Source organism: Sceloporus occidentalis, unplaced genomic scaffold (genome assembly GCF_023333645.1).
Source record: "Sceloporus occidentalis isolate IW3139 unplaced genomic scaffold, rSceOcc1.0.p SCAF_1, whole genome shotgun sequence".
NCBI classification, from domain to species: domain Eukaryota; kingdom Metazoa; phylum Chordata; class Lepidosauria; order Squamata; family Phrynosomatidae; genus Sceloporus; species Sceloporus occidentalis.
In genome coordinates, this window is record NW_028316981.1 from 162,062,909 (window position 1) to 162,347,674 (window position 284,766).

General features: G+C 43.3%; 4 protein-coding genes across 12 annotated transcripts; 2 read left to right on the forward strand and 2 right to left on the reverse strand.

Annotated features, from left to right (window-relative positions):
* Window positions 1-1,916: 1,916 nt before the first annotated feature.
* LOC149322575 (bax inhibitor 1-like) lies at window positions 1,917-23,283 on the reverse strand. Of its 2 annotated transcripts, none has more exons than XM_089480116.1 (10): window positions 23,180-23,283; window positions 11,994-12,099; window positions 10,668-10,776; window positions 9,367-9,487; window positions 8,761-8,809; window positions 8,057-8,154; window positions 7,852-7,931; window positions 5,741-5,841; window positions 5,234-5,306; window positions 1,917-3,446 (listed from the first exon to the last, which is right to left on the reverse strand). In XM_089480116.1, the coding sequence occupies exons 2-10, from the start codon at window positions 12,047-12,049 to the stop codon at window positions 3,423-3,425; spliced, it is 711 nt and encodes a 236-aa protein (XP_089336242.1). In that variant the 5' UTR covers window positions 12,050-12,099; window positions 23,180-23,283; the 3' UTR covers window positions 1,917-3,422. The 2 variants fall into 2 exon arrangements, with proteins under 2 accessions (XP_089336242.1, XP_089336250.1); XM_089480124.1 differs by lacking the exon at window positions 23,180-23,283 and adding an exon at window positions 22,976-22,997.
* Window positions 23,284-24,244: 961 nt separating this feature from the next.
* Window positions 24,245-26,322, forward strand: LOC149322576 (uncharacterized). The gene is made up of 3 exons (XM_089508395.1): window positions 24,245-24,723; window positions 25,112-25,348; window positions 25,468-26,322. The coding sequence occupies exons 1-3, from the start codon at window positions 24,276-24,278 to the stop codon at window positions 26,034-26,036; spliced, it is 1,254 nt and encodes a 417-aa protein (XP_089364521.1). The 5' UTR covers window positions 24,245-24,275; the 3' UTR covers window positions 26,037-26,322.
* Window positions 26,323-40,420: 14,098 nt separating this feature from the next.
* LOC149322577 (formin-like protein 3) lies at window positions 40,421-200,328 on the forward strand. 3 transcript variants are annotated; one of them, XM_089480147.1, is made up of 28 exons: window positions 40,421-40,588; window positions 123,618-123,701; window positions 125,261-125,341; window positions 126,522-126,598; window positions 145,363-145,446; window positions 146,714-146,866; window positions 149,086-149,194; window positions 151,883-151,959; window positions 161,593-161,686; window positions 163,550-163,624; window positions 165,905-166,015; window positions 168,566-168,715; window positions 171,112-171,213; window positions 172,143-172,404; window positions 172,495-172,563; window positions 174,705-174,829; window positions 176,235-176,437; window positions 181,486-181,720; window positions 184,039-184,107; window positions 184,366-184,446; window positions 185,124-185,253; window positions 188,497-188,657; window positions 190,074-190,175; window positions 191,823-191,912; window positions 193,167-193,278; window positions 196,332-196,447; window positions 199,230-199,280; window positions 200,095-200,125. In XM_089480147.1, exons 1-26 carry the CDS (start codon window positions 40,439-40,441, stop codon window positions 196,421-196,423), a joined length of 3,078 nt encoding a protein of 1,025 aa, XP_089336273.1. In that variant the 5' UTR covers window positions 40,421-40,438; the 3' UTR covers window positions 196,424-196,447; window positions 199,230-199,280; window positions 200,095-200,125. The 3 variants fall into 3 exon arrangements, with proteins under 3 accessions (XP_089336273.1, XP_089336263.1, XP_089336283.1); XM_089480137.1 differs by lacking the exons at window positions 196,332-196,447; window positions 199,230-199,280 and having other exon boundaries at window positions 193,155-193,278; window positions 200,095-200,328; XM_089480157.1 differs by lacking the exons at window positions 146,714-146,866; window positions 196,332-196,447; window positions 199,230-199,280 and having other exon boundaries at window positions 193,155-193,278; window positions 200,095-200,328.
* Window positions 200,329-222,990: 22,662 nt separating this feature from the next.
* LOC149322578 (pre-mRNA-processing factor 40 homolog B-like) lies at window positions 222,991-257,237 on the reverse strand. Of its 6 annotated transcripts, none has more exons than XM_089480177.1 (27): window positions 257,168-257,237; window positions 251,731-251,823; window positions 249,986-250,135; window positions 249,819-249,899; window positions 247,775-247,802; window positions 246,703-246,728; window positions 245,721-245,798; window positions 244,243-244,353; window positions 242,625-242,745; window positions 242,485-242,515; window positions 241,549-241,716; window positions 240,814-240,916; window positions 239,967-240,031; window positions 239,522-239,686; window positions 238,245-238,353; window positions 237,734-237,884; window positions 236,502-236,635; window positions 234,409-234,523; window positions 232,612-232,703; window positions 230,409-230,525; window positions 228,708-228,845; window positions 227,758-227,853; window positions 227,467-227,547; window positions 225,952-226,054; window positions 225,452-225,513; window positions 223,950-224,078; window positions 222,991-223,738 (listed from the first exon to the last, which is right to left on the reverse strand). In XM_089480177.1, exons 1-27 carry the CDS (start codon window positions 257,186-257,188, stop codon window positions 223,646-223,648), a joined length of 2,661 nt encoding a protein of 886 aa, XP_089336303.1. In that variant the 5' UTR covers window positions 257,189-257,237; the 3' UTR covers window positions 222,991-223,645. The 6 variants fall into 6 exon arrangements, with proteins under 6 accessions (XP_089336303.1, XP_089336294.1, XP_089336320.1 ...); XM_089480168.1 differs by having other exon boundaries at window positions 223,950-224,102; XM_089480186.1 differs by having other exon boundaries at window positions 223,654-223,738; window positions 223,882-224,102.
* Between the last annotated feature and the right edge of the window lie 27,529 nt (window positions 257,238-284,766).

Below are 284,766 nucleotides of genomic sequence, written 5' to 3' on the forward strand. Positions count from 1 at the left end.
GAGAATTCAGCAATAACATCAGTGGAATTGGAGCAGAGCTAGATCCTAATGGTTGGTCTGTTGCCACAGTGCTGCCCTTCACCCCCAAAGCTGTGGTCACCCATGTTCAAGTTAATGTAAATCAGACAAATACAGCATCTCACTTGCACCACAATGGAAATGCTTACAACTTTGGTTGCATTTCCCCCTCTTGTCAGGGCTGGGGGGGGGGGCTTCCGTTACATTTCTTACGCTAACTTTGTCTTGGAAGAGAGCAGCACAATGGCCAGGTCTTTCAGTGCCAATTCTTCCCAGGTTCATTCATATATAAGATAGTGTGGGAGGTAAAGACCACATCCACTAAGAAAAGCTCTTAGGAAAAGCTACATATGTTTAAATTGGGGAGCTTTTATACTGAGACACGAGGCAAATCGGTCCAAGCTATCACACAGGTGGTGGTGGTGTCAAACACCTTGTTGCTCTACAAAACAGGACTACAAGCAGTGGTTACTGCATGGTAATTTTAGCTGAATGAGCTGCTCTGAACAGCCTGCCTCAGGAGCTGGTGGGCTCCATTTTTGCAGGTAGTCAAACAGGCTAGCGGGCCACCTCTCACAGACTATAGTTACACCCTGCATTGCAGATACTGCAGTGACAAGACAGCTGTGACCTCCAAGGTCACTCCTTGCTCTGAATTCAGATCCATTCAAAACCAGGTTTAGCAGCTATAAAACCCCTATGAACTTCATAGTCTTCACTAAAACAAACAAACAAAACACACACACTAGGAAGAGTCCCAAATGCTAAACTGAAGCTACCTAGCAAAGGATACAGAAAGCCAAGTGTTCAGCCTCTGTGAGCCTCTTGCTGTGTACTAACAGACACATAGGGACACCACCAGTGAAATACAAGTTGGAGAAGCCCCAAGACCTTCTTAGTTCGGCATTCTATTTCCATTGGAACTGATCAGGTGCCTATGGGAAGTCCACTAGCAAGATAAGAGGACAACAGGACCTTCATGCTACCCAGACACTGATATACAGAGACATGGCACCTCTGCAACCAGAGGACAGAAAATATAACGATTGTGACTAGCACTCATTAGCCTCTCCCACTACAAATTTGTTCAATACCTTTTGTTGCAGGCCATCACTAGAAGGGAATGAACTGTATTGTCACTAGAGAAGGCTAACATCAAGCTCCTGGATACAGGGCTTAAAATTATTATTCCCATGGCACCAGATGCAAGCAGAGCTTTCTAAAAGTAGCTGGTACAAGAATGCCAATGCATCTCCCCTCCCCCAAACTAGTTTGAGGCACAAGGGTTGTAATGCTCACTTTTTTTTTTTTTTTTTTTTTTTTTTTTTTTGCAAAGGGAACAACATGGCTTGTGGCTTATTACAGATTTCAAACTCCCCATCCTTTTCCCAACTATGTATGGCATAGAAAATATACCCCCTTGCTTTCATACTGAACAACTCCCTAGTTATACCCTCCTCAGAAAGGAAACCAGTGATGCTGAGCTGTGTCCTGCTGAAGGCCCATGGTTCTTTGGTAAGGTCCCTCCCAAAAAGAGGAAGTAATTGAGACTAACTTCCTGAAAGGCCAGCTTCTACTATGCAAACAGTCATCATTTCCAGCAGGATGCACCTTCAAGCCCCTAACTGTTCTGCTAGGTCTGCCTGTGAAACAACTGTGCCTCTCAACACTCTCATCACACCTCATCACTGGCCAGTCCAGCAATACCTGAAAGACCATTAGAGGGCCTAGAATAAATTCCAGAACATGAAAACATACAGCAGTTCACAGCACATAAGTCAATCTGGGAGAAAAGTTGAACAGTTCCTGAAGACAGGTGCCTTGGTAGCTCTGAGTAGAAGTCATCAAGAAACAAGTTAGGGAAGAAGTCTTAGTGAGAGAAAAAAGCAAGCAGAAGGTAAATTTGAGGATTTTATTTTAATATTTTATTTTCCCGTACAAAGCAAGACAATGTAAATTTCGTATTTGAATCAAAACACCTTTTTTTTAAAACCCCTGTCTCTTCACAGTAAGGAGTCTAGAGAATGCAGCCAGAGCTGGACATCCAATGAGCGACAGAGTTTAATCATTACTGTATTAAAACCTGTTAGACAAGGTCTCTATAAAGTATATCTCTCGAAGCTTAGTTCTTGGCACTGGTTCCAAAGGGGGAAGAAAGGGAGAGTAAGAAGAAGGGAAATTCCTTTATTCTCAAGCAAGCAGAGTTGGAGTCTGGCTTTGGGTGCCAAGAAGGGAAGATCAACATTATCTAGTTTGCTGCAGGGTAAGTTTTTCAGGCTCCTTAACAGGCTTATACATGGAGCTGGATTTATGCTGAATTGTAGATTCCATCCTGCTTCCAATAGGCAGGAGCAGCTCATCTCACTGGATGTCAAATGCTTCCACTCCAGCACATTCACCCACAGATGTTAAAAGGGAAGACACAGCTGCATCTTAACATGGCTACCTCTCTCACAACCACAGCTTATGCTCCTGGAAAGATTTGCAGAGCTAGGTTGGTCTCAGCTCCCTGAATTCCAAAGTGCAGGGCTCTTTCTAATCAGCAAAGCTAAGCATTACCTGTCTAAGGCCCAAAATAGCATTAAACCAGATTGAACCTTATCCAGACCAATCAATGCCTGGCTCAAGGGACTGTTTGTGGCAGTTGCTAACGTCCAAGATGGGGACTAGAAAAAAAGTCTCATTTGCATGGCAGCTAGTTTTTGCCACCCAGCAGCAAAAATAGGGGCTGGGGGGGGGGGAGGGTAGGAGGCACACTGGGTCAGCAAGCTCTCATCATTGCCACTCCAAGTTGTGAGGACCTTGGGCAAGTCTTGTTATCTCCAGATACAGCTGTCCTTGTGTTCCTGGAAAGCCATTTGAGTAACATGGGTCTCCTAAAAAAGTCCTTGCAAAGGGCCAGTTCTATTTGTTTTGGAGGCAAGTGCGAAACAGCAGTTTTTACCAACAGCAGAAATTGTCCCACAGCACCAAAGTGTGAACTTGTCTCCCTCTCTTACCCTTAACTCTCATGGTGCCTGGGATGGGGAACAGAGAGGGATGAGAAGTTACCTTGAGCTACCCAGTGGCAACTGTGGGATCATTGTCAACAGGACAGACCTGAGTGACAGTAGTCACAGACAAAAAAAAGGGGAAGGGGAATAGTGTGTTTATACACAAAAGTGGAGCAAAGCCAGACTCCAGCATTAGGATCAGCCAGTTAGCTCTTTCAAAGAGGCTCAAAAAATCAAGAGGGGGGAAAAACACCCAATTTCCACAAAGTATGAAAGTGTCACAGATGCTTCTCATTCACACAGAATAGGGTGGGGGACACCTTTAATGCAGGTCAAGTTGGATGGAAGCAAGAAAGAGGCAAATGGGAAGGGCCGGAAAACGTAGGTTCCACACAGGCAGCTGGTGTAACTTCACTTTTCTTTCTTCTTCTTATTCTGAAAAGGACAAGTACAAAACATTGTCATCAATGTTCAGATTTCTGGAAAAGGCAGACGTCCTATTGTTCAGAATAAAGGATCCTGTATCTTTCTTCTATTGCTAGTATTTCTGGGGCAGAATCCAGCCTTCAAAATCCAGCCTCTCTTCCTTAAGATGATCCACTATTGGCCTGATAGTTTGAACTGAAGAGGTAATTGCTGGTAACTCATGCCATCACAACCCTTTGAGATGAACAGGATCAGTGTGGTGGAGTATCTTTCTTTGGAGGCTTTTAAACAGAGGCTGGATGGCCATCTGTGGAGGATGCTTTGCTTCTTTGTTCCTGCATGGCAGGGGGTTGGGTTGCATGGCCCTTGTGGTCTCTTCCATCTCTATGATTCTAGGTACTGGCAGTGCTTTGCAAAGGACTGGTAATTGTTCAACCATCTTATCTCTTGACCTAGAAGCTGCAAACCCGTCTTCCCTGATAGCATCTTTAGCTGTGCCATCTTAGGAATGTTGAAGTGGCAATTAAATGAGCTAACAATTCTAGGTCAGCCTTGCAAAGACAGTTGAGGTCAACAGAAATTACTAGCCATAACATATGCTTTTAATAGCCTGCCTGTTATCCTTGTGCATGTTCCAAATCCTTCTATGTATTTTAGTCACTTGCGAGTTGTATCTTGTTCTCCAGAGATCAGGTGAACAGTTTTTAAACAAGCCTAGTCTAGGTACTTAGTAATTTACTGGCTTTTTGGAGATCCAATAATCTATTCTTTCTGTAGTCATGGCTAACAATTTTCAGACTTCAGAAGACAGTCTGTATTTGGATCCCAAAAACAGCAGCCACCCTAGTGGTTACCCAGCCAAAGACATCCATTAGTATTTTCCAAAAACCTGAAACTTAACATACAAGAAGATGAAATATTCTTGCCTGGTATGTCAAAATTAACCAAGGAGTTATGGTTGGCTTTTGAAATAGAAATAAAATAAATAACTGATCATCCTTAATTTTAATTTTTAGACCATCAGCCCTATAATTTGTTTTCTTGGCAACGGTCAGTGCTCTGGCTTGTCCCCTCAAACCAGAGAAAGAAAACCACAAAACAAGCCTGAATTTTCTTCTGGGGTGGGGTGGGGTGGGGAGCCCAAACACTGAAGCTATCATGTTTTGGATGTAATAATGAACAAGTCATGAACACTGGTTTGTTTAGGTATCCCGGCTGCAAGTGGAAATGGGCAGCACAGATTGATAAACCAGGATTCCCTAGCCTCTATGTCAGATTACAGCCTCAGATTTTCTCCAAGCTTCACTTGCGCTTCTTCACTTTCAACTTGATGCCAGTGCTCAGTCTTTGCTTTAATTTTCCTCCTCATACTTTAGACATGTGCCACATCCTTACAATCTGCATACTTGTTCCATCTTCTGTTTTCTTTCACTTTGTTATGGCAAATCCTTCTTTTCCATTCAACTCCCCCCCTCCTCCTTCCCATCTCTCACACTTTTAGCGCCTGCGGGGAGGGATTTGTTTTTATATTTTTGGATAACAGGCAATGCATACTGGCTGCATTGTGGGCATGTGATGATGATGTCAGGAGAACCTGTCAAGTTCTGTGCAGGATGCTTGTTTAAAAGCATCAGTCAAGGGAGCCAAATTGTTTTCATTCTCCCCACTTGGCATGTGAAAGGAAGAATGCCTTCTCATTAGATGCACACCTTAGGCTGCTCAGCTATAGCCAACTGTTTGTCCCACCGCAGCAATGTTCATTTTGAACAGCCAGCCAGCACAAAATGCAGACTAACCTCATTCATGCCCAAGATGACCATGAGCTCTCGGAAGATGTTGACAAAATCCAGAAAGAGATCCACACAGTGCCTGGTAGAGAAGAGAAAGCGTGGGCTGAGTATCCAGCTGCAGCACACATTTACAAGTGCTAGGCCAGAATGAATCTTGCCAAATCAGTCTCTCTGTCTAAATGCATTAAACAGCATGATCTAGAGAAGCTTCTAATGCAGGAGATCCCAACTACCTCCCATCTGGCTTCTTGTTGCATTAATGAATTTTAGTTCATTTAGCTAGGAAATATTTAAACATCCTTCATGAAATACAAGCACATTCTGCATTTGCACAGTGCTGTGACCAGCAACAACATGATTCTGCCTTTTGTATATTGAGCCCCATACTGAAGAAGATAGATTTTAATTCCCACCTTTTAGCTCTTTCCTCATCTAGCTTCTCTCTCTCTCTCTCTCTCTCTCTCCTATAGAGCTCTAGAGCTAATGCCCACAAATCAGTTTGCATATACTCACCAGATATAGTCCTTGTCTCCATTCTCAGCTTTCTCAATTATGAGCTGAGTGTCAAACAGCACAAAGCCACACATGACCATAAGTCCAATGTAGAGATTAACCTGAAGGTAAGAAGACAGCCCACTTGTCAAAGGTAGTCAAATCAGATCACTCAAAATGGCTGCACTACCTGTGAAGGACATGCTTCAGTCTGAGAGCTCATATAGCTTTAACCCTTAGCTTTGAGGTATCCAGTTCACAATGTGGTATCAGGCAAGGAAATAAGCATCCAAAGGGATCCAAGCCAGCTCACAAATAAAAATTCTAAAAACATTACAGTAAAATAATTAAAAATATCAGCTAAAAACAATATAAAATTATAAACATATAAACCACATTAAAACCACAATACACACCCCATATAACAAACATCCCATATAAACACCATCCCATGATCACACATTAAAAGCCTGCCTGAATAAAACTGTTTTTGCTTGCCAATGAAAGGAAGCAGAGCATGCTTTACTTCTTACGGAAGGGCATTCCAGAGGGCGGGAGCAGCCACCAAGAAGGCATTCTCTCATGTCCTCACCAGGGGAACCTATGATCTTGATGGGACCAAGAGAAAGCCTTCTCCTGAAAAGCTTAGGGCTCTAGCAAGTTTATATAGGGACATACAATCTCTCAAATAGTCTGGATCTAAGCCATGTAGGGCTTTATAGGTCATAACTAGCACTTCGAATTGTGTCCCAAAAAGAACCAGTAGCCAGTAAAACTGTTTTAGCAAGTAAGCTATATGCTCCCTATAACTGGCCCCAGTCAGCAGTCTCACTGTGGCATTTTGAACTCACTGAAGTTTCTGAACAGCTTCCAAAGGCAGTCCCATATAAAGTGCGCTGCAGTAGTTCAAATGGGATGTAATCAAGGCATGTGTCACCGTAGCTAGATCTGACATCTCAAGGAATGGGTGCATTTGGTGCACTAGTTTTAGCTATGCAAATGCACTCCTGGCCACTGCTGAAACCTGGGCATTCAGGCTCAGAGTTGAGTCCAGGATCACACCCAAGTTGCAAGCCTGAGATTTCAGGGGGAGTGTAACCCCATCCAGCACTGGCTGAATCACTATTCCCTGATCTGCCTTACGACTGAACAGGAGCATCTCTGTATTATCTGGATTAAGCTTCTATTTGTTTGCCCTCATCCAGTCTATTACTGACCCGCTAACACTGGATCAATACAGAGACAGCTTCCTTGGAATCAGATGGGAAGGAGAGAGAGAGTTGCATGTCATCCGCATACTGGTGACATCGCACCCCAAAGCTCCGCATGACCTCTCCCAGTGGTTTCATGCAGATGTTAAATAACATAGGAGACAGAACAGAACCCTGAGGGACTCCACAGGTCAATGGCCAGGGGGTTGAACAGAAGTCCCCCAACACCACCTTCTGCGTTCGCCCCTCCAAGAAAGACCAGAACCACTGCATAACAGTGCCCCTAAATCCCATCCCAGATTTAATATGATTTTCATTCGATAGTGAGGAAAGCTTCTGGAGCCTTTATAGCTCCTTGTTCTTCCCCTTAACTATGATCCAAAACACACTGCAGAAATAATCCAGTTTGAAACCACTTCAACTACCTTGGCTCAATGCTAGAAAGTTCTGGGAACTGTAGTTTTGGGAGACATTTAGCCTTCTCTGTCAGAGAGCTCTGGTACCACAATAAACTATAATTCCTAGTATTCCCTAGCACTGAGCGAGGGCAGTTAAAGTGGTCTCAAACTGGATTATTTCTGCAGTGTATTTTGGACCTATCTAGGGCAGAATTCTACAAAGTAAGAAGCTCTGCAAAATTTCCACAGTATGTACAAGTCATAGAATTTGGATTGGATTATTCTTAGGAACAGAAGTATTTTTTAAAAAATGAAGTTGCAGCATTTACAAATTTACCAAGGCAGGGTTTTGTGAGGTAAACAAGATGCTATGCACACACACTTGACAATCCACATAATGAATTATTCTGGGATAGGCTTGCCAGCTCAGGACTAAAAAGGGATATTTTTGTTGCAGTTGAGACTCTGCTGCTGTTAACCTTATCCATTTCCTGTAAGCTGACACTAGGCAAGAGCCACTTACTGTGAAGAGCCAAGTTGAGCCTACAAAAATGTTGATCAGGGAAAAGAAGAGCATCAGGAACAGGCCAGAAAACAGGATACCTGCAAAAAGGAACCAGAACCACAATGAACAAAACACTAAACTTTGCAGTTTTCTCTCAATGTTCTTTTAAGGTATGGAAAGAAAGTCGATTCCACTCCCAACCCCATCCCTCACAGATCCTTACCTCCGAGGTACAGATAGGCACGGCGCTTGGCAAAGAGGGCACTCAGGGAGAAGCAACTGAAGATTACAGCTGTGCCCAGGAAAGCAGTTGGGATGATGCTGCAATGGGAGGAGGGGAGGGTGAGAAAGAAGGCAAAAGTGAGTGATGTCCTGGGTGTCAAAACAAAGCCCCAGATGAGACCTGCAAACACCCTTGAGGCATCCAAATGAAGCCCATAGCATCCGTGTACTCCATGACATTAATGGACCTCTGTCTAGACCTGGAGGCTAAGTTAAATTGAAGTTTGGGGTGGAAGGAGGCTGCTTTTTGGCCAGAAGTGATTATGTTGAACTGTGATTTTTGAAATCCAGGTTCAGATTCCATTGAGCCATGAAACTCACTAGGTGACACTGGTCCAGCCTGTTACTTCGAGATGACTTATCTCACAGGGCCTTTGTAAGGATCAAGTGGACAAGAGGAGAGCTATGTAGTTGAATACAAGAATGTGGTGTAGCTAAAAAAATAAGTGTGTAAATAATTTAGCCAGAGATACAGGGGAAATTCTAACTGTGGGCCTATAATTAACATGACTGGCTTAATTACAAACTTAATTGTAATTGGCCAGTTTTCTGTGGAGAAAGGTTGTAGGCAGGTTCCTGACAACCTGCTGGAGTGGTACTTTTAAGAGTGGCATGGAACAAGGCAGTTAGGGTTTTTGTTCTTACCTGGGGTTGATGGCAATGCACATCTCCAGCAGAGGACCTAGATTGACTCCTGGAAGAACAAAGTAATGGTTTGGGGAGTTCATATTTTGGCTCTTGAATTGAAATCCATAATCAAAATCAGACAGAAAAGCTGTGAAATTCCCACTATTCAGAAAGCAACTAAGGGTCCTAAAACATCTTTATAGCATTTCATAAGAAACTACCATTTTAAGGAAACTAGGGCTACACTTTTCTAGTCTGCTAGATAATTCCAGACTCTCTCTTTCATACATACAATGGCAATGTAGTCACTCCCCAGGAAAGCAACCTCAGGCAGCTGCTTATGACTGTATAAATTACAAAGCCCACAGCCAGACTCATTTGCACCAGCAATTCTCATGGAAACCTTGCCACTCTACCAGGAGGACGGGCAAAGACCTATAGTAACTGAGCCTATACAGCAGCACTGTTCACACAGCACAGCCATCAACCCCATCCTACAGGGCAGTCTGTCTGAAGGCATCCTGATACAAACTATTTGTCCTCCACTGGTGGAAATCCTAAATTTGACATTTAACAAAACTTCACTGCATTCACTCCCTTGTTCATTTATCCAGATGCACATACCAGTGAGGAAAGCAAAGCCTGCTAGCATGCCCAGCCGTTTCTCTTCTGTTTCACGGCTGTGGGGTGTGGCCATCAGCCAGATCATAAGACCCAATGCTCCCAGGCCAGTCAACAGACCGAACTGCAAGACAGAATGGAGATTAATGGGGGTACAATTTGGGCTAGAAATTCTATAGGAAAGAACATGCTCAATCTAAATCATAAAACTGGAACAATTCCATTCTAATAAGCCCCAGACAGTAACCCAGCCAATAGCCATGGTTAAATGGCCTGCTCAAGGATATTCCAGGTCCCTTTAGTGGACTGAAAGGCAGGTTTCGTTCTTATTTCTTTTTTTCTTTGCAGTTCATAAGGGAATATATGGAAACAATGCTCTATTCTATTGGACTTGACTCTACTCTATTGGACTTCAATTCCTCCCACCTTTCACTATTTTGCACAATGAGTGCCAAGAGACCAGAATAATATATTTTTTAAAAACTTCTTAAACATTTTGATTTTGAACAACCATGTGAGACTCAAAACAACAAGTGGTGAAATCCTAAACGCACTGGGGAATAAATCTTATTAAAGTGAGCCTGTGCAGTATAGTGCTTTCAGTGTTGGATTTTGGATGTTACAAGGCGGGAGTTCATATATACATTCAGACATGGAAACCCACTGGGTGGCCTTGGCCAAGCCCCACTTAGAGGGAAGCAATGGCAACCCTTTTTTGAATGGATCTTGCCAAGAAAATCCCTTGATAGGGCAACCCTAGAGCTGCAATATGTCAGAACCAACTTGAATGAACACCCACATTGTCCTGGCGAATGCAGTGATACTTGCTTGTGAGAATATATCTGTAGAAGTGCTCATTTGGCCAGCTTGGAAGACTATACTCAGTGGCAAAGTGAGCCAAGTCAGTGGGTCCAAAGGGCAATCCCCCTCCCAAACTAACTGCAGTTACACCTTGCTGGTGCCCAAGGAATTTGGGAATGGATCTTAAGGAAACCTACTTCTTGTTTTGGGAGAAGTGAGGCATATGTACATGGGGAATGTGAGCTTTGTTTCAATGGACAATGACACTTTTAAGAAGCTTCTGGGAGTCAAATTCTTCTTTAAACAAACACCTATGTGTAGATATACCATGACAGGAAAAGACAAGAAGCTGCAAAAACATGCGTGTGGGCCCTATGTCACTCAATCCCAAACACCAGCACAGAGGTCATTTTGAGAACATGTTCTGCAACCATCTCACAAGCACTATCCAATGGGCACAGCACGTACACATCAGTATGGAAGCAATGCCAAAATGCCCTTACCTGCACCAGCTGAGTCACCACATTGATGTATGCTCCAGCTGCTGCTAGGAACATGCATAGTGCAAAACTAGCATAGACTTTCTTCAGGTGCTGCTGGGTTGAGGTGGAGCTGCAGTGGACAAGAGAAGGAACAATGTCAGTGCTGCGACCATCTCCAGTTTGCTGAAGCATAGCCACTCCCTGGTTGCTGTTCCCCAGCTCCCAAACACTCAACAAACTACTAAGAGCAAACACGACTTAATTTGCCAGGGATCATCTTAGTGAAAGTAAACACTTGTAGCCACTTCGCCAGGACTTCTCTACCAAGAAATCACTTGCTGCAAGGCCCAAAGTCTGGGGAGTTGGAAAAACAGGGGGGGGGGGGGAATCCTAGGGTCTGGTCACTGTGATACTCCTGAAGCACAAAGATTTGCCATGTTTCTTCTGTACAGTGCATGTGCTCCCTATATTGGGAGAAAGACGGGATACAATACAATAAAATAATAATTATGATGATGTTCCTAAAAACTAGTACGAGACCATTTCAATCAGAAATGGGAACCAGAATCAGAAAAGTCTGTCCCACTTTGCAAACTCCATTCCCTTTAGAAACATGGACTCTGACAGATCTGAAGCAAGGCAATGCAAACCTTCCACACTTCTCAAGGAAAGATTTCTAGCCTCTGCCAGGACTTTCAAAAGCACAGGATATGAAATGTGATCACGGTATATGTCAGAACAGATTAGTGATAACCATGAAGTTTAGCATACTGAGAGCTTCAGTTTTCACATTTAAAACAAGGAGCTCCTTTTGCTTTTTTTTTTTTCCTTTAAAAAAATCTTGAATCTTAAATTCTGGAAAGAGCATGATAGTATCTCCCAGTCTTAGGTGTTGGGAGGCATGGGGTGGAAATAGCAGCCAAGCATGCTGTCACAGGCTAAAAAAAAATCCTTAAGAGCATCATTCTTTGCCCTTTCCATAATTGACAAAAATAAGATAGTGCATGCAAATATGTACTGTAAAAAATACATATATTTGTTTGATTAATATAAGATTTGCACTATTGACATTGAATTAGGGCACAACCAATTACATGGAATTTTGATTTTTAGTCCAATTTCCATACCATCCTGAGCAGGAGGCCACTCCCCCAACAAGGAAACTTAAAAGCCTGAAGAGTTCTAGCTCTTGCAACCCACATCCTCCAGTCCCAACTAACATCTGCACTAAAGAACAGACCCCCCCCCCCAAGATCACCCAGCAGTTCCCAAACACATCTAAAAGAAGCAAATCTCTGAAAGACTAATAGAATACAGAGAGTTTAAGCAAGGCAAGGGTCTACTCACATGTGGGAGAATTTGAAGAGAGCATCAAAATTTATGTTCCTGTTGAAAACATCCATTTTGCTAGCCAGCAGGTTGACACAACTTTCTTGATGTCAAAATACACAATCTGTAGGAAGGAAGTATAAAGCCGCATCAGTGGAGAATGGATAGCCACAGAGCTCTTTTCTAGGAATGAGCAATGCATTTCCTAACACCCATAGGCATCCACACCTTTCAGAACCCAAACCAAATCCCTCCTATCTAGCTTCCCAAACCATATTACTGTACTCGACATGCTCCAACTCACTGAGAGGTTCCAGAGGGGACCAATCTCCCATTACTAGGAACATTTCAAGAATGCCAGCCTCATCTCAAAGCTCTTAATCTCCTCCCTCCCAACAGAAGGAGCTTCAAGCCATTTGCTAATAATCCTGATACTATTGAATTAACAAAGATGGGGGAAACATTAAAGGGAACACAGTACTAACCCTTTAACTAATGGGTGTGTGTGTGTGCGCGCGCGCACTAAAATGTTAACAGCCAAGGGGGAGGTCACAAACTACTGAATAATAGAATAAGCTAATGACACTCAGAAGGTTCAAGCCCAACTCCACAGGAAAAGTCCAGCTAGTCCTTACAGACTGGAACAGATACATAAGCCAATTGTTAAGTCTCACTACATCCGTCCTACTCTTGGAGACAAATTTTGACCCCAGGTTTCACCAGTCACTTTGATTTCCAGAAATTCAGAGAGAAAGAAAAGAAGAGGCGGCAGAGAGAAATATCCAGGAACAGAAATACTAGTAGTTAACCAGCAGATTAGTAAAATAGTTCAGGAAATACCAGTGCAAAGGAAAAAAAGATCACCGTCCTCTATTCGTGATTCTCCACCTGACCCAAAAGCGGCTCCTGTTTTGTCCTGGTCTGAATATCCAAGAGTAGCTACTGCAGTTTCACAGGCACCCAGTCGCTTTGGTACACACAGTGCAATTATTGCAAGCCGTTGCAACAGGCTCCTGAGGGAAACTGAACTCCCAGGGGAGGGTGGCTTTGCAATTGTGGAAAGCACTCCTATTAACACCCATAATGACCTCCTCAGGCAGAGATGGGGTAATGCAATGTAGGCAGCCCTCCCAAGTGCAATCTGTAGCTCCCCAATTCTCAAGGAGGGACTCCTTCCTTCTGTACTGTCTTGCTTCAACATATAAGTGTGTGCATACATGTGTTCAAGTCGCCTGCTGATGTACGGTGATCCCATGAATTCCATAGGATTTTCTTAAACAAGAAATTATCAGAGGTGGTCCAGCCAGTTTTTTCCTCAGAAATATACACTATAGCACCTGGTATTTGTTGGCAGTTTCCTATCCAAATACCAACCAGGGCTGACCCTATTTAGCTTCCAAGATCAGATGGATCTGGTGCCTCTAGAACATGTACAGGATTTATACCCACCAAGGAAAAAAATTGCAAATGTGAGATACCCATCTCCCAGTATACAGTGACACCCTTCGCAATACGTACACCACAAGAAGTTATTCTCGTCATACGGCTCTAGCCTAATAACTAGCAATTGCTCCAACCTCCTCAGTTGAAACCAGTTCCACAACTGACTGCTTATCCTTGAACAAGCAGGGGAGGAGAAAGCTTGGGGACAAGCCTGAAAGGCAGACCCAGATTGGCTGGTAAGGAAAGGTGATTTTGCAATTATCCTATCCACCCTCTGGATGGAGAAACACTATGACACTTCCTCCTTGGCAAAGATGGAAAATGCCAGGCTGGCACTTGTCCCCTCCAAAAGTTGCTTTTGACTTTTTATCATTCCATTTAGCCTCCTATCCTACTGCTTCAGAAAGTGTTCCTAGTTAATAGATTATCAACAAGGTTTGCCAGGTTACATGTGAGCTATACTGGTGTCAGAGTGAGAGTGAGAGTGTGTGCGTGTGCATATGCACATGCGCACACACACACACACAACCTAAATTACTGTGTGACTTAGCCCAGATTTCAAATCCCAGACCTGGGAGTATAAGGCTCACTTTCTATCCCTAAGAGAGGTAAAAGCCACCACCAAGCTCCAAAACTCTTGACATTTTATGAAATACAATATACAAGCTTTTGAAGCTTCACTTACTTATTCATCAGGCACAGAAGATTAAAAATCACACAAGAGGAAAAAATGGCTAGAATGTTAGAGTTACAGGTCTACATTCTTTCTGAGATGTCAAGTTAAGATGCTACTGAGGGTTTTCAACACAGGCAGAGGCCACTTCCATTACTGACCATGGGAGGACTGGTGACAAAGAACAACAAAAGAGGGGTAATAAAATCTCAGGTCCATTAGCAACAGAAAAGTAACTTCTCCTGAGATCCAGTTATCCCTTTCCCATGTGAAGCTAACTGCTCCATTCTTAGGCAGAGAACATAGAATTTCTCAATGAGTTTCTGTACTGTTACATCGGGAAAACCTTCTGAGTTCTTAGGTGGTAAAACTTGCCAAACTGGAGTGAAATGAAGGAGTTTATCTTTGTTGGAGGTAGAAAACTTTAAAGAGTTAAGTCCCGGTCTTTTGGTTCTCTCTTTCTTAGGATTATCCTGTTGTGCTTTAATTAGGTAACTTGAAATAAAAGGCGGGGGGTATTCAGGGGTAGCTGCAACAGGGAAATCCTAAACAAGGATTAGGATTAATTATGCTCCTGTATGATTTTTAAAATCTTTGCCTGATGAAGAAGCCAATGACCTTTTGAAAGCTTGCATAATGCTTTGGCGTTGGGCCAGTAAAGGTATTACTGCTTGTAGATTTTGGATTTTGTTGTATCATATTCTTCCTGGCCTGGAATAGAGAAAGAGAAAGCCTGGCAGCAGGAAAGGATGGCTTTCCCCCATTTAAGGGCATTCGTAGTCTCAATGGATTACATGTGTCCACCTTCATTTTAGCTTTGCTTCACATTTAAAGGCTCTTTGGCTGGCAAATGTCTGCTTGCATTGTGGGAAAGACACACCCCAAAGTTATTCTTCAAAAAATGCAGACTAGAGGTGTGAAAAGACAACTCCCTAAGCAGTAGTTAGCTGGAAAAGCTAGAAAGTAGAAACACAGCAGACTGCTGCGCATGGTAGCTAATGTGAATGTATGCTAGGGCCCCAAAATAGGTCACACTAGGGTAGAGGAAATATGGAGACTGGCACAGCTATGCTTCTACTCATCTTACAAGCATGCCAAAAACTGTTCAAGACTGAAGCCAGATTGTCTCAAGGAGGTCTAGAGACACTTCATGTGCAACATTTAGACTTTTCCATAGGGACAGACCTCTGACCTGAAAGTCTCCCAACTTTCTCTTAAGGGTTCAAAACATGTCAGACTGAGAGGCGGATATAACCAGACAATAAAGGCTTAACAGCAGTAGCTTTAAGCTTGAGAGGCATCTATCTACCCACCATCTCCAGGCACCATGCACTAGCCTTTGAAGTCACAACAGGAACAGATCACAGACTCCATTACATTATGGGCCAGCTACAAATATTTACAGAGCTAGGCTATTATTTCCTCTTAATCAGTCCCATTTATGCCATAATAGGTGGCAGTATTCCTTCCCAGCCCTGCTACCAGAAATGTCTCTCTGTCTTTTTTAAAAGAGTCAACAAGAGCTGATTCGAGGACTTTCTCCACAGAGGATACAGACTCTGCTAAGCACTGACCTTTCACCAAATTCTACCAGAATGACTTGGAATTATAATTATTTGAATGGGGAGGGAAAAAACCTTCTCCGAGCAAAGATGCTGAACAAATATAGCATGTTATTTAACCCACTAGCCTCAAAACATGACATCAGAATATGTAAAATTAAATACAGTCTGCCTTACGTATCCACTGATTCTTTATCCACATTTTTAATTACCCATGGCTTGAAAATATTCCCCAAAAATATAAATTCCAAAAAGCAAACCTTGATTTTGCCATTCTATATAAGGGACACAATTACAGCATTGTATTTAATGGGATGACATATCTTGTCATTTAGCAAATGGAAAGTCTTCCTGCTGATTAGTGTTATCTGAGGGAGAAGACAGAAGGTCCTTTGCATGTATTGGTATACCTTCCAATGATGTATTCATCAGGATTTCTGACACCCAATTGTCTGGCAAAAGGAACAACAACATGACTCACACTCCTCTAAACTGGACTACTGAATAGGTTGTGAGGAATGGATTTTGGTGTGGCAGGAGTGATGTCTAATACCACTCAGTTTCGTTGCTCAAACTATAATTGTCAGTATGTCTTTCACACCAGACATAGTTAGATCCTGTGAAAACAAATAGTTCCCAGAAGCCTGAGATTTGCTCAGCATCTTTTCAACTTAATAATGCTCTAACAAGAACCTCTCCTAGTGACATAATAGGTGTTTTATATATAAGATTGTTCATACAGTGCAGTTGTTCTCAAACTTGTTTCGCCAGTCACTCAGAAACTGTGAGGGTCCTAGCAGACCACTTAAACTTAATTTTGTTCAACTGACTAAAGCATGAATACAATTTTAGTAAGTTTTTTCCCCTTCAGCCTGGGCATTACTACATTTGTATTATATCATAATTGCATTATCCCCCATTATGGTCTTTAAAGCTATCTGTTAACCACTTTGAGTGCTTCCTTTTAGTAGAGAAGGGGAACAAAAATGAAGCAATATTCCCAACAACAACAACAACAATAATAATAATTTTATTATGAGAAAAGAGAAATCAGCTGCAGAGCCATAGGCACACATTCTCTATAATTCCACAGCCTTCCCATGGATCACCAGAATGGAGCTCAGATGACCAGCGGACCATGGGACACAATTTAAAAATCACCAAGACAGCGAACAACAGAGGATGTAATGAATATGGTCTTCAACTGCCCAAGTGCCACAGTCTAGCCTGACATGTGATCTTAGCCAAGAGATCTCCAGAAACACTAACAGTCTGGAATCTGTTTGGTGTTGTCGCGTGCCCTCACGTTATTTCCAACTAATGGCAACTGTGAGGTTAACCTATCACAGGATCTTCTGGGGCTAAGAGTGTGTGAAAGCCAGTGGATTTCCATGGTTGAGTGGGGAATGAAACCCTGATCTACAGAGTCGTAATCCAATGCTTAAACTATTACACCACCCTGGCTCTCCAATCTGTTTACAGATTACTAAAAGCTATTTTGCATTTTAATTACCCCCAAATAAGGGAAACATTTAAAGCAAAGAAACAATGGCAAATTAGTCTGTGTCTCTTTTAAAACCACCACTAATCAAAAGCTAAGCTAGCAGCTGCGATAATGGTCAGAGACGAGTCATGAACACTGGATCTTTCTAGACTTTAGATAATCACAATCCTTTAAATGCTGAAGGGAACTGCTGGTTTAGAAAGCTACACTGAGAAGACTTGTCTTCCAAAGCTTTTGCTCTTAGCAATACTGGACCAAGTACAAAGAGTTTCTCTTTTAGGAATCTGAATCCCCCAATCTCTGCTGCAAGCAAAAGGGCAGGTGAATTGAACAGCAAACAAACAAACTCCAATTACTGACTCTAGGAGGAACCACAGTTCAGTCATTAGACTAAATACTTTACAATCAGCAAGCACCAGGCTCATTCCTTGCCATCTCTACCTAAAAGGATCAGAAGATGTTAGTCAGATCATGGCTGATCCTAGTATATATAGTGGGTCCTTGGTATCCACTGGGGTTGGTTCCAGGACCCCCCGTGGATACCAAATCCGATGCTCAAGTCCCATTATATACAATGGATAGTAAAATAGTGTCCCTTATATAGAATGGCAAAAGCAAGGTTTGCTTTTGGAATTTATTTATTTTTGAATATTTTCAAACCATGGATGGTGGAATCTGTGGATAAAACAAATCCATGGATATGTAGGGACAACTATAATATGATAGAGTATATATGAAGCACTCTATCATTGTTAGTCCCCATGAAATGCCAGTTATTCCTCATCCAGCATAAGATGCCTGTTCACCTGAACGGTGCGTGGCCAAACACATCCCACAAACTTTGGGGGTAGGAAAGACTTGAAGCTTCATCTCTCACATCAAAACCTGTCCCTGTCCCCAGTGACCTATGTTCACATGGTACATTTTCACATGTTTATGCACCATGAGATCCTTGGCTAGTTTGAGCCCATTAGGTGGAAACCACATGATTCTACGTTTAAACAAATCCAAAACAGAATTTAAAATTGACAAGGACTCTCTCAACGACAGAACAAATTGTAACTTGGCAGCACCTTTGTAAACCAAGTTAAATAATGACCTTGATTGTAAGGAAGTGAAGAATCCCTTACTTATCAACAAATGGCAGATAATACTTAGTCATACCTACAACCTTTAACCCTGAAGGCTAGTCTTGAGTGACAGCTTCAGAGAGACAATACATATTCTACCCATCAGTACCCCCTCATAAGAACTTACTGTCAAAGAAATGGAGGGGAGAAGGGAGGGAGGGAGGCAGAAGGGGGAATACCCCCCCCTCCTTAGAGATCCCTCACTAAATAAATGCAGCAGGCTGACCCTCACACAAATCAGATGACTGGTCAGCAAAACAGTGTTACACAATGACCTATAACATCATAAACCCGTGGAGCCACTATGACATCAGAAAGCAAGCTACTCAGTCATGAAGTTCTTTACCAAGATGCACTTTGTTGCTGGTGGAAACTGCTGATAGTTGAGAAGGAGACATGTTAACATAGATTTAAATGTCTAAGCATTATATCTTGCCCTTTCCCCAGGAAATGTGACTCAAGACAGATTTTAAATTAAAAGAGATAACACTAGCACTTCTTTCTTTCATTTTTAAAAGCAAGTGTAACAGGATTACTTTTCAAGACCCCCAAATCCACCTGGCCTACTATCCTATCAAAGAAGGGCTCATACTTCGAGTAAAGGATTCATGCTTTGAAAACCCACCCAGCCCTTCCCAGTCTCTCCTAAACACAGACACACCTTCTCAGCAATTAGAAATGGAGCAACACTAAAACTATAAAACCATACCCCAGCTTTAGTGAGTGAGTGACAGACCAGTCCTCATTAAAAAAAAAAAAACAGGTTGTAAAACTGACTTTCAGCATCAGCAGCCAGCTTCACAGGTCAACCCCCTGCAGTCCTCTCTTTGCAAATATTGATCACTTCCCAGCCAAGCTCTTCAAGCCATCCACTCTCCGACATCTCTTCAAGCAAGAAACAGTTTTATTCCAATTGTCCCAAGCTCAAGAAGGGTTTTTTTTTTTATTTGAAGCTCAGACTCCTCTCCCCAAGACCATAACCAAGGAGAAAGGCAAGGGCTATAGAGGGAAAGTAAGGCACATTACAGATGCGCCAAAGGGGCGTGCTAGGGTTAGGAAGGGGCGTGTTAGGGTTGAGAAGGGGTGTCACTTCCTGACACCCCTCAACCCTAGTACGGACCGAGTCCGTACAAAATGGTGGTGCCCATCCACACGGGGGCCGCCATTTTGACATTGCGTACGCTTAGCGTCTGGACATCATGCAGAGGAAGTGATGCCGCGAGTGTGCGACTAGTGCCTCGCGGCACCACTTCCGGGCCCCAGAAAGAAGTGCCATTTCAGCGCTTCTTTCTAGCTGTGCCCGGGAACCATGTGGTTTGGCCGCCGCGGTTCCCAAACACATCAACCGGCAGCAGCAGCAGACTGCCCGTTTTGGGCGGTCTGTAACTTGCCTAAGACTACTGTCCTGCAGCAGGTACATCTGCTGTGTTGATAAGACCAACCCCATGCCTTTGCTCATATTAGTCTAATGAAAAGGTTCATGGAGATGAAATGCTGCCCACTGACGAGCTCAGTATGTCTCATTAACCAACTGGAATTTGAGAACAATGTCAGTTCCAGAACATGGAGCAATTTGCACACAAAGCAATAGGCCCACCCAGCCTCTGCAGACAAATCATCTAAAACGTCAAAGCCTGTGGACAGCTTGAATCTGTAACGTATTACCATAGGAACTGGTTTCATTAGCACCCCAAACTGAAGGGTAGCTGCAGAGGAAGGCCAGTTTTCCCCTGGCTGCAGGGTCTAATTTCTAAATCAAGGTGGACAAGGGCAGACCACATGCCACATACGGACCAAAAAGGCCATTTCTGCAATTCCAAGCTCCTCTCAAGCCCTGCAAACATAATGATGGTTTCCCTAACCTACCTCTCCAGAAACCCCCTTAAACCTTTGAAAACACGGAAACATGGCAACTAGAATGGATACCACATCATCTCCATTGCTCCTGGACATATTGGTACAGCCCATTTTTATTATTATAAGCAGGTGGCTGTGCAACAGGTAAAAACCCCGAACAGATAAAGATTTATTTGGAAGAAGGTAATACCTCATCTGCAATCCTGTTGGGGGAAGTAGCTGACTCCTACCCCTTTCCTTTTTAGCAAGTTCTTTGTCCTACAAGAATAAGAAATACTACAGAGATAAGGCCAGCTTGACACGTAAACCTTGACCCACACCAGGCGGTTCTGGACTACTGGAAGCATGGTCCTTTTACCCAAACTACTTGCCACACACAGGCCATTTCTTTATCTGTTTTGTGTGTGAGAGTGCGCACATATGTTTTGGCAAGAAAAATAAGCAACAGGAAGGGGGTTAGGAAACACACCCATGAACGCAGACCAATGTAACACATGAGGGAAACTGAAAGAGATTAGACAACTTATTTTTAAAAAGCCTCTACTGTGCAACTGCAAGAAGCTGAACATATTTTCATTTCTTAGGCATATGTGAGCCTGAAGGCAAACAACTCTTTTTGTTACCCAAATGATACTTAATATTTTTAACCTCCTAATGTGGTAGTGTGACCTTAATACCCTAAGGCACCAGGTCCTGCCTGATTTTGGAAGCTAAGCAGGGTCAGTTGTGGTTAGTATTTGGATGAGAGATCAACAACTATCAGTAGCTGTAAGCTAAATCTTAAGAGGCAGAAACTGGCAAAACTGCCTCTGAGTCTTCCTTGCCTAAAGAAAGCTTATGAAATCCATGGGGGTCACCATCAGGAGACCTGAAAGCACAGACACAAAAGAACATTACTGAGTTACACAACAGAGCTGGCAAAGGCAATACTTTTCAGTATCATGGCATTTAATAGCTCTGTGGGTTGATGGAACCCCAGAGATATTTTAAGATCCTCTGTGTTAATTTAGGTCTTACATTTTCTAGTTCTTGTGTTATGCAAAAAGATGAGTAATGTCTTCAAAGCTACAGTTCCATGGACTATGGACTACCAGGTGTCATAGGCTATATTTCAGAGGCAACAGGAACTGGCAAAAACCACTTGTGAGTCTTCCTTGCCTGAGGAAACCCATGAAGTCCATAATACAATAACATCTCAAATCCACAAAGCGGTGATATCTTTTATTGGGCCAACCAAAATGCATGACATACATGCTGCAAACTTTTGAAGCTCCATTGACTTCTTCATCTCACTGTTGTTGTGTGCCTTCAAGCCATTTCTGATTTATTGCCATCCCAAGGCAAACCTATCTTGGGGTTTTTCTTGATGAGTTTCTTCAGAGGGGTTTTTGCCATTGCCTTCCTCTTGAGGCTGAGGGAGTGTAACTTTTGCCCAAGGTCACCCAGTGGGTTTCCATGGTCGAGCTGGGACTTGAACCCTGGTCTTCAGAGTCACACAGTCCACAGCATACAATGCTAGCTCACCCTCCTCAGGCAAAAGATGTTTAAAAACTATTAAATTCATTAGGTCTCCAACAGTCGACTGAAGAACTGAGGGCACAGAAACACACACACAGAGAGACTGAGAGGAGATGGGGCAATAGCACTAGCAAGTACATTTCTATACCGCTTATCAGTGCACTTAAGCACTCCGGAAGCTGTTTCCAATGTGTAAGCCAGTGGCTCTCAGCCTTTGGGCCTCCAGGTGTTTTGGACTTCAATTCCCAGAAGTCCCAGCCAGTATGCTCATTGTTCAGGAATTCTGGAAGGTGAAGTCTCAAACATCTAGAGGACCAAAGGTTGAGAACCACTGGTGTAAGCTAATTGCCCCCAACATTTTAGCGGCCTCTGAAGGACACAAGCCTGGCCATCGTAGCATTAAGAAGTAATGCAAAACAATAACAATAATAGGGTTTTTTGGTGGGCGTTTCAGGCTATGTGGCCATGCTCTGGAAGAGTTGATTCTTGACGTTTCGCCAGCAGCTGTGGCTGGCATCTTCTCTGAAGAGCCGGTTCCTCAGGCCAGCCCTCCCCCCGCCCTTCCTGATCCCTGGCCCCGAAGAAGAGCCGCCCTTCAACCTTTGCTCCGCGAGAGGAGGAGGAGGAGGAGGAGGAGGGCGGGGGAAGAGAAAGGGAGGGGCTAAGGAAAAGGGTGGGGCGATCCCTATGACGTCACCCCCAGACACTCCCCCCACACACCCCGAAGGGGCTCTTGGGGAAGCCAAGCCTGGCCCCACACAGACGGGCAGATAGGTACCTATAGATAGGTAGATACACACACACACACATCTATAGCTATATTTAGATATATATACAGTATAGATCCAGATAGATGCACAAATACAATATACACACACACACCTCTCTCTCTCTCTCTCTCTATGTACAGTATAGATCTAGATAGATACAGACGTACACTATTAATGTATATATCTGTATTATATATATATATATACACACACAATATATATATATATACACACACACTTACCATTTACATATATATATATATATATATATACATTACATATATATGTACACACACACTATATATAAATATATACACTATATATAAGTACCCACCGACACACACACACATATATACATTTACATATATATGCAATTTATATTATATATATATATATATACACACACACTATATATGTACACACCGACAAGATATACATATATACATACACACACATATATGTATATATATACATGCACACATTTTATATACATATATAAACACACACACACAGCCTATATTTATCCATGTCTTATATATGCACCGTGTCTCCAACCCCCTCCCCTCCCCCTCCTTCTTCTTCTGAGGCGGGGAATTCCGGAGGGGGAGGGGCGTGGGGCCAGTGACGCTGACGTCGCCTCCTCAGAAAAGAAACCGTGTCTCTTTTTAGACGCCTCCAGAGTCCGGCTGCTACGGAGACGAAACCGGAAGTAGGCCTCTGGGGGCCACCGCGGCGACGGTTTCTTACCTGCTGCGGAGTTCCTCGTCGCCGCCGAAGCCCTGCTGCTGCTGCTGCTGCTGCTGCCGCCGTTCCTCTCCGAGCGTTACGTGTCTCTGGCCCTCGTCCGTCTCCGCCCCTCCCCTTTATCTCCTCCCCGCCCTCCCATTGGTCCGCGCGGACCTGGTCCCGCCCCACCCTTCCCTCGACTCTGATTGGACAAGGCGGTCTCGGCTCTACCTTTCTGTTGGCTGCCGGGCCGCGCCCGAGCGGCTGCGATTGGTTCCTATTGGAAGGACGCAAACAAGAAAAACAGGATGGAGCGGCGAGGGGAGATTGTTTCGTTTGTTCCCAGTATCGGGCCAATAGGCGACGTTGGATTGCTTCATTGTCCGCCGCTGCCCCCTGGTGGCCGGAGCGAGAAGCGCAGCGCTTACAAGCGCGACGCAGCGCCTCTAGCGGCGGCGTCGCGTAACAGAGAGCCCCCTGCTGGTGGCTCCGACTAACTGCCGGCGGAAACTCCATTTGCTGCTGACTGTTGTCTTTGTCGACTTCGGCTTATGGCGACCTTGCGAATCGGGACTGAGAGGAAAACCCGAACTCGCCTCGGATCCGCTGCAGTGCGGACAGACAGGTCTGCAGCCGAGGCAGGAGGAGGAGGAGGAGGAGGAGAACCTGGGCTTGGAAAATAGCTACACTTTCCCTGGCTGTGTGGCTGGGAAATCCGGATTTCTGCCTGGGAGGAGGAAGAGGCTGCAGTGAGAAGGACAGGGCTGGGAGCAGGAGCAGCAGAGGGCCGCCAGGAAGACAGAGAGAGAGAGAGAGAGAGAGAAAGCTAGTATACACTTTATTATATACTGTTATTTATATTTAATATGTATATAAAATGAATTTAAAGTAATATAAATATTATATATTTTCTTAAATATATATATATATATATATAATAAAATATATAATAGTTATATTATTTTAATTAAACTATTATATATACTATTATATATATATATAAGTATTATATATATATATATACTATTTTATTACATATATAAACATATATATATATATATATATATATATAAAGTATATCTAGGGTGACTGCTGACTGGGCTGCTGGGATCCCAGCATGGCCGAAGCCTTTGACCTCCGCCCAAAGAAGGGCGTCAGGGGGGTCTCCTGGACGCGGCAGGAGACACTGGACCTCATCTCCATTTGGGGGGAGGAGAGGGTCCAGCAGCAGCTCAAAGAGTCCCACAGAAACATAGACATCTTTGAGAACATTGCCAGGCAGATGAGGAAAAGGGCCCATCGCAGGACGGCGGAGGAATGCCGCACAAAGAGCAAGTCCCTCCGGCAGAAGTACCACAATGCGCGGAGTGGGAACGGAGCGGCCGCCATGCCGTATTTTGAGGAGCTTCACAGCATCTTCCAGAAAGATGCCACTGTTCACCTCAAGAGAGTGCCGTGTGGCACCACCGTTCATGCGCTCCCCACCGGGCAGACCGCCACTGCTGAACATGGCTATGCTGACCTCCTGGAAGAGTCCTCCCGTGAAATGTTCACCAGCAACTCAGGTAACATGGATAGTTTGGGGCTCCAGTGGGCCCTTGGTATCCACTGGGGTTTGGTTCCAGGACTCCCCTGTGGATACCAAAATCTGTGGAGGCTCAAGTCCCATTAAATATAGTGGCATAGCAAAACAGTGTCCCTTATATCAAAGGCCAAAATCAAAGTTTGCTATTTGGAATTTATACTTTTTAAAAATATTTTCAACCTGTGGGTGCTTGAATCTGTTTATTTAAAAAGTCCATGGATAAGGATAAGGAGGGCCGACTGTATAATGCATGGGAGTCCCCCAGATATGTCTGTGTTCTCCTCCATTCTGTAGGGCCAATGTTCAATGGGGCCCACTGTGTTGAATGCCTGGATGTTTTATCTTTTTGCTTGTCTTTTGTATTATAGCTGATGCTGAGTTATCTGACTCCCCAGATCTTGATGAAACAGTCATCACCTTAACTTCTACGGATCAGTCTCCTGCTACAGCACCCCAGTTTGGGGGACAGGGTGTCCCAGCATCGCCTGAAGGGTGCAGCATCCCTGCATGTTCTCTTACCACTTCATCAGCAAATGACAGAAGCCACGAAGGTGTCCAGGAGTCTGGGTGCGAGTTGTTGTGGAGTTCTGGGAGAAGAGAGCAAGGTATATCCCATTTGCAAATGACAAAATAGGTGCATAGCAAAATATGCACCTAAACACTCATGCCCTTACTACAGGCAATTCTGACCCCGAAATGCAAATTGATATTGTTTACATTTCAGAGCCTGTGGTGGCCAACCGCAAAGCCACCCTTTCTCCAGAAGCCCGCTTTGCCGAATACAGGAAGAGGAGAGAGCGGCGGGCGGCGGGGGACATGGCTGATCGTCTAATAGCGCACTCCACAGCACAGTTGAGGGAGCTGCTCGGTCATTTAGAGCGGGAGGGGAAAGAATACATGGAATATAGGCGTAAGGAGGATGAACGCCAGAGGTTTGAGGATGAATGTGCCAGAAGGGATCGGGAACGCATTACCACCTGCATTGAGAAACAGACTGGCCTTCTTGCAACCCTAGTAGAGAAAATAGGACAATCTCAGGGCTTGGTCAAGGGGATGAAAGGTTGTGCCCAACAAAAGGGGAATATTCCATCATCCCAGGATCAAGACACAGAAATGGAAATGAACAGTCGTGACTATATAGATGTAAACCCCCAACAACCTCCAGGCAGCCAGGAAGAGAGTGAAGCGCCTGGTACCTCTTTCGGGTTTACACCACAAAGCGGAGCCATCCCAGGTTCACACAAGGGGAAGGCAGCAAGATTTATCAGGCATCCCACCCCATACTCTCCCTGACATAAAGTGGTCCCTAGTGATAGTTTTTTTCTTCTTGTTTTATTGCTTGTTAGCAAGCATTTTGTTTAGCTCAGTTCTGACAGTGTCTATGGATATGCTCTGCAATAAGGAATGTAACTGTCACCCTATACTCCAGACATAACTGTGATGTCCATTCTTTGCTACTGTGCTGCATGTTCAGCCTTAATCTTGGTAAACATTGTTGTAAATAAAAATAAGCACCAAAAACTGATTTCAAAAAAAATATTTTTTTTTGCTCATTTACCAAACTGTTTACAAATATCAACATTATGGAGATTTGAGAAATAAGTATTCATTGAGATTAACAATACATAGTATTGTTGATTGTTTAAGCATCAATACGCCTGCATGTAAAATGGAACATAAATTTAAAAAGATATGGGTTGAGTCTTCCTTACCCGAAATGCTTAGGACCAGAAGTGTTTTGAATTTCGGAGTTTTTTTGGATTCTAGAATATTTGCATATACATAATGAGATATCTTGGAGATGGAACCCAAGTCTAAACATTAAATTCATTTATGTTTCATCTATACCTTATACACATAGCCTGAAGGTAATTTTATGCACAATATTTTTAACAATTTTGTGTATGAAACAAAAAGTTGTTTGTTTGTTTGTTTTTTGCACTGAACCACCAGAAAGCAAATGTCAGTATCTCAGCTACCCAATGTGGACAATTTTGGATTTTCAAATATTTTGGATTTTCAAATATTATGGAATTTGGAATTCTGGATAAGGGAGACTATTCACATTACTGCACTACATTCTTATAGTGTTGCTATTCCACATTTACTGCTCTGAATGCCTCCTGTTGCATTTTGGGGTTTGCAGTTCAGTGAGACTTAAGCTCTCAGACTGAATAATCTTAATGCCTCTCCTTAAACTACAAATCCCAGAATGCAACAGGAGACAGCCAGAACAGTTAATAGTGTAGCTTGGCAATCTAGCAAATTAAGGGAAATAATGCCTTTTTATTCTGTTTTGGTCAGACCTCACCTGGAATACTGTGCCCAGTTCTAGGCACCATAATGCAAGAAGAACATTGACTAGCTGGGACGTGACCAGAGGAGAGTGACCAAAATGGTGAAGGTCTGGAAACCATGCCCTGTGAAGAGAGGCTTAGGGAGCTGGGGAAGTGAAAGGGTGATATGATAGCCATGTTTAAATATTTGAAAGGATGTCATATAGAAGAAGGAGCAAGCTTGTTTTCTGCAGCTTCAAAGACTAGGGTATGGAGCAATGGATTAAAGCTACAGGAAAAGAGATTCCAGCTAAACATTAAGAAGAATTTTCTGATATTAAGCTCTTCTACAGTGGAATGTGCTACTTTGGAGAGTGTGGTGGAGTCTCCTTCTGTGGATGTTGTTAAGCAGAGGCTGGATGGCCATCTGTCAGGAGTGGTTTGATTGTGTATTCCTGCATGGTGGAGGCTTGGCCTGGATAGCCCTTGTGGTCTCTCCCACCTCTATGATTCTGTGATGTCCATACATAGAAATTGGAAATATGATGACATGGGGTGCATCAACACTGTAGAATTACTGTGGGCCCTTGGTATCCACTGATGTTTGGCTCCATGAACCCCTGTGGATTCCAAAATCCATGGATGCTCAAGTCCCATTAAATACAGTGGCATAATAAAATGGTGCCCCCTATATAAAATAGCAAAATCAAGGGCCCAGTACAAACAGGCCCTTTGCGGCGTCATGGTGACGTGCTAGGGTTGCCTTGGGGCAGTGCGTGCATACAACCTGCAACCCTAGCACATTGCCATGACGCCACAGCTACGCAGCACCATCCAGACAGCGCTCACAACTATGACATCACTGTTGCACGGCATCCAGATGGAGCCGTGCACCAGTAACATGCTTGCGCCGCCACCAGCTGTTTGCAGTGGTGGAAAAAGGAGCCGCTTTTTAGCAGTCCTTTTTTCTGTGTTGCAGTGCCGCGCAATTTGGTTGCTGCAGCACTGCTACGCAGCAATGAGAGGCAGCTCCCGGCAGTCTGTACCGCGCCGAGGTTTGCTTTTCAGAATATATATATATATATATATATATATATAATTCTCAAACCATGGATGCTTGAATACATGGATAACAAATCTGTGGATACAGGGGGCTGACTGTACAATTTACACTGTTGAGCCATGGCATTTAAAGTGGTATCAAAATTGATTATTTCTGCAATGTGGATTCAGCCATATATGCATCCATGGATAATCCTAACTTTAGTATTCAAATATATATTTTTACATTTTAAGATCTTGTCTAGTTCCCTCATAGTTGCTCTTCCAAGTCCTATTGTTTCTTGACTGCAGTTTCCAATCTGATTAATGACCGAGTCAAGTTATAGGAAATATTTCACTATTTCAGTGTCTTCATGCTTTAAAGTTATGTAAATAATCTGTGGTCATTTATTTTGTTTTCCTAAGGTTCTACTGTAAATTTGTCTTGGCGCTATCTTCCTTGACTTTCTTCAGTAATTGTTCAGTAATAAAAAATAGAAAAGTGTTTTCTGTTTTCTGCTAGTACAGTGGGCACTTCCCTTATGTGGGGGATCTGTTCCGGATCCCCCCGCATAAGAGGAAATCCACATAGTATGTTCACGTCCCATTGCAAACAATGGGGCCTGTGCTCATGGTTCAGGGCAGCACACGCACCATTTGTTTAGTAGTGCGCCCATGTATGGCACAGGCGCACTGTACTACGGTGTGTCTCCCTTACATTCTATCTTTTAGAGTGAAGGCACAGAAAATCAGCTGGTGCAAATCATTTCCTACATCTCCTTGTAATGTGCTAGGCTGCAACCTGTGGAATTGCTCTAAGTCATATGATTACACACTACACTAAATCTTGTCCTTTTTATTGAAGGTTATTTTAGTAGTGAATAAATCCAATAGAAGTGTGCAGTCAGCCCTCCGTATCCACGGATTTTGTATCCATAGATTCAAGCATCCACGACTTGAAAATATTTTGAATATATATATATACATTCCAAAAAGCAAATTTTGATTTTGCCATTTTATATGAGGGACACCATTTTACTATACCATTGGGTTTAATGGGACTCGAGCATCCACAGATTTTGGAATCAGCAGGGGGTTATGGAACCAAGGGCCCACTATATAATTCTTTCTTTCTATTATAATTGTTAGAATAAATATTGTTGAATATTTCTAAAATCCTGTCAGATGAGAAATACTGTATATACTCATGTATAAGTCTAAAACATTTGGTAAAAAAATTGACACTCCCCCCCCCCCCAAAAAAAAAAAACCAACAACTGAGCTTGGGAATGCTCCTGGACTTGTTGCTTCAGATGTCAAATGCAACGGTCAGAAGTACTTGCTATCAGCTCCAGCTGATACGCCAGCTGTGTCCCTTCCTGGAGCCAGGGACCTGGAAACTGTGGTACATGCACTGGTAATCTCACAACCTAACTTCTGTAATATGCTCTATATGGGGCTATCCCTGTGCTTAGTCCGGAAACTTCAACTAGTTCAAAACATGGCGGCCAGATTAGTCACCAGGAAAGCTAGAGGTGACCATATAACACCGATTCTAAAATCCCTTCACTGGCTGCCCATTCGTTTCTGGGCGTAGGACAAGATGTTGGTAACGATCTTTAAAGCCCTTCATGGCCTGGGTCCACCCTACTGGCAGGATCGCTTTCTTCCATATAATCCACCCTGCCCATTTTTAGGTCCTCTCGAAAATTTTACTTATTTCAATAAAGATCAGGCTGGCTGCGGTTACCCAGAGGACCTTTTCATCTGCCACTCCCAAATTATGGCATGACCTGTCGGAAGAGATCCGACTCATTACCAGTCTTGACAGTTTCAAGAGGGCTATCAAAACGGATCTTTGCTAACAGGCCTTCCCTGAGTAATTCACTCAGTCACCCCACTGATATGGACCATCCTACTGATTATCCCAAGGTGCCCTGTTCTCCTGTCTCTGTTTTAATTATTTAACTTGCCTTTTATTATGTTAGGTTGAAATTATCATGTTGTTTATTTAAGGAAGGAGGGGATTGCAGGATTTATTTTGATATTGTATTAATTTTATTACTGCTGTAAGCTGCCTTGATCCTATTGGAGAGGCGGGATAGAAATAAAATTTTATTATTATTATTATTAGTAGTAGTAGTAGTTGAACTCTTGTATAAAAAAGGGAACCATCCCCTGGTGAAAGGCAAGCATGTAATCTGTCCTAAAAGCATTGACACATTCTACTCTCTCATCCATCCAACTTTTAATGTGAGCACAGTTAGGTCTGCTGGAATTCTGTACATTCTTTGGCTTTGTTTTCCTTTGCTTTATCCTTTAGATCCTTTGTTGCATTCCTCTAAATTTTATCCTGGACTTATTCATGTCATATCAAAATCCATAATTTTGTCCCCAAAACCTGCCCCCAATTTATACATAAGATCAATTTATAGTCAAGTATACATGGTACATCTTGCATGCAGAATGGTATTGAATCAATATATATTAAAATCTTGTTTACAAGAGAGATTACAGGTAAATAAATATCCTTTGCAAGGTGCATGGCTGTAGATTAAATCCATGCTGGCTACTTACTATATGTTCCATGCTGGAATAGCAGGAAATGTGTCCAAGGCAAGGCAACAGATATGGACTGAAGACCCAATGCTAGGAGGAAAGATTGGAGGAACTGGGTACGTTTAGCAAGAAGTGACAACTGAGAGGTTGAGAATAGTCTCAGTTTCAAACATTTGAACTGACACACAAATAACAAAGAAAAATGAGATTTCTGTTGCTCCAAGTGGTAGGAGCCAAAGGAAATTATTCAAATTACCAGGGAAAAAAAGTGTGTGCATGTGTGTTTCAAACTGAACTTTTAGAAAGGCTTCCTAACAGTACCAGCTGCTCAACAGTGGGACAGACAGAATGCTTGGAAGTTGGATTCTTCTGTTAAAGGTAATGCTTTGAGAAAAAGCAGTTTTGCTTATGCAGTCAGCCCCTTGTATTGACAGATTCTTTATACAAGGATTCAATAATCTATGGCTTGAAAATGTTTATAAAAACATAAATTCCAAAAAGCAAACCTTGATTTTGCCATTTTATATAAGTAGGGTTGCCATAATTGTCCACTTTTACCAGGGACAAAATGTGGAACAAATTCAAGACCAAACTGTAGGACAACTGCAGGACAAAACTCAGCCCAAAATGTAGGACATTGAAGAAAAATGGTGGACCTTAAATGTCCTACATTTTGAGCTGAGTTTTGTCCTGCAGTTGCCCTACAGTTTGGTCTTGAATTTGTCCTACATTTTGTCCCTGGTAAAAGTGGACAATTATGGCAGCCCTATATATAAGGGACACCATTTTACCATGCCATTGTATTAATGGGACATGAACATTCATGGATTTTGGTGTCCACAGGGGATCCTGGAACCAAACCCTAGTAGATATCAAGGGTCCACTGTATATACCCCAAAATGAACATGGGCAAAGTTTCCAGCATAGCTTTTTATAAGTGCTGCTTTTTTTACCACAATGAAAGACTAAATACACATAGTTACATGATACATAAGCAAGAAAAACATACGTATGTACAGGAAACATATTCAGGGGTAGCCGTGTTGGCCATGTAGCAAAGTAAAGTACCATCCAAAATCCACAAAACCATCATACTTTTATTGGACCAGCCAAAATGTACAAAATACATGTTGCAACCAGCTGAAGCTCCACTGGCTTCTTCTTCTTCAGGCAAAGGTTTTGTTAAAATCATACAGGAGAAAAAAGTTATTAACACTGTCATAATTTATAAAATATTAACATCATAAAAAAATCAACTAACATTGTCATAATGTTTTCCTGCCATACGATTTTTAACACCATTGCCTGATGGAGAAGCCAGTAGAGCTTCAAAAAGCCGGCAACATATATTTTGTGTCTTTTGGTTGCCCCAATTTTTTTTGTGAATTTTGGATGTTATTGTACTATACATGCATACAGTACTCTTAAATTAAGCTAATATACTAAAATAATGGTGTTTCTGATAATTATTCCCTTCTATGAACCAATTAATATAAAACCCTTTCAGTAAAGATGCTATTATGCTGATACGTTCTCTTGCATAATAAGTAAATCTAAACATTAAACTACTTCTCACATCGTCATTAACCAATTTGTTTTTGTAAACTGTTTTTGTTATGTCAAAAACTGGGCAATCCATATGTTAGCTGTTGTGATTAATGGGGTAATCATCTGTAAATCAGCAGTGGCTACCCTTATTTTCAATATGCATAAATTTACAAATTTATTACACATTTGTAAACAGAGATGAAGCAGTAGCGTATTGGCAATGTTATAGCAGTGGTTTGCTTTGTCTGCAGGAGGTGAGATTAAACATCAAAGTAAGGTTCCTTCCATTTCTGTGATTCTGTATCCACATGGCTGAAAGAAAAAACGAAAGAGAGCAAGAGAGACTTAGTTCAATATCACACTGAAGTGTTATAATGCTATTATTTCACTTTGTTATGGCTGCCTCCTGTGGAATCCTGCAATTTGCAGTCTGGGCTGCATCTGCACTGTAGAATTCATGCAGTTTGACACTGCTTCAAGTGTCATTGCTCATTGCCATATAATCCTGGGAATTGTAGTTTGTTGTGGCACCAGAGCTCTCTGACAAACAAGGCTAAATATCTTACAAAACTACGAATGCTAGAATTCCATAGCATTGAGCCATGACAATTAAAGTGTTGTCAAATTGCACTATTTCTGCATTGCAGATGCAGCCTAAGAGAGGGATGTAATTCTCAGCCAGAGAGCTCTTAGGAGTAACACTGTACACTATTTTGTACAGTGAAAAATATAACTGAAATGGTAACATGATAATTTTATGTGATCAATTGGCCTTAGAAAAGAAATGTTGGTAGTTCATAGATGCAAATACAGGTTGAGTATCCCTAATCCAAATCTGAAAACCTCCAAAACCTGAAACTTTTTGCTTGATGGCAGCTGCTCCATTTCTCAGATCCCCAGTCTCTCTCCAGCCTCATGTCTCATATATGACACAAATAGCAAACAAACAAGATACGATTGGCAAGAGGCTCAAGGATCTGTGAAATGGGAGGTGTGGATTTGTGCCAAGGACTATGCTTGGATTCCTGCCATTTCACAGATCCTCAGCCTCTATCCAACCACTTCTCTCTTCAGCCTCACAAATACAATATGTACTATGCTAATTGTGTTGTGTTATATATTATGCACATGCAAATACAGGCATTCCAAAATCTTAAAAAATCCAAAATCTGAAATACTTCAGGTCCCCAGCATTTCAGATAAGGGGTACTCAACCTGTATGCTTAAATGGTAAATACATGCATAAAAATATCATAAATGCCCATAAATGTATTCTTGGTAGCCAGAACTGAAGCCATCTTCTCCCAATATTATATACCCATTTATAGAAGAAATGCAGCCATCCAGGGCTTAACCATGAGACAGTCCCCTGGAGTTTAGCGGGCTAATTCCCAAGAGGGTAGCTTCTAAAGCTAAACTAGAAAACCTAGCTCAAAATATGGACTGTCTAATTGCAGTTCTAATCATATTTATGAGGAAGAAAAAAAAAACACCCAAACAGCCAGCTTCATTTATATACCACTTCATACTGAACTAACAGTGTCTAAGCGGTTTACAACTGAAAAGAAAGCCCCACTTGGGTTATGTAAAATTCATTTTCAAGTTAGTACAGCTCACATAAATATATCTATATTTCAGATAAATATACTAAGTAAATATGCTTCCAGTTCAGTGGGTTTATAAATCAAATTGTGTATTAGCACTACCTTTGCATACCTAGCACCAACCTTTCAGTGTACACACATTTGTTTGGAAGTTACCTTGGGGGCCAGCTTAATGCCATTAAATGTGGAATATATAAAAACTAACAATTTCACTTCCATCCACTTGTGCACTTTACATGCCAAGTGGGTTTGCCACATGGCCCTTGGCATTTGTGGTGGGAAGCAAGTATGTATGTTTCCAAACACACATTGGACACACAGTGGCAAGCCACAGCCTCTTAACAGCTCCACAGGAAGGTTATACTGTACCACATATGGGAGGATAGGCTCTTACCTTACACTGTGGTGAGAAACTGCAGAATTTGGGCACCGTGAAAGAGTGGGAGACAGCCGCATACCCTCCAACATTTCACAGATGAAAACTGGAGAGACTGCAGCTATTTGTTTTTGCCTGAACTTACTGGAAAGGGCAAGATCTCACCCTCTCCTCCCTCTTGCATTGTGTGCAAGCTACTTTGTCACTTTGAACTCAGTTTGCAGCAGCTGAAGTAAGCTGGGGACAAGGGGGCGGGTGTGGAAGTAAAGAGAGAAACCAGGACATTTCAAAAGCAGTGAAAAAAGTAGGATAGGTCACTGTCCCAGACAGATCAGGACAGTTGGAGGAGATGCAAACAAGTCTGACCCAGGTGAGCACAATTGACAACAGCTGGCTCCAGAACTAGTTGGATCATTAGTGAGGCAACTGCTTCAGGACAGCAGCAGCAGATCATCCAGCTCTTGAGTCCTCTGAGCAGGACGACAGATCTGGGCATGTCCCGCAGCCTGTCCTGAGCCTGAATCTGCTAACCTGCTGCTTTTAGGGGCCAGTCACTATTATGTTTTTTTCATGGATTCACATTTGTTTATTCAAAATCAATTCACCGTTCCCACTACATTTTAAGGCAGCAAATCTCTCCATGGCATTTAAATCCAGTCTGAAGTTCCCATTGGCCACCATTCTGGATCAAAATGGAGGCACCTCTATTTCCTGAATGGTGGCTGCGTGACCCGAATCAATCCGATAGCTTACTCACACTATTGAAGATGCAGAACCGCTAAGGGATCTGGTGCCAAATGCACCGGTTTAAATTGGCTTTTTGGTTGCCCCCTCCCACTGAATACAATGGGTGCAAGTCTGAACAACAGAGAAATAACTCAGTTTTCAAACTGGGTTATTTCATAGTGTGAATGGGGCCTTAGTCATGTCAGAAGAACCTGCCCCATTGCTAGTGCGGCAGCAACACTCAGCTGCCAGTCCAGTCAGTTTATGTATGTAGGATAAAAGGTCTTGGGGAGCATTGGTTTTAGTCTCAGGGAGCAAAATTTATTGGGCTGACTCAGGTCTTTCCACTCATGAAGCTTCCTCAGAAGAACAGCTTGCTGGGAACCGTGTTTCATGTTAATGTTCAGCGGATGGGGAGGCTGTATGGAATAAAACATAATTGAGGTCTTTCATGACATCCACCAGCTCCAACATCTAACTCCTTCCAGTTTTACTTAGTTTGTGTCTCCATCCTGGCAACTTCTAAATACAATAGTTAAGGGACCCCTCTTAAAAAAATAAGGGGGCAGAGACCCACTGTTCTCCACCCACATCTGAATTAAGGTGAGGGAATCACACAGTGGTCCAAATGTTGTTGGACTGCAATTCCCAGGTATCAAACTGCATGAATTCTGCAGTGTAGATGCAGTCCATCACTTGGTCTACTGCCTCACATGCAACAGAGGAGGAATGCCTCAGTAGACCAAGAGGAGGAATGCTTATGCTGGAACTTAGGGCCTGAACAGACAGGCCAAAATAAAGCTGCTTTGGGTCACTTTGGAGGTATGCTGTTTCAACGATGCATGTGTCCTAAGAGGCTGGAAGCTATGCTAAAGCCACGCTCCACTCCTAAGAACTAGAATACAGCTTTGGTGCAGCTTCTGGCCTCTTAAGATACGTGTGTCATTTAAACAGCATGCTTCTGAAGTGACCCAAAGCAGCTTTATTTTGGCCTGTCTGTTTGGGCCCTTAGGCCCTGTACAGACGGGCCTTGTAGCACGTACCGAGTAAGTGCTAGGGTTGCCTCGGAGCGTCCTTTACAGACGCTCCCTAACCCTAGCACGTACTCCATATGTCAAAATGACAGTGCCCTGTTCACACAGGCGCTGCCATTTTGATGTGACAGCCGTGCCGTGTCCAAACAGTGTGGCGGTGATGTGCTCGCGCTACTGCAGGGCGCTTGTGGTGCCCTTTCAGTGGTGCCGGAAAGAGCTCTGAAATGGAGCTCCTTCCTGGGGAGCGCCTCATTCCCACAGCCCCTTTCTGTCCCAGCAGCGGCTCCCTAGGGTGTCCTGGGGCATGAAGCCCCAAGGACACCCCTTTCCAGGCTAGGGGGAAGCGGCATTTTACCGCTTCCCCGAGGCCTGGAAAAGTGGTGGATCGGGGCCTCTGGGGCTGCTGCTGTGGCTGCTCAGGTCCTGATCTGGCGGGAAAAGGGGCGGGTGCAGGCTGCCCCAAAAGGGCAGTCTGTATCCCACCTTAGTTTCAATTAGTCTCAAAGGTGCTATGTGATCCCTTTGCTTACTGTTATCAATTCAGTTTTGTACATACAGTCTGCCCTTCTTATCCATGGATTTTCTATCCACAGATTCAAGCATCCATGCCTTTAAGATATTCAAAAAAAAATATAGATTTCAAACAGCAAAGCTTGGTTTTCCCTTTTATATAAGGGACACCATTTTGCTCTGCCATTATATTTAATGGGACTTGCGCATCCACAGATTTTGCGCTCTGGAACGATAATAAGGTCCCACTGTACAATAGACCAGGTGCAGAAGGATAACCTTTTTGGCTTAGGGCAGGAAAATATCTCAGACTTCCCTTGCCTCTCTGAAGCTGGGGGGCATAGGAAGTCCTTCTCTACTTCCCAAACTGTGCCTCTTTTGAAGCAGTGCCGTCACTAGAGGGGTGCACACCGCACCAGGGGACACCACTGCTCCTCAAATATCTGCATGGTGTCCTAAACAGTCTGTGGCATTTACTGTTTCTGTTTAATATACTGTAAGAGATGGAATGAGTGGGGTGGTCTCAGTGAAAGGAGAAAGGAGAGGCCGCATATTTTTTATATTAAAAATATAAAATTTAAAATGCCAATTTTTAAAAAATTGTCAATTGTTAATTTTTTTTTTTGAAAACTTACAATTTGTATTCTTTTAACATTTTCTTTAAAAGCATCACACTTTACCAAATTTTAACTTTAACCACATTATTATTATTTTCTCCCACCATAAGGACTCAAAGCAGCTAACAGCAAATTTAAAAACAACTCAAATTTAAAACGGTACAAGATTAAAATGTATAGATACAATATATATATATAAAGTTAAAACAGTTATGAATTAAAATTGAATTGAAATTAAAATGTGATGTGTTAAAAATACAAATCTTAAAATTTAAATCTATGGAATTATGGGATTTTGTGAGATATTTAGCCTTCTCTGTCAGAGAGTTCTGGTGCCACAACAAACTACAGTTCCCAGAATTCCATGGCAGTTAAAATGGGATCAAACCAGATTATCTCTGCAGTGTGGACGCAGTGCTGGAAGGGGAACTAAAAACAACAAACCTTGGCTCAGCCACTAGGTGGCGCCCATTGCTTTCCCGGCGCTTCTCGCTTCGAAGGGAGATGGGCGCCGGGCGGGGTTCAGTAAAGGCTGCCTTTGTGTCTTGGTTCCTTCCCTTATTGGCTTTCTCCCCTTTAGCCTAGCAATGGGTCCCAAACTTTAGTCCACCAAGGTCTTTTGGACTTCAACTCCCAGAACCTTCAGCCAGCTTGGCCAACAGCCAGGAGTTCTGGGAGCTGAAGTCCAAAACTCTTGGAGGATCAAAGTTTGGGAATCCCTGGCTAAGAATTTAGAAGCAAATCCCATGGACTTTTCTGAATCTTAAATAAATGGGGACAGGATGCTCCAGCCATTTTGGTTTCTGGTCAGAAGTCAGCCACGTTTATTTTGTGGCTTTGGATTCAGGGATCTGGCCCCCAAAATGTGCAAACCAGAGCCATGCTTAAATCATATAGGGTTCAGTAGGACTTATGCGCCAAGTAATGTCGAAATTGGGAGCCAGTGTGGTGTGGTGGTCTGAGCCTTGGACTAGGAGACCAGGGTTCGAATCCTGCCTCAGCCATGCAAAGCCGAGCATTGAGCTATGGCAGTTAAAGTGATGTCAGCATGGCTAATTTTTGCAGTGTGGCTGCGGCCTTGCATAGTGGAACCTTCTGGTGGTGTAAATGTGGCCTCAATTCATGCCAAATGTTGATTTGGGGCTGACTTCTTTTTAAAGATTAAGGGTTTCAATTGTGTTTGACCACGGTCCTTAACATGCTGCAGAAATAATCCAGGTTGAGACCACTTTAACTCAGTGCTAGAGGGAATCCTGAGAATTGTGGTACCAGAGCTCTCTGACAGAGAAGATTAAATCTCTCACAAAACAACAGTCCCCACAATTCCCTAGCATTGAGCCAGGGCAGTTAAAGTGATCTCAAAACTGAATTATTTCTGCAGTGTGTTTTAGACCTACAACTCTCAAAACCCATTCGGGTGACACACTCTCACACCCTCAAAGAATAGCAAAGGCAAACTGCCTCTGAAGAAACTTGCTAAGAAAACCTTATGATAGGGTTGCCATAAGGCTTGCCATAATTGCCCACTATTACCAGGGACAAACTGTAGGACAACTGCAGGACAAAACTCAGCCCAAAATGTAGAACATTTAAGGTCCTCAATTTTTCTTAAATGTCCTACATTTTGGGCTGAGTTTTGTCCTGCAGTTGTCCTACAGTTTGGTCTCGAATTTGTTCCACATTTTGTCCCTGGTAATAGTGGACAATTATGGCAACCCAGCATCTAAATGTAAATGAATAGCAATCCCAAAGTAGACCTATTTGCTGCACACTGTTTAAAACAAATTAGAGGAGGCCAAGATGTTGTGGGGTTTCTGCTTTGTCTTATAGGCAAGGAAACCCAAGGCGCTCCACACAAGCCAGGGGGCCTAGTGGTTTCAGTGTTAGACTATGACTCTGGAGACCAGGGTTCCAATTCCTGCTGGGCCACAAAACCCAATGGGTGACACTCTCACAGCCTCAGAGGATGGCCATGGCAAAAACCCTCTGGAGAATTAAAAGATATAGCCGTGTTAGTTTGTAGGATCAGTATTTAGAGGGCCTGAATCTTCGTTCGTTCGCGAAGCAAAGCCAGAGAGATTTAGAGGGACTTTGTAGCATCTTTGAGGCTCACTGAAAGAAAGAAGTTGGCAGCAGGAACTTTCCTAGACTTAAATTTACTTCTTCAGATGCTTTTGGTGAAGAAACTCTGAAGAAACTTCCCAAGAAAACCCCCCATAAACTGGAAACAACTTGAAGGCACACAACAACAACAACAAGCCTAATCCTTCACTCAGGTCCAAAACACACTGCAGAAATAACCCAGTTTGAGACCGCTTTAACTGCTCTGGCTCAGTGCTAGGGAATTCTGGGAAGTGTAGTTTTGTGAGGCATTTAGCCTTCTCTAACAGGGGTGCCACAACCAACTACAGTTCCCAGTTTTCCATACCACTTTTAGGGCCAAATCAGACTACAGAAATAATCCATTTTAAGATCGCTTTAACTGTCCTGGCTCAGTGCAAGGGGATTCTGGGAACTGTAGTTTGTTGTGGCATCAGAGCTGTCTATGGAGAAGGCCCAATGCCTCACAAACCTGCAGTTCTCAGAATCCCCTAGCATTGAGCCTGGGAAGTTAAAATGGTCTCAGACTGGATTATTTCTGCAGTCTGTTTTGGTCCAGAGAGACAGAGAGCTCTGGTGTCACAACAAACTACAATCCCTTAGATTGCATCCAGGGAAATAACCCGGTTTGGTACCGCTTTAACTGCCCTGGCTCAAGGCTCTGGAATTCTGGGAGTTGGAGTTTGTTGTGGGCCCAGAGCGGAGCAGAGTTCCAGAGCCAAGAGTTAAAGCGGTACCAAACTGGGTTATTTCCCTAGTGTGGATGCAACCTGATTCCCTAGCCTTGAGCCAGGGCAGTTAAAGCGGTCTCGAAATGGGTTATCGCTGTCAGTGTGTTTGAGACCCAAGTAACTTCCAAAAAGGCCCGGGGGGGGGGCGATTCAGAAGCTAAGATTTTGCGGGCTCCTTCTTCTCCTCAGGCGAGGCGAGGCGAGGCGAGAGAGAGAGAGAGGCCTCGGGGGGCTCTCTGAGGCGAAGTGGGAGGGGGCGCTCGCTCGCGCCTGAGGAGGAGACCATTTTGTGAGGCCGAGGAGGGGCCTAATTTGGAGGAAGAAGAAGGAGGAGGAGGAGGGGAGCCTCGTTCTCCTTCTTCTGGGCGGGAGAGGTCCGTCTACTTGAGGAGGGCGGGCGGGCGGGCGGTGCCTGGGGGGCGTTGCGGGCCGCCCTGTCCCAGCCCGGGAAGCCCTGCTGGGAGGGACTGCGAGGAGGAGGAGGAGGAGGAGGAGGAGACATTGGCCGCCGCCGCCGCCGCCGCCGCGGCAACGTTCCTGAGGGACTCCCGCCGCGGAGGGCTTCTCCCGGGGATGGGCAACACGGAGAGCGGGGAGCCCGGCGGCGGCGGCGGAGGAGGAGGAGGAGGAGGGGGCGGTGGGTCCGTCCTCATGCCTCCCCCGCCGGGGAAGGTGCCCATGCCGGACCAGGGGGAGCTGGAGGAGAGATTCGCGCTGGTGCTGGTGAGACAGAGACTGGGACCATCTCCCTCCCTCCCCATCATCATCATCCTCCCCTCGTTCCAAACTCTGCAAACAAAGGCTGCATCCACATTGGAGGAATAAACCCACTTTGAGACCGCTTTGACTCTTTTTCTCTGGCTCAAGGCTGCTATGGTATTCTGGGAGTTGTTGGGGCACCAGAGCTCTCTCTCTGACAGAGAAGAAGGAGGCTCAGTAATGTGTCTCAACTACAAAACTGCATCAGTTTGGGGACAGTTGGACAAAAGAGGAGACTGCAGAAATAATCCAGTTCGAAACCGCTTTAACCACTGCCCTGGCTCAGTGCTAGGGAATTTTGGGGATTGTAGTTTGTTGTGGCACCAGAGCTCCCTCTGACAGAGAAGGCTAAATGTCTCACAAAACTACAGTTCCCAGAACCCCCTACCATTGAGCCAGGGCAATTAAAGCAGTTTCATGATGGATTATTTCTGCAGTCTGTTTCAACCCTATGTACACTTTCACTAGGGAGCAGTGATAGGAAATTCCTCTAGCCTTGAGCCAGGGCAGTTAAAGCGGTCTCAAACTGGATTATTTCTGCAGTGTGTTTTGGACCTCGCTTCCAGCCAGCCCAGTCCCCATCCCTCTGGTTCTTTTGACTTTGGGGGAGACTGGTCCCACCGTTTCTGCCAACTGTCGCTCCCCTTCCTTTCTCTAACCCCCCCCCCCCACATCCTGCTCCTCCTTTTCCTAAAATTTCCAGCCATTATTGTTCCTCAGGGTGACCAGATGTCCTCCTAACAACGAGGCATCACAGGATGTAGGCATTTCCAGAAAAAAAAATGTAGGACATGCCAATTTAAAAGCTGAAAAACACTAATGTAAATGTACATTCATGCTACTTAGTCTTGCTCAGAATGGAGGACCTTTGGGGATTCCTCCTGGATGGGAGGTTGAAATGTAGGGCGTGTCCTGGAAAAGGAGGACACCTGATCACCGTGATCCTTCCTGGCGCCATTGTTCCTGGACAGCATCCTGTGTTCATTTCTTCCATTGCTTTGGTGTTTTTCTTTAAAGCCTTGGTGGTTGGGTCCCAAATTTCTACTTGTTCTGATCTGATCCACTTGGACTGAGTGCTTTTGATTGCTTTTCCATCCTGATGGATTTCCTTCTATCCCAGATTACCCGCTTCTGGTCTCCTACTTGGCAGCAAGATCCCACACTGTGTTGCCCTTCTTTCTGGTAGATCCACCAGTGTTTTCTTTTATTCCCCAGGTCTCTTCAGAGTGAAACAGATCCCCTCATTTTAGCTAGATCTCTGAGAGGAGTTCAGATTTATTGCTAGACAAACTTCTTCCTTTGTTCTTGGAGTTCCTTCTTCTTTTTGGATACTTCAGTAGTTCCTTATCCTCTACCATCCCCAGACTCACACAGATTCTTTGCCTCCTGATAGAATCTGCCACTCTTTTGGGCTGATCTCTATCTAAGACACACAGTTCCTCTCTGAAATTTCTAGTGTACAGTAGTACATCTATTGGGAATCAAGGGGCTCATAGTCTTCTCTGCTCCCTATCAATTCCCCAGTGAAAGTATAGATAGCCACACTTTCCCCTTACCAATTCTCCCATCTCTATCAATTCAACATAGTCTCCAGTGAAAGTGTAGCTAACTACACATTCCTGTCTGTTCCCCATGATCTTTAGTGAGAATATAGATAACTACTGTATACTTTCCTGCAAATTCCCCATGATCCCCAGTGAAAATATAGATGACTGTACTTCCCTAGCTCACTGCCCTCTGATATCTAACCTCATGATTGCTAACAACCCCTATCAATTCCCCATGATCCCCAGTGAAAGTGTACATAGTGGTTTCCTTCTCTCCTCCTCTTTTGTCCAACCTTTCCCAAACTGATGCCTCCAGAGGTGTTGTACAAGTACTACCATCATCCCCAGTTAGCATGGCCAATAGCTGTGCTTGCTGGAGATGGTGAGAACTGTCACATCTGGGGGAGGGGGCCACTGAGTTGAGAGAGACTGTGCTTTTTTCCTTATCCGCTCTGCACAGGAAGCTCAGAACTAAACCCCCTCCTTCCACTTGGTTAATTTTTTCCATTTTCCTCTCAGCTTGACTCCAGGCAACAATATGCCTTCCTCCCACCCCATAATGCTCAGGTTTCCAGGGCTGCATTCTTGCTCCCACACTTTTTTTTTTAGGTTCAGAAAGGGAAATATTTTCTTTTTGGAACTACAACTCCCAGAATCCTTCAGCCAGAGTGACTAATGGATTCCTTCACTGAGCCTGGCCAGTGTCTGCAGGGGATTTCTGTTAGCTGTAGTCCCAAAAAGTGAGCCAGTATGATGTAATGGTTTGAGCGTTGGACTATGACTCTAGAGAACTGGTTTGAATCTCCACTCAGCCATGAAACCCACTGGGTGACCCTGGGCAAGTCATATGCTCTCAGCCTCAGGGGAAGGCAATAGCAAACCACCTCTGAACAAATCTTGCCAAGAAAACCCCAGTATAGGTTCACCTTGGGGTTGCCGTAAGTCAGAAAGGTACACAACAACAATAACAAAGTCCAAAAAAGGGATTACCAAGTTCTGCTTAGCATCTGTGGTAGGAACATAGCACCCTATCCTTGCATGCTTTTTGATGGAATGTGTACATCTCTTCCTCTAAACACACCACCCTTGACTCTTGCTAGATCCATTGCCTTGGAATCCTAACCATTCCTGATTCATGGGTTGGTTTTGCTGCCCTCTGATACCTAACCACCTCCTTCATTCATCCTCCATCCCACTCCACCCAAGACTTTGTGACTTATCTCTTTTCCAGTTACAGCTTCTTACTTTCTCATGTTGTGAGCCAGTTACTGACATGTCCCTGTGCGTATGTGCAACTAGCCTGGGCTCTGTGTGGTTGGCTTCTATTATGTATAATGGTCCAAAACACACTGCAGAAATAATCCAGTTTGAGACCACCTTAACTGCCCTTGCTCAACGCTAAGAGATTCTGGGAACTGTAGTTTTGTGAGACATTTAGCTTTCTCTGTCAGAGAGCTCTGATACCATTCCCTGAATTCCCTAGCACTGAGCCAGGGCAGTTAAAGCTGTCCCAAACTGGATTATTTCTGCAGTGTGTTTTGGAAGTCTTCAAGCTCATACCTGGAGGGGAAGGCAGTGGACTTGGTTTGCAGTTGATGTTATTCACATCTTTTTACATCTGCTCCTAATTTATAAATAAAAAGGGTTAGTGCCTGATCAGTCATCCACAGTTTGTACAGGCATTTATTAGAAAGAGAACAGGAATGTTCAGGGTGCTCTGCAGAAGCAGAGTTAATGACAGATCTTGGGCAAGTTACTTTTTGGATTACAAATCCCAGAATCTCAAGGCCAGCCTGGTTATTTGCTGTGTTGGGTAGGAAATTCCAGGAATTGTGGTCCTAAAATAACGTTTCCACCCAACCTTTGGTAGATGGTCATAGGAAATTGGATCTGGCTGGTACTTGGAGCATTCTGAATGGGGCAATGTTTCCTTTTTTTAGCGGCAGGCATGTGGATGTAGGGATAGGTACTGGGGACTTTATGAGTCGGTTTCAGTTAATTGGATGGATGAATTTATACACTTTAATGAAGTTCACTCACATTCTTATAGTGCAACCTTATATTTAGAAGTATAAGGCTTCTTCAGTGGAGTCTGTTTCCATAGAAGTGGGTATAGGGTTCCAGCTTGAACCCATTTAAAAACTAAGTCTTGCCTTTTGGAAGACTGTCAGAACTATAAGAATGGGGGTTGTAATCTTGCATGAGAATCTTGATTAGAGGCCACCAGAGGTTATTAAACCAGATTCACACAGGATTGTGACAGTGCTCCTGACGGTGGGTATAGTACATGTGTGTGTGTAATTGTACTCCCAAATGCACTAAAATAGGTATTATACCACATTTGGTGACAGGGCTAACCCTACCAATAAGCAAAATGAGATACGTAATAGCTTCAGGCAGCAGATGGTTGGGAGGGCCACAGCTGGCAGATCCCCCAGTCATTCTTCCTGAGTTTCCGAGCCATTCCCCTCTGATGCAGGTCAGGGCTGCCTTTGAGGCAATGCTTTCCCATTTGCAGTGTTGAAGTAAAACTCAGCTGCCACTTTAGTTTTTTTCTCCAGGGTGGATTACTGAGAAGAGGGAACACACCTTCTTTTGTCTCAGTGACTTGTGGGCTAGTCCTGAGTTGTGATGGCAGCAGCACCAAAGTGATAGAATTCATTTGCAAAGGGTTAAAATCCTAAACAGTAAACAAATGGTGGCCTTGTGTGATTGCTCCTGAAAAGTTGGGAAAGAAGAGAGTTGTTGTTTCTCGTGATACTTTTAGGAAGTACAGTGAGGTCTGAGAGCTGAACCACACATTTTCAGTGGTTTATATTACAATCTGCCCTCCATATCCTTGGATTCTGCATCCAAAGATTCAACCATCCAAAGCTTGAAAATATTTATTAAAAAAAAAATCCCAAAAGCAAACCTTGATTTTGCCATTTTACACTGGCTCTCAAACAGCCCATTATTATTGTTAACCAAGTGTCTCTCATGGCTGAGTTGATATTAGATCCTGGGTATATGTATTCTTTCTCATCCCAGACTCTGCCCAGTGAGGAATGCAGTGCCCTCCAGATGTTGTCGAACTGCAGTTCCTGTCATCTCTCACCGTTGGCTTTGGTGCCTAGTAAAGGCTAACGTCCAACAACAACTGGACAGCCAGTGATTTCCCATCCTTACTATAATCGTGCTGGCTGTTTCTTTGCAGAAAATGAGATGGTAGAATATTGGACTGTACACTTCAGATAATTGAATGGGTGCTCCAGGTGTGTGCCATGTTTTTGAAACATCTCCTATAAAAAAGAGGTTCCTCTCAGTATGTCACAAGCTACCATATCAAGACGATGGTAAATCTTTGCCTTTGAGGTGCTTGTTTATGTGCTAAAAGCTCCCCCCCACAAGCAGTTTTAAAAAGAGTGTTCCTCCTCCTCCCATCTGTTGCCCTGATGTTCCTCGCTCCAGATTTCTACCAGCTCATTCAGGATAATGCTAAGTCAGCTTGGCAGCCTTCCCCAACTGGAGCCCTCCAGATGTTTTGTATCACAACTTCCCCTCAGCCCCAACCAGCACCTCTATGGTCAGGGATGATGGTATTTGTAGCTCAAAATATCTGGAGAGTGCCAGATTAAGGAGAACTAGAGTAGAGTCTTGGAGTAGGAGAGGAAAGACCAAGGGTCAAATCCCCATCGAAATAACTCTTGAGAAGCAGAGGAGTTTGACCATATTTTGAGTCAAAGTTCAGCCCGCTGTTGTTGTTGTGTGCCTTTAAATCATTTCTGACTTATGGCGACTTTAATGAGTCCAAAACAAACAATAGGATGTTACAGTGTATACAGTACTTGTGGGATTTATTGGAGGAACTGATTAAAGGACCCACTGCAACTCTTGATCTGATTATACTTTGTGCCTCATAATATATCGTCAGTTGTTGTTGTGTGCTTTCAAGTCATTTCCAACTTAGGGAGATGCTACCAAAGGGTTTTCTTGGCAAGGTTTGTTGAGAGGGGGTTTGCCTTTGCCTTCCTCTGAGGCTAAGAGAGTGTGACCTGCCTAAGGTCACCCTGTGGATTTTCATGTCTGAGCTGAGATTCGAACCTTGCTCTTCAGAGTTGTAGTCCAGCATTCAAACAACTATGCCACACTCGTTCTTCAGCCTATCTTTGTGCTCAAATAAAATACCGCATAAGACAGGGCCAATTACATCTTGGACATGGTGGAGGGGCTTCCCTGAGTCCTCATTCTCTTTGCAAACTAAGGTTCCCTCCTCATTCCTGTCTTTTCTGGGGGAATTTCCCCTCCATCCCATGATCTTTCATAGTTAAATACTGACACATAAAATATGAATGTTTGAGACTCTGAGACTGCTGATGAGCCATTCGTGATGCTGCTCCAGGAAGGAGGAGGAGGAGGATTTTGAGGGGACTTTTTTTCTTGACTACAGAAAATATTTTGTGACAGGAAGCTGATAGCATGTGACACATAGTTCCCTCCATTCTCTGCTCTGTCTGCAGTGGGAAAGACTGCTGTTTGAACAGTTCCATCTGTACTCAAACTCAAAAGGGAGTGTGGTGTGTGTGTATTTTTTAAAAACAACAACAACAACAACATGTGATATTGTGTGCTTAACAATTCAGAAGCTGCCTTCTGGTGACTCAAAGTATTAGTATATTCAGCCAAGTACATTGGGAAATGTAGCACAGTACATCTGGAAGGTATTAGTTTTGAGAAGGCAGGTTAAGTGTGACTGACAGCAGTTTTCCAAGTTGATAACTTTTTAACCAAAGGTACTGGAGAACAAAATGGGTAATTTTCTCATGCAAACAGATGCTCTGTTATTGAACTGTAATATAGTGAAAAGACATAAGTCTGAACACTAAAGTGAGGATAGTTCAAGCTGTTGTATTCTCTGTCACCATGCAGGGATGTGGGAGCAGGACAGTTAAAAAAAAAAGCTGACAGAAAGAAAATCAACTCATTTGGGATCTGAAGAAGCATGCTGAAGATACCGTAGACAGCCAGGAAGACAATTAAATGGGTCCTAGAACAGATCAAGCCCAAATTATTCCTGGAAGCAAGGGCCCCATACAGACATGCCAAGATAAAGCTGCTTAAAGTCACTTGGGAGGTATGGTGTTTAAATGATGCATGTATCCTTAGAGTCTGGAAATTGTGCCAAAGCTGCATTCCAGTCCTTAGGACTAGAGCATGATTTTGGTGCAGCTTCCAGATTCTTAGGACACATGCATCATTTAAACACCATACCTCCAAAGTGACCCAAAGCAGCTTTATTTTGGCCTGTCTGTACGGGCCCCACGGATGACTAAACTGAGGCTGTCATACTTTGGTCACATCATGAGGAAAAATGAATAATTAGAAAAGGCAATGATGATAGGAAAGGTGGAAGACAGCAGAAAGAGAGGAGAACCACACTCAAAAAGGGTTAAAGCAGTGCCAACCCGGGTTATCTCTCCAGTGTGGATGCAGCCTAAGTGCTCTTTTCTTCCTTTAAAAAGAAGAAGCTTGCAGTGGCTATGATGTTATCCTTGAAAGCATGTGAGTAGTGTGTGTTGAAATAACAGAATGAGAGTAGTCTATTGGGCATAGAGTAGAATAAGATTTCTAGTGACTTGAATGTTGGTCTCTATGCCCTTGTGCAACGCTATTCCTAATTTTAACCTATAAACCAGAATAAACAATGAAAACAAATGAGAAAACAGTAAAGGATTCTGCAAAATAAGTGAAATGAATGCAGCTTTGCTTACTTTGCATGAAATTGTACTGATCACATGACTTATTTTTGTTGGTACAGAGTGAATTTTTGATTTTTGCATGTTGGTGTGGTGTGTGTACACTCACATACATTTTGTGTGTGTGGGAGTAACATATAGATAGCCCTGGGAAAGTGTGGATCAGTCTGTATATGTTAACTTCAGTTTTTATAGCTAAGAGCCAGTGTGGTGTAGTGGTTTGACCATGAAGCACGACTCTGGAGAGCAGGATTCAATTCCCATCTTGGCCATGAAACCCAGTCTGACTTTGGGCAAGTCACATGCTCTCAGCCTCAGAGAAAGGCAATAGCAAACTCCTCTGAGCAAATCTTGCCAAGAAAACCCCATGATTTGTTTGTGTTTGCTGCTGCTGTTATTGTTGTTGTTGTTGTGTGCCTTCAGGTCATTTTGGACTCACGGCGACCCCAAGGTGGGGTTTTCTTGGCAAGTTTCTCCAGAGGGGATTTGCCATTGCCATCCTCTGAAAGAATATGACTTGCCCAAGGTCACTCAGTGGGTTCCCATGGCTGAACCTAGTCCAGCACTCAAACCACTAAACCACACTAAATCACTAATGACGTGAAAGCAAACAACAACAACAACACCATGCCACTTTAGATTCATAGTAGTGTTTATCATTCTAGTCTCAGTGATTTGTGATTTAAGAAGTTGGATTTTTTTCTTATTTGTGTAGGATTAAGATTATACTGTTGGAGAGGAGGACACCTATCACAGTTCCATCTGTGGGGGAATTTGAGAGCCCATTCCTACCTGAGTCTGTATCTGCTGACAATACAACTTCCCTACTTCCTGCAGTGCTGAAGCAGCTTGTCTTAAAATCAGATCTGTCCATTCCCAGCCCAGTGCAAATGACCTCTCCATTCCAAATCATGTGTACCTGGCTGTATTAATTTGATTTCTCAGTGCCAGCTGCTGTTGCCCATTGATAAGAGCTGTGGTGCCCTAAAAAAGCAGAGCATATCCAGTTCATGATCTTGTTTACTCTCTTGTGACCCTCCTATTCAGATCATAGTATCTGTGTTCCCTAACTATTTAATATTGGACAAATTGCTGTACCCTCAGTTGAAGCAATGTATTATGTAGTAGTAGCCAACCCTGTGTGGGGAACAGAATAACTACATGTGCTACCGTATGGGGTAGAGGTATGCAGATTGCCCCAAATATTTGTTTTGTAAAATGTATCAGTGCTCCCTGATCTGGTCTGGACTTCCTCCAAACCATGGGACATTTTTAAAAAATGTTAATCAGTAAGAAAAAGTGCAGTCATACGAGTCCCATATGATTCTAAGAAACAGTGGCTGAATGGCTGAAACAGTGGTTGAACTGACAGAAAGGGGGAAATTAAATCAACTGGAGTGACTGAGCATGATCATCCCCTTTAGATTAAGCTAAGTTGTGCTACCCTATAACATTTTCAAAATAATAGGTAAGGGGGGATATCATAAAAAGTAGGACTTGAGCTACTGCTCATCTCTCACCCAGTTGTATCGGTGTTGCTAAGAAGAAGATTAGGTTGTAAATATCCGAAAGGCATAAGATCCTGTCTGATCTTGGAAGCTAAGGGGGTTAGTCAGTGTTAGTACTTGGATGGGAGACCACCAAAGGATATCAGGTGCTGTAGGCTATATTCAGGGGAAGGAATTGGCAAAACCACTTCTGGGTAGTCCTTGGCTAAGAAAACCCTATGAAATTCATGGGATTACCATTACTTGACAGGAAACTTGAAAGCATATACACACACAAGAACATTACTTAGACAGCAGAGCATTTTAGTACCATGGCATTTGATAGCTTTGAGGGTTGATGGAACCCCAAAGATTTTTTAAGATTCTCTGTGTTAATTTTGTCTTACATTTTCTAGTTCTTGTGTCATGCAAAAAGATGACAATTTCTTAAAAGCTATGGTTCCCATTTTATTATTAGTTTTTAATGCATCATTCCACACTCTTTTCAGCCATCTGTTTTCTAAACCGAAAGTACATCTTATCTTTTCCTTTCCTTTCCTTTCCTTTCCTTTCCTTTCCTTTCCTTTCTTTTCCCTCTCTTCCTTAGTTATTATTGGATGCCAGCCTGGCACAGAAGCTTGCAAACATTTGAGCATCATAGTCATTTCATTGGATTAAAGAATTTGGTGAAACACAGAGCTTGCACTCAGCCACCTACAACAACCAAGGATACACTTCTATTGATTTTGTGTCCTTTGTTTTTATGAGACAGGGAAATGAATCACTGATCAGAATCCTATTGGTTAGCCCCAATGAAAGCAGACCCCAGTTGTTGAATGGTGAGGCTACATAAAAGTATATCTCATTGATTTGATGGATCTACTCCATTGGTAGTCTTTATTAGACTACCAATAAGATTTTAGTTATTATGTCCTCATTGTCCTTTATGGTACTTGATGATGAAGGCTATCTAAATTCTGTACCATTAATAACATGCAAACTAAGCCCAATTGCATAATTTAATTTATTTTGCTTACTTATTCATCTTATGCTAACTACGCAATAGGGCAAGGAGATTTGGAGGGCATTTGTACCTTATCTATAAGAAAGCTCTAGATTGCTATGTCAATGGGAATATGTTGCCAGTGAGACAGGATCACACACATATTTTGTAGCACACTGCCTTGTTTATGAGGGCTGAATTATATATTCTTCTGTTCTGTACATGCTTATTTGGAAGTAATTGTATTTCAAAAGAAGAATGCATAGGATTGTAGCTGAAGGGTATAGGTAACATTTGATATTGACCACTGATATGCAATAGCACTATTGCATTCTGGTATATATACTGAGACAGATTTCACAAATGTCCCTTAAGCGCCTCTGAGCCATTCTTCCATGGATGAGCCCAACTGTGGTTTGAACCATGCTTCTGAGTTGCTTTTAAGAAATTGGTGGCCATACAGGAACATGGCTTTATAATTGCATTTATTTGTTTCTATAATTTTCTTTCCCACCTGACTGTCAAGAATAGAATTAAAGATAGTTTATAGTTTTAAGCTGCAGGTATTTTTGTCTTATGTATTATCTGAAGTGTGCTTTTCGTCTCACTCTTTCCCACCCATATAGTAAACTTTACATGTTGGAAATGCATCCTTGTTCCTTTCCACGTTCAAGTTCTTCATGCATCTGAAAAAAGAAATTGGTAGTATAACTTTTAGTGTATTCCAGTTCACTTCATCAGATGCACAGAGTACAACCAGTGGTGTACCCCAACTTGGTGTTACCCAGTGCAGGGGGGGTGCGCGAAACCTGTGGGGCCAGGACTTCTGGTGATTGCACTGCACAGGAGCACACATACAAGTGTGTGCACCAGAAAAACACATGTGCACTCCCATGGTGGCCCAGAAAGCCCTGCGGTGGCTGGGAAAACAAGCTCCACAGTCCCCTGGAGGCCCAGAAAGCCCCATGGCGGCTGGGAGAGTGGGTCCTGCACTCTCCTGGCTGCCCAGAAAGCTATGCGGCGGCCCAGAAAGCCCCACAGTAGCCAGGAGAGCAGGACCTGTGCGCCCCTGGCAGCTCAGAAAGGCCCACAGCGGCCAGGAAAGCAGGCCCAAGGCCCTGGGGAGGCCCCATGAAGGGTGAGAGACTAACTGTGTGTCACCCCCTCTTCTGTGGTGTCATACCCCCTTCTGGGGTGTCACCCAGTGCAGTCTGCGCCCACCCAGTGATGCTATTGAGTACAACCATGGTGGATAGAACTATGTGCCAGTGGGGTTGGGGAGAAAAGTATGACTAGTAATAGAAAAACAAAATATGTGGATGTGGTGATGGAGTGACAATTTCAGTTTTTACAATGGTAGGGAATAGGTTTATGCAACTGGTGAAGTGGACTGGAGAATATGAAAAGTTATGCTACAAATGTAGTTCTCAAAAGTGCTACAAACTTCTTTTATATTTATGCTACAGGAAACGGGACTATTATTATGGATAAAGGAAGTCAAGATTGGTTGGCAGGTTATTATTAATTTGTGTGACTGCATGCATGTTTTTACAAAACAGCAAAAAAGACAAAACACAGGATGTAATGAATAATAATAATGATAATAACATCAACTAAAGGAATTAACAATTGACTACCATGAATGTAATCACAAAGTAATAAATGATACATTATATAATTGTTTCAAGCCTAAAATCGATATATCCAAAAGGGGGGAAATATAGAAGACCCTATTAAGCAAATGTGAAGATGGCTATACACAGTGGTGTCACCTGATGTAGGAGATGGGGCTCTAGGGGCAGGGCTTCCAGAGGCAGCACGCTCAGCCTCCCTTGGGACTGCTCCATCATTCTCATGAAGAGAAGGACGGGATGGCAGGGCCCAACTGGCTATCACCCCTCTTCTGGAGTGTCACCCAGTGTGGGATGCACTCCCCGCACTCCCTAGTGATGCCACTGGCTATACTCAAGGACACTTCTGATTTGTAGTTCCTTGGGGGTTCAACTACACAGGAGTCTTGGTGCTTCTGATCCCTGGTGCCTGATCATTTAGGGAGGTAGGGAGGCTCAGCCCCTCCAGCCTAGCTTTTGGTGGCTCATTCCAGAGTCCATGGCTACAACAACCCTGGTTCGTGATGTTAGTTTTGGAGCAGGAGCAGTTTGAGGAGGGAATGCCAATGTGGTAGAGCCCACTAACAGCAGCCTGCTGTACCACAGCACAGAGTTTGGAAAAGCTGCTGTTTTGGGCTACAGTTCCAAGAAACCCCCAATCACTCTCCCATTGGATTCTGTCTGAGGGATTCTAAGTGTAACTGCAGGTCTCTTTGGAGCTGAAGTCCAAAGAGCTAACTTTTTCAGTCTCTGGACCTCAGCTGCCATGGTCTCAGCTTAATTCTTTTGCCTCTAGCTCTATGTGTGTGTACATATACCTTCATGCTGTTCACTTAATGGTCACCCTATGAATTTCATAGGAATAGTCAGAAGTAGTTTTCCCAGTTCTTTCCTCTGAAATATAGCCCACAAAACCTGGTATTTGTTGATGGTCTCCCATCCAAGTACTAACCAGGGCTGACCCTGCTTAGCTTCCAAGATAAGATGAGATTTCATGCCATTTGGGTATTTAAGACCTTGATGCTCAGGGCTTTTGAACTGCAAATCCCCCATTATAAGCTGAATATGCACACACACACACACACACATTCACACAACACTTAGCTGTGGGGAAAAGTAATTGTAGTATTCCAGCTGTATGTGAATTACACAGACCACCATTTTGTTTCTGAGTGTCGTTTAGGATCCTGGTACTGCCTTTTGAAGCTTTAAATGGCTTGGCCTCACCCTTCATTAGGGAGCCTAAACTTTCCTGGCCTTTGAGATGGGCTGGGGAGAAATAGGGATTTGAAAGGTCACTCTCAGGCAGTGGCATTTGCTGGGGCTTTGAGGCGTGCTACTCTGGACCTTTGGAAATCCTTTCCCAGTGAGGCCTGCAAGTACTTTAGAAGCATTTAGAACATTATTTAAAAAATATCCACTGCAGGCAGTGGGGAGCAAAATGAGGGGATTGCCTCCTTAAATATGAATCCTGCTTCCTTCATTTCCCAAATTGCTAGCATTGCAGTGACTTGAAGGTTTAGTTGAACATGTAGAAAAACAGTTTAGCATCCAAAGAAAAGGGGCAGGCAAAATTCCCAAGGGAATGGAAACACACACACACACACACACACACACACACACACACACGAAGAATTCAAAGATATAGCCATGCTAGTCTGTAGAATGGGTATGTAGAGAGATCTTGTAGCACCTTTGAGACTAACTGAAATAACAAAGTTGGCAGCATGAACTTTTGTGGACTTCAGTCTACTTTGTCAGATGCAAAAAATAAGAGTTCTAGATGTGAACCATTTTCATTGTCTTATTGTCTTAAATACTTGAAATGGGGGTGGAGACTGAAGGCAACTTTCATGGGGGGAATTATTTTTTGGGGGGATTATAATTTGGGGGGTGATGTTCTCATTTTACCTTCCCTCCTGTAGCTGTACCCCTGGTTCACAACCTTTTGCACACACATCTGAAATCTATCTTCCTTTAAAAAGAGGGGAAGATATTTCATGGGAGAGGAAGATAATTCTGTGGCCAACATGTCTAGAGTTGAGGTCTACTGCTCAATCAGATGTTAAACTTCTGCATATGACTTTCAGTGTTTGCTATCATGACTGAAAACTAAATTTGTCCTCTCTGAAATGATAATTTTTAGAACAAGGAAATTTTGATATGGAGGAGCATACAAAAATTCATGTGAACCTCTGATATAAAGTTCAACATTCTTGCTGAAAACTTGCCATATTGGTAAAACTAGACTCTAGCAGAGATTCCCAACTATGGGTCCTCAAGTTTTTGTTGGACCACAACTTCCATCATCCCATCTGACACAGCCAATGGCAAGGGGAAGTGGGAGTTATTGTCTAACCACATTGTGGATGGAGGGTTCAGAACTGCTGTAACTAGTAGAAACCTTATCTCTCTATTTTTGCTAATTGTAGTAGTGAAATGGAAGGTCAGAAGAACCCTTTGGGATAATATCAAAGGCATACTCAGTCCTAGATCTGAACTGAGGAAACATTTCAGAAAGACGTCTCCAAAATGGATGAATGCCAAATGTGCTTCATTGTATATACTTATGTATAAGTCTAGAAATTCAAAAGATCAGCTAAATAACTCTGGGTTGACTTATTCACGGGCCAATGTAAGTACTGTATCTTAATTCTTATCAAAATAGGAACCATTTCCTTCTGTGAAGAGTGGCAAAAAGCGAGAGCTTAGTCCATCCTGAGAAAACCTAAAAGAAGAACCAACCTCCTCTATCCTCTCAACTGCGGCACCAATAACAACAACAACATTTACTTCTTACTAGCCTCTCCCCATGGATCGAGGAGGGGGCACAACAACAGTCGACACACAAACAACTTCAGTTGAAACACATCAATTCAAACACACCTCAATTTAAAAGGACAAATAAAATGTACACATATTAAAACCATCCATATCTAAAATTAATCATTTCAAATTCAGAATTTAAAAATCATTTGGATAAGTCTGCTAGCCTAGAAGGCCACTTCTGGCTTTTTTGAATGCTTGGGCAGGAAAATGGCAGCAATTGCAGCTGTTTGGTGCTTCCCTTCAAAGTAGTGCTGAGAGAGTAGAGGGGTTGTTGCTTTTAGATTCTGCCAGGACAGCTTTTTGCCACTCTACAAAGAGAAGGGGATGATTCCTTCTTTTGATAAGAGTTAACACTGTTCTTTAACTCTTTCCTTTACATCTTTTTTGACATGTGCATTTTCTCAGCCTCGCCCACACCCAATCGCATCCCCCCAAATATGTCCCCCAAACCTACCCTTGACTTATGCCTGAGGTTGACCTATACATAAGTATATATGGGTAAGTGCAAAGTAATGTACATTTGAACCCCAAATCATAGCTTTATTTATGCACTCATGTGACGTGGGCGGCTAATAAGCTAAACCAGGAGTTATGATGGAAGGTTGGAGGGAAACACTGAGATATGGTGTTGCAGCTGTGACAAATGCAAATTCTGTGCTAGGGATCATGAAGAAAGAGATAAAAAATTTAAAACTTTCAGTATTATACACTGTAATACCTTTGTTTAAATCTATAGATTTGTCAGACTAAGGAGACCATAATACAATTCTAATTGTCACACCTCAAATGAATACTGTTGAGCTGGAAAAGGCACAGAAGAGAGCAACTGAAATAATCCAGAGGCTGGAATACCTTGCTGTAAAAAGGAATTATAATACTGTATTTGGGATTATTTAGTTTAGAAAAAAGAGGGATACAGTGGGAGATGATATTATGCAGGAAGTAGATAAAGTGGAATGGGAGATGTTTTTCCCCACTCTTAAAATACTAGAACCTGGGAATCATTCAGTGAAGCTGAATGGTGGGAGACTCAGAATGGACAAAAGCACTTTTTTCAGATAGGACATAGTTAAAACTATGGTCTTGCTATCACAAGATATGATGGCTATCAGTTTAAAAAAAGCCTTTAAAAGCTAAGCTGATCATTTCAAAGACAATAGGACTATTAGTGGCTAGTAATCTGTGACGGTAACCTGTGATTGAACCTGATGGAATCCTGGGATTTATAATTCTGGGTACTCATCCATGAACATCAAAACTCAGAATTCTATATGATGGAATTATATAGGCAGTTAAAATGATATAAATGGTGTAGCGTGAAAGTGACCTGCATGTTCCAGTTATTAATATGTAAGACTGATTGCTTGGATTTATTTTCAAATAAAATACAAGAATAGTAGAATCACACAGTTAGAAGAGACCACAAGGGCCATCCAATCCAACCCCCTGCCATGCAGGAACTCACAAAGCACTCCCCACAGATGGCCATCCAGCCTCTGCTTAAAAGCCTCCAAATGAGATTAATAAGTTTACTATGTGAAAACAGCCATAGAGGCTGCTACCAAACTGCAGAAATAAAGGAGTTTGCTTTAACTACTATGGCTCAGTGCTATGGAATTCTGGGATTTTTAGTTTTGTGAGATATTTAGCCTTTTCTCTCAGAGGGCTCTGGTGTCCCAACAAACAATACATCCCAGAATTCCATAACACTGAGCCATGGAAATTTAAGTGGTTTCAAACACCTTTATTTCTACAGTGTGGCAGCAGCCAGAGCTACTGGGAGGCAAAGTGAGATGGCCATGTCAGATGGCAGACCCACCAAACTGCAAGCTGATCTGAGCCACAAGTCCCACAGAGAAGAACAGAATTGCTCTGTCTGTTGTGTTCTGCTTTAAATTGGAGAAGGATGGGATTAACTCCTGAGGAACCAAAATTGTGGGAAAGTGCCAGATCACAAATACAGAAAGTTGAGATTCCCAAAGGCCTGGATTAAATAGAACAGAATCAATGCCACATCTCTGCAGATTTGGGTAGGCATGGTTTCAGCTCACGTTGTTCATTTGAACAAGAGGTGTAGCTGGCTTTTTCTGTAAAGAAGAAGCTTTAAGATACAGGGATCAATTTGCTTTATTTTGTAAACAAACAAACAAACAAACTTTTTGTTGAGGAAAAACTCTTACATGCAAACCTAGGTGGTTTTAAGGATGTACTGTGTAAGAAGATCTGGTCTCTTTCTTTCCTTCTCTTTTTCTCTTTCCTTCTCTTTCTCTCTCTGACATACACAGAAGAAAAGAACCAAAGAAGAATCCTTATTCAATAGGATCCAGCTGCCTGGCTGGGTTGTGTTTCAGAATCTGGACTTCCGGTTTGAGATTTCAAAGGGAGCTGTCTCTGGCAAAGGACTAAATTTCCCACACAGCCATAGACACAATTACTAACGGGATGACGTTATAGAAGCATATGGCATCCCTCCCTGCACAGTTAATTCTGTACAATGTTGGGTAGAGAAGGGTGGAAATAGCTATCGGTTTCCTCTCGGCTTCCTTCCAAGGAGAAAGAGAGATGGAGAGAGACTCATACAACGTCCCATCTGGAAGAAACACCCAAGGCTTTATTCTGGCAGGGGGACTTGAATTCCTTCCTATTCAGAGGGGGAACGGAAACTGTCGTTGAGGGGGAAGGCAGCAGGCCACACCACAGCTCAGTGGAGGAAACCAGAGAGACTCCCTGCAAAGCAAAATGGAGTATTCTAACAGGGGAACCAGTTGGGAAGTTCTGCCCAGCAAGAGGGGTTGCCAAATCTCAATGGATACCGAAACCATCGGGCCCCAGTATGGAGGTGCTCCTGAGATTGCAATCATGTTGCATAACTTCCCTGGAAACTGCATGTCATCAAGAAAGGCTTAGCTGAGGGGACTTTACTTCAGAGAAGGTGGAAATGTGCCCAAGATGGGAGGCAAGAGGGCTGGCTCAAGGCTATATCCCTAATTCTGGGAAGCAGAGAGGCCTTGTGGGTTAGGCCAAAGTGGCAATGAAGACAATGAAGATTTATGCTTGTTCTGCTCTGATTATCTATAGACCCTGCCTGGAGGATGCTGGGGAGAATGTACCTTGTGGCTGCTTAGCAAACACAGTCTATTTCTTTCCTGCCCTAGAGCTGATAAAATGACCATTTATGCTTAGGGGGAAGCAGATTCAGGCAGGCAGGCAGTCCTTGGAAACCCTGCTGTGGTTCCTGAAGCCCCTCAAAGTCCCCAGAGCCCCCCCATTTTAAAAAAATCATGCCAATTTTCTGCTGATATTTTATACAATAACCAGGCAAACTGGTTGTAAATTCGGCAGTTGACCCCCCCCCCCCATCCCACAACTCTTTTCATCCCCCCAAAAGCAAAAAGACTGAAAATCAGCCAAAAGAGCAGCTGGAAGTGACATGGCATCACCTCCAGTGCACAAACATTGAAGCCCATTGAGAGAGTAATGTGAGGATAGTCCCCATCCCCTCCACAGTTGCTTATCCCTGGGTTTGGGCATGAAAACATTGTTGTTGTTAATTGCCCTTGAGTCCACCCCATGTATGACAACCTTGTGGATGAGACATCTCTACGCTCCCCCGTCCTCCACTGCTCCGCTTTGGTCCTGTAAATTCATACTTGTGACCTCCTTAATTGAGTCAATCTAACTCACATTCTTCTTCTCTTTCTACTTCCCTCCACCTTTCCTAGCATCATTGTCTTTTCTAAAGAGTTGTGCTTCCTCATGATGTGGCCAGAGTTTGATCATCTTGGCTTCCACTGAGATTTCAGGCTTTATTTGCTCATTTGTCTTTTTGGCTACATGAAGTGAAATCTGGGAACACAATGGGACTTAGTGAGTTTCAGCACTACTGAGTTAAGAAGCTTTTTACAAATGAGTCCTCCCCTCCCCACAGTGTCCTGTCATTAAGAGTCTCTCAGATCTTCCACAAGCTTCTAGCAAGGGTGTAATTAATGAGTGAAAATAGCAATTGAGGAATAATTAGATACCAGCTGTAATCAATTTTGAGTTTGCAGTGCCTGGCTTCTTTGCTGCTAAGTGAATATGGAACTTTGATGAAAATGTTTCAGTCCAAGTCAGGGAAGCGGCTGAACCTAATATTTGAAAGACAGTATTTTCTATTTCTTGTGTGTTCTTCTCTGGGGGAAATATATATATTTTTCAAGCTATAGCTTGAAAAATTCAGCCACTGTTGGAGTTTTATGGTTGTTTTAATAGGTAGCAACACTGGAAATACTTGTGTTGAGGAATGTGATTTGTGAAATCATATCAAATCATATTGCCCAACTTTGCTGTGTAATACATTGCCAGACTGCTCTAGTGCTGGTACTGGCTTTAAAAACATATACCCTCTCTGTTTCTTCTTGTGTGTACAGTATTAAGAACAGAACACATCCTTTGTGGAATTGTCCTTCCTATTTTCTGGGTTGTGATTGTTTCTGGCAGTACTCCTGTTTCAGTAGATGTGTAAAATTCAGTAGGTAGGTACATCATTTCTCCTGTTTAAAGATGTAACAATGAAGAATGTTTTATTGTCATATAGCTTGTCAAAGAGTGTCAGCAACCCTTAACACAGCAGGTTGGGATATTTTAAAGAAATGGACTGTGTATGGAGTCATACTGTTCCCTGCCTTTCACTTTCTTAACACCTATACCATTTTGTACCCACTATCCACTGGGTGTTCTTGAGCTAGAAACACACTCTCAGCTTCAGAGGACAGCAATGACAAACCCTCTCTGAATAAACCTTGCCAAGAAAACTGTGTAGTAGGTCTGCCATAAGTCAGAAATGACTTGAAGGCATAAAGCAACAACAACAACAACATTTTCTCTCTCTCTCTCTTTTCCTTCCTTCATTCTCCTACTTCAGAGGTGTGCAACTTGTGGCCTTCAAGATGTTATTGTGACCCTTAGCAGTCAGTAGGTTTGATGCAAGTTGCAGACCAGCAGTATCTGCAGGGCCATATATTGCTCTTCTCTGTCCAAATCCTATAACTTGGTTTTGGAAGAACAGTCATTTTGTCCTTCATGCTGTCCAAGTATTTTAAACATATAATTGTCCCTCCACATTTGCAGCTTTGATTTCTGTGGATTTGATTATACATGGATTTGATTAATATGTTATCTCTAGAAATCTCTAGGATCTCCAGTATGACTCTGTGATCAACATCCACCAGAAGTCGTACTGGAGGACCTAGAGATTCCCAAAGACAACAATCCTCTAGGCATTTGTAGATCCTCCAGCACAATTCTATGATCAACTTCTGATAGATATTGACCACAGACTTGTGTGGAAAGACCTAGAAATTCCTAGAGAAGTATTCTCTCAGGTAAAAAACCCTGTTTTTTTATTTGCAGTTTTTCCACTTTCATGGGGGTCCTGCATCCCTAACTTGAACAAAAGTGGAGAGCTCACTATACACCTCTTTTGACAGGATAGTGTTGGGAAATGTGAGAACAGTAGTGGATCTCTCAGGCAGAGTAAACTAATCAAATGACAAGGCAGAAGCTGAACAATAACCAGTCCCATGCCCACCTACACATGTGCAGGATCTGGCAGAGAAAATAAATAGGATTAGTCTTCTTTGTAAAACATATGAAAGTAGCTTTTCATACAGTACTTGTCCATGAGCAAATTTAGGGTCTTGTGGAACCGAGAGAGGGAAGGAGTTAGAATGATGCTGGAAGAGAGAGAGTATGGAAAGCCAAAAAACCACCCAGGAAATCTTCAAACAGGCAAACTAGAAATTAGTGAGTATAGGTTACTAATGCTAACAGACAAATTATGAAAATACAATGCATTTGCATATATTTGCATAATATATTCATCTTTAAACATAATGTTTTAGGCAATGTGAAAGGGATTTTATTTAGCACTTAGGGAGAAGAGAGAAGAAAAGGGAGTTACAGAAATTTACCATAAATGCACTGTAAACAAAACGAAGAAGGCACTGGGTTGCCCCATATTTAAAATTTCTGGATCCACAATTTGTACTGATCGTATGACTTTGCATGTATTTGCTTATTTTGAACAGATTATTAGCTTTCACCAACTGCAGGAAGGAACAAAGAATTATGCAGTTTACTGAAGCTTCGCCCTCTGGCCATGGGAAATCCTGCTTAGTTTCCTCTATGGCTCCTTAGCCACCAGGCACCCCTGATACACATATTCACAGTATTAAGGAGTTAGAAGCTTGGTTGGGTACTGCCCCCCATCCTCAAAAAGACAGCGAAGATTCTCAGAACTGAGGATTCTGTGCTGAATTCCAAATTAGGCACATTGAATTTCCATAAACATGGCGAGAGAGAGAGAGAGAGAGAGAGAGGAACAATGCTCACACTTCCTTATACTTCACCACCCGGTGTTGATGTGACAACAGACATTTGATATATATTTTGAAGCCTAATTTCCATTGCAGTATTGACTTGGGTTGTATTAAATAGGGAAGCGGTGGCTCAGCAGTTAAGACACTGACTCTGACAATTGCAAGATTGGCAGGTCAGCAGTTTGAGGCCCAGGTGCTGTGTGATGGAGTGACCTACTGTCACTAGTCCCAGCTTCTGCCAACCTAGAAGTAGGGTTGCCATAAGTCAGGAGCTCCAAACCGGGACAAATGTAGAACAAATGTAGGACAAGATTTACAAATGTACGGCACATTTTTTTAAAATGGAGGACGCACAAAAAAATTGAGGTTTTTTAAAAAAAATGTTAATATAAATGCATGTTTTTTAGGCATGATCAAAATGGAGGACATTTTGGATTTATTCCTAGACAGATGGCAGAAATGTACTTGCCCTCGGGTTCAACTGTACTTCTCAGAAGTGTGTACTTGGTCAAGGGACTGTGGTTTTTCTTCACTGCGCATGAGTTTGTAAAAATCACAGCAAGTTACATTGGCCGTGCCTCAGAGGCTTGTTGATATCAATATCACCATCATCATCATCATCATCATCACTATAATTGTCCAAGAAAGGCAGACTTGTTAGCATTCAAAGTGCCATAAATACACAGAAAATGCACTTGCATATATTTAATAATCAAAAATAATGGGGGAAAATAAAAAACAAGGCAGGGGTGTATATAATAATAAAAATTAATGTAATAAAATAAAAAGCAATAATAAAAATTAATAAAATAAAACAAAAACAAACAATAATAAAATTAATGAAATAAAATAAAAACAGGCAATAATAAAAATTAATAAAATAAAATAAAACAAGCAATAATAAAAATTAATAAAATAAAATAAAAACAAGCAATAATAAAATTAATGAAATAAAATAAAAACAAGCAATAATAAAAATAAATGAAATAAAAAAAATAAAAAAGCAATGATAAAAATTAATAAAATAAAAAAAACAAAAAATAAGTATTTTATATTTTTAAAAATTAATTTAAAAAACCTCCAAGGCAGACCTGAAATGGCCACTGACTCACCTTTACACCTCCTCCTCTCCATCCTCCCCCTCTTCCTCTTCATCCTCCTCCTCCTCCTCTTCATCCTCCCCGTCCTCCTCAGCGCAAGGGCTCCTTGGGAAGCCCTACGCAAGGGCGCGCATGTGGAGGATGCACGCGCTGCCACTGGCCCATGCTGCGGCCAGGGCGGCACGCGCAAGGGAAGAGGAGCCCGTCCCCTTTGGCCAGCTGGCCAATGGTCGGCTGGCCCAAGGGGATGGGCTTCTCTGTCATAGCCCTGCGTGCGCGGGGGAAAGCCCTGCCGCAGGTGGTGGGGTGGCGGCGGTGCGCGCAAGGGGAGCCTGTCCCCTTTGGCTACCTGGTCAATGGCCGGCTGGCTCAAGGGGACGAGCTCCTCCGAAATAGCCCTGCGCGCGTGCAGGAAAGCCCCACCGCGGGTGGCGCGCGGCGGCGGCGGTGAGGAGGAGGAAGGCAGCGCTGCCCAGGAGCAGGAGGGCGGCGCTGCCAAGAAGAGGAGGAGGAGGAGGGTTGGTGGCCAGCCGCATTAGCGACCGCGGCAATGGCCGCAGCAGCGGGGCCGGCCCAGAGCTGGGACAAAGGCTGGGGTTGGGGGGAACCGGACAGGGGCAGCCAGGGGGGCCCCAAAAGCGGGATTGTCCCGAGGCCCGCCGGGATATGGCATCCCTACCTAGAAGTTCAAAAGCATGTAAAAGTGCAAATAGATAAATAGATGCCACTTCGGTGGGAAGGTAACAGTGTTCTGTTAATCATGCTGGGCACATGATCACAGAATCATCTTTGACAATGCTGGCTTCCTCAGGTTAGTAATAGAGATGAGCATCACCCCCTACAGTCAGACATGACTTGACAACCTTGCCAAAGGGCAAATCTTTACTTTTATTGACTTGGAGCCTAAATGCTCTAAAGGCACCAATCTCATCAATATAAGGCCAGTTTCATATGTTCACTTTCTGCAAATAACACAGCTGCTGAAGGCATCACTGCAATACAAAGGATTGAAAGCTATGCATTAGCAGAATGGCTGTGTAAACTGCAGAAACTGTGAGGTCTGTAGGAGAGTAATTGTTGGAGATGGTATCTGTGTGGTGGATATAAATCTCCTTCATGGTGGATTAAGTCTGAAAGCCCACAATACAGTGATCTTGCTAAATAAAAGTAGGCCTGGATCTGCTCAGTGCTTAAATGGGAGACCACCTGCAAATCCCATCTTTGTTGCCTTTTGTTCTCTTGTAGAACAAAGGCCAGGCTATAAACATGTTCAGTAAATATATATTACTCTTATAAATAAGCACACAAAACGTACTAGTCTGCGATATATATATTTACTGAGACCTCATATATATTTACAGGCATGGGGAAGCTGGCAGAGAAAAGACAGAGAGCTGTATGTTTGAGCTGAATTCAGAGGATGGGGTCCCCCTCTCTAGCTGTATGGGAGAAGGGATGGAAGTTCTTCTTTTTGGTCTCTGCGAATCACACAAATGGGTTATTCTGTGCCTACACAACAATTTTGGATCCTACTGGAATCGCTAGGGAAGACTTTTTGGCGGTAGCTCCACCTACCTTCTATATAGGCTCGGTGTCTTCCCAAAGTTCCCACCCTTTCTCAGTTCCTTTTATCCCCCATGTGAGCAGCACAGGGAACCTCGCTTGGAATTCACTCCTTTCTTTGCTTTCGCTTTTGACCACGTTTCAGCTTTGACTTCTCTTTGGATAGTGATTTGGACTTGTTTTGGACTCTAACAGTATTTTTGGGCTTGTTTGACCATTCTCTTGTCTCATTCTTCAGCTTTTGACAATGTCCTCGCACTCTTTCAAAAGATGCACCGACTGCAGAGGAAAGATTCCCAGCCAGGATGGCCACTACGTGCCCTTACTGCAAGGCCTTTAAACCACAGGCCAGGAAGAACAGAGTGATGCACCTTCGCTCTTTGCTCTATGTGCAAATTTTGAGGCCTCCTGCTCCTTCTAAGGTCACTGCCAAGGCTCCTTCTGCCAAGGGCATACTTTCCGCTGAGGTTCCGCCGTCTCCCACCGTGGAGAAACACAAAGCTACTGATGATCAGGGATCCGGGCAGCTGCCCTCCCCTAAGCGGAAAAAATCCTCAGACGGCTCCAAGTCCAATAAAAAGAAGCATAAGTCTTCTAAGGACAAGGGCAAAGACTCTTCGCATCATAAGGACAAAAAGTCTCACTCTTCAATATCTTCGGAGGCCGACCGTCGGTCCTGTACCAAACAAATCTTGCCTCCTATCAATATGGACTTGGGCTCGCTACCTTGCGGCCAGCCGCCCGCTCATTCTGGAACACCTCTTCCATCCCGAGAGGACCTCCGCTCTCCACTTGAGCTGAGTCTCTCCCGATTCCTCAGGGGCTCCTTGAACCTTACCAATTATCCGACGCAGAGCTTGAAGCTTCTCCTCGTCAACTCCCTGATCCGGACTTGACGACATCTCAATGCATCCCTGTGGAACATCTCTCTCAAACCTCTAAAGTTGTCCACTTCGATGATGAACTCGAGGAAGACCTCTCTTATGGTCTCCCAGAACCCACTGATAGAGACCTCATTTTTGATTACCGGATGGGAACCTACTTTCTTCCCCTCGACCCTTCAGAAGTTCGAGCTGGACAGTTTGTGCAATCCCGCAGTACTGAGGAAACTCGGCTTCCCTCCCAAACAGCCTCCGCTTCGGCAGTGGCCCCTAGTCCCATTCTTCCTCCATAGTGTCCCATGCTGACCAGCCACGTATTCTTCCATCTCTGATATGTCTTCCTGCTGCTGTTCTTCTGCCACCTGGACCTCTCCTTTGCATCAAGGCCTGCCCTCAGACCTCTTCGACCTTATCCGAATCGCCTGACTACTCAGAATCAGACTATTCCCATGTTCACCTCAGCCAGACCCTCACAATTCCTGAGGCGGCTACTTCCTCTGATGATGTCAAATCATTTGCTGAACGAGTGATCCAAATGGGCAAAGTTCTGTGTGTCGAGGTTCTCCACACCGACTCCAAAGCTCTCGACCCCATCAATGAACGTGTCCAGGGCAGGGTTCCAACCCCCACTTTGATCTCATTCCTACCCTCCATGTGAAAAATTGTTAAACATTCTTGGACTGTCTTCTCTTCCTCTCAACTGCTCTCCAAGAAGCTGGACAATTTGTATAAGATCACCCCCTCTGATGACTCTTGGCTCTTTGAGCACCCCCATCCTATCTCTGTTATTGTGGAAGCCTCTCAGCTCTGCTTTATCCCGAAAGCGGCTTCGATTCCGAACAACACAGAGGATCACAAACTGAACTCCATGGCTTGGAAGTCCTATGCCTTAGCGATCCTAGACCTCAAAGTTGCTAACTATGCAGCCTGTATGGCTGCTTACCGACAGCACTTGTGAGAACGTGCTCTTCTCTTTATGACAACCTCTCAGAGGAAAAGAAATGCCTGGCCCTTACAATTCATGCTGAGGCACATTCTCTGGCCACTCAACAGATCACCTTGGCCAGACACTCTGCTGATTGCGCCGCCAGACAATTCTCAGCAGCTGTTGCCCTACATCACCATGCCTGGCTGAGATCATCCGACCTGTCACCCTAGGCCAGATTGGCCATTGAAGAGCTCCCTTTTGATGTTTCATGCCTTTTCCATAAGGACACCGACGAAAAATTGGATTTCAAAAACAAGATGAGAAACACAGCCCGTAAATACAGTATGTCATCCTCGACAACTTCTCGGTCTCGCCACCCATACCAATGCTGTTCTGGATGGCAAATATCTTCCTATCCCAACCCCCACCCCCAACCAGGGTAGGCCCAATCAACCTTCTGATTTCCAACAACAGCGTTTTCCCTATCAACAGCAGTCCTCATCGGGAGAACGCCACTCAAAATCCAAATACAAACAGCCCTTCCAAAAGATGGATTCTGACCAAGGCAAACGGCGCCTTTGCAGTTTTCCAGTGCACTTCGCCCCGTTGCCCCCCTTTGGGGATCGCCTGGGCCATTTTTACCACTCTTGGGCCACCATAACATCTGACTCTTCAACTTCAGGCCCCCAACTGCCGCCCCTGCGCCAACTTGGGACCTTCAACTTGTCTTGGCAGCTCTGTCCACAGCTTCCTTTGAACCCCTCACTTCCTGTGACTGTAGACTCCTCACCTGGAAGACAGCATTTTTGGTCGCACTGACCTCTGCACACCGGGCCAGTGAAATCTGTGCCCTCCGTGCTGACTCTCCCTACCTTAAATTTTTCAAGGATAAGGTTGTCCTTAGACCGGACATTTCCTTTTTGCCAAAGATAGTTTCTATCTTCCATCTCAACCAAGACATTGTTCTTCCAACCCTTGCCCTGAATCTGACCACCGACACCAAACATCGACTCCACTCTCTCAATGTCAGGTGGGCTCTGGCTTTCTACCTCAACAGGACTTTGGTCTCGAGGCGTTCTTGACATCTTTTTGTCTGTTACTCCATCCCTAAGCTGGGATTGCATGTCACCCCCCAGTGTTTCTCTAAGTGGGTGACCTCCACTATCTTCCTCTCTTATGAACTTTTTGGGAAGACTCCCCCTGCTCGAATTCGAGTCCATTCAACCAGGGCGGTAGCTACTTCCCCTGCCTTCCTGTCTGGCATCCCCTTGGAGGACATTTGTAAGGCTGCAGTCTGGTCACAACTGCTGACTTTTATCAAGCATTACAGACTTGATACTAGACCATGTTGTGAGGTAGCCTTTGGCAGAGCTGTGCTTCTTTCTGCAACACATTGAAGTTAGTTGGCAACTGTTAAATGACACACAATAACACTGTTTTCTTGGTTTAATTGCTTTATTTATTGCCGGGACACGCCCTTCTCCAGGATAAATTCATCTTGTCAGTCTAACCCATTTGTGTGATCCACAGAGACCACAAAGAAGGACAGGTTGCTTACCTGTACCTTTAGTTCTTCGAGTGGTCATCTGTGAATCCACATAAATCTCACCCATCCTTCCCTCTGTCGTGTCCTGTGCTTTCTTCCTTGTCTGCTCTTACGGTGGACTGTTTGAACTGAGAAAGGGCGGGAAGACACCGAGCCTATATAAAGGGTGGGCGGAGCTACCGCTAAAAAGTCTTCCCTAGAGATTCCAGTAGAATCTGAAATTGCTGTGCAGGCGCAGAATAACCCATTTGTGTGGATTCACAGATGACCACTTGAAGAACTACAGTTACAGGTAAGCAACCTGTCCATTCAGTGGTTCTCCACTATTGGTCCTCCAGTTGTTTTGGACTTCAGTTCCCAGAAGGATTCGAGGAGATGAAATCCAAAACATCTAAAGAAATACTGAGACAAAGAATCCTAGGCCCTTCACCAGCAGCAGATGCAAGTGTTCAGCGTTCCCATTGCTCAGGGATTTCCATTTGTTGCAAAGTAAAATGGCAGCACTTTATAAGCCTCACGTGCATGGTAGAAATAATACTATTTGACATTGCTTTAACTACTATGGGTCAGTGCTATGTAATTCTGGGATTTGTAGTTTTGTGAGATAGCTAGCCTCCTCTCAGAGAGCTCTGGTGTCATAACAAACTATAAATCCCAGGATTCCATAGGATGGAGCCATGGTAGTTAAAGTGGAGTCAAACTGCATTATTTCTGCAGTGCAGATGATCCTATAATCTGCTGGTTGAAACCAGAGTTTAAAGAAGTTACCCTTTGAGATGATACTTCCCAGAATCCTATATGAAGGAGCCCTGGTAGCACAGTGGTTAAATGCTGGTACTGCACCCTCAATATTGTAAGTTTGATCCTAGAGGAGGACTCCAAGGTCCATTCAGCCTTGCATCCTTTCGTAGGTTGATAAAATGAGTACCCAGCTTGTTGGGGACAATTGGCTTACACAGTAAACCATTTAGGGAGTACTAGTTCACTGATAAGCAGTATAGAAATGTATTCACTATTGCTATTGCTATGTAGTGTGGGCATTGGCCACGTTGTCTGGGATTCTGGAAGCTGTTATCCAAACAAATAACATTTCCAAGCTTTGGTGCAGTAACAAGTGTGTTTGTGACAGTGCAGTGTATTGCCTTGTGGGTCAGCATGGTGGTTATTAATATGAAGACTATTCATTGGCAAGATAAATGGAATGGTCTAACTCAGAAGGCATTGGACTCTTCTTCATTGGAGATTTTTAAAACAGAGGTTAGATGGTTGTATCTCAAGGGGGCATTTATGGCAGATTTCTATGCTAGCAGGGGCTTGGACTGGATTGTCCTGCACATCCCTTCCATCAAACTATATGGCGAGAGTTTAAAAAGATGTTCCAAGTGGAGGGATTATGACTTCTGGGTAGTTTTGGAGGGCAAAATGCATGCACTGTCTTCAGGCAGCTTGGTTATGTGTTGACTGATTATGTATTGCAAAGGAAACGTGCTTTCCAGAGTGTTGCAAGACCTATCTATCTTTCTTTTTCTAGAGGTTTGTCTATGCAGCCTCATAACAATCAGAAGGCTATTGAGGTTGTTGAGGTAGAGTTGTCGTATTTTTAAGAGCGGCAGAATGAGGAACAGTCAAACAAAGCAAACAGACAAGCTTCATTTACATACTGCTTCATACCGCCTAAGCAGTGTCTAAGCGGTTTACAACTGTAAGCTAACTGTAAGTCAGATCATCTGACCCATGAGCCACCGAGAAGTCCTTATGTTCAGTCCTCACTGCTGTTGTACATCCCTCCAATATCTTTCAGTGTGACTTCTGCAAGAACATTTCCCAGAATATTATGTGTAGGGACAAAATTTGTATTTGTTGCTCCAAAATCAAAATGCCACATAGATTAAGACTAGAGGTATTTATGATGTTGGTTGTAGTGTGTGTCTTCAAGTCATTTTCGACATATTGTGGCCCTAATGCGAACCTATCGTGATTTTTTTTTTGCAAGCTTCTTCAGAAGGGGTTTGCAATTGCTAAGCTCTGAGGCTGAGAGATTGTGACTTGTCCAAAGTTATCCAGTGGGTTACAGCAGTGGCAGGCTTGTGACTGGTCCTTGGCAACTCCCTCCTCCTGTTGGTGTGTCTCTATGTCTGGGGACAGATCTGTATGTGTTGTGAAGCCTGTTGCCAGCCGCATAAGCCAACCTGCTGGCTCAAGTCTGGTGGGAGACACTATTCTGTCAGCAGAGTTTAGGGATGACTCTGCTGGCAGTCTGGTCAGATTTTGTTTTTGAACTGAAGATGGACTCTCCCCAGGCCCTTTAGCAGTGAACTCTCACTGCAATGTTGGTGATGGCAGAGGAGTTCTGGCAGGACACCATCTTAGCTTTTGCTTCATGAAGCAAAATGTTAGTCTCGCCCATTTAATGTGTAACATGTGGTAGTCCCGACAGTGCCCAGACGTGCCCTTTTAGTTTTGGGTTCACTGACTTGTTTACTGCTGGAGTGTTCCCCAGTTGTGAAGGCCATACCTTACTGATAGGACACATGCTTCACACACATCAGTGTTTGACATTTCCAAAGCTGCAAAAAAACAAACAAAACCCTATTCATCCTGTAGGCCTACTGTCATTTCAAGTAATACTATGCTGCAAAGACCAGCCAAACTCAGTATAATGCAACTGAATTGATTGTAAAAATCTATCTACACAGGAATGTATAGTGCTTCTTTGGATTGTTTGTTACATTTTCACTTTGCCTTTCCTCTAGTGGGTTTAAGATAATATTCGTGGCTTCTCCTCTCCCCACTTCATCTGTGCAACAGCTCTGTGGGGTAGATCAGGCTGAAAAAGTGGAGGATGGCCCAAGGTCACACAGTGTATTTCATAGCCCTGTGGAGACTAGAAACTACAGTTCTCAAGTTCTGCTTTAACCACTACATTACACCCTGCTTTAACAACGACATCTTTTATATAGTTCTGCAACCTCACCAGTCTGATGTCTGAACATCTTTAAGCTTCAAGTTTCACACCTTATGTATCGACGTACCTTTGTTAGCCACTGTAAGAAAAGCAATATGTCATGAGACACAAGGTGTATTAATATTTACCACATGATGTCACAGCAGCATTGTGTATTTCCTGCCTCAGCATCAGCCAGTGATGCAGAGCAGGGAAATGTACAACATAGCTATGCTACAACATAGGGCAAAGGGAGGAGAAATCAAGATGAGGCAGCTTTATTGTGTGGTCTTAATCTGTGATGACACTCCACAGGTAGCTTCAGCCAGTCCTAGGCCTCTGACAAATATGTGCATGTACTGCAGTACTTCTCAAATAGTGGGGCGGGCCCCCCAGGGGGGGCGCGAGGCTCAGGATACAGTGTTATGCAGAGGTGTACTTATAACAATTTTATAGACAAATGATACTATTTACAGTCGTGCGGGGGGCGCGAAATGTTTTCTTCTTCCTGGGGGGGGGGCATGACAGAAAATAATTGAGAAGCACTGATGTACTGTGACATTCTCACATTGCATTTTACAGTAGTTAGGTGTACAAATATGAAGGGCCTAAATACACAAAATGCACCAGATCCTGTCTGATCTTGGAAGCCAAGCAGGGTCAGCCCTTGTTAATATTTGGATGAGAGACCATCAACAAATACCAGGTACTGTAGGCTGTATTGCAGAGGAAGGAACAGGCAAAACCACCTCTGAGTATTCCTTGCCTCTAAGAAAGCTCTATGGAATTTATGGAGTCACCATAAATTGAAAGGCAACTTGAAGGCACATACAGATTTGAATTCACAGATTTGAAGGCCTAGGAAAACACTGTTAAAGTTAGCAACCTTTACATGCATATATTTGCTAATTGTTAGTTTGCATGCTAATCTAGGAGTTTAGGTACAGCATATATTCATGGAAGCTTCCTATTTGTTTATCCACACTCTCTTCCTGCATGATACTAACCTGCATTCACTGTAAGTAACAATACTTTTATATGTTTTACAAAGAAGACTTACCAGTAGCTTGTTTCTTTTCTCTGCTAGACCTGGCATCTGCTATCTCTCCCATTCCCCAACAGACATGTAAAAATTAGGGAGAGACCTATTCTTTCCCCATTTTCCTCAAAGCCTTTCCCCCAGAAAAATTGGGAGGCAATAGGATAACAGAATATTTTCTTTTAGAATGGTTAATAAAATATTTAAGACAAGCTATTTACATTTACTTTCTTCTCATTATTTCTAAAAATTATGTATCAGACTTCTTCAAAAGACTATATAACTATCTTACATCTTTGCCATTCCTGACCTATCTTTCTTTTTCTCATTTCTATGCATGGAAATGGCTGTTTAAGTCTGCTGGGTATTATGGAGAAGTTTGTTTGTTTGTTTGTTTGTTTGTTTGTTTATTTGATCCATATCCTGTCTTTCTCCCATAATGGACTCTGAACTAAAAGAGACTTAAAAAAAAGTATTTGTTTTGCTAATGTAAATGGCTTCTTCTTCTTCTTCTTCTTCTTCTTCTTCATCATCATCATCATCATCATCATCATCACCACCATAAACTGGCAAAGGGATTCCTTACATATTTGATTATAAGTCAATCGCACGTATAAGTCAAGGGCAGGTTTTGGGGCCAAAATTGTGTAGTTTGGTATGGTTGCAGCCATTTCCCCCTTGGAGTGGGGTTGAACAGGTGCCCTTTGCCATTTCAGTCCTGCCAAGAGACCTGCTTCTACAGTAGACTCTCCCCAGAATGGAAGCTCTTTACTGCCTGCCTGTCCTCAGTTGTCTGCAGCTGCTGGCTTGTCTTCTCACAGAGGGGGAGGAGGAGGCGGGAATGAAGAGATAATTGGGGGAGAACCAAATGTAAAAGGAGCTAAGGCAGGGAGGGAAAGTGTGTGTGTGTGTGTGTGTGTGTGCATGTATGCTGGACTGGATCCTCTGTTATTCCAAAAGAAGTAAAAATCACCCTCCACTCTCTCTGTTTCCAGCAGCAGCCCGTTCTCAGGCAGCATGAGAAAAAGGGAAGGAGGATGTGTATGTGTGTATGACTGGATTGTCTATTATCCTCATAGAAGTAAAAATTGCCCTTCTAGCAAGCTCTTTCAGCATTCCCTGATGATACAGGCAGAGAGAGAGAGAGAGAGAGAGAGAGAGAGAGAGAGAGAGAGAGAGTTATTAGTGCTTTTTAAAGGACACCCTCTGCTTTCCCCACTGCGGGCAGAGCAATCTGAAAGGGCTGCCATCATCGGCATTGCCATATTAATCCATATACAGTGTGTCTTTGCATTATGTGGGGGATCTGTTCTGCCCCACCCCAATGTAAGGCAAATCCTGTGTATGCCCGAGCCGTATTGAAAACAATGGTTCTCATGCATGTGGTGTGGTACATGTGCCATTGCAACTTCTATTGTGCAGCTTTCAGCGTAAGCTGAAAACCATGTATAGTGTGCCCGCGTATGACATGGGCGCACTGTATAAATCGACCCAGGATTTTGGGGTCAATTTTTGAGCATAAATTTTTCAATTTATAGACGAGTATATATAGTAATTCAAGTGTTCCTTACAGTTTACCTTGTAGCTTCATTTATAACAATAAATTTTTAAAAATAAACTCAGTTTGTAATTATTTTCTCAATAAACTTATCTTTAATATATCAAATATGACACTTTTACATTATGTCAAGTTATATGTAATAAAGTTTATAGTAAAAAAGTGACTTTCCTCTGTAAAAGGTGCTAATATTTAATTTTTCCAATTTTTCTGAAAATTTGTCCCCCCCCCCCAGATAACATAGAAAAAAGTCATTTCCCCCATCTTTTCAAAAATTCCAGAAATGTTACATCTCTGCTTAGGTGTACTGTATATCTGATCTAAAGTGGCTCCTTATAGTTTTCATGAATCAATCTAAATCTGTGCCTCCCTTTTCACCAGATGGCAACAGTTGGCATTACTGTCCGGCACTGGCATGTGTATTGAACCTTTGAATCTGGGGGAAAAAATACTGTTCAGGCACCTGTGACTGTGGATTCTCTAGATAGGAGCCAATCTTTTAAAATTAAGGATTTTATTTTGAAAAAAAGAACCAGGGTTATATCTGATGAGCTGAAAACATTTTGGGGTATTGTCAGAACTTCTGGCTTTCAAATACCAGGGGCCAACCCTAATCTTAGTGGGAGTGAGGTGGGCACTGCAGACAGTTAATTTTGGGAGCTGTGAAAGAGAAGCAACGTGTTAACCATATTAACAATATTACTGCATGTTTACACAAGAGATGGGTGAGAGATGCTTGGGGTATTTATTGCTTTGTATGCAAAAATAACATGGCTGGCTTGGGGTGATAGGTATCTTAAACTTGTGTTTAAGACTTAAGCTGTGTTTAAAAGTGGGTGCCATGTGTTGCTTCATCTCAAACATTACAGTGATCCCTGAACAATGGATATCATACCCACCGCCTATCTTCTGTACAAATAACAGAGGAAAATGAGAGAGTTTTTGTTTTACTTTATTTTTAAAGCAAAGGAAATGCCAATTTGTGTGGCGTGAGCGGAACAGGATCACAAAGGCAGGAAACTCAGCCACATAGACTCATGCTTGAGGTACTCTTGTTGATGTCAGCTGCTGCAAGGATAGTCAAGACTGTGGTCCCATGCAGACTCTGTAGAAAGACAGCCCTGTTACACTTGGTGGGACTGACTTTTGCTTAGACATCTTTCCTAGTAGGCTGCTAAATGGCAACCTGTGTGCATGCCTTCTGTTCATGGGAGATGCTCTAAAACAGGAGGGGAAATTACATCCTCCTAGACATCTTGTTGTCTTGTTAACTGCCATCATGTTGACTTCAACTTATGGTGACCCTATGAATGAGACATCCTCAAGTCACCCTGTTGATCTGGCCTGCTCAGGTCTTGCAGATTCAGGGCCATGGCTTCCTTGATTGCGTCTATCCACCTGGAATGTGGGCTTCCTCTTTTCCTATCGCCTTCTAGCCTACCAAGTACTGTATTATTGTAGACCTCTACACCCTAATTTTTGGAGTGGAATGGAGATCACTCAAAATTAGTCAGTTCACATTCGTGAAGGCTCTAGAAGTGGCACACACCTCCAAAGCACCTCCAGTAACCTTTCGATGTGGGTGTGTTGACAGTTCTTCAGTTTCTATTACCCCTCACCCTTGTCTATGATGGCAAGGGCTGATGGGAGAGGCAATCTAAAAACAATAGGCCCACCCGACTGTCTGTAGGACAGATTGATAACATTATGTTTCCCACCAGTGACTGGCCAAATGCTAGGGAACCCTCCTGTATTCTTATACAGTTGTGGAGAAGTAGGGATTTAGGAAGATATACTTTTAATGCAAATATTTAAAATGTCTGCTCTTAGAAATTTATTATTCTGAATTACATTTAAAAGGACAGGGTTTTTTCTCTCTCCCCTCCCATCGCACAGCCCTGAATCTAGTTACTGTTGCTCAGTTGCAACTCAGGACCCACTCACTTTTATATTTTCCATCTGTTGCTGGGATTCCATGATGAGCAGGTTTACAGGTATGTTATGCAGAGATTGAGGCAGGGGTTGTGGGTGCATGGACCACAGTTTGTCTGTGGGAGGAGGGAAATGACTGGGAAAAGCTGTAGCCACCAGGTCTTGTTTGACTTGGACTGGTTTAAAAGTAAAAGAAAGAATCAGCCGGCTTCAATTTAATCCAACAGTTCTGTATTTGGACATCTTCATTCAGAAGCAGGAAACTTTCTGCACATTTTGAACCTCAGCTCCCAGAAGTCCCAGCCAGCATGGCCAATAGCAAGGGATTATGGGAATTAGTCCAGAAAATGTAGAAGATTTCCCACTTCTGCCCAAATCCCTGGGATTTGATAGATAATAGATATACATACCACATCTGAATAAGGAGGCGGTAGGGCACACAACAACAAACTTTTGTTGACAATAGCTTGCAGTAGTAGCACTGACCCTCTATCAATATTTATTTCTTTTAAATGCTCTCGCACACACATGCATACGCACGCGTACACACACACGCGCACACACACACACACACACACAAACACTATAAGAACTTTCATGCTTGTGACAATCAAATTGTCCGACAGCAAACAACTATTTAAAAATATAGGACTGATGCTACACATTTGATTGCCTAAGGGAAAGGGCAAGATGGGGACCCTCTTCAGTTCACATCCATAGGCCAAAAGATACATCATTCACATCTTACTTCAACTCTGGCAGTGAGACAGCATCCACTGTCACACCCTTGGTTGCAAAAGATAGGCCACCTGGCATTCACAGGTCCAAGAGGGGATTGGGCAGAGGACTTAGAAAGCGAGCCCAGCATCTACTACTTATTATTTTGTTCAGCTCAATGTCAGTGCTATCCCTGTTTAAATTGATGGGTGTTCTGCCACTATTCTCTGACTTGTCATTGCCTGTTCAATTTCATTTCCACCTAATGCATCAGCTAACTCTCCAGAGCCTCCGGGCACTGCTTTTCTTCTCCATTGGAACAATTCATGCTTAGCTAGTTGGGAAAGTCCTAGGTGCAGTGCTTCTCACTATGAGTATTCAAGAGCCTCCCCACCCCACTCAACATGGCAGCAAAACTATTTGAGCCCTGGAATCAGCCACATCCCTTCCAGTCGTATAGCATTTGAAGGCAGCAAGATATTTATTGGCCGAATTAAAAGGCTCAGTGATGCGTTCCATGCCTCTCTATTCTTAGCAATTCCTGTATCATTACGTCCATATAGGGATGTAGCCAGGATTTTGGGAAGGGGGGTCCAGACTAAGTGCCACTATTATAATGAGGCTTGGGTGCAGCGGCGCAGCAGCATGCACCATTCATTTTATCTAACAGAAGGGGGGGGGGGGTCCGGACCCCAAGAACCCCCCCCCCCTTGGCTACGTCCCTGGTCCATACCTTCCAAGATATGATGAAGACTGGGACATTTGTGGCCAAACGTGATCAAGGTAGCAAAAGTTATTAATGTTATTAATGAGGAAGAACACTTAAGCTAGATCAGGCTGCAACAGTTTGCTGTTGCTTGAGCTTCCTGGGCAAGATTCTGTCCCTCCTCTTCTCTCCCTGCTGCTGAAATTAACTGAGTGCAAACTCACTTTGCAGCAACTGAGGTAAGGTGAGGACAAAGAGGGAAAATGGGAGAAGGAGAGAGAAACAGGGACATTTTAAACCTAGCTGAAAAAGTGGGATGACAGAAGATTAATTGGGACCATTTTTGCCAAATCAGGACAGCCAGAGGGTATGTATCATCTTGTTATGAATATATCTATGTTTATATTATATATGAATACCATGTACGCACAGAAGCTATATTGCGTATTGAATTTGAAGAATCTTCACCTTGATTAAATATACTTAAATCCAGTATCTAGCCCTGGTACCATGCAGTGTAAAATAATTTATGTGAGGGATTGTAAAATCTCAGAGGTAGCTTGCAGGCTGTGATTGAACGAAGCAGGATTTCCACTGGTTAGGGCAGTGACAAACAAGACACGTTGGAATCTCCAGGGGATTTGCAATAGATGCTAAAGATTTCTGACTTCAAGTTGTTTAACAATGGCAGCAATAAATTTATACTGACAAAATGTTGGGTGGTGGGTGGGATTAGTTCAGTGCCCCTCCACTTAAGCATCAGATCTTTAGAACTATGTGAATGCCAAAGCTCAGTTTTTCTTTGGGCAGAATAATTCTAATATTTTAGAAAATACAGTACCAAAGAATGTACCTTTCTTTCCTTATAGAGATTCCGTGAAGCCCAAAGTTGAGCATCTCTTAAACGGGATTTTGGATACTTGGATGAAGACTCAAGGCATCATCCTATCACTTACTGTTCCTTCAGGATGTTGTTATCTTCATCCTAGGGTGCATCTGAACTGTAGAAATAATGCAGTTTGATACCGCTTCAACTGCCACATTTCCATCCTAAAGATTACTGGGACTTACAGTTTTGTGAGGCACAAGCACTCTTTGACAGAGAAGGCTAAAAACCTTGTAAAACTACAAAGCCCATGATTCCATAGGATGGAGCTACAGCACTTAAAGTGGTGTCAAACTACATTAGTTCTACAGTGTAGCTGCACCTCTTCATAAAAGTAACTTTTCAGACATTAAGGTCAATAGATGAGTGTGAGGCATGAAGCCCTTCAAATGTTGTTGGGCTGTAGCTACCATTTGCCCTTAGCCAGCATAGCTAATGGCGAGGAATGATGGGAATTTAAGTCCTGTCACATCTGGAGGGCTGCATGATTACCAACCCTTGGCGAAGACTAATGTGGAGCCTGGAGCTCAATAAAGCAGAGGGTTGAGGTTTAATTTGTAACATGATGTCTCTGGAAGTAGCTGGTGCTGATTTTGTTGAAAGTTTGTTGAATTTCAGTGAGAAAGACCTTAAAGATGTTTACATTGTTGTTACCCACTTTGAGCATTGGGGCTAGAACAGGCTTGATGTCTGAAAAGGCAGGTCTGTCAAGCAAAGCAGTACAGTATATGGAGAATTTAGCCTTATGATGGGGGCTAAGATTAGTCGTCCTCTGTTTGTGTTCCAGTCCTGGAAATTCCCATTTTGCCCAATTTGTAGCTATTTTTTTCTTTTCAGATTTTTTTCCCCTGGGGGGTTTGAGAGCAGAGTTAAGAGAAGCAAACTTCCACATTTGCAGGCACTTTTGATGGATGTTGGCCAGTTTTCAGATAAAAAATATCACTTGGAAAGTGTTCTCCCCAAATTTAACATTTTTAGGGTTTCAGAGGCCACCCTTGGAATCCCAAGGGCTGCAAGTATCCTAAAGACCACCTTTTCCCTACTCTTGTTTTAGACAGTTCTCTTTATTTGTTCTGATATCTTATTATAGTCTGAGCTAGGACACATGCCTGATTCAAATGGAATCATGTTGTCCAAGCGAAATACAACATGGTCGCTATGTACTGAGAGGCAGTGTAATGTTGGACTGGGATACTGGGAGACCAGGGTTCATATTCCTGTTTGGCAGTGGAAACCCATTGGGTAACTTTGGGCAAACCACACTCTCTCAGCTTCAAGTAAGGCAATGACACATATGCTCTGAACAAATCTTGCCAAGAAAACCCATGATACCTTAGGGTTCCCATAAGTCAGAAACTACCTGAATGCACATAAAAACAAAGCCTTGCATTGTAGCTTGTCAGACACCTGGAAGTTTAACTTCCTCAGTATTCAAAGTCCCAGGCAAGCAGCATAATAAAGAGCATTTGATTATTTTCACTTCCAGAATTATCACTTTCAGAACCAATGCATAAATTCAAACTCAGCTATTCTTTAAACTCAGTCCATGTGGGTAAGCATAATTTGATTTTACTTCAGTCGTGAAGCAGAAATATCCTTCTATATTCCAGTAGATTATTTAACATCACTTAATTTAAGTCAGTTACCTGCTAGGAATGGATTACTCTTGAGTTGCGGAATCTCTCAGCTGAGCCCCTTTAGTCTTAAATGAATTCCAGTCAATTTTAAAATTCAGTTTGCAATTTTTTAAAAAAATATACACATCATACACATTTTCAAGTGTACTGTTCCTCTATATATAGGATATATATATTTGTATGTATGTTTGCTCATTCTTCACATTTTAGCAAAAATGCATTCTAGTCAACTAATTTCCTGAATAAAATGCATTTTTGTATTATTTTCCTGTGTGCATTTTCATGACTCCACTTTTGTATGCATTTCTTCTGACTCCACACATTTTTGGTATTCATTGTTAGATCAGAGAAATACATTGCAAAATTTGATGTGGAGTGAATACTGAAGAATAACTGGATTTGAATTTATGTATTGGTTCTGAAAGTAAATAGTAGAATCATAGAGTTTGAAGAGACATCAAGAGCCATCAAATCCAACTCTCTACCATGTAGGAATACACAATCAAAACACCTCCAACAAGTGGCAGATAACCATTTAAAGGCAAGACATACCATTATCTCCTGCATTCTTAATCACTCTTTAGTAGGATCTAATCTTGCAGATTTTGTACTCCCATCTGGATTGGCAAAAGAAAAATCAGGAGTGATTTTCTCTCTCCTTCCCCTCCTCCATTTCTTTAGTGTCCATTTATTAATGACACAAATGCATACTGGTGGGAGATGTAGAACAGGGAAGGTGGCATAAGTACTTCATATTAACCAACATGGAGCTCTGGATTGTCTTCTTGAATATCTGAATCTGATGTTGTCAGTAGGTCATCATCTTTCCAAATGTTAATGTCATCTTTTCTGCCCTTTTGCTAGGCTGGTCCAAAAGAGATACTGGCATTTTTCAAACTGGTGCCTTCTAAGAGAAGGTGGGAGCTGTAGTCCAACTTCCCTAGAGGATGACAAGTTGGAGAATGCGGACACAGATGGTGATACTTTTGAGCACAGAATCTTCTAGTATATGAATAGCATTAAGGCTTTAATGTGTCTGGATCGGTTGAATGTATCCCTTTGCAGTCATGATTGTGCCATTCATGGTTTGGTAGCCTCCGGACATGATTACTACTGTCCAGTTTATGCAGAGCTGTTCTTGTAAACTGGAAACCATAGCAAGTTCAGAATGAGGTTACTTGGCTTTTGCACGGAGATGGAAAACAGACTACAGCTATTCTTGCATGGCTACCAGGGTCATCAAGGAGCTTCCAAGCCTAGGTCAAAGTATTGGTTCTTAAAGTGTCGGGGAGGGGGATGTGCAGCTTGCATTGAGTCCCCATAACCATTTCTACGGCCCTCACTTTTACACATTTGGCCTTTCCTTTTGTCTCTGTTGCCAACAAATGGTGCTCCAGAAAACTGGTGGCATGCCACAGGAAAAAATTCCCACCAAACAACGTTTTCTTCCCTTCCCGTAGCAGCACTAGGAGTGTGTGGGAGTTCAGATCACACCAGGTGACACTATCAGAGGGTGTGAAACTGGGCAACCCAAGACCACTCCCCCAGAAAGAAAGGGAGTGTCTTCTTGTTTGGTGAGCTGAGGACAGGGGTGCAGCTGTAGATCTTCTCTGCTCCTCCTCCTGCAGCTTCCCCCTCTCAATCTGTTTGGCTCCTTTCCACCATGGTCCTCTGAGGATGGGTTGTTTGCTATGACATCCTCTTTTCTCAAGGGTGGAGATCTTTTGTAATTAAAAAACTGCTCTTGTTCAGGGGGGGAATACCCAGTCTTCGCTGTCTTGGCGGGTGGGGGGGGGAGGGGAGAGACAGTTTCAGCAGGATGCTGGGTTCTCTGGGGTCAGACCCTCTTCCCCGTCCGAACCCCCAACTCAGGAGATTCCTGCAGGTGATACCATGGGGTATCTCACCCTAGTGATGCTACTGTTCCCTTCCCTTCATCGTTGGAAGGCGGAACCGTAGTAGGAAAGTGCATTGGCATTTTTGTGCATGACAGAGAGTTACTGCTGTTGCCACTGGATTTGGTGGCAAACTGGTCAGCTTTCAACAAATTCTGGCAGCAGTGCAGACCCAGTGTTTCTGAGAGAGACAGTGAAGTCCTCTGTGTCTTGGGAGATGCCCATTCTCATGGATTAGGCCATGTTGTCTCTGTGAGTGCTTCTTCCCATATATACTGATTTCAGTGATTAGACAGCAAGCCACACTGCTTCCTGTGTTTCTCATTTCATGATAAGAAGTTTGGTTAGGGCATAGAGCAGGATCTTTTCTGTAATGGCACCCATGGCCCTAAATACATTTCCAAGGGAAGGGTACTGTCACATTTCTTTATATTTGTCCTAATAGCAAATTATTATTGTTTTTATTATTTTACATAGGAAAGTACTTTCTAGTTGAAAATACTATTTTTCCTTCTGTTTATTTCTCATTTTAGGCTACATAAACTTACCTGGGGGCTGATAATAGTTGGTTCTGTATGGCTTTCAAATGTCTAGTTTAGGATACTCTGGGTACCTTCGGTGGAGGAGATGGCTAATAAGTCTCTACATATGTAAACCCAAGAATTTAATCCAGGCCTTCGCTCCTGACCAGAATGAATTACAGTTAAACTATTCCAGACAGAAGCTGATGTGACTATTTTCCAAAGCTTCCCATCACAGGGACTCCACAAGCTCCCTTGGTAATTTGTTCCATTGCTTGACTATTATTATGGTTGGAAAATTTTTGCTGACATTTTTAAGCTAAAATTTTCCTCCTCCTGTTTAAGTTCAGTCTCTTTGGCCACACAGGAAAGGGGGAGTGAGAGCTGCTCCTGCCAGCACATCACTCTCCTATGTCCTCTTTTTTCTTCTTTCTTTGTCTATTCTCTTTCCCTTGGGTCAGCCTGGAGGAACTACACACACCAGCAGCGTTCTATAGTCTTTCATGCAGGAGACTGCAAAATGGTAGGACTGAGCCCAGTCACTGAGTGCTATCCATAGTGCATGCATATGGCACATATATGTGCTTCTCAGTGTTCATTTTAAATTTACGTTTCCAGCCCTTTTAGGGGGGATTATGTGACCCTCCAGATGTTAGACTGGCTAGAGCTGTTGCCAGGCGTTGTCCAATAACATCTGGAAGCAAACATAATTGCCATGCCAACCTTAAGGGTTTAACAAAGGAAGGAGATGAAATTATACATAGTTCTGCTTCTGCTCAGTTTGGTAGGCCTAACGGGAGCTGCAGTCCGGCTACCTCTTGGAGAGCCACATCCTTCCCAGTCCTGCTCTAGCCATTAGGAAAAACTGTTCCATCCACCCTGTAGAACAAGACACAGTCTTGCTGATTCATAGGCTATCATCTCTTGCCTGGATTTACTTTAGTGTGTTAGTCCTGGGATTGAAACTGCCAGGCCTGGGTAAGTCCCATCTAGCTTAGTATCTGCCTCATCCTCAAGAAAATAGAGTGTTTCAAACACATAAAACTATTCATTAGCTTGCTCTATAAAACACAGTCTAGTTCATGGTCAGAGTCTTGATGGCTCACAGCTGAAGATTCACTGTGGCTTTCCAAAGTGGACTCTGAAGGGGCCTTCTACTCTGTGGGCAAGTCGATGTTCCCTGCATCAAGGGAGGGGACAGCTTTGCATAAAATATATAACCTTTCAGGCAAGAAAGGCTCTATATTTCATGTTCATAAGCTGTGTATATTCAGAGATAAATTCTGTGCCACAGAAAGCATGAATGAGCTTCACCAAGCTAGTTATTTTAATGACAGTCAACCCTTCACATTTGTGGCTTTGACTTTTACATATTTGATTATTCATGGATTTAATCAATATGTTCTCTCTTGGAATTTCTAGGTCCTCCAGCGTGACACTGCTGGAACTTGACCATAGAGTCATGCTGGAGAAACTAAAGATTCCTAGAGAAAACAGTTCTCTAGGCATTTGTAGTTCCTCCGGCTTGATTCTGTGGTCAACGTCCAGCTGATGTTGACCATAGAATTGTAGTGGAAGACCTAGAAACACCTAGAAGTTGTTCTCATGGGTAAAAAAACCAACAATTGTCGTTTTCCCACTTTCACAAGGTTCCTGTGTCCCTAACCCCAGCAAATGTAGAGGGCCCACTGTAGCTGTAACTAGTAACACCCAAGTTCTCCTCCTTTCATGCAAAGCCCTGCTCCCCTATCCCCCCCCCCAAAAAAAAACATCCTTAGATGTCAGATCAGTGGTCTCCAGCCTCCAGTAACACCCAAGCTCTCCTCCTTTCATGCAAAGCCCTGTACCTCTCCACAGGCATCATTAGAGGTCAGATCAGTGACCTCCATCCTTCAGAACATCTGCCTCAACAGCTCTTGCCAGTCTCTTAAGCTAGGGGTGGCTCATTGATGGCCTTGCAGTTGTTGCTGGGCTACAGATTCCATCAGCCTAGGCTGCATAACCAACAGTGTGGGATCATGGCAACTGTAGTACAGTAACATCTTCAGGGCTGTAGGTGACCCATCTCTGGTAATGCTTAAATCCCATTATGTGTGAAGTTTTATAAGTAAAGCTTGGCAGGTGACACAGGGGAACCAATAGTCAGAAGGTGGGGCAAGTAATCACCCTCCAAATACAGAGTACTTAAGTATAGGTACTCCTGCAACGTAGCTGAAGCACAATACTGTACCTAGAACCCGGCTAGAACCAGGATCCTAGGTGGGGTTGTAGCTGCACCATGTAGCGAGCTACATGTGGTGAGCTATCAGAACTACAGCTTAGAACATCTTTTGAACAGTGAAGTTTTCTCAAGCTTTGGACTAACTCCAGCTAACCAAGCTGTCCATCAGGTCCTGGTGGACAGGAAGGACTATAAAAGGCTTCCTGTTTGGCTTGAGTCCTTGCCTCAGCAATACAGATTTCATGACTGTCCTGCCGGTGTCTTTGCTTTCATTTCCTGGCTTATTTCATGCCTGATGACTGACTGTTCACTGAAATTTGTGGGATGCTATCACATTGACTCCTGGGTTCATTTAGAATATTTTTGGAAGCCATTTTGAGCTGTGGAAAATATGCCATTTAAAAAAGTAAACCATAGAGAACAGAGATTCTTGAAGAACAGGGAATTTATCCTGGTTAGAGCCAGGGGAGTGTTCAGAAGGCTTCACTTGAAGTCTTGCTGTGAGATACAGTCAACCCTCCATATCCACAGATTCTTTATCCACAGATGCATGCATACACCCACCCACCCACCCACACACACACACACACCCCTTGATTTTTCCATTTTATATAAGGGACACCATTTTACTATCCATTGTATTTAATGGGACATGAACATCCATGGATTTTGGTATCCATGGGGGGTTCTGGAACCATATCCCTGTGGATAACAAGGGCCCACTGTACTAAATACTTATCCATCAGGTATTAAGAGCTCTGTCTCTAATAAATGCTTCATTTTTCTCTTTCTCTCCTTCCTTGCCTCCAAACTTCTTCCTATTAATGTCCATCTTGCTGAAGGGAAGAGCAAGGAGACCTAGTCTTGCTCAAGCTTTACAGTTCATTCCAAAGTGGTAATTTGTGGCCTGACTTGTTACGAAAATAAAAAGGCTTGTTTCTATAACTAGGGCAAAAAGTAGCCATTGTGCAAGGCAGGGCTTTCAATTAAGCGGAGCCTATATTTAGCCCTGTGTGGCCCTGCCTGGTAGAGACAAAACAGAAACTAGTTGCAAGGTGTGGAGAAAGTAGAGAAAAACTGTTTGGTTAGTTTGTCCTTCTTTTTCTCCCATAGCACTAGAACTCAGAGTGTAATGAAACTGAAAAAACATATTGCCTTTCATTACATATTTTTTTAATACAGTGTTGTTGATAGGGAGTGTTGGGTGACTTCTGTCCCTGCATTGCATTAGGCTGCTGTCTATAAGAGTTTGTCACTGCTAACATGTGTTAGTCTTTCAGATGCCAGAAGAATCTGTTGACTTTGGTGCAACAAGCCAACACGGTTGCCTCTAGGGAATAGCTCACAGAATCCTTTGCAATTTGCAGCGGCTTATGGGAGAGATGCCAATGAAGGGAAAGGATTCCTGATGGAAAGGCATAAGGAAACAACAGTTTTAATAGTGTCATCTGCTACATGCTGCTATAGGGACCAAAGCCCCAGCTGATAGAGCACACACCCCATTTCATTGTCTTTTGGCTTTTAAAGACCATTGGCAGCAGATGTCAGCTAGTGAATATTTTAAAAGCCACAGGAGATAGGGGAGTGATGTACTGTAGGGGTTGTTAGTGTCTTGTGGGGTCTTGTGGTATCTGCCAAACAGAAGTAGATGAAGATAACAAGGGGCATAGAATTAGGGAACACATGTGTCTCTGGGTACATACATGGGGCAGAGATTCATTTTCAGAAACTGAATTGAACTCCAAGATCTTCCACACAAAAAATCTATTGCTGGTTCTCCTATAGCTTCCACCCAATCTTCCTCGACCACCCCAGCATTTTAATTCAGAGAAAGATTTTTGGATACCAGAATCCCTTATCATTGGTCATACTGGGTGGGACTGATAGGAGTACTAGCTAAAACATTTGGAGGGCCAAAAATTCCCTGCCCATAATTCAGAGGAATCTCTCCCCCCCACTGCCTTTTTTTTTGTTGTTGTTGCTTATTTTTGCTGCTCCTGAACCTTTGGTGGTTAGCAGTTTTTAAAGATCTACTGCAAACCACCTACAAACCTATCAGTGATCAGCCTTTTGCTCCATACTAGTGTACTTGCTCTCCAGTCTCAAGCAAGGAAGGCACCAATAATGTCAGGCTGGTTTGGGGAACTTTAATGGGATACGTAAAGGTTTACTCACCCACATGGATCCCAAAATCTGTGGATGCTCAAATCTGCCTTTTGCTCAGCACTAATGTAGCTGCTTTCCAGTCTCAAGCAAGGTGCCAATAATGTCAGGTTGGTTTGGGGAACTTAAATGGGATACAAGGTTTACCTGTTTACAAGGTTTGACATACCAATTGATACTAAAATCTGGGTGTGCTCAAATCCCATTATATACAACGTCATAGTAAAATGGTCTTCCTTATATAAAATGTCAAAATCAAGGTTTGCTTTTTGGAATTTGTTTTGATAAATATTTTCAAATTATGGTTTGTTGAATCTGTGGATGCGGAATCCGTGTATACGGAGGGCTGACTGTATGTGTCTGAATACCAAGAGTGAACTGATTTTTCTGAGTGCTGATTATTATGCAGAAAAAACAGCATCATTTGCACACAAGCCAGTGGTATGAGCAGCCTCAGGGAGCTCCCAACATATGCAGAAGCATACAAAAAAATGAGGAATTACTTCTCTTTAGAATTCGGAGACAGAGCCATGTCATCTGGAATATCCGTATGCAGAGGGATCTTGTAGCACCTTTGAGAATAACTATGCAAATGAAGTTGCAGAATAATCTTTCATATGCTTGGTCTAGTTCCCCATCTGCGGAAGTAGACCAAGTCTACGAAAGCATATGCTGCTATTTCTTTTTCACAGTTAGTCTCAAAGGTACTACAAAATCCCTTCTCTCTAAAGGATTGTGGCAATAGCCCAATCAAAACTGAATGTGCTCATGGAATGTTACAATTGTATTCAGCACATGTTCATATAACTTTTAAAAACATCGCATGTCCAGTAGTTGAACTCTGGTTCAGAAGGGTTCCAGCATCAAACACAAAGTCTTGAGTCAAATTAAGTTCCAAATTCCTTCCACTCTGTGTCTACCCCATCATCTATCTTTATCCTTAATGGACTTTCAGGGCTAGTTTGGCTCCTCAGATTAATTGATTGGTTGTGGAAAGAGTAACAGGGATTTTGTTGTTCTGATTTAGCAATCAGCAATTCATCCTGCAGTTGGCTTGCAGCTCCAGATTGTAAGACTACTGCCAAATCCTATTTAATATTTAATTTTGGTGTGCATAGCAGTTTGCAGGGAATTATAATTAAAATGTTACTGCCCATGTGACTAATGAAGGACTGGCCAACTGAGACAAAAGATGGGAGTGGGGGAATGAGCCTGGCAGATGGCTGGAAGAATGCCATCTTGGAGAGACCCTCTGTTTTATCCAGTGGATAGATCTGCCTTGGAGAATATATATGGTAGATGCTATTAAATTTAGCTCAGGACAGGGGTGACGGATGAGTCAGCTACAGTGTGTGAGTCTTGCACCTCTTCTCTGCCATTTTTCTTTGGGGGGGGGCAGCTTGGAAAGTTACTTTTAAGAAGAATTAATATAATGACACACCGAAGTCATCCATCACTAAGCAGTGATAGGATGATGCTCTTGGGCCCAGGCTGCCATCTCATCCCTGTTCAAACGTTTTGTTGTGTGCCTTCAAGTTGTTTCTTCCGACTTATGGCAGCCCTCAGGTGAAACAATTATGTGAGTTTCTTGGCAAGATTTATTCAGAGGGGGATTGTTTTTGCCTTTCTCTGAAGATGAGAGAGTGTGACTTGCCCAAGGTCACCCAGTATGTTTCCATGGCCAAGCATGGATTTAAACCCTGGGTCATACTCCAATGCTCAAACCACACACCATGCTGGACTCTATAGCAATACACCGTTCCTGTTCAATTTAGTTGTTTCCTTATATTAATTCTTCTTTAAAGTAACTTTCCGAGGCCTGTCATTTTGATACAACCTTCTCATGGGCGGCTACTATCCACATGGCCAGGATTGCCAGCCAAGTTGCTTTTAATGTGTCCTGAACACACTGTTGGGATTTAAGGAGAGATGCACAGAACATCTGTTTCAAAGGAATTTTTGGTAACAGAATTCTCCATTTGGTAACTGAGAAACCAGTGTTTAATTTTATAGTACTATAATGAAGATTTTAGCTGACATAGGTCTGGCTGAATGAATTCTGATTTTGTGCAGTTTTAGAGATTTTTCTCTCTCCTTTTGTTCCACCTCTGATGTCTGCTCTCTTTTGCTCCCTTCTAAATACGGTGGGTCTTTGGTATCTACTGGATATGAGGACTCCCCTGTGGATAGCAAACTATGGATACTCAAGTCTCATTAAATACAATGGTGTTGTGAAATAGTGGCAAAACAAGGTTTGCTTTTGGGGTTTTACGTAATTTTTGAATATTTTCAAGCTGTGGATGGTTGAATCCATGGATAAGGAATCTTTGGATATGGAGGTCCAACAGTATACTATTACTCTCCTTCTTTACTCTTGATTCAGTTGCATGAGGTTCCATGAAGGTATGACAGTCATTAAACACCATATAAACTCCCTAACAGATAAGTCTGCTCATCACCTCTGGTCTGTGTTTACAGAGCTTGGCAATAGGTCAGTATTAGTTGGGTTTCCAAGAAACATTCTCAGTTCATGGAGGGCAACAGGCCTGGATCATACCAACCAGGAAAAGTTACTTTTTAAGTGACAGCTAGCTCCACCTCCCTAGCCAGCTTAGCTACTTATTGGGGATTCTGGAAGTTGTAGTGCAAACATGTTTCTTTCTAAACGGTGCCCATACCCTCCAAGATTGAGGCTGCACTCTAAAATGTGTCCCAGAATCCTCTGCAATGCATACCTGTTCCATGATGAATACATGGACATGGTAAAAAAAAGAAAAGGGAATTTTGAAAAATTACCACTCCGTCAAGATTAACTAACACATTTTAATTTCCCTCTCCTTGGTAAATCCCCATGTTTTCTCCCTCCAGCTTGTGGCGTAAAGGTAATGGTTTCTTTTTTAGCGCAAAACCTGGAGAAGTGTGGAGACATTACAGAAACTGGAAATGGTGGCTAGGCGTTGGTAGATCTGGAAGGGTAGATAAGAACGGTTTCCTTTCCTGTAGGCAGCTTTTCTGCTTGAAGGGGAGATGGGAGGTTCAGAGGGAGTAAAAGACTAAGACTGTGTACGTCTTTACCTCTATGTGTGTGTACAGACAAAAGTGAGGGAGGAGTGAAATGGAGAATGGAGTGTAATTTTAGCTTCTTGAAAGGCAATCAGATTCAGGAAGAGCTAAAGTGAGGAGAATAGGAGGTAAACAAATGAAGTTGTATGTGGCAGGCGGGTGGTGGGGCACACCAGGCCCAGCTGGCTTGAGTTAGCCTTCTCGTTCATTGTCTGGGCCTTTTGGAGATGAAGTTATGAAGTTACAGCTATAGAGCTGCAGCCAAGCAGCACGTGAAAAGGGGGGCGGTGAGCTTTGCTCAAAATTTGTGTGCTTGCCATGAGCACATGTGCAAAAGAAAGTGAGGGAAAGCAGTTTTCTACTTAAGCCTGGTTTCTCATTCTTTGTATTATGAACTCAGTTGAAACCCAGAGTTCCCTGTACTCCGCACAGAATTTTGTACCTGTCTGAAAATTCAGTACCCAAAGAAGCTCAAATGCCCCCCTCTCTTGCTTTCTGTCATCAAGTTTCTAGTTTCTAGCCCTTCTGGTTAAATTCTGTAGCTGTGTGCCTTCAAGTCATTTCTGATTTATGGCAACCCCAAGGTGAACCAATCACAGGGTTTTCTTGGCAAGTGTCTTCAGATGGGGTTTGCCATTGCCATCCTTTGAGGATGAGAGTGTGTGACTTGCCCATGGTCACCCAGTGAGTTTACATGACAGACCTGGGATGTGAACCCTAGTCTCCAGTGTCATAGTTCAATGCTCAAACCACTGCACCATGCTGGTTTAAATGAAGAGGGGCTTGGAGGCTGGAATGGGAATATCCCAGGGCATGGCTTAACAGTTCTGAGCCCCTCCTCGGTCATTTCCATGCAAGAAGAATGTACGTGTGCATGTGGGCAAGAACGATGATGAAAACTCAAGCATGTACACATGCTTTTTTTATACTGTCCTCTATGTCCAGTTGCAGAATTTGCCATAGAATTTTAAATGTGTTTGTTTTTCTTCAGTGCAGAGCAAGCACAACCCTAATTAATGATGGTTTATTCACATGGCTTGACCAATTGCAGATACAGAATCGCAGCAGGAGAAGTAACATGTGTATCTGTAAATGCTTTTCATCAGGGATAGCAATAGTAGTAAGCTTTGATTTTAAGATTATTGGTGAAATGATTCAGCAGTCTCCCAGCAGCATTGACTATGCTGTGCATTAAAAAAAAAAAAAAAAAACACCCCCCCCCCAAATTCTACCCAATCTGCAACTAGAAAAAAAATTCTGAAAACTACACAGATTTTCGTGATCATGCACATACATACACAGACACACACACATGTGCACACACACCCCTTGCATGGAAAGATTGAAGAGGGCCCTGAGGTTCTGAAGCAATGCTGTCATGACCACACTGGAATGCTTTACTCATTGCCCTTCTGGCCTCCAGCAACAACTTCTGTCTCCAGCTGCAACAGATCTTGCTACTTTGCAAGGATGGTTCAGCCTAGACCAAGACCATGTTTCCTAATATCTTGGCACTGTAGAAGTGTGGCTAGAAACCACCAATACAATTTCTTTTGGACACTGCTGTACCGAAAGCAAAGGGAGATGGCTCTGTAGGTAGTGCCTGGCCTCCCACAATAGTTCCTGTCATCCATGTGTATAAAATGAAGAGATTATGGGATGCGACTTCATGTAGCCCAAAGGGTTTCCTATAGGTCAATTGCAGAGATCAGATGAGGGCATTTCTACCCCAAAATAAGAACTGTTGTGCAGGTATCTTCAAAAGGGAACCAGTGTGGTATAGTGGTTAGAGAGTGAGGACTGTGGAGACCCAGACTCAGATCCCTATTCTGCTAAAAAGATCACTGGGTGACTTTGGGCTAGTCGTTATCTCTACCTGACCTACTCCACAGGCTTGGAGGAGAGGAGGGATCAGTATGTTGCCTTGAGCTTCTTGGAAACAAGGCAGGGTGTAATGTAGCATATAAAGAAACAAAAAGATAGCAAAGGAAGAGGGAGGGGAAGGTTTTTGTTTGTTTGTTTTTGGAGTTTATCACATGGGAGGAATTTCTCTTAATTTCAAATGAAAAGAAAGTGGGGCCAGAACGCATTCATGTTAATTCGCTAGTTCAGCGAATTTATGTGAATTTGAATTGCGTTTGAACTGACTTCCCATTGCCCAAAAATAGCTTGCCATTGCCTGAAATTATCTCTTGCAATAACGTGAAATCCCATGATTGCTTTCTGACTGACTTCCCATTGCCCAAAATTGCGTGTGGTAGTCTATCACGCAATAACGTTTAATCCAATATTGCATTCAGATTGCCATTGGATTATACTTCCAATTTCCCTTGTCTGATAACGTCCTTTGTTTGTTTTGTTTTTTTGGTGAGTGGCTGTTGTTTTGTTATATCTAAGACAGGGGGCTGGGAAAAATTACCTTTTGGACTAAAGTACCCCGAATCACCAGCCAGCATGGTCAGTGGTGATGTTGACTGGGGAATTCTGGAAGCTGGAGTTGCAAGTTAACCTTGGTGGCGCAGTGGTTAAATGCCTGTACTGCAGCCATTCACTCGAAACCACAAGGTTGCGAGTTCAAGACCAGCAAAAGGGCCCAAGCTCGACTCAGGCTTGCATCCTTCAGAGGTCGCTAAAATGAGTACCCAGACTGTTGGGGGCAAATTAGCTTACTTGCTAATTAGCTTACTTGCTGTTCACCGCTATGATCTTTGGAATAGCGGTATATAAATAAAACAAATTATTATTATTATTATTCCCTAGTTATGTAGTCAATACTACAGTGTTCCAAAATTCATTGGCACAGAATGATGTGAAGATGTACATCTAATCCTTTTTTAAACAACCTAGGGGCTCGACAGACCACCCTGAAAAGGCGGGCTGGAGCCACCCGTTTTTTCTTCTGCAAAACCAAACTGTGCAGGCTCTCTCCACACCAAAAAGAACCTGCTAAAAGCAGGTTCTTCTTGGTGTGCACTATTGGCGCACTGTGGTGCATCAGTGACACAAACACGGTTGGCGCACGATTGGTGCACTGTGGTGCATCAATGACACAATGTGCAGATGCTGCGCCATGCTTGCATCATCATGGCGCCCCCTGTGTGGACAAGAGGCCACCATAATGGCAGCACTACTGCTGTGTGCTAGGACTCGGGAGCGTGCAGATACTCTGCACTACTGAGCTCTAATTTTGGCCCCAGGTGCCACAAAGCGCTTGTTTGTACCGGGCCCTAGTTCCCTAGACTATTACATCTCCTCCAGTTTGGCAGGGACAGTCCTAATTAAGCCACTCTCATCCCATTTTCCCATCTGTTTTTAAAAAGTCCCAATCCCTTTAGTTTCCTCCCACATTCCTCCTTTGTCCTCAGCTTACTCCAGTTGCTTCAAACTGATTTCAACATGCAGAAATAGTTTGCACTAATTTAACTCATCTGGGAGGAGAAGAAAGGGCAGAATCTTGCCATTTCCAATAAAAGCAGGCAAAATCAAACTGTTGCAGTCTCTCCTTACTTGAATGTTCTTCCTCGATAATAGCTTTTGTCCTCCTGACCACACCCTGATGTTGGTTGGTCATGTGTCCCAGTTTTCATCTGTGAAATGTTGGAGGGTATGCTATAAGAAGGTATGCTATAAAATTTCTTCATGTGAAGACCAAACCAAACAGAAGGTCCTTTACTTGTAAAACAACTACTGTATCAGAAAGAGAGAAAGAAAGAACTCTAGTTGATGAAGAATCTGAAGTTGTTAAAGACCTGTTTTCATAAAAGCTGCTCATCAACATCTGTAGTGTCACAGGTTTCTCCACCCTGAATAAAGTGTTAAGCTTTGCTACCAAAAGCTACATAGATCTGGCTGTAACTCTTTATAGATATGAACATTCCTGACTGTGTTCCAGTCCAGCTTGCTCCTCCCTCCTTCCCACTTCTTCTGGCATCCTGAGCCCCCTTCACAATTATAGCCCTGTGATTCCACTTGAACTGTCATGACTGCCTCCTGTGAAAACCTGGGATTTATAGTTAGGTTGGAGGCACTGGAAGAGCTCCCTGTAAACTACAGAATCCAGGATTCCATTGGATGTTGCCATGGCAGTTAAAGTGGAATTATGACACTATATTTGTCTAGTATGAAAGGGCCAGGGTTATAGAACTAGCACATAAAGGTGCTGATTCTGTTTCTGGACTGTACCATTCATAATGGGCAATGAATCCCTTCCCACCGATATCATAGTATATATAATAGCAGCATTTCAGACCTAGGTGGGAACTTTCTCCAAAACTCTACTTTACTTTTCCATGTGCAAAGATATCTTGTAGCACACTAAGACCAATTCAACAATAATTAGCCATAATTGTGGTAATGGAAACGAAAAGCAACAGTAGCGCTATAGCACTCATTATTTTCACACAGTCACGCAATTCCGCATTGAAACCCAAAGAATAGCATGATTGCTTTTCACTTGTACCCGTGAATGAATCAGTAGTAAATTGGAATTGTTCGTTTTAGGCATACACCGTTGCTTCCCACAGTTCTGGGTTGCTTTCCCTGCTTGCTTCCCGCATTCCCTTTAAAACAAGGGTGCTTTGCCTTATAGCCCCTTTAAATTTGACAGACCCCTGCTTGTTTCCTCCAGCCTCTTTGATCCTGGGATGTTTTGATTTGTAGTCCCTTTAAATTTTACAGAACTCTGCTTGCTTCCTGCAGCCTCCTTAAACCTGGGATGCTTTGCTGCAGTCCCTTTAAATTTGACAGATCCTGGAGGGTTGTTTCCCCAGTAGCATGACTGAAGCGTGATTAGCTTTCACACTATCACAATCACACATCAGTTGCACTGTTGACAAGCCATTCATGGGATTCTCCCATGAATGGCTTGTTGCTAGATCATTGCTGGTTCTTCCCAGGATGAGTCCCAATTGAGTGCGACATCATGTGAAAATCATTGCACAGTCATCCCAGGAGTATGTCTTTTTCTCCCCTGATTTCCCCCCATGTGATAATCTCCTCACTGAAAGAAAGAAGTTGGCAGCATGAGCTTTCCTAGGACCTTATCACACTAGATGAATCCCAGAAACAGGATTTAAAACTAGAAAAAACCCACAAATGTGGGATTTTTTCAGATGACATTTCTTCCAAAGAGCAATAACATGAAAATAAAGCAAATGGAAAGTCAGTGAAAATGACACCTTTTTACTATTGGGAACTTCCCGCAAGTAAAAAGGTGTAATTTTTGTCAACTTTCCGTTCACTTTATTTTTACATTATTGCTCTTTGGTGGAAACACGTCTGAAAAACATCCCACATTTGCATTTTCCCCCTACTTTTATAATCCCATTTCTGCATGGGATTCAAGTGTGCTAAAGCTCCTAGACTTAAGTCTTCTTCCTCAGATGCATCTTAAGAAGTAAACTTAAGTCTAGGAAAACTCATGCTGGCAACGTCTTTCCTTCAGTGAGTCTCAAAGGTGCTGCAAGTTCTCTCTACATATTGATTCTATAGACTAATATGGTTATACAGTTGGCTCTCCTTATCCACTGATTTTTTATACACGAATTCAAGCATCCACAGCTTGAAAATTTCAAGTATCAAACCTTGATTTTCCCATTTTATATAAGGGATACTATTTTGCTATGCCATTGTATTTAATGGGACCTGAGCATACTCAGATTTTGCTATTCATGGGGATTCCTGGAACCAAACCCCAGTGGATAACAAGGGTCCACTGTATCTTTGAATTTTTCCATGTGCAGTTATATTCTTTGGTAAAGGAATGTCCATGGTATGATTCACTAACCCATAGTCCCAGATGCACAGTCTAGGTCAATCCTGCACAATATATGATCCGCAGGCAGCTTCCGGCCTGCTAAAGTATTTCCAGTGGCCCACAAGGTTGTGGAATGACTTCCGGTGGTAGCTGGCTGCTAATGGCCAGCCAATCTTTCTGGTAAAGCTCCTTAAGCCTCATCTGCAGCCCGACTTTCTCCCAAGGAGAGGGCTAGGCTGCGGAGGGGGAAGAATGGTGAACACTCACACTGCAAGGCTCCTCCGCCCCTCAAATTTCTCCCAAGGAGGGGGCCAGGCGGAAGTGTAGGAGGAAGGGTAAATGTTTGCACTTCAAGGCTCCTCCACCCTTTGACCTTCTTCCGAGGGATAGTACTTAACGTACGGCCCAAAGAAGTTTAGCCTATTTTAGTTTTGGTCCCTACCTATGGTCAGGTTGTGCAGGTCCGATCTAGGTACAACTTTCCCACCTCATTGTTACTCTTTTGTAAGCTTCGGGCCACAGTTGTGATCAAATACATGGGTTCCTTAGCATTTGTTGCAATGGGACCTTTAGATCTGGGTTCTGGATAGCAGCATCTTTGTGGTGTCTTTGAGATTCTCTTGGAAGCTGTTCCTTTGTCCTTCACCTTCCCAACCCATACCAGTCAGCTTGCCCACAGCTTTCAAATGCAGGGTGTGTCTCTCTCTGCTTCTGTCCACTGGGAGATGCTCCAAATTGGATCAGTTCTGGTTTGTTAAGTGCCAGCTTTATGTATGTTTTGGCCAGTCTGCCATTCCTTTTCATCTGCCACCATGTTGCTCTTCCTTCGCCTCCAGAGGGTGTGGGGACAGGGCTCAGTAATTATCCTCCAAAATATGCTTGCCTTTTGTTTGAGATTTTTATTTCCTTTCTTTCAGTGGACATCTGCGGCGAGGCAGCTTAGCTTCATGGCTTGGGGCGCTGATTTTCTGCTACTAAAAATACACAGATGTTGTTGTTGTTATTATTATTATTATCATTATCATTTCTTCATTTAGAAATCAACCCTCTATTGCACACTGTCAGCTGATCAGCCAATGTCTCCTAGTTACCTCTGGGACAGCATAGTTTGTAACAAAGTAGTTTCTGTCTCTGCTTAATGGGAGTATTCTCTCTCCTCCCCCCATAGTTTTTAAAAAATACTGGAAAAATGCCACCATCTGCTGTTCTGTTTTTGTTTTTCCTCTCACCCACACTCATTTTTTTCCTTCAATGGAGCTTTAAAAAAATACAATCAGCTCTAGGTTAAAATGGTTAGCTTTTGTTATTTTTGTTTTGTTTTGGATTTTTTTTTTCTGATTCTAAAGATGTTAGCCAAACTTGAGCAGATCTCAGATACTGGTAGGCAGGAACTTGGCATGACGTTCCATTTCCCATTCACGCCACAGTGACATTAAGAGGCCAAATCTCAGCTTTGCTGGGAAAAATGAGATGTGGTACATTGGCTGCCTGAGCTTCTGCAGAAAGTCTGACTAGAGGTAGTTGTAGGGCCAGTTCTGAAGAATGTCACCCACGCCTCTCAGGGCTGATTCACACGACCTTGCCTTGCCGGGTGATGGTATCTTGACTGTGCTGCTTAGGCCCATTGTCATAGCATCTGTGCTTTACCTCTCCTCCTTTTTTCTTCTCCTCTTCATACTGAAGGCTTCCTATTTGATACTCACTGTAATTCCCACCCCATAGGTAGTTTGACTGCCAAAGGCTTCGTAACCCTCACAGTCTTCCCAACATGAACATCAAGAAAGACTTGAGCCTGGTTTACATGCTCCCAGTCATTTACACTGGGCCCTCCAGTGGTTCTAGGACCTTCAGTGTACAACAAAATCCATGGATGGTCAAGTCCCATTATATATAGTGGTGTAATAAAATGGTGTCCTTTCTATAAAATGGCAAAATCAAGGTTTGCTTTTTTGGGGGGAAATGGAATATTTTTAAGCCATGGATGATGGAATCCATGGATGAAGAATCCATGGATAAGGAGGGTAGACTATACTCCCATTAATGCTGGGAGTTCATGGGGCAGGAGATGGGGAGCCTCTTTCAGCCTGAAGGCTGAATTCAATTTTAGAGACATTTGTTGAGCAGGAGTACATTCCAGTGGTGGGAGGAACCAAAGGCAAAAGGGGTAGGACCAAAAAGAACTGTTTATTTTAGCTGAAGCTCTCACTGTCAGCACCAAAGTCTTTTCAAAAGTGGGGGGAAATGCTGTATAAATTCTGGGAAACCACTATGTGATGGCATCATGGAGAAAGGGCCATGAATATCTGGGAAAGCTCAGAGGGCTAGATTCAGCTCCAGAGCCTGAAGGTCACCATACCTGTTCCTAGGCCTTTATTTTGTTCATAGTGCAGGGCTTAATGAATGCTAGGGACCTATTCATAGACTGCACAGTTAATAGCATTGTGATTTCACCACAACTACAGTGGCTGTGTCCAGTGGAAAGCTGGGATTTTTAGTGTGGTCAGAGACACTAGAGAAGCTCTCAGGCTGAGAATTCCTGGATGGAACCATAGCAGTTAATGAACCCTCATAGCACATTGATGAAGTGGGTGAAAAGCCAGGATGAAGTCACTGGTGACAATGGTGAGCACCTCTAGGTTTGGTTGATCAAGCCATTGCAAATCCACCTGGACAGTAGCATTGTGCAGCCCACATTTTATTAGCTTTTTTGCAAGAATAACATGGGGGACCTTGTAAAAGGCCTTACTGAAATCAAGATACTCTACACCCACAGCATTCCCCTTATCTACCAATGTGATTCTGTCAAAAAAGAGGGATAAGATTAGTTGGGCATGACTCATTGAGACACTCATATTGACTGTTAGCAATCATGGCATTGCTTTCTAACAGATGTTTTCCCTAGAAAGATCTACTGGCAAAATAGTGAATTGAAAAGGACTGGGAGCCTGAGAACTGAACCTAACACCCAAAATTCTCAGCAATCATTTTGACATTTCATTTGACATACTTATCAAATTTGCAGATGACACCAAATTAGGAGGAATAGCTAACACCTCAGGGGACAGGATCAACATTCAAATTGACCTGAATAAACAGGAAAGCTGGGACAAAGCTAACAAAATGAACTTCAACAGGGAGAGATGTAAGGTACTGCACTTAGGGCGGAAAAATAAAATGCACAGATATAGGATGAGGGACACCTGGCTGAATGAAACTACGTGTGAAAGGGATCTAGGAGTCCAAGTAGACCACAATTGAACATAAGTCAACCGTGCGACTTGGCAGCTAAAAAGGACAATGCAATTTTAGGCTACATCAATAAAAGTATAGTGTCTAGATCAAGGGAAGTAATAGTGCCACTCCATTTTGCTTTGGTCAGCCCCCACCTGGAATATTGTGTCCAGTTCTGGGCACCACAATTCAAAAAAGACATTGAGAAACTAGAGCGTGTCCAAAGGAGGGCGACTAAAATGGTGAAAGGTCTGGAAACCTTGCCCTATGAGGAACGACTTAGGGAGCTGGGGATGTTTAGCCTGGAGAAAAGAAGGTTAAGAGGTGATATGATAGCCCTGTTTAAATACTTGAAGGGATGTCATATTGAAGAGGGAGCAAGCTTGTTTTCTGCTGCTCCAGAAAACAGGACCCGGAGCAATGGATGCAAGCTCCAGGAACAGAGATTCCACCTCATCATTAGGAGGAACTTCCTGACAATAAGGGCTGTTCAAAAGTGGAACAAACTCCCTTGGAGTGTACTGGAGTTTCCTTCCTTGGAGTTCTTCAAGCAGAGGCTGGATGGCCATCTGTCTGCAATGCTTTGATTATGATTTCCTGCATGGCAGGGGGTTGGACTGGATGACCCTTGTGGTATCTTCCAACTCTATGATTCTATGATTTCTACTCAGAAGAGGGTGCACAGGGGGGAAAAACTGCCTGCTGCTTCCTGACACATCAACAGCCATTAGCTTAGGCAGCATCCTCACTGCAGAAATAGTCCAGTTTAACTCCTGTGGAATTCTGGAAATGGTAGTTTGTTGTGGCATCAGAGCTCTCTGACAGAGAAGGCTAAATGTTTCACAAAAGTACAACCCCCTAAATTTTGTAGCATTGAGCCATGGCAGCTAAAGCTATGTCAAATTGGATTTTTTCTGTAGGCCGGATGCAGCCCTTGTCTCTACTTTTCTCATCCCTTTCCAGTAGGATTCAGCAACTAAAAAGCAGATTCTACAGCTGTGTAGTAAAGCTGAAGAAAGCAGAGAGTGAATGAAGGGATGCATTGGGGCTGTTCTGCCTAGCCTGCTGCTCTTACTAAGCCCCTGAACTAGCTGAAATCTGACTTTCCTTTTACTTTCTTAAAAACAAGTCCAATCTTTCTGTATTGAAAAAAATGCAACATTAGTGGAAATAAATATTAATATATACTGTGATTGTGGTTCATCTTATAGCTCTGCTCAGATGCCATCCAGGATGTGAACCCATTCTCTGTCCTAGTTACTTACTAGAGCTGTAGCAAAAACTGGCCATCTGTTTCTTGCTTGCTGTACTAATAAATCACTTCATGGTTATTTATATTTTTAATACTTTCTTATTATATTAGAAAAACATAACCATTCAGTGCTATAAACAGAGCATATAGGTTAATGCCATCACTGTCTTTATCATTCCACCACTTAATAACAAAATAATTCAGTTTAAAAGCAAAACTAAATTGCTGTCCTCCTCCATGGATTCTACCAAATTTAAGTCAGTGGAGATACTATATTTGTGCTGTACATTCTAAGATAGTTGGGAAGGTCTTCCCTGACATTGCAACTTATGCACAATTTTGCTGTAATCATAAAAATCAATATCAATTGTAAAATTCCATTAGTGACTGTTTCCGCAAGCAGAGCAACAGTCAACAGGAATAAAGTAGAAGTCTTCCTTCCTGTTTGTCTTACATTATGTTTACAAAATGTATCTACAGTCCAACACATTACCACAATATATGCATAAAATTGACATGTTAACATGACATCACCAACAGTAATCATAATCAGATAATGAAAACATTTTTACCCATGGGAAATTATGTACAGATTGCATCTCCCTTATCTGAAATGCTTGGGACCAAAGGTGTTTTAGATTTTTTTTCATATTTTGGAATACTGTATGTATTTGTATATACAGTCACCCTTCCGTTTTTGCAGATTTTGAATCTGCATCCCTTGCCTGTTTGCAGGCGGCACACGGAGGGGGACAAAGTGGGCCGTGTGCCGCCATTCAAGCCAGTGGGGCATGAATATTGGCAATGTTCTGTTTTCACAGGGGTTCTGGAACAGATCCCCTACAAAAATGGAGGGGCTGCTGTACATACATAATAAGACATCTTGGAGATTGGATCTAAGTCTAAACACCAAATTCCTTTTTTGTTTTATATAGACCTTATAAACATAGCCTGAAGGTAATTTTATACAATATTTTTAAAATAAATTTGTGCATGAAACAAAGTTTGTGTGCACTGAACCGTCAGAAAGCAAAGGAGTCTATCTTAGCCACCCGTTATTTTCTTTATTTATTTTTGGAATATTTCAGAATTCTGAATAAGGGAGACTCAACCCTTACTATATTGAAACTGAAATCTAAAAAAGCCTTTCTGTTTCCAATGACCCTATTTTTCTAAAAATTATTCTAGTCCTATCTTCATTTGGTTTTGGACTCTCCCAAATTTGTTTTTGCAGCTATTGAGTTTCTCCTGGAACACGCTTTTTTTTTCCTGACAAAAGAGCAGTTCAGTTGCCTTCCTTTGCAACCACAAACAATATTTACTTTTAAACATGGTCCTGTTACTCCTTGTACTAACATTAAAAAATTTCAGCTGCTTTGTCAGACACCTCTATCTTTCTGTTGTATTGTGGTTTTGGGGTTAGTGTAGAATTTTAGGCACTCCACACAGCCCCTGGAAGTTTCCTAGGGCAAGTTTCCTTGTACAAGTTGCACTTGCCCACTCCAACTCAAATCTTTCCCATCCATCCTCTGTAAAACCTTGACTGTTATCAGCAGATAATTTTCTTCTAGTAAATCTATTAGTGGAGAGCCAGAGAGGCATAGAGCATTGAACTACAACTCTGGAGATCATGGTTCTTGAAATCCACACTTAGCTGTGGAAACCCACTGGGCGACCTTGGGTGAATCACACACTCTCAGACCAGAAAACCCCATGATAGGTTTGCCTTAGAGTTGCCATAAATCAAAAACGATGTACAACAACAACAACAAAATCTATTTGTAATTTTCAACAGATATTTTGCAGATCTTACTATGAATACTATATGTATTTTTGTAACACAATGGTCATTTTTGCTACACCTTTCCTAGAGAGAGGACTGATATTCCGTAACAGGCATGCAGGAAGCATCCAGTCTATCAGCCAGATGCAGACCCCAGGGTTCCCTTTCTGGCATGCAAGCTTCTTCAGCAGTTTATTTATTTATTAAATGTATATTCTCTCCTCTCTGCCAAAAACAGCACTTAAGTCAGATATGGACAGTAATATTCCAAAGAAAACAAAGGCTGTTTGAAAAGAGATTGTAGATAAGGAACTACTTAAAGGCTTTTAGGACCCTGCAAAGAACTGAGTTGTATTTTGGCTGTTGCATAGACTTGAATTCTGCAAGTCCAAAATCTACAGGTCCAAAATCTGCAACATTGGGACTTGTTACTAAACAGACATCCGGCCCCACCTAGTTTGCATTAGCCCTGCATACCTTTATCTTTGCCTCACCCTGTTCCCTCAGCCCAGCCCCCTCTGTTGGAATGTGGCCCTGGACACCTTATCAAAATTGGAATACAGCCTCGAGTGGGAAAAAAGTTTCCTAACCTTTTCTGTCACATTTATTTTTGCACAGGTCTTGTGAGACTGGAGATGTGTTTGCATGTGCGTATGTGCCTTCAAGTCACCTGTCGATCTGTGGCAATCCCAAGACTTTTATATGTCTTTCTTTAGCAAGGAATTCTTATATGTGGTTTTGCCAGTTCCTTTCTCTGAAATGTAGTCCACAGGACCTGATATTTGTTGGCAGACGCCCATCCAAATACTAACCAGGGCTTCTTAGCTACCAAGGTCAGATGGGATCTGGTGCCTTTAGGGTATTGGGGAATTAAATGTATTGCAGAAAGGTGTTGCACAGTTATTTTATAGTCAGATTAGGATTTGAAGCCAACACAATCCCAGAGTCAACACAGCTGTAAAGCACAACCAGGACTGGATGTCTTGCTTTAGAGCTATTGACCCCTGCCCAGTTTGGTACATTGCTATGCATGGACAGCCAGCTTTCAGTTTACACATCTGTTAAGGACATCTGTACAAGTATCATGGGGGTATGCAGTCCACATAGTTGTTTTCTGCTTTGATCACAGAGATGCAATGGGAAAATAAGAGTGTCACATGTAGAACTTTGTCAAAAAAAAGAGGCGGGAGGAGTAGCTATTTTACAACATAAGGTCTACTTGAAAACAATGTAAGAGAATGATAAGCAGGGTGACTCCATCTGTCTTTTGCTATACATGGGGCTTCAAGGAAGAATCTTCCACTATTTTTCAAAGGCTTCTTAAGATGGGGGTGTAAGAACTCCTTACATTTGATACTGTTTCTCTTAACAAGGGAAGGTGGAGAATGTATGCAGTCAAGATCTGTGAGCCCTTAGCAGGGTTGTCACTAGGGGATGCGAGGAATTCAGTCTGAACCAGCTGACACTCTAAGATGCGTGGGACACCACTGCTCCCAAACATTGCATTTTGGCAGAAATGGGCTTTGTCCCCATCCCTTTAAAACCCTGGAGGTCAGCAGAAGAGAAAGCATGAGTGGGTTGAGAAAGGAGAGGCCTCAGGGTAAAAAAAATTTTTTTTTACTGTTTTAAATTTTTCTTTACAAACATCGCATCTTTCCAAATTTTTACTTTTCCCCCCACAAAATTTCACTATAGTCACATGAAACTATGTAAGCATAAATACATTTAAGTTGTGCTTATGATATTATAATTTACCATTTTAATTTTGCTCATTGTTTATGTCACAATTGCCATTACATTCAGTGATATTTGGGAATTACAGTTTATGAGTAACATCAGCACAAAAAACATTACTAAGGATTCTGTATGATGTGTTATGGGAGGAGGTCAATAGGTGTGTGTGGCACCATGAGCTACTACACCAGGTGATGCCAACCCTACTGACACCACTGGTCCTTAACATTGCCTTTCAATTCCTGAAGACCCTACCTTTGATCTGAAAGTTGCTTCCTGATTATCCTGAAGCAAAGCCAAGAAAGACAAATTAGTTGACCCAGGAGATCTCTGTGAGCCGAGAACTAGTTCCAGTTTTTGCAAGCAGGCAGACGAGAGTATGTGTGTAGAAAGGCTTATTCAGGTGGTGTTTAGGTGCTTTGACATCCAGGCAGTGACATAGCAGCAAGGATCTTAACATGAAAAATGTGGTATTTTTACCCAGAATGCTTTGTTCCTTCTCCCAGCTGCAAATACCAGCTCAGCCTGTGAATCCAGGAAACAGATGAAGTGCCTTTCCACGTCTGCGGTTGGTGAACCACAGGAAGTTGGTTTAGACAGGAAATATAAGTCTTTGTGATACAGCAAGATTTTATGTAGATGAGATTGTTCTTAAGCATAACAATGAATTCATAAGTCAAGCGGAGGCTTTCCTAAGCATGACCAGGTAGAGAGGTGCCCACAGCAGTTGGGTGTCTGGTAGAGTCAGCTTCCTGACTTACCTGACCTAAGCATCACATCTTTCACTAGTAGTGATCAAAGGAACATTTCAGACAAGGAACTGCCCTTTAATAGGCCTCAAAACCTGAGAAAGACAGGGTAGTTACTTATTTTTGAATGGAACACTTTTTTTGGAAACAAAAATTCCCCCATGCTTTTCATTTTCCAGAAACAACACATGTCAAGATATAACCAAATAAATACATAAGCATGAGAAACGGCAGGCACAAACAGCCATCAATAATAGCATATATATTTGGGGAAAGAGTATATTTGTATTTCTGTTCAGCAGTAGAAAAAATGTATCAGAAAACTGAAAAGTATCCCAAAACATTTTTTTCTCTTATGGGAATAGTTCCTGTTACATCCTGGAATGTCATACAAGTTTGAGTACATATTTTATTCTGCATTACTATAACCCTACATACTCTTACTTATCAATTCTGTTCTGTACTCACACACATGTCTCATTGATTTTTATTGGACTTAGCCTCCAGGTAAATGTGCATAGGACAGCAACTTTCATTTTTACTACAGCAGCCTCTTGGCCTGGGTTAAGAAATACCACCAAGCTATGGACCTCATTCTTCATAGGGAATGGAGTCTTATCCAGAACAGTTGTACCCCCATTCCCTCATTCACTGACCAACAGAACCTCCACCTTGTCTGGATTGAGTGTCATCAGTCACTGCTTCCAGATAATCATTTAGGATTTTCAAAACCTCCTTGCTATGAACTAAAAAGTAGATATTGTGCTGGGAAGCATCAAACCCAGCCCTTAAAATTTTGGATGATCTCTTTTATGTAGATGTTAAAAAGCATAGGGGACAAACTAAAGTCTGAGAGGACCCATAGGCCAAAGAGACATCCCACTGCCAGGAGAATAGTCAACCAAGCAGGACCAGAGCCACTGCAATATTGTGACTGTCATATTCACCAAATGCCCCAGGAGGATAGTATGGCTGATGATAATGAATGCTATTGAGAGCTCAGGTAAAGCTAAATGAGGAAGCTTAGTAGAATTTGTATCAAGTGTCTGGTTCATCTCCCCACCTCACAACTCAATCTAATGCACATGGCTATTCAGAAGCAGGCCCAACTGATTTTGGTAAGATTTACTTCTAGGAGAGCATGCTTAGACTAGAGCACCTCTGAGAAAGCCCCGATGACATTGGGGCTTGTTTTTGAGTAGCCATTGCAGGAGTATGCCTCTTGATTCTTTCTCTTCCTGGTTCCATTTCTAGCACCAAGAAAGCTCTGCAGATTTCGATTTTCCCTCCAGATTTTGAACAATAGAGCTTCATAAATAACAACATCATTCCAAAGTATTCCAACATTGCAACTCATTGGCACCATCTCTTGGCTAACTCTTTGTTTTCAAAATGAGCCTGCAGCCCCTGCTACCAATCTGGGTAAAGGACCCTAAGACTGTATTTTGTCTCTTTATGTGGAGAGAGAACCATAATTTAATAGGAAGCAGCAGTAAGCTAGTGGACAAGGGTTCTAATATGTTTAAGTCATAATTAATTAATTAATTAAATATATGTAGTGTAATAACATTTCATTTGAATAAAATCAAAAGCATCCAAATGTCCTCTTGTCATCCCCAGCACTTTTGCATGCAGTGTTCCAGAAAAATAAAACCAAAAAATATTCCAGACCAGGATTTATTTATTTATTTATTTATAAATACATCTTACAATACAAACATCTAAAATATTCTATCCCATTCAAACCTACATTAACATAACCCAAAAACACAAAAGCACAAAAACAAAAAATACATTTTTCCATCCAGTCGCATACATCTAACATAAAACTTAAAACACTGTGACTTCCCTTGGTCAATCCTTGAACCGTTTCATTTTTCATTATTCCTGCATATCTTCAATTTCCTTTCATCTTTCTGTTTTCTCTTCACATGAATACATTATTTCTACTCCTTATTACAAATTTAACTTCCGTTATTTTCCATACTTCCGTACTAATCTATCTTTTATCTAATTTTATCAATTTTTCCTCATTACTTTTAAATTTCATTTTGTATGTTTGGCCATTTTTTCCTTCTAAATACATACAATTTTTCCCAATTATTTGTATCAGAATTTTCCCTTCCTTCCAATTTCTCTGTCTCCTTTTTGTTTTCAATTAGTCTCTTTGAAATTATATCCACTTCCATCATATCTAATACTTTGTTCATCCATTCCTCAGGCTTAATATCTTTTTTAATTTTCCAATATCTGGCATATATCAGTCTAGCAGCCGTCAACATATAAAAGATCATTTTGCCAAACTGTTTTTCCACTTTTTCTGCTATCATATTAAGTAGTAAGACTTCTGGCCTAAATTGCAAATCTATTCCAATTATTTCTTTAATCTCCTGTTTTACCATTTTCCTTTTTTTTTTTTTTAATTTTTTTTTTATTTTCTTATTTCAACAGACATACATACACACCAGAAAAAAAAAAAAAAAAGAAAAAAGAAAACCAAGAAAAAAAAAGCCAAAGGAAAAAACAGAAAAACTAAAGTAAAGCTGCAAATGTCAGCGTATAATCACGACTTTTACATAACATAATAAAACACAATAAAACACCATACAGGCGGCCTTTTCCTTAAGCCAGTTTATATTTGTCCAATTACTAAATATTTAATCCTTTTAAGTTGGCAACTATTTCTCCTTGTTCTATTTGCCATATGTTCTCGTTAATATTTTCTCTTTCAATTCTCTACTGTTAACATATCCATAAGTCCTCTTTAATCCCAAAAGATTTTTCGCAATACCTTATTACCGGATTCCATTCTTGTTTCCAGTCCTCCTCTGGTCTATTACTTAATAATCTTGTTAGCCTGTCCATTTCTTTCATTTCTTGTATTTTAAATCTCCAATTTTCTATACTCAAAGGATTTTTACTCTTCCAATTTTGTGCGATAATTAGTCTTGCTGCCGTTATCAAGTATAGGAGCACTCTCCAATACTTCTTTTCTGTTTCTTTATCAATATGGGTCAGCATATTCAACAAATATAGTTCCGGTAAGAAATCAAACTTACAACTAAAGATCATCTGCATTTCTAGATGAATTTTGTGCCAGAAATCACTAATCTTTTTGCAGGCCCACCACATATGAAATAGCGACCCCTCTTTTTTTTTGCATCTCCAACATTTCAGTTCACTTAATTTATAAATTCTTTTGATCTTTACGGGAGTAAGGTACCACCTGTTTATTATTTTAAAGTGGTTTTCTTTTAAAGTTTGCGAGGCGGTAAACCTATTCGTTTTTACCCAGGATTTTTGCCAAGCTTCATATGTGATTGGGCGTCCAAAATCTTGTGCCCAACGCACCATATTGTTTTTTATAACTTCTCCTTCCAAGGCCCTTTTCAAGAGTATATTATAAAATTTACTAATCTTCTTTTTTCCGATTTTCCACCATATTAAATCTATTTCATTTATTACCGTATCAATCCCATATTCCTTATCATCCTTCTTATATTTTGCTTTTATTTGTGCGTATTCGAACCAGTCCAATTTGGCCCCCTCTTCTACCAGTTCCTTCCACTCTTTTAGTCTTATCTTTCCCTTTTTCTCTATCTTAATGAGATCATTGTATGTCAGCCATCTTCCCTTTTGGTTCCATGTGTATCTAAATGCCTCTTGGCTTGATATCCACATTGGTAGTTTCCTGTAGAACATTGTCTTTATTTTCACCCACGCATCGAAAAGTGATTTCCTAATGGAATGATCTAAAAAGCCCTTGATTATTTTCTGGTCCTTACTAAACAAATATAGATGCCAGCCGTGTTTTAAGTCATTACCTTCGAGGTTTAAAAGATCTGTATTATCTAGTTTTACCCAGTCCTGGATCCAGCATAATTTGGCAGCCCATATGTATAATTTTATATCTGGTAATGCGTTTCCCCCTCTATCCTTACTATCTTTTAATACGTCCCACTTCACCCTTGCTTTCCTCCCACTCCAAACAAATTTCTTTAGTTCCTTTTCCCAACTCTTGATTATTTCTTCTTTGCAGATAATTGGCAAATTATAGAATAGAAATAGGAGTTTAGGAAGCACTGCCATTTTGATAAGAGCAATTCTCCCCAAGATCGATAAGTTCAATTTGTTCCATTTAATAAGGTCATGTCTTATTTCTTCCCATTTTCCTTTATAGTTATTTTCATATAAATTCAAATTACTGTTCTCTAACCATATTCCTAAGTATTTTACCCTCTTAGCAGTTTTACAACCTGTTTTTTTCTCCAATCTTTCTTCTTCTTCTTTCCTAATATTCATAGTTATTAATTTAGTTTTTTCTTTGTTAATTTTCAGTCCAGCAAAACTTCCAAATTCTTTTAGTTCATTCATCAAATGTTCTATTCCTGTACTAGGTTCTTCTACTATTGTTATCATATCATCTGCAAACGCGAGTATCTTTTTCTCTTTTCCCTTTATTTTTATTCCTCTAATTTTATCGTTATTTCTAATAGCATTCATTAATACTTCTAATGTACTGATAAATAATAATGGCGATAAAGGGCAGCCTTGTCTCGATCCTTTGCTTATTTTGAACTCCTTCGATTTTTCTCCATTTATCTTTAATTGTGCAGATTGTTGATTATATATCTGTTTTAAACATCCCAAAAACCATTCTCCTACTTTCATTCTCTTTAGTACCTCTAACATAAACCTCCAACTCAAGTTATCGAAAGCTTTCTCGGCATCGATAAACATTAGAGTTGCCTTCTTTTGTTTGTTTTTGTTATAATATTCTATAATGTTTAGTACTGTTCTGACATTGTCCTTTATTTGCCGTCCTGGTAAGAATCCATTTTGATCCCTTTTTATCGTATTATTCAGCATTGGTTTTAGTCTTTCGGCTAGTATCATTGTAAATATCTTGTAATCTGTGTTTAACAACGATATAGGTCTATAATTTTGCACCAACGATCTATCTTTCCCTTCTTTTGGGATTACTACAATTGTGGCTCTTTCCCATGATGAGGGGATTTTTTGATCTTTTATTTCATTAAACACTTTCTGTAATGGGTTCGCTAGTTCTTCTTTGAAAATTTTATAATATTTGGCCGTAAAGCCATCAGGTCCAGGTGATTTACCCTCTTTTAGCTTCGCTATTACCTGAAAAATCTCTTCCTTACTGATTGGCTTATTTAGATTTTCTCTTTGTTCTTTAGTCATTTTTCTAATTTCCCTTTTATCTAGAAATTTATTCATCTCTTCTATTTTCTCTACTGTCGTATTCTCTTCCTTATAAAGAGTCTCATAGTATTTACAAAAAGCCTCATTTATCATATCTTGTCTATTTGTTATTGTCCCTCCATATTTAATTCCCACAATTGTGTTAGTTTTTTTTTCCTTATTTATTTTCCTTGCTAACATTTTCCCAACCTTGTTTGAGTTTTCAAATTGTTTTTGTTTTGCTTTTTTCAGCTCCATCGCAATTTCTTCTGTGATGTCTGATTGAATCTCGTTTTGTAGCATTTTCATTTTGTTAACCAATCTTCCATTTTTAGGTTGAGTTATCAGGTCTTCCTCCACTCTTCTTAATTCATTGCGAAGTGCTAAGTATTTATTTTGTTTGGCTTTCCTTATTTCTTTTGTCCTTTGTATTAATAAACCTCTTATTACAGCTTTGCTCGTATCCCAAGTTGTCTGTATAGGCATATTCCCAATATCATTTTCTTCAAAAAAAAATTTAATTTCTTGTCTTATTTTTTTGACAAAGGATTCCTCCAAAAGGATATCCTCGTTAAGCCTCCATTCATATCCTGTCTTGCGTAACTTCTGTATATAAATTTCTACAAGATTGTGATCTGATAGCGTTCTAGGTGCTATTTCCATCTTTATTATTTTGGTGAACAAACCCCTAGTTACCATGCACATATCAATTCTTGAATATGATTGATGACAATCGGAAAAGAAGGTGAAGCCTTTCTTATTTCCATATAATTTACACCATACGTCTATCAGATCTTGATCTTCTATTAAATCCCTGGCACTTTTTGGTAATTTCCCTTGGTTTGGGCCTATGGTCTTAATCGATTTTCTATCTCTATTGGGCTTAATGACCCCATTGAAATCTCCTATAACCATTATATTATTTTTGTTTAGGTTCATCAAATCCTTGTTTAGCTTTTGGAAAAAGGTGTTTTTATCATCTAAAGGTGCATAAAGGTTTACTATAATCAATTGGTTCCCTTCGATTGTCACTTCTGTTATTAGCACTCTTCCTTCTGTATCTTTGTATATCATTTTCGCATCATATTTTTTATTTACATATGTAGCTACTCCTCTTTTTGTCTTTTTATGACAAGAGCAAAAGTAATTTCCTAATTTGCTATTTCCAAGCATCTTTTCATCTTTTATCTTTATTTTTGTTTCTTGCAAACATACAATATCATAAAAGTTTTTTTCCAATAGGTGAAATATTTGCCTTCTTTTTTTCAAATTATTTAGGCCCTTCACATTCCATGATCCAATTTTTACATTCATTTTTATTTTTTATTTTTATTTGTTTAAAACACGCTCAAGAAAAGAGAAGATTTTTGAAAACAGATAGAAAATTAACTAAAAAAAAAATACTAATTAAGGCTCTACTTTTGTTCCCCTTCTGCTATTATCTTTTTATAAAATTCGCGAGCCTTATCTACTGAATTTAGTAGATACCTTTTCTGTTTATAAGATACACTTATCCCTTCCGTTTTCTCCCATTTATATTTAATGTCTTTTTCTTGGAGCAGGTTAGTTATAAATTTGTATTCCTGTCTTTTTTTTAAAACCTGAGATGGCAGATCCTTATATACTTCCACTAAATTATCATCTATGATTAATTTTTCCTTAAAATTCTGGTGAATTATCTCGTCTCTTGTTCTTGTATTCGTAAAACGAATTAGAATGTCTCTTGGCATATTCCTTTCTTTTGCAAATTTCGAGTTTATTCTAAAGATTTTCTCTATCTGCCCGTCTAAATAATCTTCTGATACATCTATAAATTTTGCTAAATGCATCACCATTTTTTCCAGAATTTTTTCATCTGCTTCTTCTGCCACATTCCTTAATTTGAGACATTTTTCTCTATACTTATTTTCTTGGAAGAATATTATTTGTTCACTTTGTTTTAGTCTTAATTCTAACATTTGAATTTGTGATTCTAGCTTATTTGTTTTTGTAGATATTCCTCCTATCTCTGATTTTGTTTCCTCTATTTCTTTATTTATTTTCTCAAATTTCCCACTCAATAATTCTATTTCTCTGTGCAAGTCTTTTTGTATTTCATTCTTAATTTCTTGCATTTCTTCCTTCATCTCCTTTTTCAAATCCCTTATCTCCTGTAATATTGTAGAACTGATCTCATAAGTATTGCCTGAATCCGACCCCTCACTTTGTGGGCTTTCCATTCTTATTAATTTTTGGGGATTCTTTTTCCTGGGCATATTTTGCTTTCTCCCTCTATCTTATCTTTCTTCCTTCTTTCCTTCTGAGGAGAAAAAGGCCCCTATATCAACGAGAATATATAGCAAGAGAAAATATAAAGAAAAGCTAAATCTACCAAGATTTCCCAAATTGAAATGAGACTAGTTCCCTAAGGAGTGTCTAACACTGTCCGGCTGCTCTAGGCTATCGTCTCAAATGTTTTTTCCCTTCTTCCTTATGAAAAGGAGAAAAAAAAACCAACCTTGATAAACCAAACTGATAATTTCTTATATAACCTATATGAGCCCCTCCTGTGATCCCTCTTGTTTGAGTGGATCACGTTCTCCCTATCCCAAAGGGGAAATTGGGAGATTACAGTATTAGAAATGGTATTGGAGTACCCAGTGCCCCATACCTTGTCTCTCCAATTTGGATTATAGTCCTAACATTTTTTTTTTTTCCTGAGAACTTGCATTGGAACAAAAAGAGACTTAGAAAGAAAAGAAAAGGGGAAGAAAGCTGTTCCACCGCGGGGAAGAGAAGCTTATTGGGGGCTTAAAAGCCCCAGCTGTTCCGGCTCTCCTCCTCCTCCTGGCTCCGCTGCTCACGCTGCCGCCGCCGCGGGGAAAGAGAGGCTTATTGGGGGCTTTAGCCCCCAGCTGTTCCGGCTCTCCTCCTCCTCCTGGCTCCGCCGCTCGCGCTGCCGCCGCCGCGGAGAAAGAGAGACTTGTTGGGGGCTTTATAGCCCCAGCTGTTCCGGCTCTCCTCCTCCTCCTGGCTCCGCCGCTCGCGCTGCCGCCGCCGCGGGGAAAGAGAGGCTTGTTGGGGGCTTTATAGCCCCAGCTGTTCCGGCTCTCCTCCTCCTCCTGGCTCCGCCGCTCGCGCTGCCGCCGCCGCGGGGAAAGAGAGGCTTGTTGGGGGCTTTATAGCCCCAGCTGTTCCGGCTCTCCTCCTCCTCCTGGCTCCGCCGCTCGCGCTGCCGCCGCCGCGGAGAAAGAGAGGCTTGTTGGGGGCTTTATAGCCCCAGCTGTTCCGGCTCTCCTCCTCCTCCTGGCTCCGCCGCTCGCGCTGCCGCCGCCGCGGAGAAAGAGAGGCTTGTTGGGGGCTTTATAGCCCCAGCTGTTCCGGCTCTCCTCCTCCTCCTGGCTCCGCCGCTCGCGCTGCCGCCGCCGCGGGGAAAGAGAGGCTTGTTGGGGGCTTTATAGCCCCAGCTGTTCCGGCTCTCCTCCTCCTCCTGGCTCCGCCGCTCGCGCTGCCGCCGCCGCGGGGAAAGAGAGGCTTGTTGGGGGCTTTATAGCCCCAGCTGTTCCGGCTCTCCTCCTCCTCCTGGCTCCGCCGCTCGCGCTGCCGCCGCCGCGGGGAAAGAGAGGCTTGTTGGGGGCTTTATAGCCCCAGCTGTTCCGGCTCTCCTCCTCCTCCTGGCTCCGCCGCTCGCGCTGCCGCCGCCGCGGAGAAAGAGAGGCTTGTTGGGGGCTTTATAGCCCCAGCTGTTCCGGCTCTCCTCCTCCTCCTGGCTCCGCCGCTCGCGCTGCCGCCGCCGCGGGGAAAGAGAGGCTTGTTGGGGGCTTTATAGCCCCAGCTGTTCCGGCTCTCCTCCTCCTCCTGGCTCCGCCGCTCGCGCTGCCGCCGCCGCGGGGAAAGAGAGGCTTGTTGGGGGCTTTATAGCCCCAGCTGTTCCGGCTCTCCTCCTCCTCCTGGCTCCGCCGCTCGCGCTGCCGCCGCCGCGGGGAAAGAGAGGCTTGTTGGGGGCTTTATAGCCCCAGCTGTTCCGGCTCTCCTCCTCCTCCTGGCTCCGCCGCTCGCGCTGCCGCCGCCGCCCTGTTTTACCATTTTCCAAAATTCTTTAGCTTCTGAGCACTCCCACCACATGTGAAAAAAGGTACCTTTTTCCTTAACACATTTCCAGCATTTATTTTGTCCTTTTCCATATATTTTGCATAATTTATCAGGGGAGAGATGCCACTTGTATATTATTTTCAGGTAATTCTCCTTTATATCTTGACAGGTAGTATATTTAAGTCTTTTTTTCTAGGATATTTCCCATTGTCTTAGTTCCAACGGTTTTTTACAATCCTTGGCCCACCTTATCATATTAACTTTTATTATATCTCCTTCTAAATTATATTCCAGAAGTTTTTTATATACTCTGGATAACATTGCCGATTTCCCCCCCAATATAATTTCTTCTAAATTTGTCAGTGTTCTGGTGAAATTACTTGTTTTTTGTCAGTTCTAAATCTAGACACCAATTGATGGTATAAAAACCATTCACATTTATGTCCTTCTGCTCTGGTTTGTTCTAACGGTTTCATATCAAAGTTTTTTCTGTTTCCTTTTAATATCTCTCCATATGTTAACCAACCTTCCTTTTTTTGAGAGTCGGTATTAAACAGTGCCTCATGGAGGGATAACCACATCGGAGTAGCAGAACAAATCCATCTTTTGTATCTTTCCCATATTCTATACAATGAAGCTCTTACAAAATGATTTTTAAAGTCTACATTCACTTTCACTTTCCCATAAAACAAATACGCATGAAATCCAAATCTAAGGTCGTGTCCTTCTAATTTCAATAATTTCTTGTCTTCCAATTTTAACCACACACTTAACCATTCTAATACACTTGCTTCATAGTATAATCTTATGTTAGGGACAGCAAACCCTCCTCTTTCAGTTGCATCATGCATATAACTTTGTTTTATTCTTGGTCTTTTCCCCTCCCATATAAAGTCAGATATCTGTTTTTGCCATACCATGAAAAGTTTATCTTTCTTAATTACAGGGATCGTCCAAAACAGAAATAATAATTTAGGTACTATAGTCATTTTCACGGCTGCGATTCTCCCAAGGAGTGATAATTTTAAATTTTTCCATTCTTTCATTTACTTCTTTATTTCTTCCCATTTTTTCCATAATTATTTTGAATTAACGAATTTTTGTTAGTGATTGTTATTCCCAGATATCTTGCTTTTCTTACAATACTGAAACCAGTCATGTCTTTTATCTTCATTTCCTCTTGTCTCATTATATTCTTTGTGATCACATTTGTTTTTTCTATATTTATTTTTAATTCTTTTATATTTTCTATCAAGGGTGGTATACTATTTATCGGGTCTTCTACTGGCACCGCAATGTCATCCGCAAAGGCACTCGTTTTATATGAATCCCCCTTTAAATTAATCCCTTTAATTTCTTTTTCATCAGTTATTCTCCTTAGAAAAACATCTAAAGTGATTACAAATAATATAGGAGAAAGGGAACAGCCTTGTCTTGTCCCCTTCATTATCTCTATAGATTTAGTTTTACTTCCGTTGATTATTATATTCGCTGATTGTTTACTATAAATAGCCTTTATCCATTTAAGAAATTCTTCTCCTATACCAATTAGTTGCAAAATAATTCTCATCAATGTCCAGTCTAGATTATCGAATGCTTTTTCGAGGTCCAGTAGGATCAAAGCTATTTTTTTCCCGTTATGAATCTCGAAAAATTCTATTGTATCTATTATTTGTCTTATATTATCTTTCAATTGTCTACCGGGAACAACTCCACACTGATCTTTCGATATTATATTTTTAAGCATTGTTTTCAATCTTTTAGACAATATGCTCGCAAAGATTTTGTAATCTTCGTTCAAGAGCGAGATGGGTCTGTAACTATTTAAATCTTCTTTGTTTTTCCCTTCTTTTAATATTAATATTACATTCGCCTCTTCCCATGTCGGTGGCATTCTTTTTCCTTTAATGTTATTTATAGTTTGTAATAGTGGTACACTTATCTCCTCCTTAAAGATTTTATAATATTTTGCTGTGAATCCGTCTGCTCCTGGACTTTTATTATTTTTCAGACCTTTTATTTCCTCCCCTAATTCTTCTTGTGTTATGGGATTTTCCAACGGTTGTTTTATTTCCTGGTCTATTTTAGGGATCTTACATTTGTCTAAGTATGTTTCTATATTATCCTTTTTAAGATCTTTAGCTTTATATAGTTTACTGAAATACTAATAAAAAATCTCTTTTATTTATTTTTTGTTCAGTAAAAATTTTCCCATCTTTTTTTATTTTTGTGATCATGTTCTTGTCTCTTTCTTTTTTCAATTTCCAGCATAACCATTTACCTATTTTATTTGCTCCTTGAAATTGTTTAGCTTTGATTCTTTTCATTATTTTAATTGTTGCTTCAGAATTTTCCATTGAATATTGTTTTTTTAATATTTTTATTTCCTGAATAATTTCCTCTTTTTCATTTGAATCTATCAATTCATTTTCTTTTTGCTTTATTATATCTGTTTACGATTTAATTTCTCTCTTTTTTTCCTTTGTATTTGTTTATGTTTCTGAATAAAAAAGCCTCTCATAACGGCCTTAGCCACATCCCAGACCATTTCTATTCCCACTTCTTTATTTAAATTTTCTGCAAAGTATTGTTTAAGCATTTGTTAAGCAGACCAGGATTTTAAATGTGAAATCACCATTACTTCTTCACTCAGTTTTAACGGTGTATTAGAAAGAGAGTGGAGGTGGAAATACTAAGGTGATCCAGACAACATCAAACACCACCTGTAGTCCTATGTTTTCCCATGAGTCCTCCATCTTGTTTTGTTTGTTGCTGTAGAAAGCCCAGTAAGGAATGAAAGAGTAGAATAAGCAGCAGGTATTTTGACAGGGTCTGAAGCATAGCCGGAGGAGTTATCCCTTGAGAAGGTTGAGGATACGTTGGGAATGTTCTTCTCTATTTCTTCTCATCATACATGACTTCAGACTCATTTCATATCCCTCCAGCTCATTTTCTTTGCTTGTTGGCTCAACCATCAAACAAAGAAAATTATCCCAGTAAGTTTTTTACCCAGTGTGATATAAAACTTACTAGATCTCATTGTCTGATCAGATCCTGATATATAACTAATTAGACTAAAAATGGTGTAGTGGTTCTAGTGTTGTACTGTGATACTGCAGGCCGGGGTTCGATTCCTAGCTCAGCCATGGAACCCACAGGTGACCCTAGGCAAGTCACATTCTCTAAGCCTCAGGGGAAGGCAATGGCAAATCTCCTCTGAACAAATCTTCCAAGAAAACCCATGGTAGGTTTTCCTTAGGGTTGCCATAAGTCAGAAATGACTTGAAGGCACACAACAACAACAACAAAGCCTAAATATTGGGCATTATAGTTGAAATCATGTTGTTTTATGACCAGATATCCAGTCCAGTGATGACTGGTCATTCCAGTATCAATGGGGCATTGAATCTATTCCAGCTTTTAGTCCACACTTTAAAATAGCTACCCAGGGGGACAAATCCTTTCCCCATAGTAGGTTCAGCACCTTGGATAGTTACTTTGACATTTGTGGGGAAATCCCAGAGACAATAAACCATTGCACCAACATGGATACCAACACCCTCAACTGGCTATTTCCTGAGTATTTGCTGACTGGGAATTTTGGCCCTTTGACCTGTTTGACTTTGAAACCTCTGCATTTCATGAAGCTGTGTCCTTGGCTTTCAATGAAGGTAGAGACAAGGAAGGCAGCAGCTACAAGAGCCCTGTTGGCAGCAGTTTGGAGGAATGCAATGTGGGCCCTTTGCCTTCTGATGACTTCTCTCGTCACTTCTGATTCCTTCCTCACTAAGACAAATGTGGCTTTGTTAAGCTTCCCATCCTCCTGACATTTCAAAGGAGTCAGTGAGCAGTTGAGTCAGAGTCTGCAGGCTTCTTAATCTGGCAGGTAGCCTGTCTTTTGTAAGCAGAGCTCACCAGAATATATGGGTGTGGGCATGGTAGAAAGCATATGTGTGCGCATGAGCGATACAGCTAAAGCACAATAAGATCATGAATGAACTAGACTAGAGAATGATTGAATGGAACATGGGTTTGTGTGCCAGTGGTACAAAGAGTGAAGAGGCAGTGTGCATGTGTATATATGTGGAAATCTGTGTGGCATTTTTATGCTTGTGGGTATGCATCAGTGTTTAACTTCCAAAACAGTGGATGTGAAGATCTAAACACAGTGAAAAATAAGCTCTTCAACTCATTCCTTTATATCCTGGATGAATGGTGAGTGAAAGAAAATCTATGTATGTCCAATGGTAATTTCATTTATTCTTATTGTGCATACCAGTGTTGAGCACTGGCATTGAAAATAGTCCATAAACTTTAGTGACAAGGTGAGGAACCTTTGGCTTCTCAAATATTTTGGACCTCACTTCCCAGAAGACCCAGCCAGCAGAGCTTGAGGGTGCAGGATTTTGGACATTGTCGTCAAAAATATGGGCCAAAGGTTCCTGAACGCTGCCATAGTGAGCCATAACTCATACTGATGCCAAGAGAATGTGTGCGATTGGAATAAGGTCATATTGTACAAGAAGGCAACATGAGGACATGTGTCTGTGTACAACTGGGGCACGAGAATGTATTGTGCATACTGGCTTTCTCTCTTACAAAGAGAACAGTAAAGTGGTCTGTTAGAAGGCAAAGCAGAAAGAATGTATAAATAGGCATATTCTTTTCTCTACTGAACAAGTTCCAGGCTTTGAAGGAGTGTGTTTGGTAAAACCATTATAACATGATGTAACTTCTGCTTTCATTTGATTTTGCTGTGTAATCTGAGACCTTTACGTACCCACCCTATTTACAGTCAGTTGCATAGAACATTCTCCTGGAGGGACCAGCAACTGCTGCTGCTGATCTATACCATTCTTCTGGACACACACACACACAATCTTCTCCACATAACAACCCCTTGGAAAAAATTAGCCTTTTTGAACTACAGTTTGCAGAATTCTTCAGTGGTCTGTTGACTGGTGCAGTCTGGGAGCCCATGAGCCCATGCATACAGGCTAAAATAAAGTTGCTTTGGATCACTTTGGAGGTATCCTTTTTAAGTGCTGCATGCATCCGAAGAGGCCGGAAGCCACACCACATCCTAAGGACTGCAGCATAGCTTTGGCACAGCTTCTGGCCTCTTAGGATGCATGCAACATTTAAAAAGCCTACCTTCAAAGTGACCTGAAGCAGTTTATTTTGGCCTGTCTGTATGGGCCCCAAAGTCCAAAAAAAGTAACATTTCCAAGTAATTAGATCGGCACATGCAGTCTAAAATTGCAAAGCTGAATCCTGATGCTTCCAGAGCCCAATGCATATACTGTATTTGATTTGGGGAAAGGTTAACTGTGGAACTCCCTGTTACAAGGAAATCCGTGTGGCTAAGAATATAGTGATTTCCAAGGAAGATTTAATCAATAGAAAAGGAAATCATTGACTGTCAAAATGTTAATGCTAAACTCAGGAGTGAGTTGAGAAGATGGAGAAGAGTATATAGGGTGGGGAGAAATGAAACAAAATGACATTTGGAACTTCCCTCCTTTTTTATAGAAAATTAAGTATGGAAGAACATGTCAGAAGTGTATAAAGTATGGGTGTGGAGGAGTAATACTAGAAGCCCAGGACATCCACTGAAGCTGTATAATGGCAGATTCGAGACATACTGTATATACTTGTCCTCATGTATAAGTTGAGGGCAGATTTTGGGGCCAAAATTAAGGATTTTGATATCACCCATGTATAAGCCGAGGGTAAAACTTAGGAGCGTGTAACAAAGGATATAAAGCAGTGATTCCCAAGGCCTTCCAGATGTTTTGGACTTCAGCTCCCAGAATTTCTGACTGTTAGCTAAGCTGGCTGAGGGTTCTAGAGCTGAAGTCCAAAACATCTGGAAGACCAAATTTTGGGAATCACTGATCTGAAGGATGAAGCAAAGAAAAACAATGCCAAAGAAATTTACAAGATTCCAGCAGATGTAACAGTTTGTGCTCATCCTAAAGGCTGGATGGATGAGACAATAGATGTGGGGGGAAGGAGCTGTCAGAGCTTCCAGGACAGATTACACACTTGCTTTCCACCAGGGAGTGGTTCCTTTTATCTTTTTCTTTCTTTCTTTCTTTTAGAAGAGTTAAATACAGTACTTACTTTAACCCGCAGATAAGTCGACTCAGGATTTTTGGGTCAATTTTTAGACTAAAATTTCTAGACTTATACATGAGTATATACAGTAAGTACATATATGGAAGTACAGTAGCACCTCCCAATTCACAGAGGAATTTAAAATAATGGTGAGGGGGCAGGGGTGCATCACCATTTTGTCCCTCCCCGCTTGTCCCTCCCATAAAGACTGAGACTGTGGACTCCCAAGTCCATGAAAAGAGTGGGACAACTACTTTTTTTTACATCACAGGGTTCAACTGTAGAATTTGCTCTCAGAAGATCTAGTGATAGACACCAACTTGGATGGCTTAAAAAAACACAATTAAACAACTTCATGGAGGATCATGGGGCTAGCAGCAGTCCTGTTCCAGAGGCAGTATACCACCATATATCAGTAGCTGGGGAAGGCAAGCAGTGGGTTGCTTTTGGCCTCATGTCCAGTTTTGAAGATTCTGCTTTGGGTTTCTGTTTAGCCATTTTGGGAATAGAATTGTGGGCTGGATAGACCTTATGGTATGGTATGGTCTGCCCAGACTGTTCTTACTTTCCTATGTGACACACTTCAACTTATACCTGAAAAGGTAGACTTTAGATGTACCAAAGTCTAGTTTTTTAGATCTAAGTTGAAGCTTCTTTCCAATTTTAATTGAAAGAGAGCAGGAACACAAAAAGCTAATTTATTTTTTAGCCTTATCTAGATATACCTGAGATCAAAATGCCTTGTGTTTCGGTATGAATTAGTGCTCTAAGACCAGAGTGATGAGTAATGAAGAGCTGCAGTGGGCAAACTCCTGAGAGAGTAGTTTATTCTGCATTGAGATCCAATCACACCTGAAAGAATAATCAAATTGGGGGCTGTTTAGAAGGAATCAAGCCTTGAAGAGATGTAGCCTAGAAGATAACATTTAATCTTATTCATTTACCATAAACTGCAAGTTTTAGAATATTATGGTTTATAACAAAGGCTATTATTATATATACCACATACTGGATGGTCCCACCCATAGCCTTTAAAGGTTCAGTCCTTCCTGAGGTCTAGTGTGTGTGTTTGAAAATGGCCCCATGCTCTGAGAGACTGTCTGCCCCTGGTATAAGAGATCAGCTGCATTCTTCTGGGATCTAGAACAAACTTGTCCGAAGTGCTGTTTGATACTTTAAAAGCTAAGGTTGCCAGAGTAAAAGCTGGAAAAGGTTCCTTTACCATTAATGGTTGTACAGAAGAGGGAACTTCCACAGACTTTGCTTGTCATGCAACAAGAAAGACCTGCTGTTCCTTCTATAGAACCAGATTATTGGACTAAAACTCCCACAATCCTTTACCAGGGCTGTGATTGCTGGGATTAATAGGATTTGTAGGTCAACAACTTGTTGTTATGTGCCTTCAAGGCATTTCCGATTTATGGAGGCCCAAAGGCAAACCTATCATGGGGTTTTCTTGGCAAGATTTGTTCAGAGGAGGTTTGTCAGTGACTTCCCCTGAGGCTGAGAGCTTGTGACTTGCCCAAGGTCACCCAGTGGGCTTCATGGCCAAGCTGGGAATTGAACCCTGCTCTCCAGAGTCATAGACCTGCTGTTCCCTCTTAACTTAAACTGCTACCATAGCCCAACACTCAAACCACTATTGGCTCTAGGCCAACAATGTCTGGAGAGCCAAAGGTTTCTCATTCCTCACTCACTAGGAGTTCTCTATTATGATGATCAACCTAGGAATTCCTGTCCTAGAGTAATCAGTTTCCACAAAGGATCACAGACTACCTCTCTGGAAGCCATGCTTCCTGGCTGATACTTGGAATAGGTCAGGTGCAGGAAGATCATGATTTCTGTATATAGAAGACAATGTAGTAAATTCATTGGGAATTCTTTTGGTGCTTTAGCTCTTCATGGCTTATGTAAAAATACACACAGAAGTTTACATTGTTTTTCAGTGTGAAGCTCTGGAACAATACTGTTTTCGTGTGTGAGGGCATTCACTGTCCATGACATGTTTATGAATGTATTTCAGTGAGTCAGGTTTGGTTTTATTTTTAGATGTATTTATTTTTCTTCTTCTTCTTCGTTTCTTTTCTTTTTGTTTGTTTGTTTGTTTATTTTGAGGTCCTGAAAACAAATGCTTCCTTGGCTAGGAGACAGGACATTACAGGAATGTTGCACTGCTTTTGTGGCAAAGAAAAAGAAATGGCATAGTAGATTTTTTAAAAAAACAGTAAATATAAAATAAATATAGCAAAATAAATATTTAGTTCACCATCTAAAAATAAAGAAATCACTGGAAATTGAAGGGGGATGTGTTGCTCTTACTTTTTTTCTTTCCAAGGGTGCATCTATACTGTAGAAATAATGCAGTTTGACACCACTTTCATTGCAGTGGCACAATGCTATGGAATTCTGGGATTTGTTGATTTTTAAGATATTTATCCTTCTGTGTCAGCAAACTCTGGTGTCACAACATACTACCAATCCCAGGATTCCATAGGACAGAGCCATGATAGTGAAAACAGTGTCAAACCAATTCATTCTGCAATGTGGCTGCAGTTTGCAGTGCGATCTACTTGAATATAGCTGAAGCTTTATTCTTGATCTTAGCTGAACCTTTACTGCAAAATTACAGCAAACTTATGAACCACTGGACTGTTAAGGACTTGTGTCTTTGAGACTGGATATTTATAGGATGAAATGTGGCAGGGATCTAGAAAGTTTCAGTGTGACTTTCAAAATGAACACCATTGATTAATCTTACTCTGCCTAACCTGAGACACTTGGCAGAAAGCTATCTAGATTACCAACCTATCCTGTGTCAAGGAAGAGCTGTATGCTGTTTAGCAGCTATGAAGGCTGGAGAAAGATAGTAGTGGCCTAAAGACCTGTGTATGTGTGTGTTTATTATCTCCCTTTCTCCTACGAAATGTCTCAAGATGGCTTACAGCACATCACACATTGAGCTCTCTTTTTAATGTATATGGGCATATAGAAGGAGAGCCAGTGTGGTGTAGTGGTATGAGAGTTGGACTACAACTCTGGTGATCAGGGTTCGATTTCCAGCTCAGCCATAAAACCTACTGGGTAACCTTGGGCAAGTCATACTCTGCCAACTTAGGGGAAGGCGATGGCAAACCTCCTCTGAACAAATCTTGCCAATAAAACTCCATGATAGATTCATTTTAGGGTCATCATAAGTCAAAAGCAACTTGAAGGAACACGATATTAGAGCTATTTCATTGCTGCCCTGTTCATCCTTACTGCTCTACAGCCTGTTATAGATAGGCTACTTCTGTCTCAGGGACAATGCAGGAGCAAGAAGCCCATGAACTGTAAATGAGTAGGATGTTCATGATGACCTTGACATAAATTTCCCACAATGCTTCTGACATAACAGTACATCAAGTCCTTGTGGGAAATTTAAATGGCAGCTCCTAGTCACTGTTCAAATGAGGAGCCCAAGGTAGACATCAGTGAGAGATCCTGCTGGGAGCCAGCCAACTACCTCAGGATGCCATGGCCTGACACTGGTTCATGGCAACAGAGGTAGGAAAGGGAGAGATGAATGAGCCAATTCCTCATTCCCTCCTTTTTCTCCTTGTACAGCCAAGAAATCAAACAAATAGGTTCTTGAACAGATCAGGCCAGGGCTCTCCTTGGAAGCAAAGATGATCAAGTTGAGACTATTGTACTGTGGCCACATAGAAGGCATGGATCACTAGAAAAAACAATAATGCTAGGAAAGGTAGAAGATAGAAGAAAGAGAGAAAGAAACCAGATGGATAAACTCAATTAGGAGGGTTAGGGCCTGCAGGATCTGGGCAGGGCAGTAGAGGATAGGGATTCTTGGAGATGTCTTATGCACAGGGTCGCCATGAGTCGGAACTGACTTGAGGGCAGCTAACAACAACAACAAACCCAGGTGACACTGGCCCTGGCACCTTGCTACTATCCTTACCACCCTTGCCTTCTCTTCCCTGAGGGTAGAATTCAGAGACAGAACCATCTTAGTCTGGTATAATATATGAATAATAAACTGAAATAAGTTGTAGTATAAGCTTTCATGGTCTAAAGACCTAGTCAACAAAGACATGCTACAACTTCTTTCGCACAGTTAGTATCAAAGGTGCTACAAGATCCCTTTGCATACTTTTCCTTTCCTGTAAGAGTGTTATAGCAGTTGGATACTACTTTAGCTGCTATGTCTCCATTATATGGAATCTTGGGATTTGTATTTTGGTGAGGAATCCACTGTTACAGACCTCCTGAAAAACGGCACTACTAGAGCTAACAACAACAACAAACCCAGGTGACCACTGGCCCTGGCACCTTGCACACCAAACTACAGCTCCCAGCATTCCACAGGATGGAGTGGATTGGTATAACTGTAGAGTCAAATACATTTGAAAAATCCCCAAGATGGAAAGAGCAGACTTCAATTCCCAACAGGTGAAGAGGGAAGAGGAGGATACAGTGAGAGGGATGGAGTGGCTGTAGCTTAAACCAGCTTCCAGGTCAGGGCTGTCCTTCCCTCCTGTCTGTAATACTAGATATGAGAGTTTGTAACTGATCAAATCCCTTTTTGTTCTTTCCCCACATCTCCTAAATTTGCAAACATCGTGTTTCTAATGCATCCAAATAGTATCTCTGTCTGCCTGTCTATCTATGTCTCATTTTCTTGCTGAGTAGTAGTGTACTTCAGCTGGAATGCTACATCATGCCACCTAAAGTGGGTTGTAAAAGTCTTCTGTGTGGAGTTAAATGTTGGTTCTTGCCTGAAGAGCTTGAAGACCCCTGCCTTAGTACAGTGTTTTATTTTTGGATCTTTTACGTTTTTGATTAAAATTCTGGACAGTAGACAGTTCAGTAAAATTGTTGTGTTGTCCAGACCAGACCAGTCTTGAGAGCCTGCCAGCCCTACCCATCACCCAGTCAGCACATTGCTGAATATAAATTGTAACTAATCTTCTTCTCAGCAATCCCATATGCCCTGCTCTTTTTCTTCCAAGGAGAAGGTCTTTCATACATTCCAAGAAACAGAGCCTGATAAAGTCACTATTTTGGACAAAGTTTCTAGTACCCCCCAGCCATTGTGGCTAGTGGCTGGCAGAATTTGGAAGTTGTGGTCCAAAAAAATAACCTTATGAAGCTTTGCAAAGTAGTGTTGTGTGGACAGCAGTTCGATATGCCCAACCCTGTTAACTTTTCCTCTGTTTTTCTCCTCAGAGCTCCATGAACCTCCCTCCTGATAAAGCCCGTCTCCTGCGGCAATATGACAATGAGAAGAAATGGGACCTTATTTGTGACCAGGTAAGTGGGGTGGGGGGAAGTGGAAAAATGAGAGATCCCTCCGTGGCAGGAAATCTACATTGCATATCATTGCTGATGGGCCTATGATGGAGGAACGGCCAGAAACAACATCACTTCTCCTTGATCACTGGATTCTTGACTTCCTTTCAAAGAGCAGGCCACATCCCCTTATCATAATGAATTGTTTATATTGGGCTGCCAGATTCTTTGGCTTTGTGGGATTGGTATCTCAGCCACATGATTAACAGAAAGAACATCAGTATCTGGCCCATAGGTCTTGAGTTGCAGAGAGAAAACATTTGTTTTATTTTTTAAACTGGGATAATTCTGATCTTGTTTATTGATATTCCAGTAGGCATCATGTGGATGCGGCAAGGTAGGTACAATTCTAAGAGTGGTGAAATAGGTTTAGCATTACCATATACTTCTTTGTGACTCTATATCAAGGGTAGGAATCACTTGACCTTCCACACGATATTGGACTGCATAGGATTATGGACTACAACTCCCAACATTCTTACCATTGGCTGCATAGCAACGGATTTGCAGTCTAACATCTGGTGCACTGCACCATTCCCATCCCTGTTGAATAACACTAGATATTTCAGATTACAACCCCCACAATCTTTAGATTATGGTGGGAGGGGCTGATGGGAGTTCAAAACATCTGCAGAGCCAAAGGTTCTGCATCCATTCTCTATAGGAAAGATCCACTGTATGTATGAAGCGCTCTCATTCCAAAACAGAGGCAAAATATATGTCCCTCTCCATATTTTGCTAGACTGCAGTTCCTAGCATTCCTCATAATTGGCTATTCTGTCTATGGCTGATGCGGAATGCAGTCCAACAACTTCTGCAGTGGCGCACTTTGCCTTCACCTGATCTAAAAGGCATAGTAAACCTCTTAGGAGTTGTGAACTAGATCCATGAACCCATTCAGGACAGCATACGGGAATCATGCAATATTCATTTCCTCAATCTCTGGTTACCCAGGCAAAAGAAGGGGTAGGTACGTCAGAAACATGGGTAGGTTTTTTGGGGGGTGGGGAGTAGTCTGATTTTGTGCATATTTTCTTAGAAATGCATCTGTGTAGGATAGGGCTTACTTTCAAGTAAGTGGGCAACTTTAAAATGAAAGACAGAGATGCTTCTAGCATATGGATAGTGGGAACAACCTTGAAAGCAGCAGCGGAGCAGAATGTATCTGGGTGGAGACTGGAAATCATTTTGCTTTCAAGCTTGTTAGAGATACAGACATAAAGGAGCATCTGGGATTCAGATTACTAGGAAGAACAAATCACCAGACAGACATTTGGTGGAAGTCAGGGCTCACAGGGGGGAGGGGGAGGGGGAAAGAGAGAGAGGCTGAAAGACTTACTATGTTAATAAATCAGTAATGGTGACCTTTAAACTGCAGTGACCTAAACTGCAGTGACCTAGGCCAGACTCATCCTAAAGTGCTTTCAAAGACTTCTTGCTTTCAGAAGCATTCTTGGGCCTCCTGCCAAACTACCCACGCACTGTTCTTTTTTCTCCCTTTCCCTCCCAACTTAAAACAGGAAAGATTTCAGGTGAAGAACCCACCTCACACATACATCCAGAAACTGAAGAGTTTTCTTGACCCAGGAGTCACCCGGAAGGTAAGGCCCTCAGAGACATTTATTTTTAGAAAATGTGGAAGGTGTTATGTGGAGTTGGAATAGAGGGCCCCCAAATAAGAAGCGGTCTGCCTCATCTCTCAGCACAATTAAGCATGTACTGTGACAGAGAGATATCCTCCAAGACCAAGCAGGGCAGGTTCTGATCCACACTCTACTCAGTTATAGTGCTGTGATTCCACTCTAAGTGCCATGACAACATCCCATGGAATCCTGGGATGTTTCATTGAGGGAGGAGCCATTGGAATCCTCAGCCAGGGAGCTCCTCTGGCGCCTCTGACCAAACTACAACACCCACAGGATCCCCCAGGATGTTGCCATGGCAGTTAAAGTGGAATCATAGTGCTATACTGTAATTGTTTTATGTGAAAATGTCCATGGTTGTCATAAATCAATGTCAGAGCACCAGCCTAATGTGTGTAGGGATGTACACAATACATCCTACTTCTTCGTGGTCTCTGCAAATCAGCAGTTGGGTAGAAGAGCAGGCAGCAACAGAATTTAGGAAAATTCCTTCTTTTGGACTACATCTTGATTTCCCAGTCCACATGGTCAGTGCCAATACTTGTTGGGGAATTTTCAGAACTCTAGTCCAAAAATAATTTTTGTAAGCTCTGGGTAGTAATCCAATGGCACTGGAAAAGGACGTGTAGGTTTGGCTTCAAGTGAAGGCCCAACAGAGTTCAGGGTCTGCAGGGGAGCCAGATACCAGTCCTGTGGGTCCAACAGCAAGTAGGATCATCCAGGTTGAGGAGATCAAGTTCTGAGAAGATAAACCAAAGGGTCAGAAGGGCCAGAGGCATGTCATGTAGTTCCAGATAGGCAAGAGCTCCAGGAAGAAGCCATTTAGGCAAAGACAATGAGGTTCTGACCCAGGTGGGGTCCTTCCCAATGAAACAAGTTACTTACCCTGAGCACAGTTTTATAGGGCCTGGTGTACTGGCCATTTGTGGTCCATGCAGGCTGTTGTGAATGGTAGGGCCAGTGGCCCTGAGTAATATTCTTCTTCTAAAGAATAAGGGAGGTAGGGAAATAAAAGAAGAAGATCAGATGATAAGTACAGAGTAAATTTTGGATGCATTTAGCCTAATTCTGAAGGTTGTGGAGGAAAAAGTTAACAGGGACTTATCCTATCAGTCAAGTGTGGCTGTCACTTTTACAGAAGTTCCGTCGAAGAGTACAGGAATCCACCAAAGTACTGAGGGAGCTGGAGATCTCTCTAAGGACCAACCACATTGGGTAAGTCATGGGTGGCTAGCATGTTTGTCATGTATGTCACATGTGATATTCACATATCTTCTGAGCCAGTGCCACTCTAATGTGCATCATTGTGTTCATTATACTGAACCAGTGTGGCTGTAATGTTTTGTCCTCATATGTTTTGAATTCAGTGGAGGCCAATGGTTTCCATGCTGGGGGTAGTGAATCCATCTAAGGGGCTGAATTCTCCAAGGGACTAAACAGCCCCGCTGACATGAAAACCACCAGAGCTGTTGCCTGGGACCCAGGCATAGAAGGAATATGTGCCAAACAAAGCATGCAAATCTAAAGAGGTAAACAATGTGTATGATGTATATGCATATGCAGATCAAACAACCTGTTACTACAGTCATTCTGTGTATAATTTATGAAGCTCATCAGGGGACATTCCATCCAGCCTTTCTCATCTCAGTGACATCTAAATTTTTTGGACTGTATCTCCCTTGGTTTTTAACCATGGACCATTCTTACTGGGGCTTTGATGAGATTTTTAGTTGCAGATATCTGAAGGGCATTACTGGCTTAGGAGAGACAATTTATATACATATGTGTTGAGGATGGAAGTTAGAAGCAGTAAACATTCCATACAGTATGTCCTTATTAGGAATTGATTTCACAGCTATGATAGAGCGAAGGAAGAATGGACCGACAGATAGACAGACAGACGAGTGGGATAGACAGAAATCCCTTATTGGGTGATTAAAATGATAAGACAACCTTTACACAAATTCTCCATTTTTGCCTGGAACTAGTTAGAAGGAAGTTGTGAGCCTTATCAAGGATACAGAATCTGTATCAAGAATACAGAGTCTGTATCAAGATTCATCAGCATTGTAACTTCTCCAAACTGGGGTTTACCCCATTCATCAGATTCCAGGACTATCGTGTAATGGCAGACTCAACCATGGCTTGCTGAGACATTTTGTCAGAAATCGCATGCTCACAATTAAAAGGTTTTTTTTAAAATGACTTAATGGTTAATGAGTGGGGCCTCCTATTGTACTTTTGGAATTACACAGGCTGTCTTGTACCTCATCAATTCATGCTAACATGGTCAGGCTGCTTTCTTTTTACTGAATGCCCGGAGAAAGAGGACTATAAAACTGAGAGGGATGTTAGGGTATGAGGCTTCATCTCCATTCTGAAGCCAAAGGAATGAGCGACCACTTCAACCCATGGCTCATTATTTGACATCTGCAGGGATAAGAGGAACCTCCTTCTTTGTTCTCACTAATATTTAGGCATGAAAACACTGTTCTGAGGAGAGCTTAAAATTTAAGTTGCCCCAATACTGTAGTGTTTCTGCTTGTGCGACATAGATATATGTAGTGACGATCTTGTGGGTCTTTTTTGAAATGTGATCATGAAAGGCTGTTTGTTTTTTTTAAAAAAAACATTTTCTGTCTTTTCCTCAATGAGCTCAAGGTAAATGAGCATGGCTGTTGTCCTCCACAACATGTCTATTCTCATGACAGCCCTGTGAGATAGGTTAGGCTAAGAAAGAGTGACTGGGCCAGGGCCACCTAATAAGTTTCATGGCTCTGTTGGTAGCCAGGCATAAGCATTGAAAACACTTTTTAAAAAATGTCAGTAGGTTGATTTTCAAATTGTTTTCTCCTAAGGAAGGCAATACAAATATTTCCTGGCCATGTTGGGCTAATTTGAGAACTAAAATCTTTTATACATCCCAAGATTTTCTCTCTCTTTTGCAATTGATTTATTGAATATTTCCATTTCCTTTTACTTCTGTTGGGACTAAAAACTAGATCTCCCAGGTCCCAGCCCTACATTCTGCCTAACTACTATTGCTTTGAGGTATCGTTAGATATCAGCAGTGATAGCGATATAGAAATAGAATGAATAAATCAGTGAGTTAATAAACCACGCTGGCAACAGAACAACAGGCTTCAGTCTTTGCTGTTTATCAGACGAGGTTTCTTCGGCTCAGATCTGGGGCTTTTGCGGATTGGGCCATTCGCATTGACATGATAACGGGAATGTATTTTCATACCTGGTTGCTTTACATGTGAGCCCCTTCCGCGAGACTTGCAAACTGAATCCTTACTGGCTCCTCATTTTGGTGCGATTTGGTGAGTTCGCTAAATAAGTGGATTGACGCAATTCGCATTGGAGCTCTGTTCAATCTCACTACGAATTGGTCTGGTGTGAAATCCCAATCTTGAACACGATTGGAAGACCCCCAGGTTGCAAATCTCCCATGATGCCCTGCTGCAATTTGCCCCATTTACTTCCGGTGGCTGTTTTTGCTTTCAGGGCAACCGGGCTCCATTGGAGCTCTCTCTCTGCTTCCCCCCTCTTCCCTGATGCAACTTCGGCAGAGCAGCCAGGCTATCAGCGCCTTTCTCCCTCTCTGCCTCTCTCTCTCTCTCACACACATATCTCTGGCAGCCAAGTTCAAAGGGATCTTGTGTCAGAACCCCATCAATTTCATCCTCATGTACATCTATCCTCCTACCAATCTCCGGATCTATCTCATACATGCACACACAGAGAGACACACACACATACACACACATATTCCTGGCAGCCAAGTTCCTTAGAGACAGTAGCAAAAGCTGTATCAATTTACCAATTTACATAATTGGAAAGAGAAGCATTACATTCGATTGGTAACATTCACTCGCAATCCAGCAGTCATTCCAAAGGAAATAATAGGCTGCCCCTCAGAGACAGTAGCAAAAGCTGTATCAGTTTGCCAAGTTGCAACATTACATTCGATTGGTAACATTCATTCGCAATCCAGCAGTCATTCCAAAGGAAAGAATGTGCACATAGACGGAGAAAAATAATTTAAAAAAAATAAAAATCAAAGGGAAAAGGTCCTTGATGGATAGGAGAGGCTTGTCTTGCTCTGCCCCTCCTGCCCTGAATTGACCCTTGCTCCTGCTCACCATCTATCTATCTATTGCCAAGAACATGCACATTTTTTGCCAATAATAATAATAATTTAGGTTACTAGTTGACTGAGGCACCAGAACTCTCTGGACACTACAGTTCCCAGAATTCCATAGCACTGAGCCAGGACAGTTAAACTGGAGTTAAACTGGATTATCTCCCCAGTGTGGATGCAACCTAAGAGAAGGCAACTGAATGACAGGAGGATGGATGTGGATATATAGAGATATAGATATAGCTCTTTAAGGGCTTTTGGACTTCAGCTCCCAGAATCCCAGGCTATTGGCCAACATGGCTGAGGCTTCTGGGGACCAGAAGTCCAAGATCCTTTAAAGGGCACAGTTTGGGGACCACTGGGATAGATATAGATGTGGAGGAATTGGATCGGGGCTCTGACACGGAGGACCCTTTGAATTTGGCTGCCAGGGATGGGAAACTAGAAGGGAGGAAGGAAAAAGGGGGAGCTGTCATTCAGGTGAGGCTAGCATTCACATGAAAGTGGAGCCAGGTTCCCTTCTTAGTCCCGGAAGTGCAAAGGTTCAGGATGCCTTCAGGGCCCCACTGAGCATGTGCAAGGGTCCCAATTCGAATAGTTGAATCCCCATGGTATGCACCGGTGTGGGAATACAATTTGCACTCACTCCACTTTGCCTGAATCCGCATCACGTAACTTCCTTCAATTCGATTTTGCGTCAATTCGGAAGGGCAACAGAACAGCAACCAGGTATGAAAATACATTCTCGTTATCACATCAATGCAAATGACCCAATCCGCAAAAACCCCAGATCTGCGCTCGTCTGATAAACGCCTTTATATAAACTGCAGATTTGGCATAATCTGCTAAGATTAAACATTTGAAACTCCCATTCAATTCATTGGGAAGGTTGAATTCCATTCTATGTTTATCCATGATCCATCACCTCAGGGGCCCTAGCATGTTGAGAAGTGGTAGACAAATGCCACAAGTCAGCTAGCAGTTAGTCGCTGAAACTTTAAAGTGCACAAATTTAAATGGAAAAAGCCATGTGTGTTGCACCTGCAGAGTGAATGAAATGAAGGACATATTTCCCAGCTTGACCTGATTGATCTGGTTGTGTCTGTCTTCTTCTGTCCTCTGTAGTGCTTTTTTGTGGGGGTGAATGAGCTCAGGTTTCTCAGTGTCCCTACAATTCAGCAGTAGACACAGGCAAAGTGATTAATCCAAATAGAGACTGTATAAATTTCAGTTAATAAATAAAAGAGTAGATTCAGAGTGGAACTAAATGGTGGTAGAAGGAATGGATTTCTCCCTCCCCCCCTCCTTCTATAGTATTCAGGCATAAGCAAATTTCTGGAATTGGCTGCCATGATGTGTGGTCATGGACACTAACTTAGATGGCTTAAAAAGAATGATAGGCATGTTCATGGAGGATACGTATTCATGGCTACTAGTCATGCTGGCTATATGGAATCTCCATATTCAATAGCAGTTTACCTTTTTGTGGATGGAGTAAAAAAAAAGAAAAGGGAGATTTGTTATTTAATGGAGATATTTGATATGCCAGATAGGGAGCCAATGTTGTGTTGTGATTTGAGTGCTGGACTAGGATACTGGGAGAAAAGGGTTCAGATCCCTGCTCAGCCATGGAAACCCACTGGGTGACCTTGGGCAAGTCACACTTGGTCAGAAGAAGGCAAAAGCAATCCCACTCTGAACAAATCTTGTAGATAGGCCCAAGGACAAAGACAAAATGGATGCTTGGAGAGGTGAATCTAATCCAACATGGTTCTTGGCATTCAGGCAATCTTTATGGATTAGTACAAACAGAAGCAGAAAATCAGACCCATTGCGATATGGTTTTGTTGCTTGAGGTGCGACAACAATTTATGTCCCTTCCAATTACAATGTGCAGAGTGCCCCAAAGCAGCTATTTTGGACCCGAAACAGAAAAATCGCTCAATCCCCTCTTTCCATCTCTGGCAAGAAAAGTACAATAGTGAAGTCAGAAACTATTAGAGGATTTTTCATTACACCCTAAATATGCTACTTCGAGCAGCTGATAGGGTAAGCCTTTCTTCAGATAGTCTAGTAAAGAAAAAAAGGAACCAAAGAGGAACATGGTTTTGCCAAGGGATCATACCCATCAGTATAATTTGCCAGAGAGAAGAAAGCTGAACTTAACATGTCCTGTCCTGACTAGAAGCCAGTGGTTCTCAGCCTTTCATTGTCCAAATATTGTTGGACTTTGCCTTCCCAGAATCCATGACTATTGGCCATGCTGACTAGGGATTCTGGGAGCTGAAGTCGAACAATATCTGGGCACTCAACTTTGAACATGAAGAGGTCTTTCACTTTTTGGCAGGAGTTTGTGGACATAGATTATGGCCTGGTTTGCGATTTCCAACCCAGAAGTGATCTTTGAGCAAGGAGAGTCTTATTTGTTTCTGCTCCTTGAACTGCAGCCTTCCTGAGAGGCCCCTAGCCTTCACAAGCTTCCTATGACTTTTCTTGTGAGCTGGGAAATGTGTCCCTCTCACCACCTGTCTTGGCTCCAGCTGGAAGGGAAATAGCAACAAGAGCAGGAAGCCAAACTGTTCCTGTCCTTGGTTTCCGGTCACTGCTGGGCGGGAGTTCCTCAGGATGGCTGGGTCTGACACAGGGAGTGGTGCTTAGTCAGCAAGACCTGTGGACTAGAGCTGAGCAATGAAGAAACAGTAATCTGTAGGTGAAAATCAGGAACAAAGAGGCACAGATGGATGCCAAATGCTAGGCTGGAGGACTGTGTGCATACAAGTAGGATTGTTCTGGAATATCATTTGGACTTAAGGTGGATCAGGACGGGGTGGGGGGTGGGGTTTGAGGTGCAGAATCATAAAGGTACAGTGCCAGAAGAGACCTCAATAAGCTTATCTGTTCCAAAGGCTTGCCCTATATCAAAATTTACCATTCCCAAATAGGGTTGCCAGAGTAAAAACTGATTTCTGTACCTTTAATGGTGGTGTTGAAGAGGGAATTTCACCACTACTGCTTGTCAGAAAACCAGTTAACAAGTAGCACCTGCTGAAATTTCTTTTTCTACACAGCCATTAAAGATACAGGAGTCATTTCCAATTTTCACTCTGTCAGCGCTAATTCTCGCACAAAGTCACAGGGTATTGGCCATCTGGATTATAACAGTCAATGGCACTGAGAACAGAAAGGGCTAATATTTTAGTGGCCCACAAAGACAAAGAGTAACAGGGCGAGTCCAACACATTTTGTTGCCAGAAGTGAACGAGAACCATCCTCCCTTCAACTGCATCACACCCTAAGCTAGGACAGTTATTTGGGCAAGAATGAGGCAGAAATCCCATAAGCACACTTCCTTATCACTGGCAGTAAAAAAAAAAAAATTAATATCAAGTTAATAACTAATGATTTGTTGCTTTTCCATGATAAACAAAATCCACAGCCTGAGGCAGTTGCCTCACTCTGGTTAATGATAGGACTGCCCTTGTGGAATCTCTTTAATAAAACACACCCAAACCAGTTATCTGGGCACATCAGTTGTACATCAAAATGGAGCCCCACTTCAAGCCCCCGCTGCTGGGAAAGTTGAACATTCATTTTATTGGCGGCAGGAGGGACTGGACAGGATATTTTTAATATGGTCTGTAATATGTCTTCTGATATTTGGTTGTATAGGTTGAGTCTCCCTTATCCAAAATGGTTGGGATCAGAAGTGTTTTGAATTTTGGATTTTGGGGGGGGGGGTATTTGAATATTTGCATATACATAATGAGATATCTGGGAGATGAGACTCAAGTTTAAATATGAAATTCATGGATTTTTTGGTATACATCTTAAAAACATAGCCTGAAGGTAATTTTTTACTTTTAATAATTTTGTGCATGAAACAAAGTTTTTGTACACTGAACCATCAGAAAGCAAAGGTGTCACTTTCTCAGACACCCATGTGGAGAATTTTTGATTTTGGAATTCCAGAAAAGGGATACTCAACCTGTATAATCTAGAAGTCATGACCTTCTCCTTTTTCTTAGCAAAGGACTTATCATTGGCGCTTTCCAGACCGCCCAAAAGGGCGGTCTGCCGGTGTCCTCATTTGCTGCGCAGAGCAGCCTCAGCGGCCAAACCGCGCGACTGCTCCGCACAGCAAAAAGTGGCTTCTTTTTGCGGCACCATTATGACACCGCAAAGCGCCAATGGCGCACTTGCGGCGTGATAATGGTGCTGAGACATGCGGATGCTAAGCGTCCGCTACGTCAAGATGGTGGCGCCCATGTAGAATGGGCGCGCCATTTTGTACGTGCTCGGTGCGTACTAGGGTTCTAACCCGAGTACGTGCTGAGCACGTACTTTTTGCCCGTGTGGAATGGGCCAAAGTCATCTTAAAAGAGGCAGGCCATAGTACAAGACATTCTAACACTGCAAGAGAGTGAGGATCATTCTGCGTACATTATTATTTTGGATTATTTCTTTTAAAGTGTTTGCAGTTCTTTACAAACTGTGATTTTGTAATAGCAAGACACAGATTTGTGTTTATTTGCATATCATTTCTCTCCTGTACACAGCAGGTACAGTATATCTAAGCAATTTTTAAATAATATTTCTGATTTTGAAAATTACTCTGATAAATAGGCATGTATACATTCATGAAAAGTTGGAACTAAATATTGTAATTTGAATTAAAGAAATAACAACAACTCCACAGTGTACCAGAGTAGGAAAGACTGTGGAGTCCATTGCAATTACACAATTATAACACTATGATTCTACTTTGACTGTCATTACTGCCTCCTATGGAATCCTGGGATTGGCAGTTTGGTCAGAGGTACCAGAGGAGAATTCTATGGCTGTGGATTTCAAATGCCACTCCCTCAATTGTCAATCCTGGGTTTCTATAGGATGGAACCATGGCAGTCAAAATGGAACCATAGTGCTATAATTCTGTAGTGTGAATGGACCCCGGGGCACTGGTCTACCTGTTTGATGAACTGTTCAGGTGTTCATTGCTAATAGGCAAACTTAAGGCCCCACGTCATCAGTCTAGTGTGGTTCCTTATCTTTGGTCCGAAATACACTGCAGAAATAATCCAGTTTGAGACCACTTTAACTTCCCTGGCTCAGTGCTAGGGAATTCTGGGAACAGTAGTTCTGCAAGACATTTAGCCTTCTCTGTCAGAGAGCTTTGGTGCCACAGAGCTAAACTACAATTCCCAGAACTCCCTAGCGCTGAGCCAAGTTAAAATGGTCTCAAACTGGATTATTTCTGCAGTATATTTTGGACTCTAGAATGAAGTTGTGATAAGACAACCTTTCAAATGGAGTGCTTCAAAACAAGGTTTCTACAGATACCTCTGTAGAGTAGGACATGTGTGGGATATATGGCCACTGGAATTTGCAGCAGTTTGGGTCAAGAGAGAAAGAGAAGGTTGTGTTTTACATAGTGCTGCAGATTAATTTTATTTTAATAATGATCTTTGACATGCATTTCTTCAGTTCCAAAAGCAGCTCTAAGTTGCCACATTAAGGGAATCAAATATTTTCAGCCCTGTTTATATGGCCGTCAAAAATCGATCAGAAATGTTGTAGACCCATTATTGCAAAAACGACCCTCTAAGGTGGTTCAGTATTATTATTCCCACATTGCTGATGGAAAGGCAGGAGTTAAGGCTAGGCAAAAATAGATTGCTTCCATGGGAACACATTCTAGAATAGTAGCACTGGTTAAAGAGGGAATAATTGTGGTTTAGGAACATATGTAGCTTAGGGGCTGTGCAAACCAGCTGCCCCTTTTCCAGCCAGATCGGGGCTGCAGCAACTGCACGCCACGGTCCCGGTCTGACCTTTCCAGGGCACAAAAGGAGCCACAAGAAAACACAAAAAGGGTGTGATAGCCGCCGTGGCATGACTTTAAGGTGCTCCTTTGGTGCTGCATTGTGTAAACACAGCACCAGAGGAAGTGACATGGCACCACGCGCTGTATGGAGTGGCAACAGCATCATGCCACCATGGGGATGGAGTCGAGTTGTGGGTCGTATGGATGCCACACTCGGACTCTGCCCCCAGGTTGGCCTTAATGCCTGGTCTGTACAGCCCCAAAGTCTCTGAGTAGCTTTAGTTAAGGGACTATCTCCACCTCCCTGTATCTAATACAATGTTGCTAAAGATCAGGGTCTTCGTGCCAGGATGTGTAGTTCTTTATCTCTGAGATACTACTCTACATTTTAGGATTTGATAAGAATAAACAAAATATAAAGTACATGAATTGCTTTGTTTGATTAGGAAATTCTGCATAAACATCCAATATTATTATTGTTTTCATTTTTGACACAGGGCTTATTACCAAAATAAATACAGTAAAGAATAAGAGTGCTAAAAGTGACTTCAAATTATATATGGGGATCTTTGTGGCAGTTATGAACGCGTAAACTAGAGTTATGGTCTCGTGACTTTTTTGTATTCATGAATCCCTGTGTAGCCCTATGTTTAGGGGCTACGTAGGGACCATTGAAGGTCTCTTAATTCCCACTAACTGGGCAGCAGCTGCTGTAATCAATGGGTGTCTGTTCCCCTGTTGGTTGGAATCAGCTGGCTGGAAGTCCCTCCTCCATGAGTGATTTCTGGCGCTTGGGGGAATTCAGAAAAGGTTTTTGGTTCTGCCTGTTGTGGCAGACATCACAGGGCAGAGTGTTTCCTGGCTGACAAGAGAATGGACCCTCATTGATTGTGGTGGCTGCTGCCCAGTAAGTGCAGTAGTAGTAGTAGAGGATCGGTACGGGGTTCACTGTGTAGTGCCGTAACTGCAGTGGTTATGCGTACGTAAACCCCCAATGGGATTCTGGCCAATAATAGCAATTAATGAATCACAGGAGGAGCTCCAGCAGCCAATGATAAAGGTTTGCATCAGCAGTGTTTGTTGAAAGCATAAATCCTTTCTATCTTACAGGAATATAAAAACACATGGCATTAAACATTATAATACAAGGGACAAAATAATCATGCCACAGTGTCTGTTACACATGCACACTGCAAAAGTATAAATAATTGTATGGGTTGTCCAGTTCAGCAATTTGTGAATTTGAGTTTTAACTTGAAACAAACAAGTGGACAAATTCCTGGTCCTTAAGGATTTGAAAATTAGCTCGTAAATATGTGGTTAATGTCTGGTTGAACTGTAGTGACAGAGACACAGGGGAGTGCATGTGATGGTAAAATTGCTGAGGAGGCTGTCCAGTACCAACCTAGTGCCATCCAGCATTGTTGCAGTGCAGCTCCCATCATTCTTAGCTTGGACAGCCAATGACCTTGGAATTGTATAGCCTCTTAGAAAGAAAAAAAAACGTAACTGGGATTTAACAGTGGGCAGGAGATGAGACAGCATTCAGGGAGTGTCTCTTGGGGTGAGAACAGGAGTGTCACTTGCAAATATACAAGAGTGTCCTTTTGTTCCTTTGTGAAATAGCTGAGGGTGTTGTGCTTGCATGCAGACAAGCCCTAATCTCCTACAGACAGTCCACGTGCCCTTGATAAAAAGTTTTTCTGACTTGCTTTTTCTTTTCTGTAAACAACTTCCATGTCTATTCACACTCAATTCTTTTGGAGCTGCAAGAGATTTCAGAACTACAGACCAGTGTAGGGGCATATCAGGGATTTTAAGAGCAGCTGTTTAATTTTTTTTCCACCCTTTACTTTTCACAGCCCTGTGCACACACCAGGGAGTCATGGATCAGTTGCTTGAGTCATCTTGTAGCTCTGTTTTCTCGGCAGGCAGCCACAGGGTGGCATCTCCTCTGCTCCTGCTCATCTCATAATATAGACAGACTGTTAGATAGTTTGCATTGAGCTGTGGGTGGTGATTTTTTTATTTTTTCCAAAGCCTATGATGGATGGATGAACTGATTAGTTAGTTATCTTTATATTTTGCAGTTCCTACAGTGATCTCAAAGTGGCATACTTGGCTCTTTCCCTCCCTTACCTTATCCCCACAATAGTCTTGTGAGGCTGGTTCAAAACTTGAAAATACAGACTGTTATGATATCCAGAAGACTGTCATAACCGAGAAGTGGTAGAATGATGGTCTGAGTCTCCCAGCATCATCCTACCACTCTTTGGCTATAGATGCCTTCAGAATAGATTCATTTTTTTTAAAGTAAGGTTCCAGTTTCTGGATGGGTCAGTCTGAGTGATCAGCTCAATGTGATTCAGTGAGTTTGGTGGGCTTTAACACAGAACAGTGTCTGCATTCTCACATGTTCTGGTCTGGGTAGCAATATTTCTCCAGATCTTGGGATGAGAAATCTTCCTGACTAGAGCCTTTTTACTTTGGGATTGTTTATATGAAAAAACATGTGCTTTGCCACTTAGTTATGGCTGGAGGATGCAAGCATGAAAGCAGACTCATTTGTTGCAGCAAAGTGAGTGCATGCCCACATCACCCCCCCCTCTGCCCCCCATACCCTACTGCAGGGAGGATTAGACTTGCCTTGGGCAGCTTCTCCTCCCACCTCTGTGTCCCTTAACCTTCAGCAAATGTGTTGAAGGCCCTAAAATAGCAGCCACTGGACTCAGACAGGAAACACACTGGGGGTGGAGGCTGGAGTGCAGACAGGCAGGAAATGGGCCGGCTTAATTTTCCTCTGTCCCAAAGAGACTGAGGGAGAGAAAAAGAGAGAGAATGAACAAGCATATGCTCACTTTCAGGGGCCACAAGATTGATGAAATCACATTCAGATGTAGCTGCTCTGGGAAAGAACACACACGCTGAACAACCAAGTTCCCAATTGATAAAACCCTCCCTTGTGTCCAAAGTGTTCTCCCTCTCCCCCCCCCTCTCTCTCTCCCCCTCTCCCCCCCCCCCAATTGTTTAAGACTATTTTGAGGTGTTGGTTGAATTCTCTCCACAGATGGAGTGGGAACTTGGTGGGATGCGTCAGATTTGCAAAGATATAAACATAGAGAGACACAGACATAGACAGACACATACATACAATATGTCCCTTCCCTGCTTGCATCAGGAACAGCTGGATAGAGCAGCATCTCCCTCAGATGTCTAGGGAGGAGACCCTCCCTACCCTGCTGTCAAAAGATAAAGCTGTGCCAATGGCAACTGGGGATGCCGCAATCTCTCCACAACACACATTGGGTGGGCCATAGCTGCCTTCTCTCTGAATTTATCATATTCTCCTGTCTCCTCTGAACCCCATCCAGTTTGTCGACATTATTTCCAAAAGCACAGAGCCTCCAGACGGAATGTCCTCCTGTAAATGAGCTGAGCATGATCAGTGTTGTGTAGAGTGGAGGATTGTGGATGCTGCCCTCCATGTGTTCGTGTGTATGTGTATGCACACGCACCTTCCAGTTGACTGTTGATATATGGCAACCTCATGCATTTGTCATAGGATTTTCTTAGGCAAGGAATGCTCAGAGGTGGTTTTGCCACTCCTTTCCCCTGAAAAAATCACCTGCCTGGTATTTGTTGGCAGTCCCCCATCCATATACTAACCAGGGATGATTCTGCTTAGCTTCCAAGATCAATGGGATCTGGCACTTTTAGGGTACCTTCACATAGTGTCCCTTAAAAGTGGCTTAAAGGCATTGTCAGTCACTTGTCATTGTGTACATGCTGTTTTCCTGTGCCCTGCTATTAGATTTTTTTGGGGGAAAGAAAAAACACCCAAACCTGTTTACTAGAAATGAAAGTGGAGCAAGTAAATTCCCCACAAGAATTCTTTCATATGAACTTTAATTCTCTGAGAGATAGGGATGTCATCTCTTTCTAAGATTTGGAACTTGTTGTTCAGAAAAGCAACTTAGTCAAACTCTGATCTTGAGCTTTTACTAAGCTTGATGGATTCCTTGTCTGCCTTTGATTAAAAACCACTTCATCCCCACATTCTTTCTGGACTTCCATCATCTCTGCTCTACTACATCCCTTGGAACAAGGAAGGGTAAGACATGGCCTTCTGATTATTGTTGGATTTCAGCTCCTTGCATTCCTCTCTCTTACTTTTGATGGCTAATAGAAGCTGCTGTCCAACAATATCTGGAAGACCATATTTTATGCACTGCTACCCTATACCATCTTTATGAATCCTTTTGTTCTTTTCTTCCCTCTATTGTCTTCCTTCAGTATTAGTCTGATCTTTCTTGGGAATTAAGGCTGGACAGATGAAGATTTCTTGAGAGTGTTGGAAACAACTGACATTTCCATTCATTAGGTCCAAACCACAGCAGTGGTTTGTTAATTATACATATATAGGATCTGTGTGTATTCATGTTTGTATGTTTGTATTTAGCCTGTTACAGTAGTCCCACTGTATCCACAGGGTGATGGTTCTGGGACACTGCACAGATACAAAAAAAAAAGTGATTGTTCATGTCCTCTTATATAAAATGATATAGGGTAGCAGTGGTAAGCCCTGGCTGCCAGGCAAACATTCTTCAGGCTCTCCCACCTCCAGAGAGCCTGCAAGCCGCCTGCTCCTGCCTTACAAACAAACAAAGAAGATGCCAGCTACAGATGCTGGCAAAACGTCAGGAATAAACTCTTCTAGAACATGGCCACATAGCCCGAAAAACCCACCAAAAACTAAAATGGAAGGTGTGGCGCTTCTGCTTGTTCGCTTGTGGCACAGGCAGCTGACAGGTTCCCCAGAGATGGAGGAGCCCAAACAATGAATGCCTGATGGCGAGGGCTTGCCAACCACCTCCACTGCTGCCCTGGGGCAGTATTGGGTTGTGTAATTTGAATACGTGGTTAGCTAAATCTGTGGATCCAGAGCCCACAAATATGGTGAGTCCACTGTACTTTTTGTGCTGTTTCACAGTGCTATTCTATGCATATTACAACGTTAGCCAAAATGTCTCCCAACTCTAGAAAGGTTATTGCAATGTAGTGTTGTTGGATCTGCTCTTGAGGATTTCTCATTTACTCTATTGACTGGAATTAGTTACATGAAATGTGGGTTGGGTGCACACTTCTAGTTGATGAGAGTTACATTATACTTAGAGCAATTAAGCCCAATATTTTCTGCATGGCTGATTTAGTGTGTACAACGTCAAGTATTTGGAAGAAGGAAATTGTCCTCAAAAAGCCAATTTGGTGCCCTCTAGATGAGTTGGACCAAATGTCCATTACCCCCAGCCAGTATTCCCATTGGGCATCATGAGCGAGGAGGATGGGCCATGTTAACTGTAGGCAAAGGGAGCTGTATTCTAACACATCTAGGGGATGCAAGATGGCAGAAGGCAAAGCTATGTTAGAATCATAGAATCATAGAATCGTAGAGTTGGAAGAGACCACTAGGGCCATCCAGTCCAACCCCCTGCCATCCAGCCTCTGTTTAAAGACCTCCAAGGAAGGAGACTCTATCACCCTCCGAGGGAGTGCATTCCACTGTCGAACAGCCCTTACTGTCAGGAAGTTCCTCCTAATGTTGAGGTGGAATCTCTTTTCCTGTAGCTTGCATCCATTGTTCCGGGTCCTGTTCTCTGGAGCAGCAGAAAACAAGCTTGCTCCCTCTTCAATATGACATCCTTTCAAATATTTAAACAGGGCTATCATATCACCTCTTAACCTTCTTTTCTCCAGGCTAAACATCCCCAGCTCCCTAAGTCGTTCCTCATAGGGCATGGTTTCCAGACCCTTCACCATTTTTGTCGCCCTCCTTTGGACACGCTCCAGTTTCTCAATGTCCTTTCTGAATTGTGGTGCCCAGAACTGGACACAATATTCTAGGTGGGGCCTGACCAGAGCAGAATACAGTGGCACTATTACTTCTCTTGATCTAGACACTATACTTCTATTGATGCAGCCTAAAATAGCATTGGCCTTTTTAGCTGCTGCATCACACTGTTCACTCATGTTCAACTTGTGGTCTACTTGGACTCCTAGATCCCTTTCACATGTAGTTTCATTCAGCCAGGTGTCACCCATCCTATATCTGTGCATTTTATTTTTCCGCCCTAAGTGCAATACCTTACATTTTTCTGTGTTGAATTTCATTTTGTTAGCTTTGGCCCAGCTTTCTAGTCTATTCAGGTCATTTTGAATCTTGATCCTGTCCTCTGGGGTATTAGCTATTCCCCCTAATTTGGTGTCATCTGCAAATTTGATAAGTATGCTCCCAATTCTGTCATCCAGGTCATTGATAAAGATGTTGAATAGCACTGGGCCCAGGACAGAGCCCTGTGGGACCCCACTGGTCACTTCTCTCCAGGATGAAAAGGAGCCATTGTTGAGCACCCTTTGGGTTCGGCCGGTCAACCAATTACAGATCCATGTAACAGTTCCTTTGTCTAGCCCACATTTTACAAGCTTGTTTGCAAGTATGTCATGGGAAACCTTGTCAAAGGCCTTAGTGAAATCAAGATATACTATATCCACAGCATTCCCTTCATCTACCAAGCTGGTAATTTTATCAAAGAAAGAGATTAGGTTTGTCTGGCATGACTTGTTTCTCTGAAACCCATGTTGACTTTTTGTGATTATGGCATTGCCTTCTAGATGTTCACAGACTCTCTGTTTAATTATCTGCTCCAGAATCTTTCCTAGTACTGATGTCAGACTAATTGGACGATAATTGTTAGGATCCTCTTTTTTCCCCTTTTTGAAGATGGGGACAACGTTTGCCCTTCGCCAGTCTTCAGGGATCTCTCCTGTTCTCCAGGAGTTTTCAAAGATTATTGCCAATGGCTCTGATATTACATTTGCCAGTTCTTTTAGTACCCTTGGATGGAGTTCATCTGGTCCCGGAGACTTAAATTCATTTAGATTAATAAGGTGTTCCTCTACTATCTCTTTACTTATTCTGTGCTGAAATGCCCCTATTCTGTCCTCTGCTCCATTATCCTCAGGTTGAGCACCCTTTGCCTTTTCTGAGAAGACTGAGGCAAAGAAGGTGTTGAGTAATTCAGCCTTTTCTCTGTCTTCTGTTAGCATTTTGCCATCTTCTCCACGCAGTGACCCTACCGTTTCTTTCTTCTTCCTTTTGCTGTGGACGTATCCAAAAAAGCCCTTTTTATTGTTCTTAACCTCTCTAGCAAGCCTGAGATCATTCTGCGCTTTAGCTTTTCTGACTTTACCCCTACACATGCCTGCTATTTCTTTGAATTCCTTTTTTGTGATTTCCCCCTTTTTCCATTTCTTATACATGTTCCGTTTCAAACTCAGCTCAGTTGAAAGTTCGTTAGTCATCCATCCTGGTTTCTTGAGACACCTCCCGTTTTTCTTTCTCACTGGAACTGTTTGAAATTGTGCCTTCAGTATCTCTCTTTTGAGAAACTCCCATCCATCCTGAACTCCTTTATCTTTTAGTATTTCTGACCATGGAATCGCCCTCAATACTTCTCTCAGTTTACTGAAATTCGCTCTCCTAAAGTCTAGGATGCGTGTCTGACTATGCCTGGCTTCTCCTTTCCACTGCATTACAAACTCCAGGAGAACATGGTCACTTCCACCTAATGATCCCACCACTTGCACCCCATTAACCAAGTCATCCTTGTTGGTTAGGATCAAATCTAAAATAGCTGACCCCCTTGTTGCCTCTTCCACCTTTTGGACCATGAAATTGTCTTCCAGGCAAGTGAGGAATTTGCTAGGCCTTGAGGATTTTGCTGAGTTTGACTTCCAGCAAATATCAGGATAGTTGAAGTCACCCATCACTACTACATCTCTCTTTTTTGACTGTGTGGTGATCTGTTCTAGAAAGATATCATCCAATTCCTCAGTCTGACTTGGGGGTATGTAGTAGACTCCCACCGTAACATCCTTGTTGTTTCCCTCCCCTTTAATTCTTATCCAGATGCTCTCCACCTGGCTTCCATGATTGATGTCCAGGATCTCTTCACTGGTGTAAATATCTCTGACATATAGTGCTATTCCTCCTCCTTTCCTGTTTGGCCTATTTCTCTTAATAAGGTTATACCCCTCTATTTCCACATTCCAATCATGAGACTCATCCCACCAGGTTTCAGTGATGCCTATTATATCATATTTGCTTTCTTGTACTAGGAGTTTGAGTTCATCTTGCTTATTTCCCATGCTCTGTGCATTAGTGTAGAGACATCGCAGACCATGGTTCCCTTTTACTTGCTGCCTGTGCAAGTTTTTTTGCCTCCCACTGTTGGGCCCTTGCACTGTTTGCCTTGTTTCCTCTGTGTCATTTTGACTATTTTCGCCATCCCTTTCGCCTTCCTTAATATTGTCTCCCTTCCCCTCGGAACTCAGTTTAAAGCTCTCCTGATCAAGTTCTTGAGACTGTTGGCAAAAACATTTCTTCCAACTGGCGTGAGATGCAACCCGTCTGTTGCAAGAAGTCCCTCCTCATGGAACCGCAGCCCATGATCGAAGAATCCAAATCCTTCTCGGCGGCACCATCTGCGAAGCCAGTTGTTCACATCTGCTATTTTCCTCTCCCTTCCTGGACCATGCCCTTCAACTGGCAGAAGAGACGAGATGACAACCTGTACATCCATTCCTTTCAGCGTCCTACCAAGCGCCTCGTAATCCCTTTTGATGTTCTGAATGCTGTGTCTTGCAGTATCATTAGTTCCCATGTGGACCAAAAGGAAGGGGTATTGGTCAGTAGGCTTGACCAGTCTTGTCAGCCTCTCTGTCACATCACGGATCTTTGCACCTGGAAGACAACACACCTCTCGAGACATCTTGTCAGGCCTACAAATCACTGCTTCTGTACCCCTCAGCAAGGAGTCCCCCACTACGACCACACGCCTCCTCCGAGGCTTAGCAGCGACTGTTCCCTCGGGTGGGACTCTCGGGCTCCCCTGCTCTGTCCCTGAAGTCTGTCCATGCTGCTCTTCTTCATCCTCCTTGATAAGGGAAAGAGCTTCGAATCGATTCTCTAGCTGCAAGCTCCCCGAACAATTCCTTCTTGGCTTACTTCTCTTTGTGACATTCCTCCAGCTGTCTGCCTCCTCTGTTTGGCAAGTGACCTCTTCCACCCTAGCATCTTCCTCTGCGTGGTACTCATCCAAGATGGTTAGTTCTATTGTGTCCAGGAAATCCTCTTGTTCCCTAATATGCTGAAGTGTGGCTACTCTGGACTCCAGCTGCTGCACTTTCTCCTCCAAGAGTGCTACCAACTTGCACTTGGTGCATGTGAAGTTCTCCACTTCTGTAGGCAAGAAGAGAAACATCCCACAAGAGTTGCAGGTGACTGCAGCAGATCCCTCGTTGTCCATACTGCAAAGTCTTTAGTAATGAGTATAACAGTCAATCTAGTGGGAATACTTCTTTAAAGGAATGTACTGGCTGCTATCTTACACTTAAAGGGAAGGTTCTGTTTCAATATCTGATTCTAACCTGATGCCACTTGAGCAGAGTTGTTGAGTTAAAGAAAATGAAAATTCCGGACTGTTCTGGAAGGCTCTGGAAGTTGGTATATAAAGCTAGTCTGCTAGCTCCGCCCCCTTGTGACTCACAGATGTGACTCACAGAAGCTCCGCCCCTTCAGCAACAAGCACACGGTCTCAAGCACACGGTCTCAAAATGGCTGCCAAGCAGCTCCTCTTCTTCTCCTCTCTCTGGCCGGACTGTTCTGGAAGGCTCTGGAAGTTGGTATATAAAGCTAGTCTGCTAGCTCCGCCCCCTTGTGACTCACAGATGTGACTCACAGAAGCTCCTCCCCTTCAGCAACAAGCACACGGTCTCAAGCACACGGTCTCAAAATGGCTGCCAAGCAGCTCCTCTCCTTCTCCTCTCTCTGGCCGGACTGTTATTTTTAATGTAAACAAAGTTATATGCTAATCTACTAAGTTATGTGATAATGTACAAATCTTGTTGTCTTTGAGTAATAAAGCATAATGTTTGTTCTTTCTTTTGCAGATGGGTACGGGAGTTTCTTAATGATGAAAACAAAGGCTTGGATGTGCTGGTGGATTATCTTTCCTTTGCTCAATGTGCAGTGATGTAAGTTTCTACATTTTCTCCACAGTGTCCTAGATTGTCTTGCCTTTTCTGCACTGTTTAATCCTTGTGCAGAAATGAAGTGCTGGGCACAGTGTAGGTGCTGTATAAATGTAAAACAGTGTCAGTGAGATTTATAAGAAATAATGATAATACTTCTTACAAATATTGTAACTGTGTTGTGTTTACAATCGCTTTTTAGGGTTGCTTATTTAGGACTTGGTTTTATGCAAGGGATATTAACTTCATTCAGATACTCAGGCCAGCAGAAGTGTCCAGATGGTGGTGTTTTCAGTGTTTTGCCATTTTAGGTCTCTGGCTGGTGACCATATCTTTTGATTAACCTCCTTTCTTCAAATCATGCAGCAGTCATCAGCTCAGCTGCTTGGAGTTTTTGTGGAGATGGTCAAATCTGCAGTTGCCAGTTGCATCTAAAGATTTCTGAAACATGTTGGACCTTAATTAATTTTTGACACTCCTGAGAACCATTTGTCTTCTGTTCTTTTCCATGTTTTATGCCTTTGTCTTTTGGTTTTGTGTTGGCCCTGCAAAGAGACTCCTGGGAAGATCTTAATAATCAAGGGCAGAGGTTCATGTGCAATGAGGGCTGTTGCTAAAGTACCTCGGTCCTGATTTGCACTGATAGTAAAAACAAAGTTTGAACTGGTCTTGTAAATAGTCTGAGAGCCAATGTAGTTGCTTTAAAACCTGACAGGTGCAAAAAGCAGTATAGAAATTACTTCTGATGAAGTACCCCCTTGGACAATAAGTTCCTCTTTTAACAAGGAACTCTGACCACAACTAGTCCAGAGATCTTTCGCAAAACAGTGACTCTATCCAGGATTCACATGGTCTTCTTGGGGTATATCCTGGGAATCAAGCTCTCATCTGGATGCACCTTAGTGCAAATACCATATGTAAGCAAACACTCATAGCTGCAGACCAGGTTATGCAGATTTAGTTGTTCAGAGGATCTTGTCTAGCACAGTGCAGATTGTACTGTTCATTGTGCATCAGTGTACATCAGAGGTAAAGCTGGCCTAGCACTTAGTGCTGGCAAAGAAAATGCACCTAGACTCCTTGTTCCATCCTGAGTTGCTTTGTGCTAAGATTCTGCTTTGGTAGGAAGATTTGAGTCTCTGTTGTGTGCCATGCTGCTGGCTTGAGACTAAAGCTGTCCCCCCTCCATTGCTGGGAACCCAAAGCTTGAACCCTCTGTGCAGCTTCTGCTCTAAAGCTTCTCTGTGTGTGTGGTGTGTCTGCCCTTTAGGTTTGATTTTGAGGGTCTGGAAAGTGGCGAGGATGGAGCGCTAGAGAAGCTGAAATCCTGGAGCAGGTCCATAGAGGATCTGCAGCACCCCAGCACCCTGTCCGCTCCCTACGCCAACAGCCTTGCTCGCTCTGCGCGTCAGTCTGCTCTCCGGTATGTATCTCTGTCTGGCTGTGTCTTCTAGTCTGTACCCTTTTTGGATGTGCCATTGGTTGTAGTAATAACCCTTCTCCCCAACTCCTGCTTTCTGCCCTCCAGGGGATGCCATGTGCTGATCTCTTCACCCCACTCCCATCCTTCCCCCCTAGAGGCTCTTCTGGAGGTAGCTGGCCATGTCTTCTCTGTGCTCCAGGCCTTGCCCTTTTGCCATGCTCTCTTTTGCCTGTCTTTGCTGGGTCTCCTGTTCTCTCTCTTTCTCTATCCTTGTGACCTGGGTAAGTATATCTGTACTGTGTAGTGAACTATGTACACTCCTAGGCTAGCATAAGAGGCCTCTGGGCATGAAACTGAGGCTAGGAAGGCTTCCAAGAAACACATCAAGCACTGATGTGTGAAGGTAAGCAGGTGGTCACAAAAGGCCGGTAGGAATGAGGAGCCCAAGGGTTGCTTAGTCCCAATAAGGAAGGTGGTGAAGGGAGAAGCCTGGGCAGAGTCAGCCAGCTTTATGAAACCAAGGAGAATGAGACCACTAGGCCTCTTGTATCACATGGCCCTGGCTGAGCGAGTAGGAGGAGGTGGAGGTTTTTCACTTAGGCAGGAGATCTTTCTGGAAAACTACCATAATGGTGGAAGGAGACAAGCACTGTGGGTCCCCTGGCCTGGAATCCTCACAGTCAGTGGAGGCTGACAGCTTCCAAGGCAGTGGGGTGTGTGTGAATCTATTCTAGGTTGTAGCTTTTAGGTTTTCTAAACTTAGTTTCTAAGGCTGCATCTGCATTACAGAACTATTGACACCACATTAACTGTCATGGCTCCATCCTGTATAATCATGGGCTTTTGTAAATTGTTGTGGCTCCAGACCTCTCTGGGAGAGAAGGCTAAATATCTCATAAAATTACAAATACCAGAATTCCATAACATTTAACGATGGCAGTTAAAGTGGTGTCAACCTGGATTATTTCAGCAGTGCAGATTCAGCCTAGGTTGTCTGTTTTTAGGATTTTAAAAAAGGTTTTAAGAACAATACAAAGTGATGAGCCCTGTCTTCCAAATAGGCTCAGCCCCTTACATAGCTCCCTTAAAGTCTGGACTAAAACTCAGAGCAAATTCACTGCTTATTGACACAGGACTTTGAGATACCTCACACCGGACAGCCAAGGCCTTTAAGAAGCGCTGGGAAAAATACCATTGTTGGACTAAAACTTCCAGAATTCCCCAGCCAGTCTGGCCAGTAGTAGTGCTGACTAGAAGATTCTTTGAGTTGCATCCAAAAGGTCACATCTGGAGAGCATTGGGTTGGGGAAGGTTAGCTTGAAGGCTAATCATTTGCTTTCATAGGTGAAATAATTAGAGGTTTTTTTAAAAAAACCAATGGAACCCCAGCTTTGCATCCTTTGCACATATTCTTTAGGAGCGGAGCTCTCTTCTCTCTGTCTCATCTTTGAGCCTTTCAGCTCTCTCACATACGTACCTAGATAGTGCTATAGATACATGATAACAAACCTTTTTGCTTTCCCCGGAAATGAAAGTTTTAGTCCCTGTTGGGGTGCATTTTCCACCAATAAAGATCTCTTTTACTTCAAAACTTATAAAATATTTCTTTGTTTTTGTTTTGGCTTCAGGAGATGAAAGCTGAAATGATCTGTCTGAATGGGGAGAGGAAAGTCTGTGTGTATATGATTTGACAGCTAAAAAATCCCCTCACAATATCCATGACTCCTGGAAGTTACTCTAAAAATGTGCAGAGCCTGCTGAATTAGTGTGAGGGTGCTTCCAGGCAAAGTTTTTAATGTCCAAATGCCTTGGGTTTTTTTTTTTTTTAAACTGAATACTACAGAAGGGTCCAAAGACATCTTCCATTTGTCATGCATCTGTATTTTCCCACTCCTCCTTTCATCTTTTTTCATACTGGGGGAAAAATACCGTAAAGAAGGAAAGGCAGACTAGCTACACAATGTTTTTTGACCAGAAGTTCTAGCATCTGGAAGCATCAGTAGGCTCAAAAAAAGAAAGCCAGTGAGCATTGCTGTCTTCCTTTTGCCAAAGAGCCATGCTGATCTTGGGTAAATCTTTGCCAGAAACTGGTGGTTTTAATTACAACTCTCCCTTCTTGTTCTTAGCTGTGGCTGTGACCTCATCATTGGCAGAGGGCATAATTCCTCTTTGGCCTTTTCTCCAGCCTATTACTAAATGCAAAGATCTCTTTTTGCCAGATACACCACCCTTCCTAGCAGGAAAGCCCTGAAGAACTCGCGGCTGGTGAGCCAGAAGGATGATGTCCACGTGTGCATCCTGTGCTTACGGGCCATCATGAATTACCAGGTAAGATAATGTTGGCAGTGTCCGAAAATCAAACCTTAACAAATGAGACCAAATTCTTCCGTGGCAGGGTCAATTGCTAAAAATGCCAGTTTGTATTGATTAGAGCCTGGGGAAGTTTTGGATTTCCAGAGACCCCCAGCCAGCACAGAATTCTTGGAGTTGTAGTTCTTACTAAAGTTAACTTGCAGCCTGGACTGCATCCAAAGGGCCTAAAGTAGAGAACAGCAATATAACACAAATATAGATAGACTTGTGCATCAACAGCTTGAAAAGACTTGGAATGATAGCCATGGAGGAACTAGATAAGGTCCTCAAGTGTAAAGACATATTAAATTCCAAAGTCAGAATCATCCAGGCCATAGTTTTCCCGTTATCTATCTGTGGGTGTGAAAACTTGATGGTGAAGAAAGCTGACATTAAGAAAATAAGCTGAATTGAATTCTGATGGAGAAGAGTTCTATGGATATCATGAAGAAATGAATGGGTCTTAGAAGAAATCAAGTCTGAATTTTCACTAGAAGCAAAGATGACTAAACTGAGGCTGTCATACTTTGGACATATCATGAGATGAGGTGGCTTATTGGAGAAGAAGATAATGCTGGGTAAAGTGAAAGGCAGTAGGAAAAGAGGAAGTCTGCATTACAGGTGGATTGATTTAATCAAAGAAGCCATGGTCCTGCGTTTGTAAGACCTAAGGAAGGACAGTTGATGACTGGAGCTTTTGGAGGTTTCTCATTCATAGGGCATTCATAAGTCAGAATCAACTTGATAACAAATAGTAATAACAAAAATAGGGGTTGGAGGACATCAGAGATATAACACTGCCTTAGAGGCTTGAGCAAACATTTTCAGTCATGAGGTCTAGAAACCTGCTCCATTTTTTAATACAGCATTTTCAGAATAATCTTTTTATCACAAAAGAGACAAAATTGGTTTGTTTTTATTTACTGGTATATAGTCAGTTCATTATATTAACATCTACAATACTTCAAATTAAGCAGTTTTCAGAGAGGTGGCTGTGCTAGTGAGTTGCACACACACTCTGATATTTAAGCTGACATGTTTATACAGGGTAATAGTAAGTAAGTAAGTAACTAATAAAATTTATTCGGTCATTGACCAGTATAAAAACAAAATCACACAAGCAACATATCAATATAACAATAACAAATTAAAATATAAACTGATGGTAGACTGTATGTGTACAGTATCAAACAGTTCTTTCTACATGGTAATAAAATGACCATTTGACAGTTGACAGTTGAGGGCGCAGTTTACAAACAATATAACAAAATTTAGCCACCTTAAGGGATACTGTAGAATCATTGTTGTCCAATAGGAGGCGTAAATAAAAGGAGTCAGTTTTGCCTGGGAATTTACTCAGTAGTGGGCTAATCAGTTGGTGACGAATGTCTCTATAGAATTGACAATAAAGGAAAACATGCTCATTGGTTTCAACAGCGCCCGAGCCACATGGGCAAAAATGGATTTCAAAAGGTGCTTTTTTTAAATCTACCTTCCAACATGGCCGTGGGCAACACATTGAAACGTGCCAGAGTTAGAGCCCTTCTAAACTTCAGGAGGGTAACATGGAACAGATATGGAGCTGGGGAGGGGACCAAAACTTGAGCACTGAACATGACATATTTTGAAAGGGAAGTGGAGTCCATGTATCTTTCTGCTTCTAGGATTTTTTGTTTAATAGTAGATTTAGCTGTATCGGCGTCGAGCTTTAAAATTTCATTTTTATTGAGACCAAGCTCATTTAATTTCTTAAGAAGGGAAATTTCCCAAGAGGATTTAAAGGAATCCAGGAAAATTAAATTTGTCAGACCTCCAGAAGTTTTATGCAATTTTTGCCAGTATACTAATCCACAGACTAGATTCTATTTTAATAGTCCCAGCCTCCCTTCTAAGAACAGCATTCGAAACACAATGGGCAACCTGAAAGATTCTCCTAAGGAACTTAGTTTGCGCACGTTCAATTACATTTATGTTACTATATGGTCCCAATTGGGCTCCGTATAGCAATTGAGGGCGAACCTTGGCATTAAACAGTTTGATTGCGGCCGGAATAAACTGAGCACCTTTAGTGAAAAAAAATCTTAAAATAGCCGTTATAGTTCTTTGGGCATTACTAATGACAAGTTCTGAATGGGCTGTTCTCCTACCAGAGGTATGAAATACAATCCCTAGATATTTGAAAGTCTTAACCTGCTCTATGTGTTGTCTTACTATATTTGATTAATATCTATATTCCCCCACTTCAAGGCTGTCTAAGATAGAAAGTGTATGGAACAAGCTTAATTCTTTTGCTAAAGATTTGATGTTTGTTTATATAGGGTTTGTAGTAACATTTCCTTTCATTTCCTTGCTTGTTTGCTTCCTTGCTCTCCTGCTCCTCATTTTTCACTATGCTTTTGTGTGTTAATTTATAAATCTCTGCTCTGTTTATGTGCAAAGCTCTGTTTTGTTTATGTGTAAATATCTTGTTTTGTGTGTGCTCTTTGAGATTTGTTTAATAACATGTTTATCTGAAGAAAAGCCAGGTTGTTTGATCTGTTGTACAACTGTACAGATGTAGTTATGTGTAAGGGATCCTTCTTGGGTTGCTAAATCAGTGGGTCAAGAGACTTTGCTGTTTTTTAAAAATCGCTAACCCAGCTATGAATTTCTTTCCCCTTTCAGTATGGATTCAATCTGGTCATGTCACATCCCCATGCTGTTAATGAGATTGCCCTCAGCTTGAATAATAAGAACCCCAGGTAAGTTGACTGTGTGCTTAGGTATCCCCACAGAAGTGTGGATTCCATGATCTCTAAAGGTAGTTTGCTGGTGGTCCCATTTCACAACCCTTAAGATTTGTTACAGACTGGATTCCAACAGTATTGCAAATTTAAGCCTGTTTCAAGACTCTCTGGCTCTTATTAGTCTTCTTCTACCCAAGAATTTTGAGGAATTTAGTTCTATGATGAGCCTAGGAATTCACAAGATTCTCAAAATACATTATCCATGATTTTTTATGTGAGGAATCCATGGCTGGAGACAAACTATAGGCCCTATCTAGACGGGCCTTTGCGGCGCCCCCATCACGTGCTAGGGGTTGGCCGAGGGCACACTGCCCATACTGGCCTCACCACTAGCACGTGACGAGGGTGTCAAAATGGTGGCGCCCTATACACACGGACACTTAGCGTCCACACGTCACACCCCCATAAGGATGTCACAATTGCGCCATTGGCGCACTGCACATCCAACTTCCTTCCTCGAAGAGGACCAGCCCTCCCTTCAGCCACCATCTTGAAGGGGAGAGAGGCAGGCGAGCTCCAACTGCCTTCCTCGAAGAGGACCAGCCCTCCCTTCAGCCACCATCTGGGAGAGAGAGGCAGGCGAGCTCCACCAGGCCTGCCTGGAAGAAGCAGAGCCCTCCCTCCGGTCCATCTGCCTTGGTCCAGGCCTCAGAGGGAGAGAAGAATGCTGGACCTGATCCCCTCCCCCCTCACCATTCCCTTCTCCTTTTGTGTCATGTCTTTTAGATTGTAAGCCTGCGGGCAGGGAACTGTCTGATTAAAAATGATAAATGTAAGCCGCCCTGATAGCCATTAGGGCTGAAGGGCGGGATATAAATACCTAAATAAATAAAAAAAAATAAAAAATCCTTATGGCGCTGCAGAAAGAACCTGCTTTTTCTGGGTTCTTTTTGCTGCGCAAGGGAGCCACACGGTTTGTCCACTGTGGTTCCCTCGCGCAGCAAAACAAGGCGTGGGCAGACTGCCCTTTTTGGGTAGTCTGTATAGCGCCATAGTTTTTATTAGGTAAATTGAAAGTGATTTGAAAGAAAGCATCATTTTCCATATGGTACATGTTAATTTCTTTTATCCCATTGTTTTTCAAACACTTGCAAATGTGTATAGCTGTAATGAAAGCGAGATAAGTTTAAACCCCATTACAGGGATCCCTGTTTTCAAATTGCTTTCAACTCTGGGGGGGAAAACCCAACAAGGCTTGTATCCAGCTAGTGAATCTGTTTCAAACAGGTTTTAATTAATACAACAGATGTCCACTTGGACAAGTTTCTCCTGTTTCCTTTCATTGTTTCATCTAGCTGAAATCTCTGCATAATAGAGTCAGAAATATTGCCTGGTCCATGTGGTTGATATAAAAGGCATTAATCACCTGCAGCATCCAAATCTGTCATTTCAAAGTTACTGTTTTATATCTTTTGCAATAAATGATGAATGGGCCACTAGTGCTTGGCACTAAATTAAGAATGACTACACAGAGAGAGAGAATGAGGAAGGGAGGGAGCGAAAGAACACAAAACAAGCAAATTACTGAGCCATCTCCCCAGGGTCTCTTGGTATGCTTTGCAAAAGAATGTTTATCATGTGAATAGCAAAATATAAGTTCTCTATATCCTAGGAAATGTTTCTTCTCGCAGAGCTGTTTTTGATTTGTATATTGTTATTGGCTCTCCCTCACCATCAGGATACTAAGGACTTTATCACACTAGGCTTGAAAAATGGGATCAGAGCAGGAAAGCAGCATCTGTGGCTCTACCTTTTCACATGATGCCATATCTGTCCAGTCGCTGGTCTGTTCTCCATCCACTGCTGGAGCGCTCCTTCTCATTGATGGGCAAAACCCATCAATGCTTTCCAGTAACACTGCTTTTCCAGTATTGATCCATGTGTGATAGGTTCCCCCTGAAACATTTCCAATATGCAGGCAGTTACTTGGTGTGAATGGGCATGAATAGGCAAGCCCAGCTCCACCAGGGCTAGCCTGAAGAAGAAGAGCCCTCCCTCCAGTCCATCTGCCTTGGTCCAGGCCTCAGAGGGAGAGAATAACCACTGGACCTCATTCCCTTTCCCACCACCATTCCTTCTCCTTTTGTGTCGTGTCTTTTAGATTGTAAGCCTGAGGGCAGGAAACGGTCTAATTAAAAATAATAATTGTAAGCCGCTCTGATAGCCTTTAGGGCTGAAGGGCGGGGTATAAATATCATAAATAAATAAAAATAAATAAATGATTATACACCTCTCCCCTCCCCTCACTATTCTCATGCAGGCTGCTTTTCTTTTCTTTTCTTTTTTGGGTTTAGCAAAATTGTGCTAAAAATAAAAGTAAGTAAAAATACAGACTGAAAGGCATGTTGGGGAGGAGTTAGGGCAGGGAAGCAGGGTAATGGGGGCTGGTGTGAAGAAGGCAGAGGCAAAGACAGAAGCTGCACCATCTCACTTTTGAAGAGTTGTGTGATAATGATTGTTCCCAAGCTGGTATGCTTGCATTTGTTAGATTAATGGGATTTTGTGGTGCCTTACGAGCCTAGGATATAGTTGTAATTCAGCATTTCAGAACTAAGCACATAATAGCAGACTGGAGCTTTTCTAGATCAAGCCAAGGCCCAAAACAGATGAGCAGGAAAGAGCACCTTCCAGCTGCTTTGGGGGCGAGGTGTGCAGACGACGCATGCCCCCAGAGCAGCTGGAAGCATCATGGAGAGTGCACCCAGCTGGGAATAGTCAGTACAAAAAGGAGTGGGGACAGTCTGCTCTTTGCTGGTGTCCTATTTGGGACTGTGGCGGCAGCCCAGCTCAGGAATGGGACCATGTGATTGTTGATCCAGGCGGGAACAGCCTCTGGCCACTCTTTTTGCTCTATCTGCATGACCTCCAAGAGTCCACATAATTAAACATTTTGTATTCAAAAGAATTTGGGAAAGTTCCTTTTCAGACTACAGCTCCTAGGATACCCAAACTAGTGTGGATAGTCCTGCTGGTGGTGGAATTCTGGGAAATGTAGTCCAAAAAAGTAGTGTTTCCAAATTCTGGTGTTCAACCAAATGCCTCTGGGCACTCCCAAGATCTTGTGTTGTTTCATCTTGGTGTTTGGTAGTCAGGGTGAATTTTCTCTGGAAGGGCCATTTATTTATCATGGCAACCAGAAGTCTGATGAACCATAAATGTATCTTTTAAAAAGACATACACGTCTAACTTGGAGGCCATCATTGCCTAGACCTTGGAAAGGGTTCTTCTTAAGATTCGCATGGTCATTATTCAGAAAACCTCCTCCCAGGGTGTCGGAGGTGCGCAACTGTGCACCGCCCCGGGAGTGCCGCCCACGGACTGGAAAGGGCACCGCTGCGGGACTCTGTTTTGGCTGGCCTTGGCGTTTTTCGGCAGCCGGGAGAGGGCTCTTTAAGGGACATCTGGGGGGAAGGCAAGGAGGAGGCTCACCAGGTGAGAGCGGTGTGCATAAAGCCGGGCGTCCGGACCTTCCTGCCACGCCCCCTCCGCCTCCTCGCCGGACACCGCCGCCAGAGCCGCGCTTCTGCCGGGCGGCCTCCTCCCGGGGTGTCGGAGGTGCGCAACTGCGCACCGCCCCGGGAGTGCCGCCCACGGACTGGAAAGGGCACCGCTGCGGGACTCCGCAGCGCTACCACCGCGCAGCTGCGCAACAGCGCAGCTCTTATTGGGCTTAGGGAGGGTCGGGTTAGCCTTAGAGCAGAGGATGCCTGAGGTGGCTAACCTCTGCTCTCTGAACTGCTGGAGAAGGGTGGGGGGAGGTTATGGATGTGGGGGATGCATGGGCTGGGGAGGAAGGGGATAACATCGCTACGAGCGGAGCTCCCATTGAGGTTGTGTGGGGCAGGGGGAGGTATGGCGGTGGGAGAAGGGACTTGCGTTCCAGGGGAAGGCGAGATCGATGCGTCATATCTATCTCTCCTTCCTGTCCCCCTCCCAACCTAAGGGACCTGAGGGTCACTCCAACCATGCCACAAACCCTGTCGTTGCTCCTGTGCAATGCCAGATCGATCAACAACAAGTCCCACATCCTCCACGATCTGCTGGAGGACCAAAGTTGCGATCTGGCTTGCATTACCGAGACCTGGCTTGGGCCTGAAGGGGATGCTGTGTGGGCTCAGGCCCTGCCTGCCTGGTTCTCGGTGAAGGACCAGCCCAGGTTAGGTGGGCGGGGTGTGTGTGGCCTTGATACATAAGAACACCGTGTCCCTCACCAGGAAACACATCCGACAGACGTCCTATATCGAGTGTATTTACCTGACCCTAAAAGCGAGGGACAGTCTAGGGATTCTGTTGGTGTATCGGCCACCCCGTGCACTAACGGACTCCCTTAACGAGCTGACACAGCTGGTCGCTGAACTGATGCTGGAGACGCCCAGGCTACTTGTCCTGGGCGACTTCAACATCTCCCTCACGGCCAGCTATGTTCCACCCGGTGCAGCTCGCGAATTCATGGATACCATGGCGGCCATGGGCCTGTCCCAGCTGATTTCGGGTCCCACGCATTGTGCGGGTAATACTCTTGATTTGGTCTTCTGCTCGGGTGCGGAAAATCCGTGGGTGGAAATAACCAATATTTCCCCCCTGCCATGGACGGATCACTTCCTGGTAGAGGCAAAAATCAAGGTCGCTACCCAGATCCCTCCCGGGGGTGGTGGACCTATTAGGATGGTCCACCCTCGAAGGCTGATGGAACCCAAAAGGTTCCAGGAAGCCCTAGAGGGACACATGGTTGGTAGTGACGGCGACTCTGTTGATGCCCTGACTGGTATTTGGAATACCGGTCTCTCGAGGGCTATATACAGTATCGCTCCCAAGCGCCCTCTCAGACCCGCTTCCAAACGTAAGCCCTGGTATACGGAAGATCTCCGGGCAAGGAAGCGGGAACTGCAACGGCTAGAGAACCGTTGGCGGAAACACCTTCGCTTAGACGACAAGACTCTCCTAGACCAACTGTTAGAGGACTACGGAGAGGCGATACGAGCAGCTAAGAATTCGTTCTATGGTGCTCGTATCGCGTCCGCGGAGTCGCGTCCAGCAGAGTTGTTCAGGGTAGTCAGGGAGCTAACTCAGCTCCCTCCTGCCCCGAACCAGATCCTTGAACCTTCTAAGGCCTGCTGTGACCAATTTAATAACTTCTTCGCGGATAAAACCTCTTGGATAAGCGAAGGTCTTAACGCCGACATTCAAGCAGAACCTAGGGTAGAGGCATCCAGAGCCTCCGTGGACTTTGTTAAACTGGATCGGTTTGAGTTGGTAAGTACCGATGATGTGGACAAGATCCTCGGAAGTGTTCGGAAGACGACCTGCTCTCTCGATCCCTGTCCCTCGTGGCTAGCGGCCCAGGGGGGACCGGCTGTGACTTTACTGTTACGCCGGATTATTAATACATCTTTGAGGGAAGGGCAATTTCCATCTGCTCTTAAATTGGCCATTGTAAAACTTTTATTAAAAAAGCCCTCCCTCGACCCCCTGGTACATAATGATTATCGGCCAGTTTCACTGCTGCCATTTTTGGGGAAGGTGATCGAGAGGGCGGTTGCAATCCAGCTTCAGGCGGTCTTGGATGAAACGGATTATCTGGACCCATTTCAAACTGGCTTTCGGGCGGGTTACGGGGTTGAGACGGCCATGGTCGCCTTGGTCGATGATCTCCGTCTGGGCATCGACAGGGGAAGCGTGTCCCTGTTGGTGCTCTTGGACATCTCAGCGGCTTTCGATACCATAGACCATGGTATCCTTCTGGGGCGCCTGGCAGAGGTGGGTATCGGGGGCACTGCGCTCCAGTGGTTCCGGTCCTACCTCTCTGGGAGGTCCCAGATGGTGCAGCTGGGAGACGTGTGCTCCGATGAGAGGGCCCTTAAAACTGGGGTCCCTCAAGGAGCCATTCTGTCTCCCATGCTATTTAACATTTACATGAAACCGCTGGGAGAGATCATCCGGAGACATGGGGCGCGGGGTTATCAGTACGCTGATGATACCCAAATAATTTTCTCTATGTCTCCGACTGATGCAGTTACTGAGGATGGCGTCTCTCCTCTCGTGGCCTGTCTGGAGTCAGTAATGGGCTGGATGAGGGAAAACCGACTCAAGCTGAATCCAGAGAAAACGGAGGTACTCGTGATAGGTTCCCCTGGCCCAGGAATGGCGGTGGTTCCACCTGTCCTGAACGGGGTCACGCTCCCTGTGAAGGACTCCGTGCGCAGTCTGGGGGTGCTTCTTGACTCGTCCCTTCGCCTGACTGCTCAGGTGAATGCGGCGGTCAAGAGCACCTGTCATCAGCTTCGGCTTATTCGCCAGCTGCGCCCATACCTGGCCCAGAGGGACCTTGAAACTGTGGTACATGCTCTGGTAACCTCGAGACTGGATTTCTGCAACGCACTCTACATGGGGCAACCCTTATACCAAACCCGGAAGCTACAAAAGGTACAAAACATGGCAGCCAGGCTGGTCACTGGTACCTCCAGGGCCAGCCACATTACACCGGTGTTAAAAGATCTGCATTGGCTGCCGATTCGCTTCCGGGCACAATATAAGGTGTTGGTGATGACCTATGAAGCCCTAAATGGCTTGGTCCCAGGATACCTGAAGGACCGCCTCTCCCCATACATTCCGTCCCGCACCCTCAGAACATCTGGGCAGCAACTACTTAGGGTTCCCGGGGCTAGGCTTGTCTCCACTACTAGGATGACATTCTCCATCGCCGCCCCGGCCCTCTGGAATACGCTGCCCATAGAGCTCCGCTCGGCCACCTCTCTGGCCCAATTTAGAAGGGATCTAAAGACCTTCCTCTTCTGTATTGCATTCCCCGACTAAAGTCCAATGGGCCTCCTTCCTCTTCACTGGCAAGGGGATTGGCTAATTCGGGGCTTTTCTGTTTTTTATTGAAGTTGTATGTATTGATGTTTTTATCATTGTTTTAACCTGTTGTTAACCGCCCTGATCTGTTGGAAGGGCGGTATATAAATAAAATATTATTATTATTATTATTATTATTATTATTATTAACTTTTCCAAGCTCTGACATCACTCCACGTTGTGATAGATAGTAAATTCCACAAGTAAAAAAACGATGAACTTGGGCTTTCTAAATGCTATTGAATTCCAAATCTCATCAGCTCCAGGCAGAAGATACTAGTTTGTGTGGGCAGCTTCCATCAGCAGGCCTCAACTACTCACCAGGTCATGGCCAAAGTACATGGTACTGTAGAGTGTGACTTCCATGGTTAGGGTTATTAGTTGACACCTCTGTGTCCTGGACCAAAAACAAAATAAGGCAGTAACAGTCTTCCATCTGAAGCAAAGTCACAAAAATAGCATAATGGGTAGGAGGTGTGACAATTGCTACAGTTTTTAGTGAAATAACCCATTTACTATTTCCTGAAACAATTTATGGAATGAAGCACATTTTTCTTTCAGTTTTAAAAATTTGCAGAATTTTGCAGTTCTTAACTGCAGACGTGTACACAAATTTGGGTTGCAAATGTTTATTTCTTACGCTCATGCAGGGGCAAATAATTGCAGTAATTTTCTGTAGGTGAAAACAAGCATTCCTCTGCAGTATTCTCTCCATATTTAAGCATCCTGAAATGCTGCAGAGGAATTATTCTGCATAGAAAAACACTTGGGGTGTTTTGTTTTGGTTTTTTGTTTTTGTTTTTTGCAGAAAAATATGTTTTCTGTGCAGAAAAATTTGCAGAAAAAAATGTTCTGTGTAGAGAAATTATTCCTGCACAAAGAATAGTGTTTTCTGTACAGAAAACAGGAGGCATGGAGCGGACAGGTTTTTGTGGAAAGAAAAAGCCATGTGTTCTTCTAGGCAGAACAATTCAACCTCATCACATTCTAGAACATAAACTGGAGTAGATTTAGAACTTGAACATATGCAAGACTGACACAGACCAACACAAGTTAATCTGCCCCGAGTAATGGACATAGTAATATTGCACCATCCTCAATATGACTTCCCTTCAAACATTTAAACATGACTATCATGTCATCTCTTAACCTTCTCTTCTCCAGACTAACCATACCTGAGTTCCCTAAGCCACTCTTCATAGGGCATGGTTTCCAGAGCAGCAGAGGCAAAGACACTAAATTAAATAAGTCCTGTGCCACAAATGCACCTGTCTTTTGTGATAAGCCAGCCTAGTGGTTTTATCTGAGGAGCAGTTTCCTTCATTTTTCCAGAGCTTGAAAAATTACTCTATAAAGTAATTAGTTATAGGTGTAGTTGTAAGGACTTCAAAAGTATTTAGAGATTATTATGGTTTTAATTTTAAAAAATATTTCTTGTTTCTTAAAGTAACAACTATTGTTGTTTAAGTTACTTTAAAAGAAAAAAAAAACACTGAATGTACAGAGCCTCTAGCCCGAGGAACAACTGTCCTCCTCATTCATCTTCTCATCTCTTCAGCATCCACAATAGAGCACTCATGGGCCATGTAATATGCCTCCCCCTGACATTGAATGAGGCCTCCCACCCGAACTATAAGTAACTAACAAGCTACAGGTGCACTGTAGAAAGAATAAAGTTACTCCTGTTGAGTTACACTGAAGTGTAATTTAGTTATACTTTATTTACTGAGGAAAGGAATTAGTCACAAAGAACTAATTGTTTGTAACTATGTACTAGTAAGTATGACTTTTTCAGTAGCTGTTGTCATTGACAGCTCAGGGGAGATGCGAAAGTCAGGAGCACTTGCTACCAGCTTCAGCTGATACGCCAGCTGCGCCCCTTCCTGGAGCCAGGGGACCTTGAAACAGTAGTACATGCACTGGCAACCTCTCAATTGGACTTCTGTAATGCGCTTTACTTGGGACTACCTCTGTGCCAAGTTCAGAAACTCCAGATGATACAAAACATGGCAGCAAAACTAATCACAGGTACTTCCCAGAATGATCATATAACACCTGTTCTGAAGTCCCTTCATTGGCTGCCAATCAGTTTCTGGGCAAGGTACAAAGTGTTGGGGATTACCTTTAAAGCCCTACATGGCTTGGGTCCAGAATACGTAAGGGAACACCTTCTTCTGTACTGTCCATCCTGCACATTGAGGTCCTCAAGTAAGGGGAAAAAAGCTAGGCTAATGTCTGTCACCCAAAGGTCCTTCTCTACTGCTGTGCCGAATTTGTGGAATGACCTGCCAGAAGAGATCCGGCAGGTCCACTCTTACAGACTTCAAAAAGGTACTTAAGATGGATCTCTTCCAGCAGGCCTTCCCAACCTAGCTAACTCTAGCTTCCTCCCTTGTGTAGGTTTATGAATATGCTCTCAATTTTCTGATGTATGTCTCTCCGCTTGTCAAATTGCTTTTAATTTTAACCTAATGCTGTATTGCATTTTATTGTTTTTAAACTCTGATTGTTTAATTCTAGTTTTAATATTGGGAAGGAACCATTTAGTATTTTATTGTAATGTATTTTTACTGTTGTAACCCACCCAGATTCCTAGTGATTGGACGGGCTATAAATATTATTATTATTATTATTATTATTATTATTATGGAAATCCGGTGAACGTTCCTTATGATAATAATGCACTTTCTGGTTGATGGCATCTTTCTTTCTCTCCTTTCCTCTTCCCCTCAGGACAAAAGCCCTGGTATTAGAATTGCTGGCAGCTGTCTGTTTGGTGCGGGGTGGCCATGAGATTATTTTGGCTGCCTTTGAGAACTTCAAGGAGGTGAGGCCTATCATACCTTAATTGTCCTCTATGTAATAGCCTAAGTTATGTAATATGGAGAAAAGGAGTTGTGGGTAACTATGCAGGCAGATGGGAATGAATAGTTAGATACATATGTATAATGTTGGGTACTGGTTATGTCTTTCTTATGATACTTATGTTTTTAACTGACTTCTTTTTCTGGTATGTTTTAAAGACATTGTTGTTTCTAATGTGTGTTTTATTATAGTTGTCCAGCCTGGGGTCTGGCAGAGGAATAAATTAGCAAGGAGAGAATTTAATATAAAGCTATATGGCCAGGGATAGGTTGTTGTTGTTGTGTGCTTCCAAAGCCCAAAACAGATGGGCCAAATGGCATGGTTTCCTGCGTAGTGTTTAGATGAAGCACACCCCGAATGCAGCTGGAAACGGTGCTGACGCCGCATCTTCCCAAAAGAACTGGGCCAAAAAGGAACGGAAAAATCTGCTTCTTTTCAGCAACACAATTCAGGACTGTGGCGGAGGCCTGAATCGGGACTGGGTGCGTGCAGTCGCGGCGGTCCTGGTGTGAACATTGCCAATGCAGCCTCTGTGTGGTTTTTTTGGCTCATCTATTTTGGGTCCCAAGTCATTTTTTACTTATAGCAACCCTAAGACAAACCTACCATAGGGTTTTCTTATCCAGTTTATTCAGAGGGTCCTCTGAAGGCTGAGAGAATGTGACTTGCCCAAGGCTACCCTGTGGGTTTTTATGCTTTAGTGGGGATTCCAGAGCTCAAACCACTACACCCCATGATAGATAGCAGGACATAATAGGGGCAGGGATTGCAAAGAGGAAAACTATTACAGATAGTGTTGCAGTGTTCAGCTTTGGAAGGACAAGTGCCCACAGTCAAATCCAACCTATGAATTAATCGCACCCTGCCTAGTAGAGTCCTGGATAACCTATGTTACCAGTGCTGCCCTGCAGTTTGGTATAATTTTGCAAGAAACTTTTAGAAGATACCTTTTGACAATACAACTTCCAGAATCACTAGCTAGCATGGCCAACAGTCATAGCAGATACCTGTGCTGCTCCCAAAAGGCAGGTAGGTGTGCAGGTATGATTTCATGCCATAGCTAAGCTTGAGAACCCACCTCTTCCTATCTTAGTGTTCTCCATATCCTTGTTGTCCTTCACTGGTGATGAAGAAGTTATTTATCCTAGGCCTCCCTATGTGTCTCCTACCTTTTGAGGTTACAGATAGGTAACTAGCAGACAGATGACCCCAGTTATGCAGTTCTTTCCTCAAGTCTTTGAGCCCAGTTACCTTTGTTACTCGTATCTTTAATGGTTCCTGGCAAGGTTGGTCTGTGGCTGGCTTTTAATGGCATCCAATTTGCCTTTTTTTAAAAAGTGTGCGTGTGTGTGTGTGTGTGTGTGTGTGTGTGTGTTTTAAGTGCTCTTAGCCTGTTAGATTTTTGTATATTTTTTTTATTGTCCTGTGGCTTTTTCCTTGCCTCTAGCCACTTTGAAACATTCATGGAACAGCTACAATAAATATAGACAAAATGGTCTGTAGATGTATCAGGCAGGAAAGGGAGGACAGAGAACGATGTCTATGTCTACTTGTATTGAATGGTGGGAGAATGAGAATCAAGTTCAGCTGCTAATTCCTGTTGAATAGGCATCTGAAAGTGGCTCTGAGCTTCTCCACTGGGTATGTATGGCCAAGAAATGACAGCAGGAATGGGTTTGAGAAGGTATTTGAGAGGGAGAACATCTATGTGGAGGAGCACTTGTGAAGATGTCTGCAAGGCCAGCATACCAGGAATAGTCTGTATTTGGATGGTTTGCCAGCGTTGGAGCACTCTTAAGACCTTGGTATGATTTCTGCTTCTCAGGTGTGCAAAGAACAACACCGTTTTGAGAAACTGATGGAATATTTCCGCAATGAAGACAGCAATATTGACTTTATGGTAAGCAGCAAGCGCTGGTATCTGTGTTACATAGAAACCCAGTTGATGTTTCTCTAGGTTTTGTTTATGCCATCAGCTCACACAGGGTAATAATGTGTAGAAACAAAATTACAGATCATTACAGATGCTCCACCTATTAAATCTGAGATGAGAGGTATGCCTTGCAGTGAAGCAGCAGTGGTGCTATCCCTGACCATGCTATAAATGCCAGCCCTGAGATGATGCCAACAGCTGCACCACAGAGTCTGTAGTCCAGGCCAGTCCTGGGAGTGGTGGCTGTTCAAGTCCAATAAGCCCAGGTACAGGCTAAAATCCGAAGGCCCTACTGAAAATGACAGCACATTGTGGTTTTTCATAGATGTAGCTGATGTGAATTTGACCCACCAATGTGGACTACAATAGAGGTAACTTAAGTAACTCAGATGTGTGGCCCTCCAGATCTTGATGGGTTGCAACTCCTTACCAACCCTCAGCAATATAGACAATAATGAGGAGTGATTGGAGTTGCAGTTCAACAATGTAGATTTTTCATCCTTGATGAAGGACAGATGTCTCTATTCCCTGGAGGTCAAATCACATCCCACATCACTCCACAGGAAAGCTGGGGAGAATAGCTGAAGAATATTCATCTTGTTTCATACTGGCCATGGGGTGAAGCTGTTGGGAACATTTTAATTCTCTGGGTACAAGGATTTAGCCCTGTGGATCAAAGGACAAATTAAATACAGTCTAACCATTTGCCTCTGATCATCATCAAGACCTGATATTTCAGAGTTGTTGTTGTTGTTGTTGTGTGTCTTCAAGTCATTTCTGACTTATGGTGACCTTAAGGTGAACTGTGAAGACACACCCAACTAAAGGTGGTGGCAGGTTTGGGTGTGCAATGCCGGTACCCTGGTGAGATCAAACTCTTCTACCCAAAAAAGGCTCTGAAGCTGAATGTAAAGTTCAAAAGGGGGGAAATTTAATTTAAAGGACAAAATAAAGAGTTTTCTCCTCCCCAGCTCTAAACAAAAGGTACTTTACAGTTTCATCAATCTTCTGGATGTCATCTTTCTGGGTCTGATGTTAGCTTGCTCTCCTCACTCAATGGAGCTGGTGCAGGGTCTTTCAGCTCCTGAATTCTTTATTTACTTGTTGTTGGTAACTAATTTGGCTAAGGTGTAAGAAATGCCCTTTCCGGCTGTCTGGGCCTGTTTGCCACCAAAAAGACAGCTCTCTGCCTGCTCACAGCAAAGACTGCTCCCAACTAAAGGCTTCCAGCTACAACAGAGCATGCTGGGAAAGGGCAAACCAAACCTGGAAATAATGCAGGGGAATCCTACAGCTCCTCCCACAACTAATACAAAGAACTTTGCTACACTAAACATACTATGGCCTGAACCAATGTGAAAGAAAATGCAGGGGGGAATTCAATCAGTCCTGGCAGGACATCACATGAACCTATCACAGGATTTTCTTGACAATATTTGATCAGGGGAGGTTTGCCATTGGCTTCCTCTGATGAGGCTAAAAGTATGTGACTTGCCCAAGCTCACCTGGTGGGTTTCATGGCTGAGCTGGGATTTGAACACTGATCTTTAGAGTCATAGTCCAACATCCAAACCACTATTCCATACTGGCTATGGTATGTATCTGGTATATAGTGTAGTGTTGTGGAATTCCTTGTGTTAAATATGTCATTGCAGACAGGTGGTCAATTAAATTTTAAGAAGTTGCCTTATTCCATACTGTAGGTATGTTTAGGGTAGGACTGTCTTTGGCCTTTCAGATGTTGTTCAACTCATATCAGTTCCAGGCAGCATAGCCACTGGTCAGAGATGAGAGGAATAGTGGTCCAGCAATGTCTGGGAGACTGTATGCTCCCTTCCTCCAACTTACATTGAGCTCTACAGGATCTTGAGCAGATCAAGGATCTACAACAACTTTCAGCCTGAAGGGCAAATTAAATTATAATGCTTGGAGGTTCTGGCTACCTGGACAAAGGCAAAAGGGTGGGATCAAAAATAACATATTTTAGACTGGAGCACCTACTCTCAGTATCTATTCGTAAGGAGAAGTATCTTAACCTTTTAGAACAGGGAAGCCCCACATAAAATTGAGGAAACCACCAAATCATACATGACCATCTGGGGAACTTCAGGAATAAGACTGGGTCTCTGCTGGGCCTAGATTTGGTTTTAGTTTCTTCACCACTGGTCTATGAAGCTACAGGGGAAGGACCGGTCTCATCTAGCTGCAAGAAGCCTAACTCTTTCTCACTTCCACCCCTATTTGCAGGTAGCTTGTATGCAGTTCATCAACATTGTGGTGCACTCGGTTGAAGACATGAACTTCCGAGTGCACCTGCAATACGAATTCACCAAGCTTGGTCTGGAAGAGTTCTTACAGGTAACATTCCGTCTTTTCATAAACTCATCTCTATTCAGAGTGTTGTTGCAGAGGTCATTTAAAATTAGGCTGATCACTATTTGGGTTCAAAGATGAAATGCAGCAGATTCTTGGCCTTGCTCTGAAATTATATTATGAATTTTGGAAGACATTTTCTGTACTAAAATACAAACTAGGCTCAAAGTAACCAATGTGATCTCCACCAAAGATTAGTAGCAAAGAACACCAGCCCATGCTTTCAGTAGTGTATTGTCTCAGTCTGAGGTGCATAGTATCTAAAGTGTGGTGTGTGTGTGTGTGTGTGTGTGTTAGTATTTGTGTGTTTGCATGCATGAAAGATTGAGAAAGAGAGATGGGTGGGACAGACAGGGAGTATAATATATTTTGACTTGAGAACAAGTTTCCTTTTGAAGCCCCCATGAAAATGTAAGGAGTAGTCTTGTTAGTCCATGACTGCAAAAACAAACAAACAAACAAAAAAACCAGAGAATTCTATTACACCTGCAAGGCTGACAAATGTGTTATGTCTTGAATTTTCCTGGACCAGAGTTCACTCCACAAAAGCCAGATGAAGTTCCAGAAGGTTTTGTGAAACTAGTAAAGTGCTTGCTTGCCATTTCCTGAAAGCTTTCTCTTTTCAAGTCAGTCAGTCAGTCAACCTTTTCAAAAAAGAGGGGGGGGGGGATTCTGCTGCTGCTACTGCTTACACAATTTCCCATGTGGAGGGAAATTTCCCCCAGTCTGAAAGTATGTCCTCATGACTATGACTTCATCTGGAAAAACAGGCCATAATTATTTGTTTTTTTAAAAAAATAAAAACAAAACTAAAAGTATGGACTTCAGCCCATGGTGTGTGTGACTATCCCATTTTTACCTCTGGTTAAACAGTTTTTTAAGGTTTTGTTGTTTCAAATGCCTACAAAACCTATTTGACCCTGTACAACAGGGGAATAAAAGAAATGTGGACTATACCATGGGATGTGATTCCACTTCCAACTTACTTTGAGTTATAGTCTGTCTTCAGCTGTTCTCTTCCTTTGAGTTGTTAAGTTACTGATCTTCAGTTTGTCTGTAATATCTACCAAGCTGGCAACAAATGCCTTTATCATTTCATCAGATAAGGAGGGCTGCTGTTAATTAAAAAAATCTTCCAATGAAGGACTGTGATTCATTAGCTCAGTGAAACTAGTCTCAATAAATAACTGATGAAACTAGAACCAAAATCTGTCATCTTTGTGTGTTACTAGGGGTAAATGGCAAATGATTGCTATGCTTTAGCAGGGGAAACAAAACAATATGTACTCAAAGAGGAGCACATGGAAATTAATAACAACCCTGGACATTTTTTGGAAATATCAAGACAGTTTATTGTTGGAAATGGAGATGGAAGTTCTGCATTCAAACATTGTATATTATTATCAAAAATTAAGTGCCATTGCACTCCTCATTGTTAAAGAAGCTGGAATAACAGAAATTCAAACCTTTGGAACTAAGTGGAATGCCTGTATGAAAATCCACATTTGATGTCAGTTTTTTAGTCCCAGTTTCAGTTAAACCAACACAACTCAAAAATTGGAAGATGGAGTTCTTGTTTCCAAAACTAAGGACATTGACCAGGAAGGGAAAACAAACACTCAATAATGTAAGAACAAGGCAGTGGGATAAAGATGTCTAGAGATACTATTCTGCAATACTGTTAAGAACTTAGGAACTAGAGATCCAGCAAGGATAGAGTAACATCTATCTGAAAAAAGATATGTCAAGGAATATATTGTTGTGGAGCTGATAGAAGCGAAGATATGTGTGTTTATGCATCATTAAAGGTATTATTTCAAGATAGAACATTTTGACTACCTACTTATTGCTAGTTTAATAGCTGTTCTATCTTTCCAGACATCCATAGGAATTGTAGTTCTGCAAAGAAACACTGATTACCTCCCACACCCAGGTGGAGAACTTTTTGTCCTCCAGATGTTTTGAATTACAACCTACTTCCGCCCCACCCAGCAGGGACAGGGGCACGGGACTGTGGAACTTGTAGTCCAAAACTTCTGGATAGCCAAGGGATCCTCACCTTGGTTCTATCATAATATGCTGAATTTCACCATATTACAGTTCCCAGGGTTCTGTTTGGTGAAGAAGAAGTCACAACAATTTAAGTGGTATGAAAATAATATAAATCTGCATGGAAAATGTGTTTGTTCCTGGAGCAGTTTAAAGAACAAGAAAAGTAAACAGTCTTGACAATTGACCATGCACCAACATGAGTTGTTGACACTGTATTTCTTTATCTTATGGCTGTTTTTCCTGATTCCAGTGATGCTCTGGTAGCTTGGAAAACATCCTATGAGAGGTTGCATCTGTAATTATATATTGAAAGACCCAATAATTCTATTCTGGCTTGTGGTTTCAGGGGGGAAAGATTCAGTGCTATCACAAGGCAGGCTGGGACCTTATTTCCTCTCTGGACAATTCCCTTTGGTTGTGAGCAAGTTCTCCACCCCGTGCCCTGTGCAATTTGCTTCTACTTGCTGGATTTTCTTTTTGCAGAAGTCAAGACACACAGAAAGTGAAAAGCTGCAAGTGCAAATCCAGGCTTACCTGGATAACGTGTTTGATGTGGGTGGGCTACTGGAGGATGCCGAGACCAAGAATGTGGCACTGGAGAAAGTGGAGGAGCTAGAAGAACACTTATCCCATGTAAGTGTATCGCAAGGGTGGGAAACCTCTTTCAGCTTGAGGGCCAAGTTTGGCTTCAGAGAAATTTTCCAGGGTGGCTGTGTGGGAGAATTGTCACATTCCAAAGATGGGTGGGGTGAGGACAAAGAGTGGGCAAAAAATCCCAGCATAGTTTATCTTAAACCTCTTGGGGCCTATATCTAAACCTTAGGAGAGCCATATCAGCCTTTTATGGGGGTAGGGGAGGGAGACATACAACAGATGGGAAACCAGCAAAGAATGATTTCATGGGAAAGGTGATATAGCCTTCTGAGGATTCCCAGAGGGCTGGATTTGAACTCAAAGACAGTCAATCATCTATCATTGGAACAAAAGCTTCAGATTAAGGTTTCATTTAATCAAGGAGAATCAACTCATTTGAGACATGGTGCTGGAAAAGAGTTCTAAGGATACAGTGGTTGGCCAAAAAGTCTACAGAAATGGGTCTTTAAACAGATCAAACCTTAACTCCCTGGAAACCAAGATGACCAAACTTAGACTGTCATACTTCGGATGCTTCATGAGAAGGAATGACTCCTTAGAAAAGTCAATAATGCTAGGAAAGGTAGAGGGAAGTAGGAAGAGACAAAGACCACATACCAGATAGATAGATTCAATCAAAAAAGCCACAGGCCTGGGCTTGTAGGACCTAAGTAGAGCGGTTGAGTACAAGGGGGTCTTGGAGGTGTCTCACTCACAGGGTCACCATGCGTCAGGAACAACTCAAGGGGAGTTAACAACAACAGCAACAATGTTTCTAAAAATATTGCCAACTGGCTATGTCTCAAAAGGCCATAGATTTTTAGATGTCATTGTTTGCTGCCCACCATTTGATATTCAGTGATATACTGCCTCACTGTTGATAAACCCTTCATCCATTGCTTTGCATAGCATAATATTCTATTAAAGCTGTCTAAGGCAATGACAATAATAATTATTTTGTGGTAGTGAATTCAGTAAATTGATCATTTACTGTCCCCCATGCTATTTAACATTTACATGAAACCGCTGGGAGAGATCATCCGGAGATACAGGGCGCGGGGTTATCAGTACACTGATGACACCCAAATTTGTTTCTCTGTGTCTCCGACTGATGCAGTGACTAGGGATGGCATCTCTCCTCTAAATGCCTGCTTGGAGTTGGTAATGGGCTGGATGAGGGAAAACAAACTCAGTCTGAATCCAGAGAAAACGGAGGTACTGGTGATAGGTTCCCCGGGTCCGGATGGTGAGATTTGCCATCCTGTCCTGAACGGGGTCACGCTCCCCTTGAAGGACTTGGTTCGCAGCTTGGAAGTGCTCCTGGACTCATCACTCCAGCTGTCATCTCAGGTGGATGCGGCGGTCAGGAGCGCTTGTTATCAGCTTCGGCTGATACGCCAGCTGCGCCCCTACCTGGATCGGAAGGACCTTGAAACTGTAGTACATGCTCTGGTAACCTCTCGATTGGATTTCTGCAATGCGCTCTACATGGGGCAACCCTTGTACCAAACCTGGAAGCTACAGTTAGTGCAAAATATGGCAGCGAGACTAGTCGGTGGTTCCAGGTCGGACCACATAACACCTATTTTGAAAGATCTTCATTGGCTGCCTATTTGCTTCTGGGCGCAATACAAGGTGTTGGTGATGACCTATAAAGCCCTAAATGGCTTGGGCCCAAGGTACTTGAAGGACCGCCTCTCCCCATATAATCCGCCTCGCACACTCAGGTTGGCAGGGAAGAATCTGCTGGAGGTCCCAACTGCACATTATGCGAGGACCTCGCAACGGGCCTTCTCTATCTCGGCCCCAAGAATATGGAATAATCTCCCGGACGAGCTCCGCTCCACCACATCTTTAGATACTTTTAAGAAGAACCTTAAGATCTCCTTCTTCTCTAAAGCCTTCCCCCCATGAGATGTCGTTTTATGTTTCACCCCCTATGTTGACGACCTTGTAATGTTTATGGATTCCCCCACTCAGCTGGCCCTGTGTTGTTATTGTGACCGTTTTTAAATGTTGTTTAAACTGTTTTTATCTTGGTGTATTTTTTATCTAAATTCTGTATGCCGCTTTGATCAAAGTTGGAAAAGCAGAATAAAAATAAACTTCTTCTTCTTATTATTATTATTATTATTATTATTATATCATACGTTGTGTGAAGAAGATCTCCTGGATAGAAATAGAAAGGGTAACAGGAAGGCTAAACAGATTGCATCTTAAGTTTCAGATATGCCTGCAACCATAAAGGTCAGCAGTTTTTAAAAAATCTTATGAACCAACAAGCACAAGCCCTATGACATTTTCAGGAAGTCTGCCTTGCATAGGAAAGTTTGGCCAGATAGTTTTCTGAGTAGTCATACCAAGATGCTGACCTCTAATTTTTTGTTTTAATTCAGTTGACAGAAAAGCTGCTGGATCTGGAGAATGAGAACATTATGCGGGTGGCAGAGCTGGAGAAACAGCTATTACAGCGGGAGAAGGAACTGGAAATTGTCAAGGTATGCAGAGAAAGAGAAAGCGGTAGGCACTTTTCCAAGGAGAGGAAAATGGGTGGGGCCTGATCTTTATGTTTGAAGCAGAGTTTTCATGTACTATAAGTTGGGGAATCCTTTGCTTTCTCAGAAGCTTAGAAGTGAAAAAGTTTGGTAATGATGAGACCAGCTTGCTGGAGGCCACTGATGCTTGTAATCATGAGGGAGATGAAAGGGAGCATTGGGTCCACACACCAGGGACTCCAGTTTACAGAGTGAAGAGGAAGCTGGCCCATTAAGCTCAGGTAGTGTTTCCTGCCAGCTGAGTGCACTCTTCAAACTATAGTAGGTCCTCCTTATGCACGGATTCCTTATCCATGGATTTAACCATCCACAGCTTGAAAATATTCCAAAAAATTATAAATTCCAAACAGCAGACTTTGGTTTTTTTCATTTTGTGTAAGGGACACCATTTCATTTTGTCATTGTATTTAATGGGACTTGAGCATCCACAGATTTTGGTATCCACGGGGTGTCCTGGAACCAAACCCCAGTGGATACCAAGGGCCCACTGTACTCTAAGAACCTTGTGGAATACAGTATGTTTCTGCAGAGACATTCATGGGGTTCCTTGACAGGAAATCATCATAGGACGAATTGTCCAAAAGTAGAAGGTTCAAAAGCTGCTGATTGAGAAGCTTGTACCCCTGACTTTTTCCCATCTTACCATCTAAAGGAAAAATGGAATAGGAAGTTCATCCTTGCTGCTATGAATAGTGCACTTGTCCACTTTATCTCATGTACACACACATACCTGGGAGTGGAAGAGGGGGTGGAGTTATTGTGTGACCCTCAGTGCTTTTGAGGTTGCATTTCAGAGAGACATGAACAGTGATTGTTCTTCATCAAATGGGATGGAAAGAGGCCTTATCTAGTATCTGTGTCTTCTGGGACAGGAAACCTATGAAAGTGCCAGCAACCAGGTGCACACTCTGCGCAGGATCATCAAGGAGAAAGAGGAGGCTTTCCGGCGTCACTACACCTCGCATCCAACAGGGGTCGATCACTTGCCACTGCCACCCCCTCCAGAGGTGGAGATCAACTTCAACGACATTCCTGAGGATGACCTCCGTCTCCCAGCTTTGCCTCCCATGGAGGCTGCCCCTCCACCTCCGCCTCCTCCACCTCCTCTTCCTCCACCCCCTCCTCCGCTCCCAGGTATATGTGCATACATGCTCCAGAGCAAGAAATCGGGTTTTGTGTAGCCAGAGTAGTGCCTGAGTCCTATCTGTTGTTTTTCTTTCACAGATAAGTGTCCACCGGCCCCACCACTCCCTGGCACATCACCATCCATGATACTCACTATGGGATTATCAGGTACATTTGACTTTTTGCAGAAAGGAGTAAGGATAAAGGAATAGGACAGCAAAGGGGAAATTGAGGAATTCTGTCTCTTTTTTGCAGTCCTCCAGGGCCCCACAGCAACACACACTCTCACAAACCCCAAAACTTCAAGAAAGGACAGTTGCCCCTCCTGGATTTCCAAGAGTGGCAGATTTGAAAGAAAAATACTCTCCAGTATTCTTTAAAAATAGATTGTAGAAAAACTTAGAAAGCACATCTGTAAACCAACTGCTCTAGGCAGTGGTCTTCTGATTGTTTTGACTAAAGCTCCCAGAAGCCCCAGTCAGCATGGCCAACAGGGATTCTGGGAACTGAATCCAATTTCCTCTGGAAGATCAAAGGTTTAGAACTATTGGTTTAGTCAAGAGATGGTGCTGTGTGCATTCTGTAACTTCATAGAGAATTCTGGGCACAGCACCAGCTTCCTAATGATCTCAACATTCTCCCCATAAAAACATTTCTAAGTTTTATGGCTGTAAAGGTATGTTTTGAAAGTGTGTGGTCTATGCCAGCAGTACTTTTCAAGCCGAGAGAAGCAGCTGAATAAAATTTCATAGTGATAAGAGGGCTCCTCACTATGATTCATAAAACCAAAGTATATTTTGCAGTTAACCACAGTTGCTAGGTAAATGATGAATGAAATAAGAATAATGATGAAAACATTCTCAGTTTTTCTAATCTATATCAGCTGCAGAATTTATTTTTTGTGAGACCCAATTTTGTAAAGTTCAACATTATTTAGACCATATTTTATTTATTTAATCATTAAAATGTTTATACACCAACCTTCCTTAACAAAATTCTAGTACAAAAATTCACACGGAGTCCAGAAAACCTCAGTGAGCTAAGGTTAAAACCAGACATGTGCCCAAACATATACATTTTCAATACATTCCAAAAGACTATCAAATGTTAATGCATATCATGTCCATCATTCTAATGAAGAAAAACCCAGTCTGATTTCGAAGGCACACATGGGACCAGAGAAGACGGGCAGGAAAAAAATCCTGCTTTTTCCAAAAGCAGGTTGAAACCCTGCTGCCCACATGGCCCATTCCTAAAGTTGGCCGAATGCACATGGCTCGACCGCACAGCATGGCATCAAGCCATTCTGCTGGGTAATTTTTTTGTTGCCTCCCTGTCATACATATGCACTGTCACACAAACACACCGCCTGTGACTTCCAAGTACCTCCCACGTCTTCCCAGACGCCATCCCATTGTACAGTCGCCCCTTTGGTCAGACACGCAGTTGCAGATGCAATGCCTAGCCAGTACAGGCCATTGAGGCATCAGTGTGCAAGTGATACATTGGCAAAGCACAATCATGGAGCTCCTCCATACATGTCCCCTTCACCCCCCCCCCCTTCATCCCATGCTCCCTGTTGAACTGTCTGGTTTGTGTATATTGTAATTACAGTCATTGGAGTTGTCACACATTCATTTCTTTGCTTTGCTGCAGCTCTGCACTCACATCAAGGCATTTATATGCAGGGGCAAAGCTGTGCATTTTCCACCTTGAATCAGACTATCTCAGCTTCTTTTTGTTCAGGTTTTTAGCCCCAGAGCGCAGCTTCAGTCCAGTTTCCAGCCACTTCTGTGCGTTGTCTAAACTTCCCGCATTCAAAGCAGCTAGAAACTGCTTTATTTTGCTTGTATGTTTAACCTGATAGATACAATCACACGTATACCTCTCTTGATTTTGATAGCAGTCCACTTTTCTTTTATATAAGATGGGCAGCCCAATCCTATATATGTATATTCAGAAGTAAATACCATGTTCAGCAGGACTTAATTCCTAATATGTGTGTTTAAGGTTGCAGCCATAAAAGTGGATGCATCCAATGGATTTGGTGTGGTCAAAGACTTAGTGTTGACAGCCTCACAAGTTCCTGATGTCTACATTTCAGATATCATGACTTGAGAAAACCCAAAAAACAACACAACACAAAAAACTGCCAGAAGATCCAGCCAGTGACTTATTGAAACTGAGTTTTCCCAATAATGACCTCCTCCTACCCATGATTTGTTGGAGTTGAGCTGAAATGTGGCCTGTTATGTCCCCTCCCCTCCATGTTTTCAAATAATAATTTCTGCTCTCCTCTGTCTCCTAAGCAATCCGGATTAAGAAGCCCATTAAGACCAAATTCCGCTTGCCAGTCTTTAACTGGACAGCACTGAAACCTAACCAGATCAGTGGCACGGTCTTCAGTGAACTGGATGATGAGAAGATCTTGGAGGTGAGCTAATGAGGGAAACCAGTATTAAGGTATAACCTTGGGAAAGTGTCTTTTCCAATAAAGAACTCTGGGAAAGTGTTAGTTCTAATAAAGGGGGAAAATCAGCTTTTTATCTTTTGTTTATCTGTGGTGCTTGTGGTGATGAAGAAGACACAAGTAGGCTAATATAGTGTAATAGTACTGAATGGTTCAGTTGTCCAAGGGACTAAAGACTTTGGGGAAATTAAATGTTGAAAATAAATTTATTGAGGTTGAATGCATTAAATTTTGGAACAATAAATTTTGCAGTATTGACTGGTCTTAATTAGGAATGACAATTCACTTTTTAAATAGGTTACACGGACCATTTGTACTATTTAATATCAAAAAGTACTTGTTTTTCAAAACCAGGTGGAGTCACACGTGATTTGATTTATGTGTTGTGTTTGAGAGAGAGAAACAGTGTGTGTTAGTACAGGGAGTTCCGGGACAGAAAACTAGCTTCTGAGTGTAGTAGATGCCTATACTTGCCCTAAAGTCTGGAACACTGGTATTTATGTGGCCCTCCAGATGTTGTTGTTCTTCTGTGTGGCTACCCTAAGGTGACATTATAATGAGGTTTTCTTGGCAAGTTTTGTTCACAGGTAGTTTGCTTTTGCCTTTCTCTGAGTGTTTGACTTACCCAGTGGACTTCCATGGCCATGCAGCAATTCAAACCCCAGACTCCAGAGTCATAGTCCAATGCTCAAACCACTACACTAGTTGTCTCTCCAGATGTTGCTGGATTACCCAGTACATCTAGTCAGCACAGCGAATGGAGACAGAAGCTAGGAATTAGTCCTGCCACAGGAATACAGTACACTACAAAATAGAATGGTAGGAATGCCCCCAGTCTCTCCCATTAAGCAGCCAGTTCCTCCATATTCTGTTCTTGTTTGCTTCTTTTGCTGATTTTGGTGAAATCCTGTTCCAATGTTCCACGGACAGAGCTACATCTATTGGAGACAGAATGAGTTTGGCAGCCTGAAAGGTGATAAAAAGTTTAAGTAACCACAGCTGATGATGGTAATAGCTGCCTGAATCTCATTTGGAGCGATCCAGCCAGTTTTATTTCAGGCTTCTGAACTGATTTGTGTAGCTCTGACCCTTCCCTCAGTTAACTCAGTGTAGCACACATACGGTTCATACTCTCAGCAGCCATGCAAGAATAGGGTTTGAACCCATTTCAGCCCAGTCTAAGTCTTATCATCACTATACTCTGTTGACTGCCAAAATGTAAGTATCTGATCGACACACCATGTGCACTTTTAAAATTCTTTGAGACAGGAATAGGTAAAAGTCAAATGGTGTAAACTTTTTTTCTATGTGGTCTGATTATATCCAGCAGACGGAGGGGTAACTCTTCGGGTTCTCTTCTCTCTCCCAGGATCTTGACCTTGACAAATTTGAAGAGCTCTTTAAGACCAAAGCCCAGGGCCCTGCCATTGACCTCCTCTGCTCCAAGAACAAGGCATCCCATAAAGCTGCCAATAAGGTCACCCTGCTGGAAGCCAACCGGGCCAAAAACCTGGCCATCACATTACGCAAGGCGGGCAGGACCACAGAGGAGATTTGCAAAGCCATCCACACGTGGGTACCGCTTTCTGTGGTTTTGTTTGTAGACCACTAAGTCAGTGGGATATAATAATAATAATAATAATAATAATAATAATAATAATAAAATTTTATTTCTATACCGCTGTTCCAAAGATCACAGTGGTGTACAGCAAGATAAAAACAGATAAAAACATCACAACCCCCTTCCCCAACAATATCACAAATAGCAATAAAAACATTTACAAACAGTACAATACAATAATAATCATACAAGTGGCTGTGTAGAATGGAATACAACGAAACACTGCAGGGGTAAGCATAACAACAAGGCTAACGGTGGGAAAGCCTGGCGGAACAAATAAGTCTTCAGGTTCTTCTTGAAGACATCAAGGGAGGTGGAAGTACGGAGCTCGTTGGGGAGGGAGTTCCAGAGCTGCAACAGAGAAAGCCCTCCGAGATGACACATACCTAACATCAGGAACACTTAAAAGATGTTTCTCACCCGATCTGAGAGTGCGGGGCGGATTGTATGGGGAGAGGCGGTCCTCCAAGTACTCTGGGCCCAAGCCATTAAGGGCTTTATAGGTGATAACCAACACCTTGTATTTGGCCCGGAAGCGAATAGGCAGCCAATGAAGATCTTTTAAGACTGGTGTTATATGGCTGGCTCTGGGGCATCCAGTAACCAGCCTAGCAGCCATATTCTGCACTAATTGAAGCTTCCGGGTCTGGTACAAGGGTTGCCCCATGTAAAGCGCATTGCAGAAATCTAATCAAGAGGTTACCAGAGTGTGTACCACGGTTTCAAGGTCCCCCTGGCCAAGGAAGGGTCGCAGCTGGCGTATCAGCCGAAGCTGATGACAAGTGCTCCTGACTGTCACATCCACCTGAGCAGTAAGGTGGAGCGACGAATCCAGGAGCACCCCAAACTGCGAACAGAGTCCTTCACAGGGAGCGTGACCCCATTTAGGACAGGTGGAACAATTTCCTTACCCGGGCCAGGAGAGCCAATCACCAGCACTTCCGTTTTCTCTGGATTCAGGCTGAGTCTGTTTTCCCTCATCCAGCCCATTACCGACTCCAGGCAAACATTAAGAGGAGAGATGCCATCCCTAGTTACTGCATCAGTCGGAGACACAGAGAAGACTATTTGGGTGTCATCAGCATACTGATAATACCGCGCCCCGTGTCTCCGGATGATCTCTCCCAGCGGCTTCATGTAAATGTTAAATAGCATAGGGGACAAAATCGCTCCCTGAGGGACACCAGATGTAAGGGCCCTCCTATCAGAGTGACAGTCCCCCAGCTCCACCATCTGGAATCTGCCCGAGAGGTAGGAACGGAACCACTGCAAAGCAGAGCCCCTAATACCTAACTCCCTCAGGCGACCCAGAAGGATACCATGGTCGATGGTATCGAAGGCCGCTGAGATGTCCAAGAGCACTAACAGGGACACGCTCCCCCTGTCCATGCCCAGACAGAGATCATCAACTAAAGCGACCATGGCAGTCTCAACTCCATAGCCCGCCCAGAAGCCGGTTTGAAATGGGTCCAGATAATCCGTCTCATCCAAGATCCCCTGAAGCTGAAGGGCAACTGCCCTCTCGATCACCTTCCCTAAAAATGGCAGCAGTGAGACAGGCCGATAATTAATCCAAATTAGGGGGTCAAGGGAGGGCTTTTTCAACAAAGGTTTTACTATGGCCGTCTTCAATACAGATGGAAACTGCCCATCCCTGAAGGATGTATTAATAATGCGGTGCAACATATTAGTTACACCGACTCCCTCTTGAACTGTCAGCCACGAAGGGCAGGGATCGAGGGAACAAGTCGTCCTCCTAACACTTCGAAGAATCTTGTCCACATCCTCGGTACAGACAGACTCAAAGTGATCCAGTTTAACCAAGTCCACGGAAGCTCTGGATACCTCTACTCTAGATTCTGAACTAATACTGGCGTCAAGATCAGCCCTTATCCGAGAGATTTTATCCGCAAAGTTGTTAAACTCGTCGCAGCAGGCTTTAGATGGTTCCAAAATAGGGTTCAGGGGAGGAGGGAGTCGAGTAAGCTCCCTCACTACCCTGAACAGCTCTGCCGGACGCGACTCCGCGGATGCGATACGCGCAGAAAAGAACGAGTCCTTCGCTGCAATTATCGCCACTCCACAGCCTGGTCTATTGCCCTTTTCTGCCTGAGATCTATTTGCAAAAAATACTGCCACCACCCTGCTATTCAAATCATATAGTATTCAAAGGCAGTTGCATTATTTTGGCACATGCTGCAGAAAAGCTCACAATCACCTTTCCCCATTTCCTGACAGTAGAAGCCCAACAATAGTAAATACAATGCATTCACAATTTGCTGACCTTTCATAATCTCCACATCTACTGCCTGAGGTAGCCACCTCAATCTGTCTATATCCATAATTTTGGTATACTGTATTACAGTGTGCCCTTACTTTATGCGGGGGATCCGTTCCGGACTTCCCCACGTAAAGCAAATTCTGTGCATCTCGAGCCCCATTTAAATGAATGGGGTTCATGCATGCGGTGGCATGGTGGCGTGCGTTGCCACAGGTGCACGCCCCATTACTCACTATGGGATGTGCCACTCCTTCCTCCCCGTACAGCTTTCAGTGTATGCTGAAAGCTGCGTAGAGCGCGCCCGTGTATGATGTGGGCGCACTGTAGTAGTTTCACCTGCTTGTGTTTCTTTTTATCTTGTGAGCCATCTTGAGCCCTACTTTTTGGGGAAAAGCAAATATAAATAAAGTAACATGATACAAGACAACATTTAATGATAAGAATCTCCCGCATTAAGCAGCCAGTATTCTTTGCTTGTTTTGCTGTTACTAGTGAAATCTTTAAGTGTTCCATAAACAGAGATATTTCTGTTAGAGGCAAAATTGGTGGGGAGGTTTTTCTCCTCTGCATCCTTCCCTGCTCAGTACTTTCAAAGTGTGATCCAGAAATTTGAAGACTCCTCCCACCAAACAGATTTTCAGAGATAGGGCTGCAAGGCAACTGAGAGAAGAAAGAAGGATTCCCATCATGGGAGTGGAAGTCCATTGACAAGACATTTGATTTTGTCTGTGCTATTTTAGGTTTGGCCTAAAACAGTTTTCTCATAATGTTTGTTAATGTATGTTTTTGATGGGGAAAATCCAGTGCTGCCATGTAAAGATTTGATCTCAATTCAGTTTAGAGCTCTAGAGCCAAAACAGCAAAATCCTGGTAAAATGCAAAAGGATTATCTGTCTGATATTGGCTGGATAGGCTGTGATGGACTGCTGTTGCTGAAAAATTGATAACAAAAGCTGGAATGGTAATGAGAAAAATAGCAGAAAATAACCCTGAAGAAATGTGCAATCTGTTTATTTATTTTTATTTATTTATTCTATTTTCATCCCACCTTTCTCCCTAAAAGGGACCCAAGGCAGCTCACAATATAAAAACACATTGAAAGAACATTTTTCAAAAACAATTAAAAGAGCCTAATTAAAACAGTAAAAAGTTAAAATTTTTAAACATACAAAATTTAAAACATACAAAGGTTAAACATAATCTAAACCAACCTCCCCACAATAAAACTAGACCTGCATGATTTTAAATAGCTTGCTGGAATAAAATGTTTTTGCTTGCTGGCGAAAGGCCAGCAGGGAGGGGATCAGCCTAGCTTCCCGTGGAAGGGAGTTCCACAGGGTGGGAGCAGCCACTGAGAAGGGTCTCTCTTGTGTACTCACCAAACAAGCTTGGGATGGTGGTGGGACCGAGAGAAAGCCTTCTCCTGAGGATCTTAGGACTCTAGGTGGTTTGGATAGGGAGATACAGTTTCTCAAATAGTCTGGACCTAAGCCATGTAGGGCATTATGACCAGAACTTTGAGTTGTCCTCGGAAACAAACCGGTAGCCAGTGAAGCTGTTTCAATAAAGGAATTATATGCTCCTTATAACTGGCTTCAGTTAGCGTTCTAGCTGTGGCGTTTTGGACCCGCTGAAGTTTCCGAACAGTTTCCAAAGGCAGCCCCATTTAGAGTGCATTACAGTAGTTCAAACGGGATGTAATCAAGGCATGTGTCACCATAGCCAGATCTGATGTCTCAAGGAATGGGCGCAGCTTGGCACACTAGTTTTAACTATGCAAATGCACGCCTGGCACTGCTAAAATCTGGGCATCCAGGCTCAGTGTGGAGTCCAGGAGCACACCCAAGCTGCAAGCCTGAGATTTCAGGGGGAGCGTAACCCCATCCAGCTCAGGCAAAGCCCCAGTTCCCTAATCTGCATTATGACTTACCAGGAGCACCTCTGTTTTGTCTGGATTAATCTTCAAATTATTTGTCCTCATCCAGTCCATTACTGACCATAGACACTGATTAAGTACAGAAATAGCTTCCTTGGAATCAGATGGAAAAGAGAGATAGAGTTGGGTGTCATCTGCATACTGATGACATCACATCTCAAAACTTCCAATCATCTTTCCCAGCAGTTTTATGTAGATGTTAAACAACATGGGGGACAACACAGAACCCTGTGGGACCCTACAGGCTAGTGGCCAAGGGAGTCAGACAGGAGTCCCCCAATACCATCTTCTGAATCCGCTCCTCCAGAAAAGACTGGAACCACTGCATAGCAGTGCCCCCAGGTACCATCCCAAAAGTGCAGCTCAGAAGGATACCATGGTTGATGTATCGAAAGCTGCTGAGAGATCTGGCAGGACCAACAAGGACACATTTACCCTGTTCAGTTCCCTGTGTAAGTCATCCACCAAGGTGACCAAAATGCCTCTGTGCCATAGCCAGGTCTGAAACCAGATTGAAATGGATCTATATAATCTATTTCATCTAGAAACGTCTGGAGCTCCAGAACCTTGCTCAAGAATCTGTTATATCTTGGGTTTTGGACTAAACATTGGAAGAAGGCCGACCATCAACTCATAGGACATTTTTGTACAATATTTTTTTAAAAAACACATAAGAGTATTTAATCTAGGGACTATCAGGTTATTCAAATGAGATAATAGCTATGTAAATTACTGTTAATGTTGTAACGCTAATTTTAAAATCTTTCGGGGGGGGGAATTAGGTTTGACCTGAAGACACTACCGGTGGATTTTGTGGAGTGTCTCATGCGCTTCTTGCCGACAGAGAATGAGGTAAAGCTGCTGCGTCAGTATGAGAAGGAACGGAAGCCACTGGAAGAGCTGTCGGATGAGGACCGCTTCATGCTGCACTTCAGCAAGGTGGAGCGCTTGACGCAGCGTATGGCCATAATGGCCTTCCTGGGCAACTTCAGTGAAAATATCCAGATGCTCATGCCGGTAAGGGGTTTATCACAGTTCAGTGAGAACCTCTGCTCTTGGTTTCTGTTCTTCATTCATGATAAGGAAGGGGGACTTTATTATGTTTGAGAGGAAGCAGGGAATCATGGAGGTCCCTACAGCTGACCCTCATGGTGGCCTTCTATCCTTCCTTGTCTGTTTTCGCCATCCACTTCTCTTTCCATCCACTTTTCCCTTTTTTTTGTACTTGTGTGTGTGTGTGTGTGTAAGAGAGAGAGACAGACAGACAGACAGACACAGACACAGACACAGACAGAGGGAGGGAGAGAAGACAGAATGAGAATACCAGCTTTTTATGCCACTGAAGTAAGGCTCCTTGTGTTTGATGGGATTTGCTTGCTAGGGATGTAAATCTTTACTTAATTTGTTCTTGCATGCAACACTAAATAATTTCAAAAAAATTTCATTACTGGCTGAGATTTTTTTTTTTCATATTTCAGGACTTGTGAAAAAAATTGTGAAAAACATTTGTTCTTCATACAAAAATGAATATTTTGCACAAAATACATTTTGGGCAAAATACATAGAATGCAATATATAGAGCAATTGACAATTTTCTCAGTGGAGTCTCTTAATATGCACCGTTTCTCACTGGGGACCCAAACATTTGTTAGTATTCTTTTTGTCTTGGTTCCAGGTAAACACACATGGCTAATATTTACTTTTCGGGATTTATATTCCTTGTTAAACTGCTCCAAGAGGCTAGTCCTGTGCTAAATGACAATTTCATATATTTTTTTGATGTAGGTGTCACAATAGAGTTGTGGAAACTGTGACCCTCCAACTGCTGTTGGTCTGCAACACCCAGTACCCCTTACCACTTGATATATTAAATAAGGATAGTCTTGTTTGTAGTACAGCAATATATTGAGAGCTCAAATTGTTCATCCCTGTTTTATATGCACAGTATTCCTGGTGTCTGCTTAAAAATGTGAACAGATGCATTCTTTGGAACAATGTCATGAATATTTTTCTTGTAAAAGCAAACATAATTACATCATTGCATAACCTTCCAATTACCTAGCAATCTGATTTGAGGGTAATTGACATATTTTGCATTCTTAGCATCCTGCAGTGCCACTGTATCGGTTGATGATGGACAAGTAGGACAGTGCCCTTTGGGTCAGTGCTGTCCAGCAGCTTCAAGGGACAGGCCATTAGATCATTATTTTCCCAAGCTTGAAAACATTACTTTTGAGAACAACACTCAGCCAGTGATCATGCAGGCTGAGGGATTTGAGATTTGTCTTTTGCTTGCATAGGGTCCCGTGTAAATTTCACTATTTGTTTTGCTAAGGGTTGGGAGAAATTGAATACATTTTTATTTCTTTTTCTTTATTTATTTCTCTCCTTTATTAGTAGTATTATTTTGTATCTGATAAAGTGACTGTAAAGCTTATGCTAGAAATGTCTTCTTCCCACCTAGAGTCAAAGGTGCACCTGGATTCATTTCTGTCTTTTTATGCTAAAACAGATCAAAACAGTTTTCTTTTTGAATACAATTTTTGAGTTCACTATCTTCCTTACTTCCTATTATTACTATTTGGAATTATAACCTGCCGATTATAATCCGTCATTCTTAAAGTGCCCAAGACAACTAACAACAATAAAATACAATTTGAATAATAAAATACATCTAACAACTACTGTCTTACTCTCTCTCGTTCTGTTTCTCTAACCTCCCCTTCTTTCCTTCCTTGCTTCCTTTTGATTGTTAATTAATCTAATTTTTGCTTGCTTTTGTTCTTTAGCCCTTTTTTACAGTCTGGAAGGTCATGCACTTGACTGTAGCCTGGCAAGAAGGAAGCAGGAACACTCTGCTCTCCCTTTGCCCTTGACTTCCCTGTGCTTGTTGTTCCTTTGTGAACAAAACCTGTGCTTTTATAAGATGGATACAACTTAAAGCCCCTGGTAACTAAACAACAGTGAACAGTAGCACAGTCCTGCTCCCAGTGTTCATTTTACCAGCTTGTAGACCTGCATGTGACAAGAGTTTCTAGTGATTTTACAGCAAGGTTGGGCAACTTGTACCCCTAGGGTGGCAGGGGTCCCTTGGCCTAGCTTTAAGTAGGTTTGAACCTAATTTCAGATTCTCCCTGCAAACAAATGGGGTGAGGCAGTCCTTCCGCCATTTTTTTCCACTGTGCCTACACATTGCTAGTTTCAGTCCTGCCCACAACAACTTACCCCTAAGGGATTGTGGCTTTCAACAGAAAAATAGGTTCCTCCTTCTGGGATATGTTTTTGTGCTTGATCAGTGATAATACTTGTAATATTTTGGGTTTTGCTTCCTGTAGCAACTCAGTGCCATCATCGCCGCTTCAGCATCTGTCAAATCTTCACAGAAGCTCAAGCGTATGCTGGAGGTAGGTCACTCTGCTGGTGTGGAGGTACTTACATGTGAAATGTCTGTGGGCTGGGGGGTAAGGAGGGGCTTGTTTTGGTACAGTCTCATTTAGCCCTTTCCTTCACCACTGAGATGCTGAAGACTCCAGGTCAAAGGACATGGTCTCCATGGAGTCAGGCTGAGCTCCAGTAATTATTGGCTGGTGATCCCTACTACTACTTTGCAAATATCAGATGTGTTGACCTTCTTCTCTGTGACACGTGTTCTTCTCCTCCAGATTATCCTGGCCCTTGGCAATTACATGAACAGCAGTAAACGTGGTTCAGTATATGGTTTCAAACTGCAGAGCCTTGATCTGGTAAGGAGGGACTATTAAAAAGGGTAGCATAAGGTGCCTATAAACCCATCTGTATGACAGTATGTCTCCATATCATTGTGATATGCACCTAGAAGGAGAAAGGGATTATTATGTTCAGTAATTAGAGATAACTGTGGGATTCCCATGCCATTTACCTTCCCCGTTGAGGGGAGGATTGGCAGATCTGACACAGAAACTCAGAAAACTGGATCCATATTCTTTGTAGTATGGATTATACCTTGCAGACCAGAGGTTCCCATCTTCTTCTGTATGCTCACTCGTTTGCATTCAGGTGATTGCTGTCCTAACAATATATGTGTGTCATCTTGCTAAATGCCCAGGTTTAATTTATATACTTAAAAATCCTACCTTGCCCCTCTGACCCATTTGTCACCCTTTGCATGGTCACCTTTTGCTATATGTTCTTGGTCACAGATATCAACCAATGCAAATGAAACACTGGCACTGCCACTTTGCACAGGTCCTGATTTCTTTCTTGATTGCACACATCCACACACATGGACACCCACAGCCATTTCCACACACTTGCACTTCTCTGTACAGGACAACCCACTTTCATGTATATGTCTGTGCTCTCTACTTTTCACCACATTTGTGCAGAGCAGTGTACTAGTGCCTTGATATTCTGTTCTCCTCTCCCTGCTCTACCCTGGAAGCTGTTGGACACTAAGTCGACGGACCGAAAACTGACACTCCTGCATTTCATTGCTATGATGGTGAAGGAGAAATACCCAGAGCTGAGTACCTTCTGGCAGGAACTTCACTTTGTGGAGAAAGCAGCTGCAGGTAAGTGTTCCTTCAGCACTGGTCAATTTGGCGTGCGGGGCCCAATCCCAGATATCACATGGATCAGGGATGAGGAACATGTGGCCCTCTCGATGCAGCAGCCACCATTCTTGGGAACTGTGTTTCAATAACATCTGGAGGGTTTCACATTCTTGATCCCTAGTACAGATTCTCCCTTGTATGTACCTGTCGCACTGCAGAAGCCATCTGTTACATTGTCTTCAATCCCTATTTGTCAGATATTGTGACGGTAATATTTAAATGTTGTGTGTTTTTGAATATAGCTGAATTTGAATAAAGTTAATTTTTCCTCTGGGTTTGCATGCAGAAAATTTTGAATTCAGTCCTTGTCATCTTCAGCTAGAGGGATCAAATAGGAGGCGATAGGAAAGCCTGAGACGCTAGGGAACCAGTGCTAGCCAGAGTGACTCCCCAGGGAAAGGGGCCTGTGTTTTGACTTGGTTTAAAGCAGCTTTTTGGGTAGTTAAGCACCTTGCAGTGTTTGAGAAGAGTTTGCACAACAGGGCTATGACCTAGAAACACAGCTTGTGCCCAAAAGTCGCAGGAAGAAACAGAGTATGGAAAAGTTAATTTGGGGGGGATGATGGCTTCCAGCCTTCTCCAGCCATCATTCCTGGATCCCATACTAGCATGAGAATTCAGGAAGATGTAGCCCAAAATTGATTTTCCAGTCAGCTGAATTAGTTTGCTGCGGCTGCTTTTGCTACAAAACCTCATCCCTACCATCTGTATTGGTTGTGCTGAGTGTGGTGGATATAGCAAGCTAGCAGTGCCATCTCCTGGAAATCTGCTATCAAGGCACAGAAGAAAAGGTGTTTTGGTTCCCTGGTGTGGAACTGTGGAGTCTCTGGAGTATGTCACAGGGACCTTGGACCAATCACAGCTTCTTTCAGCATGTGCACAACAATTTTTAAAAAGATTTTTTTCCAAAGTGTCCCTCACTATGAGAGGAACAGAATTTTGAAACATTACCTGTTCAGACTGCTGCTCCCCATGAGTTACACAAGCTTAATTCCACCTCCTTCCAGAACCATATGCTGACTCCTGGCTCCTTCAGACAAAGTGAGGCCAAAAAAAAGTTAAACATTTTCCAGACAGAATAGGTGGATTTCAGCACAGAGTAAGTAAAGAGACAGTACAGGAATACAGGGTTAATCTAAATGAATATAAATCTCCAGGACCTGATGAACTACATCCAAGAGTATTAAAAGAGCTGGCTAATGTAATATCGGAGCCATTGGCAATGATCTTTGAGAACTCCTGGAGAACAGGAGAAGTCCCAGCAGACTGGAGGAGGACAAATGTTGTCCCCATCTTCAAAAAGGGGGAAAAAAGAGGATCCCAACAATTATCATCCAGTTAGTCTGACATCAATACCAGGAAAGAGTTTAGAGCAGGTCATTAAACAGAGAGTCTGTGAACATCTAGATGGCAATTTCATAATCACAAAAAGTCAACACGGGTTTCAGCGAAAGAGGTCATGCCAGACAAATCTAATCTCTTTTTTTGATAAAATTACCAGCTTGTTAGGTGAAGGGAATGCTGTGGATATAGTATATCTTGATTTCAGTAAGGCTTTTGATAGGGTTCCCCATGACATTCTTGCAAACAAACTAGTGGAATGTGGGCTAGACAACATAACTGTTACATTGATTTGTAATTGGTTGACTGGTCGAACCCAAAGGGTGCTCAGCAATGGCTCCTTTTCATCCTGGACAGAAGTGACCAGTGGAGTCCCAAAGGGCTCTGTCCTGGCCCCAGTGCTATGCAACATCTTTATCAGTGACTTGGATGACAGAATTGTGGGCATACTTATCAAATTTGCAGATGACACCAAATTAGGAGTAATAGTTAATACCCCAGAGGACAGGGTCAAGATTGAAAATGACCTTGATAGGGCCAAAGCTAACAAAATGAATTTCAACACAGAGAAATGTAAGGTACTGCATTTAGGGCGGAAAAATGAAATGCACAGATATAGGATTATGGGGGACACCTAGTGGAATGAAAGTACGTGTGAAAAGGATCTGGGAGTCCAGGTAGACCACAAGTTGAACATGAGTCAACAGTGCGATGCAGCAGCTAACAAGGCCAATGCGATTTTAGGCTGCATCAATAGAAGTATAGTGTCTAGATCAAGGGAAGTAATAGTTCCACTCTATTCTGCTCTGGTCAGGCCCCACCTGGAATATTGTGTCCAGTTCTGACCACCACAATTTAAAAAGGATGTTGAAAAACTTGAGCATGTCCAAAGGAGGGTGACTAAAATGGTGAAGGATCTGGGAACCATGCCCTATGAGGAACGACTTAGGGAGCTGGGGATGTTTAGCCTAGAGAAAAGAAGGTTAAGAGGTGATATGATAGCCCTGTTTAAATATTTGAAAGGATGTCATATTGAGGAGGGAGCAAGCTTGTTTTTTGCTATTCCAGAGACTAGGACCCGGAGCAATGGATGCAAGCTCCAGGAAAAGAGATTTCACCTCAACATTAAGACGAACTTATTGACAGTAAGGGCTGTTCGACAGTGGAACAAGCTCCCTCGGAGTGTAGTGGAGTCTCCTTCCTTAGAGGTCTTTAAACAGAGGCTGGATGGCCATCTGTCGGGGATGCTTTGATTTAGATTTCCTGCATGGCAGAATGGGGTTGGACTGGATGGCCCTTGGGGTCTCTTCCAACTCTATGATTCTATGATGGGCAGCTTCTGCAGCTGGGTGTAGTAAGGCAGGTTTGAGTGCTTAGCGCTTGGAACAGGGGTAGGTAAAACTCAGGTTTGTTTGGTCTACTTGTAATAGAACCCCAAGATCTATGAACTGGAGGCTGATGTAAAAATCATGCATTTAATATTAAGGAAGAATGGGCATCTCTGAGCACAGACTGGGCCTAGGTAGTTCTTATCAGCACCAGAACTGAATACTTATTTCACATGAACGTCCCACACCTGGTTACCTCAAGCTTTCTTCATTTCAAAGAAGTTTTGATGGGGGGATGAGTCGTTTGCTGTTGATGTTGCTAAACAACTGGGGATCAGAAACCTTTGCCATTCCACTGAGATCACTTATTTTATTGTGTTCTATCAGCAAATCCTGATCTACCTTCCGCCACTCCGGATTGAGAGCACTCCTGAAGTGTTTACCAGCTTTTTTTTTTTAATGTTTGACACACAACTCCTTCCCCCAAACCAATGTGTTTCCAAATTAATCCAGTGCTTCCATTTCACCACAGTATCCTTGGAGAATGTGCTGCTGGATGTCAAAGAACTGGGACGTGGAATGGAGCTGATCCGGCGGGAGTGCAGCTTGCACGAACACAGCATCCTGCGCAGCTTCCTGAGTGCTAATGAGGGGAAGCTGGACCGACTGCAGAAGGATGCCAAGACTGCAGAGGTGAGCAGAGGGGAAGCTGTTTTTCACCCTCCCCTGGTATCATCACCTTTCAGCATGCCAGAAGTGACATCACATTCCTTTCTGCTGCTGTTTTGACCTAATTTCAGTCTCTTTTATTTATGGAGTGGCACCAAGGGGGTGGAGATTTGCAGCTGGTTTTAGGTCCGTTTGACTGGTTTGAGGGCAAAAAAAAAAATACCGGTCATAATGTTTTTTTTAATTAGTGTGGGGCCTTTGCAAGGGGCCACACTTTGGGGTAAGGGGCATATCCAGCCCATGGTCTACCCCATCATACAAATAGAGGGTAGTCAAAGAAAAGCTCCTGAAGAGTTTGCAACGTAAGTTGCACTCCATAGTATAGATAGTGTGTGCCTTATCCAGAATTCCAAAATCTAAAATACTCCAAAATTGTCTATATGGATGGCTGAGATAGTGACACCTTTGCTTTCTGATGGTTCAGTCCACACATATTCTTTATTTATTTTATTTATTTGTGGTATTTATACCCCGCCCTTCAGCCCTAAAGGCTACCAGAGCGGCTTACAATTATTCTTTTTAATTAGACGGTTCCTTGCCCTCAGGCTTACAATCTAAAAGACACGACACAAAAGGAGAAGGAATGGTGGTGGGAAAGGGGATGAGGTCCAGTAGTTATTCTCTCCCTCTGAGGCCAGGACCAAGGCAGATCGACTGGAGGGAGGGCTCTTCTTCTTCAGGCTAGCCCTGGTGGAGCTTGGGCCTGCCTGTTCACTCCCTCACAGGCTGAAGGATGACAGTTATCATGAAGGGAGGGCTCTTCTTTTTCAGGCTAGCCTGTTTTATGTTTTTTATGTTTTATTCTGTTTTATGCACAAAATTATTACATATATTGCATATAAAATTACTTTCAGGCTATGTTTATAAGAATGTGTATATGAAATATAAATGAATTACCTGTTTAGATTTGGGTTTCGTCTCATTCATTCATTCATTCATTCATTCAAGGTATTTATACCCGCTCTTCTGTCGGAGCAGCTTGAAAATTGTTAATTAGACAGTTCCCTGCCCTCAGGCTTACCATCTAAAAAGACATGACAAAAAAGGAGAAGGGAATGGTAGTGGGGAAGGGAATCAAGTCCAACAGATACTGCCAGATCTTCTCTTCCTCCAAGGCTAGGACAATGGCAGTTGGAATGGAGGGAGGGCCCTTCATCTGTCTCTGGGCTAGGCATGGTGGAGCTGTGCCTGCCTGTTCTCTCCCTCAGAGGAGATATTTCATTAGTTGCTTCTCAGAAGTCCACTTTATACAAAGGTTACGATTTTCACCCTGAACTGAACTTAACAGCTGGCTCTGACAGCATCTTCATCTGTCAGTAAACCTGATTTTAAGATGGCAGCTGATGTCACACCCTGTTCACACTACTTTTCTTTTGGCAGGAGGCCTACAACACAGTTGTACGCTACTTTGGTGAGAGCCCCAAGACAACACCGCCATCAGTTTTCTTCCCAGTATTTGCACGGTTCATCAAATCCTACAAGGTGAGTGTGGGGTCCGGAGATCTCTGGCCTTAGAACTAAAAAAGTGCAGGTCTTACCCTGTGTGAACCTGGGAACTTGGTTGGAAGCACCCTACCATTGAGCATTTCCTGCCATTGTTTCCAACAGGAAGTACCTCTGCCTGTGGCTAGGTGTGGCCAGAGAGTGACAGAATTAGCATTTCCTCTCTGTGATCCATCTAGTCTCTCCTCAACCAATGGCAGTCTCTGTATATTCCATCACTGGGCTGTTCTTGGGTGAAACCTGGTTTATCTCAGACACATCGCCCGTAGCAGAACCAAACCAGCTCCCTGAACAGCTGCATTAGCCATTCCTTCCTTTTAAACTTAGTTCCCTTTGCCAAAGGACAGATTTGCTGCTTCCCTCACTGTAGGAGGGGGTGACTGACACAGAATCATTGTGGCATTAATGTGGCTTCCTTCACTGACAAACTGAGGCAGTGCTACAGAATTTTTATCCTGGGCAGTGGCACCAGATGGGCTCTTTGGGACCACAGTCATGTGGTCATGAGATCATGAAGTTTGTGGTCCATGACAGTTATATCTTGAATTGCTTGTTGCTCTTTCTGCTCAATCCCAGTGGTGCCAGAAATAAGAAATGGAAGAAAGACTGAGATGCTGGAGTCACATGTTTATATACATTATTGTCTCTCAAAATGTGCACCCATTATATGTTTAGATCTTTTTCCTCCTTATCTCAATAACTCATAACTACTTGGTGAGACAAGGCTGAATAAGAAGTAATATGAGCTTTGAAAAGTAGCTTTTTTGGTTTGTAACTCCCCAAATTTCCCAGTCAACATGAATGCTAGCCATGCTGGTTAAGGCATTTTGGGAGTCATAGTCCAAAAAAAAGTTACTTTTCCTGCCACGGCCATGTGTTATCCAGTTGAATCAGACCTAGACTGACTCAAAGGGGGATTAATGTGTAATCTAAGAAAAGGGACACAATTACAGGGGAGTAGAGTAAAGCAAAGTGTTTGATTTCTAGAAACAGTTTGTTAATGACATTTCCCAAGAGACCATGTGGGCTCTCTAGTCATAAAGGTATTATTATTATTATTATTTATTATTATTATTGGGATTTCTTTGGATTAGGCTTTCCCAATCTTATGTCTTCTAGTTGTACTGGGCCACAACCCACATCATTCCCAGTGATGGCCACGGTGGTTGTAGTGGTGGGAGTTGTAGTCTAACACACCAAGAAGGTGTGAGATTGTGACTCTTTTAGATAAAGGACCATATGTCTCAAGGGAGGAGGCAGGACAGGCTGAGCCGCTGAGTTGCTCTCAAACTCTGTGCTTCTGAGCAAAGGCAACCCACAAGTTGAACTTTTTAGCTGTACCTTGATTTTCTGTCCTGATCCAGTGACCTTGACTACTGCCCTTGCTTGTGGCTGGAGGTGTTAGTAAATGGGTGGAGAAGCTGAGTCGTTGTCTTGCTATTACAAAGTCCTCAGGTTCATTCCCTCCCATCTCCCTTTCAAATAATAAAAGAGTGCAGGGCTGGGAAAGATAATACCTGGCAAGATCCAGCAGTGACATGACTTGGTATGAGACTGCTTTAAGGCCCACTCTATGTGCCTGACTTCTTTCTGGGCTGTACCACCACCCTCTGTCTTCTCTTCCAGGATGCTGAGCAGGAGAATGAGCTGCGCAAGAAACAGGAACAAGCCCAAAGGGAGCAGGCACTGGCCCAAGAAGCCAAGAGGCTGGAGAAGGTAGGTGATGGGTCAGGGCATCAGATTAATATAAGGCAGCCTTAACAAACCTGGTGCCCTCCTTATGAGGCAGACTACAGATTCCATGGCCACACTAGGTGGGGACATGACGATCATAGAACATAACATCTGGAAGTTGCTACATTGGGAAATATTGGTAGAATGAAGCCAAAGTAGGTCACAGCTATGATGAATGGCACCATGATGATTTGTAGGAGGCATAGTGCAGCTACTTCTGTAAGGGCACCTCTACAGTCTACTGAGTATTTTTCCCCCTTGGCTGTGTCCTTTTGGGTAATGAAAGCAGTGCCCAGAACAAAAGTAGGTGCTTCATAAATAAACAAAATGGCAAGATAGCCAATAGTCTGAGCAATCTGCACCTCCCGGTGTGTAGTGTTTCTGATTAGGAATTCTCCTCCTGGGCTTTTTGTGACTTTAAAGTTACTTCTTTTCCCATGTCTTTCCTGATATTGGGAAAGAAATCACAAGGAATGTGTTCTTTTTATTTAAGGTTGGCCTTCTCTCTTGTATATAAAAGTCTCACAGGAAAGTAGCCCGGCCTGCTACCTCCAGGGATAGATGTTCCATCTTGTGAGAGAGCTGTTGCAAACCCTCCTGTGGAGATTATCAGACTGGGGACGGACCAACCTTGTTTCATCCTTTTCCCAACCTTATCACAAAAAGATTTTCAGACGATGTCACACTTGTCTTGTCAGTGTTCCATCATTAAACTGTGATTGACCATGATTGCGCAAAAGACTTTCACATGATGTCATGCTTATCCTGTAATTGAAGTGGAAATATCCCATTCTTGCTCTTCATTTTGTATTAACGAAAGAATGTGTTAATGCAGTTCCCCTTCACTGACAGTTTAATGTAGGATCAGCATGAATGTGTGAATGTCTTTTACGTGATCATTGTCACAGACAGACTTTGTTCCAGTCGTCCGTCTGATAATCTTCTGTGTGTGTCTCCTTCCTTTGTTTCTAGGCTGACGTTGGTGCATATGGGCCACCAGATTAGAAAGCTCTAGTTGAGCAACTAGTCTGGCTCAGTAATTCCTTTTGTTTCCTGGAACGCTATAAAGTGTGAGAGGGAACACATGTGACATGTCAGGGCTAGAGGGGCCTCATACTGGAGGTCTGCCTTGGGGAGGGAAGCACATCATATTTACCCAGCAGGGTGTAGTGTGGCTGGACTTGGCGCATTTGTTTTTCCTTCTAATTCCTGACCGGCCCCCAGTTGCCTTTGCAGCGCAACAAGTGGCAGCAGCAAGAGTTGATTGCTGAACTGAGGAGGCGCCAGGCCAAGGACCACCGTCCTGTATATGAAGGCAAAGATGGAACCATTGAGGATATTATCACAGGTAAACCTTCCCCTGCCTCCATCACTCCCATTACCATGCCCAGGGTTTCCACCAGAGGCCACCATTGCAGGAAAAGCAGAGAGAGGGGATGGTGGCAACTGTTTTGTTCTGCACCATATTCTCCCAGCTTGAATGGTATCTGTTTATGACTCATAGTTGTCCCTTGACTTTTCCACCCCTTCTGCCATAAAAAAAACTGTGGGAAAGTGAGGAAGCAGATTATTTATATTGGGTCCACATTCTACCCTATTCACTTTGAGAGCACCTTTACAAGGCTTCACTTTCTTATTCCAGTTTCAAACATACTCTTGCATGGGAGAGGTACTAGAACTCCCAGAACACACACATTTAAAACCAAAAGATCAGATTCTCAGGAATATGATTCTGTGTTCTGGACCACATTTTGTGCTTCTTTGACAGATTTGTGGAATTATTGGGGCTAACTCCTGGTTCCAAGTCCACAAGAAAACATCCCCTTTCTTACTTCAGATAGTAGTTTTGGAGAGTTTTCTTCATATAAGATTACATGAAGAGGGGTGTTCTGTTGTTTCATTGGTCCTCTTCCCCCACCATAAAACACTCCCTATAAATCACAACTGATTGAGGGTGAACCTGTACTGTAGAAATAATGCAGTTTGACACCACTTTAACTGCTATAGCTCCATTCTACAGAATTCTGGGATTTGTAGTTTTATGAGGCACCAGCACTCTGACAGAGAAGGCTCAAGACCCTGTAAAACTATTTATCTCATGACTCCCTAAAATGGAGCTACAACACTTAAAGTGGTGTCCAACTGCATTATTTCTCCAGTGTAGATGCACCCTGAATTGCTCAGTCTAGCAAACTAGAAATTGCTGAGTTATATAACTTGGGTGCCACTTTGTTCTCCAGTCATCAGGCTCCCAAATTAACTGTGTTTAGCAATAAAAGACTCACAGTTGATAAAGTTTGTGTTTCAGAGGAAGTACAGTGCTGAGAGTGGACATGTTATTTATTAATTTCCTCCACTTTCCTCCCACCACTGGCACTCAAGATACTTAAGAAAAATTAAGGAGATTACTGCACTACACTCTTACAGCACTGCTATTCCACTTTAAGTGCTCTGGCTGCCTCCTGTTGCAGTCTGCGATTTGCAGTTGAGGGAGGGGCCTTTATCATTCTCAGCCAGAGAGCTCTTAGGTCTCATTGAACTACAAACCCCAGAATGCAACAGGAGACAGCCAGAGCAGTAAAAGTGGAATAGCAGCACTATAAGAGTGTGGTAATCTACTAAAATACAGATGCATAAAAGGACCTATCATTAAAAAACATGTGAATAGTTAATAATTAACCTATCAATTGAATAAAAAGCATTTTATAATACATCCATTAAAAACAAGAATATTATTTATTTGTGTATTTATTTATTTAAATTCATTTTTAAAAACCAAATAGAAAGAGCAAGGTGATCCACTGCAAAGGAAACAATGATTCCCATACCATTTACCACTGTGTAGTAGAAAGGATTTCTATAGGTAAAACCTCTCCAAAACTGCACGAAAAGTTGTATCTAGTGAGATTACCTTGCCTAAGCATCCATTAAAGATCCAAGAGCTGAGCCCTCCTTGGCATCTGTGACCCTTTCACACTACAGAATGATAGCACTGTGATTCCACTTTCATTGCATGGCAACATCTAATGAAATCCAGTTATTGTCAAGTGAGAGAGGGGCCTTTGGAGTCTTCGGCCAGAAGAGTTTCCTCTGGTGCCTCTGACCAAACTACAAATTCTTGGGATCCCATAGGATGCAGACATGGCTGCTAAAGTAGAAAAACAGTGATATTCAGTGGAGCTTTGCTATCCATGGGCTTGCCATCTGCTGATTTAGGCATCTGTAGACAGCAGGCCCCCCATTGTCTCTAATGGCAGTGCATGCACACTGCAGCACTAGTGGCTGCACACACATTGCACCAGCATTAAGTCACTTGAGGTTCCATTTTCCCCCGCATCTGTGGGGGGGTCTGGAATGGATCCCCCATGGGTATGAAGGTCTGACTGTAATTGCATGGTGTGAAAGGTCCATATGTTTAGCAGATCCAGAGATTGACAAAATTATTTTTGGGGACTACAATACCTAGACTCCCTACATCAGCATAATCACTGACCATCCTCTGGGCCCCAAGCCCTGGTTCTATTATTACTTCACAGGCTAGATTGCCCATAGGCTGTCCTTCATCTACCTGCCTCCCAAAAGGCATTAATAATAATATTAGTAATAGCATGCAAAATAATCTTGCAGTACCTTTGAGACTAACAAAGATAGAAGTTGGTAACATGAGATTTCGTAGACTTGAACCTACTTCCTCAAATGCATGCATGAGGAAGTAGGCTCAAGTTTATGAAAGCTCATGCTACCATTTCTGTCTTTCAGTTAGTCTCAAAAGTGCTGCAAGATCCCTTTGCATACTGATTTTCCAATGAATGGTCAAAGCATTAGGGCAAGGGAAAGAATTGTGTGGCCAAATATTGTTGGACTGCCCACTACATTTCTCACCCCCAGTTATGTTGATTAGAGCTGCTAAGACATCTAGTCCAAGAACCCCAGGTAATGCTACTATTGGGGCAGAGAAGAGGCCAGAAGCTGAGAGAAGGGACTACTTTCCCTCTTGTCCTCATTTGGGGCAGAGGTACAGGTTAGAGCCCAGCATTTCTCCCTAGCTGTAGTTCTTTCTCTCAAGCCAACTGTTACAGGATGGAAGTTGGTCTTTGGTTGCTTATCCGGTAGCAATGGGGATCCTTCTTTTCATCAGATAGTGAATAAATTTATTGATACACGTGCCCTACAGTCCATGATACCTTTCAGATGTGTTGCATTATAACCCCCACATCCCTGTCAAGGGCATGGCTATTAGCTGTAGTAGCCAAGAGGGGCAAGGGAAACCTCAGTCTGCACATTAAGAGCTCTAGGTTGAGGAAGTATGGTCTGTGCCTTTATACTTTCTTAAGAAGCTGTCCACCGTGATGATCAAAGAATCTGACCTGTCTCTGTGTCTTTGTCCCTCCCCACTCCCAGTGTTGAAGAGCGTCCCCTTCACTGCCCGCACAGCGAAACGGGGCTCTCGCTTTTTCTGTGAGCCATCCCACCATGATGAGCCTAACTGTTAGCCTGGCTCTCCCTCCCCATCAAAGGTATTGTGGAATGCCTCTTCCTTGTCTGCATGCAGCTCCAGCCCCAGCCTTCCCCTCCTGCATGCCTTGCTATAACCTCCCATGAGCTCAGGGCTTCTCAACCTCTTCTCTGTGAACTCCTCCAACTGCCAGAGAATTGCCATCAGGACAAGAGTCTGTGTCTGGTTTCTCCAGAGCTGTGACAGCTGCACGCCTCTTGTAGGATGCTCTTATCAGGTTGGCTGCCTTCAACTTATTTGTGTGACCAGACACTGGATAACAGAGTGGGTTTCAGCAGGAATGTTTTTTTCTCATTCCTCTGTGAGAAGCTGCATCTGCCAGAATTCCTCCTTTTTACACTATTCCCAAAAGATTCTAGGACTCCCCCTAGACTGTCTAGGTCTAGGCCAGCATACTTCATTTCATCAGTATACATTTTAAAAGATTTCTCTGCTAACATGCGGACTAGAAACTTTTCAGTTGTTTTAAAGAAAAGCAGTCAGTTCAATACTGAAAAAAGAAAAAGAGAGAGCCATTGTGTCCTCCTATATTCTGTTCATAGCCCTTCCTCTTAACTGTTGAGAATCCTTGCATGGACCCAGAGGAACCATCCTGCATCCCTTACTCTTTGCATGGTTGGCAACAATGAAGTGACCTTGGACATCCTGTTTTGATTTGCATGCACCATTCTGCAGTCCTTTTATGGGGTTACTTTGGCACACTAATGCAGTAGAGTAGCCTACTAAATCATCTCTCAGTTTAAGGGTGGTGGTGGTGGTGGTGGTGGGTGAGTAGAAGTGTGGAGGGGTTTGCTTGAAAATTCAGTTGGTGTGTAGGAAAACAAAAAAACCCTAACTGTGTGATAAAGACACCTGTTGTGTTTCTTTGCACAAGATACCACAGTCCACTTTACAACCCTGTGCAAATGGGAGACTTATGGTCAAGCTTCCCTTACACTCTGTCACTTCAAGGAACAGCTGGGGGAGCTGCATGCTTAAATACCTATGGATGACAACATAATCTTAAACATTGACAAATGTCAAAATAACAGAAAAACAGTATGACACTGAAAGCTAGCCAGAACACTTTGCTTTCAGATGGTAGCTTTCTCCAGGCAGATTTGTTTTTTTCAGAGGATGGGGGGAGTTGTGTGAGGTTGCATTTAAATATGTATACCATCTTCTCCCACCCCTACTTACAGCCAATGTGGTACTGTCTGGACCTGAACTAGGGATGCTCCAGGTGTTGTGTGACTTCATGTACCAGAATCCCTTGCCATTGGTCATCCTGTTTGGTACTTCTGGGAGCTGATGCCAATGACATGTACATTCTTCCTGATTGAGAACCACAATAAGAATGACTGCTGGGATTCTGCTGAATTTGTTAACTAGCTCTCAGCTGAGTCCTGGGTGCTACTGACACAAATCAGGTGTAAATCAAAGACTGTTTGCTTGGTGAAGACTTGTGTTTAAGTGTTCACTTAATAGCCATAGTTCATTTTAAGTGTTCATTCAGTAGCCATGGACAGGCTCTCAAAGGAAGAGTGGAAATTTCTTTTACCCCTACATCACTTCCCAGCTGCTCTGTTTACAATCCTGGCTTAATATATTAAGAAAGAGCTCTGAGTTGATGGGATTTATATCACAGCCCTGCACATGACTGTGCTGAAGGAAGTCCCCTTGAGTTCAGTGAGAGATATCTTCAGAAAAGTGTGAGATTCAGTGAGAGATATCCCCAGAAAAGAATTAGAGCATAAGTGCAGAACTTGCAAAAGTTACCTTTGGGAGGACTACTAGAATTTCCCAAAATGAGAGAAAGGGTCCTGTTACCCTTGTGTTCTGTCAGGGGGCTTCTCATGGGGGTTGTGGTTGGCCACCGAGGGGGACGATAACCTGGGGACTTAGACAGACCTTTAGTCTGACCCTAACAGGCCACTTCTGATCTTCTTGGCTCTCATTGCATGGTGTTAAGGCAAGCAACTGCCTCTCAACATTGGCCACAATCTGCAATCTGGGGATAGGTATATTCCAGGATTATTGTAAGGATGGCTGAGATAAGGTGAAGTATGGAGTTTAAATGAAAACCCACTTGATTCACTTACATATAACTTTGCATTTGGACTATACCTAAAAACACACCTGACAGATGTTATTGTTTTGGCATGCATAGTTTTTTTGTGGGTTTTTCGGGCTATGTGGCCATGTTCTAGCAGAGTTTCTTCCTGACGTTTTGCCAGCATCTGTGGCTGGCATCTTCAGATAATGTTTTGGCTTGCCTTAACTCTTTCTGCATTGCTCCTTGTGTGCTTGACTCCAGTGAAGCCCAAAATGTTCCAAGTATTCCAACACTGCTTTGTGCATTGCCACAGCCCATTTTTTCCTTGGGGCCATCCCAGTGAAGAAAGTAAGAACTCGCCTGTGAGGAAAGCGTGGTCAGTGCTGACCCTTCTCTTGTCCCTGTGAAAATGCTTGAGGGCAGTAGGAACCAGAGCAGCTCCAAATCCTGGACATGGGGTGGGTGGGAATCAAATATACTTTTCCAGTGCTTCTGATCAGCATCATTAATAGTGAGTAAAAACGTGCCTACTTTACAGAGGCAGAGCATTGGGGATTTTGGTGAAAAGAATGCAACACTGCCACCCTGTTCCCCAAAGCTTACTGCTGCCTCTCATAACTGGGTAAGCTAGTCTGATGACAACATTTTCCCACGGTCTCCAGCCTCAAAGGGGCTTCTCCTCCAAAAAACAAAACAAAACCCAAACCAACTTAATTTGGCCTAATTTTTGTTTTTATCCCCTCTGTAGCAGCAAGAACGATCTGCCTCTAGTTCCCTATCTATTCATCTGCAGCAGAGGGTAAGAAACCACTCTCTGAAGCCCTGGGGACTTTAATCTCTGCTTTGCTGCTTCTGCCTAAGTGGGATATGCTGACCAAAAGACTACAGTTTGGGCATAGAGCAATTGCCCATCCCTAACTGGCAAAGCCACCTCTGAGTATTCCTGCTTAAGATAACAGTATGAAAATCACGGGAATGCCGTAAGTCGACAGGCGACTTAAAGTTACATGGTTTGAGCATTGAACTATGACTCTGGAGACCCTGGGTTTGAATCGCTGCTCAGCCATGGAAACCCGTCTGGTGACCCTAGGCAAGTCGTGTTCTCTCAGCCACAGAAAAAGGCAAAGGCAAGCCCCCTTTGAACAAATCACAGCACACACACAAAAAAAGCCCATGATAGGGATAAGTTGGAAACACATTGAAGGCACACAATAACCACACACACACACACACACACACACACACACCCTGCTGGCTGATTGCTTACTGGTTCTCCCATCTGGGGAAAGATGGTAGCCCTTGTTCCCAGTCAGCCAAGCTAAATATAGTTAGATGAGGCAAAAGAGGTGGCTCATCTGTTTGTTCATAAAGCAAACACATATTTGCTTTGAAAAAGTGGGTTCAGAGAGAAGAGGCAGCATGGATGCACTGTTAAAGGCTTCCTTGGGGTAGGAAGCATGGTTTCTGTGCCATCCACCTCCCCCTTCTTCTAAACGGCCCTTGAATGAACCACCTTGCAGCTTTTCCACTGCCATCTGTTGCAATTGCTTCTGCCTTTGGTTCTCTGCTGGTTCTCTGCTCTTGTCCTAACTGACTGTTTCTTTCTCCCATAGAGTCCTGCATGCCCTGCCTTTCCAACTGGCTAATGCTGCATCCCAAAGGCCCAAGCCTTGTTCAATTTTGCCAAAGAAACAACAGCCATCCTTTCCAAGATTTTATTTTTTCCAAATGGAAGAACCAAAGGGACAATTAGGAAGTGCCTTACTGCGACAGTATTATTTTTATTCTCTTGTTATTTAAGATGTATTTTTTTAATCTGTACATACATGATCATTCAGTCCTTGCTCCTGCTATCTCTTGCTGAGTCAGCTCTGAAAGACAAGACTGTCTTTTGGCTTTTTGGAAGTGCCTTTGGCCAGCAGGAAGCTGATGCCTCCCTTCTGTGAGTGTCAGTCCTTTGTGTTGCCGGACCAGAATTGCACTTTGACCTTTTCCATAACATGTCTTTAAGTGGATGGAGACAATGATAAACTGTTTCAGTAGCAGCAGACATTGGCGTTGAGTGCTAGTCTTTCGGACCAACTGCTGTTTTTCAAGAGCCATCTTCAGCAATACTGTGGTCTTCTCAGAGCAAGTCATGAGCTGTCCTGAGGAGTTTACAAGTGAAGCTTTGAAAAACCACTGGAACCCTTCTTCAAAACAAAAAAAACCCAAGCTTTCAGACCAAAATTCTTATGTCTCAACTGCACAATATAACTGTGGTGTTGGCACCAGCAGGGAAATGACTGTGGGGAGCCAACGTTAGACAAATGTTACAGAGATCCTGGGCAGGTTACATCTGGCATTGTCCAAAACACACACACGCACACACAAAATAATATTACTATTTTCCAAAGGACCAAATTTTGCTTCCAATGGTATTGTATATACAGCTATCTTCTCAATTGCTAAACCACCAATGCTGCAAATTCTCCAGGCCAAATCTAGGACAACTGCCAAATGGCTCGTTGAAGCCCTCAACTACCGCCACGCTGTGAAAAAGCACCAATGCTTAAATAATCTGTGGATGCCGTCCTCAGGTAGGATATTTCAGTGCTGAAGACATTTTGATACCTGGGTTGGAAAATTTAAATTGTAGACTAACAATTCTCCTCATGAACTTGGATGCTCCAAAGCAAGTCACCAATTAAAAACAGCAAGTGAGATTTTTGTACAATCAGAGCTATGTTGAGTGAAATTCATTGCCTACAGAGAAAATGGACACAGGACAAGTGGAGTAACAAAATGGCATTTTTACCACTGTCTAGAAACCACTGGGCAGCAGTTCTCCAGTGCATGACTTGTTTGAAATGAATGGAATGAATCCCTTTAAATTTCACTGAGTCTTGTACTGTAATATTCCAGTAGATGTTACCTCACAATTCAGACTGGTTACATTCCCCACTCTTCCACTTGGAAAGTTGCCCGAAATCTGCTGCCATATCTTACTACATGGTAAGACTACCTCTAGCCCCTGTATCATTTACAACAGCTGCTCCACTGATGCCTAAAGTTTGCCCTGTGGCTTTGGATGTTTCTTGAGACAATCAGAACAAGAGGACTTGCTTTATCCCTTCGTAACCTGCTTGGAATTTCTTTCTTCACCTGGTCTGTGTTTTTTTGCCTATAAGATATTAGAGCTACAGAAGCCATTAGGATGAAGCCATTGGACAATGAAAAAGAATTGCTTCTTCTTCAGTTTTTTTTTAATTCAGGGAAGCAATGGGTTCCAATCCAACCACCTTGGGATTTTAGCCACTTTTCTGGAACCAGGAACCAATCAGGTTATCGTTCCCCAAACTGTCCCTTCCAATATATTGAGCAACAACTCCCACTAGCCCCTGATAGCACTCAGAGTTGGGAATGATGGAAGTCATACTTCAAAATAATGTGTCAGGTCATAGTTGAGAAAGGTTACTCCACCAGAACACTCTTTTGGTAGAACAGGCTCTCTAATAAGGTATGATGAAATCTTTGTTCCTGTGTTAAGTTCTGAATGCACAACCATATTTGTTTGCAAGGCCAACTCAGGTGAGGAGGCCTTTAAAAAACAAAAACAGACTGTTAACATGTGCTTTCCCTTCTCTCCACTTCATATGCTCACTGTGAAACACAATTTTCAACCCCATACAAGATCCTTTTCATAGCAGAATGCTTCACTATGACTTTGGTCCCAAAAGACTCCAGAAAGGTGATCAGGATTGCCAAAGCCCTGTAGCATGCCTTCTGTACATAAACTATGCCATAGCATTGCAGTGGCTGCTGTTAGAAACTGGATACCTTATGGCTGATACCAACATGCCCCATGAAAATGTGGCTCCATGGATTAGGCCTCTCTGTTGGGTTTGCACTTGTGGACTTGAAACCTTCCTAAAGACCACCTGAAATCTAGTTTAGGAAAGAGTCCTGGAGCCAAGGTCTGTGATTCAGGGGTGCTCAATGGCACTGGAAGAACATAGACTTTGCATGCCTCAGTCTCCTGGTTTAGTCCCCCCGAGTCTTCGTGTAAAAAAGATCTCTGGTAAAAGTCCTGGAAAAATATCTCTACCTGAGACCTTTGAATGCTGCAGCCAATTAGAGCAGCCAATAATAGGCTGTGTGGGCCAGGAACATGACAAGTCAGATATAGATATGTTCACTTAGAAGGAGACCCTGCCCTTTTCACTGAGGTTTAGAACAGGGATGCTGAACCTTTGCTTTCCAAATGTTTTGCTTTAAAATGTTCATCAATTCCCCCTAGCATCACCAGTGATAAAGAATTGCATGTGCAGCTGTCCAGAATTTTTGGAGGGCCAAACTTTCTGTACCCCTGATTAAAAACATGATGCAGCAGAGCTGAGGGATGTTACAGAATTTTGCAGCTCTGTGATGAAGAATGTTATTTTGTCCAAAGCATTGTCAGGCTCTAGACCACTTTATTTTACATGACTTTACCATCTTCCCTTCCTTCCTTCCTTGTCACTGAATGCTGGATATATTTTGCCTTTTATTTTTGCCCTCTTAATATCAACATTCTGACTTTTAATTCAATTATCTGAAATAATTTCCAAAATCTTTTTAGGGGCAGGAAGGAAAAAACAATCAAGTTTTAGAACACACATGGTCAAAAGAAACTTGCCCCCAGCAAATCCAGCAGTAATTTAACAATCTAGTCAATAAAGATGCAGTGTCATTAAAGATGCAGCCACCCTTATACTTAGAACTGAGGCTACCTATGTTTGTGGGTGACTTGCAAACCCCTTACTTCTTCATTGGCATCAGTGCTGGGAACACACAGTAATCATTACATTGTCTTGTTCAAAGGAAGAGTGAGTGTATGAGTGAGTGCCTATGTCAGTGATGGCGAACCTATGGCACGCGTGCCAGAGGTGGCACTCAGAGCCCTCTCTGTGGGCACATGTGCCATTGCCCCATCACAGAGTTTTCCAGAGTTTGTTACTAGAAAGCCAGAGGGACATGGCACTTTGCAATTAATAAGTGGTTTTTGGGTTGCAGTTTGGGCACTCAGCCTATAAAAGGTTCACCATCACTGGCCTATGTGATGGATACTTTCAAGGACTTGAGCTTGCTCCTTGAAAACTTGTTTTCCTCCTCATGGGACAATTGTTCAAGGCAAGCTGGGTGTGAAACCTGGTGTTGTTAAAGATGCAACTGTCTGCTTTGTCCTGTGATGATACCCTTTATAGTTCTGTTAAAGTGATAATAAGTTTTTGGTGGGTATTTCAGGCTATGTGACCGTGTTCTGAAAGAGATTATTCCTGGTGTTTCGCCAGTATCTGTGCCTGGCATCTTCAGAGAATGCTGGCATGGAAGTGAGTGGGGTATATATACTGTGTGACCTTTGGTTAAGAGGAAGTGATTTAACATATTAATCTCTGTGTTGGTCTGTTGTTGAATGGCTAGAATAAACTTTTTGAGAACATGGCCACATAGCCCAAAAAACCCACAAAAAACTATGGATGACAGCCTTGAAAGCCTTTGACTTCATAGTGATGATAAGCCTGCTTATTATCTCTTTGGTATTATAAGCACTGGCAGGCCAGCCCTTCTGCATCCTTTCTGCTTAGTCCTGATAGCCAGCCAGGTGCTCCCTGGAAGCTCTCTGTAGGTGTGGATTTATGATAATTTAGCTAAGATTGGTTATGCCTTGCTTTAACCTGGGGTGGGACTCTTGTAGCCAGTCATATTTTGAGGACCACAGAATTCCCACTCCTGCTTTGTCAAGTTTGTAAAGAGCGACTCAGTTGCTGCTGGTTATGCCTCCGGAGATGAGGGCAGTTTATGCCCGAAAAGAGATTGTCTTAATGGGGGCACTAACAGGTCTTTTTGACTGGTAACCTTTTCAGACTTTATGGGCAAGCATAACTTACAGTATAACTACAACACAGTTAAAGACACAGAAATGGTAGATTTTCCTACCCTTCCAGTATGCAGAGGTTGAATGGAAATTTAAATATGTATCAGCAGTTGTGAATATAGAACTGGTGCCTATGCTCATTTTTCTGAAATTAGCTATTTTAATAATGTTACTCTAAGCTAAATACTGATGGTTCAGTTACTACTACAGGATTGTGGACATGGGATCTCGCCTGAGGTTTTAAAGTCAGCTCTGTCACAGTCTTTTGTATGCTGTTGGGCAAGTCATGCTGTGGCAGAGATCGTCATCCAGCAAGGACAAGGCAAAAGATGAACTTCCTAAGTGCATGTGGCCAGATGCACTGCATGTTACACAAAGTGTGGACAAAGGCCTGCACTCCTTGCTCCTTGGAAAATAGCAAGACAGCCTTAAGGATGCTTGGTAGTAAACAAATCTAACCATGGGTATATAAAACAGAACAGTGGGCAAGTAGGGAAATTGTATTTGTATGTGTGTGTTTCTGTGCAGATTTGGATGGGATGTAAAATCTGAACATTGTATAGGACCTGGTAGGTCACAGAGAACCACGTAATTCAACTGTTTCCGGATGTAGTGTGGGTGGCTCAAGCCCCCAACCCCCAGTCTGTCACACAGACAGCCTTAGGCAAACTGCTGTCTTTTCAGTCTGCCTTTTGGGTTGGAAACAGTCCAGCATCTTGTGATTATAGCAGAGATGAGGAGATCAGCAGTTGCTTGTGCAGGAGGGAAATGGGCAATGGCTGTTAAGGTGTGGCTTTGTCAGAGATGGAGAACATGTTCCTCCAAATTTTGTCAGACTTCAACTCCCAACATCTTTCACTGGGCTATGATAACTAGGGCTTTTGGGAGTCTTGTCATCCCACAACATTTAAAGGGGCACAAATCCCACTCTCACCCCCAATTGTACAGCACCGGACAGTTGATTTGACTAGAGAAGGCTAAGATATCTGGAACCCAAGCATCATGTAAACACCCACATACTCACTGTCCAGTCCATTAACTCAGGTAGGTTAAGTGGGCTGGGAGAAGGAACTAGCTGCAAGCTATTTCAAGCAGATCTTGTGTCTTTTGCCAAATGGTTGTCTTTTTGTAGATGGACAGGGGGTTGGTTAAATGAATGCCTGATGACTTCAAAATCAGCACCCGATGCCCATCTAGGAACACAAGAGTAAAAAATAATTCTCATCCCACTTGTAGGTAAAAACTTGCAAGCCTTACTTTCTTTTTGGGAGGCAGGGGGAAAGGTGTCGCTATGGAACAGTGTATGTGTATAATTGGAAGAAGCAGATTAGTTTGTAGAATTTATTTATGGAGGAAATCTAAAATGGAGGGGGGAATGGAGGGAAGTAAGGAGAACCAAGAGTTGGAAAACATAGGCAGCCTAGAAAGAGAAAGAATGGATGTGAGAAATATTTGGCTGAATACAGATTTAGTTATATATTTATAGGAGACTCATTAATATCCACAAGACCTCAATCATAACTAGCTGAAGTCCCATAGATTTCAATGTGCTGCCTTTGTATGACTAAATTAGGGTTCTAACCCTGTGTTTGGTACCCAATGAAGTTCAATTTCACATATTTCTTAGTGAAGTATTAAGGAGGACTGGGGTGGGAATGATGCACCCAAGACTAGCCAAACAAACCTAAGTAGAACTGTCTGTCCCAAGCTCTTGTGTTAGGGACAGGTACAAAGGAAGAGACCTTCCACCAAAACTGAAAGTGCCGCAGAATCTCCCTACAAATGGTTTCACAGAGGATTCTTGGTAGTCAGACCCGATTAGTAAATTGTGGAATTGTGAGTCAGAAAATAAATCTCATTGATTCAATGGGCCTACACAAGTTGGGTCTAACAATTTAGGATCCAGACTAATGGTAGGGTCAGGCCTCTATCAACATTACCGATTCCTGTGTTATGATGATGCTACAGCTGATGAATCTGTAAGCATTCTGCTCCAGGTGACTGGTTATTTGGCAGGATGAATCCTGTTTCTAAATAATGGCTTGGTTCTAGGCCTCTTTGCTCATATATGACTACACAAGGCAAGAGCCCAACCTCCATTAGAGCTCATTCCCATATAAGCACTCATAACTGGATGGATACAGCGCAAAGTACATGTTGGAGGCCATAGTCCTATACTCAGCTATGAAGCAGTAAGTCCCACTGAATTCAGTGAAGCTCACTTCTGTGCAGAGATACATCAGCTTTCACTATGGATAGGCTATCAGCAACCAACTAGGCAAAACCCATTGTTTAAAATATTTATGTTTTGATGGCCTCTTTTCTGCATTCAACTGCTACACATCAAACCCTGAATAACTACTAGACTAAGTTCTCTTTTAGTCCTGACTAGAGCAGACAGATTGAGTACCTTACATTTATTTATGTGTTGACACATTATTGAGCAATTGGGTGAATGGATCTACTCTAGTTGGGACTATCAACAAGATGCTAGCCATTGTGTGATGGCTGCTAGGACACACACCTACACATTGCATGAAGGCAGCAGTATTATTACACAACTCTAACTATATGAGGAAGGAGCTCAGGATGCCATACAACGTTCTGCTTTCTGTTCTTTTATACTCTGTGAGGCAGGATAAATTGGAAGGCCAATCCCAATTTGGCCAATCTCTAACCCAACACTGGCATCACTGCACCACCGTAATTCTCAGAACTTCTCTGAATACCAATGGCAAGGGACAAATGACAGAGCAACCCTTTGGCTACTTCGGAGTAATTGGCCAGCTATGTTGGGAAACAAGAAAGCTGGGTAGACTAAATCTAAATCAGCACTGGATGTGCTTCTGTGAACCAGCTCTCTTCAAAAGAGCACTGGTTTCTTGGGGGGGGGGGCACACACACAACGCTCAAAACAGACACACAGATCTTTGTTAATGGAATGCCACAATTCTTGCAGACTTGAGGAAATTCGGCTCTTGGGGGCCGGTTCACATTATTTTTCCTGGCACAGGGTCAAGTATCTTGGCTTCCTGCTTTGCACATCCAAGGCATGAGAAACACTGCCATTCCGGCACACAGAAAATGTGTTCCTTTTCTAGGACTGAAATGTAAGCTGTACATCTAAAAGATGAGGTTGACTGAACAATGAACAGTATTTTAATGCTAATTATAAAGGCTGTGGTGGCTGAGCTGCAGTGGCTTTGATTTCTGGAGCAGACACTATCCCAATAAGCAAAAGGGGACCAAATACCTTCTCCCAGAAAGACCTTGGCCACAGTGGATAGTTGGTGTCGCTTCTGGGCAGTTTACAGTGTATCCATTCCAGCGTAATCCCTTTTGTGTGTGTGTGTGTAGTTAGGTGTAACATTTTTGTATATGTGAAATATTATTGATTATATATTGCAAGCCACTGCCTCCTTTCCCCACCCACCCTTCCTTGAACTGTACAGAATTTCTATTAATGGGAGGAAAGGGGCAGAGGGAATAAAAACAAAATGAGGATTTGGCTCTTTTTTTCTCCTGTGTTCTTTTGGACATGCTGTGCTTTTCAGCCATTGGGTCAAGGGCTCTCTCTAAGCAATGCAGAGGCAAAGGGAGGGTTTACAGACACATGTTCAAAGAGGAGGGGCAGGGCGTACCCAAGGCCTCAGTGTAATGTGTCTTGTAGTAGCAGGATCAAAACATTCCTCCCCACAGTCCATTCACAGACTGGCAGTTTTGGGGAGCATGCACATATGCCCATTCTACACACACTTCTGCATCCATTCACCTTGGAGTTTTAAAGTGAGGGCTACTGGCACAGCACAGGTTTTCCAAAGTGCCTGACAATTTCATTTTGAACCCCCAGCCAGAGGACCTTTTTTTTTTTTTTTGGTCAGCTTGCTGCAGTTTTAGAGCATGTGCATTGAAATAAAAGGATGGAATGCTACCTTCTGGATACGTCTCTGCAGCCATCCCTGTGAAGAGCAGTGGTGGGTAGACACAAGGCTTGCTGGATCTAATTTGTGGTTGACTTGAACTCCAACATTCACTGACTAGAGGCAGGCTACAAAAGACGTGCTTACAATGGAAGAAGAAAGGGGTTGTAGCTTTGCCCAGAACCTAAAATGCAGTGTAACTACACTCAAAGAGTTACATGTAGGATTGGTTGCGCCGTGCTGCCTTTTCAAAAAGGAATTGTGACATTGCACAACCAAGTGCATGTGTGCCTGTGTGCAACACACATTCATGTCTGCAAATTATGCCCATCTGCAACACACATTCATGTCCATACGGTGTACAGCAGCGCTTCATGTGCATCTCCACTTCTGTAACCCTGAAATGAATATGACTGCTTTGCATCAGACAAAAATGTCAAGCCACTTCTGTAGAACTGACATATGCATAAGACACCAAGATGATAGTAAGCTTCATGTCCAGACTAAGACTGAACTGAGTTTGCTGTCATTTTGCACAGAACTCCACTCCTAGTTAACCTAAAAGCGTTTTGTATTTCAGTAGCCCTAATTGCAGAATATTTTTGTTGTGAATCAGTTATGTTCACAGAATTACTGTATCTTAAAAGCCAGCTAATCCAACTTCCAGTCTTGCAGGAGTACACATATAAAAAGCATAAAACAAGTTTGCTCCATCTTCTACAAATATCTTTGGATATTTAAAAGGTGGTTATGATGTCTGAGTCTTCTAAACATATCCAGCTCTCAGTTGTTCCTCATAAGGCTTAACCTTCAGACCTTTGTCCATCCTGTCATCCTCCTCTGGACATGGTGTCAAAATTCTTGAACTGTTGCACTCAGGACTGGACCAGTCTTTTCCAGGTGAGCTCTGGCCAAATCAGAATATAGTGGCATTACTCCTAATCTTGATTTAGAGACTACATTCCTTCTGATGCAGCCTAGAATTGCATTGGGTTTTTTGGCTACTGCATCACAATGCTGAATGTTTACCCTGTGGTCTACTATGATCCCTAGATCCTTTTCCCATGTACTGCTTTCAAGCCAGGTACCACACATTCTATATTTGCGCATTTCATTTTCCCTGCCTAGATGTAGTTATAATTTGCCTTCAAGTTGTTTCTGACTTAAGGAGATTGTAAGGAACTTATCACAAGGATTTCTTGGTGAGATATGTTTAGAGTGGGTTTGCTTTTGCCTTCCTCTGAGGCTGAGTGAATGTGACTTGTCCAAGGTTTGGGTTTCCATGGTTGAGCGGGGATTCAAACCTTGGCCTCCAGAGTCATAATCCAACACTCAAACCACTACACCACCCTGGCACCTTCATTTAATTACTCTTGACCCAGTTCTGCAAACTGTCAAGTCATTTTGAATTCTGATCTTGCCCACTACAGCATTAGATGCCACTCTTATTTGGTGTCATCTGTAAATGATAATTATAGCTTCTATTCCATCATCTAAGTCATTTATAATGAAAGTGAACAACACCACAGACACAGGACAAAGCTTTGAGGTGCTTCAATAGGCCCCTCTCTCTAGGATGAAGAGCAACCTTAGTGAGTGCTCTCTGCATTTGATTAGCCAACCAATTACAGACTTATTTGTGAGAAACTCATTTTGGTACCACAGCATTGCTTTCTAAATGTGCATAGACTGATTATTTATTGAACTGCTGTAGAATTGTTCTTGGTGTCTACATCAAGCTGACTGGTCAGTAGTTGATTGGGTCCTCCTCCCATTATAGTGTTAAGTATAATATTGTTGAACCACTATTAGGGGTCAATCCCTTGCTGGTTTACTGCAAACCAGTCAAGAGATCTACTAGTAGCATCTTCAAACAGTACATCCTGCTGTAGGAACATGCTCCCTGACTCAGTGGCAGTATGTACCATCATTCTGCATCCAGATTCACCACAACCACTCAATCCTAAGCAATTTGGGGAAAGCAATTTGAAATCTTCAACTGTAATTTATTCAGCTGCCCTGGATGTATTTGAAAATTCCTCTTAAAATTCTGGAAGAAAAGGCGATGATTCTAAACTTCCTGGATTAATGGATCCCTGTTGCTGTATATATTAAAGGTATGGCCTACAGTACATCAGGTGCAATGCTGTATGGCTCAGCATAGTGTTGCAGGTCTGTTTACAGATCTAGGGTTCCCCCACCGGCGCCATTTGCTCCGCAAGGGAGCCGTAGCAGCCAAACCGCATGGCTCCCGTGCGGAGCAAAAAAGAAGCTCCATTTTGGAGCTTCTTTTTGCGGCGCCTCTGACGTCGCGAGGCGCCGCTGGCGCATTCACGACGTCATAGGTGCCGCGACACGTCTGGACGCTATGCGTCCAGTACGTAAAGATGGCGGCGCCCATGTGGAAGGGGCGCCGCCATCTTGTACGTATTGTATACGTACTAGGGTTAGGGGCGTGCGGAAGCACCGCCCCTTCCTAACCCTAGTACGTATACAAAACGTACTATATGGCGGTTTGTATCCCGCCTAGGTTAGGCTGAGTGATATACCCATCCTCCACGTAATAAAACAGCCTCTAACAGACAGGGCTCTGTCCTGGGGCCAGTGTTATTCAACATCTTTATCAATGACCTGGATGACAGAATTGGGAGCATACTTATCAAATTTGCAGATGACACCAAATTAGGAGGAATAGCTAATACTTTAAAGGACAGGATCAACATTCAAAATGACCTGAATAGACTAGAAAGCTGGGCCAAAGCTAACAAAATGAACTTCAACAGGGAGAAATGTAAGCTACTGCACTTAGGGCGGTAAAATGAAATGGACAGATATAGGATGGGGGACAGCTGGCTGAATGAAACTACATGTGAAAAGGATCTGGGAGTCCAAGTAGACCACAAGTTGAACATGAGTCAACAGTGCGATGCGACAGATAAAAAGGCCAATGCAATTTTAGGCTGCATCAATAAAAGTATAGTGTCTAGATCAAGAGAAGTAATAGTGCCACTGTATTCTGCTCTAGTCAGGCCCCACCTGGAATATTGTGTCCAGTTCTGAGCACCACAATTCAAAAAGGACATTGAGAAACTGGAGCGTGTCCAAAGGAGGGCGACTAAAATGGTGAAGGGTCTGGAAATCATGTCATATGAGGAACGACTCAGGGAGCTGGGGATGTTTAGCCTGGAGAAGAGAAGGTTAAGAGGTGATATGATAGCCCTGTTTAAATACTTGAAGGGATGTCATACTGAGGAGGGAGCAAGCTTGTTTTCTGCTGCTCCAGCGAACAGGACCTGGAACAATGGATGCAAGCTACAGGAAAAGAGATTCCACCTCAACATTAGGAAGAACTTCCTGACAGTAAGGGCTGTTCGACAGTGGAACACACTCCCTCGGAGGGTAGTGGAGTCTCCTTCTTTGGAGGTCTTTAAGCAGACACTGGATGGCCATCTGTTGGGAATGCTTTGATTGAGAGTTCCTGCATGACAAAATGGGGTTGGACTGGATGGCCCTTGTGGTCTCTTCCAACTACGATTCTATGATTCTATGATTCTAAAGCTCCCTGCCTGCCATTCCCTGCTTTATGATCAGGGTTGCAGAAGTGCTACATTCCCATAGCCAGATGCAAAGTGATTACAAGAGCACCGAAACCTCAGGGGAACCCAGTGGATCTCAACCCTGATGTCATAGTTTCTCTTGTGGATATGGAGATACTGGTGGTGCAGTGGTTAAATACCTGTACTGCAGCCACTTACTCAAAACCATAAGGTTGCGAGTTCAAGACCAAGAAAAGGGCTCAAGCTTGACTCAGGCTTGCATCCTTCCAAACACGTCGCTAAAATGAGTACCCAGATTGTTGGGGTCAAATTAGCTTACAGTTGTAAACCGCTTAGACACTGCTTCTTCTTCGTGGTCTTTGCGAATCATACAAATGGGTTTCACTGCGCCTGGCAGTGCTGTTCGGAAACTTCTGGAATCACTGGGCAAAGTTTACTTTGCAACATATAGAAACTTTTTGGCGGTAACTCCGCCCACCTGTTATAAGGCCCCTGCCTTCCCACTCTTTCCCCAGTTCCTTTTTTCTGCCGCGCTTGCTGCTTTAGGGAACTTCGCTCTTGCTTCTGTTATTGGATCACTGGCTATTTGACTTCGGACCGTTCTTGACCACTCTCTTTGACCACTGCCCCCACTGTACTTTGACCTCGGACTGCTCTTGACTTCGACTTCGTCTCCTCTCCATCGCTCCGTCACAATGTCGCCTCCCTTTAAGAAGTGTGATGTCTGCGGGGGCAAACTCCAAGACCCTCACTCTTCGTGTCTTCTCTGTCTTGGCGGCGACCACGACATGAAATCCTGTTTGCTCTGCAAATCTATGACGTCGCAGGCGCGTAAGATCCGTGAATCCCGCCTGACTTCGGCGATCGCCCAGGGTAAGGTCCATGGGGAGACTTCCCGCCCGGCTTCGGCTCCTTCCCTCCCGGCTGCCACTCCTGCCTCGGCCCCGCGCGAGAGTCCTACAAGCGCCGCTTCGGCCCCCCCGGCGCTATCAACCCCCGCCAAAGTGGACCGCGGCTCTCACAAGCCCAGTGCCACCACCAAGTCGTCTTCCGTGGTCAGCGGCCCAGACAGGTCCAGTACCACCACCAAACCCTCAAAGAGCCCCTGCACACTGTCGGGGACCGAGGGTTCGACGGCTCTGGCGTCGGTTGCTGGCTCCGCCTCCAAGGTCGGGACCGACCGGTCAACCTCAGCTCCGTCCCGTAAGCCCAAGCACTCCAAGAAGATTAAGGGAGGAGACCTCACCACTCCGACGGCTGCAGTCTCCAGTCCGTCAACCTCGGCGGCTTCTGTGTCTTCAGCCGGTTCATCCCGGATGAGAGAACTCCAGGAGAACCCCTTCTTTCCTCCGGAGGCGCCCAGGCCCGTCAAAAACGCCAAACACTCTGACTCCGCTTCTTCCGAGCCACCCAAGAAGAAGCCACGCAAGGAGTCCTCCAAGTCCTCCGACGGACATAGTCACCGTAAGGATGCTGAACCCCTTACTCCACAGCGTTCAGTACCAGCTCCGGCCCTCCAGACTCCCACTCCGCTGCCACAGGACTCTTCCGTGCGAGATGATGTCCCACGTCTAGCTCCGACGCTCTCCGGGCTGACCACCGCCCAGTTCGTGGGTTCAGACGATGATGACCTCGCTCCGCCTCAGCGTTCCCCGATTGTTGTCCGCTCTCCAATCTCGGTACCATGTCCGGAGGCTGTGCCGTCCGAAGATGTCGGCCGTGATGACCTTGATGTCTTCTATGATTCGGAGGTAGACCGTTATTACATGGCGGTCCCGCGAGAGACGGCGCTTCGCAAGTTTGATGAAGGTCGCCGTCACCGGGCCCCAAAGGACAAGGCCTCAACGGTCACCTCCAAGCCCTCCACCTCAGCAGCTAAGCCTTCCTCATCAAGGCTTGAGCTTGGACCACGCTCTCACGGGCCCGGCCGGGACCGTCCCGAACTGGAGCACCTGGTGATCCACTCCGATACCGAGTCAGATCTTGTGCCGGTACCATCGCCAGCTTCACCTGACTCGCCCTCTGACGACGACCTGTCACCGCAGGACTCTCCACAGGTCATGCACCACCCTGAGCCAGCGTCGCCTACTGACGATCGCCGATCCTTCAGTGAACACGTCATCAAAATGTCCAGGGCTCTGGACATTGAGCTGGCTTACCCTGAGGAGGCGGCCCGGGATCCGGTGGAACAAAGGGTCCATGGTCGGGTTCCAACCCCACCCTGCATCCCTCTCCTTCCGTCCCTAGAGACCATCATCAAGCGGTCTTGGGACAGCCCTGCGGCCTTGGTCAGCACTTCGCGGAAGGTGGAAACCCTCTACCGCGTCTCTCCGGTGTCCTGTCCATGGCTGTCAACTCATCCAAGACAGAACTCGGCCATCGTAGAGGGCTCGCAGCTCGCCTCCACCCACAAGCAGGCCACCTCTCCAGTAGACCGGGAGGCTCGCAAGATCGATGGATTGGCTAAGAAGGCCTATTCAGCTTCTTGCTTAGCTGTCAAAGCCACCAACTACACTGCATGTATGGGGGCCTATGTGCAGTCCTTGATGGAGACTATCTCACCCCTGATTCCCGACGTCCCGGATGATGTCCAGAGGAAACTGGTTGAGGTCAGAGATGAGGCCCATTCCATAGGGGGATGGCTCATCACCGCGTGCCGCAACATCACTGACTGTGTGGGAAGGGCGATGTCGGCGTCAATGGTGCTCCGCCGACACGCCTGGCTGAGGGGCACAGATCTCACTCCTGGAGTCAAGTCGGCTATCGAAGAGATGCCTCTCGATGAGTCTGGGCTCTTCAACACCGACACCGACAACCGCCTCAATCGCAAGTTTAAGATGAAGGCAGCCGCGAGGAAACATGGCATGTCATCCTCGGTGTCAGCCCCGTTTCGCAAGAGACAGCGCCCATGGCAATCCCAAGGCCAGTCCTACAGACCATTTGGCCAGGACCGCCAATTCCACCAGCAGGGCTCTCAACGATCCAGGCACGCGTCCCAGTCATCCTCCTCCCCTGGTCGACGGAATTTTCCTACCCGGCACCGAAAGCCCTGCCGGCAGGATGGTGACCAGGGTAAGAAGAGAGACTGATGGGGTCTAGCGCGCTTCATCTCCTCTTCCCCATTTTTCCTGGACATACTCAGGCCATTTGCTACCACCTGGGCCTCCATCACAACAGACTCGTGGGTGCTCAACATCGTCCGTAGGGGATATGCCCTCGAGTTCCAAGAGCTCCCCAAGACCGGAGTCTTCATGTCCACCCCCCCCTCGGACACCCTTCTCGACGAAGTGCGCACTTTGCTTAGCAAGGGGGCAATCTCCCCTTTACCGCCCGGCCTCTTGGCCAGGGCTTTTTTCTCCAGGTACTTTACGGTACCGAAGTCGGATGGAGGCATCAGACCCATCCTGGACTTGAGGGATCTGAATGTGTGTCTTGACTACCGGCGTTTCCGAATGGTAACCCTAGCTTCCATTCTTCCCTTGCTTCATCAGGGTCTCTGGTTTGCAACGATCGACCTGAAGGACGCTTATTTCCACATCGGGATTCGGGAGTCCCACCGGAGATTCCTCGCATTCGCTGTCGGTCCCGTTTCTTACCACTACAACGTGCTTCCCTTCGGTTTGGCCACAGCGCCCAGAGTTTTCACGAAGTGCATGGCACCGGTGGTAGCGTACCTCCATCAGAAGGGCTTCATGGTCTTTCCATACCTGGACAACTGGCTGTTCGCCGCCGAGTCCCAACAGGAACTGCGGGAAGCAGTCTCGTTCGCCTTGCACCTCCTAGACTCCCTGGGACTGGTCGTCAACCGAGAGAAGTCCCACTTCACACCGACCAGGCAGGTCAAATTCATCGGGGCCATCATCGACTCCGAAAGATGCTCCGCCTTTCTCCCTCCAGACCGTTTCCAGGCCCTGGCGGCGTCACTCAGGCCTTTCATCTCCCACAGGAGGGTGAGGGCCAGGGACGTTCAGGTCGCCCTGGGACACATGGCATCGACGACGTCTGTCACACCTTGGTCACGGCTTCGCCTCCGACCCCTACAGTCCTGGTTCCTCTCGGTCTTCTCCCCGGTGGCGGACCCCCCGTCCAAGTGGCTCACGGTGTAACAGAAATTTCAGGAAACTTAAATTTCTAGGACTGACAGAGCAAGGATTGGCAAGAGGACCTAGTAATTGAAAATCCATAAGTTTATTTCCAATTGTCGACAAAGGAAAACAATGAACTCAGTGGAATTCAAGTTCCAAAAGCTGAGGCCCCGAACAAGACAAAATGGCTCTTTTTATATTATTCAAGACAAAGAAGCTTCTTCTATACACCTGATTGGCTAATTACAATTTAAACATACAGAATTCTTACAATCAGAACAGAAATACATGCATACATTAAAACTGCATCATCACTCCTTACCCCCTCCTGTAGGAATTCAGTGGCTTTCCTCCTAACCTTGCTTCTGAATGTCCTTATCTCAGTAGTTTATGTTATGTCTTTTTACTGGTGCCAGCTTCCATCCAGGTCAAGATGCACTCCTTATTCCTTTGCTCTAGTTTCCTCTAAACTCCAAGCCTTTATTTCAAAAACCATGTCTCTGGCTGACAAAGGTGACTCCATCTTTCTATAGCTTTTTATTTCAACAAGGAATATTTCCACCACAACGGTACCGAGACCTGTGGCGGCTTCTCTCAGATGGTGGTTGGACTGCCGCAACGTCTGCATCGGGATGCCCTTCCTTCAGCCTCAGCCTCATTTAACTCTGACAACAGATGCTTCCCTGGAAGGTTGGGGCGCTCACCTGCTCGGCCTGGTCATCAAGGACAAGTGGTTGGCCCAGGACAAGCTCCTCCACATCAACGCTTTGGAGATGCTGGCGGTAGAGAAGGCACTGAGGGCATTCGAATCCGCTGTTGCGGGCAAGGTGGTCCTCCTGAGGACGGACAACACCACCGTGATGTACTACATCAACAAACAGGGAGGCACCAGGTCCAGAACTCTGCTCGACCTCACTCTCCGCATCTGGGATTGGTGCATCCAGAGGCAGATCCTCCTCCAGGCGATGCATCTTCCTGGAGAAGACAACGAGTTGGCAGATCGCCTCAGCAGATCTCCGTCGGTGTGCCACGAATGGAGGCTCCATCCCGAGACGGTCAGCGACCTCTTCGACCGTTGGGGAAATCCCCGGATCGACCTCTTCGCGACCAGGTGGAACAGCCACTGTCCCCAGTTCTGCTCCAGGAAGCGAATGGACGGATCACTCGGAGACGCGTTCGCTTTCCTCTGGACGGGAGAGCTCCTCTACGCCTTCCCTCCGTTCCCTCTCATCATCAGGGTGGTGTCCAAGATGACAACCGACCGGTCGCATGCGATCCTGATCACGCCGTGGTGGCCAAGACAACCTTGGTTCGCATCCCTTCTCCACCTCTCCAAGAGATGCTTCCTCCGCCTTGATCCTCGCCCGGACCTGCTGTCGATCCAGGACGGATGGATTCTCCATCCGGACATCGAGAGCCTACCACTGTTGGCCTGGAGGATACGGCCGTGACCGCCCTGCCGGAGGCGGTGAAAAAGGTGATCCTGGCTGCAAGCAAACCTTCCACCCAGCGGTCCTATGCCCTGAAATGGAGGAGGTTTAGCATCTTCCTTGATCGAAAGGGCTTGTCTCCTGCTCAGGTGTCCACTCCAGTGGTGCTGGAGTTTTTGATGGTGCTTTTAGATGAGGGGCTTTGCCTCGCGTCCATTAAGTGCTATTTGTCCGCCATTTGTGCTAAGTACCATTTCGGAGGGAGGGCTTCCTTTTTTAGGGATCCCTTGGTGAAGGGGTTCCTTAAGGGTTGTGCCAACTTGTATCCTCCTGTGTCGGTACCAGCACCGGCTTGGAGCCTGGAAACAGTGCTGTCTGCTCTCCAATCCAGGCCCTTTGAGCCGATGGCCACAGCGGACTTGAGACTATTGACTTGGAAGACCGCCTTTCTTGTGGCCATCACCTCTGCCCGCCGTGCGGGCGAACTCTGTGCCTTGCGACGGGACCAGCCTTTCCTCAGGTTTCACAAGGACAAGGTGGGCCTTCGGACAGACATTACTTTTTTGCCCAAGGTTGTGTCTGCTTTCCACATGTGTCAGGACATGGTGTTGCCTACCCTCGCTTCCAATCCGACTTCGGATGCGGAGCGGATCCTGCACTCTCTTGATGTCAGGAGAGCGCTGGCTTTTTACCTGGACAGAACTGCTGCCTCCAGTCGGTCCGAGAGACTTTTCCAATGCTACTCGGAACCGAAGAAGGGGTTGCCTGTCTCTGCCCAGAGGTTTTCCAAATGGGTGGCCGGTACCATCCACCTCTGCTATGAACTGTTGGGCAAACCTCTCCCTGGCAGGGTTCGGTCCCGTTCTACAAGGGCAATGTCAGCATCCTCTGCATTCCTGTCGGGTATCCCCTTGGAGGATGTCTGCAAGGCTGCTGTCTGGTCCCAACCTCTGACTTTTATTAAGCACTATAGGTTGGACACCAGAGCCATCCGAGACGCAGCTTTCGGGAGGGCTGTGTTGGTTTCAGGTTTGCATTGATTGCACTACTGAACATTTTGTGTTTTCAGCACTTATGTACAGATGTCACTGTTTTCAATTTGTCCATTGTTGATTTGCACAGTTTCTATGGGACTGGTCTTGCACGACCTCTTGTTCCCTTCTCAGGTTTAGCAATGTTATTGCTATGTTTGGTTTGTCCATCAACAAAAAGGCTGACTCTTTTTATGGTTCAAGGTGTTTATTGTTCCAATAAATATGCCTTTGCTTTACCATAGCTTTGGTTTCAGGACACTCCCTCAGCCGCATACCTAAGCTTGTCAGTCTAAACCCATTTGTATGATTCGCAGAGACCACGAAGAAGAAGGACAGGTTGCTTACCTGTAACAGTATTTCTTCGAGTGGTCATCTGCGAATACATACAAATCCCACCCGTCCATCCCCTCAGTGTCCTGCTCTTGTTGGCTCTTTCCATCGCCTGCTTGGCGGAAAAATTGCGGAACTGGGGAAAGAGCGGGAAGGCAGGGGCCTTATAACGGGTGGGCGGAGTTACCGCCAAAAAGTTTCTATATGTTGCAAAGTAAACTTTGCCCAGTGATTCCAGAAGTTTCCAAACAGCACTGCGCAGGCGCAGTGAAACCCATTTGTATGTATTCGCAGATGACCACTCGAAGAAATACTGTTACAGGTAAGCAACCTGTCCTTAGGCGGTATGAAGCAGTATATAAATGAAGCTTGTTTGTTTGTTTGATACACTTCTGTGATCCTGCCACAGGGAATGACTGAAGGGGCTTCAGAGGCAATAAGTTAAGTGGGTCAGAGGGGTGCTGCAGAGGAAGGAAAAGAATACTGTATTAAGCCTGCAGCACCCCCAAAAGAACATACGCTTATATAAGAAATGTAATCATGTGTTTGTCCCTAATAGGATGCACACCAAGGTGTGAATATTCTCCCTGTAGGGGAGAAATACTTCTGGCCAGAAAGAAAGCAATGGCTGGTTTGTGAATGGGCTCCGCTCAAGCCCAAGCAGTTAAGGAAAGGGTTATGTTCACTTTCAGAAAATGAATTCTGAAACTCGTTCACATCATGGTAAATACACCTTATGCTGCTGGAGAAAGAAGACAAGCGACTACATGAAGAATCAGAACATTGCCAAGAATTAACAACTTGGGGCAGCTCTTCTCCTTTTTATCTTCTGCATCTGGACAAATAAGAACAAAACAGCCAGCAAAGCTCTCTCTGTCACTGGACAGCATCACTCAACATCATTTTATTGGGCATTTTATCGGTGTTAACAGGTGCATGAGGGGCTGGTTAGGAAAATAATATTGCAACCCTGACCTCAGCGGACTGAATTGTACCAGCATAATTTCACATATGCGTGTAGACCAAGAGCCTGAGTTGCCCTAATTTGGTACTTTTGTTTTAAAAGTTCTAAAACTTTTAAAAGGATTTAACTAGAAAGACCTAAAAACATTTAAATTCAAAGTGAATACAGTAAAGGACAGTCAAGCCATCTGCCTTCCCCTTTCCTTACATACTTGAAAACTTGATCAGATTCATTCTTAGTTTCTTCATTCCTCTATCAGAAGAACATTTGTGTCACCAAACTCAGAAAGCCTATTAATAGGGTGATATTCATCAACAAAAATAAGCAGCTGTGAGAAGAAGCAAGCTGGTCAACCCTTGCAGTTTGCTTATTTGCACAACTGCTGATTCTTATTCATGAATGTATTTTAATATACACTCATCCCTCTACATTTGCGGCTTGATTTTTTGCAGATTTGATTATTCATGGATTTTGTTGATATGTTCTCTCTAGGAATCTCTAGGTCCTCCAGCGCAACTCTATGGTCAACTTTAACCAAAAGTCTCACTGAAGAACCTAGAGATTCCTAGAGAGAACACTTCTCTAGTCATTTGTAGCTCCTCCAGTGCAGTTCTATGGTCAATATCTAGCAGATGTTGACCACAGAGTTGCACTGGAGGATCTAGAGATTCCTAGAGAGGTGTTCTCTCAGGTAAAAACAGTGTTTTTGTTACTTGCTGTTTTTCCACATTCATGGGGGTCTTGTGCCCCTAGCCCCAACAAATGTGGAGGGATGAGTGTACAAGTGAATACACAACAACACTGGCCTGGTTAATGCACCACAGTAAGCCAAGGTTTCTGCAGGCACCTGGCTTATCCAGGCTATGGATCCAGGCTGGTGCAGTAGAACAGTAGTATCCTTTGGTCTGTGGCTGGGGTGGGGAACACATGGCCTTCAGACTGCACTCCCCTCCCTGTTTTTTATACTCTGAGGAGCCCTTTCACCACCCAAGGTAACTCCAGGAAGTTTATATAACTCCAGGAACTATATTTCAACTAGGGAGACTGGTGCAGCCCAAAGTAGGTGGGTGGAAGGAATAGCCCCTGGATCCAAGCTGGCCTATGTCAGATTTATCCTGATAGATAAACCCAGCAGCATCCAGTACTCTGGTTTGTTTCCCCTTTAAGAAGTCAGAGAAATAAACTAACACCAGACTTGTGGGATTCTCCTCTGGGTGAGAAACAGGCCAGAGCATTGGTTACCCAAAGGTTTGTACATTGTAATTGGGGGGCTTATAATTGTATCCAAGATCCAAGCAATTTTATGCCTCCTCCAGCATTATCTTTGCAGGCTGCCACTGCCCTTTTTCCAGTCCAGAAAACATCATTAGGTTACTTCTTGTCTTACAAAACTATTTGTTTTCAAAATGTGGTGGGAGAAATATCATTTACATAGAGTATCATATCTCCTACAGGCATGATTCTCCATTTTTAAGACGGGGGCTCAGGGAAGGGCCCAGGAGCTGCACAGAAGGCCTGTGGCAGAGGACATGTAGTCCATGATTTCTTCAGCTGCTCCTACTGCATGTGACTCATTCTCAACAGGCCAGTAATTCCACACAACATCATTATGTGGCATACACAGGTATTGTGTCTTTTTTTGGGTGATTGGAGGCTGGTATTCCCTTCCAGCCTCTGCAATGTCCAAAATATCCCCCTGGACCTACCACAGAACGGTTAAACACCCATGCCCACTCCATCGCTGGCAGAGATTGGGGGTGTGAGTGCAAATGAACTATGTCTGGCTATGTCCCTAAAACCAGATGTGAAATAATTACATCATCTGCTGTGTACTCCAGAGGACATTTATGGACCTAAGCAGATGAGGTAACTCTTCCGCTTCTGGTTACAGAATTGTAACCAAACACTTCTCTGACCCCCCTCCTCCTTCCATGCATGAATGGCTGGGGTGGGGATGGAGGAAGCTGCAGAATAAGTCTGCATGCAAAATTATTATGCTGCACCATATATTACATCGAGATCCGAAAACATATACACCTGTATATACCCAGTATGATTTTGGTCTCATTCACACTATGATTTACACTGGTTTGCAGATTGGCTTAAATCAGTTTAAATGAGCCTCGTTTACATTTGATTTGATTTCAGGTCCTCCTTTTCCTCCTCCTCCTCTTCCATCTTCACTTTCACCACCGCCACCCAACTCCTCTAAACAAAAGGAAGAAGGAAGCATATCCAGAGAAGAGGGAGCCTTGTCCTCCTTGTTGGTGAAGACATTGTTACGGGGTTTGACCGAAATTAAAAAGTTTGGGACTCCATCCCCTCCATCCACCGTGTTCTCCCACTTTCACAACCATAATTTAACTGGAAAGATTGGGGAGATGACTCCAAGTCAGGGTGACCAGAGGTTGTCCTCCTTTCCCAGGACACATCCTCCATTTGCACCTTCTGTCCAGGAGGAATTACAAAGGAGCAGGACTAACAAGCATGCATGGACATTTATCTATGAATGCTTTAACCACTCAAATGGAAGACCTACTAGAAAAAATGGGGGACATCACACACACAAAAGCAAAAACACGCATATAAATTCATGCTTCCTAGTCATGCTCAGAATGGAGGATGTTTTGGAATTCTCCTGGACAGAAGGTTGGAATGTAGGACGGGTCCTGGGGATGGAGAGGGAAATTTTTTTAAAAAAAAAATTGATATATTTGATTCATTGGTTTTGCAACTATTTCTGTAATTGCAAGTAGTTGCAAAACCAATGAATTGAATCTTCTATCATTTTTTTTTTAAATCATGTACCCATAAGTCACACCTCAAGCACAAAGACAGCGCTGAGGGGGTGAGGGGAATGGTGGATCTACCAAAAACTGAGGAGGGATGGTAAGCACCCCTCTGCCATAAGTCCCTCCTCTCCAGAATGATGCAATTCAGATCCGTCCTTCCCACTTGTTGAACGTGCTTCGGAATTAATTCTTTTCAAAAGAACTGCTAGGAAATGGAAATGGAACCCCCCCCTTTTTTTTTTTTTGCATTTGCCACGCTTTTTATCACAACAGAAATTGATCTGAACCTGTTTCAAAATCGGAACGACAGTCATATACCCTGATCAGCAATTAACTTCAAATCATAGTGGCAACCTGCCCAAGGTGTGTCAGCCTAAGCTCTAGCTACTATCTGATAAACATTACAAAGCACTGCTGAAATTTGTCTAAAATGACCAATGAATGGAGGTTTGGGACAGAGCTCACACTCAAACCGAACCCCTGCAAGAGGCCAGAGAACAATTCTTCCAGTCAACGTTTATTATAAATATCATTTTAAAAATGCCATTGAAATCCTCAAACATACAAGGGATACTGCAACCAGGAAGGAAGAATCCTGACATGGGGAACAAACTTTCAAAAAGATCACTGCTTCAGCTCAGCCCTGCCTTCAAAAACAGGCTGAGACTGCAAACTTGCTGGTCCCTGGTCTGAGGCCAGAGAGGCTCCAATCTAGGGCAATGCTGGGAAGAGGTGCGATTTATTCCCACGAGAAGTTGCCATCCCCTCCAGTCCTCTTCTGGCTGGATGCCAGAGCTGGGTGTGAAATGTGGAGATGTTGTCCAGGTCCAGACTGGTCACTCTAATCTTCTCTGCCCCCATACTCTGTCCAGATGGGGTGGTGGGGCGGTCAGCGAAGATTATCTCCACCAACTGGCAGCAGGACCCTGTTGCTGCCCACTCAGAAGAAAGGGAGTGTGCCTCTGAGTAGGGCTGTGGTCCAGTTGCAGAGGGCTCCTACCTGAGCCAGATGCACACTTGGCCTGGATGGCGTAAAGGCCCACAAACAAAAACAAAACGAAAGAAGGCAGGGCCTTATGCAGGAACAAGGACCAATTGGGTCTCATGTGTGAGGGAGGGCAGGGGTTGTGGGACGCCTCCGAGGAGGCAGTGGTTGTTACTGGTCACCCAGTTGCTGCAGCAGAGTCCGCCGACGCCGTTCCAGCTCCCCTTCACTCAACTCTTCGCTCTCTGAGGTGTCCCAGCCGCTCTGACAGGTGAAAGAGTGTGAATGAGGAAACAATCCAAACCATCATCCATTCCACGTTCTCTCATCCCTGCCTCTTCCCTTAATCCCATTCAGTGTTCTTTCTCTTGCCTTTCCTCAAATAAGTCTCCCCTCTTTACAGCTACCTGCTTCCACTGCCCTCCTTCCCAAATCCACGATGTCTGGAAGGTTATGACTTCCGGGCAAATCTCACCCGCTCCCTCCTGGCACCCCGGGGAGGGGAGCGGCCTCTTCCCTCAGGTCGCGGAGGGGCCTTCTCTCGCTCCCACTCGTCAGGTCGGCTTGGCTCTTTCTTGTGCTCAGCTTCGCTTTCAGGGCTGTTCTGTAAAAGAAACTGCTCGCAACTCTGGCGACCAAAGGGCCAAAGAAGGAAGGAGGGAGGAGCACAACACGACTGCTAGTGACCCAATCAGCATAATAGTAGCAATTCTTTCATGGTCAAACAAGTAGAGTGGACCAGCAAACAGCAGGAAAGGTTATCCCACCCAGGTACCCTCTAAGTATGTCTGGACAATGAATCTCATCATCCTCAGTTGCCACAGATTAGCAGTAGACAAGGGTGACAAATAATAATCCAGAACCTCTGGTGGGCACTTGAGTCAGGGAAAGGTTGGGGATAAAGATCGTAATCAAGCTCACAATTACTCTTGAGCTACAGTTTATCAAAACTGTGTACTGAGAAAAGCTGAGACTGCATCTTTAGACAAAATAGTGTGAAACAACTTGCATTTACATCCTGCATAGCATGATCCTTCCACAAGCACTGGGGCTGTGGCAGCTGTGGACAGGACACCTGTAAAATAGGGAAGGGCAGCAGGCAGCCCTGGGCCACGCATGGCTGGTTTTGGAGCTCCTGGCTCCCCTAGACTTCCTTCCTTACAAGGGAAGGGAAGGAAAAAGGGAGAGAGAGAAAGCAGAAGGAAGGAATGAATGAATGAATGAAGGAAAGAAGGAAGGAAGGAAGGAAGGAAGGGAATTAGGTGAAAAGAAGGAGGGTTGCCTTTTCTGAAAGCTCATAGGAGTAGTGATTTAATTTTTCAATAGGTTTCAGGCTCCTTTTCCTACAGTGCTCTCTCTCTCTCTCTCTCTCTCTATATATATATATATATATATATTTAAAAATCTCTTTATTTTTCAAAACTTCTGGATACTTCCATTTTTCTTTCTGAACACTGTGGCATTCCGTGTGCTCCCTGGCCCCGTTCCCTGAGTGTCCAAGGAAGAAAAAAATGGCAGCCAAACCCAATGAAAATGCCCACCCTGGTGCAAAGGATGCCAATTTGCATAAATTATTTGTACCCTCTCTTCAATTATGGCAATTCCTGGTAGCGGGCAACAGCAATGATACAAACAATAAACAATAAAGAATTTCCACCATGACCAATTCGAAATAGCAGTAAACAGCAACACTACTGGGCATTGAGATCATATGCTCCCCTCCTCTAACTACATACCTACCCCATGGAACAGAGCTGTCACTCGGCAGAGGGCTTGGGCTACTTGGAATTGTCCGATTGTCCAGAAGGCTCAGCTGCCCCACATCCCTAATGGATTCCCTGTTTTGGTCAGATTTCCTCGCCTCTTTTCAAAGGAAGAATGGTTTTGCATGTCTTGCCCATCTCCTCTTTTCTCTTGCCTTGCCATCTGCCTCATTGACACCCTGCCTACTGCATCACCCTCCTACTGCGGACTCACCGATTTGTGTCTTTTTTTCTTGCTCTTCTTCTTCTGCCTTTTAGAGCGCCTGGTGCTGTGCTCTGTGGGGAGAGGGTGGGCGGAGAAATGGGACACCGTGGGGAAGCTGATCCTCACTGAGCACATGCACAGGGCTACGCTGGCCCAACACACTAGTGGGCAAAGCTTTCTGAAGGAGGCACAGAGAGACAGCTAGGACTGTCACCTTGCTGAGGAGGGTGAAGGGGCAAACTATCTCACAGGCTGACCTGGAAGGTGAGTGGACTCTCCTTTATTGGACATTTTTAAGCAGACACTGGATGGCTGCCCATTAGGGTTGAGATCACAGTAAATGTCTTGCACTGAGAGTGCACTGGAAAAGATGACCTCTGAAGAAACTTGCAACTCTTTCAATCCTACCACTCATGTGAATTTCAAATGCAACGAGATTTGATTTGAGAAAAGCAGGACAAATGGGGCTTCAATTGACAATGGGCCCTCAAACAATCCCTGGCTCTTACCTGAATCAGGTGAGGAAGATGCTCCTGAGCCAGCAGATTCTGAATGGTTCCGTTTCTTGCGTTTAGCTGCACGGTGGGGGTGGTCTGACCCTGACTCTGAGCCCTGAGGGGAAGAAATGTGGACTCACCAAATAGTCACTAACAGTGTGTGTGTGTGGGGGTGGAACCTGCACTTTGTGTCTCTGATCTACTAGTAAACTACAGGCAGGAGGGCTGAGTGCAAGTAAAAAAAAAACCAGCACACTTTGGTGGCAGCTGATTTTAAACTGGCTCACACTCTTTCTTGGTGAATTTCCTGGGATGTGGAGCAATACATCCAAACTCATCCTTTGCAACAGCCTCCCCTATGCTGGCATCCCCCAGATATCTCAGACTATAATCTCCATCACCCTCAAACAGCAGTTGATTGTGATTGCTTGAGGATGAAGGGAGGTGTAATCTCACCTATCTGGCGGGTATTGACTTGTCTTGCACCGAAGAGTAGCACGGTGGTTGATAAAAGCCCTCCTCCAGTCCCAGCCCTGCTTAAGGCAATATGTTTGCAGAATCTATGGTTATAAGGCACAGCTCAAAAGTCTTCCCGCATGGCTGTGTGTCTATGTGCATGTGTATATACACAGGTACTGCACTGCAGGATTCTTCACCTCTATCAACACAGGCTGCAGAATGAGACAGTCTGCTTCTGAAGTGGTAAATAATGAATGATACCACTTCATCCTCTGCATGGGAGAGTGAACAAGTCCCAGTTTTGAACAATCCACAGTTCAATTTTAAATAAATCTCAACAAGTAACAGCATCTAGGACACACAGAGGAAAACGTGAGCCAACCCACTTCTTCTGTAGGTCTTTTCTAAAAAATATCCTAGGAAACTTTGTCTGTGGAAAAATATTCAAATTGGTAAGCTCCACCACCAACCTACTACCTGAAGAGATATAGTCACACTATCATCTCATGACAGCCAGTGTTGTATAGTTGTTTGGGTGTTCGACTAGGACTCTGAAGATCAGGGTTCAAATCCCCGCTCAGCTGTGGAAACCTACTGAGTGACCCGGGCAAGTCACAGTGTCTCAGCCTCAGAGGGAGGAAAGAGCAAATCCCTTCTGAACAAATCTTGCCAAGAAGACCCCATGACAGATTCACCTTAGGGTCAGCATAAGTTGGAAATTACTTGAAGGCATGAAACACTCACTCCATGACTCTATAGTGTCATTCTGGTGCTGGTGCCCCCCCCCCCCCCGCCCCTTCATGCGTACCTCCAGTCTGAAGTGGCTCAATCAATTCAACCACCTCTGGAGACTCAAATACCTCACATTTTGCTCCCTTTGTAAAGGGAGTTTTAGCCCTTCTGAGTTTTCCTAACCCTTTCATTAAAAACGCCAAGAGGGTTAAAATAAGGCCCTGAAATTTCCATTTACCCTTGTCCAACACACATCTCACTCCCATGGCTTTAAGGGCCTCTTGCTCTGGGTTGCCCCCCCACCAGCCACCCCAGCCTTTCCCTCTAAGCTCTCACTGAAGCAGAACGCTTGCGATGGTGCTTCTTGGGTTTCTTGGTGTGCTTCTTGGCCTTGGCATGGAAATGCTGACACTCCGTCTGTGGGGTGGGTGGGGGGGGGGGAGAGAGAGAGAGGTTTGCATAAACAGCTCACCAGACCTGAGCCCCTCTGAGCACCCAGCTTTCACTCTCCAGCACAATCTTGAAGATCCAGCTTCCCCACCCCTGTCACCCTCCACTGCAGGTCTTAGAGCTGAATTGCCTCCTGAGATTCCATTGCTCTGGCCTTCCCCATCAGTCCCTCCTCACCTCCAGAACTTGTAGGAATTCGCGGAAGAGGCGAATCCGCTCCGATTCCAGTGTAATCTGCTCAAAAGCAATGTTGTTGACGAACCGCTCTCGGACCTGGTGGGAAAGGGAAAGAACAAACCTGGGGGTCCTGAGAGCTGCAGTCCAAAAAAGGAATGTTTCCCAAGCTCTGACATAGGTTGACAGAGGCATAGGTAGCTCCTTCTCCTAGACCACAGATCTGTTTGGTTTTTTCTTAGAGTGTGAAAGCCTGATGACCAGAGCTAGACACACAACAAGGTTATTCAGGCAGGTTAAGTCAATTATCAGCTTCACCCCAGGTAGTACACAGTAGTCTGGCAGACCTACTTCTGAATTACAATTCTATTAGATAAAGGACCACTTTTAAAACCAGACAGCAGAGCTGAACAAAAGACAACAAAGATCAAACAACAGTTACCATCCAACAACCCCTCCATGCAGCAAAAATATCCACTTCTAAAGATACATTGCACCAGCACCATGCAACCACCACGCAGAATACAACACTGCACAACACATGTCAATGACAGGGGGTCATTGTGCAACTGCAATGCACAATGTGCAACTACGATATGCAACGCTGCTATCTTTGCAACTTTGCTTCTGCTGCCGTCAACAGACTATGTCTGTTACGTAGTGTAGACTAATTAGCCTCATCTACATAGCATGGCTTACATATGTGTATGTCACTAACAGGTTGCCTGCTGATTTGTGTTCCCATTTTAAGACAAGAGATACTGAAGATTAGTCAAGACCTGAAGCCAAGCCAGAAGTGTATTTCCCCCTTTGCTCTGGTTAAAGTACCAGGAGTCAGAAATCCTTGGAGATCTATTGCAAACCATCAAGAGATGTACCACTAGATCACAACCCACTTCCTGCCCACTGAAGCCAGTGGTGGATGCACTTGCAGCCAGGCGTAGGGGGCTCACCTCATCCCAGGGAGTGCTGGGTTCCAACGGAGGAGCTGCCTGCCGCAACATGCTCTTGAACGCTGCCTCCTTGCGCCGCATCTTACGAGTCTCTTCCTTCTCCCGCTCACGCTCCCGTGCCTCTGCCTTCTCTAGCAGCTGTGAGAGATGAGCAGGTGGGAAAGTGAGTTTAAACCACGCCACACACCCTTGCCCAAGGGTCTTTGTTGATCCTTCTGCTGCATAAAAAGGCCCTTCTCTACAGCAAAACTCTAGGGCCAAGTTCAACTTCAATTTAACTTGGGAGGGTTTTTTGGTTTTTTTGCATTTTTGTAATGACAGAGTAAAGGCAAAACAGTGGGACTAAAAATGTCAATATCGTTTCCTGTAGTTCTCACTGCCAGTAGTATGGTAAAACCTTACGTGAAGCAAGAAAATGAACACTGCACAAAGGCTGAGAAATTACCAAAGGATGGTGTAATTGGGAAGGGGGGTCAGACTGGGCTTCTCCCAAGAAGGTGGGATGCAGCCTGAGTCTCTTACTCTCCTTTGTGTGTGTGAGTCTCCCCTATTCTCTGAAGCACCACTGACACAAAAGAACCTGATGAGTCCAGACCAAAGTTGGTCAACCAACAGAAGACTTATTCCAAAAATTAGGAACCAGGTGTACTCTTTGTAGTGACAGCCTGCCTGTTTGTCCCAAGCTTCTAGGTGTAGACTGCCCCTGAATGTAGATGATCCATTTATAAGACCATGAATAACAAATCTCCCAGAGGGTAGGACCAGGTTTAATGGTTTTAAGTTACAGGAGGGTAGATTTCAGTTGAAGTTAGAAGGAACTTCTTGTTGGTAAAAGGTTTGGCAATGGAATCAGCTCCTTCCAAATCTATAATTCTATGATCTGTTTGGAATCCATTTTTAAAAACTCTGTAAGCCAGGAGCCATCATTACAACCCCTTGATTCCATTGTGTGTTGCATGTACAATACAGTTGGCCCTCCATATCCATAAATTCTGCATTTACAGATTCAACCAAGCAGTTCAAAAATATTCACACACATACAAAATTACAAAAAGCAAATATTGATTGCCTTTTTATATAACATTTTACTATGCTGTTATATATAATGGGACTTGAGCATCCATGGATTTGGGTATCCAGAAGGCAGTCTTGGCACGGTCCCAGCAGATACTGAGGGACCACTGTATTTTCCTCTTCACTGAGAAGATAACTCTGCCCATGTTCTAATATGAGTGAAAGAAATGTAGGGTGGGGGATATCCAGAAATCTATAAACTTTTCCCTAGGGCCACAATGTTTCTAAAAATAATTTGTAACAGTAGTAACTAACATGCAAAACCAGTGTTGGTGAACTGCAACTCCCAGTAAAGCCAGTGGCCAGCACAGCCAGAGGTGAGGAATGTCAAAGCTGAAGTCTTACAACATCAGGAGAGCTATATGATTTCCGTCCCTGATTTGTAACATGCTCTTCTATTTTACTGGACTGCAATTCCCATCAGCCCCCCAGCCAGCACAGCCAGTGATAAAGGATAATGCAGCCCTGCAACTTCTGGAGATCCAAGCATTCGCCATCCCTGGGGGGCAATGGGAGAGGGTGACTAGGCACAGTACTGAAGAGGCAAGTTGGTTCCTGCCTCCCCTATCAGGAACTGTATCCCATACTCTGTGTAGACAACAGTTTGCTGATCCCTGCCCCACTCACACTGTTGAAAGTCAGCTTAATGTTGCCAGCATCCAACGTAGCAGCCCGCTTGTCAAAACTGATGACGTGCGCAAAGTCCTCAAAAGTTGTGTTGACTTCCACATTGAAGCTCCGGTCCTATCAAGGGATGAAGTGGGAGAAAGGCAAGACAATTAGAAAATCCTTCCAAGTCCCATATATGTGCCTGAATCTTATAGACTAGTTCCTAACTATAGAAGGCCCAGGGAACCAACAGCTGAATGATGAGTGAACACATAAGGAAACTGCACTGATTCCAAAGTTCTCCTCTGACTGGGGACTAAGATCATTAGGATTTAGCCAGTGTTTCCTCCTAAGCTGCGCAAAAAGTGGAAGGGAGGGACCACAGAATAGAAAAGGATAGCCCCATTCACATTTGAGATGCATCACTAGCAAACAGAAGGCTACATTTTTTCATATCTTTCCCTTTTGCTTCATAAATAGCCTGAAGAAAACATTTTTGCTGAAACTTTGCATAATACTTTATGGCCTTTTAGAACTACACAGGTTGCTTTTGACTGTTTTCTCAATGCAGCCTTCCTCAGGCTAGCACTTTCAGATGTTTTGGACAATAACCCTCATAATCTTCAATCATTGGTCATGCTGATTGTGACTGAGGGAGTCATAATCCAAAACAACTGGAACACATACTGTTGGGGATGGGTAGATGGACACATCTACTGTAGTAATCCTGTTCATGATCCATGTTGATCTTCAGGGGATTGCCCTATAGGTTTAGCACTAAAATACTTCACTGCCTAAAGGAGAGCAGTAAGTACTATTTCACCACACCATCCTCACTCCCAGGTCCAGGTTGACAGTGTTCAAGGCTGGCTGTGTTGTTTTGGAATATCCCAGAAGTCCCTCCTACTCAAGTAAATAATACAGTAGTCATAACTAAGTATAGTGGGCCCTCTCCTTATGCGGGGGATCTGCTCCAGATCCCCCTGCATAAGGGAATAAATATCCACCTAGGCTCGTTCCCCATTGTTCTTCTCCCTAAATTTGTCTGTGCATGGTGTGAGCGCACTGTAGTTAGAAATTTTCTGCCATTTCACAAGATACAAAATGGGTAGCTCTCTCCCTCTGCCTAAAAATAGTGCTGGCTCTGCCCAGACACATTGGAATCTGCTAGTAGATATCATTGTGGAGGGTGCTGTTCTTACATCAATCTCAGGAATTAATTTACAAACTCAAAAAAGTGCAACTGGCATGAAATTGTCCACAGGAGGGAAACCTCCTGTCCTCTGACAGTGTGTACTATAATTCCCACAGTTCTTTACCATTAGTCATGCTGCATGGGGTTGACTGGAACTGTCCCTCAAGTAGACAATGTACTGTTGTCTTTCAAGTCAAAAGGAAAACATGGCAGACTTTCTGTTTGGTGAATAAATGATCCTTCAAAGGATGTTAAAGATTTACAGCAAAGTGAAGGAACCTATGGAAAATGACTATTACTGTACAAAATGGCAAAGGCCAAGCAGAGGATCCAGACAACTCTGGAACTGTGGAGTGAGAAAGCAGACAGGAATAAACCCTAGGAGTCAAGGCAAGTAACTTTAAAACAGAAAGGATCAGTGCTTGGAGACGTTATTTTTCCTAGATAAAAACTTCTAGTATCCCCTAGCGAACACAGTCATGGCCATGCTGGCTGGGAGATTCTTGGGGGTTAAGTCCAGGGAAAATAATGTTTTAAAGCACTGGAAATGGCTCTGAATACACTAACAAGCTTTGGCATAAGCTTTCATTGACTGGAACCCACTCATTAGATACATGAAAGTGTTTGATCAAGTAGGATGGAATTTGAAAAAGTTGATGTCGCATAAAACTTTCTGGTCTTTGTGGCACTACAAATCTCTGTTAGTATTGCTGCAAAGGACTTAACACAGGGATCTTCACCCAACATACTTATAATGTTATGTTTCCACTTGAATTTCCATGGCTCTGTTTTATGGAATCCTGGGATTTGGAATTTTAGGGAGGGGCACTTAGAATTCTTAGCTGGAGAGTTCTAGTGCCTCTCTAAACTGCAAATCCCATGATTTCATAGCATGTTGCCATGGAAGTTCGAGTGGAATCATAGCATCATAATAAGCTAATGTGAAAGGGCCCTCCGCTACCACCACTTGAAATTCCTGGAGACGACTTATTAGCTTTGCTCTCCCTGTGCCCCTCCAGTGTCCACCTTGAGGATATCCTTGATGATTTTCTTTTCATCGTGGAAACGGGCCTTCAGATCTTCCACATAGAACTTGAACAGGTCCAATGGGGTGGAGCCTGTGGGGGCAGAAAAGAAGACATGTATGACTGACTCATCAGTAGTGCCTTCCAAGGAAAAGGTTTCAGTTACAGTGGCTTCCAAATTGTCTGGAGTTTTCATGCAGGCTTTATCAGAGACCCATCAATGATACCATGAGAAAAGCCCTGCAGATACTGCATGAGACATGACACTGTGAGGTGTGTTCTAAAGACACTCTTGATTCAGGGAAGATGACCCTGAGGCTGATTTGGCCAGGATACCACTCTGCCTCAACTGAGGCTCTTGAACATCTTTCAGAAATATATGCAAAGCTCAGAGATCCAATGGCAAGAAGGCAAGCATACAGGGGGTTATCTAGCAGAAAATTCAGCAGGGAATACAGTACATAAAAGTCAGGCTATTTGAAAACCAATGTAATAAATAGATAGATAGATAGATAGATAGATAGATAGATAGATAGATAGGTAAGTAAGTAAGTAAGTAAGTAAGTAAGTAAGTAAGTAAGTTGCCTTAAAACAGCCATCTCCAATCTGGCTTCCCCCAGATAAGCTGCACTACATGTTGTTTGGGGATCATAGCAGTCATAGTCCAACACAACTGAAGGCAACTCAATTGAGAAAGGCAGCCTGAGTGAGGCCAACAACCTGGCCACTCCACAAACATTGTACCAGGTTCAAAGGCTTTAGGCACAGGTCCGACCACAGAAAGCATGGAGTTCTATCCTCAGCATTTCTCAGCCATGAGAAATGCTGGGGAAGACCTACCGATTGCAGGTGGGGCTAAGACCAGTGATGGGCCATGCAAGGGTTCCTCCTTTATCCCTTTCACTTGCTGCCACCCTCTTTTCTTTCTCTCTTCCTCTTTCTCCCACCCTCTTTTCTCTCAGTACGTTTCTCTCTTTGTCACTCCTTTTTCTTCCTTTGTTTCTTTCTTTTTGTGCCACCCTGTTCTCTTTCCCCCTTTTCCTTCCTGTCCCAAAGGCTGCCAAGGAAGGGACAAATTGTTCTTCCCAGCACTTTGAAACAATCATTTTTAGAGGGCTTTGGAAACAAGATGGGGGGCAATAGGTTCTCAACACTGCACTACATCATCCTTTCCTTTCAATTTCCTTTTCATAACAGCATGTTTTATTCACAAAAAGTACTTTTCAATACCAGCCACCCTGACAAACATCACTTTTCACAGAAGCTGAGCCAAGAACATTCTGTGGCCAACAGCTCTGTTCCATGAGTGGTTATAATGACACCAACTTAACCAAAGAGATGTCAGAAGCTGCATCTACACTGTACAAATAACTCAGTTTGACACCATTTTAACTGCCATGGCTCCACCCTACAGAATCCTGATTTGCAGTTTTGTGAGTTGCCAGCACTCTTGGACAGAGAAGGCTACAGGCCTTTTAAAACTCCAAATCCCATTATTTCACAGGGTGGAGCTATAGCACTTAAAAGTGGTGTCAAACTGCATTATTTCTACAGTGTAGATGTACCCAGGAGCTTCACTACCATGAGCACAATATGCCCACTCCTTGAAAATGGAAGTCTCTAACACATCTCTAATCTAATATTCATGCCTCACAAACATGCTGAGCTTTCTGTCCTCTTTTTATTTCAAATGCCCTCAAAAGAAAGGACTGACTCATAGGTTGTAAGTGTATTTTTAAAAGCCCCATTACTGTTGGGAAATGGATGGGGAGGGATATCTTGCTCACTGGCTGCTTACCAGGTTGGCCCAACATGTTGGCAAAGCGTCTGTCAGTGCTGAGGGAGGGGTACAGCTCCATCCAAGTGGACATGGAGTGCAGGCGCCCATTTTCGTGAAGCTCGTCCAAGAAGGCCTGAGCAAGAAGCAGCCTGGTTATTCTACGATAGAGTGAGAGAGATCGGGGAGTCAGCCCTCCCCTGTTCACAAGCCCTGCAAGGGATGCTGCATGCCCCAAACCAGGCCTGGAACCCCTGCCCCACATCCCTTGCTTCCTTCTCTCCCCCTATTCAAAACACAATGCAGTTCATCATCCACAAAATTATTGAAAATAAATTTACCTTCAGGCTATGTGTATGAGATGTGTATAAAACATAAATTAATTTCATGTTTAAACTTGTCTGCCATCTCCAGGATATCTCATTATGTATATCCAAATATTACAAAATAAAAAAAATCTTATCCCAAGCATTTTGGATAAGGGAGACTCAATTCATATTCAGTTTGACAACCAACTTTTTAAAATAAATAAATAATAAAAAAATATCCTGACCTGATGGGCAAGGAGATATGCTTGGATACATGTAAGAAATGCTTGATGAAAAGTATTTTGCCCCTGAAGGTAGTGGGGAACGTATTCAGCAAGGCGCTAGGATGACCACTTTCCCCAGACATTCCTCACTTTTCCATGCATATTTCTCTTTCTTTACAAACTAGAAACTGGTGATGGATTTTTTTTTTTAAAGAAAGCTGAAATCCTCAGAAAGCTGAATACCATGCTCAGTACTATATTCTGTGTTTTATCTTTATTCATATTAAAATGCATCCTGCACATAGCTATACCCTTCGAGAACTGGCTGGTGTAGAGTCTAATGTAAGCAAAAACCAACTCTGCCTTAGCTCTGAATGTGGATGTCAAAGCACTTTTGCTGCCCAATGACCTTCTAATCTGTTTATCCTCAGATGATGGGCCCTGGAGCCCATTTTGGGATAAAGGCAGGGAATAAGTGCAATAAATAAATACATAAAAATAATAAATGGGTAATGGGTAGGAAGAACTAGTGATTTAAAGATCACAAATGCAACTGAGACATACAAAGAACAGGTTGTCAGACCACTGATACAACTGTCCCAGAGATGGGAAACTCTGCGAACCACCAGATACTGATGGATTGCAACTCCCAGCGGCCCCAGACAGGACTGTCAATGGTGAGAAATGTTGGGCTCAGTAGGCCAACAAAATCTTTTTGTCATCTGTCATCTTTAAATGAATGACCATGCTCTTTAAATGAATGATCATGCTATCTGCAGGATTCTGGGAGTTGTATTTATCCCAAGTAACTTGTCCAAACTCTTAATCAATCTACTGTTGTATACACCGGCAGTGATTTTTCAGGGTTTTAGGCAGATTGAGAGAGAGAGAGAGAGAGAGAGATCTTTCCAGCCACTGGGGTCAGCAAAATGAAGTGGGGTTGGGGTCAACAAAGTGCAGTCCATAGACTGCATGTGGCCCCCAGGATTGGTTTTGTGGCTCACAGAGTCCATGAGGCAAAAAAAATCATCTGCAAGTGCCCCCTAATGCTTCAGGGGCATGGGGGCATTTTCACCATGTTTTTGGGCACCTCTGGACTATTTCAAGTGCAGAAGAACCCTTTGTAAGTAAACAACAGAAAGTAAACTGTAACTGACTTCCATGTAATTTCCTGTTGTAAAATAGATTTGTTATGGGACCTAAAATGGCACTCTGCCCAAAAAACAAAAAGAACACACTAGTAAAAGTGCCCACCTCCCCCAGTGTGTTTGGGTGTATTTAGGGGGCAAAACAATTTTTGAACTGGGGAAGGGGGGAATTGGTGGTGCAACCTTCCAAAGTCTCCCGGGAGGCCTACACAGCCTCCTCAGCTTTCAAAAGTTGCTCATCCTGAGTTTCCTGATCCTTTCAACTTAAGGTGCCTGGGGTTGACCCTGGGACTCTCTTTATGCAAGGCACAGAAATCTTCTCTACTGAGCTATGCTCCCTCTGAAAACCATACCACTACCCACTTCTAGGTGCTAGCCCAGGGTTTTTTCCCTCACTGAGCATGCCCCCAGCTCAAGGCTATGGCTCTGGATACCTGGAAGGCCTCCCTGTTCTTGCGCTGCTGGCGTCTCTCTCGTAGTCGGCCACGCTCACGCTCTTCCTCCTCCTCCCTTTCCAATGTCCGGATATGCTCCTCAAAGCAGATTAAGGCATCCTCTTTGTCCATATCTGAAACAGGCAGAGGTGAGAGGGGTCCAAACTCAGTGGGGCAGAAAAATTAAACTGGCATGGGGTTACTGGGCTGGTGGTGGTGAGGAGAGGAAAATACATTGTAGAGAAAACTACCAGGCTAAAGGACATGCAAGTGGGGAAGCTGAACTGAGAGATCTGCATAAATAAAGCAAACGATACGTGCTGCATAGTTGAAAGGGACAAGGTTTTGCACAGCCACAAGAATTTTACTCAGTCCTCCCCATCCTGGATTGAGAAATTTCACAGGCATGTCCATCTGCATCCAGTCTATCTTCACTTCTTTAAGAGCTAGAAACCTGGCTTTATTTTAAAAACTGGAAAGCTGAAATACTTGCACTACAGTGCAGAACAAATCTGAAGGAAGTACACATGTTCACATGGAGACTCTTAGGCCGAGATTCTGCTGTGCTGAGTAATGGAGTTTTGCAGTGCTGGTGCTGCAGTGCACTAACAGATGACAGGACCAGCCCCCCCCCCTCCCGCCAGCAAGCCATGGTGTGATGATGAATGGGAAAGGGATCCCTGTTGCTGCTCCTGGCACCATTTCTTGCTAGTAGGTTGTTGGTGTTCACATCATTCTGTAGCACCTGCTTGCCAGCGCTACAGAATCATATTGTTCTGGTCAGCTGACTGACTTTAAAGGTGGGTTTGGGGACATGGTGTAATGGTTTGACAGTTGGACTATGACTCTGGAGATCAGAGTTAGATCCCCACTTGAGCATAAAAACCCACTGGGTGATCTCGGCCAACGCACACTCTCCCAGCCTCAGAAGATAGCAATGGCAACCCTCCCACAAAGAAAATTGCCAAGAAAATCATATGATAGGGTCATCATAAGTAAAAAAGACTTGGAGGCAGAAAACCACAATTATCGGGGGGGGGGGGGTTGACATTTACAATAATGACAAATGATGCCATAATCGTAAATGTGAATAAGGAACAGTGACACAAGTATAAGTCTAATGTACAACATTGTAACTGACTTAAGATACCAGAGTTCTGAAACTCTGATGTGGGCTGGGGTGGGAAGGAGAGAAGGACCTGAGACAACAGGAAGATGGGAAGGGGTCTCACTTTGCAGGTCCTCATCCTCAGCAAAGCTGGGGTTATCCATCAGGTACTGCTGGGCCTCGGACCAGGTAGTCTGAAAGCTGACACGACTCATGCTGTCCAGGATGCTCTTCAGGGCTTGGATATTCTTTTTGCGCAGCTGCTTGGCATGTTCCTGGGTGGGCAGCAGGGACAACCTTGAGGCTCGTATTCCTGCCAGAAGCACAGAGCTCCTGGGTTTCTTTGTCCCCCCGCCACCCCACCTAAGTTCTGGGGACATCAGGATGTGGCCAACTGCAAGTACTGGACAGAGCTTGAAAATGTTGCTTTTTAAACTATCATAACCCCAACCAGCAAGACAACTTGCCATGCAATTGGGGATTATGAAGTTTGTTGTACAAAAAGGTTCACACAAACACAATTTCAACTACTGAGCCATGTGAAGGGAAGGGGAGTCTCTATATCAACATTTTATTTTTTGTTCTCATCCCTTGCCTTTATCTTCCAAGTGTTGTTTGGATTTTTTTTTGTTTACCTTCTCTTTTTTGGCTAGGAAAAAGAGAACATCATCGTAGATCTCCTTGCGATCACGCTCTGGGACCACAGCCCACACTTCCAGCTCCCCAAACATCTGTTCAGCTTTCCTGGGGAGGGGCAGGGGGAAACAAGAGGAAACAAGGTGTCATTTGTGGGATGAAGTCACTGTAGTGAAGACACAAGAGATGAGGACACAAGGGAGGCACAGATGAAGAATGCAATAGGAGGATGAGCACAACACATAACTGGATTAGCCTACAATGAAAAAGAGACTGCTCTGGGTCATCCATGTCTCTGAGAAACCAGTGAGATTTCCCCATTTTTAACTGGTGACAAAGGAAAGCAGGTCTAGCAGAGTGACAAGGATTCCGGAAAGAAATCACACAGTCTGCAGCTGGAATCCAACCTCTTCAGCTGGCACACAGATTACATATGTTCAAGCCTTTTCAGTCACCAAAAGGAAAAGTACAATGCATTGGCCCCTGTGATTGGCTGGCAATAAATAGATTCTACATTGGTGTAGCTCCTAGCCTGGGGGAAAAGGGCCTTCTCAGTGGCTCCTCCTAGGCTCTGGAACACTTTGTATGGAGGCAAGGTGAAGGCAAAGACATCTTTCTCAACTATTATTCAGACCAGCTTCTGTCATCTAATTTGATTTACTGTTGAATCCAGTTCTAATACACTGAGTACTGCTTTTCTTTTTCTTATCAATGGATTTTTATCATGACACTCACTTGGTTTTATCTTGAGCACTATTTTTAGTGGAAGGATAGGATGTACAAATAAAAAATATATACAGTTGGTCCTCTGTATCTACAGATTCAAGTATCCTTAGTTTGAAAATATTCAAAAATGTATTAATTCCTAATAGCAAACCTTGATTTTGTCATTTTATAAAAGGGACACCATTTTATTGTCCCACTGTATTTAATTGGACTTTAGCATCCACATCTTTTGGTATCAACTGGGGGTCCTGGAACCAAACATCAGTAGATACCAAGGGCCCACTGTATTAACTCTTGCTGCTTTCCTCCAACTGAGGAAGCATGGATTGGCACATTTCCTTCCTAGGACTGATCTAGATAGACTAATCATAGGGCCAAAGAGAAACCTCCACCTTCCATAATTCTCTTCTTACCGAGTTAAGCCTGAACAATCTGGTACTAGGGTCTACAAGAAGTCAGCCACCCAGTCAAGAAAGGTCAGAACCCAAACACCATGAGCCCCAGGACCCAGGCACTAGGCACACTGCCTTTGACACTGGTGCTTTCTTACCTGTAGCGGGTGGTGGAATTCATCTTGCTGTGTTGCTCCAGGAAATGCTGTAGCTCCTCTTTAGCCTCTTTTGCCCGGAGCCGGGCCTCCTCCTTTTCTTCCTTGTCTCGCTGGGCCTTGTAGGCATTGAAAGCCTGCTTCTTCTCGCTCAGCTTGGGCAAGGCACTGGGGCAGACCATACAAGAAGCTCCAAGAGCTTGCAGTCATGGGTAATGGAGGAGAACAAACAGGGGACAGGAGTATGGAGGTACCAAAGGAGGGAGTGGAACGCCCAGCTGCACAGCAATCTGGGCTGGATTAGGCAAGGCCAAGTCTAGGGTATTTCTATTACTTTGCCACTGTGAGCAAAGTGTCATAAGCCATAGACCTGCAACACTGCAAACTAGGACTATATTTGATAGATGAAGGGAAGGAGGGAGTCATAGAACTCTGTGCAGAATCATACCTGAACCGAGGGTCACTGCTAATGAGCTTCATGGCTTGCTCCCACGATGCACTTGCTGGGACACCCTGGAGCCAGAGAACAGAAGGATTTTCACCCAAGATGATATCACACAGAATCATAGAGTTGGAAGAAACCACAAGGGCCATTCAGTCCAACCCCCTGCCATGCAGGAACTCTCAATCAAAGCATACCCTCTTATGCTGGGACCACACCCCCTTTGCTACTTGTCTCAGGACAAGTTTACATAAATAGAAGAATTAAATCACATTTATTTATTTATTTAACTTTTGCTTTTGACTTGGAATGTACTGGTTCAGGCTACGGTACCTACTTTTCTCTCTTCCCAGTTCTTTGAATGAACAAAATGATTCTTCCCAGGAGAAGAGTTCACGTGATATGCTATTTTTCTATGTGAAAGGATAACATTCTACCTTTTCAGGGGACAAAATCCATATGTAACATTTTCCTTCTTCCTATCTGAGGAAGTAGATTTATGTCTATGAAAGCTCATGTTACCAGCTTTTTTCATTTAGTTAGTCTCAAATGTGCTTCTAGATCTCTTTCCTCCTGCTCTTCATGGAGCTTTTACTAATTCTCACCCACTCAATGCTCTCTCAATGCTTGAGCCAAAAACCTTTATTGTTTCTAACCCACAGTCAATGGCCAATATGGCTGGGGGTGATGAGAATTGTATTCCAATTCAGCTGGAGGGCTGGAAAGGTTGCCCTAAAGTGGTAACAATCCAAAAAGAACTATACCACTTAATGGAAGGGACTGTATAATCTGGCCCTGATTGCCTAGAGAAATTGCTAATTGTCTGGTCCTCTAATTTGTCCCCTGTTAGTACCTTTTCTTTGAGCATCTCTTTAAAAGCTTGTTTGGCTTCTTCCTTGTTGATCCATGCATTGCCTGTGCCACGCTCCTCCTCATCTTTCCGGGCAGGATCAGAACTGGCCCAGGGAAAACAAAGCCATGTCAGAAGGAGCAGCCTTGTGATAAAACAGCCATCTGTAACAACTTTCCTGGCTGCCAGAGGCAACCAAGAATTCCCTGTAGGTGAGTAGATGGATTCTACGCATATAAGATAATAGACTGGCAGAGAAGGGATAGACCATTCCATTCCATATTTCTCCTTTATCAATACCTCACTCTTTACCAGCCTGTTTTATTAGGTGATTTTGCTAGTTTTACTAGCCTATTAAGGACAGTGAGCCCTTGGTATCATATATATTCATATATTTATATATGAATAAACAATTTTTTAAAAACAGGATTTTTAAAAAAGAAGTCATTTGGTTTAAATGAACCTAGTTTAAACTGACTAAAACCTGATTAAAACAACAACCTTTATATACACTCCCAAATGATAACAGTCCAAAATTTTATCTCTACCTAAATAATGCATGAATCAGCTGTAGCTGCTTTTCAAGGAACAGCAGAATTTGCTAGCATCATTCTCACTACTTGCTACCATCACCCTGCAGTTCCCCCTCCAATCACCAAGGAAGGAAACTAATCTACGACATGACAGCCTAGACATGCCTTAATCCTACACCTTCCCTGCCTTCTCCTCCCACGTCACCTGCTTGTAACTTCCTCCTCAGCTGCAGGAGGTGCCCCCTCAATGCCTGGTGTCTCCTGTCCTTCGATTCCACCAGTGCCTTCTGTGTCTGAGGTGGCTGCCGATGAGGGGCTGGGACTGGCAGGGCCTGACAATGGTGTTTCTGGTTGCTCAGGCTGATGTTGCTTCCTGGAGGAAGGGGAGAAGAAGGCAGCTGTGAATATTCTGGACCAGCACAAAAACAGCAAAAGCAAAGGAAAAGCAAAAGACTGTTATTTGGGACTGGCAAGGAATACTAGGTGCTGTGGGCTATATTTCAGAGGATGGTCATGGCAAACCATCTTTCAGTATTCGTTGCCTAAGCAAACCCTATGGGGGAATTTATGGGGTGGCCATAAGTCAACAGGTGGTTTGAAGGCACATACACACACTTTGTTCTATTTCATACAATGTGAATCTCTTCCCACCCTGTTCAACCCATAAAGAGGTGGAAGTAAGAAAGAATAAAATATACTGAAGAAATTTTAGAAAGCAAAAGGAACAGGAGCCTGGTGGAATCTGGAAGTCTCATTTAAAAGCCCCCTTGGAGTTGTGAAGTTCTCTGAGATCCTGAACACTTCATGCCTCTTACCCCAAGCCTTAAGGGCTGGAAGCCTGCTTCTTCTTTCTTAACAAGGGTTTTTTTACAACACAAAAGCTAAACGCTTTGAGAATCCTGAATGTGATATCAGATAAGATTCTGCAGTGCCCTGGCAGGGTGGAACATGTGGAATCTTCAGAGATGGGCCAACTTTTATCTGAGGGATGGATCAAAAAGTGAGCTACTCTTGCCTTCCTTCCATGTCCCAGCCTTTTAAATAGAAAGTACAATTGATATAGCTCTGCCTTGCTGCCCATTCCTTCTCTAAGAGGCCCTCAAAGACTTTTCTCATGTTACTTTCCTGCAAGGGGACTTACTCTGCATCCTCTTCTTCCTCCTTGATCAAAGCTATGGAAAGAAAAGGCAGGGCTGTTGGTTACTACAGTAATATTATGGGAAGACAAGAACCATCCAACCCAACTGACTATACCACTTGCTAGCTGCTGGGAACCCTTACCCTCAATGTCATCAAGCTCACGGGGCCTGGTCCAGCGTGACTCTTTGGTCTGAGTGTTGTAGTAATAGGGCTTCCCAGTCTCCGAGCGATATTCACGCCAGGGGCAGCGAGATAACAAGAGCTGAATGGATACAGAAAAGAAGTTGCAGGGAGTGAGGGGAGCAGACAGGATCACTTGGTTTTAACTACCTTTCTCCCTAAAGTGAAGGAGGCACTGGGGGTAATAAAGTCCCTAATTTTACCACTTAAAACAGGGCTGAGGATTGTCCAGCTTGCAGGCCATATGTATTTCTTGGGGCCCCCAGTACCCACTGATGCCTCCACCTCATGTTCTTGAAAAAAATTCAGTCCAAGACCCACAGTTTCAAACCTCCATCTTTGGAGGTCATTAAACAGAGTTTAGATAATCATGTTGAATCCTATGCTGGGAGAAAGGGAGAGTGAAAATAAAATAAATCACACAAGAGAGCTCTAACTGTATATTCGTGCATGGTAGGAGGCTGGATTAGATGGCTTTTTCAGTCCCTTCCAACTCTGTGTTTTTATAAAACAAACATTTAATCCAGGTTTTCACTGTATAATAATTTGAGCCAAAACCTACCTCCCAAAACAAGTGGAAGGTCACTTCTAGTTTCACAAAATCAATGCAGATTGCACAGAAGATGAAAATAGCCCTCCATCCCTTCTCTAAGTGCACCCAGCCCCAATTTTCCTTAGAGATCACCAAGTCCAAACCCTTGCTCGGGGAAGGAATCTTGTAATGGCAGCATCTCTGACAGCTGGAAGCCCCTGCTTGAACATCTGCTCTCTTGTGCAGCAATAACTTCTGAGTGAAAATCCTTCACATGTCTGAAGGTAGTTGTCATGCCACCCTGTAACCTCTGTCTTCTGCATGCCCAGCTTTTTCAACTGCTCCATATAGGATGTGGATTTCCAGACCCTCCGCAGCCTGCTCACCCACATTCTTGGAAGTATAATAACAATAATAAATGCAGTTAAGGTTGATCATGAAACAGCAGGAAACAGTGGAGACAAGCTCTACATGCTGTAAGGTGATCAACTATTTATTCTTTCTAAATTAGCCCCATGCATTTTGGCCTATATGAGCAAAGGTCTTCTTCAGGGGGCCTAGTCCACGGATTCCTAGTCCACAGATTTAACCATCCACTGCCTGAAAATATTCAAAAATGTATATATTTTCTAAAAAAATAAACCTTGATTTTGCCATTTTATATAAGAGACACCATTTTACTATGCCACTGTATATAATGGGACTTCAGCATCCACAAATTTTGGTATCCAAGGGGAGGTTCTGGAACCAAACCCCAGCAGATACCAAGGGCTCACTATAAACATGTTGGGTTATTTTAAAAGGAATCACTTGATCGTCTTTGAGTACATGGTGCTTGTCTCCTCACTGTTTTCTGCTTTTAACGTATATTTCAGTATTCTCTTCACTGATCTTGGAAAAAGCCCACATGGAGATTGCTGTCCCTTAGTTGCTGTTTCTGGTTGACCATCCTTCACTCATCACTCTACAAAGGTAAATCAACAAGGCACAAGAAATCTGTTTTGAATCTTCCTTTCCCAAATGTCCATGGTTACCTAGAGCTCTCACCTCAGCCTTAGACTTGAGCTCATCTGGCTTTTCCCAACTTGATTGTTTGGTTTCAGAATTGTAGTAATACACACGTCCATCAGGAGCTCTGTGTTCACTCCATGCAGGTTTCTGAATAGAGGGGGGGAGTAAATCACTTAAAATTACAAGCAGAATAAGCTCATTCTGCACAGATCCAGGGGAGTTTAATATCTTACCATCACACTATTCTAAAACAAAAAACTAGCATGAAGCAAAGAATGCCATATTTTGAGAATATAATTTCCATATTTTTTTTAAAAAAATAAGTAAAACACAAAATGTAAGCTTCTGGTCCTTATGAAGATGGGCTTCAAAGCACATGGAAAATGTCTGGTGAAAATCTTGTTAACTCAGGGTGGCTGAGTTAAGCTTTCCATGGTTTGAGGGGAGAGTTGTATTTTGCTTAGCTGCTTATCCTTTTTTTGATAACCGGGGGGGAAAATACAATGAAAGAAATGAAAATAAAATGGGGAAAAGAGGAGAGGAGAGAGCACCAAACACACTGCATTTTGTTTATTTAGCAGAAGTTATACTAGCTTCAAAGTGTTTTTAATTCAGATTTTTTCCCCTCAGAATATAAGCAAAGCACAATAGACATCCCTGCTTCCTCTGTTTCTCAACCACAAAATGCCCTTCACAGCTGCCACAGACCCTTTCCTTTTCACACTATGCCACTCACTGATCTTTGTTTTTAGCAGGAGTCCAACTGTTTGCGCTGGTTGAACTCCAGTAAGCCCACTGGCGGAACACAGGATGCATCTGCACTGCACAAATAATGCAGTTTGATGCAATTTTAACTGTGATGGCCCAATGCTATGGAGTTCTGGGATGTGTAGTTTTGTGAGATATTTGGCCTTCTCTGTCAGAGAGTCCTGGTACCACAACAAATTACAAATTCAACAATTCCATAGGATGGAAACATGGTAATGAAAGTGGTGTCAAACTGCATCATTTCTGCAGTGCAGATGTAGTCTCAGTCTCCCTGTTGTACTTAATGCCTCACAATTACAATATCGCTAAAGCAGGAGTGAGCAGACTTCAGGCTTGCAGAGTCTATTTAGTTTCTTTTACTACAACCTTCAGTTCTACCAACCAGAGCACGATGCAAAAAACCTAACTGGAAATTAGAAGATCCTGAGCTCAGGAATCTGTTCTCAGCATCAGAACTCAGTCTTTTCACATACAAAAAATACACTCCACGTTACTCGAAGCTCTCTCACTTTCAGAAGACTTATTTAGGGTTCATCTCTACTCTAAAGCTAGAGACACAGACCACCTCCCTCAACATGGAATGGAGGTTCTCTGGAAGGCACACTGCTTTCTGGACTAGCACAAGTCCAAGCGCACCATTATTTTGCCATTTTGAAAGGCTCTGAGCAAGAATCTATGACCTCTGCAAGTCTATTCTCAACCTCACAATCCCTTTGGTTTGTTGCTGCTGTTCAACAGTTAATTACCTTCCGGCCTGTATCCAACATTTGGGAGCCACCGACAATCATGTTCTGTTGCATGGCCCCCGTCAATGGATTGGGGATCTGAATGGGGAAAAGAAAATCACAAGAACTAGAAAGCTATTTTCATAGAGCAGGAATAAAAATAACTGAAATGATACTTTCTTGCATGGGGAAAGTAGAAAGAAAACTACTTTCATACAGCATGGATAAAAATCATTGAAATTATTTATTCTTGCATGGGGGAATGAATGCCATGAAGTTTTACATTCCTATTCCCAGATGCTTATCCAGCAAGTCCCTAATCATGCTCTACATGACAGCCATAGTTTACCCAACACCCCCAACTGGGGAAGAATTGCATTGACCTTGGCAACAAAAAAGAAGCATCAAACGCCAATACAAAAAGATTGGCTGAGGAAGATGAGTGACCTTGCTGAAATGAACAGATTGATAATATCTATCAAAGAGAAATTTTGAATAATTTTAAGAAAGACTAGAAATTGTTTATCATATACTTTCAGTCTCACTGAGGATATGAATCAGTTTTAGGTTTTGTAAAGTAAACAGAATTGGTATGTGATGGAAGCATAAATATTTTCTCATGTATAAGGAAGTAGAGAAATAGTGGTATATATCCATTGGTGGGGGAGGCGGGGGTAAACAGCAGTGTATGTTTATTTTTGTTGAGTAGTTTAATTTCATTTGTTTTGTTAGTGTTTGTTATTGTTTGTGTTTTAGCTATATTTATAAAAAATGTTTGTGATCGTGGTTATGTTTAATAAAAACAATTTTAAAAAAGGAAAGAAGCATTGTAGTCCAAGTATTAGGAAGATATGGCAATCTTGCAATAAAAAAGACAAATTCCAATGGATGGTATTTAGATTTACCACAATAAAAAAGCAGGAACTATGCATTTAATCCCCACCTGCAACCTGCTTGAAAAAATTACAGGCATGCTGTTAAAAACGTTTGGCCAATTACTCACCACCGGTGCTGCTTGAGTCACAATGGCTGCAAAAAAGGAAAGCAGAGATTAGGAATGGTGTCATTCCTCCTGCAGGGACCTCCTGAAAAAGGTTGTGAAATCCCAAGGTGATGGTAGGGAGACCAGAGCTGTTCCCTCTCTGCAGAATGAATGCAGTTTGATGCTGCTTTAACTGCCATGGCTCCATCCTACTGAATCCTGGGATTTGTAGTTTGCTGTGGCACCAGAGTTCTCTGACAGAGGTTAAATATCTTACAAAACTACAAATCCCATAATTCCATAACACTGAACTATGATAGTTAAAATGGTATTAAAATACATTAATTCTGCAGTGTAGATGCAGCCTACATAGGTAGGATGGCTTAGGGCTCAGAAGGCTGGTTTCTCCAGGAACCAATTTCATTTAAAAAAAAAATAAAAACGACTGTGGGAGACTGGGATTCAGCTTGCATGGAAAACCATCTCACCTAGACAAGCCTTTGATGAGAGCCATTATACATTTACTTACTTGTTCGTTCATTCATTCATTCAATTAATAACCCACTTTTCCCACCTCTGGCACAGGATCCAAACTTTTTTACAGTAATCTATTGTAAAATATAAGTTTAGTTACAATCTTATTTTACAAAATGAAAAAAAATGGCTATGATAACAGCCAGGGCAATTCCCCCTTAGCAGTTATGTTAGGGGCTAAAATGCAGCATGTGCACCACTCTACATCCCTGTGCATTTCTACACTGGGAAACTCTGTGGCTGCTGGTTTCATTCCAAGCACCCACCTATTGAAGGCACAAGGGCCCTCTTGCCAGAGCTTGGGAAGTGGCAGAACTCTATTTCAGAGGTGGGCCAATTGTGTTCCTCCCCAGATGTCATTGGACTACAGCTCCCATCATTCCAGCCCATCCCATCAAACAGCCATGCTGTTTGGAATTGATGGGCATTGCAGTCCAAAAACATCTGGAAGAGGATCTGGAGGGAGATCTGCGAATCAAATTTTTCACAGAAATGCACAAAAAGCTACTTATATAGATGCACTGCAAATGCATTAGAAATACAGCTGCAGAATGCTTACCACTGGATGGGTCTGCCACAGGGGTTGCCTGGCAAAAAGAAATGAGAGGTAAATCAAGGTGTTTGGACTCAACAATCAGCCAACACTGGGGAAAATTCTAATATCTCTCCCTCTCTGCCAAGTGTGTAAAAAAAGGCCTAGCAGAATGATTTAGAGCCAGCGAGGAAAGGATAAAGCATATGGCTGTGCAACACACACACACACACACTGTCCCTTCTCCTTTACTTTTGGGAAAGGAGGCCACTGAAACACAATATTGTTTGGGTTTGTCACATTTAGTAAGGTCCTGATGCATCTGCTGTTTTCTTTCAACACTGTTAATCTTGCTATCCACGAGCTACCTCTGAAGGCCAGCAAATGCTGTCTCACTGGACTGAGCCAAGTTGATAACACGACCCACAGCTGCTTGGCCTTAGCAGCCACCATCTGAAAATCTCCAATTCCAGTAATAGCCAACCTTCTGGCTTAGAGCAGAGCTGGGAAATATTACTTTTGGAACTACAATCCCCAGAGCTCCTGCCACCATGCTGGTAGAGGGGATTCTGGAAGCTGGAGTCCAAAGCTCTACTCAGCAACACTATGTTTCAGAACCAAAGTACCCTGTAGCACACATATACTGACATGGCCACAACAAGATATATTAAGCCAATATCAAGGGGTATACCTGCCCTTATCTCTAAATGCCAAATAACTTCAACTATGAGTATAATTTCTGGCATCTCGCATAATACATCATGGATGGAGAACCACCAGCCTGTGGGAGAGGAGTTCCCCACCTAACCCATGTCTTCTTCTTTTTAAATTAAATTTTATACAAACATATAAAAAGACATACATAGAATCCATAGCTGCTTTTGATGTTATCTCTGATCAGTGATTGGGAGATAAGAGGCAATCTAATGCCAAAGAACTGAGCTCTCAGGTTGTTGCACTAGAAGTGAATTCTGGTGTCCAGGAAACAGTGGGGCTTACTTCTGCAAAAACATCATAGAAGTAATGTGTTGTTGTTTTTTATCACTGGTGGAGAAATCTCTAAATTGGTAAGAATTTAGAGCTAATCAAGCATAAATTCTCCACAGACGCCAAAATGATTAAACTGAGGCCTGTTACAGACTGCCAAAATAAAGCTGCTTGGGGTCTCTTTGGAGGTATGCTGTTTAAATGATGCATGCACCCTAAGAATCCGGAAGCTGCACCAAAGCTGCCCTCCAGTGCTTATAAATGGAGTGTGGCTTTGGCGCGATCTCCGGACTCTTAGGACCCATGCATCATTTAAATAGCATACCTCCAAAGAGACCCGAAGCAGCTTTATTTTGACAGTCTGTAACAGGCCTATGATTGTCTTACTTTGGACATACCACAAGAAGACATGATTCGTTAGAAAGGACAATAAGATAGTAGAAAAACAAGCTTCATTTATATACCGTTTCATACCGCCTAAGCAATGTCTAAGCGGTTTACAACTGTAAGAAAAAAAGATGGATTGGTTCAATCAAGGAAGCCAGAGCCCTGAAACTGCAAGACTTGAGCAAGACAGTTATCTTGAAGATGTCTCATTCATAGGAATGCCATAAGTCTAAGTCAACTTGACATCAATTAACAACAAACATCTAGTCTTTCTCCCCACAATATGACCTTGGTAACAGAATCATCATCGCCATTGCTATTGTTATGGTGGTTAATTCATATTTGTCCCACCTTTCCCTAAAACTAGGACTCAGTGCAGCTTATAAGAATTATAATAAATACACACAAAAACACAAGGAAGGATCTTTGTAAAAGCACATGTGATTAATAAAGTGCCACTGAACTAGCCATAGAATTAAAAGAATTTAAAACAGACCCATCAAAACACAAAATATGACAGAAAATAAAACAGCATACTGTCAAAAGCCCTTGCAGTCAACACCAAATGTCTTCTAGAAGGAATACACACCTCTGACCCTTCCCAGATTGGAATTCAGCCCCAGGGATGAAAAAGATTCTCCACTTCTCCTGACCTATCTGCTACTCCCCTGAATCCCTGCTTCTCCCAGACACTCACCCCTCCAGTGACAGGAACAGGTCCAGCGGGTACCCCGGGCATGATCATTCCAGGCAGCATGGGTGGCACCATATTGGGCATCTGGAATAAAAGAGAAGGCAAGACCATATGCATTATAGAAGCAATGGTCCAGAAAGGCAAATAAAGATACTGTGAATGGGAATTACCTGTCCCAAGGGTGGTGGTCCAGGCATGGGTGGGATCAGCGGGGGAGGCGGCATCATACCTGGGGGCATGGGTGGCATAGGGGGTGGACGTGGTCCCATTGGGGGCAATCCCATTGGGGGAAAGGGAGGTGGGATCCCAGGAGGAGGCATCTAGAAGCAACGAGAAATACACAAAGGTAGTATTCCCCAGTCATCGGTACCCAAAAGCAGATGCCATTTAGCAAAACATATCTTGAGTATCTCTAACTAAAAACAAATTAGATTACATAGTAAAAAGGAACTACTTTCACAGAATAATCCTCAAAATATAACATCACACATACACACATTTTGTATGCATCACATACAAATCCTAAAAAATTCTACCACAGACATGAATAACTGATACCTGAAATTCTGATAATGTTCCCTAATCCATGTTTTAGACATAGCACTCCCTGACTGTGACCCCAATAAAGAAATAAATGAGGAAACACGGCCATGTTCTGAACTTCTCCAAAATTTGTCATGACCTTTAAGGTCTTGAAGACATCTCCTTGCCCATCTCCCCTAGAATGCATCTTGTAATATATCTTTCCAAGAGAACACTGCTTCCAATTGGTAGTGAGCAACACAAAGACAAAGGTTCTTGGAGAACGTTTTTGACTGACACTTACTGGTAAGTATATGAATGATCTGAACGTGGGAGAGAATTTTCCCCAGGAGAGAGCAGCTAGTGTGCTGCCTTGATTGATATTATCAGAATAGGGCAACTAAGAAGGGGGAGGGCCCCTCTGTGAGTGTGTCACTCCCAGTTTGGGGGGATAGTGAGGAGTAGGGAGACCCAAATCAACACATTTTTGTAGTACTTTGTGTGCATGGGTCCTATATTTTGGCTGGAAAACTGGGTTAATATTTTTTCCAATTTTGGGGGAGGGGCCAGGGACTTTGGGGGAGGCAAACAGGGAAAAGGGGCTTTGTGTCACCCACAGGCCATACATTTCCCATCCTAAGCCTGCTACAAGTTAGCTTAGCTTAATACTTTAACTATCACAGTTTCCTACCATGACTAAAAAGGTTATTCTAAATGGAGTTATTTTACTATCTCAGGTCCTAAATCCACTGCTGAAATAATCCAGTTTGAGACTGCTTTAACTGCCCTGGCTCAATGCTAGGAAATTCTAGGAACTGTAGTTTTGTGAGAGATTTAGCCTTCTCTGTCAGAGACCTCTGGTGCTACAATAAACTACAATTCTCAGTTTTCCCTAGCACTGAGCTGGGGCAGTTAAAGACATCTCAAACTGGATTATTTCTGCAGTGTGAGTTGCCTTTCCTAGTGATGAATTTTAGATTGTAGGCTCCTCAGGCACAGAGGCCTCTGTTCTAATTAAACTATTTGATGCAAACTTTATGTTAATGGTGCAATCATCACTGTTGTCACCATCTTCCTGCCATTTGCAGTGTGCCGGCAAAGTCATAACCCCTCCAGGCCATTTATACGTCCTTCAAGGATTTTCATGCCCCCTCAATTTGTGGGTAGGGTGCAGGGGATAACAACGGGTTGCATGTCTCTTCAGGATTCCAAGGCAGGTCTCCCAACACGCAGACTGTTGCCCACAATTTATATCCAAACATGTCATTTCCCTTGTGGTCTTTCCAGATATACTCAAAATCCCCAGTGGATCCTGATGATCTTCATCAACTGCATAACACTCTCATTCATGCACACACCTGCTGAAATGCAAATTGAACAACACTTGACTTACGAAAGGAGGAGGCAGAATTGGTGGAGGTGGTGGGGCAGGGGGAAATGGGGCCGGCTGCCCAGGAGGAGGGCCACTCCCTGAATCTGGAGCTGACTGCAAAAGAAAGATAGAGAAAGTGAATGGGGCTCCCCATACCTGGATCCTGACCCTTATAGCAGAGGTGCACATCTGTGGCCCTCCATATGATTTTGGACTGCAACTCTCATCAGTCCTAGCCAGTATGATGGAAACAAGTTGCCCACCTCTGCCTTAAAACACACAGGCACAAGCACATACACCCTGAAGCAGAGGTGAGAATTACATGTCAATCAGATGTTGTTGGGCCTCCCAGCACCCCTCACCACTGACTATGCTAGTTGGGGCTGATGGGAATTGTAGTTCAACAACATCTGGAAAGCCACATTATTTCCACCCCTACATTAGAGGTCATCCTTTCATCCCATACTAGTGAGAAATTCATATGTTGCTGTATATACTCATGTATAAATCTACAAATTTTAGTCAAAAAAATTGACTCCAAAAACCTGAGTTGACGTATCCAAGAATCAATGTAAGTACCAATGTAAGTACTTTAATTCTTATATAAAAAGGACCATCCCCTGGTGAAAGGCAAGAGTATCATCTGTTCTGGAAGAAGTCACGCCTCCTTTACATTCTCTCATCCATGAAGCCTTTAGTGTGATCACAGACAGTCACGCTAATTGTGTAAGTTTTCTTGCACAGTTTTCCTTGGCTTTATCCTTTGCATCACCCCTAAGTGTTATTCTCGACTTGTCTACAAGTTATATCAAAATCCATAATTCTAGCCATGCAACCTGCCTTCAACTTATACATGAGGTTGACTTATAGTCAAGTATATATGGTAAGTTGCATGAAATAGTAGAAATATGGGCTGACTCCACGTACTAGTTGTGCAAGAAAGTTTCTTGCCTATATCATTCACCCTTTTAATGAAGGCCATCATGTCCCTCCTTAGCCATCTCCTTCATAAATTATGAAAACCCAAATGCTTTAATAGTCTTCTTTTGTACAGAAGATGCTTCAGCACGTGGATAATTTAAATCACCTTCTCCTGTATAATGAGCAGACAAAGATTACTCTTGGGTAGCAACACAACCTTGGGAAGAAACATAGGGAGAGATGAAAAGATTGTTCAGAAAGAATCTGCTTGCCTGCAGTAGATGGAGACAACTACGTGTGAAAAACTGTAAGGAATGGCTATATGTGGAAATGAGTAATATATGGAAGTATATCTGGAGATTGCCTTGTTCTCTCCCATGTAAGTTAAGGACCAAACTGGGAAAGGGCTAGACCAAACCTAACTGGTTCTCTTTAATCTCTGAGCAAAGCTTCTTACCAGCCTCAGTTTATCACCTAAACTGGAACATGGGGAGCTGCCTTGATAAAATCACCCCATCTAGTTCATGACTGTCTACACTGACTGGCAAAGACTCACCAGGGTTTTCTGTAAGATCTTTCCTAGTGTGAACTTGGGGCGACCGACATGCAAAAGAAGGGTTCCTCCAAGCTATAGCCCTTCACCTGATGCATAGCTTGGGGAAATCCATTTTAAGGCAATTTGAGCCCACAAAGCTTTTGAAGCTTCTTGAACAGGAGTGCAGTCCACTTCAGATATTTTGGCAAACAATTCCAACAATGCACCCCCAAGGAACTGTAGGCCCATCTGGAGAACCAAATAGTTCCCCCTCTCCTGGAATCTATCTGCGTGTAGAGCCAGCATAGTTCAGTGGTTTGAGTGCTGGACTATGGAGACAAGGATTCAACTCCCCACTCAGCCATGAAACCCACTGGGTGACCTTGAGCACATGCTCTCAGCTTCAGGGGGAAGGCAATAGCAAACCTCCATTGAACAAATCTTGCCAAGAAAACTCCATGATAGGTTAACCTAAGGATCGCCTTAAGCTGGAAAGGACATGAAGGCACACAACAACTTCAAATTACTCTCTCCTCTGACAGTGACATCAGGCAGTAAATTTATTCTCAGCTTGCTCTTCAGGGAAGTTTCTTCAGTACTAACCTAGGGCTCCTTGCCTCAGATATAGGCAATTCTCAAAGACCAGTTTGAGAAACTGACTCATTTAGCATATTCTTTTGTATATTCCTTACATATACAGGTGTCCATGTCTATCAGATTCCCTTTGTCTGCACCTACAGATTTATCTGCATTGGCTGTCTGCAGGTGGACATCCATCCTTAGATGCTTCCTCATATGCTTGGATGATTTTGCATATTTAGATCAACACTGGCTCTCAATCTTTGGTCTTCCATGTGTTTGGGACTCCCCAAAGCTGCACTTATCCTGGCCAAAAGTAAAACGTTTGGGGGGCTGAAGTCCAAAGCATCTGAAGAACCAAAGGCCGGGAACCAAGAATCCACATAATGTAGGGGTGAAGAACCTCTTTTAGCCTGAGAGTTGCATTCTGTTTTAGAGAAATTCTTTGGGGCCACATTCCAGGAGGTGGGTGGAGGGAAAAGGGTGGGACCAAAAGACCAGTATGCTTATCTTCAACCCTTCAGTGCTATTAAATAAGCCTTAAGAGAGATGTGTCAACATGTTGGAATTGAGAAGGAGACCTAATGAAAAGCTAGAACCTGCCCCCCCCCCCCCCGCATTATTTCAGTAAAGGGGATGCTGGAACACCAATGAGCCAGACTGGCACCCCCAAAAGGGCTGGATTTAATCTCAAGGCTGGAAGTTCCTCACTCTTAATATAACTCATACATTAGTGGTTTGAGCATTGAACTATGGGGAACAGGGTTTGATTTCCCACTCAGCTATGAAACTCCCGGGTGACCTTGGGCGAGTCATAGCCTCTCATCCTCAGGAGAATGCAATGGCAAATCTCTGAACACATTTTGCCTAGAAAATCCCGTGACAGGGTCCCCTAAGAGTCGCCCTATGTCGGAAATGACTTGAAGCACAAAACAACAATATCCATATATAAATGCACACATACATGCCTACTGCCTTATTTGTACATCTGTCTCTTTGAGGATGACTGCACCCATCCTGGTATGTACATTTCTGTGTGCTTATCATGACATATGCATGCTTCTATGTGTTCTATTCACTGCCATGTGCTCATTCCCATAGGCACTGAAAGGTCTGTGCAAATATAAAACTGAAAAGAGGCAGCAGACATGGCGCTGGGTTTGACCTGTGTGAGCTTGGATTCCTACCTTGTGGTGGGCAGATGAGGTCCCAACTCATCTTAGCTTATCCTTACACTCTTGAAAGGATATGGCTGGCCCAGGTTCAGCCTTTTTAGGATAAAACTGGTGGTACCCACTTCCGTTGTATTTTATGCATACACCTTCCTTCACCACAGACACACACAGGGATGTGTGCACACATGCTTTGCAAAAAGCATCTGAGGAAGTAGACTGAAGTCTACAAAAGCTCATGCTGCCAACTTCTTTCTTTCAGTTAGTCTCAAAGCTGCTACAAGATCTCTCTACATACTGATTCTACAGACTAGCATGGCTATATTGTTGAACATGCCTTTCATGTACACCTCTGTGTGTATGTGGAGGAGAAAAGGAGTTGAACACCTGGCCTTGGAGGGAGAGAAGAATTGGCAGTATCTGCTGGACTTGATTCCCTTCCCCACTGCCATTCCCTTCTCCTTTTGTGCCACTCACTGTCTTTTTAAGTTGTAAGCCTGAGGACAGGGGACTGCCAAATTAACAATCTGTAAGATGCCATGAAAGCCCTTGTGGCTGAAGAGTGGGGTATAAAAACAGTGGGCCCTCCATATTTGCTGGGGTTTGGTTTCAAGACCCACCGTGGATACCAAAATCAGTGGAAGCTCAAGTCCCATAATAGTAATAATAATAATAATAATAATAATAAATTAAATACAATGGTATAGCATAATGGTGTCCCTTATATAAAATAGAAAAATCAAGGGTTGCTTTTGGGAATTTTATATATATTTTAAAAATTTTCAAGCTGTGGCTTCTTCAATCTGTGGATAAAGAATCTGTGGATACAGAGGGATGACTGTCTTCAATACATAAATAAAAACAAACACTATATGTGTTTGAACAAAGCCCACCTTCTTACCTGGCCCCTGGGCCTCTCTTGCCAGTCTAGTACCCCCGTAACCCTAACCACACCTGGGTGCCCGGGGGCCACCTCCAACCACAGACCAGAGAGGGAAGAAAAGGGGGATGTGGGCAGAAGAGGGAGGCTGGGAGACCAGAAGCTCTCACCTCCAAGGATGCCAGGCACTGCAAAATTGAGGATACGGCAGAAAAATGGAGGACATGACCACAAAAAACCTTTTTAAAAACCACTCATAGAACGATAAACCCATGCTTCTTAGTCTTGATCCAAATGGAGGACATTTTAGAATTCCTCCTGGACAGAAGGGGGTTGAAATGGAGGACAGGTCCTGGGGGGGAAAAAGGAGTATGTCTATGGTCACCTTGCCCTTTTCCAGGATATTTCCTACATTTCAAACTATATATCCAAGAGGAATGTCAAAAAATCTTCAATTCTGGCATTCCTAAATATTTTGGCATTCCAAAAAGGATGAAAGGGAGGTCAGGTCCTGGAATAAAGGAGGATGTATATGGTCACCTTGCCCCTTCCTGGGACATTTCCCATGTTTCGAACTACATATCCGTATCTATTTTTATCTATTTTATTGTATGTACAGCGCTGAGTAAATCTATAGTGCTATATAAATAAAGTGTAATAATAATATTAATAATAATATCCAAGAGGAATGTCAAAAGAAAAACCCTTCCTTTCTGAGGAGCATGACTAAGAAGCATGGGTTGCCCTTTATAACTGTGTGCATTTATTTTTCTGCAATGTTCATGCTTCTTAGTCCTGGGGGACATTTTGGACTTCCAAGGAGGATGAAAATGGAGGACAGGTCCTGGAATAAAGGAGGACGTGTATGGCCACCTTTCCCAGGACATTCCCTGCATTTCAAACTACATACATCTCCAAGAGGGATGTCAAATTAAATAAGAAAGCCCTATATTCTGACTATAAGAAGCATGGGTTGACATGTACAGTATTTGCATCTTTTTATTCTTCTGTGCAAGAGGGGATCCCATTCCCAAAACGCCCTCCACTCCCAGCCTGACCAAGGTTTTGTAAAGAGGCATTGCCCCCCTCCATTCTTTCCCTTCTCTTTCCCTGGCAGTGGCAGGGAGGTCCTCCATTTTGTGTTGAGGGAGGTGGGCCACCTTGGATGGAGCCAGGGGAGACCCTGGCTCCTTGGGCTGAGAGGAGGAGGAGGAGGAGGAGGAGGAGGAGGAGGATGCTCCTCCATCCCTCCATCCCTCGCCCTCCACCCTGGCCCCCCTCGCCCCCCATCCCTCCCTCCTTGGGCCCCTTCTCCTCCTCCTCCTCCTTCTCCAGGGGAGGGTCGGGGGGTAACAAAGCAACGGACATTACCATGGCCGAGGAGCCTCGCATCAGCTGGGCGCCTCAGCTCAGCCCACCCGGCAGTAAGGGCTGTTGCGATTGGAGCAGGAGGCGAGGCTGAGGAGGAGGAGGAGGACTGAGGAGAGGCCTCCTCCTCCTCCTCTCTTCTTCTCCCTCAGGCGCCAAGAGGAGGCAGAGCAGGCCCAAGGGGCGTCCACATTGAGGAAATAAACTGCTTTCGCTGCCCTGGCTCCCTCCCACGTGTAACACTACAAATCCACCACACAGTGGCCCTTGTCTTAGGGCCCCAGTGGTTCCCAAACTTTGGTCCCCCATATGTTTGGGACTTCAGCTCCCAGAATTCCTGGCCATTGGCCATTCTGGCTGGGGCTTCTGGGAGTTGAAGTCCAAAAACCTGAAGGGCCAGAGTTTGGGAATCATTGTCTGAGGCCAAACAAGCACCCCCCCAAGAGGCATGAATTCAAAGACGTAATAGCCTTGAATACAATAAACATATAATATTTTAAATTTTATTTATTTAATTTACAAATAAACATAAACAAACAACAATATATTATTACATATTTTTATTTATTTTTTATTTAGAAACAAACATCAACATATATTAGACAATTTAAAAACAATTATACACATATAATCATAACATTAATACACACTATTAAGTATTTTATAATATAAAAATAATTATATATAATATATAATGATAATATATTATTATATATAATTATTATTATATATTGGATCTCATTGCAGAGGCAGGGTATAAATGATAATTATTATTATTATTTATATCCTGCCTCTCCAATGAGATCAAGGCAGCTCAAAAACATTTGAGAATAGTAGTGTTGGCTGTTTAGTAAATTCAAACAAGAACATATCAGACGGTGACACCTTCATGAAGTGAAAGGATTTCATGACCAGCATCCATAGCTTTTTGTGGCTTTAGGGGGCTATGTGGCCATGTTCTGGAAGATTTTATTCCTGAAGTTTCGCCAGCATCTGTGGCTGGCATCTTCAGAGAATGCTGGCATGGAAGAATATTGGGTGTATATATACATATACATATACATACATACACACACACACACTATGTGACCTTAAGTTAGAAGGAGTGATTTATATATGTGAAGTCGGAGGCTTTCATGGCCAGCATCCATTTTTTTTGTGGGGTTTTCAGACTATGAGGCCATGTTCTGGAAGAGTTTATTCCTGATGTTTCGCATGCATCTGTGGCTGGCATCTTCAGAGAATGCTGGCTTGGAAGTGAGAGGGGTGTGTGTGTGTGTGTGTGTGTGTGTGTGTGTGTATTTTACCCTGGGATGGGAGGAGTGGTTTCCTCCAGTGCAACTCTGTGGTCAACTTTAACTAAAAGTTGCACTGAAAGACCATTTGTAGCTACTCCAGTGCCATTCTATGGTCAGTGTATGTTGGACATTGACCACAGAGTTGCACTGGAGGACCTAGAGATTCCTAGAGAGGTGTCCTCTCAGGTAAAAACAGTGTTTTGTTATTTGCGGTTTTTCCATACTCACAGGGGTCTTGTCCCTCCACTGTACACCCCACCTTTCTCTATGCCAGCACTCTCTGAAGATGCCAGCTACAGATGGCAAAATGTCAGAAACAAATCCTTCTAGTGTTAGGGTGTGTGTTGAGGTAAAAAGAAATTACAACAGTGTCTTGGAGGTACATTAACAAAAATAGCTTTACTCAGCAGAGTCATAAAATTTAAGTAAAACACACTGTAGAATGGCTCAGTACAAAAGAGCAAAAATAAACATAGTACAGTGTGCCCTTACTTTATGCGGGGGATCCATTCCGGACTCCCCTGCTTAAAGCAAACACCACCTATGCTCAAGCCCCATTTAAATAAATGGGGCTTGTGCACGCAGTGGTGCAGCAGCACATCCACCATAGGCACACACCCCATTCATCCCTATGGGATGCACTGCCCCTTCTCCACACAGGGCTTTCAGCATATGCTGAAAGCTGTGTTTGACACGGGCACACTGTACAGCTTATAGTACATCGGCATACTACCTCAATAGTGAACAGCATGACCAGTCCCAGCAGCATATACAATCATGGAAAGCAAAGTCATCCAGCATGAAGAGCACTACCAATCCCTGTATGCTCCAGCAGCATGGAGAACAAACAATACCAGGACACTATCAAAAACCCAGCAGACTTACAAAGCACTTATAGTCTGCAGATTGGCTATGATAGCCACCTGGCCTAATTGGCCAATTGCTCTCTCATTTAGTAATTGTAGGCTTACCTTATTCTGGTTACACCTGCCATTTGCTACACCTTCATCCAGTCACAACTTACTGTGCTGACTTGCACATCCTGACATCTAGAACATGGCCACTCACAAAACTCACAAAAGACTATGGATACCAGCCATGAAAGCCTTCAACTTCACACATGTAAATCACTCCTCCCAACCTAGAGTCACGCAGTATATATATACCCCACTCTCTTCCATGCCAGCCTTTCTCTAAAGATGGCAGCCACAGATGATGCGAAACGTCAGAAATAAACTCTTCCACATGGCCCAAAAAACCCACAAAAAACTATAGTGATACATTTATTGGTCAACCGAAATGCACAATATACTTGTTACAAGCTTTCGAAGCTCAGATGGTTTCTTCAGCAGGCAAGGTGTTACAAACCAAACAGGAGAGAATTAGAGATGTCAGTAAAATGTCTGCATTTTGTTGTTTCTGTTTTTAGTTAAAATGGCGTTTTAGCTCTGTTAATCTGGAGAGCAGTGGTCCCCAAACTGTGCTCTTCAAGGGATTTTGGACTTCAGCTTTCAGAATCCCAGACTATTGGCCAACATGGCTGAGGCTTCTGGGAGATGAAGTTCAAAGTCTCTTAAAGGGCACAGATTGGGGACCACTGCTTTAGAGAGATCTTGTAGCCCAGCTGTTCCAAAAACTGTGCCTTTTAAGAGATTTTGGACTTCACCTCCCAGAAGCCTCAGCCATGTTGGCAAATAGTCTGGGATTCTGGGAGCTGAAGTCCAAAATCCCTTAAAGAGCACAGTTTGAGAACCACTATTGTTGCCCCTTTGAGACTCACTGAAAAACAGAAGTTGGCAGCATGAGCTTCTGAGGAAGTAGACTTAAGTCTATAGTGTATAGACTATAATGCATCTGAGGAATTAGACTTTATGCTGCCAACTTCTTTCAGTTGGTCTCAAAGGTGCTACAAGATTTCTTATAATAGGCATGTTGCTCAGACAAGGTGTTACAAACCATACAGGAGAACAAAAAAATGGGATGTGTAGTTTTTAACAAGGCCTTGAGCCTTCTCTAGCCAAGAGTGCTGGTGCCTCCTCACAAAACATGGGATTCTGGTCATGTGCCTATGGTCCAAAACACACTACAGAAATAATCCAGTTTGAGACCGCTTTAACTGCTCTGGCTCAATGCCAGAGAATTTGCTTTAGCATACTGAAAAAAGCTACAGATTTGTATAATTAGTTGAAATGTAAAAGTTTATGTAACACAGATCAGAGGTGGGCAGAAGATAGATCTGGATTTTCTTATAGGCTTTTGTATGGTTTACAAAAGCAAAGATTTCTGACTTCTAGTTTAAAATTAACAACAGCAGCAAGAAAATTACTACTCCTTCCACCTCCTAAATTGTGTGTGTACATGCCTTCAAGTTGCTTGGTGACCCCATAGATTTCATAGGGTTTTCTTAGCACAAAATAAGGTAGAGATAGTTTTGCCAGATCCTTCCTAAATTATATTGCTTAAATGAAGACAGCTTGGAGGTGCCTGGAGTGTACTTTCTGTAATGAAAAGTTTAGCTCAGTTTTGAAAGCGTTCCCGGACTTGGAGTTCTTTACTTGTAAATATTTGTTTGGATTGTATTTTCCATTTCCATGTATGGTTGTGAAAATTGAGAGTGAAGAAAGACGATAGGAAGGAAATAAACTAATTGGAAATATAGCACTGGAGGAGAGATCTGCGGATACCATGGACTGCCAAAAAGACAAATAAATGGGTGCTAGAGCAAGTCAAGCCTGAGCTATCTCTAGGAGCCAATATGTCTCAATGGGAGACTGTCATATTTTTGACATATCATGAGAAGACAATAATGCTTGGTAAGGTGGAAGGAAGTAGAAAAAGATGGATTGAGGAAGCCAAAGCACTGAGTCTGCAAAACCTAAGCATGGGAGACTTGGAGGTTTCTCATTCATAGGGTCACCATAAACCAAGGTTTACTTGGCAGTAATAAACAATTGCAACAGGCTATAGCAAATGGATCTAGAGCTCTAGTCAAAGGTGTAACAGATATCTTTTTCCTAAAATCTAACAAATCTGCTTACCCCGGCTCTAGACCTGGGTGGCCTTCTAGATGATAGATTGCAACGCCCATTACCCTTGGCCAATACCACAATGATAAAGGATGAGGGGAGGTGAAGTTCAACAATATCTGGAGGGCATTTTTTTCAGGATTGGTGTGGGTATAGTGCAGCCTTCCAGATGTTGCTGAACTGCAGTGGTCAGTAGCCCTAGCCAGCACAGCTTGTAAAGAGGGATCATGGAAGTTGCAGTTCAACAACCTGTGGAGCACCACACAGTCCCTACCTTTGCCTAAGTGGGAGGAAACAACTTTTGACATAGAAATATTGAGTGTCCAGCCACTGCTGAGACTCTTTTATTTTTACTCCCTCTCACTTGCTATAATAGCAAATGATAATTGATAGCAACCATTTTCTATCTAATCATTGACCCATGTAGCCTGCAAGAACCTTTCTCAACCTCGCACCCACCAGATGTGCTGAAATACAACTGCCATCATCCTCATCTGGGGTATCCACAGGCATGCACGCACGCATACACGCGCTCACACAAATGGGTGTACGCTATTCTACTGTATTTGTAACCTTCCTAGATGGGAATTTGGGTAGAAAATGACTGTTTCATTCTCTGAAAGGTTACCAGGAGGGGGCACCCTACATCCCCATAATGAACGCAGCAAAGGCCCCAAGGCAATTTTTAAAAGGGTCTGTTATATATCCTCCCTCAGATTAAGGAATGGCATTTTCAAACCCGACCATTAAAGCATCCTTGAGCCCCTTTTATGCACCCTGAGAACATGCATTAATGTTGTTAATGCAGGAAAGAAAAGGTACAGTCCCACAAGCCCTTGGCAACAGGCCATAAAGGCATCTTCCTGCTAGGTTCTCTTTCCACAGCTCTTTTTCCAGTACTGAGCATATATGTGTGTGTGTGTGTGTGTGTGTGTGTGTGTTTGTTTGTTTGTTTGTTTTAGCTTGCTGTGAGTTTGTTGTAAGACTGGAGGAGGAAGCTGAATCCGAGAGGTTCAGTGGCATAGACAGAACTGTTGGGGCTGCCTTAAAAGTCAGGTATAATGCCTTTGTCTGGAAACTCTTATTTATTTCATTTATTGGAAGCCTTTTTATTAAAACCAAACCAAACCTGTAGGCACATTACAAGTAAAACATGCGAAGGGTTTAAAACCATAGCTCCCCAAAAGAACAAATTATGTGGATAATATCAGCTTCGGACTGATGCTTAAAAATAGGCCAAGTACATCCTATCAAGTGCCTGGAGCAAATAATAATAATAATAATAATAATAATAATAATAATAGGATATATTTATATGCCGCCCAATCACTGGAAATCCGGGCGACTTACAACAGAGGGGATAATACAAGGCAATAACAATAAACATGAATTAAAAAACAAATGTAATATAGCAATGCATTGAACAATAACAATAAAATGAGATAGTGAGGGGTGAAAACCTTGTGGACCTCTACAGCTTTCTGAACTAGGATTCCCAGCATTCCTCATCATTGACCCTCCTGGCTAAGACTGACAGGACTTGCAGTCCAACAGCATTTAAGTTATGACCTATAAAGCCCTATATAGCTTGGTTCCAGACTTCCTAAAAAGTCATATCTCCTTATATGAGGCCGCCCAAGTTTTAAGATCCTTGGGGGAGTGCTTTCTCCCTCGGTCCTACCACCCTCACAGGCATGTTTGCTGAGTACACAGGAGAAGGCCTTCTCAATGGCTGCCCCCAAACTCTAGCATTCCCTTCCACAGTAGGATAGGCTCCATGCTTTCCTTCCACCACCAGCAGCCATGTCTGCAAGGGACAAATGCAAGGGTCTCCCACTTGTTCCCTCAGCAGGGAGATCTGACACCGTGCAATCCAAAGCCTGGTTCTGGTGAGAGCAGACTGTACAATGTCTAGCCCACTCAGCACCAGAACCAAGCTTTATCTGTCTTACTAGTAGCTAGTTACTCTAGATCTTCTGGGAAGATCTGAAGCCCTCCATCCTGATCCTGGACAGCTGTTTGAAATGCATCCCACATCCAAGAAGGAGCCCCTGTGGCGCAGTGGTTAAATGCTGGTACTGCAGCCACAACGTTGTAAGTTCGATCCTAGAAGAGGGCTCCAAGGTCCGCTCAGCCTTCCATCCTTTCGAAGGTAGGTAAAATGAGTACCCAGCCTGTTGGGGGCAATTGGGTTACGCATTGTAAACCACTTAGGGAGTGTTAGTTCACTGATAAGCGGTATAGAAATGTACTTGCTATTGCTATCGCCAGTCACTCATTCTGAAGTCAGACATCAGACACTTAGCTAGGTGACCAACCCTGGCCCCTCGTTCTGATCAAAATGTGAAGCAACCAGGGTTGGCAGCAAATGCTCCAAGTAACTCAATGGGACATGTATGTGGTCAGCCGCCTGGCTTTAGAATGGAGGGCTTTGCAAAACAGAAGGGTTAGGGCAGTTCTGGAGGCAGGATACTCCAGAGTGACCCACTCCAGTAGAAACAGGAATTGGGAAAGTCCTGTTTATTTAGAAAGGGCTTTTGCAATTCACTGATTGCTGCAGAAGAGTGTTTTAATAGAGATATGTGCTCTATTTTGTATTGTTATTGCAATGTTTTAAATGCTTTTAAAACTGTTTTAAATTAATGCATTTAATAGGATTACTTTTAAAGACCTTTTGTACTAGAAATTATTTTACAGTCGATCCTCTATATCCACATATTTTTTACCCATGGATTAAAGCATCCACGGATTGAAAATATCCCCCCCCCCCAAAAAAAAAAACAACACATAAATTCCAACAAGCAAACCTTGACTTTGCCATTTTATATAAGGCACACCATTTTACTATGCCATTATATTTAATGGTACTTGAGCATCCACGGATTTTGGTATCCATGGTGGGTCCTGCAACAAAACTCCAGCTGATAACAAGGGGCCACAGTACTTGTATTTTGTTTTAACCTGTTTTATAAGCCACCTGGGGCCCCACATTAGAGGGGGGGAAGTATATAAATTATACAAACATCTGTAGGGCTTATGATATTCCCCCCCATACACACCTGAAGCAGAGAAACAACTTCTTTATTATTGTTACCAGTAAATGTCCACAATTGCTACGAAATAGGAAACAGCCTCTGAAGGCTGAGAACAAGTTTCTCAAACTGACATGCTGTTTCTCTGTGTAGTGTGAAAGAGCTCCCAACTATAATACACAGTTATAGTACTATGATTCCACTTTAACTTCCATGATTACATTCTGTGGAGTGCTGGGACTTGTAATTTGATGAGGCACTAGAGCTTTCTGGCTAAGAATTCCCTTGCCTAAACTGCAAATCCCAGAATTCCATAGGATGTTGCCATGGGCCATGGCAGATAGTGGCATCACAGTGTTATAATTATGTAGTTTGGAAGGACAAATGTAATAGAAATAAAGGTCAAACTGGAAAAATATTTTAAGCTAAGAGAAACGTATAGCCTTATTGCATGAGAAAATAAAGCCAAAATGAACTGGCAGAGTAGCAGCTTTCTACCTGTCTCCCCATATACCATCGTAACATTTCCATTCTCTTGCCAAGTGAGATGGTCCTAAAAGTGTTTGTTGTTGTTAGCTGCCCTCGAGTCAACCTCAGTTCATGGCGACTCTGTGTATTAGGCACTTCCAAGCCTCCCTATTCTCCATTGTTCTGCTTAGGTCTTGATTTATCCAGTGAGTCTATCCATTGTTTGCAGTCTTCTTTCTCTCTACTGCTTTCAACCTTTCCAATGATTATTGTCTTTTCTAATGATTCATGTCTTTGGCTTCTCATGATGTCTCCAAAGTACAACAGCCTCTAATAATCTTGGCTTCCACTGAGAGTTCAGACTTGATCTGTTCAAGGACCCATTTGCTTACCTTTTTTACTCTCCACAGTATTCTCAGCACTCTTATCCAACACCACATCTCAAATGAGTTGATTTTCTTTTTATCCACTTTTTTCACTGTCCAGCTCTAACATCCATACCTAGTGATGAAGAATACCATGGCTTAGATGAGTCTAACTTTAGTGTTCAGTTGCATATCATTACTCTTTAGGATCTGGTCTAATTCCTTCATTGCTGCCCTTCCCATTCCCAAGGGCTGTACAGACTGGCACTTTGTGCCGGCCTGTACGCTTGGTGAGGGATGAGTGCCTGCACATTCAGAGCCCTTACTGTGCTGCCTGGCCATCATTATGGCATGTGCCCGTCCACACAGCACGTGCCATGATGATGCATGCTGGGTGCAGTGCCCAAACGGTGCTGCGCGGAAGGACTATCATGGCACCACGCCGTGGCGCTTATGACACTTCTTCTGGGATGCAAAAATAAGCTCCTTTTTCAGGCTTCTTTTTGTTCCCTCTGGAGGCCACGGCGTGCGGTTGCCACGGACTCCATCCAGAGCAGAAAGGGGCAGCGTTGAGCCGCCTGTATGTACAGCCCCCTTGTCTTCTTATTGTTTGACTGCATTCTCCATTCTAATTAATGTTTGACCCAAGGTATGGGAACTCTTTATTTCAATTTCTTCATTGTCTAGGTTGAATTGATGTAGATCTTCTATGGTCATTATTTTTTGTTTTCTTTACATTCAGGAACAAGTTGGTTTTGCACTTTCTTCCTTGACCTTCCTTAGTAATTGTTCCAAGTCCATAATGTTTTCCGCTAGTAGAATGATGTCATCCCCATATGCTTATTGATGTTATCTTCTAAGTCTAAACCTGCTTTTCGTATGGTATTTTCTGTATACAAGTTGAACAAGTAGGGTGCTTTTTGTCAAATGGATTTTCCCAACATAATAAAAGACATGCTTTTATGGCCATCTCTCTCAGGAAGAAACACAAGTGCTACAACATTATGTGGAGAGGCAAGGAAAAAGCCACAACTCTGCTGATCCATTTTGGCTTTCTTTCCTCATGTGAAAAGGCGGATAGTGTTTATGTTCTGGGCTCTAAAAGCTTTCCCTGAGGGAAGAAAAGCAGGACCTATTAAAGAGAGGCACAACCTCTCTTTAATAGTCAGGGAAGATCCAAGTTATGGCCATTAACCAGGTTTGTCAATTTTTCAACTTGCCATTGTAGCTGAGGCTCCAAATAGCAGCTGCTTCTATTTAACAGCAAGCTAAGAAAAGCTGTATCTGCAGACAAGTGCTGTCAGACAGTACAAGAAAAAAACCAAGCCGGGTTTTTGGTCCTTTGCCCACCTTATGGTAAGCCAGAATGCCAGGATTCCTGGAACGTTTTCTGGAAAAGAACTTTTTTTACTCTAGATTTATTCATCCAGAGTAACATTAACCAACAGGTCAGTTGGTTTTGAGCAGAAAAACACCACCAGTACGACACCTATACCCTTCAACTGTCCTGGATTGGCAGGGATGATCCCAATTAGTCTTCTGCTGTCTCACTTTTTCATCTGCTTTTAAAATATTCCAGTTTCACTCTCTTCAACCCAGTTCTTTCCTTCATCTCCTGCTTACTTCAATTGTTGCAAACTGAGTTCAGATTGCAAGAGTAGGTTGTACTCAAGTAACTCAGGAAATAAAGGAGAACAGAGGGCAAAATATTGCCCTTCCCAGTAGACTCAGGCAACAGCAAACTACTCTCCCACCTTATTTTTTTTCATTCGCATTAATAACTTTTGTCCTCTTGTCCACACTCTGATGCTCTTGCTCACACCTGTCCCACTTTTCACCTGTGAAATGTTGTAGGGTCCAACTTGGTACATGCTTGAGCTTTTAATGGGTGATACCAAGCTCTTTGGGGGAGTTTTCAGGAAATCTGATATAGGAGCAATAAACTTTAGCTGCCTGTTGGCATTTGTGCTGCTGCCTATTTTCAGCCCTGAACTGAGGAACGGGTCCCTGGATGCCCACCTTGCAGTCAAAGAATTCAGCCAAAGAATGAGGAAACTCACTCATGAAAGGGGGCAGGGGATGCATCCTTCATTGCCAGCTTTGAATTAAACCCAAGGGATTTGAGAAAGGCTTTCCTCCCTGTTGGCTGCCCCCCTTTCGTTTATGCCCACAGGCAATGGTTCTGATCTCCCTCTTCAATCTTGTGATGAAAGTTTTTGCAGCCAGCATTCAGCAGGGATTAACTGTAAAACACGAAATACAAGTTTGCCCTATAATCTTCTCAGGGTCTGGATTAGTGTGGCTACAAAGCTTTTGCAGTGCCAGGGCTGCAAGGGAGCCCTCTTCTGTGTAGAGAAACCGGGTCAAGTCTAATTTAGTGCCTGCTTCAAGGAGATTGAATTTTTTCCTTTATCTGCCAGAGAGCAAGCATTGCCAAGTTAAAGAAGAAAGTGGCATGCTGGGTATACAGGTCTCAAAATCAGACCTGCTGAATTTAGTAGGACTTGTTGCTGAGCATGCATACATAGGACTGGGCAAGAAGTAATAAAAGCAAGAAGACGTTCTTTCTTCTTGCTCCATTTCATGCTTTTGGGGTAAAAATCTAAAATCAGAGAGGCTAGTGCAGGGGCAGAGGAAAAGAGGCTGCCAATTTTTTCAGTGATCTTTGCTGTCGTGTCTCTTAGAGCAGCTTAATCTGCTGATATAAGAACACGCTGATGCTTCTCCTTAAACCTTTAAATGTTTCCTTCACCTTTTAATTTCTGCAGCTCAAGCTGCAGTTAGAAGCACAAGAGTGGGCTACAATGCGTTGGTGCTATTTTTTCTGCTGAGAGCAGATTGACCTATTGGGTCATTTTATTTTGAATTAAGACATCTAGAGCAAAAGAGGCAGTTCCCCCGCCCTATAAAACTGTTTTGCACGTGGTGGATGGCATACCCTCCAACATTTCACAGCAGAAAACCAGGACACACATGGCCAAGAAACATCAGCATATGGTCAAGATGGCAAAGATTACTGTACTTATGAAGATGAACAATAAGATAGGAGATGCTGCAGCAGTTTCCTTTAGAGCTTCCTGGGAAAGGGCAGATTCTGCCTCCTCCTCTCCCTACCGCCCACTGAGCAAACGATTGCAAACTACTTTTGCACTTGAAAATCAGTTTACAACAGGTCAAGTAAGCCTGGATGGGAAGAGGAAAAACTGGAACATTTTAAAAGCAGCTGAAAAAGTGGGATGGCAGAAGAATAAATGGCAAATCAGGACAGTTGGAAGGCTGGAATTGTCCTTGGCCTTCTGGCTTGCTATTGGGTGAACAGCTGATCAAAATCTGTGAAGCCAATGGCTTATATGCTTTTTAGCAGTGTTACCAAGTTTGGATTTAATAAAATTTTGGGTACATGCGGTCTGTGCTATGACCCCTGACTGACCCCATAGAGGACCCGCCATTAACCTAAAAGCGGAGAGACCATGTAGGCAGCTCACCTGCCACAGGCAGAGCCCTAGAGAGAGATGGAATTAAAAATCTTCCATAGGAAGTTTGGGAGTCGCCAAACCAGAATTGCCTTTGCTTGCCCAAGAAAGACAATAGACTTGGCTTCTCGCTTAATGAGTCAATGATCAGCTTAACGGCTCAGCAATCAAGTTGGCTGCCCCTCCGAATTGTGTCCGGACCTAATGCATTGTGCATCACATTGCTTGCTCTCGGCTTAACAAAGCCCAGGCCATCAGCGCCTTTGTCTAGCAAGTCCTATAGCCTCGGGATACGTTTCCCCTTATATAAACCCTGGGTTTTCAGACCCTCTCCGAGCTTGGACCTGAGCTGAACTCTGAGCTAAAGCTGTGTGCTAGAGCTGAGCTTACACTGTCACTAGGTTGCCAAATTGGTTAATACCAGTTTGAACCTTACTCCTTGCTCCTGCGGCCTTCTTCCCCTCGCTTCCGCAGCTGTGAATCACTGCAGCATTGGACTTCCTGGAGAAGACTTTTAAGGTAATATTCTCTAGCGGTGCCTCTCTTTCTCAAACCTATCTCCCGAACTCACCCCTCCCCTGCTATAGCATTGAATGTGTGTGTGTATGCTCCCCTTTTGCTGTGTGGTTTTCCTTGTGCTTTAATAAATGTTTCTAGTTTAATTGTACCTTATTGGTATCAGAGTCTCTTTCTCTTGGGGTGTACTGGCGACCTCTAGTATACACTTTGGGACACAATTCCGGCACGTGGTGTTGTTAGGGCCACCTCTCGGCTAAATTTGAACTAATTAAAATTCCCCTAATTCAATTCTTCCTAACAGCAGCACTTTCCCTTGTGAAACCACTTTTGTTGGCATACTATTGAACAGGAGCAGTACTTTGCCACAATGACATGTTGAAAAGCTGAAAGTCCTGGTTTATGGTGGAAACATGCATTTCACTTGCTTGATTGTATCTCTCTTTTGACTTATTTCCATCCCATCTGAACCCTGACAGCACAAATGGGGATCTCAGATGGTTGCCATTCAGCCGCTGTTAAGATCCATGACAGCTTAGCAAGTGGTCAGCTTCCTGTGTTCTCAGCCAAATCAGAGACTACAGTTGCCATGTTGGTGGGGATTTGGGGTAGTGGTCCAAAAAGTAACTTTTCCAAACTCTGCTCCTCAAATAATTTCCTGGGCCAGATGTAAGGCCACACATTGAAACTAAAAATAGTATTTCTGACAAGACAAGCCCCACACTTTTTTCCTGTTATTAATATTTCTTTCTGAATATTTGGCATAGGAAGCAGTAGCAACCAAGAACCTCCTCTGAGAGACTCTGGAAGAATCAACTTGGCATGACTCCTCTTTATGCGCCCATAAAACTAAGATGAACATCTTTGCAATATATGGTCTTCCATGCACTGTCAAACTGACTACAAGCTCTAAACTCTATTATTGGCCAGAGATATTATCATCCAGAAACCTCCTGCTGGAAGCTGAATGAATGGCACAGATGCTAACATGGAGAAAAGCAATAAAATCTGACAAGACCTTACTGATTCTATCCATCAGTTTTGGCATGGAGGAAGAGCCTTCCCTGACTTCAAATGGCATAGCAAAACAAAATATGTCTCAAGATTTCCCAGTATATTACTTTTGCTACAGAGCAAAGGTTCATCCACACACACAAACACACATACATTATTTTTTGTCTCCCTCTCTGCTGCAGAATAGGATTGGTTTTGACATTCTTTTGGAGAGAAACAGCTGCATGATCAGGATCTGGTTGGAGTTGACTCTGAAAAGCTGTTCTTGTGGGGTACTACATGAGAAATCATCACAGCCCACTCTTCTTCCATGAGGTCTTTTTGTGATATGAGATGATTAGTGGGCACCTTGTTTTTGACACACTACAGTCTTGAACTATGCAGTCACAATACCACTAGATCTATTAACCATCCTGATTAGAGGCTGTGGCTTTTAATCTATTAGTCCATTGGATCAATTCACTTTAAAACATCAACTTGGAGAGTCCCATCCCTAATTAATGGAGCAGATGTCCTTTTTTAAAAAACAAAACAAAACAAAATGGCATTACTAGAAACAGCAGCATTAGTATGCAAAGTACCCATAGCCTGTGGTCTAGGTGAGATGGGGAAGGGTGTCTTATCTCAAGAGAGGTGGGGTAACATGTTCCTGCTGTTTGGATCATGGGACACACTTGACTAGCAATATATAAAATTTCCAGATAGCAAGTTCCACCTTAAAAGAGGCATTCTCCTTTCCTCTCCCACAGGGCAGAATGCCTCTTCTATCATGTTGTCAACTTATCCAAAAAAGAAGAAAAGTAAGGGGCTCAACAGACTTCCCCAAAAGGGTGGGCTGGAGGTGCTCATTTTTGCCCCTGAGGGATGCCACAGTAGCCAAACCACACAGCCTTCCTCTGCACCAAAAAGAACCTGCTAAAAGCGGGTTCTTTTTGGTGCGCGTGGCGGATGCCATGGGTGTGCCATTGGCACACTGTTGTGCGTCGATGATGCAAGTGTGGCACCATGATGTGCGGACGCTGCGCCATGCTTGCATCATCATGGCCGCCCCCATGTGGATGGGAGGCTGCCATGCTGGCACTGCTGTTGCACAGTAGAGTTCAGGACCATGTGGTTGCTCTGTAATCCTGAGCCCTAAACTGCTGCTTTTCGGCAGTCTATACTGGGCCTAAGTTTCTTGCTTAAGGATTAGTGTTTTATCCATATGCAAGTTTATGTACCATTTAATTCACTAAGCAATCCACTTAGGCTATTAGTAGATGCCATTATATATAAAAAAATTCTCTCCACTTACAAAAGTAAAGGAGTACCACTTCAGGGCCATAAAGCTGTATTCCATTCCACTCCCTGTTGCACCAGTTTTCTGATTGCGGTGCATTTCTTATACATTAAAAATGAAATCCTCAGTCTACTGTTTGAAATGATACTGCCTTTGACCTTTTTTCTTTATCTTTGGCTCACTCCATCATGCTTCTTTAACCCTAGGCCAACCATGTTCAACTTGGTGTCTTCTGGATGTTCTTGACTTCAGTTCCCATACCCATGTAGTCCACCACTTCTGGAGGATGCTAGGCTGGGAAAGGCACCTGAAGCAATTGTGAATAGGTCTTATTCAGGCTCTTGAGTGCCAAAGATTCATCCAAAGGGAATAAACATTGCCCCATACCATCTTCAACCTTTCTCTGGTAACCTTTAGTTCACAGATGGATGAAAGGTAGCCCTGCAGATGGTGGCCTGAAACATCCAGCATTTCTCACCACTGCCTATTTGGACTAGGACTGCTCAGAAGACAGCAAAATTGGCTATCCAACAACATCTGGGGGCTGCTCTTTGGCTGCCTCTGATTTTGTTAAAGAAGATGCAGGAACTAAGTGATGTAATTGCATCCTGCATTATTTCCCTGCTCACTCCTCTACTTAATTGGCTGCTGCTTGCATGGGATGGGAAAATGATCTGCCTGATATCTCGATGTTGTTTATGTTGTTTAACTAAATGCTACCAGAGATTATTGAGCAGCAATGGAAACACATTCACTGCCCAAGTACAGTATAATCAAGTCCTTAGGATGAAGATTGGACATCCAGATGTTTCGGACTTCAGATCCCCAGACCCTCATACAGCATAGCTTGGATCAGGAGAGTTGCAGTCAAAAAAACCTGATGGGCCAGCAGTTCCCACTTCTGTTACCTATAATGACCTATCAGTAAATTCCATTGGATTAAGTAAAGATTACCTCCGAGTAGATCAACACAGAATTGCTTCACAAAGCAGTTCATGAAGCTTCACATCTCTGGTACATACACATTTAAACATTTGTATACATTTCCTTTGGCTCAACTGTCATGTAAAACAATAACCACCAGGACTCTTGCGACACTTTAAATGCTAACACTTTTCTGATGGCATAAGATTGGGAGACTCAGTCTTGCTGCTGAGATGCTTGATGATGTTTTCTGTGGGAAATGAAAACAAAGTACGTCATGAACATGTAAGTCTTGAAGATGCCATAGGACTCCTTCTTGTTTTTTGAAGGAATGGATTGACCACACAAACCAAGTTATGAAGGGTTTCAAATCAATAGAGTTACATGTTCCCTACATCCAAACAGTGAAAAATTCCAGCAGCAGCACAAAATAGCTTCTTTTTCTTTGGATCTAGGAGCACTGGAAACTGTCTTTATCATATCTGCTCTACTTACAGATACAGAAGCACCTATGTAATCCTGATGGCCTTCCTTCCTTAGGTTTCCCCCCAGTTTCAGTTAACTCCAGCAAGAACCTTTCTCTGCCTGTGAAAGGGAATTCAGTGCTGTAAGGAGTTTGTCTATTGATACAAGCATCCAAGGATGAAACATGGGCCAAACATCCTAGACTACAAGAAAGTAAACGGCTTCATAAGTTCTCTAGATGAAAGATATGAAAGATAAACTTCAGGGGACAGGCTCCACAGCTTAATAGGTTATTTTGGTTGCTTGCAGTTTCATATGGGCCATAATAGTGCTGTTGGGGTAACCAGAAGTTACATTCTGCAAATGGGAGTGGTGGTTTTCTGCCCTTTGAGAGTGGAGGCAACCTTGAAATTGGATCAGAACACTAAACAGCATCTCCTGAAGATATTTTTTTGGCCAGCAATGCATTAAAGTGACTTACATACATAATAAAAACAGATTATAAATCAACTAAAAATAAATATATAAATAAATAAATACTGTAAGTAAAAATGTTTCCATTGAATTCTTTAAAACTTTAGCTCAGATGTTTGGGGAAGGTCTTGGGCCCAAGGACCACGTGGGATCCTGCCTCTCCCAGGGCTGCCCAGTTTCTACCAGTTAGTTAAGCAAAGGAAGCTTTTCCCATAACCATCATGATAAAAAAAACCCTCAAAAATCTGCCTGACCAAAGGCAAAAGTGGAAAGAGAATACTATGCAACACAAGTAATTATCCTCCCTTTCAAGACAACATCGGCCTTCTGGGAAAAGCAGGGACATGCTTTTTTCCCCTTAGTCACATAATACTTATCATAGATCATATGATAAGTCTGACAGATCCAATCACATGAGGCAGATCAAGTTTAAACTGTCTCTAGAAGAAAGGAATATAACGATTTGTCTCCATAGCATAATTTTTTATCCTTTTCAGTGGCTAAAGTAGTCTGAGATGAGAATAGGAGAGATGTTCTTCCACTTAAAACTGTCCTGACTTAAATTTAAATTTAATTTTTAAAAGTTTTTTCTTTATTCAGTAATATATAGGAATCATAAGAAACATGCGTACAAAAAACATCACTAAGGATTCTGTGTGGTGTTGTATGGGAGGAGGTCAACGGGGAAGGTTACCAGACCCAGTGAAGCCATCTCTAGTGATGTCATTGAAACCAGGCCATGGGGCTACAGACCAGGGTATTTTTATTACCCCAATCTCCTTTCCTTAGAAATGGCTAGGATCAATCCTCATGGCCAACCCATTTATGGATGCTCCACCCCTGAACTGCCCTCTATTTAAATCTGAGCACCTCAATTTTACAGAGGGACTGCTGGCTAAGTTTGAGGAAGAGCGCAGTAAACAACCCATCACTGTCCTCTACTATACAAAAGTCATCCTCACTGGGTTTACACAAAATTTAATAGCAATGACATAGCGCATAGAGCAGCCGCGGTTCTCTTGCCGGAGAGCTGACCACGCGTACTTTCCATTTTAGGTGAAGAGAGGGGGTGAAGCTGACATGCAGCCAATCTGGCAGAGTTCAAAACCATTTGGATGTGCTTCAAGTGTCTTTCTGTGTGTTCTCGTCACTCCGCCCCTGCTTTTCTTCTTTCCAGGGTGTGGCAGCTGTACATCTTCCTCATGACAGACCCAAACCAGAATAGAGATGCAGCAAAGGGATGGAGACTTGGTGGGTCACGGGTGACACAAAACACACTGTTTGTGTGAGCCCTCGTCTGAAACATTCAAGTGCAAGGCAGGAGTACCTTTGTCCTGGTAGTTACCTGCCTGGCAAGTCAGGAGAGTGAAGATTTTGTAAAGCCTCTGTAGGTGGGAGAGTCTAGTCAAGCCATGGAGAAGTAATTTTTAAAATGATCAGCAGGAGCACAGATTCCCTGATAGTGCCCAAGACAAACACACCTTACTCAGTGCAAATCCACTGCCACCTGCCTCCATTTCTATTTTGTTGCCTTTGTAAAGTGCTGCAGCTAAGGAATGAACAGGCAACTTTCTCCAAATAATCTTGAAACTCTAAAGAGCTGGCAGGATATAGATCCCCCCTAAAAAAACTGCAATGCATGCACATCCCTTTGCTTCTTCCCCTGGTGGAATTAAGTCTCAATGATCACCACTTCCACTTCCCTTGAGGGCCTCCGGTCCTTCACCAGCATGTTGATCATGCTCTCCGACTTGATCAGCAAGTTGCAGCCTAAGAAGAACACCCCAAAGATGACAGTCAGGGAGAGCACGCACAGCACTGCGATCTGGACCATCCTCACCACCTGCTGGTTCCTCTGATCCTCCTTGGGCACCCAGGCTGCTGTCACCAGGGTGCAGCAGGAGGAGATGAGGGAGTCCACTGTAGAAGGAACCGTCCCTGGAGGGGAAGCATCCCGGCTGGAGAGAGTGCTGTTAGTCATCTGTAAGACACCCAGGCAGGAGGATGCGGCCCAGAGCCTTCCGATGGCAGGGTCCCTCTCCTGCTTCTCCCTTGAAGACACAAACAGCAGCCTTGCCTTTTTCCAGCAGCCTGTTCGCCAGGATGCTTGCAGCATGAGTGCTCCCTGAGCGGGATTGTGGCTGAGGGTCAGTGGCAGACGGGGAGGGCTTAAGTGATGTCAAGAGAAGGATTCTCTTCCAGCTGTGGAGCAGATTGTCATTACATGCTCTCTCACTGACTCTTCCCGTCTCTCTGCTTCAAAGATGCTGGCACTTGGAGAAGGATGCTGAGGGTTTGGAAAACATGCCTCGCTTGCAAAATGGGTCGGTATGTCGGTTGAGCTCCCAAAATATGTTTCAGGCTCAGACTGAAAATTAAGTAAGAGAAAAATGGCAAGATCCCACCACTGTCACCAAAATATTCTTACTCTTCCCTTTACTGTGGTGGTGTGAGAGCCAGTGTGGTGTAGTGGTTTGAGCACTGGACTACGACTCCTGGAGACCAGGGTTCAAATCTCGGCTCAGCTACGGAAACTCACTGGGTGATCTTTGGCAAGTCATACCCTCTCAGCCTCAGAGGAAGGCAAAGGCAACCCTGCCCCTGAATAAATCTTGCCAAGAAAACCCTGTGATAGGTTTTCCTTTGGGTCACCATAATTTGGAAATGACTTGAAGACACTCAACAAAACCAACACAAACAACAACTGGCAATAGAAGTAGTGCTAGGAAGTGGGGTGGAAGGAGGTTGCATCATTTTAATTGCCATGGCTCTATCCAGAATCCTTGGATTTGTTGTTTTGTGAGGTACCAGCCTGCTTTGGCAGAGGAAGCTTAAAGGCCTTGTAAAACTCCAAATCCATAGGACTTAAAGTATTGTCAAGCTGCATGATTTCTACAGTGTAGATACACCAATAGGCAGACTTATTAAAGGAAAAGGGAAGTGTGTTTTTGAGAGGTCAAAAAGGCATTTGATGGAGAAGGAATAGCAATAGCAAGTACATTTCTGTACCACTTATCAGTGAACTAGCACTCCCTAGGCGGTTTACAATATATAAGCCAATTACCCCTAACAAGCTGGGTACTCATTTTACCAACTTAATATGGAAGGCTGAGTGGACCTTGAAACCCTCCTCTAGGATCAAACTTACAATGTTGTGGCTGCAGTACCAGCACCAATTTTTATTCCTTATCTTTCCTTAATGTAAGGCCTTTTTGGCTCTATACATGGAAGTTTATCGCACGGGCCCTAAAACGGGCAGCGTCGGTGTTCCCTTGTGCAGTAAAATGCAGTTCTTAGCCCCATCCCGTTCCGTGGGTCCAACAACATCTAGAAGGCAATATATCCCCCACTTCTTATGTAGTGCCTTAAATGCAAAAGACTGCTCTTGATAGTGTGTGGGAGGGACTTTGCTCTGTAACTGTCCTATGGACCAACCAGCCAGATCTTGGCACAGCCAGAGGATGCCAGAAGCCAAGAGGGGTGGGAATGGTTGGTGCTCAATTAGTTTTCAGGAGAACATAATGTACATGAATAAAAAAGGACGAAAGTGGAACCATGGTAGATTCACTGCTCAAAATATGAATGCCTTTTTACAATCCCAGACTCACAGTTAATTAAGATTTGTAGCCAACCACATTGTGTTTAAAGGCCTGATCTTGTAAAATCCATGCTCTTGTAATGATATTTAGATCAGGGACAGACTCTGCTCTCGACTGGTTTAAATCTTATTTGTCAGCTAGATCTTTTGCAGTGGTTGCTGGTGGTCAGACTTCGTCCTCTGTTCCCTTATCTGTTGGAGTTCCCCAGGGCTCTGTCTTGGGTCCCCTTTTGTTCTCTCTATACCCATTGTCCCTAGGTAAACTCCTCAGTTCTTTTGGTTTCTCCTATCATCTGTACGCCGATGACACTCAGCAGTATCTCTCCACCTTTTGCTGGGGCTTGAACAGCAAGTTTCTTGTCTGACTGCTATCTCTCAGTGGATGCGGCTTTGGCACTTGAAGCTCAATATGTCTAAGACAGAGCTTCTTGTCTTTCCACCTAAACCCACCCTTCAGTATTACTTTTCTGTTTCTGTCGATGACACTTCTATTCAACCGGTTCATCAAGCCCGCAGTCTTGGCTTCATTTTTTACTCTTCTCTGTTGTTCATTCCCCAGATCCAAGCCACCGCCAAGGCCTGTAGATTCTTTCTCCACAACATTGCCAAGATCCATCCATTCCTCTCAGCCTCTACTGCCAAGACTCTGCCCTAGTGGTATCGTGACTAGATTATTGTAACCTTCTTCTGACAGGGCTTCCTCTCTCTCACCTCCATCCTTTAATCTCTGTCCAGCATTCAGCTGCATGTATTATCACATCTGCTCGCCACTTTGACCATGTTTCTCCTCTTTTCTCCTCCCTTCCTTGGCACCCCTAAGTGCAGTACCTTACATTTCTCAGTGTTGACATTCATTTTGTTAGCTTTGGCCCAGCTTCTTTATTTATTAAGGCCATTTTGAATTCTGATCCTGTCCTCTGGGGTTTTAGCTATTCCTCCTAATTTGACATCGTCTGCAAATTTGATAAGTATGCCCCCAATTTTGTCCTCCAAGTCATTGATAAAGATGTTAAATAGCACTGGGCCCAGGACAGAGCCCTGTGGGACCCCACTGGTCACTTCTCTCCAGGATGAAAAGGAGCCATTGTTGAGCACCCTTTGGGTTCAGCTAGTCAACCAATTACAAATCCATGTAACAGTTACCTTCTCTAGCCCTTGTTTGTAAGAATGTTATGGGAAACCTTGTCAAAGGCCTTACTGAAATCAAGATATGCTATATCCACAGCATTCCCTTCATCTACCAAGCTGGTAATTTTATATATATATATAAAGAGAGATCAGATTTTTGTTTGGCATGACTTGTTTCTCTGAAACCCATGTTGACTTTTTGTGGTTGTGGCATTGCCTTCTAGATGATGATCCAACTCGCTGTGCACACAACCTCATAAGGAGACCATGACCAGTTTGAATTCCTTACTGTTTTGTCTTTGTTAAAAGCACAGGAGCCCTACCCCCAAATTGCTAGCAAGCCATATTAAAATCTGCATTTCAATAAATGTGGAAAAACTTTTAAGGAAGGTTTGGAAACCAGACAAGCCTTCAGAGGAGACTCACAGAACTAGGGGAAATTATCACCAAGTGCTGTGGTTTGGGTAATGCAGTTAGAGCTTTCTGTTCTCTTATAAGTTCTTATTGCTAAAACCATGTGATTCTCATGTTAAAAAAAATAACAATAATATTAATAATATTTTTATTATAACCACATACATTCCTGTCTCAGTCCTTGGAGAACAAACAGTTGAAAACATGAGGTTTTTGTTTTTTTAAAAAAGAATGACTGGATTTTAAAAATATAACACAAAGGAAGGGGAGAGAAAAAAAAGAGAAGTACAGCGACTGTGAGTATAGGCTAGACATACTCACTAATATAAGTTGCCCAGATGTCAAAAAAATTTTTTCTTGAAGTCAAGGCCTGTAAAATATATGATGCCCTAGTTCCAGGCAGTGGAGGGAGTGGGGACAAGCCCCAACTTCATTGAAAACTCCTGTTCCTTTTAACCATTAAGTAATGCTACCCAGTTTGGCTTCTGGTTATTATTATTATTATTATTTTTACAAAGCCTAGAATACTTTATAGAATTATACACCCTTCAACATTTCTTGTGCCAGGCAGCTCAGTGGGAGACCCATGCAGACAGCCACCCTGGCGCTAAAACAGGAAGCCAGGAAACAGGGGGAGATTGGGGCAGCTGCAGGGCCAGGATACTCCAGGCTGGCCCCAGAGAAGTCTGGCCCATGTAGACAGGGCCAGAGACATTACCAAAGCAGCTGAAAAAATGGGTTGAGAGAGGATTACATTGAAACTGACCATGGCAAATTGGAACATTTGTAGGGTATGGGATTACTTTGCTAATATTAACAATAAGACCCAGCGTGGCTGTTGGACTACGACTCTGGAGAGCAGGATTTGAGTCCTTGCTTGGCCATGAAACTCACTGGGTGATCTTGGGCAAGTCACATGCTCTCAGCCTCAGCGGATAGCAATGGCCAACTTCTTCTGAACAAATCTTCTTGCCAAGAAAACCCCATGCTTTGGGGTAAGTTGGAAATGCCTTGAAGGCACACAACAACAACAACAACAACAACAACAACAACATTACCAACAAACATCACACCTTATTCTCTATGTCAGTGGTTCCCAAACTTTAGTCTTCTAGGTGTATTGGACTTAAACTTCCAGAATTCCTAACCATTGAACAAGTTGGCTGGGGCTTCTGGGAGTTGAAGTCTAAAATTACCTGGATTGCCAAAGTTTGGGAATCACTTCTCTACTTAATAAAGAAACTGTGTGTTTTGCTTAGGAATGTGGACTGATCCAGGTAATTGTTGAATGCTATATTTTCACCCATTGTGTGGGTTTGCCCTAGCAACCCTAACTATTTTCCCACACTTTAAAGCTGCGGGTGGGAATTCTGCAGTCCGACAAATATTGCTGAACTACAACTCCCAGCATTCCACACCATTGGCTATGATCACTGTGGCCAATGAGAGTTGCCTTTCAATATCATTGGGAGGGAAACATGATTTTCAACTTTGATGTAAAGCAAGGACAGAGAAATTTTGGCCCTGCAGATATGCTGTCCTACAAATTCCTTTAATTCTAACCATCACCATGGCCAATAGTCAGACTATGGAAGCATTAAGCCAAAAGAACTGGAAGGACAAATTTTTCCCACCTCAGCTTTAAAGATGGACAGATATATCATGGTCCAAGCATATTATGGTCTAGGGCTGCCTGCCCTCCACTACTCAGGCCAAGTCCCCCTGACCCAATGAGCATAGAAGAACGTGAGGCTTCCCTTCCCTGGGCACTTGGCCATCTTATTCACTTTTGACTGGAAATGGGCATTTTGAATGAGGACAGTTTTTTAAACAAGTTTGGGGTAATTTTAAAACTTTATTTATAACCTACCTTTCCCCAAAACCCAAAGCTACTTACAAATTAAAATACAGTATGGTTAAAACGTGCAAAACACCAACATTAAAGTACATTAAACTCCCAACTATATGTTCAAGAAATTTAAAATTTACAAAATGTACAAAAATGTGAATATATATATATATATATATATATATATATATAATTTAAAATGTGGCCCCAAAAGCCACAAACACAAACACACGAAAAGCAGTTTAAAAGGACAATAGAGTAAAAACAATAAAAGTCCTTTCTTTAAAAATAAATTCTTTAAAATCCTGCATTTACAAAAGTCTGTTGGAATTTTTTTTAAAAGGTCTTTGCCAGCCAATAGACTGCATGGAGAGGGCCATTCTAGCATCCCTAGGAAGGGTGTTCCAAAGCCTACGTGTAGATCCTGTAAAGATTGCTCATTTTCTAAGCATCAAGCCTCTGTGTATTTCAGATGCTGCTGTTTGATGTAACCTTTTTGGGGTGCTTGCCACCAAGAGCACCCTTTTGTGCCCAAAATCCTTCTAATTAAAACATACGGCAATGTATTTCTAGGATTTGATTCTGCTACAATCACTAGGTCCCCTGCCAATGTCAGCTTATAAAAGAAAACTCCTGATCAAGCAACCCAAGAGCAACTGTGCCCCACCCAGGGGGCAAAACTGTATTAGGGAAAAAAATGTGGCTGCTCTTCAACCTGTCTCTTTAGCAATAGCAAGTACATTGTTATACTGCTCATCAGTGCACTTAAGCACTCCCTAAGCGGTTTACAATGTGTAAGCTAATTGCTCCCAACAAGCTGGGGGCTCATTTTACCAACCTTGGAAGCATGCAAGCCTGCGTCGAGCCTGAGCCCTTGGCTGGTATTGAACTCACAACCTTGTGGTTTGTGAGTGAGTGGCTGCAGTGCAGGCATTTAACCACTTCACCACCAGGGCTCCATTAACTCTTAGCCATGCCCTAACTATCAGTCCTACTAGATTAATGCATAGACATCAACCAGTGAAATTCTTTTGCTACAAGCTTCAAAAAGCTTCACTTACCAATCTCCCTCAAATTCCGTCTTCTCCTTCCTCCACCACCTCTTTAGTTGGTATCTTTAGCCAATGGATGCCTTTTGGATAACCAGATGCATCACATAAAAGCATACATCAGCCCACAAGTCCTTTCCTGCCTAACGTAGTCAAGATTTGGCTTCTGCATATCCACACACACACACACACACACACGTGCGCGCGCACACACGCACACACACACTGATAGTTATATCAAGTTGGCTTCAATCTATGGCAATGGTTCCCAAAGTTTTTCAGGCTACTACCCCCTTTCCTCTACAGAGGCAACCCTAGTCTACCTCCAATGCTTTTTTTGTTGATATTAGGTCTACTGTTCTACTGCAAAATCTCAGTTGCTGCTCCCTTTACACTCGGTCACCTTGGGAGCAGTAACTAAGCAGCTGGCTGAGCAGCGATGAAAGGCTTCATGGTTGCTGCTTGTCCAATTGCTTGGTTGCTACTCCTGGGGTGACAAGGTTGCAAAAGAAACAGTTTCTCCCCAGCAAGGAAGAGTTCATAACCCTTCTTCACCAGCACATCTGGCTTCTCACTTTTCCCCCCAGCAAGGAAGGACTGCCTACCAAGAGAGGTGAGAAAGGCGAAGGACTCTTTGAAGAAGTGGCCCCAGATACTCTCCCCTCTCCTTCCCCAGAGATGTGCCTTCCCCACACAACTTAAAGTTCTCCTTTCTCCCCAAACACACAAACACTGTTTCTTCTTCTGTCCAGCAAAAGAAAGCAGGAGCAGGAGCCCAGCACCAAGCTGCCAGCCAAGTCCCAACCAAACTCACAGAGCTTAAGCCAGGTCCCCAATGTGCAAGCTCCTTTTTGCTGTCACTTTGCTCATGCCATCACATGCTGTAACTCCTTACTCCAAACTGCTAGTCTGTCTCAAAATGGCACTGCAGGAATGAGTTCACACGGGTTGGCACCACCACACGAAGCAATCAAGGAGACTGCGTAGAGGTTTTAAGGTACTGTGAAAAAAGAGATTTCATGCAACCCTCATCCCCACCATCGTCCTAAAGGTTACTGGTTCCTCTTATCTGTCTTACATGCCAATACTTTGGACTGAAGGTCCCTGCTGCCACCCCTGTTTTCCTCACTACCCCCAACAGGCCTATGAATGACAGATCTCTGGAAGTGAATCAATGATAGACCTCCTGAAGGTCCAGCCCACAGCTTCTCCCACATGGCAGAGCTAATTGGAGCTGGCTGCTGACTCTTTATGCAATGTTTATCACACTATACTCTTAAAGTGCTACTATTCCAGTTTGACTCCTCTAGCTGCCTCCTGTTGCATTCTGGTACTGGCAGTTTTAAGGAGGAGTATTTAGAATTCTCAGGCAGACTTCTCTGCCTGAGAATTCTAAATACCCCTCCTTAAAACTGCAAATCCCAGAATGCAACAGGAGGCAGCTAGAGGAGTCAAACTGGAATAGTAGCACTTTAAGAGTATAGTGTGATAAACATCAACTGATGATAGGACAGCAAAGCTTGGAGGGAATGAGTTACAAATAACTAATTACCTGTAATTCAGGTGTGTGACAACAGTTGCATTATAATTGTTGCTTTCAAAGGCAAACCTTCATTCCTTTTGCAGGGTTACCTTCATGTACTTTTATAGTGGCTTCTTCACAAAATGGTAGAGGAATCCTTGTCACATGGTTCAAGTGCTGGCTTCTGTTGCTGTTTCTGCTTTGTTGTAGATGTTGTGGTGATGACCGGATGGACAGAGAGAAAGCCTGTTTTGTACTGTTCTGTAGCATTCACAGACCATAACAGCAACTGTTTATTATTTTTTTAATTGGCTAGTACAGATTTAATTTTAAAATTGTAATAGTGGCTAACTACTTTTTGCCCAATGGGAAAGCTGATGGTAAAAAACGCCGTATTTCAGGATCAGATATATGGATATATAATCTGGAGTATTCACAGTGCCTGTGTATTCATGATTTTGACGTTATTGCCACTATTACAACTGCCCCCTCCCAATCTAGTTTACTGATCAGTGCAAAAGGATTACGGATTTTGTGTGACTGCTGTTGTGATTCATAGGAGGCAGATGATAAATCAACAGTAGATAATAACAATAAAGAACTTTTAAAAGTGTTTAGGTAGACATGTGAGGAATGTGTGGTTGGGGATTACGTAAAAACCTGGCCGTGGGTAGAGTTCTGTGATTTACTCCTCCTTCTCCTCTTCTTCTTCAATGTGACTTTTACATGTCTATTGTATTTTATCCCACTTTGTCAAATTTTATGTTATGTATTTATTGCATTTTATGCCACCTTGTATATTATGCTACTTTGTCAAATTTTACCTCGTGGTAAAAATTGTCTTCTTTCTTTTCATGCTGATCCATGATCAAAATAAATTATGAATTGGTTGATACTTTACCAAGCAGCAGCTGCATGGAGAGAAGGAGACTGTATTCTGCTGGCGACTGGGGCATGGACTAATGATGCTTCCACCTTCCCCCAGCCAGCTAAGAAGGCTGCAACCACCAGGAGTATGCCTGTTACATTTGCTTGTCACAACCTCATTGGCTGGCAGGAGGGGATGGAAATATCATCCACCCATGCCCCCAAATTGCCAGCAGAACGGACTCCATTTTCTCTGTGCAGCTGCTGCCCAGTAAAAAGTGTATATGGAGGGGGGAGGTCAGTGTTAGCAGAACCTAAAGAAAGAGGGGGATGCACATTCCCAAACATCAAGTTATACTACTTGATCTGCTGTTTAGCTTGGTTGGAAGGCTTGATCTTACTAAGAAACAACAAATAATTAACTTGGAGGGGTACAACATAAGATTTGGTTGGCATGCCTTTTTGTGATACAATAAATGCAAGGTTAACAAAGACTTTGATCATCACTGCCTAAGAAGACCTTATTAAAAGTATAGATAAAAGTTAGGAAAAAATTCTATAGGGGAATCCCATTGTGAGTATCTCTGCAGAAGGCCTTTCTTACTAGTAGTAGAGATACAGATGTACCTTGGATTAAGTACAAAGATATAACAAAAAAATAAAAATAAGTTTGAGATTAAAACCAAAAAACAACTGGCCCAAGAAGGATTAAACAGCAACTGTTTTTTCTGCATGGAATTTTGGTTTTTAAAGTTAATTCAGGGGTTTACTGAGACTTGAAAGTTATTTCAAGGGCTCTTCCAGAATAAAAAAGTTTAGATTGTATCTATGTGTAAACTTT

What these genes read in the sequence shown, in the direction of transcription:
- LOC149322575 (XM_089480116.1), bottom strand. Translation starts at nt 12,049, where the DNA reads ATGGATGTTTTCAACAGGAACATAAATTTTGATGCTCTCTTCAAATTC. An exon ending in TGCCTATCTGTACCTCGGAG is followed by an intron (nt 7,932 to 8,056) that starts GTAAGGATCTGT and finishes TCCTTTTTGCAG; the next exon opens with GTATCCTGTTTTCTGGCCTG. An exon ending in TCATCTTGGGCATGAATGAG is followed by an intron (nt 3,447 to 5,233) that starts GTTAGTCTGCAT and finishes TGTCCTTTTCAG; the next exon opens with AATAAGAAGAAGAAAGAAAA.
- LOC149322576 (XM_089508395.1), top strand. Translation starts at nt 24,276, where the DNA reads ATGGCCGAAGCCTTTGACCTCCGCCCAAAGAAGGGCGTCAGGGGGGTC. An exon ending in AATGTTCACCAGCAACTCAG is followed by an intron (nt 24,724 to 25,111) that starts GTAACATGGATA and finishes TTTGTATTATAG; the next exon opens with CTGATGCTGAGTTATCTGAC. An exon ending in TTCTGGGAGAAGAGAGCAAG is followed by an intron (nt 25,349 to 25,467) that starts GTATATCCCATT and finishes TTTACATTTCAG; the next exon opens with AGCCTGTGGTGGCCAACCGC.
- LOC149322577 (XM_089480137.1), top strand. Translation starts at nt 40,439, where the DNA reads ATGGGCAACACGGAGAGCGGGGAGCCCGGCGGCGGCGGCGGAGGAGGA. An exon ending in AGAGATTCGCGCTGGTGCTG is followed by an intron (nt 40,589 to 123,617) that starts GTGAGACAGAGA and finishes TTTTCTCCTCAG; the next exon opens with AGCTCCATGAACCTCCCTCC. An exon ending in ACTCACTATGGGATTATCAG is followed by an intron (nt 172,564 to 174,704) that starts GTACATTTGACT and finishes CTGTCTCCTAAG; the next exon opens with CAATCCGGATTAAGAAGCCC.
- LOC149322578 (XM_089480168.1), bottom strand. Translation starts at nt 257,188, where the DNA reads ATGCGAGGCTCCTCGGCCATG. An exon ending in GACCACCACCCTTGGGACAG is followed by an intron (nt 249,900 to 249,985) that starts GTAATTCCCATT and finishes CTTTTATTCCAG; the next exon opens with ATGCCCAATATGGTGCCACC. An exon ending in TCCTAGCCAAAAAAGAGAAG is followed by an intron (nt 237,885 to 238,244) that starts GTAAACAAAAAA and finishes CTGCCCACCCAG; the next exon opens with GAACATGCCAAGCAGCTGCG.